This window comes from Thunnus thynnus, chromosome 2 (genome assembly GCF_963924715.1).
Source record: "Thunnus thynnus chromosome 2, fThuThy2.1, whole genome shotgun sequence".
Lineage (NCBI taxonomy): Eukaryota > Metazoa > Chordata > Actinopteri > Scombriformes > Scombridae > Thunnus > Thunnus thynnus.
In genome coordinates, this window is record NC_089518.1 from 32,206,877 (window position 1) to 32,495,234 (window position 288,358).

Sequence of the window (288,358 nt, forward strand, 5' to 3'; positions counted from 1 at the left end):
GTAATTAATCGCGTGGTAGGACAGAAAACCAGCAGTAATCAGGGACAGGATTAGGAGCTGCTGTTGGTTTCTACTCTTTTTGAATTTCTGCAACAGTAGCACAATTAATCCAAAACAAACCCCCCCCCCCCCCCCTCCCAGTTTCTTTTCATCAGACTTTGTTGCGCTCCTGTGTTCCTCCCTCAGTAAACATGTGGGAAGGAGGTATTTCTCCCTATTGTTTCCCTGATCATTCACATAGACACACGCTGGTGTGGCTGCTGACAGTAAAACAGACTACAACACACAATTTTGAGAACATCAGAAATATTACAGCATGCAGGTCTGCTGAGTAGAGTAACCAATGACATCTGCTACTTTGAGGAGTAATGAAATGATATTCAGTAGTAAAATTCAAACCTATTCTTTTCAAGTATAATTTGCATTTTATGACTTTATTAGAGAGATGACAGGAAAAAGGGGAGAGAGATAGATGGGGAATGACAAGCAACAGGATGTTGTGTCTCATGATCACTCATCCAGGTGTTCTTGCTGACTGACATTCATTTTCTGCCATCTTGCCATATACACAATACTCAGTTTCTTTAAAATGACATCAACAATCAGTGAAGTGCACTTACATTTTTCTGCACAGTACTTTATGCTTTCATTTCTTAAGTAAAAACCAGATGAAAAACTCTTGTTACTGAAACAAATATACTCACCCGCATTCATCTCCAGATAAAAGCAAACTGAACTGCCAGCTGGTGGCGGTCAGAAGGCAAATGGATGTTTACTTACAGAGAATTAAGATGGGAGTCCACACAGGCAGCAGTGGTTTCATTTTTTGTTTTATGTCCACTGATTTGCATTTCCCCTCTGAAGTATGAAATTACACTGATTGTATCCTACAGGGAGGTTCATGAGCCAAAACACAGGGAGGTTCATGAGCCAAAACACATCTACAGCTGATACAGTTTGTGCCATCAACATTAGTGTGATGGCTATGTGCCCTTTCTGGCTCCAGATTTCTGACCGAAGTGAAATGTGCCACATCACATCACATGATCCAGCTGAAACCTTGTTTTTATTCTATAATGTTGCACCATAAGTTTTAAAGAATTAGCAAAGGGATTTTCAAGAAAGTGGTAAAAGGCTGTGAATAATACATGAAACAGATGGGAAAAAAATAAACTGTACATCAAAGATTAGCATCCTTACCTCTGCCAATGTGGTTATGTCTTTAGCTGTAGCTCATTACATTTCATACTTAATGCCTCGATTGTGAGGTGTAGAAGCAAAATTATGTTTGTTCTGGATTCTTTAAGGCCTTAACACACTGGGGATGTGGCCAATAAATGACACGAAAATACTTGCCTGCGAATATTTCGCAGAATTTGCGACAGTTCATTCTTCAAAGACAATCATGAATTCAACACATGGTCGATTAAGAGAACTGGATACAGTATTGGAGGCAGGGACTCATTCATTCATATTAAAGTTGCTCAGTGGTGCATGAAGCAAAAAAGTTTGACTTCAGGGTATAAAATTGCCTGAATCTTCCGAGATCGTGTGGTCCATAGAGCAGGCACACCAGAGACTTCTGCTGGCCAAGCCGGTTAACTTCCGGTTTAGTCCTCTGCTAACTGCGGATAAAAAAATAAAAACCGTGCAGCTTTTCTAGACTTTCCAAATGTTATTGGATTTAATGGATCAAATTCCGACAGTGGAACGAGTCATTTCACAGAGGTTGTGATGGTCAAAAAAATTATCCACTGATTTTTAGATGCTTCTTTCACAGTGTGAGTCTAAGGGGAAAAGTGTTTTTGGGTCAGTGTGCATCACATGACAGACGCAAAAGTTGTAACTACATGGCCACTATGTCAAATTGGCTTCAAAGCCCGGTGCTCTTCCTGGGGGTTTGATTCAACATCATTCAGTGATGATGATCTTGTCCTCCTCCCCCTCACTCCACCAAAGAAGAGGAGAGTTTGGGTGCATCCCATTTGACATGGTAGAGAAAGAGAAGGATGAGGCATTAGGTTCCAGACATATTTTATGCCGGAAGGACAGTTTGAGGTCCTTCTGGGGATGCTAGTGTGGCATCTGAGGACAGTAGAAATAACAACAATAACAGAAAGGGAGAAAAATAACAAATAAATTTCACAATTGCAGAGTGTTTAGATTATAAGTGTTACATACAGCCTATACACATCAGTGACATAACAAGCACATCATACTACAGTGGATCAGTTATGTCCTATATACACAGATGTAGGAGAATATTCAGCATAAGAGGGACCAAGGGCATTTATACTTGATATCAAATTTGACACAGATGACAGTCAAGATTACACAACTTTCAGTTGCACCACATGTTTTGGCATCATCCAGAAAGCGTTAGTAAGCTAATTATCAAACCACATAATTTCGCTTCTGCATTCTTCTACAGTGGTTACAGGTCAATAGCTCAAGAGTTTCCATTACACATATCTAAGTTAAATCAAAGTATATAAAATTTCCCATTACACTTGCAAAGAGGGGATTCAATGGTTTCAAGAGAGAGAGAATTGCCTACTGGCACAAATGTAAATCAAATTGTTTTCTTAGATTTTGTTTATTAGGTAAAGACTAATTCTCCCACCACACCCAGATTCCTCAGCACTGTAACTTCTTTCACAACCACCGCCTCCAGTTTCCTCCAGTTTCTGTCTCGGTGTGTCAACTGTGGCCAATTTGGTGAAAGATGCCATTAAGTTCATCTGGGGACAAATGAGGGAAACCCACATGCCAGTCCAAACTGAAGAGGTCCGGATGAACACCCCCAGGAGATTCCGGGACAAAAAATGGAATTTCCCAAATTGTATCAGTGCACTTGATGGGAAGCATGTTGTAATTCAGGCACCAGCTAATTCTGGCTCCCATTTTCATAATTATAAGGGCACCTTCTTTGTGGTTCTCCTTGTTCTGGTGGATGCGGACTACTGGTTTCTGGCTGCTGAAGTGGGAGGTTCCGGCAGCAACAGTTATGGAGGCGTCTTTGCCAACTCCTCTCTGGGACAGGCCCTTCAAGCTGGTACCTTGAATGTACCAGTATCATGCCCACTCCACTCAACACCTGAGTTGGGACCAGTGCCATTTGTGATAGTGGCGGATGAGGCTTTACCGATGACAACCTTTCTCCTCCGTCCCTATCCTGGGAAACGCCTGCCAGAGGATCACCAGGTATTCAACTACCGCCTCTCCAGACCCCAACACATTGTTGAGAATGATACAGGCATTCTGAGCCAGTGCTGGAGAGTGTTTCAACACCGGCTGCAAGTCTCTCCTGACACAGCTGTCAGCATTATCAAGCATCATCATACAGAGCAAAACTCCAGAGAGACTCAGCAGCCAGACATTTCTCCAATCTCTGTTTGGGAGCAGCTGAGATTGTCACTAAAATGACAGTCCAACTTAAGTGAGCCTGGTCAGTTCAGGCAGTCCACAGCTATACTGCTAACTTCATACTCTGCTCTGGTTGCCATCCTCACTATCACACACCTGCTCTCTTTCTCTGTGTCTCTCCCAACTGCACAGTCACTACTTTCTGCCTTAAAGGACCAGTGTGTAACACTGCCTTTGCATTCCCTTTCTACCAAGTCTACTACATCCAAAAATAAACTATATCAGCTACTCACTATCCTGATAGCCTCCACACGTCCTTGTGTTCATTGTCTATATAATTTTTGTGTCCTTTGTCATACAATACAGGGTGATGATTAACACAAACAATCAACAGGTCCACCATTGTCATTAGGAGCTGTGACGTGACGTGACGTCTGTTCCGCACAACCTGACAGGCTGATGCCCTCAGAAAAATGGACTTTGCCCTTTCTCACCACGTATATTCGCATTCTGTATGAAAGTACTCGTGAGTGTAAAGGCCTTTAGTCCTATACGTATCTATCCATATTGCCTGTGGCCATTTCATGCATATAGATTTCCCAAAAGTTACATCTTTTTGCACACCACCTTTTCACATCCGTTGGGATTTGTTCCTCAAACAATGGAAAACACTTTAATTGAGCAGGAAATGTCAGTTTTAAAAACATGTAACATTGAACCTCATTACTCATCACAAATAAAACTACAAAAGTGCAGATTCTGACATTTAAAAAAAAAAACAACAACATTTAAGTGTAGTATAAACATCTATTATTATTCAGTTTGATGGTGAAAATCAAGTTGGGGCATTTGTCAAATAAAAATCCTCGTATAATATTAAATAACCTGTAAAAAATGTATATATAATTTGAATTGTTAAATGAAACAGATGTAGTGACCACAAATGGGGATACTGGTGTCAGAGGTTTCTGGCAGCATCATGTATGAACTGAGGTCAACCAAGGTCAGTGTTTCTCAATGAATGTTGAGTATAAAATAAATCACTAGACAGAAATTAGTATATGGCTTTTTTCCCCTTTATATTTCAAAAACAGAAACAAAATATAAAATATTAATCCCTTTAATAACAAATTAGGCAAATTTCATAGAGTACATTTCTGAGTCACACACGTTACAAACAAACAGAAACCAATATACCAATAGACCAATATACCCTCTCAGCAACTGGTTTAGGTTTTACCAATCTAACAGAACTTTATGAAATTCATTTGAAGTTTTCCATATTGAGCGAGCATATTCTCATCAACTGTGGTTGGGGTCCCAAAAACATTTTCTGAAACTTTGCACAGTGGCAAAGATGATGGTGGTTAATAATTTCACCTCACAGACAGAAATTCATGGGCCTAGTCCAGGTCTTTCTGTGTTGAGTTCTCCAGCAACCATCACCAGACTTCAAAGGTAACATTAAGTTCACCAAACCAAAGCCTTTTCTCTTGAAATGTTAAAAGTGAGACAAAAAGGTTTTCCCTGTCAGAATTATGATAATAGGACTAATAAGCTCAACACTGCTATGAAAGACCAATGCTGTTATCTCAATGTCTTTTCAACTGGTTGAGGACGCTAACTTTTGTAGCTAGAGCCTTTGTTGTTCAGCACTTGTACAGTATGTAGCCATCAAAGTGTATATTTAAAACCCTTTTTACAGTGTTCTCATCTTAAAGCGAGTCAGTTTGAAACAAGAAGAAGTCAGCCAGAGATTTCAATCACGGAGCAAATATTTGCTTTATTATCCAGCTCACTTGCTGATTAAATCTGCCAGCAACAGTTGTCATTTCTGTTGGCAAAATTTACAGCTAGAAATGAGAACTCTGCTTTTTTCTACCAATGTCTGGAATCAAACACCATTTTTTTCAAAAATGACGAAGAATTTGATGACACTGTTATCATTTTAAACTGCACATGTGTTGTGCAAGAACAGAATACTTGATTAACTTGATTAACTTGATATAGGAATAGCAACAGTAACTAAGGCGAGCTGAGCTTATTGAATGTTCAGTTTCCTGTAGGTGTGAATGTTGACTGACTGTACTGTATATGTCAGCCATGTGATAGCCTGGCAGCCAATGCAGGGCCTAATGTTCCCCTTTAACAATGTGAGCTGGATCGGCCCCTGCGACCCCGCACTGGATAAGAGGGTATAGATAATGGCGTGATTTTCAACATGACTATATTGCGTTTTGGAAAGTTTCTTTTTTATTGTAAAAGTTGAACAGATGATTAACATGCCGAACTGACACAAATATTAATGTTTCAGCTTGCAGAATGCCCTGTTTTGGATCTGAAATTCAGTGTATGTGTGTGTGTGTGTGTGTGTGCGTGTGTGCTATCCTTCAAATTATTGCCATGAGCTATAATAGAATAGCATCAAATGAGTTCAGTTGGCCTTCCTTGGTCAATATCAAGAGAATAATAAATTAGCTTTCTATATTTAATGTCAATGTAACGTAAGCTGCATTAATAGCAACATTAATGATGTCTTAGGGCACAATATGAGTCAGACTGCTTTTTTTTTTTTTTTTTTTAAACATCAATCTTGTCTCAGAAGAGAGACAAAGTCGTGAATCCTGAAGGAGCTGATGGAGCGTTAAGTTGTATGAGGTGAAGCTCAGGTATTCTGAGGAAGGTGGAGCGCGTCTTCTGTTTTAAGATTTATTGTGAGAGTCAGACCTTATGGAGTACACAGACAAAGTGAAAGGGAGTCAAGCTTCACAGAAAGAAACTAAACTTATCACTTAAAGATTTTATTGACAATTTTTCTTCTCTTCTGGACAGTAGAACAAACCCAAATGTTTCACAAAAAACACAAACTTTATAACAAGGCCTGCAAATTGTAATTCATTGACATTCAGTTGAACAGCAGAAACTAAATAATTTCTGGAAGGGTAGAAAAATTTTTATAAACTTTACTGTACAAATTATACAAATGAAGCTCCATTACAAGCTTGAATGATCGATATGCCATTTCGAGTAAGGGCAGCAGTTGATGTTATCATGAGGATGATGATGCTGATGGTCATGAAGAAGATGAGTTTTCAGGATGATGAGGTTGAAGATGTGATTTGTCAAAAATCAAAGTCAGGAACCTGGAGGGGAAGAAACATCATGGTGTTGCAGTAGCAAAGCATTTTAGGTACAAAATGACAACAAAGGAGGAATAAAATTGATGTGGTTTACAGAGGGATGAGCCCTGGACAAAAATACTTCTCCTATACAGCACACAGTATCTATTCAAAGGCTGAAAGCAGATTCAGAGCACATTTGAATCAGCAATATCACCATGAATCAAAATATAGACCAGTTGTGAACGGTTGTCATCAGAAAGGAGGATATACTGTACTGTATATTTAGGTTAATCTTAATTCCCTCTTGGAAAAGCTGTTTGCCTTTGAAATCATCTTTACATTCTCAAGTTTTCAGTACTTGACAGAGATAATGTCACGTTTTAAACCTTTCCAAACAAAAACAAACAAACTTACAGAACAATTGAGAAGCCCTTTCGGTATGCTCTCTTGTATAACAGTCAAATTCAGAAGAGTTCTGTTGTGTTTCCTAGTTGCCAAATGGCACAAAAACAGACTTTACTGTCTCAACAAATTGACATTTTGGGAAATACGCACACTTATTCACTTTCTTGCCAAGAGATTTGTTACCACTGTCATGTCTGTATGCTAAATATAGTATGTAGCTAAAGCTAGCAGTTGGTTAGCTAGGTTAGCATAATGCCACATTCAAGTCATATCAAAGTTAACATATTTATGAGACTCCAACTTGCAAATAGCGGTCACGCAAACTTCCAAGTGGTAATTACAACTGGTAATTTTCCAAAGAAGCTGATGTATCCAATGCTTAATAATACAGAGGTACTTGAAAATACAGAAGTTACATAGGGACACCTCACATCAGCCAATGTCTGTTGTTCATGGTGATTAAACCCTCATGTAATGGATATAGCGTTATGTTGTCAGTGCACAGTATTTTTAACCATCACTTGACCAACTCTATAATCATACAACCGTCTTGAGTTGTCTGATGATGTGAATGCTTGCAAGTTGTAAACATGGGAATCTTTACCATGCATGGTGTGAATGTGGCATAAAGACTATAAAACAAGGGGAAACAGCTGGCCTGGCTCGGTCCAAAGGCTAAAAAAATTCACCTGCTGGCACTGCTAAAGCTCACTAATTATTATATCTCCTTTGTTTAATCTGTACAAAAATGGAAGTGTAAAAACAACAATTTACTGTTAATTAATGAGCTTTAGAAATGCTTGTTGGTGGATTTTTTTTAAAACTTTCAGGAAAAGTTGGGCTAGCTGTTTCCAGTCTAAGCTACGCTAACCAGCTGCTGGCTATAATTTCATATGAACACATAACAAGAAAGTGAATAAACATATTTCCCAAATTGTGAAACTATTCCATTAAAGCTATTACAGACGTGAGACCTTTAAAGTTATTACAAGGAACTTTTAACTGGTTATGAAACAGTCTAATGATGCCTCTGATGCCTCTATATGACCTACATAAGCAAACGGGACCATCAGCTGAGATTGGTTATCTCTATTTAGTTGTTCTAAATTTCCTGACACCAGGTCGGATTCCCCGCGAAATCAGACAAATAATTTACGGCATGCAGATAGGAAGAGCCTATGTTTACATTACATGTAGCATTGTAGCATGAGGGAGTACAAAGACATTACTAGGATGGGAGGAGGATATTCCCTTCATTTGATAACGTTAAAAGTAAAGTTAGACTTGTTGGCTTCCGGACTCATTTTTAAAAAGACGAGAGAAAAAGAGAGAGTGCAAGCAAGCTGAGAGCATGAGCGAGAGAGAGAGACAGCAGCGGTGGTCAAGCGAGCTAGAGACTGAATGAAGAGAGGGAGCAACTGTGTAGTGAGAAGAAAGGAGTGAATCTGAGAAATAAAATGTTATTATTGTTTCACAGCAGTTACGTTCTAAAGCCCAAATAAACACACACACCTCCACACAACCCTGCAGCAGGTGCTGCATTGCCAGATTTGGTGGTGAATGCGGCCTTACATGTAACCTAGGTGTATGAACAGTACTAAAACAAAGTTTACTTTGCTTCACCATCATAATATTACAATTATTAATGTTACATAGCCAGAAATAGATATATATTACCTCATCGCTATGCATCCTGCAAACAGCTGTGTTTAAAAAAGGAGAATAGTATCAAAAATAAATAGCGTCTTTCTTTCACTCGCTTTCAAAACAAATGCACGCGCTAGCCAAGACCTTTACAACATGAGGCAGTGGTGCTCATGGGAAATGCATTCTTCATTCTGGGAAAACACTGCCGCTATTGTCCACAGGGGCCGCTAAAATCAACACAAAATGAAAGTTCCTTGTAGTAACTTTAATCTTTATCTTTTTGCACATTTAGTTGTTTTTATGATGTACTTTTTTAAAGTGAGTTTTTCTATGAAATTCTAGGCTCCTGTAAGCATCAAGTTCATACATATCCATACAATTCCTGCAGCCTATCATGTTTCTAAATGTTGTCAACAATGAACCATGAACAATTCTTGGTAGGAAAATAAACATCTTTGCATCCACTCATCTGCATGGAGTCATCTTCATTTGTCATGGAAAGCTGGTTTCCCACGGATGACTGTGTGGCACGATACAGTACTTGTGTGACCTGAAAATATTTTGTTGAGCTAGAGGGAATTAGGCAAGCAGGGGAGCGGAGAACAGCTCATTTTGCAGTCTAGTGCTGCCTTTCTTCTTCTGTGAATTATGTTTTTTTTTTCTCCATCCCCTTTTTTGATGTTCTGCCACTGTGTTTGATCTCAACAGGCCCTTATGGCCAAGTGTATGTAGGAAGGGTAAGAGGAATTGCAGAGAAATGGGTCTAACGGGGTTTGTCGTCTGCCCACACTGTTAAAACAGCAGGAGAGTTAGGAGATGACTTTTAAACATTCGACTAATGTGGGCTTCATATTTGTGTTGTGATCAAAACAATACAAAAGTGTGGTCAGAATAGTTTTGTTTCCTTCCCACTATACATTTACATGCCCATCAAAAATGTGAACAAGACAATAATGTGAGCAAGGCAAAGTATGTGTGAATATCATACTCTGATGTCAAAACATCGTTTCCCCTGGTTCCATAAGTACAAATCTTATGAATTTTTTTCTGATAGACATTTCATGACTCACAGTTTGAGTACTTCTACAGCTTGGATCAGCATGAAACTCTCCCGGTTAAATGATCGGTATAGAAGATGAACAACTGTGTTAGAAAATATGTGGTCTTTGATTTAAAAAAAAAAGGTACAAGGGGTAGAAATCAATTACAGCTCCCAAGGTGCATTTCAGCAAGAAACAGCCAAGCTTAAAATTCACTCACATGCTCCTCTAGTGGCGAGCAGATTTGGGGTTGAGAAAACTGATATTACAATCTGCAGACTGACTCAGTTTGGTTTTAATTTTTTGGGTCACTTGTGAGTGAATTCAGCAATTATTGTGCCGCGTTTTCTTTAGAACTTCAACAACGAAGTGTTTTGAATTCATTACCGCTCTGATTTGTGCCTCTGTCTGGCCTCTTCCTTATAGCCATGACGGCTGAGGCTCATAGGTATTGTAGTATTCTTAGCTGTTCACCATGCCAAAATCATGGACAAAAAGTGATTTCTCTGAAACCTATAGGATCGTTACATCACTAGGGACAGTTTTGTGTTTCTTTGTTGACTAATATTGAGAATATCATTTGAAGACAATTTTGAAATGGGAATACAGAATGGGGAAAAACAGTTGTAGAACCAGTTGTCCCTTCCACTTCGCTCCTCTATTGTTGTCCAAAAATCATTAAAAACATATAGCGACACTGTTGTACACTGGCTGACATATTAATTTATTATAATAAACATGGGCACAGTAGTTTATGTTGGGTTATTCCCGCATGCTGTTAATTCTCAGTAGCACACTAAGTCCGCAGCTGAAAATAGTCCCCCAACAAATGCACTTCTGTTTGAGTGACTTTTGCACTCCAATGCCCTACTGTTTTAGAAATTATTAAAAAAAAAAAATTAAAAATGTTAAAGTGAAACCAGACCCATTTTTAAGATTTACATCTTCAATTGGAACAAATGGGTTTGGGGCTGAGAGCCAGAGACACTATAGGGAAGTCAGAGAGTGTTGAGAGACAACCGAATGCATTGTTGGTTTCTGGCTTTTCAAGTATAATAGTAGTAAATCTTCTAAGAGGTCAGTTTAAAACAAAGCCAACATAATGCAGAGCACACAGTGCAAACATCTCCCATGTTTATATTATGTGCTCTGCCAGGAGCTTTTAAACATGCGGCATACTAAAAAATAAAGTCACCTATTTCCATGTGTAGTGACTGAGTATTGTTCACTTTGTTAGAGAACTTTAGAGCTTGTCATGGAAAATCATAGCTCGTATTTCAAAATTGAATAGCAGCATAATTACATCACTCATGTAAATGGTGTTATTAACTGGATTGGTCAAAGTATGAAACCATGTCAATGGCTTAATCGGACTCTTGCTTTGCTCACATTATTAGCAATGGTTGCATTGTGCATGTATGACTAGCCGTAACAAATAGATAGCAATTACATAGCAGAGCTTTTCTAATCCTCTCTATCCAAGCATGGGCATGTTTACATTGTATTGCAAAGGGTACAGTGAAGATGTACAACAGTACTACATGTTGTGACTGTGGCCGTTAATTGAGTGCTACAGACCAACACTGAATCAGGCTGCCTCTGGAGACCACTGTCAAATTTATAGGAGAAGCTTGTGGTTGATGTTGCATCAAGTGCTCTTGCCAAAGCATGGACAGGGAGGTTGAATGTTTAATACTCAATCTTAATTAGCATATCATAATCAGGCCTTACTGGAAGATAGTTTCCCTAAGCAAATCAAAACATGCTTTAAATTTCCGTAAAGGTTGCAGGAGTATATAAAGACAAAAGTGGACTTGTTTTTGATTACCACGAGAGAAATGTTAAATGCATACTCCAAACTGTCAAGAACAAATAGTTGAGTCTATTATATTGGCACTTAAGTAAAATATTCACCTTTTAAAATATTGAAGCATGTTTTCTTTATTTTTATTGCATAGCCTTGAGGTCATTAATAACGTGTATGTGGGGGAAGAGTTTGAATATTGTATTGGCTCACAGTCTCGCACAAACACACACGTATAAATATTCTGTTGAATCACCGGTATTTTAGTGCTTGTGTAATTTGCTCAAACAGCATGCAAGCTGTGATACACAAAAAGCAAACTCCTCATAGAAAAAGAAAACTCTCATTCATTCCACTGGATGCAAATATCAATGGAGATATTTTAACATTCGTCTGGCGGGTACAGGGTTTTGGAATTCATTTCATTCTTCTTCACTCACTGGGAAGAGATTAATTTGTCAGCCCAGACAAATGGGTGTGCCAATTTCTAAGTTAGTAGACCATGTAATAGAATCAATTAAACCAAGATATTCTCGTTGGAAGGTTTGATCCCCTCCACCAGCGTTTTGTACGCCCCATCTTCTCTCACATGCGATGAGTTGCACGAGCTTGTCCGCTGAAGTTGAGAAGCTCGGTTCAGATTTTAATGTGAATGTGAGATAAACAGCTTTGTTTCAGTTTAAAGGATATAGCTGTTGATTTTCTATATTTTGTCTCATGTGCAGAGTCAAACCAACAATGAGTTGATCCTACTTACAAATATTGTGTGTGTATCTAAAGCCTGATATATCTCATTCCTCTATGCATTGTGAGCATTGTAAACAACTTACCTATAAAGAATTTGTGGTATGTGGCACAACAAGCTGGTTAAGCGCTGTAAGCTGAACCATGCACGCACAGTGGCGTCTGTCTTACAGGAAACCACTCTCCGGAGACTGAAAATGTGTTATTAATCTTTGGAGCTGTTTTCATGCTCATATTCTCTGTGGCAAAGTAACATGTCATTGACATGTTTTTAATAGGTTTTAGACAACAACAGAGAAATAAAATATATCAGGCTGTGGATACAAAAACAATACTTAGAATTGTTGGTTTAGCTCTGTATATGAGATTTGTTGACAATAAGGAAAATATAGAAAATCCCCATGCCATATCCTTTAACTGTTTCTCTCTGAAAAAAGTTAAAAATAAAAAGTCACTGACAAAAGTGTGTACACAGATAATACTACATGCTGTTGTTTGGCTTTTCAGCTAGTATCAACTGGGAACATTGTGGAGGCCATGAATTTAAAGATTCACACCTGTGTGCATTCAGAGAGACTCTGATTCAAACCTTGGGCTAAACTGGTAAAATATGAATGACAAAAAAAAAAAAAAAAAATTATACCTATCCTTTAATAACTACTGCTGCTGAGATGCCCTGGAGCAAGGCACTTAACCTCCCCGACTGTGTAGATGCAGCTGCTTAGTGGCCACAAGTACCGTAGAGACTGTGGCTGTGCTGGGCAGCTTGCAGATTTGAATGTCTGTGCAGCTGTGTGAATGTGTTGCATTAATACAGCTGCACAAGGTTCCATATGTCGTGTCATCTTCGTAGGAAAAAAGTCGGTTTGAGAAAAAAAAATGCAGTTGTGCAGTGGACAATAATGTATAGGTAATGCATTACTTGGTAAAGTAAAAGGAAATGCACATTTTCAAGCACAGTGGCCATGCTTCGCTGTCCTGTGATCTCCAACTTTGGTGAATTTTAAGTTTCCTGATAAATTAGAAGATAAAATATTCCTTTGTGGTTTGAATGAAAGGTTCCTACTTCTTAGGCCAATCCAAACCCATTAAGAAAGTATTGGATTTTGGATTAAAATATTCCATTGCATTGTGTCAAAGCTTAAAACAGTAACAGAAGACATTAGAAGTTGATGCTTTGGAGATATAAGGTCCTCACAGGATAGCGACCAAATTTATACCATCAAAATGATTCATTTGCATACTTTGCATATACAAAAGTTGTTATTAATTGTTTTGTAGGATGAGCTATTGTGAAAATGTCTCAGGGGCTCCCTAAAAAAAGATGAGAACGGTTGCACAGTCATGGTATATAAAACATACTTGGAGCTGAAGATGAGTTGCAGCATGGCGTGAATGGCATTGTATGCATGTCATTGAAATTCCTCAACAGAAAGACAAGGGTGTAATTTTGGGGAAGGGCTTCAGGCATAGAGCGGAGAAAGGCCTCTCTGTTTGAAAGTCTGCGGCATGTTTGTCACCCACTCTGGCAAAGTGGGCCAATACTAACCACTAAAGGGTCCAATCAGGCATTTAGGGAAACATGTATGTGTTAGAGCTGGAGCGAGAAGGAAGAGCGGGGGGAGGAGGGGAGGGGGGGTTGTGGAAGCAGGGTGGGGCAAGAGAGGGTGGGAGGGTGGCAGTGCAGGCGGGCAGGCGGTGGAGCAGATGTGAGCAGAGCTGAGGACGAGCTTCACGCAAAGACACAGTCCCATCGATGCCTCCGTTACAGCCTGGAGCAGGAAGGGGGAGGGAAGGAAAACAGAAACAACATTAAATTGGAAGCCGTCTTAACACACAGCCCTGTAGGACACCACACTGTTAACAGGCTATGCTTAGACTGACAGCTCAACAATGCAGAAATTCAATGTCAAACACATCCCCAAATCGTATTCCAGGTGTTTTTAATTTCGCCAGTCCAAGAATGACAGTGAAAAACAAAGGGAAAAGAATGGAAGTGAATGCATGCGTCTTCTGCACTGTGAATAGGACATGCTGACACAGAAACTGTCATGATAAATTGAAAAAACTTGTTTCTGGTGGGTTTCTAGCTAGTTGCAACATGTTATCATGACAGAAAATGATTATACGTTCAAACCAGATGAGAGCCATCAAACAATCTATTTTCTCAGTCAGTTTCCTCCTATGAGCTATGTGGTCCACACAAGAAGACACAATTTCTTGCAAAAGTTAGAACAGTTTTGGCTGTTTCACATGAGACATTTCTGTATGTGTTTTTTAACCGGGCAGGGCTCAGTTGGGAAAAGGTGATGCCACGTATTTCTGTGCAACAATCACAATTTAGCATTTGAATCAAAATCAAAATATTGCCAGCACTCTCAATCAAATCTGCGAGGCTCAGTAACTTCCTGGAGTCCCTGCTTTTTGCCTGGCAGCATCATGGTGGCAACAAGACTGCAGAGAAGTGACTTTGTCCATGCAAGTAATAGTTAGGCACTTAAAGGACCAGTGTGTAAGATTTAGTGGCATCTAGCAGTGAAGTTGCAGATTGCAACCAAATGAATACCCCTCCCCACCCCCACCCCCTCTTCCAAGCATAGGAGAACCTACAGTGGCTGTAAAACTTGCAAAAAACATGAAAGGCTCTCTCTAGAGCCAGAGTTTGGTTTGTCCGTTCTGGGCTACTGTAGAAACATGGCAGTGCGACATGGCAGCCTTCATGGAAGGGGATCCACTCCCTATGTAGATATAAAGGGTTCATTCTAAGGTGACTAAACAATTCTTATTTTAAGGTGATAATACACTAGTAAAAACATACTTATGAATATTACATTCAATTTCTGCCAAGGTGCCTAACTGCCCAAACATTTTTACACTTTGGTTTTTGTATGTATTAGACAAACTGTAGTGGTTTTGTTGGATGAATTTTATCCACCTGTTTCCCCCTGCTTCCAGTCTTTGCCAAGCTATGCTATGCCATGCTATGCTAACTGGCTGCTAGCCATAGCTGTATATTTATTAGACAGATATGAAAGTATGAATGTATCGATCTTGTCATATAATTATCGCAAGAAAGCAAATAAGCATATTTTCAAAAATGTTGAACTATCGCTTTAAACTCTGTTTTAGTGCTTGCTTATTAATGAATATTTAATCATATTTAATGTTATAGATATATCAAGTTTTCAGGGGCTTTTACATCAGATATTAACTTTTTAATATAAATATAAATATTTGCCAGCTATCTGAATATAGCCATTATTCACTAATGATATGCACACATCACCAAAAACCCTAAATGCTCATATGACATATTAGGAAAATTCAAGATCTAGACCAGCTTTTAAAAAAGTCTACCGTATCTATCATCACATGCTGTGAAGACCAGAATGCAAAACTTTACATCCTGGAAAACCACAATGGATCTTAGCACGTCTGAATGGCACTGTCGTTGCACATTATCTGCCAGATGGGCCAGCATAGGGCCTGCTGGAGGGGAAGACAGGGTCACATCCTCCATCCTCTTGCATTATGTAAGATTTATTTTTGGGATGTACAGTTCAAACCAGTGTGGCTTTACCAAGTGGCTGTCAGACAGTCAACCACTCTCAGACTCTTGAGTATGATGTGAAATTGCCACAGTTTGACCGCCAAAACACTCCCTCCTCAAATATGTCAGGCAGCATGCTTCGCTGGTTGCAGTTATTCATTCAGTAAGACGTTTCCACCTGATTTGATAACGAGAGTATTTTTGGCAATAGTGTTAAGTTTATTTGCTCACTGAATCAGGCCAACAGCTGCGTGGGATTTATTGCAATGTACAGGTGTTGCCAGCATGTTTCTTAGCTTCGAGGCTTAAAGGTGCAGTGTGTAGGATTTCATGGCATCTAGCAGTGAGGTTGCAGATTGCAACCAACTGAACACCCTTCCCCTCCCCCTCCACTTCCAAGCATGTAGGAGAACATACAATGGCCAAAAAACTCACAAAAAATGCAAAAGGCCCTCCTAAAGCCAGTGACTGGTTTGTCTATTCTGGGCTATTGTAGCAACAAGGCAGTGCAAGATGGCTGGCTCTGTGGAAGAATTACACACTGGACCTAACAAGTGTTTCTTTACTGGCATGGCTTTGGGCTTGGTAAAGACTGACCTTTAGGACACCCCTCTTTTATGGCACACTTTATAGTGCTTCTGCTCTTTCTCTCTCTTTCTCTGTCTGTCTTCCAAACCTCTAGTCTAATGAAACATATCCACCTTAATAAGCCATGTGGGTGTCTTTAAATGAATAAAGAGAACCCCACAGTCCATAGAGACTATGTGGCAGAGCTAATCTGCTGCTCTAAATTGGTTATTTTCAAAGACATTGTACTTTGTTTTTGCAGACTAACATCATTTTTATGAAGGTGCACAGCACAGACTTGACCTCATCAAGAGCCAACAGGAGGAAGAAACTCTATAGATTGTTATATGTCTGCAATGTGTGATGTTTGGCTATTTAATGATGCAGCACTATGATTACTTTAGCTTTCGTTAGGTATATCTTTTCACATTTTAATGTGAACCGCCACGTAATGTGAGAGACTGTCTAAAAATATGCACTGTTATCTCTGCATTTAAATGATATCACATGTCCCCCCTCTCTGTGACGTACAGTTTTTCACTGGAACAACGGTAAACACTTTTGATTTCCAACATGGTTGAACAACACTTGAGCATACAAGTTCAATTTTATTCATTGAAGATTTAAAGGACCAGTGTGTATGATTTAGTGGCATCTAGCGGTGAGGTTGTAGATTGCACCCAAATGAATATCCCTCCCCTCACCCTCCCCTTTTAAATGTGTAGGAGAACATATGGTGGCCACGAAACTCACGAAAAACGCAAAAGGCCCTCTCTAGAGCCAGTGTTTGGTTTGTCCATTCTGGGCTACTGTAGAAACACGGTGGTGCAACATGGCGGGCTCCATGGAAGAGGACTCGCTCCCCATGTAGATTTAAATGGCTCATTCAAAGGTAACAAAAACACAACAATTCTTGATTTCAGGTGATTAAACACTAACTAAAACATACTTATGAATATTATATTCCATTTCTGCTGAGTCTGTTCCGCTAGATGCCACTAAATTCTACACACTGCACCTTTAACTATCTATTCGTGAGCTGGCAGATTCATGGAAAGGAACTCTAATGCACATGTGTAGTGATACCACATAAGCCAACATTTTAGCTCCTGTACCAAAAGAGCAACTATCTTTGGAGTGAATAGGCGCCATCTTGGAACACAGTATCCACTTCTCACAATACATCTGCGAGGATAACCTTCTAATCAACACATCTTGTGGCAACAGTGCATTCTGGTCTATTGAGGCCACTGTTAGCAGCAAATTGGTCCTCTGTGCCTCTTATAGGATGGCTCTTTCACTGCAAAGATTGTTTAATGGTTTGTGCGAAAGACATTTACCACTGATGTTTTAGAGAGCTGAAACTTTTCTGCAATTAAATTTAATTGAAATTCTGCTGGAAACACTTGACAGTTATACTTGGCAGTATAATATTGTCCACGTTTAGCAGCTGTGTCTGGTGTTTTTTCTTTTATATTCTAAAAATGTGATGTTCTGAATTACACTTGCTCTATTATATGAACAACAATCAGACATTAAGTTATTATCTGCAGCCTGTACATTCAGCTCAGACGGTACTTAAATTCCAAATAGATAGAACAAAATATGGTGATAAAGGAATAAATATCATGCAAAGATAAAAAGAAAAAAGTTTCAACCAAAAAGGACAACATCAGGACAAACAAAAAGAAAACATATTCTGTAAGAATTCACACATTTTGCTTTGTGCAAGATTTTTTCCCTTTATGATCCCCATTAATTAATTTCTTTGGACATACAGGTTTAGCTTTTTAGTTACTTTTCCTTCCTTCCTTCCTTCCTTCCTTTATTCCTTCCTTTCTTTCTTTGTTCCTGATATTTTTAATATCACCTGTAATTATTATTTAACCAAAACTGTAACAATGAATACCAGCATCTCAGTACAGTTTGTACATGAACCTGAGCTTCAGTCTGTGATGCTGCTGAACCACCTGATCTTTTGATCCATTGGGATTTATTAGGCAATTATATATATGTTTCCGTTGTTAGGGGATATGCCATAATCTAATTTTAATTTGGATGTATCATGACACAAATGAATTGCAATATCTATTACAAACTCTGAATGCAATTTAATTTCTCTCGAATACAAATAGTTTTTATTTTCAATTTTTATGTCTGTCTGTATGTATTGTAACAAGATATGCACTGAACCTCATCAAGTTTTAACACTTTTAAGAATCTGGACAGAAACCAACCATTCATGCTCTGATGGGCTTCAGCTTTCCTGAGATTGGGTGATGTGGGATTTTTACGCCTCAGTGGCTGAGGCTAGATGTCAGAGGTGGTGTTAGAGAAGAAGAAGGAGGACTGGCAGCTCTCATCTCTCTGTTTATCTATCATTTTTCTCACTAACTCACTTTCCCTCCTCAACCAGTGAGTCACAGGTCTGACATTGTGTGTCACACACACACGCTGTCATCAGTACACCAGACAAATGAAAGACAGAAACACACTAGATCTCGGGATTTGTGCTGTTTGAAGAGCTTCTCCTATGTTAAAGGGATAGTTCGTATTTTTTGAAGTGGGGTTGTATGAGGTACATATCCATAGTCAATGTATTACCTACAGTACATGGGGGTTGGCACCCCCCCATTTCAGAGAAGCAGACAGGTGTACCAGCACAGAAGCTAAGCAATGTACTGCTGTGGATGGGGACAGCAGCAAAATGTATTTTAGCCCATTAAAAAAAGGCCCAAAATCAATTTAAGTGTACGCTATTTTCACTGCTTTATCTTTTTGTCAGACAGCCCTTTCCTTTGGCACTACATTTCCTCAACCGTAGAACTAATGTATTCCTACACACATTACACTGTAGCAGCACTTTCTGACCTAAACAGGTTATCTGCGGCTCTCTGCACTGTGATCGGATCTCAATATGCAAATGAGCTATGGGCACCTGGCAGACTCGCCAACAAACATGACATGTTCCAGGTCAAGGAAACCGCTGCCACAAATGGACGTCATTCATTTCTAAATCCCTTCTTGCGACGGAGGACTTCTAGTTACTGCTACTACGTTTTTGCAGGGCTTGCTTTAGCTGGCAGGAAGACGTGGAGTTAGGTGACCTTTCTACTTACTGGGCCTTAATTTTTTTCTTATGTACAGATTGCATTTACCTCCTATCACAATGTGAACCTGACCACCTCCAAATGTGGTCTGACCAATCCGATTGCATTCTGCAATTACAGCATTTTTCCTTATCCAGATTATGTATCCAAGTACAGATCGCATTTTAATGCCAGGTGTAAAAGGGGTAAAAAAACGCCATTTACACATGGTATTAGCATGTGATATATGGATAATGATTTCTGATCCACATGCTATTTTGCATTTACACTTGGTATTGATAATTGCTCTTATTATCTTGATTGTGCCTGCATTGTGATCGAATATGCTAATTAGTTAAGGGATGCTGGCTGATGAGCTTTTTGCAAGTGAAGGCTTGCTAGCTACTGATACTACTTAGGCAACCTTTGAACTTGCTGGGTGGATGTTTTTTCTTAAGAACGTGACCTAATCGTGATCCAATCACAATGTTCCAGGCACGGCTTTACAGCTTGCATTAACATTTAACGTTTGTCCTTATCTAGATCGGATATCCAGATACAGATCGCATACTAATGCCACATGTAAATGGTTTCTTGGAGATCACATTTCCTAGCTGTACTTTGTTTTGGATTAATCACTCCTCTCAGTCATGGAGGGCAGCTCCAAATGTCAAAAAGTTTCCCCTCTTAACCAAAGAAGGAAATGGCAAAGCAGTATTATTGCTGAGTTTTGCATGGAAATGAGATATTACCAGATATTTCTTTTGGCTCTGTTCTTTTTGAATACATTTTTCTTTTTTATATTACTTTTAAATTCCGTATTACTGCTATTTATTGCAAAACATTGACTTTGTGTCAGTTACGAGCCCTCATAAAGGCTAAAGTGTGGGCAGGGGTTGTGCTAGTGCAACAAATTATCTCAGTGCACATTTTGTCTCTAACAGAGGTTATTAAGTTCATGCACTACTTAAAATGATAATTTGACTATTTTTCCCGGCTTCAGTGACACAAAAAATGTTTGCAGGTTGAAGCTATTCTGAATGGTTGACCTGCCTTTGCTCAGTTCATCGATGGCATGAAAAAAGGTACTAATGTAGAAATAAATTTCAAATAAAGACCCAGAGTTTCCACAGATACCAAAAATAAGCTGAATTTGGGAGAAATGTTTGCACATTGATTGACCTCATCATCATTTCCATTTGACTGTGCAGCCATAAAAATGTTTTTTAGTCTTGGGTTTGAATATTTCACTCAAAGAAAAGAGTTGATACAGAATATTTACTGTCAGAAAGTGTCACATAAGACGGTTTTAACAACCATTAAGCTACTTAAGGGGGAATAAAAAGGGAAAAAATGGATGTTAAGGGTTAAGATGCTTTGTTTTTCTATACTTAATTTCTGCCATAAGAGGTAGGAGTGAGCCTCCAGGTTGTAAGTGTTTCATAATACAAGATTTTAGGTCAAACATAACTTTGATAATTTGAATGTACACCATCAAAAGTTGCACTTTTGATCTGAACAAGAATCATATCACCAAAAGAAAATGACTTCCTGAGTAACCTCTGACCCAACACTAAATTTGTGCTTCAAAGACATGTTAAAACTTTCAACCAAAGTAAAATATGGATAAGGGTTGACTAAGGTAAAAGATGACATAAAAGAAACAGAAAACATCCAAAATGAAAACATCTTTTTATTGTCATACACTTTGTAAAGGATGAGTGCAAATAAAGAGCTCATGATCAAAAAATCTACTCATCAATAAGCCATGGACCATAAGGCATCATTAAATACAAGCTTTTTGGAGCTATCATCTACAATACAAGGACGGAATCAGGAAAAGAAACAACATAGCATCAGTGCTTATGCAATTAGAAGGAAAATGGAGGAAAGGAAATTTAAATGAACAGAAAACAAAAACAACAAAAACACAACACAATTTTCTACATTCAAAAGAAAAAGAGTCAAAAACTTCACAAGGAATATTGATATCACGGCAAGTGACGATAAAACATAGTCTACAATCTGTTATGTACACTTGGCACTAATGTTAGATCTTTGATTGTTGTCCAGTCAGGTTGTAGCCAACTCTAGCATGTGCACAGGTCGTAACTCTTTTTATTTAAATGCTAGTCTATCATTTATATAATCTATAAATATACCGAAACAATCATTCTCTCAAACAAAGCTGTTGAAAAGTTTTGCAAAGCCTAACGTTAAACTTCATTAGGTACTGAGATCAAACTGCTCAATGGACAACAGTTCATCAGAAAAATGCTCACATACTTTTTATATATAGTGTTGAAGGATAATTTTTTTTTTTCATAACAAGAATCAATTGTTGATAGTCCATCTCATGCACTTGAAAGTTGTAAACAGTACAAATATAAATGATCCACTTACAATATTTGAATCCCAGCAATTCCAAAATAGACAGACAGACTCCAAAAAACAGCAGCAGATTGTTTGTATGCATTTTCCAACACTGGCAGATGTGTATATAATGAGGTGGAAAATGGCTATTTAACATGATTGGATTGTCTCTATCTATTCGACGTGGCTAGAGAGAATCAAAAGCAGTGTACAGCTCGAATGACGCCACAGCCTCCAGTTCATCATGATATGACTCTGACTTGCTATATTCTCTAAAACATACATTTAAAATACATTATGATACACAGTATGAAATAGAAAAATGGCCTGGGCTTCAGCATCCTGATATGTCATTTCTGATATGTTAAAGGGAAGGTTTAGCAAGCCAGATCGAAGTTACTTGATTGTTATTTTAATGTGTATGTCACCTATAATCCAAGAAGTCAGTAACTGACAATTACAGTATGTTTGCGTAAATAAAATCATTCAGAATTTAAAAAAAAACAAGATTTTTAGGATTATTTTTAAATGTGCTCCACAGTCACTTTTTCAGCAGTGTTGTAGTCAAAAACCAGGACAGGGCCGAAGCCTCTTCTGTTTAAATATCAGAACTAAAACAAGATCAAAAACCAGATTTAATTTCAAAGAAATCAACACAAGGAAAATCATGCCAATTATCGCAATGGTTATATGGACTATCGGCATTTTCTGTTATCTTTAAGTACCAATGGAGGTGTGTGTAAGTGTGCTGTCACTACTTCACCAGCCAACTATGTGCTCAAATAACAAAGGAACAAACGGGAAAAAACAACACGGCAACACTAAACTGACCAACTGGAAGAATCTTCTTTATTTCTCCAACATGTTTCAGTTCAAGGCCTTCAGCAGGAGGATTTTTAAGTAGCCATTACATTGTGTCGCCCCCGCTTGACAGGTTCTACAGAATTCGTTCTTAATGTGCATTTAACACAAAGCATATTTGTCCTTTGAGTTGTACATATACAGATATTTCTAACAACACACTACCTCTGTATGTGTGCGTACTAAAGCTCATGAAGTTATTTTCCTTCAGGTTCTCTCCATTTCCTGCGCCAATTTTTGTAAAAATAAGCATTTTTTCAATTTGAGTGGGCAATTGTTTGCCTTAAAGTGAGACTATACAACTTTTGAGAGGAGAAATGACACAGTCTTTCTCTTATTTCACAAATGAAAAAGTGAATTTATTAACAATTAAATAAACCATTTCTCAGTTCAATACATTCAGGGGGTTTGCTGCAACAGCCTTACTTGGTCTGGTATGACCATAGCTTACGGTTAGCAAATGTTAGCAAACTTAAGGTAAATGTGTAACTGACATTTTTCTGACTTTGTGACTTCTCCACTTGGGCTACTGTTAGCTTAGCATTTTAGCTACATGCTAAACAGTAGAAATGGTAGAAGCAATATTTAACATTATTCCATTGCTGTCACTTAGTGGTGACTTAGTGTTCAGCAAAAATTGCATAGTCTCTCTTTAATTAACTCCACCTTGAGTGCATCCTCTTCTATCTTTACAATGGACTCTGTATGCAGTTATGCCGTTTCTACAATTCACTCTTGATTCAGTGTGAACACAACTTTACACAGCTGACTTTTAACTTATTTAAGTAACTTATCAATGGTTGACACATTTTTTTAGGTAACTATCAGTGGTTTCAACAAGTAAATCTACTCACAAAAAATTCACTATATTTAAAAGCCGTCGAGATAACACAGATAACACTCGTAATGTGTTGTTTATTATATATACTGGTTCTCCAAAATGCACTAAATAAAACTTTGAAAGGTGCTGGTCACAGTGACTACAACACTGCTTTTAAGCGACTCCAAACACATTTTATTGAGCCCAAAAACATAAATTCAAAGTGTGCTTTGACTTCTTAGAAGATGTGTTGGTATTTTCAGGATCATGTGCTCCCTTTATGCGTCTAACAGTCATATTATTACAGAGCTGGGAATCTTCAGACTTCTTTATCCAGACATCAACTGTATAGACTGAAATCAGTCTGGCCCTCAAACCCCTGGCAAACAGCTCTATGATCCATTTAGGTTTCCATCCATTTTAAGAACGTCTTGTATACTACTCAGGAAAATAATGTCATGTTAATTTCGGTACTGTCACCGAAAAGAGTCTAAAAAGTTAGTGTATTGATTGACTAAAATAACTTAAAAGTACTGCACTCACTATACAGTAGCAAGCTTTAGATTTTATCTTTATCTAGATATATTCTGTATCTATAGCTATTTAAAGTAAAATAATATACATTTATCTGTGGGGGATGGGAGGGGGGCTCAGTGACAGCATTTCTGAAGGGTAATTAGTTCTGCAACAGTAGACGAGATACATTTCAAGTGTCAGCGATTTCACAAAACAGCGTCAAGTGAGGGAGTCCTGGTCTGACCCGCAGCTTTTTTTTTCTGCAAAGGCTGTCATTGTTCAAACGTCTCACTTATGTTCACAGGTAATAATCAAAGCACAAACTGATCAGAGAACAGTCTCCCATCAAAGAACCGTGCCAACTAATCCCCACAAAAACAGGGACGCTGGCTTCTTCACATTCAAATGGTACGGTGTAAATAAGAAAACATTATTCAGTTAAATAAAGCTTTTGAGACAAACATGTACTGGTACAGACATCCACACATGAGAGACCATGAGGTAACATTGACACAATGGTCTACACAGTTGACAGACATAAGGAATGGCAAGACAATGTCATGAAAATATACAGTGTGTGATGTACAACAGTTACATTCATTCAAAATAAAACAAGACATGGGGAAAAAAAATCTACATTTGTTCTCAAACGTGTTTTTTTAAATCCAGGATGACATGATCAATCAAAGGTTACAAGCAAAATACATCCAGGAAATAAATCAAAGATTATGAAGGGAACAGGTCAATAGTAAAAGACAAAAAAAAAAAAAAAGATAAAGTAAAGATATCCAGTATGGTTCAAATCAAACCAAAGAAAATATGAGTCCCAACTGCTTTGAGAAGCTGGACAGTCAACTTATCTGTACACACACATGCCAACATTCCATGAAAATACACACAGCACGGGCAGTTTTCATCACTGGGCTGGCTTTTGGATTCAGTGCATTCTTTAAGGAGGTGGGTTATTTATGTAGCATTATGGCGGCTTTTATATATATATGTGTATATATATATATATATATATATATATATATACATATACATATATATATATATATATATATATATAGTTGCTGATTGTTTGCTGTTTTGTGTCCCTAACTCATTTGACATACTCAGCTGACTTCCAGAAGTGCCCTGGGTGGGAAAGGCGGCGGTTCCGTTTTGGCAACTTTTCCAGTAAATCTACCAGCTTGGAGAAGCTGGGCCGCTCTTCCTGCTTGTGAGCCCAGCAGAGGAGTAGAATGTCCTAGAAAAGACAGCAACACAGAAAAGTTTTAGGAAAGACCAGTGTGATGCATCACTGTTTCATGTATGATACAATCAACTGGTTACCATGTAATTCTATGAGACATTTTGCATTGGTTGCACTTTGTTCTTAAATGCACTTACTTTTAATATCCCTCATATTTAAAACAGCTTTCAGTTCCATTTAGATTATCATACTCACTTGGACACACTCAACACCCTTTCTATTTTAAAGTTTTTAAAGCTTCATCAGACTGGAATAAGTTACCCAATTCACTAAGCTCTATTACTTCTTGAAGACTTCTTTTCTTATTATCCAAAATGTCTTCTTCTCACATTTTAAATTAAGTTTACCTTCATCTTTCATTACTATTTTTGTTCTCATCTATGTCTCATGAAATTTCTATGCATGAGATTTGTTGACAGTAAGAAAAATATAGAAAATCGCCAGCTATATCCTTTAAGAGCCTTACTCAAGGGCACCTCAGTGGTGTAAATGAGGGAGGGTTGTTGTTATTTTATTTTTTTCTGATGACCCCCTCAAAAATGAGATGGCACATCTCAAAAATCTTAATGTAATTAATTATGAGTAAGTATTTAATTTAGTAAGTATTTTGAGTAAGTGGTGGCTAAAACATTTCAAATTGTTTCTTGTTTTTTTTACTTACTGAATGAACTTTCTTCTAAGAAGTTCTAAGAATTTCTTCCTGGGTAACTTTTTAAGATCCATTTTAAGAACACTTGTGTGAATCCAGCCCCAGATTGCTCATCGTCCTTGTTAAGCAGAACCAATTTATCAATCTTTATAGAAATTGCTCAAGCAATATGAGTCTGGACTTCAATGACTGCTTAAATGATGAAAAATCCAAAAAAATATGCAGCAATTTTTTACACAAGTTGGGGGAAAATTGTGAATTATGACCAAAAAATAATAATAATATGAAGAAAAGACCCTTACTGATATCTCCTTCCCCATGCCAGTTTGGGCGAGGTTGGGCTTCATACCACTGCCAATCTGCCATATAATCACCTCTGCTGGCTGACTCTTGTAAGGCCACTCACGTGCGTGTAACTCGTACCAGATGGTGCTGTGAAGACAGAGGAGCAGAGCAGGTCAGTGCTTTGGACTGTCTGGTCAAGAGAATAACACTACTATCTACAGCTACTGTGGGTTCACACTACCAGGGAAGATTTCAACAACCATTAACCATCAAACTCAGTGGATTTAATCAGCATTAAGATTAACATACGGCTGTAGATAATGCTTCTGCTTAGTTGTTATCTGTGCAAAATGTGTATTTTGTGGATGAATTTTGTCTTGAACCTGTAAGTTTAGAAGAGCAATTTCATCCAAGAGCTAAAGAAACAATGCATTTTAATTACTGTTTGTGCAAAATTAGCATACCCCCACCTCTACCCCCTTGTAAAATGGGGTTGTTTTTATGCTGCTCTTGAAAGTCAAGTTTGAGTAGCATAAAAATAGCTCTTTGCCAAGAGTAGGGGGAAAAAAATGACGACTGATTGTTGATGAATATGTAAAACAGCCATGGGGGGTCACCTCTAGGTAACACAAGGGCTAGCAGAGCAGCTGGACATTGTGCGCCAATGCTTCACTCACCCCTTTAGAATAATATAGTGATGAAACCTCCATATGGGGGACCATCTGAAAATGCAATTGTGTTAGGAGTCAACAGAGCAGGGTCCACCCCCACAAATGATTCAGTAATGGCAGTGGAGGAAGAGCAGGAGCCGTGAGTATTTTTAATCAACTTAGGGAAAATTTAAAATTGGACCTAAGAGGAGGAGAGGGATGACACTTTGGTTTGGAGAGCTGAGTGACACCCAGAAAAGCAATCTGTATGTAATAACTGAGGGAGCTGGCAAGACGATCCGGTTCAAAAAGAGTCAAATATCACATATATTTGACAAAGCAGATTTAAGGAAAGCCAGTGACAGTTACATTTTTTGCAGTTTTGCAAAAGGATACTTCAACTGCCTTGATGCAAGAAAGAGAAAGATTCTGTAGTGCCAAGCCTATCCAATCACAGGTAATTACATATAATCTTTATGACTATCGCAACAACAACAACAATAATAATAAGTACTCACAATGTGTCTATACCCCCTTTGGCTGCATGTTATTGATCTGACTCATAACGACCACTGTTCCTTTTTATCTGAGAACTATAAACGAATCCAGCGGCAGATATATGTGTTTTGCTCTAAAGTGCTGCCGCCATTACTGCAGTGGAACTGCACACATTTACACTGACATTATTCAGTAACTAAACACCCTTGTCTGAAATTAATTAGGACGCAGGCTTTGTGAAAAAAATAACATGAATGTAGTGCTTCTGTCAGACCTCCACAGTGCGGATGTTACAGTACTCTGTGGGGGTTACTCATTAAACCCAGCATGACTTGCTAGCTTATGATTTAAATAATCAAATTCCATGATTTTTTTCATTTTAATCAGAATAAAACTATAATTTAAGCTAATAAAAAAAAATCAGAAATACATGATTGAAACATGAAGATTTAATGGAGATTTATGAAAGTTAAATTAATTTCATGGAGCAGAGGTTTATGACTTCTCATTTTTCCAAAGTCTCAGTTTCTTTGTAGAGCAGCTGATAATAACAGCATAGCTCACAACAGAGTAAAGAGCCATCTGTACAAGCGGGACTAAATTTCGACAAAAATTTAAGTTTAGAAGATTATAATCTGTATTTTAATGGCATATGATCACTATATTTTCATCATATAACTGCTTTTACGGGATCTCTTAGACATATTTCTTGGCAAAAGCGTCCAAACAGTGAGATCCTTTTACATAAATTACAAGTTAGTAAGTCATTAAGTTTACAGATTTCTTTTTGTTGTACATTTTACCAGATGAATGTGGCCTTCTTGCACATTAGCATTGTGTTATGAGTCAGGTGTTTTTCTCAAAAGTGTACATGTATCCGTTTGTTTTTTGTGTCTTTGCTATGATGTCAACGCTTAGACTTCCTATTACAAAAATCATTTTGTAAGCAAAGCCCTTCCCACCACTGAGAACCTGCTATCACTGCTCTGAAAGGGAAGAGCTATAATACCATGAGGAAAACAAAGTAATATCTTGAAAAGGCCACCAGGATTAATAATGATCCATAGGACATTCCAGATATTCAGTGGCCTGGAGGTGCTCAAATACGGCCAAGAATTGGGTTTCCTAACACTTTACTGTAAATGTACCTTACTTCAGTACACTAAACAAACCCTCAGGGTATACAAGAGCCAACACACCTGGTCCTAGTTTAGAGCAGAATGTGTCAGCAAACTCGAAGTCAAAAGGACGTCAGTGCAGATGAAAGGCAAGCAAGATGAAGTCATTGAGATCAGAGGGAGTCTAAGGTGTCGTTTTGCCCATATATGTAATGTACTAAATGCAAAATGGCAACTCCATATCAAAGTTTTGGCAGAGGGTTACAAATACTCTTATCAAATTGGTCATCCATTTTCTTCTCATTATCATTTAGTAGTCTGACTACACAGTTAGTGTAGCTGACTGCAAAACAGATTTCAAGTATTTTATTGGGTTGTTTTTTTTTTCATGTGAATGCACCAATGGCAGATTTGCATTTGCCAGTCAGGAGGGAGTGACCACGGCCACTTCCTTAGATCCTCTGTTGGTGAAGGTTGAATTCTTTTAATTGTTCCAAACAAACTGCTGTTGGCCCAAAAAAATAAAATCCATCATCCCCAGTGCAGCCAAGACTTTCACCTGGTTAACACTCCTCCTGACTAATCAATTAACTGACTCCTTTGGCTTCTCACCATTCACAGATTTTCTAACTGCAATTGCAATTGTCCAATCAGTCTAACATTCAAGAATGGTTTGCGTCATTCAATCAACTGGGCTTCCAAACCTTCTCTTTCACCCACATGAGGAAACCAATAGCTAATCACTGTACTCATTATCTGCTCCAATCAGTTTCTCCAGTATCTCGTGGTCTTCCAGCTGGACTGCAGGCAGGTGCACCCCAGTGCAGACAATGGAGCCAGGCAGGGACAGTTGAGTGAGTTTATTGTCAAAAGAGAAGATTCAAAAGCTCAAAAACATGGGTGACAAACAGTCCAAACTGCAGTTGCATTAAGTCCACAGTGAAGTATTGTACAACAATCTGACAAGGAAATAAAGGATCTGGGCTGGTATATGAAGTGAGTGACTGACAAAGGAATGAATTGCGAGTGAGGAGTGGGTGAAGTATGCTAGGTAACTGTAGGACTGATGAGAAGTGGGAACAGGTGTGTAGATGGGGAATGGAGGGAAAGTGTGAGGGCATTTGGTGAACAGCTTGAGGATGGCAGGTCTGGGGAGTTGGAGGAATGTACATGACCTGGGAGAAGTGAGCAGGGGCTGGAAACAGAGGCAGAGACCAAGGCAAAGGGCTGGGCATATGAGAGAGCATGGCTGCAGAGAGGGAGTGAGGAGCAGATTGTGACATGCCTATGCTAAATTGTGCACCATTACCTCTACCAGTATTACCATAATCAAGACTCCTTTCCTTAACCCAGCTTCATTGTTCCTCATGATCAAGTATATGGACTCAAGTGGAGTCTATGGCAAAATCATACTTTTTAAACACGTTTCCAACATATAAATCTATCTCTCATTAACTCACATTAACTGATTATAGGTTGGACATCTAATATCTGACAGTGATAGAAGCAAAATTGGCATTTCAAACTGCAGAGATCATTATATTATCTTCTTTGCACAGTACGCAGTAATAATCTATATCTGTAATTGGATCCGAAAACCTATTAATGGTTGCCTCTTAAACCACATTTTGTCATGTGATTTGGAGTTTTTGGACACTTCTCTGTCAAAATAAATATGAATTTATTGAATTCACATGCACACTTGGGGTTTGTTAACTATCTCTGTCAACAGTGTGCTGCTCAACCAACATCAGGCTCGGGTTATTTTCTGGACAAACAAACAGGAGGGCATGAGGTGAGAGGACACTCACCCAAAAGCAAAGACATCTGACTGTTTGGAGAAGGGAAGCTTGTCCTCCTCTGTGTCCGGAGAGAGCTGCTGAATAATTTCTGGTGCCAGGTGACACAGCCAGCCGTTGGGGATCCTCAGTTTGTCTTCTCTCCGGCTGCAGAGTGAGAAAACAGGGAGATGGAGACTTGTCAGAGCTTATCAATCTGCTGTATCATGCTGCCAAACCATTAAAGACATCACACTGAATTACATTAAACTGTCATTGCAGACCACCATAACAACATAAGTCAGTGATGCTGCTTCTCTATTATTGGCCATGTAAAGTTTGAGGAATTTATTTATTTATTTACAGTTACAGCCAAATTCTGTTACATCTTTTTGGTTTATACAATGAATTTCAGTTTTAAAAAATGCAAGGCATCTGTTTATAATATATTGGGAAATATCACTGTTAATATAATCCTGCTGCTGCTGAAGGACTGCCTGCAGATGTAGAAGTATTCAGACGCCTCACTGTGCTGCTCTCACTAGTCTTTCACTACTTCCATATATTTCTTTAGCCATTTAGCGTGTTTTAGGTTTACAACTCTGCAAACACCAAAAGACAAAAGAGGGTTTAACTTGCCAAATATACACTATTCACTATGCATGCATTTTTGAAGACAGACAGATCTAGTCAACCTAAACCATCTTCCATCTTGGGTGAGTGCTGAACAGCAGTCTGTCACACCCAATCAGTTAAAACATTGCCTTTTTATCAAACATCGCAGTAAAGATCTTCCCCACCCACAACTAAGCTTTATGTACTATATTTAGAAGAAGCTACACAGCTATACAAAAGAATCTGTGACACAATCCCTGCAGATACCAATTTGGGATAACCCATCTATAACAACAGGAGGAAAACCCGTCAGATGGCACCATTTATATGGGGGTAAGATTGATAAAGTAGCTGATCTTTAAAATGATAAAGGGTTTAAATCATATGCAGATATTAACTCAGAAATCTCTCCAAAACAAATACCTTGGTGGAGTTATCTCCAAGTGAGAAGTGCAGTTATTGCTTTTAGGAATAAGAACAACCCAAAGCCTCCCACTGGGACAAATGTTTACTAGCAAGAGATATCTCTTAATTAAAAACAAAAATATCTACAAAGAAGTTATAAACAAAATATCATCTGATTTTACAGCTCTTAAAAAGGGTTTGGGTCATGGATCTATGATGTGATATAACAAATGATGAATGGAATGAGGTTTGGAGAGGTCAGTCTATGAGTCTAAGAATGTCTCACTGAAACTTACTCAACTCAAAACATCACACAGGTATCACTGGACTCCCAATAGGTTGTGGAGGGTGAGGTTAAGGCCAGACAGCACTTGTTGGAAATGCTCGTCTAATAAAGGGTCATATCTACATATGTTATGGGAATGTGTTACTGTTCAAAGCTTTTGGATTTAAGTTTTCCAGGAAATTTCAGCCTGATCCTGTACTTTGTATAATAGGGGTTCTGTCAAGATCGCCTGATAAACAACATAATAAGTGGCTGTCTGTAGCTTTTGCTGTTGCCAAAAAGTTGATTTTTGTAAATGGAGAGACAGCAGTCCTCCACATATTCAAGACTGGACTGATGCACTGTTGAAAACAGCTAAAATTGAAAAAGTAATTTTTACATGAATACAGACTCTCTAGAAAAGTATAACTCAATATGGTCACCCTTCTTAGCAACTATGTCTTGAAGACTACAGATGTAGTAGATACCAAATTAAAGTCATATATGTTAATAAAACATGTAGTTAGACTAATGCACATCTATCCACTTGCTACAGTAAGGTAGTAAGTTTATGACCTGCAGAGACGAACCCCCTATTTATTTTTTTTTCCTAAATTAATTAGATACTTATTATATCTATTTATTTTTTTCTTTTGTTGTTGTTTTTGTTGTTTTGTTTTGTTTGATTGTTTCTGTTGGTGTTGTTTTATGTTTTTCTTGTGTGTGTTACTGCTGTAATTTGCCTGCTAGTTCGTTCACTGGCTCTTTGGAATTGTCTGACTGGTTATCTGTATAAGATCTGAACTATTGCTATGCTGTCTGATTTTCATTTATATTAGTTAATAAAAATTCATTTTAAAAAAGTAAATCATGTACGTTACACTAATAGTACAGGCTAAATATTGCATATAAAAGCAGGGACTTTGAGTTACATTGCAAGACTTGTGTTTGTGATACATTTTATCTTTCTCTCATTACCCCTAATCCATGTTGTTTTCTGTCAAAAGGAGGATATCACTAAGTTCCCCCTGCTGTTGCTCTGTTTGTTTTGAAGAGCAACTGGGAGAATAGGAGCCAGTAACAACCCATGAGTATAGCAAAAATGCATCTGAACAGAAAAGCTGACAAAAGATTAAATCTGTGTGGTTAAAATAGTGGATCACAGGTAGATTTGTAAAGGCTTACAGTATAAAGTAACACAGCAGATATTCTGTGAAATCTGATGCTATAAATAGTGAAGAACTAATATAATAGTGACTTAGTGTTGTTAAAACATGTAAAAATAAAGCTGTGAAAGAATATAATGTCTTCTTATAAATATGTGGAGTATTTACCTAACCTACATCCACTTCATGTTTTGTTGTCCCTGCATCATGTGTGTCAATATTGTTATAATAATGTCCATCTGTCTCAAAGGCAAATCCCACATGCTAAAAAAAAAGTGATCCTGTCTCTGATGTGTATTGAACATAATTACCTGCCAGCCTGCAGAACCCCAGATATGGTGAAGAGTCCAAAATCGGTGATGACGACTTTGCCGTTGTCATAAAAAACATTCTTGGACTTCATGTCTTTGTGTAAGATCCCCTTAGCGTGGAGGTAGCCCATCCCCTGAGGACAGAGAAAGGTGTGACTTTTGCTGTAAAATGATTGTGTACCACAGAGGTGTTCTAGGGAATCAGCGCTGAGTTGTTTTACCTTGACCATCTCTTGTGCGATCTGTCGGGTCTTGTTAACATCCAGCACAACCTTAGCATCCCGCACCACAGAATAAAGTGTCCTGCCTTTACACAAGCTGAGAGACGGATAAAGACAAATGAGGGATTAGAAGATGAAAGAATTATCATGGCTTAACAATTATTTGATTAAATCTAGATTGTTTGATCAACATTAAAAGACAGCCAAAGCAGAAGTGAGGTTCCATGTCTCTTTATGACCAAAGCCAGCTGACAAAATAACTGTGATGATCATATTTCATCTTTTCTTACTTCATCATCATCTCTCATGGAAACTATATTGACCATTTTCACAGCTTGTTAATTTAATTTGAACCAAAGTTTGGCAAACCTCTAATTAATCTCACTGGTCTGCCTTTGCACTCTTGTTCCAAACTGGTCCATTTCTGAAATGCTTTGCTCATCAACGTGCAGGTGTTTACCACAAATACAAAGAAAATAACAGTGATGTTTGGAACACAAAACCACAACAGGCATTAGTTAAAAAATTAGCACACTTCCTCCACAACCCTCCTAGGATCATGTGGCATCAAGTTGGGCTTGAATGTTTCACAAATCTGTGAGATATTTTATCTCTTCTGTTTTCTTAGTAATATTGAATTCACTCCATGTCAGCAGAATGGGAAGCACTGTGGATAAAATACACATGATAAATGAAAATGTAGCTTAAAATAGCCATTTTAACCATGTTAACGAAATAAACTAGGTATATAATTTAAGGCATGACTTCCAGTGATGGCAGCTTTGCAGACATTTTGGCTCCATGTTGGTGACACTTTTGTAGTTTTTTTGCTAAGTGGTCAGAAATTTCTACTATATTCTACACTTTTACATACTGCTTACATGTTAATAGTCTGCACAACAGAGTTTAAACACAGGACAACTGCACACGATTCACAGTTCAGCTGGAACCAGTCTAAGACTAACTTGTTCAGGTGGACTTCAGGTGGTTTCTTCCCCCGCCCTTGAGAACCAAATATAACCAAATTTTTGAGCCCCCACATGGCAGCATTCAGTGATTTAGCTTTTCAAATACTACTATTTTCAGATACAAAAGATGTCCTTTATCTTCTCAGTTCACACACCTTGCTCCACTTGTTTCATGTAACGACTCGCATCTTTTTATGTTTGAATTGTTTCTGCTACTTTTAACCGAAACATTGGATGACTCTTCAGTTCACTGCAGTTACTGCAGTTTGAAATGTTGTTAGAGCATCAAATGTCATCATTCTGAGCTGAAACATGTGCCCACACAGTGTCTGGGTGAAGCTGTTACACTGCAGTTCGTGGAGGTGGTGTCACATTTCTGGAGGGGTGCCATCACAACGGCGTATTAATAGGCAGCTCTACAACCACCCCCTGCCTCACACCTGAAGCCCTCAACCCCGACTGTGCCACACAGGTGACCAACAAAGGACCTGAAGCCAAAAGTTCATGCATATTCATTCTTAACAGCAACTTGACAGCTGCATTTTTAATAGCTCTCTCCCTCGGGCTCCTTTCAACAGGTTTCATGACAACAATTACCGCTATACCTCAGTCAATCAGGATGTGTATATGCCATACTCAGGAAAAAGGGGCAGCTTTTTATGGAACGCAGCTGATGTAAAGGTAATGAAGCCACCTCGACACTCTGAAAGTCACCTCCGGAGTCGGAGTAATTATGCCATATCCATAGATAAATAACCCAGCATCACAGATGACCCTGTGTTCTGTATGCTTGACAAAATCGATGCACAGTCACTCATGACAAATAGAACAATCGAAGAAAAAAGAAACAATCGATATTTATGTTTCCACTAATGCAGCCTGAAAACCCTCATCCTTAATAAACCAATGAACTTCAATTATATTTTACATGTTTGTCATGTTGCACTGTGTGGTAAAGACCTCTCAGCGTATGATCAAGATTTCATGTTTTACTTGCTTGTTTTTTTAAGAACTGCGTAATGTGAGAGGCAGAATATTTGTGGAGAACAAAGCCACCTGTTGCACTGACATTTGCTATTATTTTCAGCAATCAGCAGTGAGGATTTCTGAGAAGCAGCCAGCTCATCTGTCAGTTCCCAACAACAATTTTAACTGGCATAAACTGCAATCACGCATCTCAATCAATCAGTCAATCAGCTATTTTAAAACCACACTGAATGTGATGAGAATGGAGTCAAGTTATTACAATTAGCTTTCCTGAAGAATTTTAAATTCCTCTCTTTCCTCTCTTTTTTATCTTTCTTTTTTAAAAGAGAATGAAAGAAAAACAAGAGAAGAAACAAAAGTTTTTTTGTGAGACTTCTTTCTTCATTGTTCACAGCCTGTGTAGATGACAATTTCTTTTTGAACATTATTAGCTGTGCCAATTAATTGTTATGGTCTTTACCAAGCCTTGTGTTCCTTGAAACAACTGAGAAAAATACTTTCTGCAAAAAAAAATGTTAACACTAATCCATGAAATTATTACAGTTCTTCATTATGGATGATAGCTCTGTACAAGACTATAGTCGAGTCTCCGGGAAACGTAGCCGGTGAACAAACATTCAAGTTCTCTCACTTCATATTATCTCCTGTTGGACTGTAGTCAAGACAAATACAACAGAGCTGCGAGGTGTGGGTGGTTCATCCATTCAACCACAGCGGCAGCCTGTTCTAATCATAACCTCTGCATGCTTCATTGTCAGCCACTTAAAAACCAATTGTCCCAGAGGGGGGCAGAACTGTGGCTGATCTAAAATGAGTCCCATGGGAGAAGGACCGCCGGCTTTGGAGGCCATTCAGATGTCAAACAGCTGCCTAACCACTGAGCGACCACTCAGGGTGCAGAAGCAGAAAACATCACAGACTCCAGAGCTGTAAATGTGAACTTTCAGGAGGAACAAATGAGGAACAAATATTAGTCACAGTACATATAGTGCAGTGCAGACCAGTATTCCCATGAAAGAATACTGGGAGTTTACATGGGGTTTTTTATACTGTATATATTTTCAAGATTACAATGTTGTTTCTGCACACTTATATTTATTTAGATACACTATTAACTACAAATACCTTGCAACTGTATTTACTATACTATACTTATGTAAACCTTTATTAATTTGCATTATATCCACACTTACACTGTAAAAAAGTTCAAACAGTTTTTTGTCCACCAATTATTAATCACAGGAATAGCATCAAACCAATAGCAGGATGTGAATAGTATGCGCATGTGCATCCTTGTACACATTTACAAACAAAAATGGGACCCAAGCGTAAAACATGGCTTTAAAGCACTACTAGTGGTTAAAAACTCCACAAGGTACATTTAATCTTGTGACAACACAACAAGTTCAATCTACAACACCTGCGAGTTTGGTTTTCCCCAGCTTTCTGTAAAATATGGCCTGTTACATCTTTATCCTTACCTTGTGATGATGGCCAGATGTGGTGGACTCATGCAGGCCCCCATAAACAACACCACATTCTCATGGCGAGTGTTGCGGTAGGCCATCACCTCACGCTTGAAGGCCTTGAGCTGGTCCTCGTTGTCACGCTCGATGTCGATCAAGCGGATGGCCACCTCGCCGTGCCAGCGTCCGTGGAAAACCTTGCCGAAGCGTCCTTTACCGATCATCTCCCCGATTTCCAACTGCTCAAACGGGATGTCCCACTCCTGCAGGAAGATGCTGGTCTGGCTGGCCTTGCGCGGGAAGTTGCGAGCCGAGAGAAGTGACAGGTTCATCTCCTCAAACTCGTCACCGGAGTCCTCGTCATTGCCGTCCTCGTTCTGCAATAAGGCAAAAACTGAACTGATGTAACTGTTCTTCGGTGGCTATTAGGGGTATAACACAAAGCTAGCATCTGTATCTGCATCTGTTCATGACACAAAAGTACCTGTATTCAGATTTATACAGGAAGTTGCTTGAATTGTGTAGTCTGCTTCATTTTCTTTATTAAATTGTTTTGATAATGTCATTTATACTCATACATATATAGATAAGTTTAGCTGCCAACAAAGTAAACAAACATATTAACCATGTACCTGCATCAATTAAATAATAGCGTAGGATTTGTATTTGAACCACACCTTCAAAAAATAAAAAAAGCCTAAACTGAGTCTAATTAGAAGCTGTATAAGTGTCAGTGGCCCAGATGGAAATCAATAGTAAAAATCGAAAGAGGAAGTCAGTGGAATACGCATTGGGCCATACTGCATGGTTTTCTTTAAAAACCTGAGGTTGTGTATGTGACTGGAGGAGGCCCAGATGATGTAAAGTCGGTCTGACATGTCTATTGAAAAAAAAAAATTGTACTGACAAAAATCTGACAAGCTCCCTTGTCCCGTTTGCATTCATTTTTGAGATGGTCCCTTCAGCTCCTCAGTTTCTTGACTTCTGTCAAGTCACGAAAGGTGCCAGACTTCAATATAGCATCACGGGGAAAAGATAACACCACATCAGTCAAGCTTTATTCCACATTGCACAACTTATCTGGTGAAAAGCGACGAAGCAGGTACTGAGTATTGAACTCAAATATACCTCTGTGTTTTTAGTCGCTTGTTTTTGTATTTTGGCACATCTGCATCAGGAAAAAACTGTTTTTGCTACTAGTAGCTCCTGTTCACACTGTGCAGACAACAACCACCTGGATTAAAGAAGAAAATGCCTGAATTTCATGTTTATGAGAGACGGCATAAGGAAACACCTTTTTATATGAATTATAAACAGATTTATGGACATTTGAGCTCCTGACACCACTATAAAGAGTGAATTTGCTGATTGTAGCAAAGTGTGCAGCTGACTTATGATGCTTAGGAGAGGCTTTGTTACGTTTGTGGGAAACTGTGTCAGGCAGACAGGTCTGGTATGTTAATGCAAAAAAATGTATTCATTTACACCCCTAGCTTTAGGCCTGTTTTTCACAGATTTGCACATTTGCAACTGTGGTGATTAAAGATGTCTATATACCGCACAAAGAGGTGGTAAAATATTCTACCAAGATGTCAAATGCTTCTGACAAATGCCATTCAGCAGCTGGAGGACTACAATCTGCATAAACCTCCTCTAAATGACATTAAGAGGGAGTTTCAGAGGTTAATGCAATTACAGGAGTTATTTATCTGTTAACTGTAATGCCTTTTTTTTTGTCATATTATTTTTATGGTCATTTCTGACCCCAAGGTTGCATAGCAGTAAATATAAAGAAAAAATGTCTTCATACTCATCCCAAGGTAAATTTGAGTTATTAGGTATTGAGGTAAAGCATTTGAAGTTATTAATAAATATGTAATCACTAAACCCAACTTACACATACATACAGTATATAAAATAGTGTATAATTTTTCTCAGGCTGTGTGCATTTGAAATATTGACTGCTGTTTAGGTCATTACCAATAAAAAATAAAGAGTTATGAAAAAGGAAAACAGCCAGAGGGGAAACTGGGCTGATTTATTCTAATTTGATTTTAAATATAATGTACCGCAGGAGTGAAAATGACCTATTTAAAGATGCCTGCTGGAATATTATTCAAGGCAATCTGCATCACATTTTCTCAAAATATATCATTGTTACAGGAACAGCGATGATGATCAGTGAAGCTACGTCTTTCCCTTCTTGCTGCTTTTGACGCATAACTTACCTGGAGGCTCCTCAGAGAGCTGAGCCAAATTATAGTAAATGAGAGAACAACGGAAATGACTGTGACAAGTGAAGGTGAGAGTTGTAGTTTGTCTGCATTGGCTTTCGAGAGTAATCTCACAGTGATATTACTGACAAAAGTTGCATCTCTTGCAGTCAAAAGCAACACAGAGGTCACATTTAGAGGAAGGGAAACAAGAGGATTGACTCACATCTGATGTAGGTTCAACTTCGATTTGAAGCAAAGGGTTTCCCTCATTCCTGAAAGCAAAAATAAATCAATGTACATAGAAAGTCAGCGAGAAAACACTAAGTAAAGTAGGTCTTCTGTCACTCATATAACTGATGCATCTTTTTTTCTCTTCATTCATTTGGTTTTTAAATGTTTAAATGTTTGTTTTATCGTTTGTTGATACCTTTTTTTCTCCTTCTTCTTTAGCAGTATATATATTACTCAATCAGGATGTACACTCAATTGTTTCTGAAAAATCGCAAAATTTTTCTCGCAGAGGTCACACTGGAAATAATCCCCAGACCACAGGCTCTGACAGATCACCTGCAGCGGTCCGCAGGCAGCAAAAGCACATCCTTATCAAGACTATTTGACAGATAAATGAATAAAATGTGAACATGATGAAATGTAAGAAAGGGCCCTTCTAATTACTGGCGACATTTTCTTACCGTAATTTTTAATTTCACAGTCATTTTATGAACTTCCAAGTGCATTTTCGCCCTCAGCCCCTATTAATTTCTGACCCCGGCATGTACACTGTCACCTACACCGTGGGTGCCAGTGGCACGAAACAAATGAACCCACTTCTCCTCTTCAACCCATCCTCCTCCGTCCAACTATAACTGGCTGTGTAGCATCAGCCACTAACCTCTCACAAGCTCTCCGTGGTATATTAACAGTGGTTTGCGAAGCAATTCTAGACTCTGGGCAAAGACCACAGATGAGGCAGCTTATAAAATAATATGTGATTCCTGTGGCGCCAAGGGTCCCTACCACCGGTTCGATCTCTGCTCTAATGAGGGAATCCTGCCGGGTGTTGGGGTCTGAGACTGGCCCTCATTAACCCTGGGATGAGGCCATTAAGAGAAATCTACCAGCTGCCACTGCAAGAGCATACAAAGATGTGGGAAAGGAGGTACAATAGCATTAATTAAATCAGAAGAATATGGGTTTCATAACCGCACTGATGTATTCACTTTCGTCAAAAAGCGGAAAAAGAGTGAGACTATGAGAGAAGACGAAACAGTGAAATGTTGAAATTTGTCCTTCTTGTATGTTTTCACCTCTTTTTGCAGATTGCATGATATTAACAATCTGGATATCCTATCTGGATAAGAAAAAAAACGCATGTTAATACAAGGTACAAATGAACGCAGAACACATTGTGATCAGATCTCAGTCAGATGTAAATACAATCCATACAATGTAACCACATTCACTGAGAAAGTTGAATGTTTGCCTGACTCTGCCTCATCCTGTTAGCTCAAACAAACCCTGAAAAATATAAAAGTAGTAGCAGCAGCTAACAAGTCTTCTCACACTAAAAAGTGATTTCATAATGAATGATGCCCATCCGTGGTATCGCTTTCCTTGAACTTCTTAACTGTTTGTTAAAAAGTCCACCAATCCAGTCACAACACAGGCAAGATTTAGCAGATGAGAAAATTCTCAGATATTCCTCAGAGGATTTATTAAAGTACCTAACTTTCCAGTCTGAAGTACACCTGTAAAAGATCCCTAAACATCAAGAGATTCAGTGATCTGAAGAAACTTGCACAGGACAAGTGAGCCCAAGGGATGATTTTACTTTTCTTTTTAACTCAGAGGGGAGTCTCTTTAATCAAACTGTTCTGGGCATTTTGATCCTTCCTGGAAGCAGCTATATTTAACTAAGAAACACATCTGCATTACATTTAATTCATACCAATAAGATTGGACTTTAGCCTGAAGAATAAACATTTTAAGATAGCGTCTTTTATGCTAGCCTCAACCTGACACTGTATTAGCTCAGTTTCTTTCATCGCTCACTCTGAAAAGCAAATGTGTAGATAGATAGATAAGGAAAGATAAGGATAAGTTCAAATAAGATAAAACTTTATTTTGTATGTTGTATACAACATCATATCTGTAGCATTGATAATCAAACTGAATTACCATTTATTTTCACTTCATTCATTTAGCCTGACATCTTATTCATGTTATCTGATTTCTATTTATGATACATCGCTCACTATTTCTATCCATAGTGAGTGACGTATCCATCTCACTCCTAATTTTCAGTCAGCACAGACATATGCAGCTAAAAGGACTTGGGAAATAGATGCCTGTGGGTAAAATCTTGGTCTCCACCAAAATTCTTCTGTCTGGGCCCCCCAATAAATATGAAAATGTTCTCTTCTTGGTCGACATCAAAACTTTCTGATATGTTCATATAGACAAATCCTTATTATATTCCAGTGCAAATAACATAAATCCCTGTCTTGTCTTTACTGAACTTCCTCCTCAGGAGATCACCTGACTCAGCCCCAGTGTGTACTTAGAGGCCAGATTTCTGCCTATCTTGGTCTGATCATCTGGGTTCATTATTCATGCATTTGTCACACCTTGTGCCACACTGGCAGTAAAGCTTTACTGCTTAATGGCTGAATACAATCTGAACATACAGCAAATAGTAACCTCATAATCTTTAGTTTACATCATAATGGTTATGGTAATGAATGTAGCACTAAACCTCAGACAATGCCATTCTATTCAAATACATGCGGAGCTTGCTGTGATGTATGCATACCATTATCTGTAGTCCTATATTTTCTTCTGATTCTTATTATTTCGAGGCATCGCTTTCCATCTTTTATCTTAAAGCTAACAGCTGCTACAGAGCTGTGGCATGAAGACATCAATTACAGCTTTTTTTTTTAAAAATCCAAATAGAAAATGCACAGCCCTATGTCCTATACCTTCATTTAAAAAACAGTTTACCTCCCTCCATTGTGGACCTTTTCAAGATCTTGTTGATGTTTTGAAAATACAATTAGCTGTGGCATTATTTGCTATTGATCAATCCATTAAAATCTATGGGTACGGCCCATATTTCATCACAATTGACCATCCGTCTATAGATGGAGACTCTCTTGCCCGGTTTCTTGTGATAGATTGAGATCCTAATCTAATTAACATCTGGGTCGAAAGGCATCTCATCCCTCCTCCTCCTCTTCCGGTTGTTTTCCTGTGACCACTGGCTTCCTCAAAGAGCCAGTGGAAATCCAGTTGGCATCCCAAGTGTAGCGTGAAGTAAAGGCCATGCTAACATTAGTCTCTGAGTATTCATCATGTCAGCCCTCACATTGAAATTGTCACCCAAATATCTGTGCTCCAATAAGTTTGACTTGGCCTCTGACCGGCAGCCGCAGAGAGGAGGAGACGAGGGAGCAGATGAAAGGAAGATAACTGAGAGGAAAGATGGAGCTGATGAACATCAGAAGTACTTACTTTACTTAATTGCTTTAAAGGTACTCGTATGTTTTTACTAAATTACTCCTGGAATAGCTTCTACTCACCCTGGTTCAGACAGGACAGGATGCAGGATGACCTGTGGTGCTCTGCTGGGAGGAGCCTCTGGGGCAACATCTGGGGAATTAGTCACAAAATATCAAACCGACAAATTAGACAGAGTTGTATTCAATTTTAAATTTTTAAAGCACTTATTGCTTTCCATGTTTTAGAAACAGAGTGGAAGAAACCAGCTATATGCAGGATAGATGTTTCTTAAGCTGGATTTACAGTTGTGTGTTAAGGGGTGACGGCTGTAGACTACGTCATACTGTAACTGAGGTGTGTGCCCTCCGAAATGTAACCACTAAGATACGCTCTGCGGGCTGCAAAACTGTGATTGGTCTGCTTGTGCAGCTTTGTTTTCTCCTAAATATTGTTGTTGTTTACTGAAAATTCCACATTTTAGTCATGGACCTTCAACAAATTCACCTTATAGCAAATATGTGATGAATCTGACGCCTGATATAACAAATACAAATGTTCCATTTTCAATAAACCTTGTGATGACAGTGTGCTGAAATTGCATCATTTAACAAAAAACTGCAGAAAAGAAAATGTCAACTGTATGACAGAGATGACAATATTCTCTTGACAGTATTCAATGGTTGTTTTTTTGTGCTTCCCAAGGACTCACAACACTACTGAATGTTCCCTTTTAAAAAATACTATTCGATTCTTTATTTAATTTAGAAAAAGTACAACATACAGGTACAGATGGAGCATTCGACAGTGCTCCTTGGGAGCAGAAATCACCTACAGTTTTTTGGACTCGGCACCAGGACCAGAAAGATGTGCATGTTTTCTGCACACCGATTGCTTGTATATTTTTCTTGACATACTGTCACTGGAAATCAATCACTTTAGAAAATGTCACCATGGTGGGAATGGGGTTTGACGGATAGGAATAGGAACAGTAATAGGTGGTGTGGAGAGATGTTCATATACAGTAATGTGATGTCACTTTTCTGCCCCTTCATATTTCAAAAAGCAAAACAAATTTCAAAAAAGGATGCGTATAAATAATAGAGAATGTTATTTCATTGAAAGAAAGGGAGGAACAAGTTTAATTCTTTGGAAACACATGTCTTCATCATTTAAGATGGTGTACGGTCAGCTGTTGCATTGTGTCTACCTCTGAGAGACATCAGAGCATTCACTCACTGTCACGCTTGCCGCCTGTGTTGGCACACTCTGACAATTTGTGACACAAAGTGGGAGCCACAAAAAACATTCCCTTTGTGGTATGGTGCATTAGTAGCTGGCACCGCTCACAGCAAGAAGGACCTGGTTTTGTTTTCCAACCGTTTTCTATGCGGAGCCTGCATGGGTGTTTGCATGGATTTACTCCAAAGAACTGCAAGCCAGGAAGATTGGAGGCTCTAAATTGCCCAGTGGTGTGAATCTGAGCCAGTTAGTCTGTCTGTGATCCCTGTGACAGACTGACAACTTTGCAGGGTATTCCTATTTTCTGCCAAAAATGATTGTCCAGATAGCTCAATACACGTCTTGTGACACCAAAAATGAGCACTTGTGTAAAGACAGCGAATGAACATGTTTTAAATCATGCTGTAATTGCCTGTAGGATGCTTATGTCGTTGTTTTTGTTGTTGTTTTTTTGTTTTCTAGCAGCATTTACAGTAAATTTGAAATGATTCACATGCAGCATTAGTTCCATTTACAGCATAATGGTTTTAGATTAGTATTAGATGTGACTAACAGTAAACGGTAATGTTTGACCATGTTGTTTTGCAGCTCATTAAGGTACCTGATGAAATGTAGCTGGCAACAATAATCAGAACTTGGATACCGTTGTATCCTGTATATTTATGCATTTCCAAAAACCTGTCTCCCCAGATCTCAATTATACCTCATCCTTTTTCCTCACACCACTACATGTTGCCTTGGCTGTAATGACTTGCCAAATACACAAAGACTGTGGGCTTTCCATTGTGGGCAAAAGCAAAAGGTCTGGGAATCAATGAATCATTAGGAGGTCCAAATGACTGAAGCAATGAGGGGTGTTGGTGGCTGAGAGTTTAAAGAAGGCCAAGATGAGGAGAAGAAAATCATCACTGACATCAAAAGAGCTCTCCTTCTCCTCACTCATTCTGGGCTGGTTGCAGTGCATTATAGGTAGGGGTAATGATCAAGTATGAGGCACTTACCTGGGAAGATGAACTGTTGTTTGTATTTGAAATAACTGGAGGCTGCAGAAAGAGACAAAAAGACAATCAGAGGCTGTGTGAAGCTGCCAATCTTATTTATTGGTTCAGTATTCAAACCCAAATTAGTTCATAGAAAACCATTTTTCTTCACTGAGCAAATGTAAAGCTAACACAAAGGTATTTCTCTCTGCTAATTAATTTTCAACTCTTTGAACCCAAAGCTTTTATGCTCCCTTTATTTACAGGCTTTAAGCAGAGTCACTACATACAGGCATACCTTATATATATTGCTTTCAGAATAAGTTGAGCTTCTCATAAATGTGTACACATTTGCAACTGAACCATTTTTCTCATAATTTGTACCAAAGTGCCCCACCCTTTTTGGAAAATGTCTAAAAGTTAACCATTATATACCTGCAAATTACGTAGAAAATTTCCAAGAAATGACTATAAAATTAAAGGACCTGTCAAATAAAGTGTTACCAAGTATAATGTTGCCTTAGAATCAGTGAGTTAGGCTTTTTTAGTCTCTATGTATTTAAATTTCGCCATGTTTGCACCATAAAGAGTAATGCTAAAATCGCTATTAGCCAATCCTGTTTGAGCAGTAAACATTGATATACAGACAACTTTCAATGGATTACTTCTGCTACTGAAAAAAAACCTCCAGATGTGATGATTATCTACTGATATATGCAGTAAGTCTTAGGATTCATTTCTTTCTCTGTGATAACCCTGTTACACATTTAAATTCGTATTCAGGTCTTCCACAGTCTTATTTATACCTGTCAAATTGAACTGTTTCTGTTGCCGCGCTGACTGTGGAGAGGGGTGTAGTGGCGAGGGGGGCGTGGCACTGCTGGGCAGGGGAGGAGCCGGAGAAGACGGGGTGGAGGAGGTGGTGGATGAGGGATTACTGCTGGAGTCTGGTTGGTATGGGACCGGGATGTGGTCCTGAGAAGAGACAAAAAAAAGAGAAAGGTTAACAGAAGCTTTAAATTAAAACCAGGTGGTTTTTCAAGTTTTATTTCATTAATTATAAAAGTTTGCACTTTGCTTTAGTGTTGGCCTCTTTCTGAATCATACCACAAGTTTCTAGATTGATTTCCTACCTTCCAGGCAGCACTTGGTTTTCATTAATTTCAGTACAATATGAAAATCAACTTGCAGAGACATGTAACTCCCCTGACAGAGGTAATCCATCACAGTGAGCAACATGCTGCATTTACTTTTTTTGAGAAAGTTATGTTATTATTGTGCTGTACAACAGATGTGAACAGGAAGTGTTCTCAAAACTCTTACCAGTGGTACATTCAAGTACGCTCCAACATCCAAGTGTCTGGGTGTTCCAGCTGTTCACTTAAACTGATCTCATCTTACCACAATGTCTGTTAATCAATCATCTTGCTGCTGTGAGAATGTAAAGCAGTTCACTTCTGGGGCTGTTTTTACCATCAATAACTCCTGTGTTCATTACAATGAGCCCCAGACTGCACCTGAACTCCAGGTCCAGCCCAATGAGCCCCACAGAGACCCTGTTCCTGGTCACATCCATCCAGACTTTCAGTTGAGGAAGAGGTCTCTTCATCACCAAAATCGTCTTCAGATCTACATCGTGACGACTGTCTAGACTCTATCCAATTTCAATTCAAATAACGACTAAAAATTATAGTTTCATAACAGTATAATAAATCAGAATTGGTTTTTGTTTCACTTCTTTTGTATATTCTCTAAAAATGTATTGTGTTTCTTCTAATCTTGTCCTAAAGCCTTTTATGACTTATATAAACTTAATTGCCTTGTTGTTGTAGGGTGCTATACAAATACACTCGCGTTGCAGAATCATGCAACAATCACAAAGGACAAAAATACAGACAACAAACTTTTCACTTAGAGATTAGATTATCATTATCAAGCAGTTTCAGGTCTCTGCAAGTTTATTTTCAGGCCGACTGAAAATAAACGGAAGAAAAAAAAATTGCTGCTGGCTCTAAAGATTTGGGGAATGCATTAGAAATGGTTTGCAAAGATGCAAAAACTAGTGTACAACCATCTCTATTGAGTTTGGACTTAAACAGGAAATCATCAGCTACAGGAAGTGATATATGAGAGACAGGTGGGCTTATCAACATGTAATATCTGAATGTTCTCATCTCTTTGGTATCATTTGAACAATCGCATATTTGTAAGGTTGGGTCACATCAGAGTGTTCAGGTAACTGATGAAGCCATAGATGATTTCTGGGTTTTTTTATGAGAGCTTTTGAACACCTGGTTTCAGATACATTTATTCTGAAAGAAATTACTTATTATGGTGCACTGCTGGACTCCTGAGGGTCAGCTAGGGAGGACTATGGGTGCATTGAGCAGTACCGGTGGGTTGTGTGATGGGTGTTCATTATCATACTTCCAGAAGTACTGTGAGGTATTGAAATCCTCCACTGCTATGTGCCTGGTGGTCCCTCAACCATGTACACAGTCCAAAGGATATGGGTATGGTAAGAATCTGATGGCCATAACACTACCAACTTCCCTTCATTAAATGGTGTCTCTGTTGAAAATGGATCTTAGATGATTTGAGCCTCATTCACCTTTTTACCATTATTAAAGTGAACCTTTCAGTGTAAAGGTGTAATAAACTATGGTTTTACTACCCCACAGCACAGGCTGAGCATAACATAAGTGAGTCATTATGTCATTGATCATTACCAGTTCAACTATCACTTTGCCAGATGCTGGGGTTACTGAGTGTGAAAACACAATTTTCCACATAAAACCCACCTTGCCTTCTCATGCTCAAGAGGAGGGATGATACTTTGATCAAAAGAACATTGAATTCAATCAGTTACTAGAATGTAAAGCTCAACAAGCAGTAGTTAACAGGATCACTGCTCAACCGCAGACACACACAAACACACAAGGCCAGCTAAAAAAAAAAAAAAAAGAGATTACAATGCATCCTTTCAACACAACATTTAAAGTCAAAATTCAAGATCCGGATGTGAACTAAAGCCCACCATCAACATTCACAACACAGGACTGGAACCTGCTATTACTGCCATCAGGTCTGTATGTGTACATGTAATGAATGTATTTGATGCTTTTGATGGTATGTTTATGCACGGGGTAAGACGAGGCAAATCTTTCAATTATGATCAGCTGAGAAACATATGACATGCAAATGTCTTTATGTTTAAGTTAAGTGCAAGATTGATGGTAAAAATGTGTATTTTGAAAAATATTCATTTTAATATGATAATGTTTTTTTTAGTACTTATGGCTTCTGGCATTGGTGGCCAGGTGGGACATATTTAAGATTACCAAATACCCTGTTTACACATGTAAACATTGTCTTCTGCTGTTGTCATGATGTCCTATAAGACATGATGGCAAAATAGTGAGAGCGTATTCGCTGAGTCAAAGAGTTTACATTATATGTAATAAAAATTGGGTCCTCATAACTCACAATATTTCCATATGAAATATCTGTAAGCACTTTTAGAGGGCAAACAAGAAAGCTGAGCATGTGGAAAGGTCTTAGTTGTGGTATGTTCACATGTTCACACACACGCTTTCTTTCTTTGATTGTACATTTTGTTCACAAGATTTCCATCATCATGTTACCACCATGGGAATCTTGTCATAAACTTTTTCCTCTGGAACTGAGCAGAAGTTGTTAGATGTGCTGGCTGAAAAATATTCAATGTATGAAAACAAATCCATCTGTGTAAAGAACAATACTGCTGAAGATATTTTCGAACGGTTTCATGATCATGAATTTTCTACCAAAATTCCCAAATACCCTGCTCACATAAGCCTTGTAACCCTACAAGGCTTATGTGAACGTTCAGTAGGTTGTATTGTACTGTATTTTGGGTTTTTTAATGACCATAACCATCAAGCTATGTGACAAGCCACAAATCTACTTGCAGATGGTTGATATAATTTGTTATTTTTGCTGTTGCATGCAGTGTGGAATGTAACTGAGTACATTTGCTCAAGCACTGTACTTATGCTACTTGATACTTCTATTTCACTACATTTCAGGGGTAAATATACTTTTTACAGCTTTAATCAGTAGTTACTTTTCAGATTAAAATTTTACATAAAATAACATAATGATGAGCTTTAAATTACACTGCATTGTTAAGGATTTAACCAGTGGTTCCCAAAACGTTTTGGCTTGTGGCCCCTTATAAAAACACAATGTGCAGTTATGTCTCCTTGTCATGTTTCAGATGTCAGAGTTGTAAGCAGTTCCACCAAAGAGACATTTCCCCTCTAAATTTCCCCCCACGTGGTTTCAAATAAATAACTGTTTGAGGTAAAACTCTCCAATATTTCACTAAAACACAAAGATTAAAGAAAGCTTCTGTAAAATTAATCCAAATTTATGTAGCAGAACTATGTTTTTTCTTCATTCCTATCATCTCACAACCCCTCAGATTTATCTTGTGACCCTTATAAAGCAGTTCAAACTAGCTCCACTTCGACCAGCTACAACAATAAAATGCTGCTCATGCATTAAGTGTATTTAATATATGATAATATGTGATTTTCTGCAAAACAAGTACTTTTACCTTAGTGCTTAAGTGGGGCTTAAATACATTCCTCTTCAATATACAATGTCACAACAAACACACATGTATACATTGTGTTCTGCTGTTGTCATGATGTCCTATAAGACATGAGGGCAAAACAGTGAGAAAGTATTTGCTGAGTCAAAGAGTTTACATTATATACAGTAATTAAAATTGGGTCCTCATAGCTCACAATATTTCCATATGAAATATCTGTAAGCACTTTTAGAGGGCAAACAAGAAAGCTGAGCATATGGAAAGGTCTTAGTTGTGGTATGTTCGCATGTTCACACACACGCTATCTTTCTTTGATTGCACATTTAGTTCACAAGATTTCCATCATCGTGTTACCACCATGGAAATCTTGTCATAAACTTTTTCCTCTGGAACTGAGCAGAAGTTGTTAGATGTGCTGGCTGAAAAATATTCAATGTATGAAAACAAATCCATCTGTGTAAACAACAATACTGCTGAAGATATTTTCGTACGGTTTCATGATCCCCTGGGAAAGACACGGTGACTCATAACCATTTTCAAAACCTCCAAAAAATGCAAGAAATGTGATATTGTAGGACAGGTTATATACAATTTGTAATACATGGATTATTTTTTTACACTTACCTTGTTGATTTTGTTGGTTTTGGGGAGAGTCTGACTGATGTGCAGGTCTGTGTACCTGAGCGGGTTGTTGATGTCACATGGCACTGATTCGGTCCGTACCAGACGAGCTACTACTAAAAAAAAAAATCACAGAGGAATAATGAAGCACTGTGGGAGACCGAAATTATACACGCTTGCCTGATAGTTTTAAGAAAAATAGGGGAAATTCTTTATCAGGTCCTGCTTAATGTGAAAAATGAACAGACTACCCTTTCTTGAACACCGGCCATTCATTATCACATGTAGACACTTTGTTTGAAAAAAGTTTCCTTAAGCAAAATATGTCATTAAGAAACTGTCACTCTATTTCAATAAAACGGTGTAGAAAAAGTCTAATTAGTGTTCTTTACCATGAGTCGTTCCTTGGTGATCTTATTTGGGAGAAAGGGGAGAGGGGAGACAGAAAAAGAGAGGAAAGACAAAAGAATCTCAATTCTGATAGCAGATAATCAGAATTTTTTTCATTTCTGTCTGTCACTACAAATATGTTTGACAAATGTGACTGCGTCATGCGCTAAGTGGTTTAATTAGTCGGCAGATAACCTTCTATCTGCTTAAACCAGCTGAGGCTCTTTTACTTTTTTAGATGAGGACTCAACTGAGAAACATTGTCTCTTCAGTATCTCTAATAAGGACTCAGACATAACCCACTCATTTATTAATAAGGACTCAGACCTAACCCACTCATTTATTATCCAAGGCCTAAACAAAAACACAGCTTTTTTCAATTGAATGTTAGCCCCAGTGACTGTTTATATCCATATCTGAACAAAACCCTTCTTATTCCTGAATGCAGGCTGAACAACTGAATGTAGACAAAGCTACCAATGACTTGCTAACAGATAAGAAGATGATATAGATGCTAACTTCTTTCCTAAACCTCCAGCCCCTGCGCTGGATGTTAACACATCTATGACCCATTCAACCCTCCATCAAACTCCCGATAAGACGGCAAACAAGCCACCTCCCAAGGTATTAAAGTAATGGAGCTTTACTGGGATTAGTAGCTGAATCTCAAATTGTAATTCTTTAAACTACTCTTCACTGAAAAACAAATCACATACTGTACCCCTAGGTGCAATTACTGTGCTAATAAGTAATGTGTTACTGCCCAACACTACAACCCAACACACAAACCAGTTCTACACACACAGCCAAAAGTTAAACACATTTGAACTTGTTTCTAATTCGATTATTTTGCCTGGCTCATGAAATCTAGAAAAAAATTGGTTTAGAGTAGAAACTTGTTACTTGAAAATTGTAAAAAAAAAATAAAAAAAAAAACTTCATTAATTTCTTATAATTAGCTCTAGGAAACATATCACTATTAGTGTTAATGTAAATGCAGATGACTTTAGCAAGAAGGGAAATGCCACATAAAAAATACCTTTGAGGGATTCTCGACCGCCTCGCTGTATGATCAGTAAATGGCAAGGTGGGGCTTCTTTGGTGCATTTGTTGTGGCACTTCAGCCTGAGTGCATGAAAAGAAACAGAAATTTGATTAGCATTTGTCTTCTTGTTGTTGTTGTTGTTGTCATTTTCATTTTGTTTATTTACTCAGTGATGAAACCTATGCAAAGTGGGAGCATTAACATATAGAAAAACAGACGTGAGATGCAAAATGCTAATTTATTCAAGTGAAATAAAAACAAAAGAGTTGATAAACATGTGTCACCTAGAAAAACATTTGACAAAGAAAGATAAATACAAAAAAATGATAAACTGATTTCATTAAATAATGACTGCAATATCAATGAATATGTGTGAGCAGACACAATGACAAAAATCAGTCTCGATACCTACTTGCAGTTTTTACATTTCAGTCCAAACAACATTCCCTTTCCACATACTATGCATGTCTGGGACATCCAGTACTTTGTGGAAAACCTGCATGCAAAAGAAGAAAGAGTAAGATATGGATGTAAAAAAAAATCAGGACATCACTCTCTGCTTGTCGCGCTATCTTTATGACATGTAAGAGCTGTGGATTACTGTGAAAACACTGCTTCTGACCTTTTACACATCACAACATTCCCTCATTCTGACAGACGTCTTTTGCTAAAGAAGGCCATATATTCGCTGCGTAACCTTTTCGCAAGGATAAGAGATTCTTGAAGAAGCTACTTCTATAAAAGTGTTTACCCTTCCTAATCTCCCTCACCTGCTGATTTAATTTGGGCCCATTTCATTTTCATCTTTCGGTAACCCTGTGCGAATGAACAGTCTATATTGTCGCTCTGCGGTGCAGGACAGAGGCCATGGGGTTTACATCAATACAACGATCAGTCTGAATGATGGGAGCTCGGAGGCATGCACCAGTCTTGAAGAGTCTAACACAGCCACTTCTCAAACAAACAAATACACAACATGCTCAGGAGTATGAACCAATTCCCTCCATAGACTCACTGAGTGGTATGAGCACGTATGCGACTATTGGCTGTATTTACTGATGTAATGCCTGGATGCCAGCGGTGGGGCTGGCTGGCTAATGGCAGGTGACTAATGTAGTTTGACAGAATCCAAATCTCTTTATTAAGCCGCAGCTCCTCTCAATTGAGGAGCTGCGGCTCCCCTGACAGATTTTTTAGTGGCCTCCACTGTCAAATATGAACGATGATGTGACTTTAAGGGCAAATTCTGCATAAAGAAATGTTCTTTCAGCACAGAAGAGGTGTTAAAGCCAAAGTGATGCATTGTATACCAGCTACGCAAATGCATTTATCTTAACAGGCCAACAAGGGCACACGTTTGAAGAATGCAAATTGGCACGTCAAGGACACTGTGGAATAATGGCATTTGTCTTAAAACCTGCCTTAATCTTCAAATAACGGCTTTATAAATTACATTTGCACTCAGTTTGGCTGCCTATGATGAGGCTTAGAGCTTCTCTTTCCACCTCGCTGACTTTCAGCAGGCAAAACACCCACGTTCTGGAGGTTGCTGAGATCCCACAACTAATACGGTATTGTTTTACTTTTTAGATCACTAGCGTTTGGAGTCAAGCAGGGTGAGAGAGAAAGAGAGACAAAGAGAGAGACAGAGTTATGCAAGAGGCCTTGTTTAATTGGCCTGGCATTCTATCACCAATCTATGCGTGTGTGTCACACGCACTCACCCACACACTTTCCCGTAGGCCTACCTGTGTTTTATCGAGTTTCCCAGATCTCTTCGGGGAATCTGTGGGGACCAGCGAGGCACTGAGAGAGTGTCTGGAGAGGAAATACGGAGGAAAGGTTATTTAAGTTTTCCTTCTTTTTTTTAATGGTAATACTAACAGAACATCATTCAGAATTTACTAAATGTTTTGCATTAAACATTCATTTAGCACATATGGCATTTCAGAGGATGAACTGATTTTGCAGCAACAAACTGACATTTTGGTGTCAGATTTAATCAGCTGTTTGCATATCATGCACACGGTTAGTCATGACTCATTGTCAACCAATCACTGTGAAAGAGACATTGTCTTAATTGTCTAGATATATAGATAGTAGGCATTATCTATCTATCCCTCTATCTAACACTGTTATGTCATTAAAGGAATGAAAATGACAGCTTCCAGAGTATTTAAATCAGTCAACAACACAGTGAGATAACATACAATGAAAGGCAGCTTTTTTTTTTGGTTCATTCTCTCAGGTTTATGGGCTGAAAATGGAATCAAAATGTCAAGGTCCTGTCTGAACTGCCTGCTATGGAATTGTTTGCATGTATAGACCTAGATATCTCTTATGATAAGGTTACTTTTGTGCTATCTTTATTCCACTGTGAGGAACTCTCACTTCAAAAAGGTTTTCACAACAAAAACCTTCCGCTTGGTCCATTAGTGATTGCAATGACTGAACAGACTGATACATTTATGCGCCACCTTTTAATACCAGGTGGGAATGGCAGCCTACACAGCGTTGTCTGTGAAGGCGGATGGATGTAGTGGATATGCATTGCAATGATAGCAGGCTCTAATGATGTGCAGGCCATCAATATTTCAATAACAAAAGAGCTGTGCTGAAAAATGTTGCAGAGTCACAGTTCAGACCTGTATGGAAACCTCAGATCAGTTTTTGTCTTAATATTTTATTTCAGTTTTTGCAGAGGCCCTGCATATTATAGCTCTATTAAGGTTTTATTCTGTTATACTGTTGACTTAGCCAATTTAGCTTAATTTAACTAAACAAAGCATGACAGAATAAGAGGTACCCATATGAGTTTCACCATGACACAAAAAATATATGGATAGGGTTAGTAAATGGGTTGAATATTTCATATTAAAAGGATATGCAGGTTTTGCAAAGACAGCATATGTATGTATGTATGTATGTATGTATTCACTCTGTACTGTCAAAGCACATATATACACACTGTCCCAACCTTCCTCCTTTGCATCCTCTTGGCTGTCTCTGTTTTTTTTTGCAAAGTGATGCCTCTCAATTTTGAATGGAAAGTGTGTTTTGAAGAAAAACAGCAAACTCAACAAATGTGCTGCTTTGAAAGAGAAAATGATGCAAATATAATTGAAACAGTGCTGCAAAGTCTTGAGTCATTTGTGTAATAATTGAGTAATTTTGTGAAGGCCTTTATGCACGAGTTTTTAAGATGAATATGAATGCTAGGGCAAGGGGAGCAGAGGGGAGGGGTTGTGTGGGTGAAATAGATGAAAAATAAATCAGGGAAATTTGAGGATAAAGACAGAAACACAAGCAAATGAAAAACAAGGCCTAGAAGCCTTAATGTATCAAACTTCTCAAATGGAACTGTGGGTTGGTGTGTGTACTCAGATCGATATGAGAGGACAGGAGAGGTGTACTTCAATTAGGCTGAGAAGAGAAACAGATCTGAGGTGGTTACAGCTGGAAATCTCACAATATTGCCACAAAGAATGTATTCTCTATGAGATCAAAAATGTTTTTCTCAGTTTTCATATTCACAGGCTCTTGTGGTTTTATTAGGATTGAAACACAAAACGCATTAAGATTAATTGGTGTGATGCCAACAATGAATCTTGAAACCTTTTAGATTGTGGATTTGAGTCTTCAGATGAAAACATTTTTCAGAGACAGATCACCTCTGGGGGTGGAAGGACTCTCACTGGTGGATTTAAACCTCATCGGTCAGAGCCAAAGTACCACAATTCTTCAAGTTCCTGAAGTCCAAAGAAGGAGCTCCTGTCAAAATCTGGTTATTTTTTAATAGTTTATGATCATGATATTCATGGCTCTGAAAGCTTGCTACTGTAGAAACTGTAGCTTTGTAGATTGATTACCTAGCTATGTAATAATATACAGGGCAGATAAAGTAGATTAAGTAAGCAGCTAATCTGGAATACTTAGGTCGCTTTCACAGGTCGCTGTAGTTTGATTCATTAGGTCCAGACCATGCAAAAAAAAAATACATCATTGCCTTTTAGTTCTGGTCCGTTTCATGTTCACACAAACTGAACTGAACTGAAAGAAATCTTCTGAGCTTCTAGAGCAGCTCTGCCTCTAAGGAATGATTGCATTACAAAATTCCAACCTGCACTCTCATAGAGGCATTCCTAGTGAGAGGTCTTCATTGGACCAAGATGTTTGACTCAGGTATCTGTTCCTCAGAACCAAGTAGACCCATGAAGACCTTGATTCCAAGGACTTCCTATTACACGCTGACCAAAATTGTTAGTGACGTACACCAAATTGCCTTCACACGACTTAATACCTCCAAATATCTCCAATAAAACGAACCAATTGTTGCAAGAAGAAGAGGAATTTTCAGTTCACACCTTGTTAGTTGCATTTTAAGACTGATATACCGATGAAAGTAAACAATCTGAATTCTTCAAGTGGGTTGTTTTCCTTTGAGGTGCTTTTTCAAGCCTGGCTCAAACAAGTGGCTTGAAAATAACCTGATGAACCACTACCTGCTGCACTTCCAGCAGGTGGGACGTAGTTCTGCATGTGTCAACAAAACAGTTTTGCTAATCTTGAACAGACACTTAAATCTGTGTAAATTGGACCAAAATATTAGATATTGGAGTCGGCTGACTCTTGACGGACAGTAGTTGACATAGCTTGCTGTGGATAACATAGTTCCATTATTATGTTCTGTTTTTTATATGAGTCTTACTGTTTTCTTGTGTAACATTAATCTATATATTGTTCATTAAAGGAGTTTTCTTTTGGGGGTAAAAATTATATATTAATATTATTATATTACCAAATTCCGCTAATTGATGTTTATGTAATTTTCTTACTTTCCCTCTAACAATGATTGGTGTTTGCTTGGGATTACTGATGAACATTCTGTTAGTTCTAACAGCAACATCTACAGCAGAAAAGAAAGAAAATATATCTTTGTGTCTCAGTTTTCTGGTGAAGGGCTCAATCAGTCCTATTAATTGATTACCAGGCTGCGAGTCATCATTAGTTATATGACAGCGCTAATCTCATGGCCCCAGTGCCGTATAGCATTTCCTGGTTCCTGAAACACCCTTCCTCCCTCCTCCTCCTCCAGTCTCCCCAGAGGCTTGGTGTCTTTTCTCCGCACTCCGATGCATCGCTCAATTACACTCAATCAACCTGATAACTCAATACAGAGAGGGAACTGACATCATCTGCTTCATGTCGGCCTTGTTGGCGACTGGCAGATGATTGGACTTGTCAACAGCGTGGTCAGGGCTGTTTATCATCCTCTGTGTGTGCTGTTGATGTCGCTGTCTGTCTTCAACGACAATCTTTGATGATCCTACCACTCACCACAGAACGGGTGAGTGTGGGTATATGTCAGTAAGTACATAATATGCTCACACACATGCCAATCATATTTTTTTTTTAGAAAAAGCACAAGCTTGAGAAATGACAGAAACCTGTCAGACGTGCAACACAGCATCACAGGACGAACTGGAGTGTGTAGTGCTTGTGTGCATGTTGACTCTGGGCCCTCCAGTTCAATAATGGAATAAAATGACAGGTTATAAATGACATTTTACTTGAGCTATCAGTCCGTTTTTGTTGTTTTTAGTTGTATTGATGTGAATCTTTATTTATTAGTTTGGTTTGCAGACCATGTTGGAAATAACACTTCAGCATGATATGCCTTAAATGTTGTGAATCCATAAATAAATCTAATAACATTTTTTTAAAAATCGTATTTCCTAAACCATCCTAAAGCTCCTCATCATCTACACCAACATGAAGTTCAAACCCACAGCCTTGAGAAAAAACATGTTATGCTTTACCAAGTTATATTTATTATACATATAGTTAGTTGCTGTGCCTGATAGACTTATCACATGCTACATCTATCTTCCTTGGGTAATGGCAAAACAAAGCATGTAATCATTATATTGTAATGTTTCAAGGATAAACTGAAATCCATTTATGTTTTGTCTTGTGCACTTATTTGGTCAAAATTGTTGTTACCATATAGAAGAAATTTAAGGTGTATTTATTTTTCTGCCATGATTGCACCGCCTACATTTCAGGCGGCATGAATTTTCAGTTTTGACTGATGATGTTGGTGCTGTAATTTGATTAATGCAATATCTGTGTGGGTGGTCAATAAAAATTGTCCATATAAAATGGTCTCTGTATTGTTCCGTTTGAATTACAGGTTAACGTACGGAGTGCTCAGGTTACAGGACTACTTGTTAAGAGTTTCCATTGAGTTTTGACAGTCTGGTCATTTGACATCACACAACCAGACCCAACATTAGCTTGCCCCTCTTCTTTGTTTAATGCAGGATGACACAGCAATGAGTGCTGCCTATGACTCAGTAGGTGTTGATATAACCGCAAAGTAACATTGAGTGGCAATTAGTGCTAACATTTGCACACTACACTAAGCAGCTGGTTAGCTTTCCACTATGAAGGCTTACGAGCATAGCCTGCTAGCTTCCATTTTCCAACACCGTTTGACAGCAGTTTGATAGTCCAGAGGAGAGCAACAAACAAGTACACAGTGGTGTGGAAATAAATGTCCGGTCAGGTAAACAAGGCAAATAATGGAAAATTTAGGACATGCAAAATCAACATACCAACAAACTAGGGAGTGGAGTTTCTACGTGCATGTATGTATGTGTGTGTGTTTTGTGAGAGACAGATGAGCCCACAGGAGCTTAGAAACCCCTAGGCGCCAGACAACAGTGTCCTCCTCCATCTTCTCTCATTGGCCTCAGCCTAATTAAGCCATGGCCTTCCTTCTCCCTCCTCCACTGGCCGGTCACATGACACACAGAAGGCCATAGGGTTGCGTGCGTGTGTGTGTGTGTGTGTGTATGTATTTTTGTGCGGGTTAAAGAGAGAAATGAAACTACACTGAAAGATGAAGAGATATATGTTTGTATCTGTGTGTGGCTTAAACAGAGAGGGGCGGGTGTGTGTATGTGTGCAGAGATAAAGAGACTACTCGAGACTAGGAGCCTATTTAGTGCCAAATATAGTTTATTTGACATTCGACTGAGATGCCTCTCCATGTGATTGACTGAGCACCAACCACCGCTATTCCCTGTGGAGGAGAAATTTTTACTGCAGGTAAAAGAGAAAAAGAGTGCATCATGAGACAATTAAAGATTCAAAACCAAAAAAAAAAAAAACCCATATAAATTCCAATTATTCTCATTGTTGGTACCATCACCAAGTCGTCACCCACACCTGCTCTTGTCATAATCACAATCATCAAGATCCCCACAGCTCAATGGTTAGAGTCTAGCACTTTGGCGGTGTGGATAAAAGCTTCAATCAAATGGTTGAATGCAATCAATGGCATAACTGGGACGGTATCATCAAGAGATAATCGATAGCATTAGACTGGAATACCAAACAAAAATTTAGCACGCAATGTGTCAATGAGAAGCCGAAGCCTGTTTAACTAGATAAGAGTCTGACATCATGGCATATAGAGTGGACTGTGCAGAGCAGCAGAAGAAGTGAACAGGACTGTAAAACATGTGTGGGCGTTTGCTGCACAATATGCTGCATTATAGCACATGACTGTTATATGAGCTATATGTTACAGGCTGTTGTTTGCCATATCCTAATTGTTTCTCATCCGTGTGTTTTAATGAGACTTTCCGCAAGGTGAAAGTACACAACTCAGCAAATATTGTATTTGTTTGGAGTGGCAGCAAGAAATGAACAAAGAGAGGGGTAGAAATAGACGAGAGGGTTTTTTTTTTTTTTTTTTCCAATCCCTGTGTAAAAGAAAAAAAAAAAAAAACTCCTCCGATGAACAAGAGACAAAGCCAGGTTGCACAGTTGCCATGGCAACAGCTACACGCCGATCAGCCTTTTTGCAGAATATTGTGCTGTCATCTTTGACGAGCGAGTACACACGCACACACACACACACACACAAACACACGTTTTACAAATAACCCACATACACACACAAAACCCCTGCGATAAACTCACAATAGCAATCACCACGCTGGAAAAATAGCAATTATCTTGGATGAAACAAGTATCTCTGCACAGCCTTATAGATAGTGGAGTGATTTAGACTGGCGGTTTAAGTGTGCCAGTGAGACAGAGGGAGGAGGGATGGAAGAACAGATGATGCCTGGAGGTCTTATGGCTCGGTAGAGACTTCCTCAGTTGGAGAACTCAAATGGCTCGGGGCGTGCAGATGAATAAAATGACCGACAGACAGAGCAGGTTTTGGTGGTAAGGGCAATCTGACACTACGGAGGACTTTCAGCCGACGTAACGCACCCCCCTGGAAGCTATATCAGAGATCTTGGACAACACTGATGACAAACAGCTAATTGTTTAAGTAATTATACAAATCTGCTGTCTCATTAGGACTTAATACGCATGGGCCGTTTCATGTTCCTTGTCTCATATTGAATCTAGAGAACGGACAGATAAAGATCCTAAAAGTTTACTGAAAAAGATGCTTCAGGGTTGCAAACAGATGGGAAGCTCAAATACGCATGCAGCAATCAATGTATCATGATAAAACGGTGCTGTCTCCTACATCACACAGCCTGTAGTCTATAACTTACAGAAAATAGCTTTTGCGCCAAGCTGAATGTTATTAACATCTGTTGCTTTGTTACACCACCCTGCTGGCTCATTGGCTATTGAAACAGTTTGTTTGAGTTAGGTGAGCTGTCAGGTTAAGACTAATTAATTGTTTCTAAGTGCAGAGTTTACTAACTCCACAATGAGATCAGTGCAAACTTTTGTTCAAAAACAGCATTTCAGTGCTGATGCAGAAGCAGCACAGTGTTCACAAAGACTCAACAGTGTTCACAAAGACTGTGGCTTATGACACTGTTTCTGATACCTGCCCTACTTTCCAAGGAACCAAACATAGTAACTATTGACCAATCAACCTCTTTATTGACTGGTGGATGCGAGCTCCTCTGCAGGGTTTTATTAGTTGGAGTCAGCACAGAGCTTGATGAAGAGCTCTGCTTTAGAAACAAGAGTAAATTGACTTTAAAGTCCCACCAGCATAACCAGACCTCCCCCCTGCTCTTACTTACCTGATTGTGGGGTATGGGCGAGATATCTCAACTAGTGAGTGACACTGACAGTAAAATGTGATACAATTGACATCAGTAGTCTGATTCAAATATATCATGTCAAAAAGACCAAAGCCACCTGGTGCCCAGGGAAGAAAAAGAAGAAAACAGGAGGAAAAATGTGAAAAAGACAGAGGTAATGTATGATGAATGAATAGTTTATCTATTGCATAGAAGTTACCATTGGAGCAGAGTATTAGCTTACTTTGGATAATAATGTTCGCTAGTTAATAAATAGCTAGATTTTACATCAGTTACTCCCACCTTAAATTCATTAGTAAAAGTTGGAAAGACAATTCAGGTGTTTTGGGAAAAACCTACAACATAATTTTGAGAAATACACTGGTTTTTTTCAGTGTACTGATGCTGCACAAACCATCCGCTGTCTGCCTCAAGACACCAGGGACACGTTTTTATTGACATATGACATCATATTCTAGTTAGCCAATGTTAATCTTGCTTGTAATCTTCAATTAAAATGCTTTTCCTTTTCCATCCCCTTTTATAATTCATAGTTGCAAGGCTTTGCATTTTCATTATTGATTAGTCTTATTTGCAGCAAGCAGCATGCATCATGTGGGAGAAGTGCTCACTGAATACATGTTTTGAATGCTAGATGTAGGGGAGACCAGGGGCAATTGTACCAATTTTTGGTTTTGATGTCATTACTCAAAAACCTCTTGAACTATTTGGATACAATTTTTATGCAGGTAACTTGTATCTGTGTTCTGTTTGTTAATAGTCGTCAAATATCTAAGTAATGTTAGAGTCACAATATTGATTGAAACACCAGAAGTCAAATGTTGCATCTGCCCCCACGTACAGGGGAGATTGGAACAGCATATGGGGGCATTTGTAACAACACACATAATACCTTCATATAAATACCATGGACCACAATTAACTCTCAAGAATATAAACATAGTTAAAACAATTTAATATCTATTGAACAATTAACCCCAGTTTAACTAAAACAGTATAATTATTCATAATTATAAATAATATAAAGACAATTTCTAATGAATAAGCATCAGAAACGCAAAAGACAGGGTTTAACTTCATCAATATTTAGGTATATTTAGAGACATCAGTTTGTCCTTTGGTAGGCAGAGAGGGATCATCACAGATCATGTGCATAATGAGTTTCATGACTCTGTCTCGTTTTTGATTGGTGTAATTTGAGATGTTACAATTGCTCCTGGTCTACTCTTGCTGTTTGTGTTATAGAATCTTATAGGCTATAATGGGGGTTAGCTGCTATTATTGGCTAGGTTTCACCATCAGCAGCTTTTCTATTAATATGATGTAACACCCAATGGTCACATATACTCCTCTGCTCTCTTCAGATGCACTTTTGAGATAGTTTAATCCCACTCCTGCAAATCCTGGGCCACCTGCAGACACCTTCCCCACCTCAGCACCTTCCAGCAATGCAGCATCAAACGCTCCTGTCCCCTCCACCTCAGACAAGCCCAGCGATGCAGCATCAGGTTCTTTAAAACTGTTTTAATTTTGTGTGTCTCAAAGACATAAAGCTATGCTATTTCTATGTGAGTGTATGAAAATTCGTCTTTCGTCGAGCCTTTAAAAGCATGATCAGAACCACAGTTTCAGGTTTTTTTAGAGAGCCTTTTGAGAGTCTTGTAGCTGGGAAATATAAGTTAAAACATGTTGGCTCTCAAAATATGAGTAAACATGTCAACGCCCAGCCTCTTAAACCTGTAAAACTTCAGAAGTCTAGTTGAATGATGACAGTTCTCATGAAACTGAAATACTGAGTCGACGCCAACCACAAATATTTTTCTCAGGTAGCTCTTTCTCCACACCCTGATTTAAATTTAGCAGTCATTTGTAGCCATTATTTATTTGTCAATTCTCAAAGGGACGTCCATTGTGGTGCCACACTTGGTTGCTAGGAGATTTTGTGACGCAACTGCAGAAGCGTCTATGTGAGGTTAGGCAGAGTGGGTGACGTCATTCGAACACATGCAGAAATAAACAGAGTGAGTTGTGCACAAAGCGTATGAAGAACATTTAAGCCATTTATATCCACAAGCACACACTCACAGACTCCCACTCTCTATCCATCTATCTCTCTCTCTCACACACACACACACACACACACACACACTCTCTCTCTCTCTCTTTCTCTCTCTCTCTCTCTTTCTCATTGGCACAAGGTGTATACACACATACACACACATCAGTTTTGCAGCAGGTGTGTTGGTTGAGGCCCAGGGCTGGTGGTGGACATCTAAGTGGACACAAGGCATCATCACAGGCTGGTGCGTCTGTTGGCTCCGACTCTGTGAGCTCAAACAGCTTCAGGCGTTAGAGGTGAGCTGCCTGTGGAAACTGTCCCACTGTGGCCACCATAACTTTTCACATTGGAAAAACAATGATTTATCATAACACCTGGAGCGGGCGCAAAAACACTAAAAACTGAATATGTATTATTTAAGTTGACCATGAGGGTAAACAACAACAGAAAAAACAAGGACGCACCTCGCTTGAATAAAGTGAAATAATTTTTTATGACTTCTGTTGCGCTAAAACATGAACATGAGAGTGAATATACCAGTGAAACAACCCACAGTTTTTGCAAGCATGAAGCGTTCAGTTGTCTTTTTGTTTATTCTCCATGGTTCAGGTTGGAAGCCTTTTTTCTCCACTGAATTTTATGTGGATATAATGAGAGTACATGCAGGGTATTAAACAAGGCAATAGATGTAAGTATTAAAGGTGCAGCTTGTTATTTTGGCTGATTAGACCTCTGCTCAACTTGAAGGGGGTACAGAGATACTGTATGCTGCTAATAACAGACAGGTGACAAACTTAAGGAAAAACCGGTACAGGTGTGAATGCTTTACCCCTACAGTGAGGGGATCTGGTGGCTCTGTTATGCTGTCGGGGGCATTTTGCTGGCATGGTTTGGGTCCCTTAAAAGGAAGGGTCACTGTAAATCAACACAAAGTGGTTCTGAGTGATCACCTTTATCCTATGATGAAACATTTCTATCCTGATGGGAGTGGTCTCTTCCAGGATGACAGTACCCCAATTCACAGGGCCAGAGGGGTCACTGGATGGTTTGATGAATATGAAAATGATGTGAATCATATGCTATTGCCTTCACAGTCACCAGATCTCAACCCAATTTAACACCTATGGGAGACTTTGGACTGATGTGTTAGACAGCGCTCTCCGCCACCATCATCAAAGCACCAAATGAGGGAATATCTTTTTGAAGAATGGTGTCTCTCAGCCTTGGCATTGATTCTACAAGTCTCTGGATCTCTTCTGGAGGGACGAACACCATTCTTCAAAAAGATGTTGTGAGGTCACAGGACTTGAAGTACTAACAAGAATGATAAAGCTGTAACTACACTATCAGGAGAGTCAGTGGCTTAGTCCAAAATGCACTCTATTTACTGTGTGCCTTTTTTTTTTGAGTGTGAAATTTACAAACTATATAATGCCCTCAAAACAGTAGTGCTCACATTGCATTTTATAGATGAGAAAATCGTAGTTGTGCAACGCTGCAAAAATGACTGTTCACTAACTTGAGTGGAGAATTGCGAACTGAATGTTTATTATATAAGGAAAATTGGAAACAGCCAGGGAGATGTCAGACATCGTCCGTAGTAGATGTCTAATCAACCCTATGTTCTCAACCAGGACTGGACTGCAGATTAGTTTGGTAATAGTGATTGATTTTATTGTTTTTTTTTTGTGGGGGGTGTGGCATGAATAAGCTGCCTACATCCAATCGGATAACTCTGACCGATCAATACTACCTTGGATGTCTATGGGAAGTTCTTAACCTGAATTGATTTTGTGTGTGTGCATTTGTGTGTGTCTGGGGCCCGGAAATGGTCAAATTTAAAAGACAAAAATCAAACAAAAAACCAAAACAAACACCGAATGTCTATCAATTCCTGGCTAAAAATAGTTCTCAACAATACTGTAGTTTTCCTGTTTGAGTAACATTTGCAAAAAAAAAACTACAATGTCCAGCTGCCCTGTTTTATGAAATTATTTAATGGGATTTGTTGACAATATTTTAAAAATATGGAATAACACCAGCCTTATTCTTTACATAGACTTAAAGGATAGGTTCACAATTTTTTTAAGTCTGTCTTAAAATAACAGTCAGGTGCCCTTAAGAACATTGAAAGAGGTTTTTCTATCTGTAATCAATTCACTGACCAGTAAAAATACCTTACTAATGTGCTTTCAGTGTAAGTGATGAGAGTCAAAATCCAAAGTCCTCGTTTTAGGCGAAAATGTATGCAAAAGTTTATCTGAAGCTAATATGAGGCTTCGGCAGTCTGAGTTAGTCAAATGAAGTGAATATTTTCCTTTTCGCACGAAATTTGTAATAAAAAGGCTGTAAACTTGGAAGACTTCCACTTGGTTTGGACGTCTGTAGCCTCATATTAGCTTCAGATAAACATTTGAGCACTTTTTTTCACAGAAAGGGGACTGCCTCCCATCACTTAAGTGCATCAGGAGAGGATCTTTTAATAGTTAATTATTACATTAGAAAAAGTATCTTTCATTGTTCATATGGGCACCTGACTTTATAGACATTTAATACAAATCTATCAGCATCTTCCCTCCAAAACCCAACGATGTGCCAAAGACTCCCCCCTTATCAAAGATATACCTGGGTGATCTTTTATGTAATCTTAACTATATCATAACCATGCTATCACAAACAGTATCTCTAGGTTGTTGCAAGCTAAACAAACCAATAGGAAGGCACTGATGTTTCAGCTTAAACTGGGCTCTGACTCATCCTGAGCAGACAGCGTTTGGCCACCTCAGCCAGTCTTGTGGGTCCTCCGCGTGTTTTGATTCAGGCGACTTGAGGGATGAGTGATAATGCTGTTGGCTGGAGGGCCCTGACATATGAGATGGCAGTGATACGATAATCCCAAACATAGACCTCGGACGGATGTTTAGTCTGGCTGACCGGGCAAACACACGCTTGTCCAAATGCTCACACAAGCGTTCACACACGTATGTTCCTAAAATAAGAACCGGGGACCCCGAGGGCAAGTGAGGTGCTCCACAGGAGAGGAAGACATTTCATTTTATCCTTACTGAGTTATTTACATGTTAGAAGAATGAGCATCTGCCTGTTGAGTGATTAGATGTTTCACTCTAATATTTTTGTATTATTAAGCAGTATTTTGTCACATATATCGACTATATATAATTTAATTTTCTTTCTCATTTTTTCAAACAATACAATTTGAACATCTGGATAACAACATTAAAAATCATACTAATGATTAAACAAATTAAAAACTAAATAAAAATAAATCTTTGTGAATGAAATAGTGGAAAGTGGGATATATCAAATATCATATTGATATCATATATCAAAAAAAGAACAACTTAAAGCTATGAGGGATGGAAAAATTAGACGTGATTAGTATATAAATGTTCAAGCTATGACAGCAAATACAGTAATAACACCTTTTTTTTAAAAGGTGCAGTAAATTTACAGAGAACAGACAGAGATCAACCTAATTTTCCCTCAAGGGTTAATGTGTCTTAAACTCAGCGCTGCTGCTGTTGTTAAAAGAAACAACACAATCAGATTAGTGTCAGTGTTGCAACACATTTGACTAAAAAATGCAGATAAGCCAACACGCAGACACAGCTTGCATATCGCCCTCAGTATTTACAACTGTAATCGACACCAGCACAAACAAAGTTTTCAGCATTCTAACCCGTATTTTGGAGAACTGAAAAGCACGACTGAGGGAAGTAGCTCATATTAGGCTGAGAAGTCAGAGGTGATTTAACATGCATACCAACTCCTCCCAGAAAAGCCTGAAGGGGTGTATGAAGCTGTACGTCTCCTTCAACCTTCAGAACTGTCCGCAGCGGACGGCTTATCTTGGATTTTAGTTGCACAGGCAGGTTTCCAAACCAAGCTGTGATACCCACCGTGTCTAATAATGCTTTCCAGTACAGCAGGATAAAAAAAGCCAGGTGTACTTCCTTCGACTCCTAAAAACTCTCTGTCAACATATGAAGTACTATCTCTGCTGTAGCCCCGAGCATATGCTGTTAACTTGGACGCTCCTGCTCGGTGGGTTGTCAGTATGCACTCCCACACACGTACAGGTGGAGGGAGACAAGGGAGATGGCTTCATTGTGAATGACTGCAGGCCTGTGATCCTTATTTACAGCTTTGTGATCAAGTATCATCTTTTCATTACTTAAACATTCAGATTTTAGATAAGTGCCACTTTCTATTTCGATCTGGAGGTTGCAGGGTAACAAACTGCTCTAATTAACTTGCAGTTGCACAAAATACCTGAAAAACGATCAACATTACATATCCTAAAGGTATCATTTCAGCTGGTCTCTTGCACAGTGTCCACAAGTGAATTTTTCCATTTCAACAAAGGATAATGAACGCAAACACAGCTGCTTCTTTAATACATTTTGTACTGACAGTGTGAATTAGATTATTTACTCATTTGCATTCACATTTCCATGTACCATTACATCTGACAACTCTTGTTTCATATGTAAAAATTAATTTCAAAAGTGCAAAACAAAAATTACTCATCCACGCATGTTCACAATGAAGATCCTGTATTTCTTGATCTTACTAATTTAACTTCATGTATAAAGCAACAGCCAACAAGTAAAAATGAACATAATTGGCAGGTGAGCACATTGACAATATCCTTGATACTGGACTGTCTCTTTGGAGTTTCTGTAGTTAATACTGATTGACCATGTCTATGTGAATTTGGATATACATTATTTTTGCTTTTCTATATATATCCAATGGTTTAGGTTGAAAAATATTAAAAAAAGAAATATAGAAAAGACCAAACTTAGGTTAGGTGGATCTTATGTAGCCAGTATACTCCCTTGAAAATGACATTGAAATGTATGATGTGTATCTAAGCTGTGAACTGAGCTTCACATCAGGGCAACTACCTTTAAGCTAGAATTTTTCCAAGAATAACACTTTTTATTTGAACCTGACAGCTGCAATCGTAGCACCAGTCCACCAAATGACATTTTACTAACAGCCAAAAGAGCGACTTCAATTACAGACAAACCAGGTGATATTGTATCAACATGAACACTCAGCAAGTTAAATGTGGAAAAAGCACTTATCCCTCTTTATACCAACGGTGACATTGGTGGCATTGTTTGAATGACATCAGCTAGGTTTGTTTGTTCAGCTGAGAACACTGATACCTGAAATAGGTTACACTTTTAAATATGTGATGAGACACTTGAAAAAGCAGGTCTTGAACCACAAGTGCTCTGTGGTTCGTTATGAGTGAGAAGTAGAAGGAAACATCTCCTCAACAGTTTTTTAATGATGCTGAAGTCTGATCACCAGTAAGTCCTTATGCCTGGAAAGTATCAAGACCAGGGAACATAAGCTATATCTACGAGCACAAATATGTCATCATGCATGGAGAATGTAAAGCTATTGGATCCACTTCAGCCAAAATCTACTGTTACTCTCCACCTGGTGGGATGACAGTTTACCAAATGGGATTCAATACAGTAAAACATGTGACAAGGAAAACCTTTCCACTATGGTTTGGACCAAAAATTTAAAATGTATACCTGTACTCTTACATACATGAACAAGAGAGGTTATCTTCATGTGTATCTGCAGGTGGCAAAGCACCTCACCATCTGTTTTCTTTCAGTCAAGTACATGTCTTGCTTGCATATGTGTGTGTGATTATTCCACATCATGCCTCTACCAACAAATATGCACTGCTGTGCCCAAAATACCTTCTAGTCAAGGTCTACGACTATTTACAACACTAAGTGACAACCATTCATCACTCCTTTCCTTGACACGACCTCCTTTTCTGTCTGTTTCTCTGCCTTTCCCCATATCCTCCTCTGTCTAATGGCTTCCGCAGTATGGCCATAATACTTCAGCCAATAAGGCTGCAAATGTGCAGCAACACACCACCTCCGGTCATTATGGCAAGGCCTGATTGTTCATTTGTTGCATTTTCCAACCGTTGCACTAAGTATATTTTTGACAAAAAGAATTATGGAGATAAGAATAATTATGGACATGTGACTGCTCTTTATTTCCATTGTGGAGACAATGTTTTGCTTAAGTGCAAAGATGTCAAGTAGAGGGTTTAAGACTGACACCACAAAGTGAAAAACAGATTGTAAAGCTGACTTTTGGACAGAAATACTAAGATGCACTGCACAGGTTTGTCTGCATAGATAATGAAGGCTAATTTTTGGTTACAAATGCTTATGATCTCTCAACTCCTAGTTCAGTTTTCAAGCCAAGAGTGAATTGCACATTTTGACTTAAACTTGCAGAGAGCAGAGTAACATCCCAGACATGAGACACTGCCTGAGAACTAAATAAGGGTACGTCAGAAAGGATTGGAATATGAAAGAGATATATTGAAGGCGTTAAAAAGATCTCATTTCATCATTATTTCATGATTAATAAAAGAACTTACTTGCAGAGGGTGTTTCAGCATGGACAGGAGGTGTGGAAGGGATGAAGGAGGGGAAGAAGAAGGATCGCAGAGATCGTTCAGTGTGAAGGGGCGAACGCTGTGTGGGCAGATTCTCACAGCTGCCCACGCTGCTGTGGATCTTAAGGTTCAAGGGCTTGGTCTTCTTCTTGGCTCTGAGGGAAAAAGGAAAACCAAAGGGAAACAGGTTAGGGGTGCAAACACACCAAAATGGTTTACTAAAACGTCAAAACCGTCAAAAAACAAGAAAAAAGACATTTACATTAAAATCCCCTGGTAGTAAATACTTACAGAAAGTTGTATCAATCACCTTAAAGTGATATTATTTCATATCTTTATAGAACAAATTCAAGCTAAAATAAAACACATAAAACTGTGATTTTATTATGCCACTACATCCTTGAACAAACAGACAAAATAGTAGAGGGGTAGCTAGGAATTTCTGGGGCATTTGAAAGGATACCCGATCTGGCTTTATATTCAGTCAGGATCAAGGTGTAAAGGCTTCAGTCACACAGAAGATATGTCAATTTCTTCTCATATACATATACCATAATGCAATGCAGCTGCAAGACATGTTGCATTTTGAATAAGTGATATGACTCTAGCTTTTTATAGAAAAAAAAAACTTTCCCTGCTCCCTCCAGTAACTATATGATTATTATTTTATTATTCTCTCCACCTACACATGCTGCATACCCCACAGCAACAAGTTCACACCCGCTCTTGAAGGGATATGAAAGGCAGGGTGAGAGAAAGCGGGTGCACCAAGAAGAGTCACTTACAACACCGTCATTACAAAATAACACGTGGAAAATACGGAACATTGCAGACTGAGGATAAGAGTTTAAGAGTATCTCATGGTCATTTATTTTTCTTTACTTTGAATGAAGAAGAGTTAAGTATTTGACTCGCCTCACTACAAAAAGCTCTAACTTGGTAGGACACCAGGTTACCAAATTTTCCAATAAAAAAACTACCTGTAATTAAGTATGCACAAGCTCAAGTTAAGTTGTAATTTTGCACTTTGGGCCTCAACAAACTAACTACAAAATCTCTACGGTGTTATGGTTTCTGCAGAGCCACAGAAAACAAGCTGTAGGTGTGATAGCACCCTAAGCTGCTGTAAGTATGGTGTACTGTAACAAAATAATTACAGGATTAAGTGATCATGATGAAGTCTGTAAGGTTGGTTGTCATGTTCCTAAGCTGACTGTAAAGCTTTTGGTAACAAGCCAGATAGAAAACAAACTGCTGACAGGACAAGAAAAGCATACAGGATGGAGCGACAGAAGATTATATAAGACAACACAAAGGAATACAAAAGGCTGTTAATTTGAAATGAGTGATATGCTTACACACAATGGTATGTCATCACACAATAGTATAAAATTACTACTTTAAATAAATCAATATACAAAAAGCACCATTATTACGGCGAATGAAATACATGTGATTCCTGTATCATTATATGAAAAGACCAAATATCAATTTTTCAATTCAATAGTTAAATAAATATATTGTATAATAGAAATATATTCCCACTGGGTTTAAATTAAAGATTTGTTCTCTACATGGCCTCCACAATGAAGGGGTACATTGTTTGATTGAAGCAAACATTTCTACTCTAAGAACTTCAAGTAAGTAAATATATGCAAAAAATGTGTGTCCAGCAAGTAAAAAAAAAAAAATATATATATATATATTTTTTTTTTTTTTTTTTTTTTACTTGAGAGAGAGCAAGTAAATGAAGACAGCCTGATTTTCAGGTTGACAGCCACTCATTTTTGAAAGTACTGCTTAAGGAATTGTCTCTTTGGACTGGGGGGTTGGAGGGTGGTATTACTGCATAACATCCAACAGCTGTCTCTATGGTTACATTCCTGCTTTTGGACAGAAGCTTGCAAATTACTTGAAAAACATCTTTTTGAATTAGTGTCTCATGTCAAATCGTAAGTCACCGATAATTTCCCATAATCACTGGCTTCTGTTTGTCAGACCGCTTCTTTTTGGGCGACCTGTCATTTCAGAAATGAATTTTGGGTAATTAAGCATGTAGTGCACTTTGTCTTTGTCAGCTTGTCATACAGTTTGTTCTAGTAAAACTTTAGAGTTTAGCGCAAGACATAACCTGTAGATACACAGATACACAGCATGATAGTGAGGTAACTGTAAGTAAGTCGGAAAGTAAGTAAAAGTAAAATTTATTTGTATACGGATTTTTGTAGACATTAGACACAAAGTGCTTTACAAGGGCATAATACAACATACAAAAAAGAAAGAAATCATAGCAGATGAGGTGACCGTCCAAGTCACGTGATTAAAAAGTGACTTGTGAACTAAGAAAAGAAACACGTACAGCTTGGGCTCACTAAAATGTCATTTGATTTAAAATATCTTAATTGGTTTAAGGAGCACTATATTTTATTATTTACTGTATTTTGGGCTCAACATGTGAGCTGTAGTGAAGCCAGAGGGCAAAGTAGACACACTTCAAAAATATGCCCAGCTAACACACAGAAATGAGTACAAAAATAAACCTCCCATTAACCTGAGGCAACAACCTTATATCCTCAGACTCAACCAAAGTCGAATGACGTGTAAAAAAAAAAGTGAGAACAACCCGGATTGAGTTCTCAAGTTAGGCAGCAACATCAGATTCGTAACTCTACAAATCCACTTGCAAACAAATGTCTGAGTGGTGGACTGACACGTACACAGACCAGACAGTGAAGGACAAGTGAAACAGTTGCACAAAGTGAGTCAGAATGTCAAAAAGCAGAGACTATGAAAGGAAAAGCTGCAGAGAAGAAACAGAAGGAAACTAGTGTGTGAAGCAAACAGAGCTAAACAATAACCAAACTAGAGCAAACAGAAAGCAGACAAAAGCAAACAGAAGAGAAGATATCAGAGAAAGTCCAGACAGACATAAACTGGAAAAGAGACCAGTGAGAAAAAAGCATGAAAGAGAGAGAAAATATGACTTCATCCTTCATAAAGACAAAAATTAAGACTGACTTATCATGCAAAGTAACTCTCATTAAGTGTTAAATTCCACTGGAATTTTTCCTCCCATGTCAGTATCTCACTCCCTACCCTGAGTCATGCAATTAGACCTGTAAACCAGCCCAGTACTTCACTCCCATCTCCTGCAATAAGGAAGCAGCCTGCAGGTTATCACTTCTCCGTCATAGAGCTTTTGTCAGCTATTCCGATTAGCCCACTTTATGCCATTTGAATCTAAATTAAACCATTCATCTCCCTGCATGCATGCCTTTATCCTCTCCTCGGATGATTTGTAGATGTTCAGGGAGGGAATATGAATGTTGAAAGAAGGGAGAGGATTCCCGATTTTGGTTTTGAAAACGGTTGTCAGTGCAGGCGGGCAGACGGGGAGGAACGGGGGACTGTCAACTTCACAGTTGTCATTAAAGCATCTATTCAGATACCTTTTCCTATTCCGCATATGAAAAGTTCCAGGAGGTAGAAACTTAAAGAATACACAACACAGAAAGACACAAAAAGAGGGAGGTGGCTGACTTGTCGAGTGTCAAGAGAAATCAGCGAAGGTGTGAATAGCCGAGTTGTCCTTTGATCTAGTCCGGGATTGTACATCACGATGCATCTCTCAAAGATGGAAATCACTGCATGTTTGTGTCACATTTCAAGTAGTATTTTTCAGCCTTTAATCCTCCGGGTCTTCCATTCTGCGTAAACAGGAACACCAAGAGTTTTCTTTTTCACAGTTTCATTCAGGCATTTCCACTTGATATATTGTAGTGATTAAATTACCTGTTGTGTCATCTTTATTACCTGCTGATTTGCTGATTTCTTATTCATATTCTTTCTTCCTGTCATATCCTGTTACAATGTCCCAGTTTTCTCTGCGATCATTAAAGTTCTATTGTATTTATTCTAAAGTGAGTGAAAGTGCGATCTAAAGTTTGCACGACATGTAATTGTGTTAATCGGACCAAAGGTCATGATATTTGCAGACAACAGCGTGTTTTTTCTCACTGACTTCATTTCATCAGCTTTGTCAATAAAGGGAATCCTGCTCAAAATGATTTGGGCAGAAAACAAAAAAGCTAAATATATTCTTCACAAGCGTAACATGTCGACACCAACAACTCACTTTTGTCGTGCAAAAACCTTGACTTTTTTTGTTTTACAAAACCCAGGAGGTGGGATAAGAGCTTTATTTTAAGTTTCCTGGCTGGTTTACACTTTTGAAATATGAGATTTTCACTTCACATTGTGCAAGCAAGTGAAAACAAATCAGACATTCATGCACACACGTACATGCATTCATCCACCCACTCCCTCCACATGCACTTCCCCACGCTTGCAGAGACACTAATTACAGTGACATCTTCAAGTAAAAGTTCCATTTGATCAAGGACAGAGGGGAGAGCAGGAGAGCAGCAATCCTTAAAACGACATATTTCCTTTACGTTCTGACATATCAAGAGGATTTTAAAAAAGCAGGGTCATGAATATTGCACAGCTTTCTTCCCTAACTAGCTAGCTGTTGCTCACTATCAAACTGGCATATCTCAACAGCAATGCTGAAAAGCATTCAAGCTCTGTCTAATTAACACTTGTGTCCATCTAGGGGGATAAATGACTTGCAGGATTCCATCTGCATACCCCCACTTTTTACCTCGGAAATATGCAAAGAGCTTTGCTGAGACCCACATGGCGAGAAAAGCACCCTGTTGCTTTTTATGCAAATGTAACAGTGGAATAATATCTCTGGCAGCCACTTCTCTTTGCTGCTTTAATAAAGTTGGTAGAAAAATGAAATAAAGGTGGGTAGAATAATGATTACAACAGAGAATTACTGTGAGCCCTTTGAGCGGTTTCATCCAAAGAAGGTTGTCTGCGGCGTCAAGCCAGAGTTGAATAAAAGCTGGCAGTCTGCTACCCTGGATAGGCTTTTTATTCTTGTTTCCTCAGGCACAATAATGAAGTTAATGCCAAACTTAATCTAAAATGAATTATTGTTATTGCGTGGTAAGTGCAACAATCCAAATATTCTCCTGTTTTAACTACAAAATGCAATACATTTTCTGAACAGATCTGGTTCAAATGGCTTACATTAAATAGGCCGTATGTCCCAATACATGAAGATTATTCAAATATCTGAATATGTGAGATGAGGCGTCTGAAACCAGAAGAAGATGTGGTTGTATATACTGTATATCAGGGAAGAACAGATTTCCAAATCTGTGCAGAAAACTTGTTAGGCTACTAAAAAACTAATTTGCCATGAACATAGCATCATTACTCATTTTATTATTAAAACATTTTTTAAAAATTACAATTTGCAATTTTGCTGCACCTTAAATCTCTTTTGTGCAGAATTAATTTGTGATAATAGCATTTTTTTTTTTTACTATTTTACTGGCATACGTTTATGTTTGTAAAAAAAAACTGACAATCCAAGAGAAAACGTGTGCAGTGCTGTCTATGTTTTGCAGATTCATGAAGGTGGTGGAAGCAGCGTGCAGTGCTGTTTTTTGATACGACCACATCTTCAAATCTTACACATAGTGTTATCACATAGCGTTAACATGCTGTAAAGTTGTTCAAATCAATATTTTCAAATGAATAATGGGTCAGATGACTATGTGCACTGTCAAAGGCGTTGCTCATAGTGATGATCCAACAGAGAATCACGGCCGACTACAGTTCCCCTCAGCTGTACAGAGCTTAATAGCATCTTTCTCCTCATTATTTTGGATGTCTGGCCTGAAACTTTACTGTTTGGTTCATCACTCTAATCTGTGACATTTCAGCCACTGCAGGCAGCTGTTTTTAGCAAAAAAAAAAGCTGTAAAATTCTACCGAACACTGCTTGCACAGCACCAAACGGCACACAGACAAATTTAGTGACTAGCTGGTGAACAAAGTGGAACATAGTTTCCTCAGGAGTTGGTAGAGAGTGAATATTAGACTTGCATTCATTAGGTGGGCAGACACATGACTCCGAATGAATGCTAATGTTGATCTGTGCATGGTGGGTTCTATCGGATTGTAAAAAGGCAACACGTTTGCTGTCACGTTCACCATATCATGGTGATAAGATGTCAGTGTAATGTTTACAGCTTGTTGTGTTGACCCCAACAAAATCAATTGCACATTTAAAGTATAATTCTGGTAATTACACAGACAAGATGTATGAACTGTAACAGAGTTTATTGCTGAGAATAGGGAAATGCAGCCATATCGCTAAAAAGAAGTCAGAAATACAAGAAATTACAAGCAGTAAGACACTCAGACAGGTTGTAAATGAAACCCTAGGTTAGCCAAACATATTACTGCACTCACTTTGAGCTTCGCCTCCAATTAAAATGGTTTAGATGATCTGGTTTAACTGCTGTTCGTTTACAACCTGTCAAATCACTCATGTTTCTTCCCTGTCTGACTTAGCGTCGTGTTGTTGCTTGTTCCCAGATCTCAGCAATTACCGAAACCCAATGCATGGGAAAAATTGCAACACAACTGCTGCAGTAACTGTTCGTGTTAGGAATGTGTATCAAATAGTAATGTGCTTCTTGCATTTAAATTATAGTAGGAGTATAAAGCGAACACAAGCAGAGAGTAAAGTAAAGAAGGTGACTTTATCAAACAGGGAATCAGCAATCCTCACCAGTTTGTTGCCTGCAAAAGGAGACACTGAAAACAAACATATCATGTTACAGCTGAACCTTCACTGCTAGAGGGGATACACTGTTTTGGCTGTCTTTCTTGTTTGCTTCATTGCCTTATCCAAATGTTACGTTTGTTTGCCAGAAGAGCTACACACAGATCTCGAAGAGTCTCAACCGCTGTACAGGACCATTAGATCATCCAAGCAATCATGGGATGAGACACTGCTGCGCTGCAATCACAGACGTCACTACTAAATATAACAACATGTTTGTTAAGACATGTGTTTCACGGACACAGAGAGGGGTGTGTCTGTGACCCCCTGTGCATGTATGTGTGTGTGTGTGTGTGTGTGTGTGTGTGTGTGTGTGTGTGTGTGTGTATGCACGCCCACGTCATGCGTTGACGTGGACGTTTGATGTCTCATCATGACAACATCTGCTGATCACCTGTCGAGATGGCTGACTGATAATAACGCACAAGTTAAAGAACTCACTTTCCCTCCTTCCCTCTCTTGTTATCTCCTCTTTAACTGTCAGCGTCTCCACAGGGATACGGGTGGGTGTCAGTGCGCTGTCAGAGGCCAGAGGAGGCACGGCGCTCTCAGTGGGGATGGGAAACATGCATGTGAGTCGTGGATTGAAACCTGAACATGACGCTGAAGAGACAGCAAGACACCCGAGGCAAAAAAAAAAAAAAAAAAAAGAGAGAGAGAGAGAGAGAGAGAGAGAGAGAGAGGCAAGGGATTGAAAAAGAGAGCAAGCCTGTGTAAGAGACAGAAAATGAGAAAGAGGGGGAGGGGAAGCTGATGACCAGATGAGAAGCGAGACCAGTGGTTTGGGACCAGGGAGCAGGGACAGAGGAGTGACAAGCTGACAGGAAGGCGGACTGTAACGTTGTCTTTTCAGTAGCATATCAGGGATCTGTGTCTGTGTGCACTGACACTGCACAGCCTGCCTGGTTAAAATAATTGTATGCCTACACGCTGTGGCCATGTGAAGCCATGAGCAGTGGTATGGTAATTATGTGTTATGGACATAAAATGTGGATTTTATTTTCATACTAGAGATGTTGTCTGCTTGCAAACCAGTAAAACAACAGCAACAATAAAACTACTTATAAATCCTTTAAGTCATTTATCAAAAACATTCCAGCTTCTCAAATGTGAAAATTTGCTACTTTTCTCTGTATTTCACCACTTTGGTTCAGACTGAAATGTCTCAACAACTATTGGAAGGATTGCTATGATATGTACAGACATTCACGCTTCCCAGAGGATGAATCCTACTGATCCCCTGACTTTCCTTCTAGCACCACCAGCAAACTTTTCACCTATCAAGTGAAATATCTCAATATCTAGATGGCTTGGCACACAATTTTGTACATTGTCATCTAACACCAGCAGGTCAAAATATGAATGTGTCCAACACTTTGATTTATGACCAAATACCTGCAAACCTAATCACATTCCCATCACTCTTAACTGTACTATGTGTTTAGAGCTATTTAGCATACGAACACACTAAACTAAGATAGTGAACATGTTAAACATTATCTTTTGTCATTGTGAGCATGTTAGCATGCTGATGGTAGCATTTAGCTCAACGTACAGATAGCATGGCTGTAGACTTTTAGTCTTGTTTACCATTTTGTGATATTTTATAGACTGAACTGATTAATCTAAAAGACAGATTGACAGATCAAATCAATATCTAAAAATAGTCTTACTTGCAGCCTTGCTTCCAATAAACTGGTTTTTATTGTCACACTTGAAATATTTTCAGGCTGGTCATATAATGCAAGAAAACAGAGCCATTTTAGCTGCGGAAATGTAAATTACCCCCACCAAGTTGGTGATTAGAGTTTTAGAAAGTAAAATGCATCAGGGGCAAAGTTAGGTCAGAGCTTAACATTCTGCTCTGTGAATAACCATGAGATACTAAGAGAAGATAATTCGCCCCCGTCTCTGCATTAATTTTGTGTGCTACAACTTTAAACTCAATTTGCATTCTGCTAGCTAGAGGCAACGTTCTCTTGGTGTGTTCAGTTCAAAAACTCGGGTCGAATATTTGATCCACTATCTTTGCTGACAGGTATGCCTGAAGATCGTGGACCAAACACTTGATTTAACTTTCAAACAGCATATATATATATATATATATATATATATATGGCCGAGAGAGCAGCATAAACAACAACACAAACAGTTCAAACAGACAAATACAACTGTCACACACTACAAACGAGTGGACACAATATCGAGTTCATATACCAAAAGAGAGTTGACTAGCTTGTAGCATTACATCAGATTCCTGTCACGTTTTGTTTGATGAATATCAGCTTTTGCTATCTAATAGAATATTTAAAAGTTTCACTGGTTAGTCTAAACAGGTTGCATTCATTCCTCAAACGGTCAAACTTTTAAATAAGAACATGCTTTCTCTACAGGCGAGGCGGAATATGCAGGTAGCTGATAAGGAATGAGGCATAAAGGTTAAACTGTTCTAAGATTGGCAATACTGTATGTACCTGTATGTCAGACAGTGAATAGTAAACATGAAATACAGCTGTCTGTTTTTAATATTGTGTTGTAGAGATGCACCAACACCAATACTGATATCGGTCCAATACTGACTCAATGGGCCGATCTGGTATCAGATACCATTATTTTAACAATACAGTAAATGTATATCTATGTATTTATTTGTTACATTTTGTTTTACAAAGTTAGGAAAGCAATGTTTAAGTCAAACCTGATGTTGCCTTACACATAAAAGAATGATCCCTGTCCCTTCCACACAGTGAGGCATATAGCTTATTGATTAAACACTGGTATTGAATCAGTATTCGGTATCAGCCGATACCCAAAGTCCAGGTGTCGGTATCAGGACTGAAAAAGTGGGATCGGTGCTATTGCTAAACAGAGTTTACTTGTGATGCAAGATGAATTTAAGAAGTGCAATCTAATCTAATATACACGAGCGCTGTCTTTCTGGTTAGAACACCTGAACTCGGCTCAAGATCTTAGGCCTCAGAGTCCTCCATGGGCCATTATATCGCAATAATAGCAGCAAAGACTGCAACACCCATTTTGCTGCTTGCAGGATGCACTGAGCTCCTTGGTTTCAAACTCAATATTGGAAAGAAACCCCCAGTGAGAAAGTACAGGACGCAGAAGTGGAGACAGGGAGAGAAGTGTTGTCATGGAGACAGAATAAAGCATCTCTGCTTGTCAATTAGATGGGATTTGGTCAGTGTTGGATTGACGTTTCAGTTTTAACCCTTCTTGCTGTGAATCTAGGAGATGAGATGAATGATTCTCTTGCAGAGACCTTTTTGTCGGACATATTTTGTTTCTACAGCTTTACATGACATCTTGTTTTGTTTGTTTACAAATTTAAGCATTAGTGATGCAGTGCAAAACAAGACCGCTGGTTCTTATAACTCTTCAGTCTTTCTACTGTATTTCTTCAAGCATTATTGCTTCTTGTCACCTCAGGCTTTTCCAGCACTTGGTGATAAGTTGCTGTTTCAAGAGACTAACTGCACTGCAAGGACGTAGATTTAGTTTTAACTTTGCTAGGAACATTTTTTGTCAAATGTCCAAAATAAACTGTTACATATGTGCACTTGCTCTCTATCTCTCTTTTTACTTTCAAATGCACACCTAAAGATTTTGAGTTTACTATATTGAGTATGTGTTTGCTAATATAACTAAAATTTGCTAAAAACACCTTAAAAAACAAGGCCTGAAATATAAATATAAAATCCTTTGACTAATGTTAGTTTTGTCCAGTAAAGAACATTGTAATTTCATGATGTTTGAAAAATGTTTCAACTATTGTTTTTTTTGTTTGTTTGTTTGTTTTTATGATTAACAATTTTATTGGAATTTTGAATTAACAAACATTACAAGCATATATGTGACTGACAGTGCTTGGAACAGACGATACCAGACAATAATGCACTTCCACCCTAAGTGATGTCAATTGCAGCGACAGTAATAATAAGATGTAGTGCCAATCCCCTGCCACTGAAATAAAAGTGAGGGCTTGACTTGAATCCTTGAACCCCTCCCAGTCCTACACCCTGGTCCAGCCCTCTAATGTTGGAGAGGTAACTCACTTTCAAATGGAAACTTTCAACTCTGTTCATGTTCACGTTAATGAGACATTTCAACTACTAACCATTTCAGATTCACCACGGTTCAGCTGACAACAGGTGTACAGCTTGAAGTCGGGGGTTGCAAGATCATCAAGTCAGGTATCCCTCATATTCATCTCTTTCACTCTTTAAGAAAAGATCTCCATGGAGAAATGCCACACTGGTCAAATCTCCAGGTTCATGATGACATCTATAAAGAGAGACTTCGCATTTATAATTTGGAACTGAGAAATGCAAGGCGGTCTTTCCCCTGAACTTCTATCCACCAAGGCCTGCAATGAATTTGCCTCCTTCTTCACTGACAAAATTCTGAAAATTAGACAAGCAGTCAGTGCCTCCGTATCAGGTACAGGATATGTGTTGTCCCTGTGTCCACTTCTTCAAATCTATTCAAGTAGTATGACAGTTTTATACGATCAACCATGAAAACCTGGAGGACATTATACAACATCTGAAATCCTCCTCCTGCTGCCTTGATATTCTGCCTGCAGGTTTTTTCAAAATTCTTTCAAATTGCATGTCCTCAGATGTTCTACAAATTGTCAACAAGACTCTTCTCTCAGGTGTACGCCCATGCTGTATTGAACTGATAATACAGTTAATTATGACAACAGAGATTCTTCAGTGTTGAAAACTCTAAGCAGACAATCAGGAAATATTCTTGGCATCCAATCTTTGGATGTTTGCCACTGATGGACTGGATTCAAAAACAGTTCTCCTGCCCTTTGAGCATCCAAACATCGTGTTCTACCTACGTGTACCTCATGTGAACAGTTTAGGATGGATAGGAATAAAGAACCATTCATGTCTGAGGCTCTATAACTACATGTAAAAGCACCTCCCCAAAAAACCACAATTTGATATTGTTGGCACATTTCCCTCAGACACATAACTCTACAGTAAGTGACGGCCTTTACAGACTGTGTAAACTGAAATTAATATGTGTTAATATTTGTGTCTAGTTTGTTCAAACAATGATCATTTTCTTCTTCAGGGCAAGCTGAGCCACTGTTTATTCGATCTTGAGATATGTGACATTCAAATGTTGAACTGTGTACTTTGCTTCTTTACTTATGTTTATCTGTCCCAATTTAAATAACCATTTCATTAACGCTAAACTGTCCAAGCAGAGCTTGTGAATGTCCAAAAGTAACTTTACAGCTCTTAATAAGGACTAAAAGGTTTCAATTAACTTTTGAACACAGTAATACTAAACTCAAGATCAGATGTTATCTTCCACAGTGCACATGCACCAGCTTTTGTCTGCTACATCACATCAACTTGTAAGCATTGTTTCCTGTGAATCCCTTGTGCACGGGTACATAGTGAGAAAGACAAAGTTCACCAGTGACAATGAAAGCTACATAATATGACCCCTTACAAGCCAGCCTGCAGCCTCAGATCCTCATGCAGGGCACTTGTGGATGTTCCAAAGTCGAGGCTTAAATCTAAAGGTGACCATGCTTTTGCCATCAGGGTCCCTTGGCTTTGGAACGACCTGCCTGAAGAGATAAGGCTCACAGAATCAGTAACTCCTTTTAAATCACTTCTTAAAACTCATTTCTACAGACTTGCTTTTATGTGATGTCGTCTTTTTATCGTTTTTTATCATCTCTTTATTGTTTTTCATTGTCTTCTACTGGTGTCTTCTTAATGTTGGACTTGTTATTGCTTTCTGTGACGTGTCTTTGCTTTTGTATTGTACTGTCTTTGCTTTGTCTGTCAAAGCACTTTGTAAACTCTGATTTTAAAGGTGCTATATAAATAAAGTTATTATCACAGTCAATTAGTCAATCAAGAGAAAATTAATTGGCAAATTAATTTGATAATCAGTAAATTGTTTCAGTCAAGCTTTCAAGCAAAAATGCAAAACCTTTCTTCTTTCAGCTTCTTAAATGTGTGATTAGCTTTGTCATATATGATAGTAAATTCAATATCTTTGGGTTTTGACATTTAAAGATGCCACCTCGGGCTCTGGGAAATGATAATGGGCATTTTCTGTTATTTTATAGGAAAATCAATCAATTAAATCAAGAAGATAATAAGCAGATTAATCAATAATGAAAATAATCATTAGTTGCAACCCTAAGGAACACTATAGTTTTCATACAGAGAGGCAATTAAACAACCCAATTACATTAAATGGCCATCGCTAGGACAGGTCACCTGACAGGTCACCTGGTCCTAATAGGCTCCCTTGGATTGGATACATACAATAGATATGGATAGATAAATACATACACATAAGACAGGTGACAAATCAAAGAATGAATGAATGCTGGACCCCTACAGTGAAGGGTCTGGTGGCTCTGTTATGCTGTGGGGGGCATTTTGCTGCCATGGTATGGGTCCACTTGTCCCCTTAGAGGGAAGGGTCACTGCAAATCAATGCAAAGTTGTTCTGATTCATCAGCTTTATCCTATGATGAAACATTTCTATCCTGAAGGGAGTGGGTTCTTCCAGGATGACAACGCCCCTATTCATACGGCATGAGGGATCAATGAATGTTTGATGAGTATGAAAATGATGTGAATCATATGCTATGGCTTTCACAGTCACCAGATCTCAACACAAGTGAATACCTATGGGAGATTTTGGACCCACGTGTTAGACAGCACTCTCCGCCACCATCATCAAAACACCAAATGAGGGAATATCTTTTTGAAGAATGGTGTTCATCCCTCCAGAAGAGTTCCAGAGAGAGAGAATCAGTGCCAAGGCTGAGTTGAACTCCTAATAGGCAAATTAAGGATACGCTCCTTCAACCATTCTTATGACGTTTCACCTCCCCTTGTTCCTTCTGTCATTCCCTCTTTCTCTATTTGGACTGTTGTGATGAATTCAGAGATTTTGATAGACTGTTGACAGATTTTCCATTGCTCACGTGTTTAGTTTTACCTTTGTACTGACTGCTAATTTGCTTTAATTGTGATGATTCATCTGTTTCTACTTCTAAATATGTAAATGTTGTTTTTTTTATGCACCGATAGACTATGAAGGATCAATGCATTAAGGTCTGATTGATCTGCATTGTTACTGAATAAATTCATGACATGAAACATACAGTGTATAAAACTTCATAAAATCCTTCAGTAGAAAAAAAACCATAACAAAATAGTCATCTTTTAGTGTTTGCAATCGGTGCTCTTAAGGTTTTATCATGTTCCAGCCTCCTTCTCTTATCTGTCAATTCATGCCAGCAGGTCTGTGTGCACTTGAAAAGTCTGTCTCTGTGTGCACTTGGGTGTGTGTATTTTCTGCAAAAATTGAATCAGAATTTATTTTCTCAATCAAATCAAAATGAAACCATAGCTCAAACCTTAAACTCTAATACAAATATTAAAGCAACAGCGCAGGATGCGAGAACAGCTATCTGGCCCACAGCCGCGCAGGTTAAGTGGTAGTTTTGAAGCACAGGCAGAGCAGTAAATGACAGCAACCCTAAAAAGAAAGAAGGGTCAGGGACAATATGGAACCTGAAGCAGATATTATCTGTCTTGACTCTAACATCAGAGAGAAACACTGAGATGAAAGCCTTTAGTTGATGGCCCGAATGATGAATGATGGTAATAACTCCCTCTATGGTTGTTGGGCAGTAAAACAGTCACTCCACTGTTTAATACATCAGACAGCGGTTGTCAATATGGCCTGTTTTAGGTTGCTTGCTCTTTATCACAACCATGTTTGACATCATTTTCACACTCCAAATTTAGTGTTTGATCTTCCAGTAACACAGATTGAAACGCAACTTTAATGACCATGTCGGGAATCTAAGGATTCATATAATTGAATCAAAAGCAAAATAAGATTTCCACAAAATTAACGAAATGCTTTGAGCACAGTGCTATAAATCTTTTCTGTATACGGCTTGGTAATTTCTCAGAGATCCTTTTTTTTCTTTTTTTTTTTGATTTTCTAAGAAAAGAATTATACAACTTTTAAGGATAACTTCTAATCTCCTACTCAAATCCTGTTATCTGTCTCGCTCGCATCCCAACCAGCTCCCACTCGTTGACAAATCACTACAGAAAAACCATCAGTCTAATAAATCCATTCTCCATCAGAAACAGTGGCATTTGGGCTAACCGCCACTCCTAAACACTCATATAAATTCATAATCATGACTCCAATTTCTGGGCCGCCAGTGGAGGCTGGGATGTGCGCTCATTACAGCCGATGGAAGGGCGGATGGATGGAGGGGAGGAGTGGCAGTGTCTGGCTGTTAAGGGTCTGGTGTTGACATCCCCTCTCACCTGTTTTGTCATTAATGGCAAAGGGGCCAAAACCCTGATTAACATGGATGAGCTTTTGTCTGCAGAGAAAAGAAGATACACACTCACATTCCCCCCCATAACCCACCGCAACCACCAATACTTCCTCCTCTCTCTCTCTCTGTCAAACACACATACATTATCATACTGCACTGACATACATGGCTTTGTGCAGTGCACTTAACTACGCAGTGAATGTCCCACGCGGCAGAGCATGTGGGACCAATAATCCGCCAAAGTCAAAGGTCGCAGGCTAATGTGACGATGTGTGTGTCCCAAGGGGAGGTAGATCTGTATCTCCCTGGATCATCTGGGGAGCAGAGGCATTGATTTGATGCCGGCTGAATTTTCAGAGAACAATGAAAGGCAATAAGTGTGTCTTCAGATTACAGATCTAAAAACACCATGAAATGAGTGAGTTCCTGCATTTTTTCTTACTTTTTGTACAGTTAGCGATGCTGTCGCACTACAGCTGTGGACCCTGGTATTTTTGCATTTTCTGGTGTTACCAAAAGTAACCAAGAGAAATACTTGTTTCTGATTGGATGGGAGATACTGTATCTGTTAAAATCCCATATTAGACAGCTCAAACATAGTTCCAGTCAACAGTTTAATCCCTGTTCTAAATCAGTGCACAAGGTGTATTAAACTGCAGGTAACCATAGCAACTCCAGTTCAGCCTGGTTCCAGACCTCTGAATCGCCACCCACATCTCAGATTTGTACAGCAACTAAAGTAGGTCTGGTGTCGGGCCGGCTGATGGCAATCGGAGCTTCGTAGGCAGGATTACGAACGGGGATGTCATCTTTCTACAGAGTTAGCTAGATACCTGGCTACATTCATGAAAAATAGCTACAGGTAAATGGCTACGAGTTGTTTTTATTCAATTTAGAGAAATAACAACTCTTAAACCGACATCTTTCTTTGTTACGCTATTGCAGCTTGTGTCAACTGAATATTGCGGGAGACAGATATTTCACTCGCTACTGATTTGGTAGAGCAAAACAAAACAAAATACCCCCTCCTCCCAACAAGAAAGTGGCTGATATGAGCACAAGTCAGGTCAGAAGTAAGGTTGAATGAATGAAGTCTAACAAAACCACAATTCATTCTGTTTGTTACGCCATTACCAGTAGTATAGTGACAGTATCACACAAGCCTCATCAGTGGTTGGAGTTTGTTGTCATGGAGATGGATCTGTTGGCTCAGTAGTTGTTATAATGTCATCAACAGAGTTGGGAAGAGGGAGGAGACGCTGGTTCCAGTGTTTTTTCCCATTTTGTATAAGCAGTTCAAAAATTTCTTTTAATAACATCTTCAATAGTACTTGTGTGAAATCATGTTTTGTCTGTCAGTTTGGCGTGACGGAAAGGTCTAAGCACTACAATACCCATGATCCTTAGACATGGTTACTACTGTATGGAGAAGAAGCCTGAATCAGAGCTGTAGAGAATTTAAAATGCTTTATTGTTGCAGTTATGATCATATCATAGTTGCTCAATAATTGACCCAGAAACTGAAAGTATGAAGTAAGAATTCATTTCAGCTGCAGATTGTGTTATTGGTTGTTCAGCTTGTGCACGCTGTTAGCAGCAAATATAATAGAATTTCAAGCTTGATGATTGGAAATTTCTTGCCAAAATGTTCCATTACTTCTCTCCTGGGGTTTTTATGTACACAGGTTTGTGCCTTTGAGTTTTATCAAAGAACCAGATATGATGATTCAACCAAGAGAGTTTAATGCCGATCCAAGCTATGGACATTTTCCAACAATGAGTCATCTAAAATTGTCTATGGAATAATGAATTGGGCTTTTACATCTAGAGCCAGGGGTACCAGAAAAACGCTCTTTTTGCACGTTTAGGGCTTGAAAGTCAAGCATCAAAGCTTATTCTTGACCTCGGAAATAACAGTTTGACAAAACAATCCCCACTGAAGGTCCGCTTACAAGCTTTTTTCCAAAGACACAGTCCGTGTCAGCATATGAAGCAGTAATTTATGTTGTACCTCATTTTGCCAGAAGCCATTGTCTTGTCTACATAATAAAGAGCTTGAATCCTAGATAAAAAGAAATGCCCTTTTGTTTAGTTATGATCACATCAAAATTGAATATATAGATCAGTTTCACTGCTGTGTTTTCAACATTACTGATGTAAACAAACCTTTAACAGCATAAGACAAGAGAACAATAATACCTACTGTATATTTACTTGCTGTCAACTGTTATTGGTTTGCATATTAAAACACCTGCCGATCAATTTGCATGTATAGCAGGTTCTCCTGTGTGACCCTTCTGTTTACATCTGGATGACAGATTGAACCTTTACGGATGTAGTTTCTCCTAGCTAACCTTTGGTGAATTCCCTCTCAGAGATGTTCATCACTTGATGTCAGCCACCACCACCCCAACCTCATAACAGTTTCCTTTGCGCTACCGGGAAAGATAAAACCCAATAAAAAATGTATTTTCTGACTAAATTCGCTGGATGTTACGGATGACGGTAAAATAACACATTGACAGGTTCTCAAAAGAGATGCATAATGAGAAGGGTGAAGAGAGAAAGAAGAGGAAACACAGAGAGAAAGGGGAAATACAGTATACGATGTGTACACCAGCTCAGTGAAAGCAAACAGCTAAATTAGTCATGGAATGGATGCAAATTTGCTTCCCCTGAGTGTTGCATGGTAGAATTACCCTGAGAGAAGCAGAGGGTGAATCATGCCAACCCCCGGCGCCATGTGATTTATTAGCAAACATCCAATTCAATAAGAAAGTGCTTAACATTCAAAAAGCTGTGAAACTCTCATAAGGTGGCATTAACTATATGATATTATCGTTTCCACTGGCGGGGGGAAGGCAAGACAAGAGACCGAGGAAAAGCAAACACGCCCACTTTCCTGAACGATCTTGGTGTGACGTGCCAAGTGGGACTGTGACAGTCTGAAAACTCACTTGGCCTTTTCCACGCACGCATGTTACTACTCATTAACATAGACAACGCGGTTCATAATTGACACTGCAGCCCAAAGAGCCTCTCCACTTTGAAAAGGGCACAGAGAGAAAGGAGGGGGGGCGGGGTTGAGAAATAAAGATAGAAGAGAGAGAGAGAGAGAGAGAGAGAGAGAGAGAGAGAGTAAGGCTGCAACATAAGCAAAATGAAATTGCTGTTGCACTCCTGCCTAGAAATTAAAGTTTAAGCGGTGCTGGGTATCCAGCACACTTATGTTTTAAGTAAAATTATGAACATGTTGAACCGCCTCAAAGACATATTCCACCCACAGACACTTCTACATTGTTATATAATCAGTTTGTCATGATCAATGCGTTTCAGACGGTGTTTTTGCGTGACAAAAGAAATGAAGCATTTTACTGCACTCTGCCATCATTACAAAAACTTTTCCACTTCATAAACTTTTTAGGAACTCTGAACTCAAAAACTTAAAAGTCCCCCTCTATTCAAAAATGTGTTTCTCTTCTTGTTCCTACAGATTGGTTTGATGCATGTGCAGAGTTTGACACTAGACGGCTGTTTTCACATCCATCTGCTTAAAAGTGCAAAGTTTCTCTGTGCTCACTGAAAATCTGATTTTAAGTGGGCGGGCTTACGAGCATGATTTGAGACATCACAACTAGTTTGGAGCCAATCCTGGTCCACTATTCAACCTAACACAAGTGTGATGTGGAAACTTGATGTCTCCTGTGCACAAACACTGAGAATGGACTTTATGATGAAGTAGGAGGGGATACTTTTTAGGAGTAGGATTTTGTGTGGAAAAAAACATATTATAGACAATTATTAATTAGTAGATTACTTTATATACATCTTGATAGTTCAGGTTTTTTGAAGTTGGGTTGTATGAAGTAGTTATCCATAGTCAGTGCAGTAGATTTGGGTTGGCAGACTCCTGGTTTGGAGAAGCAGGCAGGAGTAACGGAAGCTAAGCAATGCACTGCTGTGGATGGGGACAGCAGCAAAATGTATTTTAGCCACCTAAAAAAAATCAATATCACTTTAAGTGTACGCTATATTTAGAATATTTTCACATGCCGCACACTGTATTACACCGCACATCAGCTGTTTGGGTCATAAAATGCTGCTGCGGCGTAATACAGTGCCCGGCACGCGTAGGAATACAGAAGTTCAATGGTTAAGAAAATGTAGTGCCAAAGGAAAGGGCTATCTGGCAGCGAGGTAAAGCAGTGAAAAAATATTAAATATTCTATTGTAATGTTTTTATCAGTGTTTTCAACAACATGGATGCTCTGAAGAACGGAGAATCAGTATTTCTCAGTGCAACAATGAAAACAGGATAATCCTTGGAAAGAGAGATTAGAAAATGATTAGCAAATCTTTTGACTGTATCAAAAAGGGCACATGCAACTGTTGGTTTGATTGATTTACTGATTGTGTGTGTGTGTGTGTATGTGTGTGTGCGTGTGTGTGTGTGTGTAGCGTGTATGTGAGTCAGTGTTTGCAGGTGTTCAGTGGGGTGCGAAGCACTTGATTGACAGCAGAAATTGGTTCTTACATTTCAAAGTCAAATTAGTAAATGTGGGGAAAGAGTGGCATCATTACTGACAAGATGTTAAATATATTAACAGAAGAAATGTCATTTCTGGCTCTCTAGACAACATAAACACAACAATCTTAAAAAATCTTCAGGTGTTCCACACCTTGGTGTATTTTATAGGATTTCACAATTGTTTTTATACTGGACATAATCAATCATGTCACGTAGGGTTAACAATGATTTGATGACATTTTCACAGCTCACCCGCAGACACTTCAGTCATCACACCAAAACAAACAGTGGGATTGTATTGATCCCATACAGCAGTGCTCTTTAACCCTGTCCATGGAAAATCCCTTCTGTGAAAAATGGGCAGCCAAAATGGATATATTGACAGAAAGTATGTGTTGTTGGACAGATGACCAGCAGATCGTGATTTCTTTTTTAGCTCAAGAACTAACATATTGCCTAATAAAATACAGTGAATGATACTTTATATTTAGGTTGATTAACTTTTAAGCGAATGTATCTTAAACTGTATCTTTCATTCTTTGAATAAAATGGAAATAAAAATGAAAAGCCCTACAGCTTCTAATGCCTGTTGCATGCATCTCAAACTGGACTCCTCTATGGGACCAACAATCCTATCCCTTCCTCTCAGCCTCCTTCCAAAATACACCAGCAACCAGGTATCCAAAATAACGAGAAGAACATGGAGGCAAATAAAAAAACAACACAAATGCATCACCAGTTCTAGACAGTTGTTTTTGGAAAGGGATAATCAGAATTACTAATCTCCTTACAGATGAGTAATTCTGATGAGTAATTTGTTTCCAATGCACCGACTGAAACTCTAACAGGTACTGAAACGAGCTAATAATATAATTAACTGGTTTTATTGTATTTAATGGTCAATATAGCTTTGCTGACATCGTACACATAGCAGCAAATGAAGCTAACTACACTTAAAACATGCTTGTTCAAACTCATCTCCTGGCGTCTGTCTCAATTCAACTCTGACTCAACAACTGTGATTCAAACATTTATGAATCTATGTTTTTCATTTTGGTTTCCTTTGGTAATGGGTTGGAAGTCATCCACATCTACCGAGTACATTTTTGTTGTAACAAGTATTTGCTGCCTGAGCTTTTATTGAGAGACTCCTGCTTCCAAGTAAACAACGAAGGTTGAATGACATTTATATTACAAAATACAAAAGATAACGTCAATGATTATTTAAATGTGAACTGTAGTCTGTTTGCATTTTGCTGTGAGTGTACACTGAATGACTCAGACTAATTTCAACTTTCTTATTTCCTTAAATTTCCTAAATAAACTTGGCAACATCCGTGGACTCAGGATATTTTTTAATGCTGGGAAAAAACTATTTAATTAGATGATGGAGAATATGTTTTGCTACTTTTCAGTCATCACAAACTGATATAGAAGGTAAAGATGTACACAGGAGAAGTAACTGTAAAAAACTTCTTAATGAAGTGCATTCTTGCTTTATTCGGGCTGTGAACAAAATCTTCTTCTGAACTCGGAGCAAGAAATACTTAATTGTTGTTTGAGAGGATTTGTTTTAAGATACAAATTCAAACAATTTAACACAATCAGCTAAATAAAATATGTGAGATCTGAAATGTGGGGTTGCTGCAAGTTAAAACAAAAAGTGTTGCACTTCTTAATGGCTTTCACTTAAAAAGAAAGTACACTGTGTCACTTGCAAATGATTTCACATGCTACTAATTGGCAAGATTACACTACTTGTTAAAGACATGCCAGAAGTTCTATTTTTACATTACATCTATCAACCAAGAGCCTGAGTCATTACCATAGGAACAAGACGAATCTGCTCAGTGTGTATCTCCAACGATCTGCTGAGAATGTATATGTATTTATATTCCATTCAATTGCACAGCGCAGTAAAAAAAAAATATTATCATATCAGTGGTGTCTTCATGCTTTCCCATTAAAGGACAATTAAGCAGAATATATTTAAAATATATTATTATAGTTTTCGTAATGTCCATGTGTGATGTACTCACACTGTGCCCAGTAGATTAAGATCTATGTGGTTCATACAATAAACTGTGTTAATTCAACACAGTATGGATCCACTTGTAATGAAGACCATGTTCAGAACTTCCTCCTTCCTCGTTAGCAATCACGGGTTAAAGTTTGATACTGAAGTTGCTTGTTTTGGCACACAGATAAACAGAGAGGATTGTAAGGATGTTGCTAATTATCTAAGTACATCTGGAGATAAATGTTCTGTGATACAGTGATGCTGAGAAAGAAGAAAAGTTTCCCCGACAGGACAATAAAGTATGAACGGTAAGGAAGGACCTTTAGGTAAAAATTATGTAGTTTCATTATTTAATTTTTACTTTCAATAGCCTTATGCTTTTCTTAAAAGTACGCTCTTTCTCTGTAATAATTTGAGGCATTTTCTGAAATGGGTACCTTCTCAAGTTTAACATCTATTTCCACCATTCCAACTCTCAAAAAGTGGATACCTTTAACTTCCATGAGATCACATTTGTCCATTTTTGTTACACATCCTTTGGCATTTTGAGGTCTAGTTACCTACCACCAACTATGGTATGTATATCTGCTTGAAATAACAGATGCAACATGACACAAAATCAATTTATTTATTAAATGTAAACAAAAGAAAATAAGTTGTTTGGCTTTAGACTGAATCCAGGTTATGGAGAGAAAAAGTATTGAGTTTAAAGTTTAGAAATCATTTTTAACAAAATGACTCCCTGTAATGTGAACGTGTTGCTAGTACTGCTCATCCTACTGAGAATCAACACCTAAACAACCGTTCCGTAAAGCTTTCTGTTCATTGTTTTTGTTTGCTGGATGATCTGGTTAAGTCATTAAAAAAAAGCAGCCACAAATAACATTACATGCCAACTTCAAAAGGGCTAAAAGAAGCTAATGTAGAGAATGTAGAAACTTCAAACTTCCCAACACAGGTGAAAGTTTGCCTTCTTTTGCATACAACTTGCAAAATCAACAGAGGTTTAATCTCAGGGTGAGATTTTCTTGGATTCATAGATATTACTGGGGGCAATTTGCTCATTATTTCTGGGATAGAAACCAGCCTGTGGTTCACTGCAAGCTAAAAAGAAAACACTTTATCACACAGACAAACACATTAAACCGCAAAGCACAGAGCTATAAAACAAGAGAAGAGGGCTGATTCTTTACAATAAAAGCAACTGGAAACAAATGTCAGACCATGATGCAGAAATATCCCTGTACAACATCTGAAAAGCACATTTTGTGCAGCTGAAGATCAATAAACATTGAAGCAGAGGCTATTACTGTGTGCCTTAGAAAAACATTAGGATGCCCTGAAAGCACCTAATCCCAACTTTTGAGATGATGTGCAATGTAACCAACTTTGATAAATAATTTTAATAATGACGTATTAAGCCAAAACATGAATATTAACCATATTTGTAAAACAAACACGCTTTGACTATCAATTATCAATGCAATTCCTCCAGTTTTCACACTGTAGTGACATACCAAGAGGAGAAGATGCTCCAGGAAAGCAGAATATGATTAACTTTGATTCATGTCTTTGTATAATGTACTGTATGGTGAAGCAATTAAGTAATCTTTTATCTCTGAAGTTAATGGAAATACTTGAATGTTTCCAAAGCAAAAGGACAATGGGCAATTACTGCGTTTAAAAAAAATAAAATGTCACTTATCTATCAGTGGCAAAACCAAATCTGAGTTTTTCTTCCAACATGGTATGCTAGGTATTGTTCCACATTCATCTACATAGTCTCTGAGCTGTATTGTGCTGTGATAATGAGATATTAGGTCATATCTCATTAAGATAAAGGGAGAAAAATGTCTCTTGGGGTCAGAGGGTAATCCCTGGTTATTGTGTCCTGGCCATAGTGCCAGGCAATTAAGCAAGAGAAAATGAGGACCTGAAGAGCACTGTGAGCTTATTAAAATCCTGAGGTTGGTATTAGGTAGAAATATGGGTAGTATGGAGGGAATAGGGTGTCATAGAAAAGCAGCCATTAAAGTATGAAACAGCCTTTTGTGGGATATTTTAGATAGTTTTTCAGGGTTGGTTTGCTCCACTTGTTTTTCATCTCAACACTGAGCCATAAAGTGAAACACAAGGAGATGAATGGTAATGCTAATGCAGGATGTATAAAAATGTAATACTTCAAGGCTTCAAACTTCAGGTATTTATTCCTGCATCAAGAAAAAAAAAAAACAGATGCCATCTTTGCAATGAGGCCAATTCCTTTGCGCATACAGAAACAAACCAGTGCATGCGCCTCATGCCAGAACTGAACCACCAACTTGATACTTGCCAGCACCATCCTCTGACCAATTATGATGTATTATGAGAGGTATTTGGCTATCAGAGAAGCCAGCAGATCTGCCCTGTCTCGATGAGTTGCAACATTTCCAGGCACACACAGGCCATTGATTAGAGAGGCTCAACTCACAGCCTGCAGTCTATCAGCGCTCAGGGACCGGTAATCAATTCTCTAATGCCGTTTGAGCCTATTCACTGCAGCTATGATCCACTCCTCACTGTGCAGATACACATACACACGCCCACGTGCACGGATATATGTGGATGTAGCCCAGTCCGCAACCAAGCACACACCAAATATAACCCAGATGGCCATCGTAAAAGCAGAGGACAACTCCCAAATATTAACTTACCAAGTGTAGCAGTGATAGGGCACTGTCATCTAATGGCATTATCAAAATGAGTGCAGCTCTCCTGAGGCAGACTCTGGTTCCTGATTACCTAGCAGTGGTGGACCCTGTTCGTGGCCAAATCTGATCAGCATAGCACCAGATGCACGCATCGCCGGTCAGGAACTCAGCCTCGAGGCCCCTTATCTCTACCAACAGACTGTTGGTTCTTTATGGGCAATGATGTCCTCTTAGGAATTAATCTGATTGGGCTCTGGTGGAAGATTATGTTGGAGTAAAACTGCTGAAAGGAAAGGTGGGGCACCAACTTCCTTTCTGTACTACATAGATCAGATGGAATTACGCTGTGAGACCTTGTACAAAATCAGGAGAGAGAGAGTGCTGAATCTCTGAATGTTCGCTTCAGGCAGGCCATCTGCTGAAATTGACTGACCAGCGCTAACTTACAGCAGAATATGGTCTCTAAGAAACTTTATAAACAAGACCATTGAGACACTCACACAGGAACACTGCAAACACACCTGACAGAAGTGCATTGTGCTTCTGCTGTAACCAATAAGGTGTCTCATGATAACACTATAAACTAATTATGTATTAATTATATATATTATATATTTAATTAATAAAAATGTTTCTGTAAATAATGCACATTGATGTTTATGTCTGTGCTAATTAACATTGCAAAAAAAAAAAGAAAAATTGAGAGGAAATGGGGGAACATTTGTGTGCGCTGCTCTTGGATTTTTTGTGCAATAACCCTGTCAAAACCACAAACCAAGAGAATGCCAGGTGTAGTGTTGACCAATGAAATGATCCCCGCCTCCTTGTGGAGCGTTCGGTAGGGGCGGTTGCTCTGTAACCAGGTTCATCCACTTCTGCCCTCCATGGCTTTATTAAATGGACTTCCTTTGCTTTCTTTACGACTTTTGAAATAAAGGACATTTAATGTGGCTATACTTTTTACAATAATAGCTACATATAATAGTAGCCGTAACGCACACCGGCCTCCCGTTGATATGCTAGAGGAGAAAACGACATCACCTTCATGACTCAGGAGTGGGAGTCTAATGGATCCCCAAAGTCAAGGAGCTCAAATAAGTTTTTTTATTTTAAATGTGCTATTTTTTTTTCTTCAAATTGTATTGATGAAGTCAGATTTGCATCAATGATAATATGCTTGCCTTCCAAGTGTTGTACATTACATAAACACAGTTGCTAGGCAACTAACAACAAAATGGACACTGTAGTGTTTCTTTTATTTTCTTTTATTTCTTCTATTTATTCCAATTTATTCCAATCTCAGTTAATGCTACAGCATGATCACTGGAGATTGAGATACACATTTAGCTACTCATAATTTCTCTGGGTTTGACTGCCCTGCGAGTCATCTGCGAGTCGGCAGTTAAGGTTTAGGACCAAAATACATTTCTGATCTGCTGCTACATTATGAACCACCCAGACCTCTCAGGTCATCTGGGACAGGTCTGCTTCTTGTCCCCAGAGTAAAAACTAGCAGCGTTCAGTTTTTTTATGCTCCACATATCTGGAACAAAATCCCAGAAAACTGCAGGTCTGCCACAACTCTGAGTTCTTTTAAATCACACCTGAAGACTTTTCTGTTTGCCGCTGCCTTTTATTAAACCAAATTTGAGGGTTAATATTTTACACTGCACTGTAACATTTATTCTCTTGTTTTATCTGTATTATTCCCTTCTAGCTTCTTTTTATTTCCAAATTTAACACTTTTTAATTGTTTTTATATGTCTTTTTACTTGTGTTGCTTTTATATTCTGTTTTGATGCCTTTTATGTTCTATGTAAAGCACTTGCCTTGTTGTTGAAATGTGCTATATAAATAAACTTGCCTTGCCTTAATAGTGTCTGTGATGCACCTTTTTCTTCAAGGATTTCCTCAGCTTTATCAGTAACAGACCCCGTGTTGTTCAACTGGAAAGCTGAAAGTTAATGTCTGTAATATAACTAGTAAACATGTAACTGATTTAATTGTAGATATGTAGATATGGTACCTGCAAGTGGGGACGTGTTTCCCATATTTACAATATATGAGACCTTTCTGATAGAGCGGACTTTGAATAAAAGGATATATAACCGCCCATAAGGGACGCTCTAAGAGGTAAAGTGAATGCGCCACAAGGAGGTAGGGATCATTTGACTGGTCAACACTACACTTGGCATTTTATTGGTTGGAGAAATTTGACAGGGTTATTGCACAAAAAATCCGAGAGCAGACATTTCACAAATTTGGTGTTACACATTTAGTGTGACACTTATTTTCATTGGAGATTGGATTAGGCCTTTAACTAAACACACATTTCCATTAAAAAATCCATGAGAGAATAACACTTACTTTGGTGTCTGGGTGTCATCCAAGCGGTTCCCCAGCTGGAACTCATGGGATTTGCTGCGGTGCAGTGCGGTGAAGCCCGGCAGCAGATGGATGAGCTTGCGGCTTGGCGGAGGAGGCGTTCCTGGGGCCTTCACTTTGTTCCTTCGCCGCATAGGGGGAGTGCCAGGAGGTGTCATGGTGTTGACCACCAAGGGAGTCCGAGGAGGCGTGTGGCCAAAATGCCTCTGGCGGGGTGATGGGGGCAGGGAGCGATGACCAGAGTCCAAGGGAGGGAAGAGCCCTGTGGCGGGGCTGTCGACAGTGAGTCGATCGGCGTACAAAGGGGGGGCCAGGGCCTGGGGGCTGTGGCACATGTGCTGGTTGTACTTGGACTGGACTTTGGGGCTTTGGGAGAGCTGGAACCGGATCCATTGACTGGCCTCTGGCTGGCACACCGGAGTGTTTTCTTTACCCGACTCAGAGGTGGGCCACTGGATGGACCAGTCCTGCTTTGCCTGGCTCCCTGTCAAATGAGAACAGAGATACAGACTGATTTAAACACCAAAGATTGCAACATACTGCATAAAATGTATGTTAAAGAGTCAATTCACCCAAATTTAAAAAAAGGTAGATTGTCTGAATCCTTTTACAAAACCATGCAGATAGTTTTATTTGCCCAGGTTTTGAGATTTCTCTTATTTATCTTTCTGCCACCACCTCATTACAGTGAAAGTGAATGGAATTGTATTTGTGGTGCTCACAACACTGAAATATCACATTCAGAACAATTCAATGACAACTTGTCTCTCCAGAAACAATGTCCAGGTTACTCTGGATAATCCACAGACCTTGCTGTGAAACTATTTTCATCTGAACTACTTTCTACAGAAGAAATAGTCCTTCTGTTAGAAATAGAAATCTGTTAAAACTGAGTTCTTGTGGAAAAGATGTTTCAGTCGAATTTAAAATATTTGTTTGATATTTCATTGTAGATACACTTTATTTCATATCTTAAAACCTGGGCAAATAAAACCAAAACTTGTCTGCATGTGTAGATACCACTTAGGGTAAGAGAGATTTTTTTTTCACAATTTGGGTGAAAATTTAGTAATATGGTGTTATCAAGTTAAAGTAAATTGGTTCTCGCCATGCACTTAGTACTAAAACATCTATTAGCTTTATATCTTGATTGCAGCAGTTAGTAATCTTGGCAGCAGGCGGACATTCAGGACCAGCAAATATGCTCAATTTGAGTAATGAAAAATTAACTTTGCTGTTATTTGATGCAAATGTATTAGTATTGCAGTAGTATTCAAATATGCTGATGTGGAGCGGATTAAGCATGAATGGATTGAGCAAGAGAATGAGAGAAATGGAGGAGTGCGCTAAAACAGAAGAGCAAAGCTGCATGAGTCATAACACAAGCCGACTTCTGCCGAAACGAAACTTTTAGTTGAATGAGAAAGAAAGAACAAGAGAGGCGAAAAGCTTGAACATAAGCAGCCAAAATCAGTGTTTTTGAGCTCAGACGACAATACTTTACCTCCGTTACTGTGCAATTTATCCTCCTCAAGTTGTTCTTCAGAAAGAAACAAAAGAAGAATGTTTTTATTGATGTGGCAGAGACACGGCTGAAATAGTTTGAAATATTCTACTTGTCTTTCCATTTGCAGTTATGCATAGCCAAAAGGCTGTTCAGCAAAAAATATATATAATGTTGGTGGAATCGATCCTGGGTAGCAGCAGATGCAGTATCTCATGCATGACTGAGTCTGGGCAAAAATGACCCCACAGTCTTCAAAACTGCTACTGACTGTCAAGCTGCCATATATGCAAATTTCTGTCAACAACCCTGCACTTTTTCTCTTTTTTTTTTCTCCTTGTTCATGTGTCATTATTTTTCCTCCTTGTGACATTGTCTCTAAGGAACTATAAGCATCAAAAACACAAACTTCAAACACAAAATCAACACCAGCAACATCAAATGAACCACGAAAAACATAACCCGTAATAGGTCCCGGTGGAATTTCTAAACTTGGGGGGGAAAAAAAGCCAACAGCTTTTTCCACTTTGTAATGTTATAAAGAAAGGGCCGCAAGGAACGAAGAAGACGGTTGCAACATCACAGGGGACGTAATATATGAGAATTTCCAAGGGTCTCATTTTCTTTTTTCAAATATTTTTAATAAACTTGACTGGAGGTTCTTAAATTTATTGTTAAAGACTCCAAAAAAAGCACACATCATGTTGAAAGTCTGCAGGTTTTCATTTGCCAGGGGTTGAGTTTGGTGCAAACAAAACACTGCAAAATGTTTTATTTTAACAAAAGTACAAGTGTATTGAGTTTCCTGATAAGTGTAATTGTAACAGTTGCTAATACAGCCACAAATAAATGCAGTTCTCTGTGTCCTGTTTGAGTAATTAAAAGCAAAGACTAAAATGTATGTTTAAGAAAGCAAAATGAGCCCTATGGTGCACTGATGCTTTCACTATGAATTGAGTAAAGAAAAGTGAAAGGAGTGATTTCAGGCATTCACATACAGTAGTAAAGTCCTGTTTTTTGCATAGACAATGTTAGGTGACTGGCTGTTAGAGCACTTCAAGGCTTAGATGTGCATAAAACTCTGATGTTGAATCATCAGTACAAAAGATAAGCAGCCCTTCTAGAAAATATCTAGTTCATTGATAAAAAAAGTGAAAGATATGACTGTGTACAAAGAAACATAAGGAGAAAAGGCCAATTCAGTAAGAAACATCCAATCACCCAGCTTGAAATTAAATTGCACGCACTGCTAATGCCTTACAGGATAAAAACACATTTCATTGTTATATTACTATGTAATGTAAAAAAAAAGGTTGCTTACAGAGAATAGACCTTTTCCACAGCACATATTCACATGTCATACCAGGAAAAGCACAGGTGTTACTAACAACATGAATCATGGCTGCAATCCATTTGCTTGTGCATGTTTCAGGGCACTCGTATTGTGGCACTGCAGTTCCCTTCAGCTCTAAGGAGCATTTTAGTGTCTTTTAGTTCATTTTTTAGATTTTATGGCCCTCAACTTTACTATTTCGGTTCAGTCTCACTACTCTCACTAACCTCTGGTAAATCCACTATACCACCTGCCCAGAACCAAACGGCAGACAAAGTTAGCGACTTACTGGTGGACACAATGGAGCATTTAGCAGCTAAAAAGCCAAGTACCTTCCTCAGGTGAAGGAGACCAAAACAGAGTTAAAGTTTCATAAATATTGGACTTAAATTTGTCAAGTGACCAGAAATACAATTTCAAATGATTTCAACTATATTACTGTATGTCTTTTAAGTGCGCAAACAGGCAAATGTTCGCGAACGTTTGTCATACTACCATAACCTAAAATGGAAATAAAATGGCGTCTTTCACTGCCCCAAGTGGACATTAAATCACTTCACTTTGATCAATTTTGAATGAATTTAGTAGGAGATGGTGGTGTTTTGATCCACATTACTTTAAATCACTTCACTTTGATCAATTTTGAATGAATCAAGTAGGAGGTGGTGGTGTTTTGATCCCACTTACAGCAACAAAACCTTCTGAATTTGCCACAACACAACTTTATACCTAAAGGCTTCTTCTCCAAAGCAACAGCTGCTGAGGCTCTTGGGTATTGTAGCATTTAAAGACACAATACACGATTTCTCAGAAACACAGTTAAAACTGATGACCCCAACATGATATTGTTAAATTATCCAGCAGTTACCACGTTGAGGGACATTGATAGATAAGATATCTTATACCTCTAGAACAAGAAGCTACTTTCATTTGGCAAATGTATAGTTTGACTTACATTATGATACATTACACAAACAGGAGCAAACGTATGATAAAGGCTGTTGAAACTTAGTTCCTGCTCTGTGGCTGAAGTTTTCTCATCAGTAAATGTGATGTTGTCTTTGGTTGGCATGGAAACCTGCTGGTTTTCAGCACTACATGGCACATGTTTATCTATTCCCTGCGCATAAAAGTTAATGGGAAAAGTGAAAATCTGACATGGTAAACACGAGAGATTGATTTTGAAGACATGCAGTCTTATTAACACTATTTGCTGTCATTTTTAATATTGACTCATGTTCCAGAAATACAGATCACATTTGCAAGTATTGATTAGTCTCATGAATATAGGCCTACACCCTATTAACAGCACACAGCTGTAATTCACACCTATGGAGATTAGCCAGTTGGGTCCTCTTGAGTCAAGCTGTTATTGGTGCTTTGGCCTCAGTGTGACTCTGTGAGGACCACACTTAAACTGTGCCTGTACCCACATTAAGAGGACCACATCTCAACCCTAAAAAAACCCCTTCAGAAAGAAATCAAGATGCAAAAAGGATGAGTGGCCCCAAAGAGCACTCTTCCACAAATGTAGGGAGAGGAGCCTCCTTTATTAGCATGAATAAAACCACAACAAGCCACTCAGACATTTAAAAGTTCAGCTCGATCCCACATGAACGAGTAAAACTAATCAATGGCCACTGGAGAGTTCACACCACCGAGCCTTGGATTGCAGATGGGAGGCAACAGAAAGCTGATTGCTTTTGATCAGGTCTAGAGGCGTTTAATACCTGACACACAAGATGCCAATTAGTACTGTCCATTTCAAAATTAGTACCTAGCTAAATCTAACAAGATGGGCTTTTTGATGTCGAGTTATCGCTTAAATTATTTAAAAAATACTAATTAAATTATGCATTTCGCTTTGGTAAATATATTCTTGCATGAGGCATCCTCACTTTAAAATGCTTTTGACAGCGCTTATCAAACTGATACCCAAGTGAAATGTCTGTGCAAGAGAAGCAATGAACTCGAATCACACTCATGAAACTGTTGCTTCAAGTAATGAGTCAATTCATCAAGAGCGCTAGTATCTTAGCAACAGCTTCAGCAAAATAGTAACAGGACTTGTCTTATGAATTTCTTGTTTCACATGATCTCACCTAAGCAAAAGCCTCAGGCAAACCAAAGACAACCCACTGCTAAATGAGAAATGAGACGAAGAACACAGACTGAGCATAAGTTAGTAAAATTTAAAGTATTTTTTTTTTTAGAAGTTGCTTTTCATGAGGAGTCCTGTTGTTTGTCATAACTTCTAGGAGCTAAAAGATGTTTCAACTGGGCAGAAGCTTGCTGATATGGGGATTCAGTATATTCAGTCATTTCCTGTAAAAGCATTCCTATTCCTATTTCTAGTCCAGTATACAACCCCCCATAAGATGGTTAATTGTAATTTTTACACTTGGACAGAGTCAGGCAAGCTGTTTTCCCCTGTTTCCAGTCTTTATGCTTTGATAAGCTAACCAACTGCTAGCTGAGAGTGGTGTTGATTAGTACTTATCACAGACAGAGGTAAAAAATCACTAATTAAGGTATAATTGAACATTTTGGACTGTGCACTTATTTTCTTTCTTGCGAAGAGGCAGAAAACCAGCATTGACACTGCTTAGAGACTGACATTTTTTATATTTCTGGTTTTGTATGGACTAAACAGACGAGATATAAAGTGTTAATTAGTGAGCTTCGAACATGTTGTAGATTGATTTTCGAGACAGAGCCATACTGTTGCTTCCTTCTTCCAGTTTTAACGCTAAGATAATGGCCTCCTAGCTCTAGCTCTCGCACTTAAAGTCACTCACCACTCAAAGATGTGTTCTGCTTATTATTTCTTCAGTTGGATGTTTGAGCTTCACTGAGCAGAATGACTTATGTGCAGAGTTTGATACTAGAAAGCTGTTTTAACAAGGTAATACGAATTCTTATTCAAAACAGAGTACTTTTATGTATCTTAAAACATGTCTGGAGGGGGAACTTGGTCTCAAATCTTACAAATATTAACATCAAATATTAATGACCGAATAAACAAAAGCTTAAAATCTTATTAGTATTACTTAGAGTTAAGACACTTTAACACTCTAATCTACACAAAACTATATAATCTACTCTATCGTGACTGTGTTTGTGTGATTAGATTGATTAGATTTGATTGACAGGAACCAAACAACCTTCCAACTGTGATCAGATTCGAATTCAAATGTTTCTAAATCCTAATTGGAGCAAAGAGAAAAAACAGACAAACAGTTACTTTTTATGTAAAATAACCAAATGTGTTAATGCAGGAACAAATCACTCATTAGTTAGAAGCTGACTGAGAAAATGTGTTTTCCGCTGTCTGTAACACAGACATGAGAGTGGTATCCATCCTCTTCTCTAACTCTAAATAAAGGTGAACAGAAAGGAAATAAACAAATTTACCAAAATGTCAAACTCTTCCTTTAATGAATCCTTGTAGATCAGTCTTTCTATCTGTGTATGAGCCAACACCGGACCGGCTTTATGCATAACTAGGTGTAATTTGGGAGCCACATCATCAATCTTCCACTCTCTTCTCCCCTCCCTGAATGACTCGCATCTCCACATCAATTGTCACGCCAAACAATGCACCTAGAGCATTTACAACTGATTGTCCTCAGCAGTGATTAATGCGAATAGCACACCCTAACACCATTAATGGGGCAATCTTAACATGCGGCGAGGCTTTGAGAAAGGCAGATAACAGCCTCATAATTGAACTAATTACCTCTAGATGTGTTGCCTCTTTGGACTAAATGGCAGTGAAATGCCACTGAGACAGTAGCTGGTCAATCTTACTGCCACTGTAAACAGGATTTGGTGAAAGGGCAATGGCTAAGCTCAATATATGCAGTGTGCCTTTTTAAACTTGACTCTTTTGAGTTGAGGGATTGTGGATATTCTTGCAGTGTAATCAGTAGGACTCAAAGTTAGACTCAGCTAATTAGTTAGCAGCCAATAAGGACCACCCAGGGGTCTTCAGGAAGATGGGTGCTGGGGGTTCGGTCAATGCTTCTTGTGGTCCTTCTCCTTCCCTGTCGCATCTGCTTCTCTCTTCTTGACGTTTCTTCTTCACCGCCTGTCGTCACCACTCCTTCCTCACCCTAATTTTCTCTCATGTTATGCCATGTCCCTCTTTCTCCGCCTCCCCCCCCTTGACTTTCCTTTCCTCTCCTCCTCCGATCTGCTTTCTCGCATATTCTATGCCTCCCTCTCCTCATCCTCTCCTCGTCTTTTTTTTTTTTTTTTCTTACTGATGGCATTTGAAGCCAATTAGGTGTTTATTTGCATGTGAAGCTGTCTCAAGGCTGAGCATGGGGACATTCCTCTAAGCTATCAAAGATTACAGAGGAAAGGCACCGAGGAGACCTGTCGTGCTAAGCAAAGATCAACACTATTAGCCTGATCAACAGAAGGACTCATATTCAAGAAATTCTCCATGTGAAAAAACGTTTGTATGAGTGTGTGAGCCTGTGCGTGCGTGTGGACTTGTCTAGAGGGGCGGGCTGGATAATGTGTGTATATTGCGGCACAAAGGACCGACCGGCTGCCTCCGAATTGTATGACTCATCCTCATTGCAACTCGTGGACTGCAATCCCAAGAGCCTGTAGTGAAAAATTCTATTAACTTGCATTAGTTTCCTTCCTCCACCATTACACCACAGAGAAACATGCACTCACTTAGGATGCTCTCTGTTTCTCTGGTTATGTGATGTATAAACTGCCTAGACTGTAAAATATATGAATGTCTGCCAATTACATAATTCCTGATGACTCACAAACTGGAACAACATATTTTCTTTGAAAAAGCATGAGCATAATCTGTAATCCTTCTTTCTGCTCTCATTCATAATGGTTGAATATATTAGTACTTTAGCAACAACCTCCAGATTTTTTTTAGAGAAAAATGTAACATATAGTATAAAGACTCCAGATGTAAGAACATCCTCCGCTTCTTGCTTAGCAGTGTTTAAGTGCTAAATGCTCTCATGGGGCTCTGTAACCCCTCAGAAACACATATAATTTCTCTACTCAAGCAAATCTACAGCACCCATACAGGTACACGCACAGATGTGCAAACAGCAATGCTTCGAAGCTATGACACATCTCCCTCTCCAAACTCCATCATCTGGGCAAGAATATGAAGAACAGTCCCGCACGCCCTGTATTTCTCTCAGCTGAAAGTGCCTCTCACCGCTCTGTGTGGTGGTGGTGGTGGTGTTGCTGTGGTGCATTCCCACATCTCCAGCCAGCCCCCCTGTTAGAGAGCCCATTAGTGGCTCTGTGTGGCCAGACCCTGCCTTTGGAGAGTCAGAAAAGAGGCAGGGAGGTAGAGAGGGGTGTACAGATGAGGCGATGGGAGTGAAGAAGAGTAAAGAGAGGCAGAAATGATAATGATAAACAATAAGCAGGGAGGATAGGAAGAAAAGAGACAGAAAGAGAGGAAACAGGAAACGATGAGGACAGGCATTCATGGCTGATTTATGAAGAGCAGCTGATGTTAGATTTTTATAGCAGTTTCTAGTCTAGACTAAGATGTGACCCTACTATAAAAAAACTGTGCTTTACCTACAGTACTAAGTTTTTTTTTCCAGAGCTTTCAGTTGAAGTGGCTTAACTGTCATCACCTGAACAAAGTACGGCACTTCAGTCATGTGATAACAGGTGGTTGTACATGGAAAGGAGATTGTTTTTCTTTTAAAGATAGTCTTTGGTTCCATCATTCTCAGATCGCCCACTGACTCCCGGTCGATGACTTTGATGCCTTCCGGTGTTGATTCAGTCTCTTATCCAGGATCTTTGTTTTCCCCACGGCTGTCATGTGTGATCAGGTGTTTGCTTTATCTTCAGGGTGTGCAAGTCGAGAGCTTAAGGTGTTGAAAGGTTTGCTGTAAGTGCTGACTGATCTGAAGGTTAGGAGAGGCGAAACTTGAACACTAGATATTGTGATAGCCCAGACATGACAGGAAGTCCTAATGGGATCCTCCTGGTTGTCCCTGTGTCCATTCTGATCTTAAAAGGATCAGAATGGACAGAGTCTGTCCTAACACAATAGTAAGGTGCCCAAATGAACACTGTTTTTTTTCTTGCTGTAATCATTTGTCCTGTTCATAACGGCCATTAAGAGTTCCCTTCACAATGCACTTTCAATGTAAGCGATAGGAGACAAAATCCTGTCCTCCTCGTGTGCAAAAATGTATTTGAAAGTTTATTTGAAGCTAACATGAGTCTTCAGCCGTCCAAATTAAATCAATTCAATAGCCTTCAAAGTTAACTCCACTGCAGCTAAACAGGAAAACAATGTCCATCAAGACACAGAGATTTTTTTTTTACTAAAATGACTGTAACTGTGGCAGATATCCACTTCATTTGACTAACTCAGATGGCTGAATCTCCATATTATCTTCAGATAAGCCTTTAAATAATTTTTTGCTCCAATCAAGGGCTGTGAATTTGTCTCCCATCACTTACACTATAAGCACATTTGGAAAGGCCAGCATGAACAGGAGAAAGTTTCAGTGTTCATATGGGCACCTGAGAATTGATTTAGGACAGACTTGAAAAGTCATGAACCTATCCTTAAAGTTTGTGCGGTATTTCTCTCCCTTCTCATCATCCACTCTCTGTGCCAGATCAAAACCAGTAAAAAGACAGGGAAGGGGTTGAAGTCAACCAGGAGTCAGTGGAGACAGGGACTGAGCTATCTCCATGACAACTCAGTAAACTCCATCCACTGAAGAAGCTACAGAAAAAGCTAGTAGGTGGACATTAAAGTAAGATCTTATTATGTCAAACCACTGTTTCCGAGGCCAAGAATGAACTTTCGCACTCAGCAATCATATAACTGTTAGAAATTAAATGTCAAGTCTGAGATGTTAAAAGCATAATGCAGCCCTGTTAAACAGCTGGAAAGTGGTAAAAAAAAGGAGCTGGTTGGCAACTAAATCTATTGTACCTGTACTGTATCTATTTCAGGCTGGTGGTGAGAGAGGGCAGTGAGGTCAGATGTGGGGTTAAATAGAAGAAGACAATTACCAGATGGACGAATCTCTTCCATCCCCACCTATTGTGGTTAGATTCATGTGCTATAATTGTAGAAAGCTGGTCAGGGCTGGTCTGGGACACTTGGACTGACTGGCATGCAACAAAGATCAAGAATGAACTTTCACGCTCTTTCACGGATTGTCACATCTACTTTATTCTACTTTACTTCTGCACATTTGCATTTGTGGTCAGTCTGAATTGAGGCATTTCTTTAGAGAGATTACTTCTTTTTCTCAGTCTCTCAGTTTTAACAGTTTCCCCACATGACTGATATAAGATTTGTTGTCATTTCACATTTTAATTTTGCACATGAGGTCCAGATTGGAATAATAGGCACTCGTCCTGATTAGAAAAATATATACTACGTCAGATGCAAGAGACAAGAATTTGAATTTTTTTTTTTTTGTTCAGCTGCGATGTGAACACAGCCAAAGTCCTAGACAGTGATGGCAAAAGAGAGCTGGTCTCCAGAGACGCCTGAAGGCTGACTGGTCTGAACCCAGCTGGACTGAGGCATGGGCGGCTGGGACCGCCTGACGGACTCTGCCAGGGGACGCCTGCCTGCCTGCCTGCCTGTCTTTCTGTACAACATCTGCCTCTGTCCCCAATCAAACCGATGAGACAGAAAGATAGGAAGGAAGTTCGAGAAGCACACAGGAAGCCGAGCAACTCAAGCAAACAGACTGACATACCAGCAGAGTGACCAACAGAGTATTTTGAGAGGACAGCTAAGTATCTGCAGCCTCATAAAGAGCCTGGTTTTAAGACTTTGTTTTAAACAAAAAAGCCTGAATGTCTAGTAAATCTTAATTCATTACAATACAAAAATTTTGAAGAACAGCCAAGTTAAAACTCCTCTAATAAAACCCTCTTTTAATAAAGCACAGGTTTGTTGAGGGAACATTGAAGAAAAACTACTCATCAATTTAATTTGCTTAATTATTCAGCAGTGGCTTCTGTCTGAAAGGACATCTGTTACAGAACAGAGTGTGTCTGTGTAAGTGTGTGAGTGTGTGTGTGTTTGAGTGGGAGTAGAGGAGAAACAGATATGTTATCAAACGGATTTATAAAAGGTTGTTACTAAACCTAACGACACAGTTTTAGTGATGCTCTACTGCCCCCTTGTGGTAATCTTGTATCATTGCAAAAGCTGTACTCTCAAAGACTTGACAACAAAGTGTGGTCTGTGATGCCCCCTGGTGTGCAACCATGGAACAAAAAAATAAATAAATGCACTTACAGCATCACAACAGTGTTAAGCTTAGCAAAAGTGACCATCTTTGAATTCATTCTTCAGGAAATGTGTAGGAAAAGGAAAGGTTATACACTGTGAGAAAGATGTGTCTACAATCAACAAAAACACAACATTGGTGGATTTAACACAACTTGATTCCATAAACCATCAAAAATTAAATTTCAGTTTGCCATCAAACATCACCTGAGCCAATAAAGCAATGATAGCCTCAACATCAGTCTCATCACTGCATTATTTGCACATATTTCAGCCTTTACCTTTAATTAGATTGATATGTATATTTTACAACATTCTTCCACCACAGCTACAGAAACACTAAATCTAAAAAAAGTCTTTGTGGCTCGACATGTTTCACATGAATAAGGACAACTTTTAAAAACCTGACATAGGAATTCATTTACAGTCTCCTTCTGTAGTATGTGGAAGCCTTTATTGGCTTTATGATATTATAGAGAGACCATGTTTCTAACAAGAGGTTAGAATCTGTTCCTAATGTATTTATTTAGTCAGAGATGAGTGTGCAGGTAAAGGATTTAGACACACCAGCCATCAGAGCAGATAACCTGGCAAACATGGGGTTAAATACAAGGTTTTGAAAGCTTTTTGTTTCCAGAATTTAAAAAAATTAGAATATGATAAAGCTTTACTTCATTTTAGTCCAAATAATAAATGACTGTAATGGAGTATTAATGAATTTGTAATTTACTTCACAAACCAGTTTCTGTGTAACTGGGCCTCATCACACCAGTGTTAACTACAACTGGGTCTTTACGAATGAGAATTAGCATTAAATTGTGATGTTTAAGGATTCATATGAAACACCTGTTCTGGTTTTGCTTCTTCTTAATGTAACACAATAAATATGTGTTAACATAAACACAAAGTGTGTTGTTGTCAGCATCTCTAATCCATATGGTGATGCTGGTTAATATATAGACATGAAATGCAAAAAGTGCACTCAAGACAAAAAAAATAGCTAACTTGAGCTGACTTTTCTATGCAGCACATAGTTTTCACGTGAGCCATTAGTGATTTTGTTTTTATATCATCACAGTGACGCCTGACTTCACAACAGAGAAACTCATTTATAGTTTAAGAATAAAGCGATCACAGTGGCTGATCATACAAAGGAAACAGTGCCACCTACAGCGGCTCAATCTAACAGAAATTCCAGTGTAGTACTGGGACCACTATTTTTAATACGTGATTTCTTGGAGGGAAATTAAAAACATGGTGACTACAGAAAATCATGAAAAATATCATGATGTTCTGACTGAAATTAGAAATTCAGTTTTTCATTTTGGTTACATTCTTTGAATTTTTGCCCTCCGACATAAAAAAATACATCCAGTCAAACATTTTCGGGCCTTGTTTTTGTAGTCCAGATATAAACACATAAATAAAGATATGGTACACATAAAATAACATCTAACAGAGGTATTAGTGTAAATTTATGGATTATATTCTTGTGACTCTGCTTTGCTTTCAGCAGGATGGGACACACCTGGACCCGGTGTGCTCCATGTATAGTATAAAGCCGGAGAGGTTGCCAGTTCAGACTCTCTCTTTTCTCCCCTACACACTCCTGCATTGTTTAGTTATTTTTCTTTGCTCCACCGTACAACACTCATACAGCATACACTCACTCATCCACCACCTACATTTCTAATCCTACAGACTCCTACAGACCCACCGATTTGTTATTTTGGCTTGTTTTGAGTACTTCGTTTTAAATAAATTTACTTTTAATGTATGGAATACCTGTGTGACTTTCCTTTTTTGCCACAGTCTAGTGCGGCGCTGTGACAAATGAGGGGCTCGTCTTAACAGTTTTTGGAGTTAATTGGTAATTTTGTTTGGTTTGGTTAAAGATATTACCTCTTATTGCAAGTAGACTTCATTGTTTGCAGTGTTTTCAGTGAGTTGTAGTAACATGGTTTCACTGTTTTTCTCTCTCTCACGGTCTTCATGAGCAGAGTTTGACGATTGTGACTGAAGTGCATAATCATTGGTATTGGTCTCTGGTCCGCCGGTACCATGTCCAGAGTTTGCAATAGTTTGTGAATGAGATTGTAGAAGTGCGCTGAAGGGAGTCACTCTAAACAGATATAATCAGTTGCATTAAGTATAGTGAGCCAGTGTCTTGTATAGTTGTGTTGACGCTTGGAATATTAGTTGTGGGTGTTTGATGAAAGGAGAGGTTGGTTTGTTTCACCAGATTGCATGTACTCTAGTGATTTTTGAGGCGCGTAGCAGGTAGTACCGGCTGTCAGGTGCACATTCAAAGCGGGTTGTTGGAGCTTACGCCCTGATTAGGCTGTAGGACAGGTTCCCTTTAGAATTTGTTTGGGGGGAATTTTTAGTAAACATATTAATCTGAACACTAATAATCTCTATTCAGTGTATGTAATTCTTTATACATCCCATCTCACCCACCGTATAGCAGTATCTCACATATGTTGTGCAACATTAACATATTATTGATTTAATATTGAGCTTATATTTATTATATTTTCATAATTAATAAAATTAGGTTAAATTTGTTGCTTTATCTGGTTTCTCATCCCTGTCAATTTCTTTTTTTTAAGGTTAAACTCTTTATAAATAAATATAAATCCCCCGACATAATCAAAAGCAGCCACTCCTGCTCTGCATCTCATCTCATCATATATATCATCCCTCACTACAAATCTCATTTTCTGCATTCATGTTTCACATGTTATAGAATCATCAGCATGATAATGAGGTAATTGCTCTGTCGGTCATTCTGGCTACAGAAGGATGTAAACAAGCATCCTACTCCTGCTTTTTTTCATTGTACAAACAGAATATTTGTGAGTTTTAAATAACCACTCTGGCTTTGGCTCATTAACTACAAATTGTAAATATTTTACATCACTTCAAACCATTTTTCAAGCAGTACTGTTGGATTTTAGTTTGATTTCATTCTGTCTAAGCAGACATTGATTTTGATGCATTTCAGCTTGTGATGAAATATTATGTAATATATCCAGTGGTGGAAAGTAACTAAGTACATTTACACAAGTAGTGTACTTAAGTACAACTTTAAGTTACTTGTACTTTACTTAAGTATTTCCGTCTGATGCTACTTTATATTTCCATTACACTACATTTCAGAGGGAAATATTGTACTTTGTACTACACTACATTTATTTGACAGTTTTAGTTTAGATTTTACATAAAATTATATATTTTAATACTTAAACTGTTGTGTAAATTGTCGCTTTTATTTTCTTTTTAAAAAATGTGTTATCTTTGTGTCTTTGTGTGAAAGGTGTTACACAAAACACAAAGTGTACACTTATATATAATATAATATGATGCAGTACTATTACTATGAATCTACACAAAGTATCTGTGAAATGCTTTCACATGTATTTGTTAATGATAGAAACAAACAATATAATATATTATAATAATATAACACACTCTGGATGATGAGTATTTTTACTTTAAGTACATTTTTCTCATAATACTTCTGTACTTTTACAGTAACATTTTCAATTCAGAAGTTTTACTTGTAATTGAGTATTTTTAGATGACAGTATTTCTACTTTTACTTAAGTAAAGGATCTGAGTACTTCATCCATCAAAGAATATATCACAGTTAGACTCACCTTATTTGTTTTTCTAAGTAACATTATTGTGTGTGATACATACAATTGTACTTGGGGCATTCAACAATGCTCAAAAGTCTGAGATTTAAAGAATGTAAAAAATTAATAAGCTATCGTGAGGAAATCAGACATGAAGGACAAGCAATATGCAAAAAAACAAACAAACAAACAACCTTTTTATGAAAAAGATTATGTGACTTTGTTTGTCTTTAACATTAAACAAGTTGCAGTTCAGCAGGTGATTGTCAAGTTTCAAATGTCATCCAAGTATCCTTGAATGCACCAGAAGGAAGTTTCCACATTATTTTCTACTTTGAACTGAATTACCCCACATTAACGCAACTTTGGTGAAAATAAAGATTTTTTTTAATTATATTGAATATCATGGATTATACACCGAAAACAATTTACATTAGATTTCCACATCATTGTGAAATGAACTGAAATCAATGGCAGCCTAGAAAACTGTCAACATAAATGTGAGGTATATATTATTATATATTCATTTAATAAGATGAAACTACCAGAATGGGTCTAAAATTTTGTACCAAACATCTACTTTGGTGCCTCTCTCATTTACATATTGCATCATATTAAATGCTGCAATTAATTTTCACACAGTATGAAAAACAGCTTTCACTGAGCAAAATCATCACCGACAATAAATGTGAAATTTTATTTTGTTTTTGTCAAATATGTTATCTTATTACATTATCCCCCACTTATAGTCAATCACCCAACACCCACAGGAGGAAATGGAGCTCCCTGCTGTCAGGAAATCCCTCGAAAACACAGCTTCTTACACACTTTATTAGTACGTTCATATTCATCAATTATTTTAATAAAAACATGGTCTGTTAACTTGCATAACATATCATTTCAAGCTCCTTTCCAAACTGAATTTCGAATAATTGGAGAAATATAATTTACGCTAAGACACTAAATGGTGATTACTCAAAAGGACACAAGTATTTTCATTTAAGGACATTTTATGTGTGCGCACAGGTGTTTCTGTAGATATGTGTTTGTGTGTCCTCATCTCTGTGTTTTTGGGGAAACGCTTACCGAGCTGGTGGGCCTTTCTGAGGCAGGAGAGGGAGGCGTTTAGTCGGGCACACTCCTCTTCGTTGGCACCGAACTTCTGCAGCAGCTCGCACACCTGCTCCTCGCTCATCTCCAGCAGGCCCTCAAGAGTCATCTCGCCCGGGCTCATCTCCTGCAAAACACACACACACACACACACACACACACACACACACACACACACACAATGACATACAAACACAGATACACACACATACATCATTAAGATTGTATATTAATAAATGAAAACACTTGGTTTTAAGTTAAAGACGCACTGAAAAATAATTTGGCCACACATTGCAACAAAAGGAAGGTGTGTAAGACAATCTGAACCTCATTCAGCGATTATGCTGTAAGTGGAAAGAGATCATTGACTGTATAAAAACTCCGACACAGTGTTTGTGTCCCATATCATAGGCCCATAGGTCTCCGAAAAGAGGTTTTTAAGCTTTAAAGCCACAATCTTTGTCACTTGAGACAGAAAATCTTTGATTAAACGGGGAGACACCTGAAAATCAACAAAAACATGCTCAAAAATATAATTTTATTCAATCACTAGTGACTTGGAACAATGATTCTCCAACTTGACACAAGGACAAAAATTAAAGGAAGTAAAATCAACTATTAAATACTAAACTTCTTGTGGGAAAAACTATAAATAATTATAATTCAAGAAAGTAATTTTTAAGCCAGCGTCTAGTGGCCATTAGAGCAGCAGCTTAATACATTAACAACGCCTTAAACATCAATTGTTGTAGCAGTTGCTGCTTCAAAAGGAGAAGACAAAAATGAAAGAGACACAAAAGGCCAGTAATAAACTGAACCAACAGGTTCAATTAGGATCTAGTCAGAAAAAAGAAACTTATCTTCGATTAATAGAAATTAAACACTAACCTGAACACAAACCTCAGACACAGCATGCTCTTGTGTCAGGCAGTAATCACTTTATATCAGATTTTTCATTTAAGCAAACATTTAAAGACCACATGTTATGATTAGGCAAGATTTTAAAAACACTGTGTCTGGGCAGCGTTTACCTGTGTGACCTCTTTCCTCAAGTTGACGATGCGGAACCAGTGGCCGAGGCGAGGGAAGTCCTCCAGCTCGGCACTTCGCTCCTCTAAGGCCACTTTGCACTTACAGGACAGCTGGCGGCTGAAGTACTTGACCAACTTCCCCTGGGAAGGAGAGGGACAAACACAGTGAGGGAGGGCTCCAGAAAACATCATGTTTTCTTTAATGCTCACTAAACCTTTTCCATTCTTATTTTTTTTCCCTTTTGTTCATTTAGGTTTAGGTTTATTGACAACACTAATACTGATATATTTAATACACAACGATAAAGACTTATTTCCATTGTTGTCCCTGGTATTTCCACGGACATTTAAGTAACTTTTTTAAGTGATTTAAGTAAATTTTCAGCAAAAATGGCAAAATTAACTGATTTCATCATTTTTAATTAGAATATTTTCTAGTTTTCCCCGTTTTATATCATTTTAAATAGAATATCTTTGTGTTTTAAGCAGTTGTTCCAATAAAATAAGACATTTAAAGACATTACCTAGGGCTTCGAGATATTGTGATGGGCATTTTTCACTGTTTTCTTTTATAGACCAAATGATTAAAGTAAATAATAGGCAAATTAATTGATAATAAATTAAGAACAAATCATTCATTGTGGCCCTAATAATTTGCAACATTTGGAAAAATTATGAAAATGATCAGTTTGTATACATGTGTAAAACATACCTTCAACTAGCAGAGCTGCATATTTCAAAGACAATAAACTAATTTCTTTCACTTTTAATGAAAAAAAACCACAATATTTTAGGACTATAGTATGAAATGTGTAACTATTAGACTTCACTTAAATCAACAAATGATCAAGGCAGAATAACGTTTAAACTGTAATACTGCTTTGCACAGAAAGAGATTGTAACTTATAAAGTCAACAAAAGAATATAGTATATTATAAAGTCAAAAAATCATCTTATTTTCAATTATCTTCCCATAAGATGTTTGGCTGGGTAGAGAAAAAGTGTTTTTTTTCTTTCTGTTTTTTGTCTTTTGTCAGAAACTGCAAAAAGCTCCAAAGATCAAAGTGGGTTGAAATAAAACTTGAAGTTAAAGGAAAGGCATCCACCATGTTTATAACATACAGTAGAGTTATTGTCCTGATAGACAGTGGTGAGCAGCAGTAGTCTCACAGTCAGAGACGTACAGTGGTTACTGTAAAGTCACCGAAATCCCTCGACAGCCTGGATGAATAAATGTTAAACACCAGTGCAAACATCACTTAACACCTGTTCCAGTGGTTATTGGTTAAAAGCTGTGGTTATACTGGGAGGCTTCTGAGACTGACACACATGAAGGTAAATATCTATAACAATATCAGCTGTTAAACTGGTAGGACACACTCTTGGACTATATAATTTAGATTATTCTTGTAGCATGTGAAAGGATTGCTTGTATATTAAAACCATATGATATAATAAAATCACAAAACCATGGATATTGCACACATGAATACATTTTTTTGTGAAATTATAATTTTGGGAGAAAATACTTCTCAAAGAAAACTGTCAACACGGAGATCAGTGACCTGACTTTGTTCCTAAAAAGAGATTGATTCATCTGTTTGTCTGATTTTATACGTTTTTGTTTGCAGCTTTATGTGCTGTCGTCTCCCCTACAAGAGATTTCTAAGATTAGTGGCTTAACGAGTTAAATTGTTTGTTACTATTTGGACGATGGGGACAGCTTTTGAGCAACATGATCATCAAAATAAAATAGTTTTACCGGTACCAAAACTATCAGCCTGTACAATTTCTTATACATACTAATAATTGAGTTACTTTACATAATGTAATAAGAGTACCTGTTGAATGAATGAATCTTTATTTGATCCTAAAATGGACTCAGACTTATAAAATCAGTGTAATCTTTGAAATTATTATCAAAAGTCTTTCGTAACTCGATTGATTCTGGTGTATTATCTTTCAAGTGTGTGAGTGTATATATGTGTTTGTGTAGGTGTATGTGTATGTACACTCACCGAGCACTTTATTAGGAACACCTGTGCAATCTAATGCAATCCAATATAACAGCTATAGCTATATATTTATTAAATCATATGCGTATGTATTTCATTTTTATTATCATTCTATGTTGTAACACACTAATCTCTGGTGCTATATAAATACATTTTATTATTGTGAACATTGTTATAAAGAACTCCTCAAGCATCAAGAGACATGAACACTTTCTTCTCTATTTTATTCTTGAATGTAACTTATTTGGTTCTGGTCTTGGTCGTGACCACCTTTGAATCAGGTCTTGACTCAAACTTGACCAGACTTGGTGTTGGATTTAATTTGGAAACGGTGGTCAAATTATTATTTATGTAGCCATAATAAATCTCTAATATTCTTCTTGTAGTGTCCTTCCTGATGTTATCAGAGTGAAGCATCACGTTTCCCACAAATTTAAATCCTTTTCCTTTTAAGTAGTCGAAGAAATAATTCTTATTTTCTACTCAATACATTTTGTATGAAGTAAAACTATATTTCCCTCAGGTTTTATGAGCCCTGGGGATCATTCACATGCACACTAATAATTAGCCTGATTATCATCATATTACATCCTATGAGGTCATAATCAGTGTAACCATAACCCTATTAACACTTTTTGAGTTACTCAACCTTTCAATTACGCTGCCGTGTTCACATTTTACTTCCATTTAATTGACGCATTAATCGTGTGCTCGTGCAGGTCAGAGATGTGTTTCTTGGTGAGCAGCGGCGGGAGAGGAGGGACTACAAAAGACGTTTCATGATGGACCAAACAAATGACATGGAAAAAGATGACAGCAGGAAATAAAATTATAAGCAAATTAACCCGACTGTCGAGTAAATCCATAAGAACACAGACTGTTATCAAACTATCACTACAGCATGATTATTCAAGTGTGTCAGTAAATATAACAGCTACATGTGTAAGACATGTTTCACAAGGTTTTCATGCAATATCTTTTTTCCTTTTAATTAATTGAAAGTTTTAGTGATGATCATTTAGTGGTAAGTTCTTGTATTTATATTACACAAGGTCTTATCAAATATTTTTGAAAAAATTGTGATTGAAAATTGGTCATACTTCAAGATGAAAAATTATGAATTTAGCATAAAATGTGTTCTTTTACTGACCTTTGATACATGGCATACAATAATAACTCATATTTTTATCATTTTAATCACAGTGCTCTGACTGATACATCATTATTTACTTATTAATAAAAATCTGTGCTTACAACTGTTTTTTTTTCAATTACAGAAACATATATTTGTAATTAGTCCGCTATTTTGGATTCTACATGCTTTACCACTGTAAAGACAATAAGGTTTAATCTCTCTAGTAGCAACAAAATAGTTATGATGGCACTATAAAACTAAAGTGCTGGGAATAACAATATTTCCCTGTAGTAATTATTCAATACGTCTTGTAGCTTTCAGTAAAAGCATTCTGTGTCAAACAGCTGACTTCCTCTGATGACATAAACTCTTCCTTACACAGGAAAGCCTTCAGTTAAAGTGTAACGTGAAGTATGATACAGTATAACTTCACTATGTGAGCTGCTTTGCTCACCAATAAATGCTCACAGGAATTTATCTTCATGTGTTAAACATTGATTTGTCATAAGTTTGAGCACCTGCCCATATCTATGCACAATTCTATGAAAAGACAGATAAAAAATATGCAATGCAAACCCACTAATTGCTACCAAAGATATATCGCTTAGTCGTTTGGTTGGAAAAGATGTCAGAAAATGGTGAAAAATGTTGATCACTGTTTCCCGAAGCCCAAGATGATATCCTCAAATATCTTGATTTGTCCTGACAAACAGTCTACAACCCAATTTACTGTCATAGAAGTCAATGGTTAACAATATTTTAATTGATTGTTTGTATTTTTTCTCTAAAAATGATGCAAAACGATGTACCAATTATCAAAATAACTGGCGATTCATTTTCTGTCGATCGACAAATTGATTAATCGTCTAATCGTTGCAGCTCTAAGAACAGCTCTTGTGATTAAATTAAATGGTTCTTAACTACAATTAAGTTGATAAAAGTAAACTGATGTTTACTGATGTTGGCAGGATTTAACTTGTGCACAGAGCTATTGTGGGACATACAACACACAATATACTTAACACATTATACTTATGCAGAAAAGGCATCTTAGAATTTAGGACAAAAGCCAAAAGACATCCCATATTCACAAAAAAAAAAAAAAAACACAGCTTGAAAGAAAACATTCACAGAAACATATTTGAAATTTGTACATTTGAAATGTGTAGACTTATAATTAATCAAAATCTAGAGCATAATATATGTCATTTATACTTTTTCAACATTTTTCTTTGATACCAATCAATGCTGAAGAAGTTTTTATGATTTCCTTCTCAACAGGTTCACTTACATCTTTGATTTAAAAGACAGTCACCCAAAAAATGTACCCTAAAAGCATCTAAAGCATGTTTTTTTAACATATTGTTGTGGAGTTTGTAATGACATATGTGTAGCCTACATTTAATGTTTTTTTTCTGTGACTGGAAAACTTACAGGTCTTTTTACTGACATGTCTCATTGGAGTGAGCAATTCATGTGAGATGTTTTGTTTTAACTCTGTCACAGTGTACTTAAGCCCCACACCATGACAAGCAGGGCATACAGTAAATATGTTAATAGTTAATTTGAGTTGGAACAATAGGTCTGATTGAAAACGATGATAAAATAAGGTCCAGGCCCACAGTGAGTGACGTAATGCTTGAAAAATTAAAGGATGATGCATTTGGATGGCCCCATTTCAAACATACACCTACAAAATGACTGCTAGAAATTAGACAGTGCTGGCCTACATCAGTGCTTACAAAAGTAGAAACCAGTGGAGGAGGGACTAGCAAGTCACCTCTGAATGCAGAAAACCCTAGAGCAGCTGCCCACGGCTGCTAACGTTCTGCCTGATAAGGTGACTGCTCAGTAAACACCTACAGAGAGAAACACATCTACTCTGGCTAAATGTGCTGTCTCAAGCTACACGTCTAATTAGAGCCTGCACTCCCAAGAAAAACTACTCTATAGTTCGTAAATTAAGTCGACAAAAACCACCTATAGTTACATTTCTGTGACAGACGCCATCTAGCGGTCATTGTAATTATGACACAGAGAAGTGACTTAGTTCAGATGACGTCTATATCAGGTGACTAACTCATTAGGAGGAGGCGGGTGAGTTGGGTGGATGGTTAGATAGTTAGTTAGATGGTAGCAAAAAAACGTAACGTGGTGTTTACTGTTGCCATAACGACGAAGGTTGACTAAGGAAGTACCTACCCTAACCCTAACCATGTTTCAAGTGAACATTTTAATGCAAACTGTGATCTTTCCCTAACCCTAACCAAGTGGTTTATGCGCCTAAACCTAACCAGACTTTAACCACAGCGTTGTCACATCATAAAACATAATTATTTTTTAACAGTGATTTGTAATGGTTTTATAAAGCACCATATTAAGTTCCAATGGGTCCTTGTGGAGTGCAGGTACAAATGACCTATGTGGTTGTTTAATTTGGAAGATTTATTGTCTAATTAAAGTATATTTTGCCTGTTTTTAGTGTACAGATAAAGTATTAGGAGTTTCTGTTAAGCTTACGGCATAAATGCAACATCAGAGGATGGGTGTGACAGAGAGAAATAGAATCAATTAGTACTTCTATTGTCAAGGAAGTTTGTATATTTCTCAAAAGGTTACTCAAATTATTTTTAAGTATAAACGAATCCCAAATTTCTGCACGCTAAAGCTGGCCTACAAGGTAAGTCATAGAGTCACCTATATGTTTAAAATATATTGTTAAAATGACTTAACTCTTTAATCTCTCTTTAATCTCTTAATCCAGAGCAAACTAGCTTTTTATTTCAAATTTAACATTTATCAAGCTGCACCTAACTCCACAACTTGCCAAAATAAACACTTTACTGGTCAAAAGAAGCACTCTGATTTACCGCTATTGACACAAAAATGTCTCTTTCCAGACCTAAAAGAGAGAAAGGTTGACCCGAAGGACAAGTCATTTTTAGATATGAGGATATATATTTTTATTCTTTTTCTTTTATGGGTTCACTGTTGCATCTGCAAGAAAGAAGTTGCTGTTTTCCAGGAATACAATCTCAGTTTAAGGGACAAATTCACAAGTCTGTCTTAAAACAATAATCAGGAGCCCAAATGTGAGATAGGTTTTTCTTGTTGTAATCATTTCTCCTGTTGATACTGACCATAATGCACGTGATGGGGAGCAAAATCCACAAGATTCCTTCTGCAAAAATGTATTTGAAAGTTTATCTCAGGCTAATATGAAACTTCAGCCATCCAAATTAGTCAGATCTAGTAGATATCTTCCACTGTTACAGTCTTTTTAGTGCCAAAGTCCCTCTTTTTGTTACTATATTTCCACCGCAGTTCAACAGGGAAACACTGTCCGAGGAAACAAAAAGGGGGAATTTGATGCTAAAAAGACAATAAATGTGGCAGATATCCACTTAATATGACTAACTCAGATTGAAGCCCCAAAAAAGCTTCAGATAAACTTTAAAATGCATTTTTGAATAAAATGAATGTCTGGACAAACTGTGGATTTCATCACTTACATTAAAGGCGCGTTTGAAGGGGATCTTTTAATAGCCAGTATGAACAGGAGGAATGATTACAGTGAGGAAAACCTCTTTCGTTGTTCATTTGGGCACCTGACTGTTGTTTTAAGACAGACTTGAAAATTGTGAATCTACCCTTTAACATGCAAAGCAGTATGACAAGTACAGTATAAGGGAAAGGAGAGAGTTGCTCAAATTTGGAGTTTATTTAGTTGAAATAAATTCAGTTTGGAGGGTTTGTTTTCACTGAGTGTTCAAAAAGAGAATCAGACCAGTTACCCCACATTTATTACAGTTTGATGTTCGTGACCTAAAGACTAAAACCAACCACAAAACCACACTGCTGTCCTAAAGCTGCAGTCAGAGCAGATTTGGCAAGTCAAACTTCACTCGCATGCTGTGGCGAAACCCAGAAAGGACGGAACGTACTGTACTGTGCAGGTGCACAAGCATAAGCTGCTGGAGCTAACAGGCTAACAAAAGCATTTCGCAAGCTGATGATCCTTGTTTTTTTTTTAACACGCTATTATCTTTACCTTCTGTCACTGTGCTTGCACTCACTGCCAGCCATGCAGCATCCCACTAATACTGCTGCTTGTATTCTTTTTACCTTGCAGTTACAAACAAAACAGGCAATAGTCAGTATTTCCTAAACAAGAAGTCAATCCCATCCTGTCTCTCAAACTGGCCTGACATTGGCGAGTCTCAAAGTTTAATTAGATTGAACTCCAAATCTAGATTCAAGCTGAACATTTAATTGAGCTTAAGCATACTTTACATTTAGTCTATGGACAAGAGTAATAGACAAAAAAGTGAAAAGTAGTGCAATTACAGAGCCCCAAATCAAAATCACATACAGTACGTTTTTTAAATGCAATTTGAAAGTGGCTAAGGTTGGTAAGGTCATGAGAAAGTTGGCTCCATAGCTAAAAGCAACTCCACTGATTCTTACTCATTGCATTGTATCTGTACAGATAATGTAAAGTAGTGAGAATGTAGTCCAAATCATCCCTCTTTGCAGTCAAAAATAATGTCAGCACGCTTTTTAAACGTACTGGTAATAGCTTTGTATTATTAGAATGAAGAAAAAAGGCCTGAAAGCTCAGCAGTCTGGGGGAGTATGTTGGAGGCTGTTTGATTGACATTAGCTGGCAACCTACTAATGTTACATTGTACAGAATAGAGACAAAGTTGTTGTATTGTATTTATTGGGACAATGTACAGTTTTAAACATAAATGTTAACATTTGATGTACCGCACCAGAGTTAGCTTTAAAGCTAATTTTCATCTGCAGTCCCTTACAAATAAAAACACATAACAGCACAATAACAAACAGTACAAAGCAAAAAAACACACAGGACACATTATACAAAATACAAAGCTTCACACAATAGCACATCACATACACCCACAATGTCAACTAGAAATGAATAATATAAGCTTGTCAAATTAAAAGCAAGATTACTTGAGATTATATGAGAAGACTAAACAAAAAACAAACTGCTGTAGCTACAGGTAATGGGCAGACAATGTGTTGCTAACAGGGATTTTAAAGAGCAATGACCAAACCAGCATCTAACGGGTCTGAAGTGACATTTTCAGGTATGTCTACATACTGTTTAATGTGCTGCAGCTGAGCAGCTTATTAGCTACCTAGCCTGCTAATTGATGTTAGCGGTGCACTTTTCTCCCCGGTGAATGTTTGTTTGGTCACTTATTCAACAAGCTAAGGTTCAGGGAATGACGTGTGTTCATGTTTGTAAGTTAGATAAGATGGACACTTAAGCAGGAAAGCTGATGTGGGTTGTTGTTCGGAGTCTGTGGCTCTTGTACTGTGTAGCAGGATGCTATCAGGCTCAGTGTGAGCTGGAGAAATAAGGTTTCCAGCTTAAGTAAGTGGAGGGCAGAACAGTATTTACTCAAATTAATGTACAACTAGGGGGCACAATCATAATAATAAAAGAATTTAAAATATAAATTCCTCCCTTTTGGTTACTATTTGTTTCTCAAAGGAGAACACAGGATATGTGATTTACAAAGCAGATATGTATGCTGTAGTAGACCAAAAAAGGCAATTTAATTTCAGTTGGACTTTAAGACTTTCTCTAACTATTGGAAATGAAACCTGTGACCTCTTGATGCTATCTTCAGATGATAAAAAAGATGATTTAGTTCATGCGGGCCACTTTAAAACACCAAGATTTCCAAATTTATAGTCCCATAATCAAGATGTGCAATAACTTTGAGTTATTTGAAAGAACTGAACTCTTGCATATCATACTGATCTCCTCAGATTTATGAGCATCAGTGGTCAAACAACATAACCTCTGTCTTCAAAATAATGTGTGGACACTGAAAATGAGCGAGTGAAACAGTTCAAATACTTCGCCAGTACTTCACATTTTTATACAAATAAAGACTTGTGCCATTATAAAAATTTGAAAGATGTTATAATCACATAAACAATAGAAACATAGGGGCTTTAAAGAGTGCCAAAAAGACCTATTCAGATTCAGTGCCAGTGTCAAACAACAAGTCCAAGGGGGTTGGAGGGGTTTTACATGCATTGTAACTGGATATGATAACAAAACAAGCATTAGATAGATGCTTGTTTGCATTTAGATAGATGGATAGATAGACAGACAGACAGACAAAGAGAGAGAGATATGAATCTGAAAACAGATGTGATGGACAATGTGTTAAACAATAAAATAAATGTCCGGGTGAGCAGTCTGTCTTCACTTTCACAGTGAAGCGAATTTTCTAAAATACTGGAGTGCTCCTTTAAGCAGATTCTTGAAGTAGATACGCCTACTGTATATGGTGCTATTCCCATTTGAGACGTGAGCTAAATCGACACATAGACTCACACTTGAGCAGGATAACCTGGAACAATTCATTAAAGCACAGCTGACTCCACATCCACAACAGCTGAGACTTCATCTGATCTCTAAAACCTTTACTTTCCTGCATTATAAATGTCCAGCATCATGATGAGCATAATAAATGGTCTTTCAATGGTCTGCAAAGGTTAGTGCAATTTGTGAGTTTAACTGACTTCATTTCAGCAACAAAGCCACAACTAGGAGTCATGTAACTTTAAAACTGAAATCCATCCACTGGTAGTAGCCAAATATAGCATATTAAGCTGCAGCATACTGTAGGAATTATCAACCAAGCAGGTGTGTATATTGGATAATGAACTAGGTAGAAGAAATCACAAACCTGAGCAAAAGCATTCTCAGTGTACTGGTGTATGCTAGGTAGGTGCTAAATCTACTATTATGATTAAAACAGTATTCGTACACTTGAAGCGGACTCACAAAACCGATAACATTAATTTTAGCATCCTGGAATTAACTTAAAGTTTTGACATACTTTGCAAATTATCAGTCTCACTACAAACCTAAAAACAGATTACACAGACCCGGGAGAGCATTACAATGAAAAGTGCCTCTCAAACTCTCAAAAACAGCAGTTTTGGCCAAAAAGAGGTTAACATGATTTGTCAGACAAAATCTGCATTGAAACAAACTCATACTGAGTTTATGTTTCATTTAAAAGTTAGGCAGGTAGTCACATTCGGTCATCTGGAGTCACTGGTTAAGCCTTCGATGCAGTACGCTTCACACCAGCATTTGAAACTATTTATGTAACTTTCCAAAACAGGAAATCCCAACATCATGCTCACTTTACACAGTGATTAGTTAGGGAAGCAGAAGTGTGAAAGTAAGTCAAGATCTGAACTTCTCTCTTCAGCTCTTTTTTTCACTCGTCCCACAACTACTTCTGTCACTTTTGGAAAGCGGTGCCACAAATCCACGGATGCCTTTGAGAGACTGTCCAAAAGTGTGCACACTTATCACCGTTTTTTTTACAATTCATTGCATCGAGACTACAAAGACAAAGAGTTCTTGAAGAGAGATTTTCACACCTTCAAGTGTGGCTGTTCTGAACTGCTACACACACTTTTTTTCCTTTAGATGTGGCCAGACGACATTTTGTACAACCTACAGTTTGTTTCAAGCATAATGAGCCCTTTAACCTTCTGTTTTTATAGGCTTTTGATCTTTCTACTCTCTCTGAGTAGAAAAATATCAGGGTTTCAACTCTGAAGCAAAAAGAAACAGCCGATGCTACACTTCTTATCCAAATATACATTTTAAAGCCTATTCACATCTCATATACTTTAATATGAATGAGTAACAATGCTTGTTTTGACCTGTCTACCATTTCTGTAACATGAAATACATAAGTGGATAACATGTCACGCTCTATCACGTGTCTGCATCTCTATGAAAGCCTCAAAAAAAAAAAAAAAAGATCATTCATCATGTGCGTTGATCATTCCAGTGTATCCAAGGGATACAGATGACAATGCATAATCATATTAATGGAAACCAGTATTAGCACTTCATCCAGGTAATGATATGGGCTGCTATTTTTGGTAAAGCTTTTGGCTAAGGCAAGGTCAGTGCTCAACGCCTCTAACAGATTGTGTCTGAGGCCCATTCTGGGTCCTTTAGGTTAATAATAGAGATGGAAAACAGAGATGTCGTAGAGGAATCTCCCATACACACCATGCTCAATAAAGATCAGGACAGGTTAACGAGAAAGGCTTTGCGTAGGACTGACGTCATTGTGATCCTGATCAAAACCCCTGGTGGACAACTCATTTGTCGTTGAGGCAATAAGAGGACTGTCATCCTGAAAGGCTCTGCAACTCAGAGGATTTGAGGAAGATTAGACGGTTCTCAGGGGTAACTCCTTTGTTGCACTTGTGAATTAACTGTCAAGTGTGTGTTTTCCTTTGTTCTGATTCATTTCTAATACGTGTTTCTTCATGATGCTGTCAAGAATTGTTTTAGCTTTTAGTTTATTTAAATGGTGCAGAGGAATATCTCACAAAACTAATAAATACAAACAACAAATCAACTGATATGCAGTCCTATTCAGATCAAGTTTCTACAGTAGGCTAAGCTGTACAGTATTATGTATCAGATTCCAGGTATTGATAAAATGTGTTTAACAAGGATTGTGGCCTAAATTTAACAATAGAAGAATTGCAGCCCACAACAGTACATGACTACCAAAATATCTCACTCTGGCCTGAACTGATGATGGTGTTTCTCTTATTTTCTCTGGTGGGCATACGCTTAATAAAATCAAAAGCCTGTTCATTAATAATAATAAAAATAGATGTTCTTTTCACATAGGTTTATTGCGAAAAAGTGCTACAGCATGTTTAAAACTGTATTAAATCAACTTCAACAAACTTTGCAGTTGAACAAGTGAAGTTCACACATTGTTGCTGCTTTATTTGAAGCTTTAGGACCTCTGCTAAAAACACATCTATGTCATCTGTATGAATTTCTATGCATGTACAAAGAAACTGAAAAAAGCAGCCATAACCAGATGGAACTACGTTTCATCTCACCCAAAGGGACTTGCTAAAATTAAGACATCCTACCCTGTGATGCACTTTGGGGTTTCTGAATACCTAATGAGTGAATTTCCAGTAAGCTTATTAATGTAGATGGTGAATCACGTGGATGCAAAAATGGCAAGACTAGCCCACAGAGGAAACTAAAGTTGTGAACTTCGTATTTAAGAATTCAGTCATTTCAAATCAATAATAATCAATATTTTCATTTTAGCAATGGCTCTAACTGCGTATAATGCAAAATGGGTCCCTTGTAGTTACAAGCCTACAGAGCACCGTCATCCATCTCAGCCTCTTTTAGCTCATTGTTTTGGTTTAACAGCCCACAAACTCAGGCAGTGATAAACCTGCACTACCTGTCCGACACGGAACTACAGACGGACGAGCTGGTAAACACAGAGCAGTTTCAAACAGCTAAACAGACGTATAGGTTTCTTTTAGGAGTTGATGAAGACTGAAACAGAGCTAAAGGGAGAGTGAATATTGGACTTACATTCTTTAGGTGGCCAGAAACAACTTCAAATTCATTGTAATGTTGCTCTGTGTCTGCTGGATGTGTAAATAGGTAACGGTTTGCTAAAACTTAAAATAGGCCTAACTTTGTAAGTCGATAATATGTTAGAAGTGTGAAGTTCTCCTGCTCCCGAGTGGCTGCAGAATTAAATAATAATTGTATTTATCTGGATATGCTTTGTCACAGAACACATACAGTACCAGTCAAAAGTTTGGACACTCTCTCTGGTGTGTCTAAACTTTTGAATGGTACTGTACTTGAAAAAAGAAAAGAAAAAACTTCCAGTAATACAGGTAGGTTGGATTCACTTAGCAAAATGCTAGTGTGGTACACGAAGCATGAGTATTAACAGCATCCGAATATAAACATACCGTGATATTGTCTGTAAATTCTATGGTCAAATATTAATATTTTTCAGCAAACACCATTTACTACAAACGTGTAGACATGGTCAGTCTGAAATTTCCTTTGTGCTGGCTACACAGCTGTTAGCCTAGCAGGTAATTTGCATCCAATAACATGGAAGAGAATTCTACCTTTGCTTACACTTTAAAGGCCACAAAAGTATATTCAGTACAAAGTGAAATGTATTTTCCTATAAAGGAAATGTTGCTGTATCACGTTGAAGAACTACTACTATTGTACTGTGACTGTAATGCTCTCACTGCATCATATTTCCTGCATACAGTCCAATTAATATGAATGTTTTGGAACCTGTATTGTTGCATTTCTACCTTGTATTACTGCATAACACATCACATCACCAGCACCAGTCTGGATACAAACAATATTGCTTCATTAAAACAGCCTACAGCACCACCAGTGTTAAAAACTCTGCAAGGTACCTTTAACCAAACGGATCACTGCAAATGCATAGACTGCAAATTTAAAAATGTGTTTTTGCCTTCACTTTTCATAAGGAAAGAGATAATATGTTCATTTGCAAGACGTCAAACAAACCCTAAACTCTAAAAACGCATTGTATTTACCCATAAGACACTGCAATGCTCAGCCCTGCAGCACAGAGATGGGAAACAGATATTTGGTACAAATATTTATCTGCACATGCTGATAATTTAGGCCTAAGATATTTGATTTTTAACTATATATTCCAAAAAACATGTAAACTCATGTTGCAATTAATCCACTTAGTTTTAAAAAAAATCCATTCACATAGATTTATAAATAAAGTTAATATGTTGTAACACGAAAATAATACTTCTGTAATGCTCATTACAAATACTCCAGTACCCACAATGCTTTGCAAGGCATTCAGGGAACACACAGTGAACATGCCTGTTCATTGCTGGCAGCACATTTGTACTTGGTGTTAGTTCTCTCTCCTCTTGGATCACTACACTCCTGTTCCCTGTCTGTGAAACACTTAATTACTCCACTTAATATTTTCTATGAAGAAAAAATCTGATATGATTCTATCTTTTATAATTTCATACAGCCCCATACCCCTGCAGGTTTGGGGTTAGTGAGGGACACTCACAAGTGACTGGACTTTATGGTATTTTTATGTAATATCCCAATTATATTCCCCCTGGGACTTAAAGTGTGTTGATGGTCCACACAGATACTCAGTGCTGAGTTTATGACGACCTTAACGCACTTAATGGTATTTGTTTTAATCTCCTGAGGCATCAATAACATTCTTACAGGTCCATAATGCTGTGCTGTGTCTGCACTGCTCAATAGTGAGTTTTCAGTGACCTTATCGCACTTTATGGCATTTTTTATGTCCTGTAACAGCCTGTCACTAGTGAGGGGCTGGATTATAAGTGGTCTCAAAACGGACAGTCTTGATATCTCAAAAACACAACACCGAGATATGGCCATTACGTAACGCAATTTACGGAATACCCCACAGGCCAATTAAGTGGATAACGATATTTTGTAACAATTTCAGTAATCTCCTCGCCTTGCATAACGACGGGGCCTGGATGCGCTGCGAGGACAGATGCGCAGGCTGGCATAATGGATTGTAAACACGGGCTGCCTATAGGCCTCGGCTGCCTCAGATATTACTCTGATGGAGAAGAACCACCTTCTCTCCCCGCCACCTGCAGAATGCGCAAGTCTATAACAGCCCACTGCAGCCCCGTAGCCTCTTGATTTATTGCACTGCACAAAACAGATAGAACTGAGCTTTAGCAGAAATCTTTGCACATCAATGCAATGACAGCAGAAAAGCAGTTTTATCGTTGAAAAAGGGCAGTGGAAAAAATATGCACAGGCCTCAATGCATATAAAGAAATAACAGACGGTGACAGCCCCCCGTATTGATTTAGATGAAGATGCACAGCAGAAATTCAGTCATTCCACTCAAACGGTGCTTACCTCCAGCGTTCGTATCTCTTTTTGTGTCAAGTCGTTGGATGTGGCACATTTGGTCCGTAAACCCTCCAAACTAGAAATGCTTATGTCTATCATATTTTGCACCAACTCGCACTGCTGCAAGGCTTTCTGCAAACTCAGATGCTGCTCCTCGCTTTTTGTCATCTCCTCGTTCATAGTTTTGCGAGCAGTGGGTCGTTATTTTTTCCCCTTTTTGCACTTTGAAAAAACAAACAAACAAACAAACCAAAAAAAAAAAATGATGATAATAATTCAGAAAAGAAACGTGGAGAAGCCCACGAAACGGAGCAACCTGCAAAACGCCATGAAACGAGATGCTGTAGGTTTACAGACGAGGTTTGAGCCGTGAGAGAGTCGATTCCATTGCAACAACAGTCCTCGTAGTTCCTGCTGTTTCATCAAGGTGTCTCTGGTTGTAGGCTAAATCAAACACAATATGAAGATACCGAGCAGGACTACACGGTTTGCCACAGCATCCATTGGGTGCCCCTTCGTTTCAAATGGATGTTTTTTTTTTTTTAAAAAAAAGAGAGAGAGAGAGAGAGAGAGAAAAGCTGTTCAGCGCATCACAAGCGGACGTATCAAGGGGGGAAAGCCTGGTGGTTTTTAAAGGTGCTGATGTGTGGACTGGATGCAGGTACTCCCTGTCTCCCTTGGCAGCAGCTGCATCCCGGTTCGCTCCCACCACACCGACATGTTTCCTGTCAATCAAACCCACAGCAACAGCAACAGCATCGCATCGCCCAGGCGCCGCCGTGAGGGGCCGCTCTCGCGAGATCTGCGCCAAGTGCGGTGATGGGCTCACTGCTTCAGTCTCCAGCCAGGCCTGGACGAAGAGCAACACTTTTTCACATGTTTGGGGGGGAAAGATACGGGGCTATGTAGTATATTATGATTAGATGTGTACATTCACATACAGTACACCTACACACACACTCACCTGCAGCCTACACACACCTATGAAATCTATTTATAGGCTAGAATATGGTTCTTAATAAGTATTTTTTTTCCCTCACTTTCCATCCCATACCATGTTATTTTTGACAAAATATTTAGACAACAATAAAGAGAGCTTGACATGATGAAAACAAGGAACTACAACAAAAGATTACATGGTTTAAAAAACAACAATAAAAAGAAAATTAATATAAAATAAAATAAATAAACAGCAACTATCACATTATAACGCTTGATTGAAATTTTCTATGTCTTTCTAGCTATAAGGTTCCAAACCTGGGTGTAAGGGTCCCTCCAAGGGGTCACAAGATCAATCTGATGTGTCACAATGTGATTCAAAAGAAAAGACATTTAAAAAACATATTTCTGTGACACAAAATTTTGTTTATTTTGTCTCACTTTAACCTAAATTGTGCTTTTATTCTTTTTAAATATTGGATATTTTCACCACTTCAGACCTCCAAAAACAGAAAAGTCACTCTTGAACTGCTCACAGCTCATGTCATGGCAATAATCTGTCATAAGAATCATGTAGTAGACATTGCCTTATTTTAAGGGGGTGACAAGCTAAAAGGGTTGAGAATCACTGCTATAACTTATTGGGTAAAACTCCAAATGCAGGATAATTATGTTCTTGGAATAATTGTTGATATTTGATTGTCATCATAGTATTGTTCTAAGAAAATATTCTCTATATACTGAAAAATATTTGAAATGACTGTAATGAACAGCTGAGGTCATGAAAAATAAATACAAAGCCAGCAGAGAAATGCTTTGTGCGACACTGTCTGTATCTCTCATTAAAAAGCTAAAAGCAAAATCTGATGCTAATGATATTAAAATCATTAGATAATGACACGTTGGACCTGCTGTATGTGAGAATTATGCACTGCACATTGATAAGAGATAAAAACACGAGGCCAAAACAAAGTCGCAGGCCTTGAAGACCCTCAAATGAAGGATTTGAGGTCCTCTTGTGTCTTGAACATACAAACTGATTTGAATTGCACTGCAATGCAAGTTCAGGTCAGTTTCGGGCTGTGCCAACCACCAAAGACACAAATATTATGTCCGTAATATTTTTTCATATGTATTTTGATTTTTCACACAAAAATACGTTTTGCTTAAGAGAGGAATTCATCTTAAATTTAAGCATAATCTGAGTATTGATCATAAAATCAAAGTAATTCTTGACCAGGTCTTACAATCACTACTGTGAATATAGTAATAATCTAAGAGGCTTGTGTGTGGAATTTAAATCCCCCAAAATGCATCTGAGGTTCAATTAACAAATCAAAAAGTAACTTCTCCAGCCTACATACCCATCATTCCAGTCAGAAATATGCTTTTTGTAAACAAAACCAAGTCATATTTTGATTTGTTTTGTGTTGAATGAATTGGTGCAAGAATATTGTGGTACAGTATCTGTGCTGCAGGGAAACGTAAACACTAAATTCCTAAATATGTTCAAAAAGACTTGACATTTACTTCCTTTTGCACAAAAGGACACACATATACTTTTCACATTGTCAGATAAACTCTTGGTACAGTAGCCAGGTGTTTTTTGAGTTTCACTATGAATGAAACATATGGTACAAATTAAATATAATATTATTGTTATTATAACAGTGATGAACTTTATTCCTGATCTTGTACAGCTTTATAATATCACACATTTCTTAGGCTATATGCTCACCAAATTTTTAATTGTGACAACTTACTTTCTTTAGTAGGTTGGGGGGAGGGATCCCAGCAGAGGGGGGGCTAAAACTGTTTGCAGCAATGTCATCTCCCGTGAGGCAGGGGGGAACAGTGATAGGACATTTTTATGACATTTTCTCTGTGTCACCTGCAGAGACTTCAGCCAGCATTGTGTCCGACAAAGCTGAAAAGACTGGATGCCAAAGGGAAAAAGAACAGCATGTTGAGCTGACTCTTATAAATTAAAATGCAACAGCATTTCATTAAATCAGAATCAAAACAAGGTTTTTTGCCAATAAGGTTTGCACATACAAGGATTTTGCCTTGGTGTTGTGCTGCATAACAGTCAGAAATATACACAAAATTAAGTAATCCTAAATTTTATGAAATGAGAAAGAAATAAATTTACAATCAAAAATATGTAAAATATATTCTAAGTGAGAAGAGCTGCTGCAGGTTTACATTTTTGAAGAACATGCAATGAAATGTACAAAATATTTACCAGGAATTTGCAAATGTAAATGTACATAATGTAAACATTGTCAATGATGCAGAAATGTATTTGCAAAGTGACCAAAACCCACGTGCATGTACTGCATTTATGTGTTTATTTATTTATTTTAAAGAGTAGGAATTTTTGAGATTTTCTTTCTTTCACTTGTGCATTTTTTTTTAATGCCACACAGTATTTTTACAGTGGACAGTCATGTCACGGAGACCCCGCCCATAGATGCCGTCGAAGTGATCCCATTGGTTTTACGTCATGACGTTTGACGCACGTTTTTGGTGTGCAGCGCGCCAAACACGGCTACTTACTAACAGCAAACGTAGAGTGGAGTTGCTGTAAAAGTATCCATTAGTTTAGAGCTAAGTTCACAGTTAACAGGAGGATACATGGCATCTACCAGTAAAGCGCCGTTGCAGCAGGCCGTAAATTTACCATGGTGAGTGCAATGTCTTTTTATCTTGAATTCATAAGTAGTGCTAGCCAGCTAACCTGGCAAGTATGTGGAGTCAAGCTAGCAGCTAACGTTAGCAGCTGAATGTTGATTTCTGTCCTCCGACATGCGTTTTTGTTGTTTTCAAATAAGTATTTCTCACACATGTTAAATAAACACTTAATCTGGAGCTATGCCAGCTGCTCTTTAATTCGGCATATATAACAGCTAACAGAAATGTCATTTCCCCACTAAGCATCGTTTAGTTGCCACTTGATCACATAACTTTCTCGTCGGAAATGCTGCTGCGTCAACCGAGAGACGGTTATGAAAATGAAAATTTGTTTGGATATACTGATGCTTGGTGGAATATATATATATAGATGCCGAATTGAAAAGTGGTGAAGTCTTTAACTTTACTCAGAGTTTATGGTGCATCTACTTTCATTGATAAGCAAGATGTGTGTAATTCTACATATTTTATATGGAGTTTGTATCGTTTGTTCCACCAAAATAAGAGTGTCTTTTGTGACTAATAAGTTGCTCATCAGAAACGTTGCTGGATTGTTGTATAGTGTGAAGTGTTGTGTCTTGATTGTGCCCATGTTTACAGTAACTTCTCCAAACGTCGTAGTCGAAAATAATTTTATTAATAATTCCTACTGAAGATTTTTTATTTCTATCTTTTATTCCAGGGTTGAAAAATACAGACCACAGAAGCTTGATGACCTGATCTCACACAAAGATATTCTAACCACTAGTAAGTATGTGGACTGTTACAGTAAATACACAGTCAAGCCTCAGCACAACAAGGTTCAACAGTTGTTTACACTTTAATAAAACAGCTGCTTCATTGTTTTCATGTTTTGCCACATTTGTAACTTCAAGAAAATAGTATATAAACATGATTTCTTTTACTATGAGTTCTACTACTATATAGTTACTATATAGTTACTATAGAGTATTTCTATAGTTTTCTCTTCTTTCACTGCTGCCACTTCAATTTTCTCAAATTCTGTATATTGACTCGAATGTGAGCTTCAGTCTCATGACAGTAATATTTACAAGACTCCCTAAAGTAGGGCTGCAGCTAATGATTATTTTTATTATTGATTAATCTGTCTATAATTTTCTTGATTTCTCTATAAAATGTAAGAAAATGGTCAATCACTATTTCCCAAAGCCCAAGGTGACATCCTCAAATATCCTCTTTTGTCTCGTCAGACAGTCCACAACCCAAAGATATTAAATTTATTACAGAAGAATAAAGACATCAGCAAATAGTCATATTTTAGAAGCTGGAACGGTTAGTCAATCATAAAAATAGTTGGCAATTAGTTTTCTGTCGATCGACTAATCATTACTGCTCTACTCTAAAAGATGATAGTGAAAGCATGTTAGTGAAATTGCAGGTGTGTATGTTCCAAATTTCTTTTGATTTTCAGTTTTTTATGTTAGTTTTTTATGTTTTTTTTGTATTTTTGACACTGGCCCGATAGCTCATGTTTATTTTATCAACATAGCTCGCACTAGTCCAAGACCAGTAGATGACTATTACTAAAAACACAGCTTTCTAACTCTCAGTCTGTGGTTCCATCATGTTTTAACTCACATTGCACCTCTCTACTACTAAACTTGAAGATTACATGCAGTGTGAAAAGGAACTCCTCATATTTCATACACTTAACATTTCTTTCCTTGTTTGTTTTTCCTTGTTTGTTTTTTCCCTCAACTGTTCCTCGTCTCTCCAGTCCAGAAGTTTATCACCGAGGACAGACTTCCTCATCTCTTGTTCTACGGCCCCCCTGGAACGGGCAAAACTTCCACCATTCTCGCCTGCGCCAAGCAGTTGTACAAAGACAAACAGTTCAACTCCATGGTGTTGGAGGTACGTCTCAACTGTACATCACAAGCTTTTAGTTTAGGGTGAAGTTAAGACTTTAACTTCTCTTTGTGCCTTTTATTTTTAGTAGTTCATGGAAGAGACCTTGTTGATTAATATTTTACTAACTTTGTTTTCTAGCTAAATGCTTCAGATGACAGAGGTATTGATGTCGTAAGAGGCCCCATTCTGAGTTTTGCCAGTACCAGAACCATCTTCAAGTAAGACTGATCCCCAACAATTATCCTTTTGTTAAGAAATTAAGTTTTGACAGTAACTGGAAGGGAATCATTTCAACCGCTCGCCCTTTTTCCTCTGTCTCTCTCGTCCTCCAGGAAGGGCTTCAAGTTAGTAATACTGGACGAGGCGGATGCCATGACCCAGGACGCCCAGAATGCATTGCGGAGAGGTAAGCCATCTGTTCGGCCGGGCGTCACCTGCTGAGAGTCACACGGCTCGCTGAGCAGCCAGACGATTTGGCTGTTGCTGAATTACAGATTACAGAGAGTGCTTGTTACACCCTAATATTCATTTCTTAAAAAGCCCAACAGCTTTCTGAAGGTGAGCAAAGAGCTGATTAGATTCTAGATGTTGATTGAAATTTGTATTACATCTCTTTTTCATATTTTGGTCCATTTATAAAGTTATATGTGTGTTTTTAAACAGTGTTAATCTAGTAATATTTATGAATTTTAATACAAACACATAAAACAACACAATAAAAAGAAAACATTCAACAAAAATGACATTTATCATGATGTAGTTACTCGTAAAATGTTGTCAAATGAGCTTTTTCGCCTCATGTTTTTGTCATAGAGAAAAAAAAGGTTAATATTATAGAACATTAAATTGCATGTGTTGTGAACTGTGATGTATAAATCATGTGTGTATCGATATTCCTTCATAAAGTTGAGGAAGAACCTGTTTAAGGCCAAACATGCTACAATTTTAAATATAGTTTATATGTTTGGCAAAAATTAAATCAGTTTTTTTTGTTGTTTTATATTATGTAGATGTGAGAGAGATTATCAGCCGACATACTGCTCTCTTACAGTGATTTCTAACTCTCATCTCTCTCTCTCTTTGTTTCAGTGATCGAGAAGTTCACAGAAAATACTCGGTTCTGTTTGATCTGCAACTACCTGTCTAAGATCATCCCGGCCCTGCAGTCACGTTGCACCAGGTTTCGCTTCGGCCCGTTGTCCCCGGACCAGATGATCCCTCGTCTGGAGCACGTAATCCAGCAGGAGAGGTGTGTCTTTGTGTGTGAGGGGAACGTGTGAGTGATGGAGGTGTTTTCTCCATGTATATAAAAAAAAAAACAACATTTGTGGTAGAAGGAATTTAAAGGAGTTTAAAGAGCTGTGCTTTGTTTTATTAATGTCACTAAATCATTACCAGTACTTATTATGTGATATGTGTTACTCCCAAAACACTGGCAGCATTCATCAACTTTTACACTATTTATGCAACAAGTTCGGGTTCACAGGAAAAGTGCAGTTTTTTACAGCATATGGAGGAATTTTTTTCAGCACAAAACAAAAATAAGATTCTTATCTTTGTTGGACAGGTTGCATCAAACATGAGTTTTTTTTTTGCTGTGACGTGAAAACAGGCCTAAAATTTGATTAGTAATAAAATAAAACAGAGAGTGGGAGTTGGACCAATTAGCTTGATCATGATTCATTTTTTTATGGCATTTATATAAAGGAAAGGTGAGTTATACACATCATAAAAGACAATAGCAGTGAAACGTTTCCCTGCTGTGCAAATTATATAAGAAGAAACAGATTATCTATCAATGTATAACTTATATTACTTAGAAAAAGAGGAAATGATAGAAAAACAGATAAAAACACACAAACAGCAATAAAAACTTGCAGTGCATTATGGTTAAATAAGGTACATGTGACAAACTTAATTGTTGAAACTGAATATGAAAACATTCAAGTGAGGCAGCGTACAGTGTTTTGTTGGTGGTGTTGTTTTTTTTTTTTTTTTTTTAAGAGTGTGTCTTTTTTTTTCTGGCAGTGTTGACGTAACTCCAGACGGAATGAAAGCCATTGTGACTTTATCATCAGGCGATATGAGAAGATCACTCAACATACTGCAGGTAAGACTCGAGGCCGATCGTGCTCGCCGCGTCCTTAAGCTTCTCTTCAGCCTAAAGTCTTACAGCGCTCGATTCATATCGTGCACTAAAAGAGCTGAAAAAGTCATTCATGTCATTAAAAAAAAAAAAAAAAAAGCATCATCCAGCCGGTAGACTTTACTAACTGCAGCCTGTGATTTCAGAGCACCAGTATGGCGTACGAGAAGGTCACCGAGGACACAGTGTACACCTGCACGGGTCACCCCCTCCGCTCCGATATAGCCAACATCCTCGACTGGTCCCTCAACAAAGACTTCACCACCGCGTACAACCGTATCCTTCACCAAATAACTCAGTCATGAAGCTTTACAGTAGATGATGTTGCATATAACCTCCAAGTTATCTTCCATGTCCTGAAATGTGAATGTGTTCGCATAATTCTGCCCAATTTTAGTGGCAGTTCTTTGTTCTTAAGTTTCTTTCAGCTGATGATATGAATTGTAGCTAAATGAGCATTAAATGTTCAAGGTAATAACTTAATTTTAAAGAAGACTATTACTACTATATGACATTCGTATGGCTCTTAATGCAGCAAATTAAAAATTTACAGACTATTATTATCTATACTATACAAGTTTTGGATGATTGACGTAGCTATTATTGATATTTTTTCATAAAAACAATGTATGAAATGATATGTATTAGTGAATGTTACAGAGTTTGTTGTTTAGCTGTCCGGCTGGTTGACTCGGCGCTCTCATAGCGTCATTCACTTTACCTGCTCAGCACCAAACAACAAACCGACACAGTTAGTGACTAGCAGGTGAACATAGTGCAGTATTTAGCTACTAAAGAGCAAGATATTTCCCTGAAGTTGTTGACAGACCAAAAGCAGACCTACAGAAGATAATGTAAGTCCCGATATCAGTTTAGAGGTGATATGTCATTGTTGTGTTCACGACGTGTTTCTGCTGCCCTCAAGTGGCCAAAAAAATCAGTTAATACAGGTTTAAAATTAAAGACCAAACACCTGTGAATCCCAGTCCAGATGTAATTTGTGTAACTTCTTAACAGCCCTCTCACAGAGATCCTTGAGCTGAAGACTTTGAAAGGTTTGGCCCTGCATGATATCCTCACTGAAGTTCATCTGCTTATACACAGAGGTAAGACCACTGTCGAGCTGGTGACCACCGATTTAAATAAAAGGTTTTTACTTAAACTTTTGTTTAGTTGCTTCTAGAAACTCGTTATATAAGTCTTAGCTGTGGCAGGTGTAGTCTGTACTGGTAGATGAAGTCCCACTGCTCTTGAAGGAGGATTCAGATATTTAAGATCTCTGCAACTTTAAAGTCATGCATCACTGTTGAATAGCGTTATGGAATTTTCCATCTTTAGGGGTTACAGATTTGAGTGACATTGGGTCATAACTGAGCCTTGAGATCACGCTGTAATTCTTAATCTCTCCTCGAGACTTCAGCCGTCTGTGGTGTTTTGGTGAAACCTCTCTGATAAAGAGTATATCAGCGTTGCTGTGGTAAGCCGAGGCCAGAGAGGACTCTTCTAGATAACACAGATGGGTGCGCTTCTCTGCAGAGGCAACAGATCCACTCGTGCGCAAAGGGAAAACGCACGATCCATAATGAGCACACTGCTGCTCCCGTGGTCAGTCCCAGACCACCAGTTTAAGATCCTGCTCAGTAATTTAGAAGCTGAGCAGATTTATTTACTTCTCTAGTTTAATCATTGTTTTCACCTCATTTACTTCCTCATGTGTTCCTCATGACGTCATGTATTGATGCAACAGGAAAGTCGATCTGTGTCTGATCTGTTGTTTTAATACCTACATGCAATCGCTCTCTGCTGCCTCAAGATAGCAATGCGCCAACAATGCACCTGACCACACCTTACTTTTAGACCAACACGCCCATGGGTGCAAGTACCATTGCTATTTTAACAACGTGGGCGCTGGACGGGAAAATGACACCTGCGTCAGTCTTAAAATAGCTTAGCGCCGCTCTGCGCCGGGCGTAAGATATAGGGCCCCATGACTCCGACTTTCAGAAGACAGAATGGAGAGAGAGACAGCATCCGAGTTACAACAACTTGGATGTTCGCTGTTTACGATTCTCCGTCATCAAGTAGCCTCCTGTGTGCTTCTCTCCACTGAAGTGTTGACCATCGCTCAGAAATATCCACAACAAGTAGCAATTGAATAATTTCTTTTTTTCTCCTTGCAGTTGACTTTCCCCCAGATATTCGGATGGGTCTGCTCATCAAGTTAGCTGACATCGAGTAAGTGAGAACACTGTTGCTTCTTCATTTAAATGTTGACTGTAGGACTATTAATCAGTTTCATAAAAGGCCTCAAGATGTTGAAACGTAGCGTTTGCACTCGTCATAACAAACATGTGTCTCCTCCTCAGACACAGACTCGCTTCAGGAACCAATGAGAAGATCCAGCTGAGCTCAATGGTCGCAGCTTTCCAGGCAACCAGAGACCTGGTGGTCAGCGAGGCCTCCTAGATACCCTACGACAAACTTTTTTTTAATCGGTGGTAACCATCACTTCTGTTTATGCTAGAATACAAAACAAGTGGATGATAACATTACAATCACCTGTTTGTTTAAGAAGAAAACAGACGTCCTTCAGGTGTGTGCTGCATGTTACCCACCACTGCTCCACAGTTTGATTGTACGGATCGGCAGATGTCTTGGACACACATGCTAGCGTCTATCTGAGTCACTCAAATCTGCATAAAACTGAGAACAAGGTTGTTTGTAACTCTAGTACCTAAAAAGATCATTTGGCACTTAAAATACGAACTTGGAAAACTGTAAATCCTGTTATCTGTGTCGGATCAACTCACTTCCATAGATTCATCCATCATATGTAAGAATACTTCTGAGACATGTACAATGTGTTTGAAGCTGTTTAATAAAACTATTTCCTATGTATCCAGTCTTGGTATTAACATGTGTGGTTTCAGTAGTAGTGCATGTGGTCATAGTTGCTCTATGATGATAAAACACAGGAATTAGAAATGCATATACATTTGATATTTACACAATAAATTAACAGTATAAAATTGCGACATTCAGGTCAAGTAAGCATGTGAACGTTGAATTTATGCATCATCTTACAGTAGTAGTGCAATAAATGAAGTCCTTAGTGTAGAAATGTTACATCTAAGTAGATTAGGAGATGCTTCTTGTGCTAAAATCAAGCTTTGAAAGCATCTCATGTTCAGCAAACAAAAATATGCCTCTATTTTTTAAAATTTTTTTTTTTTAATTATGAGACGGTGTATAACAATCACTCGCTGTAAATGTCAGTGGTCGCGTCGTATTAAATGTTCCTATTTAACTTTGCCACTCCTCTTCGTCCGAGGAGGAGCAGCAGGTCTTGAGGCGGTCGGGGATGTTGCGGTAAGTGAGGTACTCCAGGATCCTCTTGGGAAGAGGCAGAGGCTCCATCTGGTGCGTGGAGACCGAGTGGCGCAGGATGGATCGGCACAGGTGGCACAGGCTGGGTACCGTCCTGGGAACCTTCCAGAACCTCACATGGCCGTCTCTTGTTCTGCCAGAAGAGAGAAACTTTGGTTATGATGCAGTTATACGGAGGCCAACAGGGCTTAATGCACTGCAGCTTAAGAAATACACTATAATGTAGTTGTATGCAGATGTAAGAACATTTCTAATTGTTTATTAATGTACAGTTTTTGTCAACAACTTTATGAGGATGTATTTTATATTACTACAACTGTGTGCTACTTTATTGTCATTCATACTTGGATGCACACGAGAGGAGTTATAATTGTGGATAAATATATTGAGAAATGACAGTGTTTATAAATCATTTATTCATATACTGCATAAGAGCTAAATATGGGGGTTAAAATAAAGTGTTACCTGACATCTTAACAGTCCAAACTGATACACAAGTTTACACAAGTTCAAGGTTTTTGCATTAAGGATTGAAATGTAACATCTTCAAATCTCTTGTTTTGTCTCACCAGCTGGTCAAAAAAATGAAAATACAACGATATGAAACCGAAAAAAGCAGCGACTGGTCACATTTGAACCAGCAAATGTTTGACAACAGCTTTTGTACTCAATTGATTTATCAAATTATAATTATTACTTAGCTGTAGATTTATGTTTTGTTGAAACTATCAGAGTTTGGAGCGTGCCTTTCATTTGGATGGCGGACGGAGAAGTGGGTTATTCAAAAGGAGCAAGCTACAAACTTAAAAAGCCGTCTCTCAAGTCTATTGGAAGTAAGTGGAGTAATGTTAGGATAAATGTATGAGCATCTACCCGGTGGCGACCACTCCGCCTTGTGGATGGTAGTTGCAGCAGAGTCCGTTAGAGTCTCTGTCCGCCTTCGTCTGCATCACCATCCCTTTCTTTCCCGGCTCCCAGATCCGAAGAGCCCTGCAGACACAACACATCGGTCTAAAATCAGTTCATCCACCATGAAAAACAATTACATGATTGTGTGATTTTTTTAAAAAGGTATTCAGAAGATGGATCTGATAAACCGCTCACCTGTCGTCGGTCACGACTGCCAAATGCAAGCCGTTGGGAGAGAACTGTAGCGCTGAGATTTGGTTTTGCCCGTAATCTTCAAAGTAGTCTCTGTGTCAACATTACAGACAAACAGTGAATAATGTAAAGATAAAGATCAAGGAACAGGTTTCACAAGACACTTGGACAAACCTTCAGGCAAAGCATCAGATGTAAACAGTGATAGTGACACTCAGTGAGTCTGATTCATAGCTTACTGTACGAAATATGTACCGTCCTGGAGTTAACTGCTTAAAGTTGCTGCCAATGAAGTAAACTGACATCTGTGCTCAAGATATGACGGTCAAGATGTTTCTCATTTAACAAATACACAGTAGATTTAGGCTCAGACACCGTTACCGTCTCCTATATTACATTAATTGACTATAACAGAGTGAAAACTTACACCAGAGTGGCCAGTTTCTCCGCAGTGTAAGGGTCCCAGAGGTCGATCCACCAGCTCGAGCCGCTGAAGGCAGCGGTGGCGAGCAACGCCCCGTCAGGAGAGAAGTCGCAGGAAGACAAAAGGTACAAGGTCTTATGGGTCCCTCCTGTAAGGTTCCTGATGAATATGTAGGAGCGCAGACTCCACAGACACACCATCTGATGAAGATAAAATCATGGAGGGATTAATGAGTCTTTAATCCTTGCTGTAAGGATTAATTTTTTTATTTGGAATAGTGATGTAAATGTGTTTAGTCGAGGCTTTGAATCAATATGCCCTATGGAAATGAACTCAGACGTTGTAATGCTAGAAAATATTTTTTTCTCAGAAACATTGCACTGACTCGGTGAATGTCAACAGGACGGGCTGAAACACGCAGAGGACTGTTTAAAAATGTGATTGTGATCTTAAAGTCTGGTGTTACACAACTGTTCAGTGCTTTTTCTCTGCACATGAGAAAGTGTGGAATGAAACAGTTTGACAGGAGTGGGAAGAGCTCCCTGGTGCTCCAGACAAGAGAACAAAGAATTAAACTGCTAAACTTTTTCTCTCAGTCTTACAACAAGCAAACACAGGAGTAAATGTAGATAACTAGATCCAGAAATACTTAAGTGTGACAAACTCTGCACTGGACCTTCACTTTCATCCTCGCCTGCTAAAAACAAATACAATCTCTCTATCAGTCACCACAGGATATGTTGCTCTAATGACCAGATAAACAGGTTTGTGGTCAGAAGCTAAATTCTTGTTGAAGAAGAAGAAACTTTCTGCAGGATTATGTCAAAAAAAAGAAAGAAAGAAAAAAAAAAACACAGTTGTGCAACACTAAACAGTGTCTCATTTCTGAAGTGAAATGCTAAATATTTGCTCTTTTGCCAAATGTGACGCTTGTGACAATTTAAGTTACTGGTGGGAAAATCTTACAGAGAAACAGAGAACTGGGGTGTTCTTAAATTCCCTGATTTGACACGGACATGATGCAGAGAATTAAAGGAAGATATAAAGGCAGCTTTGTTCTGTCAAGACGATATCTGACAATTTGGAGATTTAGGACATTTAGAAGTTTTGTAGTTTTGTCAATAAATACATAAAAACAACACATGCACCAAACAAATTGACTTAATAACGTCCTTCAGCGTCTACAGTGATGCAAATGCTTGTCTTATTACAATGTCTGATAATAACTCACTCTGTCAAACCTGCCGACAGATGCGATCATGCTGCAGTCCGACGACACGCTGCAGCAGCTGATCCAGTCTTTATGGCCCGAAAGCACCTGTACCTTTTTACCTACAACAGACAGAAAACAACTGAACTGAACTGAATGACAGAGACCACAAAGCATCAAACCTTTTTACATAACCAGTTTCTGAAGAAGTGGTGGAGAACGTGACTCCTACATGTATACATATGAACATTTGTTTGCTTTAACTTTTTTTACTTTTGAACAGAAGGTTTAGTTTAGGTGAACTGCTCGGTGATAAAATGTATATCATAAACCTTTAGATTGATTTCAAACATTCCAGACAGCCACTGATTTCAGCCGGTACTTATAAATTATGAAAATCAGTTTGTCGAGCTTTGAAACGTGCTTAGCAGTGCTTCATGGGAAACATTTCACACTTTGAGCAGAAGCGGTTCAATGTCGGTGTGTTCAAGGATGCTCCGACATGTGACGGTTCAGTCATGAGCCATGCTGTCAGCAGGCCAAAAACAAGCACAAATGATAAAGAAACATGTAAACTCCATGACATGTTAGATCTTTCCACATGGCTTCAACACATCGACAAGGAAAGGATGATTAAAAACAGTCTAACAATTATGTAATTTTGACAAAAACGGTTTAAAAATGTTTTCTGGGATGGATTACCAGCTGATTCTGACACCATACTGGCATTAACTGAAGACAAATAACAACATAATGTGCAGTTAAAGGGCAAAACATGCAACTAAGGGTTAAATAAACAAATATCAAACAAATATCTAATATTATAATGGCCGCCTAATTATCTCCACCCTGAATGTCAATAAGCTCCATTTCCTTTTGCATCGTGTGAAAAGTAAACACTAAAATCATATCAGCACGGATTGTCTGTGAACATCGTTTGAAGTTTTGTTATCACGATGGGACACGAAAACGCCACACCTCTGTCAACCTGATTAAACTCGATTTGCCTTCTGAAGCGTTTAGTTGCTAAAGAAATGGTTCTCATGGACTTCACATCAGTTTATTTATTGAAACAATGCACACACCTTTCTGAGTCAGGTCCCAAATCCTCAGGGTCTTATCCCGAGAAGATGATATGAGTGTGAGCGTCCCGTTCTGAGGGAAGACCAGGTCCCTCACTACGCCTTCGTGGCCGTGGAGATCAAACACGGCTTCACCTGAACGTGTATAAAAAGATAATTAATCTTCACATCTGAAAACAGTATAAACAGGTAACGTCCTCGCCAAGCAGAAACAAAGACCTCACCTGTTAACACGTTCCAGATTTTGATCACCCCGTTCTCCAAGCCTGTGGCCAGAAGCAGACTCTTGTTCCATTTCGATGGCGTTTTAACTCGGTGGGTTGAGGGTGCGGCTGATTTTGGAGGTCTGGGTCCGAAGGCGAGACCCCACACTGGGTGACCACAACTGAAGCTCTTGTCTCCTCGGTCGGTGTCTCCGTTCTGATTATCTCTGCAGGGGGGAGAAGAACATCAGATTATTCAGATACCATAAAAGCACACATGTAGGTGATGTGAAGCTGAAGATAGTAAGTGATGCTGCCTTCGAGTGCTGTTGGAAATGTTATAATCAGAATACATCTGGAAAAGTAAGAATTGTTTTACCTGATATGGTGCTAATAACAATCATCTTGCAAACTGTCACTGGTCAGTTAAAGTATTTTGTATTATTGCCTCTGCAACCGCCATACAACTTGTTTTTCCAACTTTCTCGCCATCATATTGGCCTGGGGAGGTGAGTAAACAGTAGGGTTCAGTATCGACTGAAATGTGTCCGTAGCACAGAATATAAGAAAGTTCTCAAATTGGCATCAAATGCTTGTTCAGATTCATCGGCTCCTTCACTTGTTTGGTCAGAAAAACAAGGGTTAAAACATGTTTATATTCCTCAAAGTAATGTTCTGAAAAGGTATTATCTCATACTGGTGCATAAGTTGAGGTATTGTATTAGCAAGAATACTGAACATTTTCAAACACCACCCAGCAAACACAGAGAGCTGAAAAGCAGAGTAAATCTATCAACAGCACTTGAACTCTATTTTTGGTATTTCAGGAAATTCAGGAACCGCGGTTAAAGGCATAGCTACCAAACTAACACTCATGGGACGTTTAGGGTTAGCTGTTTTAAGAGGAAAAAATTTAGAGAATTCAGGACAGACAAATGGCCAGAATTAAATCATGAAATGTTATTTTATTCTGGATGTTTTTTTTTTTTACAATCACAGTAGTTTATTTAGTCAAGCAATTTTATTTTTTGCCCTATTTACAGTTTAATTTCATGCAGCCACTTTTCATCACAGTCTTTGTCATGTTTCAGTTTGAGTGAGCAGACCATGAATCACTGAATTTTATTGTTATGAGAGCTGCAATGATTAGTCAATTAATCGATTAGTCAATTGAACGAAAATTAACTGGCTAAAACTATTTTGATAATCAGTTAACTGTTTCAGTCACTCTTCCAGCAAATATTTCTAAACTGAGGGTTTTTAAGGTGATATCTTAAGGATTTGGATTGCTTGACAAATCAAGCAGACTGAAGAAGTCATGGTGGGGCTCTGAGAAACTGTGAATGCAATTTTTTCCACTATATTTTAACATTTCATCGACTAAACAATTAACTGATTAAGAAAAAAACAATAATTGGCAGATTAATAGATAATCAAAATAATTGGTAGTTGCAGCCCTAATAATTATGATTATTTATTTCATTATCTGTTTTTTAATTATGTAAAGTAAAAGGTATAATGTATGTTGTTGTTGTTGTTTTAATTCTTTACTTTTAGTTAATATTGGCCTTCACGTAATTGAATCAAGCATAAATTAAAGGTTTATTCTATCCTCATGTGGCGGTTTCTCCACTGAAGCCAGGATTTTCGAGGGACACCTGAATGCATCACGTGTGGATTTAAATGGACAGGTAAAGTATACGTACTCTGAGTCGAGAGGCCAGGCGACCACCCAGACGATCCCGTGTCCCATCGACCAGGCGAACCAGGCTCCGTCCGGGGAGAAGTCCACGCTCCACGTCTCACATCCCGCGCGGCCCTCTAGGGACGGAGGTCTCCTGGTCTTCAGCTCCAGGATGAGAGCCGGGTCGGACGCTGGAAGGGGACGGAAAGGCAACATAAAAAATCAACGGTGTACAGATTCATCCTTCACCTACACTGACCCTCCTCCTCCTCCTCCTCCTCCTCCTCCTCCTCCCCTCCTCGGCCTCCCCTATGCTCCGGAGGGTTTAACGTTTCCTCCACAGTCCGCTGCCTAGTAACGAAGCGTTGCGATGACAACACCGACCGAGCTCGCGTACATATATACATATACCATTCACAAAAACACGTCACTTACATGTATGTTGTAGCTCCGCGTTGTTTTCCGTGGAGCACATCTTCGCCTTTTTCACATTCTTCGCTTTACCTGCGACTTTCTGAGTTTGTCCTCCGTATGTGACTCTTCTCCATTTAAAGAAAACGCAGAAACGAGCAAGACGTAGTTTACCGTCCTGTCACTTGTGTGTAACCTTTGCTGTCTATCTGTCTGTGATGACGCCTGTGATGTTTGCTATGTGGAAAAAAATATGTGAGCTGCAAACAAAATGTTCCGCTGATTTCCTGCTGTCTGACTCACTCTGTCATTGGCTGCACTGTTGCCCAACGTGGTCACGTTTTCTTTAATTACGTAACCTTACAGAGCTAAGCCACACCCCCCCTCAATAAATGAATATACATCAACGAATCCCTCCGGTGAAATTATTACTGTTGACTCACTAATATGACACGTGTTTTATGTATGATAGAACAAGAGGGGTCAGAAATTAAATGACCGAAAATTAAATTTAATTCTAAATTGAATTTTTCAGGTCTAGTTAGGAACATAACCTTTCTTTCAAAGATTCAAAATATGTCAAGATGAACTACAGGAACAGTTTTAGTTTTTTTTTTTTTTTTTTTACGAAACAGTCACAAATTAAAAAAAAATTATGCCCTCTTCGATTGTATTTTAATAATTTGAGAATTTAAACTGTCAGTGTTGTTTGTGTCTTGATGTTTTAATGAACTAGAAGATAATTTGTTCACTAAAAAGTCCCATTAACATTTTATCTCATAATTATTATTCAAAAATCTAGTATATTTCCATTTCATGGCTCAGTGAGGCAAATAAAGTGTATTAAATGACTCACAAAACATATTTATATATATATATTTATCTCACTGTTATTAGGTACACATTTCGCACACAAGTCAAGTTCAATGTACTTTACAAAAGTAAAAGCCTCCTGAATCATAAAAGTCCGCCATGGTGGATTTTTTTTTTTTTTTTTTTTACCAATTTGCATAATTTGAAAAACAGTAATGTGACACCTACTTTTTTGGATTTTGACTTTATCAACACCAAATTTGGTATACATCACTGTGGGACTAAGATGCACAATTCTACTATAAATGAGCAAGATTGGTCAAAAAACATGGCCGCCATCAAACAAAATATCTTCACAATGGGCGGGGCTTAGAGAATATTAGCCATAACTCATTAACTATTTGTCGAATCACCATAAATCTTTGTACATAATGTCAGTCCGTAATTGGGAATACGTCTGCCAAAGCGTTTGAAGCCTTACCCATACAGGGCACCACAAACCCAATTCTGAGGCACCATATTGATTGGTGCAAGAGGGCGTGGCCTATCACATATCTGCTCATAACTCAAGATATGTTTGAGCAATCCTGATTAAACTCACTAAAGACATCCAATGAAGGGAGGAAAAATGGCGGGACTTGGAATGAGCAATTATTGAAATGCTGCATAGATTGTAATGATGAAACAAGTATGTGCTTAGTTTCACTCTTTTAAACAGAATTAAACTAGCTGAAGTGACTTTGCTTTACTTTGCCTTCTGCTGAGCGCAAAAAGGTTTGATCCTGCCAATTGTGGTTATATTTTTAACTTCTATTTTAATCTTGCATATTTGCTGTCCTGGTCAGTATACATTTTTTTATTACTTTTAAGATAATTAACGGGGTAATTTAAGGGAAAAATTGAGGTTCTAGAGGTTCTACCTATTATGTTTTTTAATCCTCATCATAATACCAATCCCTCGCTCAAATAATTAAACTAACAGAACAAAATATTGTTACATTACAGATATTTTATTACCAAAATTTCACTCCAACCACTCATGTTTCTTCTTGGTGGGATTCATGTGCTTTCAGGAACATAAGAAAACTGGTTTAACCCTCACTACATCCCACACAACATCAGATATGACGAGTGACAAACTGACTCCACCTCATTTTTAAAATGGTTCCAGTATAGAGTCACACTCTGGACTGGGATAGTCAGAGATAATCTGCGTACAGAGCGGGACAGAGACGTAATCAAAGGACAGGGAGGGAGGAAGTGAGTTGATGACGGGAGCCGTTGTCACATTTTGTTTAAACAGTTTTAATTTATCAACCTCAACATCACAGCAACATATTGAAAATGCTGTACAAACAAACCATAGAAATTAGCTTATAAAAATTCAAAACCCACTTTAAAAAAAACTAATTTAAAAGAGATCATGTTTTCTTTTACACGTGTCTTCCACCAATTCTGTTCACATTCTCATTGGGAGTATTGGGAGTAAATTATATTTATTTTAAAGTAAAACAATCGTCTAAAAACCTAAAATGTTACAAGATCCACCGGCTCTTCTGTCTGAACGGTGTCTTCTTGTTGTTGTGGACTTGTGTCAGCGGTTTCTGCCTCCTCGTGATCACCTGACAAAAGAGGATATTTTCACTTTACCAAACGTGTTGAACTTCATTCACAAAACGAATGCAAACTGCTGTGATTGGATCATACTCGATGGGATGCGGTGTATCTGGACGAGCGTTGTGTGCCGTCCGTTTGTTAACGGAGGAAGCCGGGGAACGGCGTCTTGAAAGATCTGCTCATCGTCAGACTCAACCAGACTCAGCACGTCTCCTCTGTCCTCGTCCATTTGCCTGGAGAGCAGAAATGTCATTATGTTAGAGGCTGTATGATCATTATCTGCTGTTACACATCATCAAATCTTTGTTGTTTAATGCATTTCAGGGATTATGTGTTCTTCTGAAGAGGTTTTGAGAATGTAGTGCTGAATGTAATGTAAAGGGTACCCTGTGGAGTTTTTGACTGCTAGTAGCACTATCAAGCAATATTTTTAAGAATGGGTCCCTGTTTTGTTTACATCTTGTGTACGCTCTCACAAGAACACCCATACAAGGGATGGATGTCATGCAAAGAAAATGTAGCGATGTGGCAACAAAGGCAAAGAAGAAGAAGCTTGCTGGATGTAAAGTATTTAAGTATCAAATTCCTCCAAAAATCTGCTCTGCAAATGTTTTATGAGGAAAGAAAAGTATTCAACAGGTTTATTAGGCCTCAAAGATACAAAAAACTGTTTGTATCCTAGTTTTGGCTGAGAAACGCTGAATGTAAACAACATAATATTGTTTGTTTACAAAAAAAAAATCAGCTTGATTGTTGAAACTAATGAACTAATTAACCATTATACAACAATGAATTGCACAAAGGAAATTAAGGAGCTTCTTACATCTGGAAAAAAATCTAAACAAATTATGGCGAGTGATGAACTGGATTCTGAAAGTTTAAAAAAAGTATTATATCTTCCAAAACGTATTTTGCTTCCTATTTGTGACGTTTAATTTACAGAGGTCACATTCGATCAGGGTTATTTCCTGAAAAATACACACTGATTTCTTGTATATAAACAGCAGAAACATTCTGCGTTGGTAGCACGGACTAAAGACAAAGGGTATTTTATAAGGGTTGCTAAGTTCCCCAGAATGCATTTCAACAACTAGAAAAGGGGAACAAAACTGTCCTTTCTACTTGACCTGCTGCAGGACTATCACTGTAAGAGGAGTGCAGTATAACTGGTGAACACAGGTGCCAAATAGTGAGACAAAAGAGAAGCTCTCCTTACCCGACTCCCAAATCACATTAAATGCATCTAACTTTTGCATCACTGGTAGTACTTCTACAGTAAGCAGGAATAAAAAGAGTGTGAAGCAGAAACAACAGCTTTAATCCCTTTATATGTGTGGATTAGGTCACTAAAATAAACATGCCGTGCGTGTTAGATAAGTAAATGTGAGATACTCACCCAAAACCACCTCCTGCAACAAAAATATGAACAGAAATGGTGAAATCAGTATTGGTGTATATTTACAATTCAGGCTTTTGTGAGTTACATTTCTCACATACAGCATTACAGATGCAGTACATGAACGCTTAATGTGTGCAAAAAGTGATCATATCCTTCTTAAACATATGAGGTGAAGCTGGGCAGAGTCATGAGATGCATGCATTTGTGACTTCCATGCTTGTGTTGCGGAGATAAACTCGATATACAAACCCAGGCAAATCCGGTGTCGGCTGGAGTAAACCGTTTTAGCGACAATGACGGCCGACCCCACGATCAGCACAGCTATAAAGACGCCGATGATCGCTCCGGTGTACGCTGAGGAGGCTGTCGAAGCAAAACAAGACGACAAGGAGAGGATTATGCAGCGGAAAAAAGGGCGACGCAGCAGGTTTATCAGCATTCCAGAGGTGGAGCCGACACCTGCAGTCACTGGCTCGGTTTGTTTAAAATCTATGGCTCTAAAAACTGCATCTTCAATTCACTGTGTTTACCTCTTTAAAGGTTTCATTTGTTTACACTTTTAAATTGCTAATCTCTCTCTTTCTCTCTCTAATAACTGTAAAAACGCAAATTATTTTTTTTCCTGCACATCTTGAAGTCTGTTTCTCTGTTTTTATTTGCACACTGAGCCGCTTCCTCTCATCCCAGACTCACTCCTCACAGTGAGGTAGACTTCCAGCTCTCGGACAGCGAGGGGGTTCTCGCTGCGGCAGAAGTAGACGCCTTCGTCGTCCTTGCTGATGTTGAGTATGGTCAGCTTGAGAACGGGGCCTTCTCGAGACAGGACGTACTTCGAGCCGGGCACGATGTCGTCCTGCTGGAGCCCTTTCCTCCACGTGGTGTTTGCAGGGGGGATGGACTTGGCCTCGGTGCAGGTTAGAGTTACACTGGTCGCCTCCAGAGCCGTGGTCAGTGGCTCGCCTTCAGGGAACGGAGGCTCTGGGAGAGAGGGACAAACACTGAAATGTTTTCAGACTGGACAAATAAAGATTTTTTTAAACATACAAGAGTCTCTCAGTATCGTAAGGGTTTGCATTTTTATTTAATTGCTTCAAAGAATAGTTTGACATTTTGGAAAATATGCCTGATGGCTTTCTGGTTAGCAGCTGGTTAGCTTAGCTTAGCATAAAGACTGGAAACAGAGGAAAAACAGATAGCCGAATAAATGTCAAACTATTCCTTTAATTCAGCTATCAAGCAATAATGCCAAACAGTCTCTGGTTGCTGCATCTTTTGTCTGGTTTTTTTTATAATTGTAAATTGACTATATTTGGTTTTGGTCAGCTGGTTATAAAAAAACAAAATGAAGATGTCACCTGTGGCTCTAGGATCACAAAAATAATCGATAAATTAATCGGTGGTACAAAATAATAATGAATTGAAGTCTTAGTTACCCTGGCTCATCAGGATACCCGTCGTATTAGAGTGCTAACACATCACTGCTGTGTTGTTTTACGGCTGTTGTCTTTATTCTTCAACTTTCTGCTGAAGTTTGAGTTTCTGTAGGTTTTCACTCAGGGCTGTTTCTGTCAACTACCCGGTTCATCAAGTAAATCCTGCTGCTGCTGCCAGAAACACAAAACTTACACTTTACACATTTAGGATGACTTAAGAACTATCCGTCGGCCTGTGGTGAGATTCTAAAATGTAAAAAGTTTCATGACAGGCACATAAGTTAAACGTGTTATATTAATCAATAAAAAGTAAAATGGTTATATAATTACATAAAAACTGTGGTTAAATGATACTTCAGAGATTAGACAGGTAGAGTCTGGATCTTATTTGATTAAGACACTCCTTGTGTTCAATGATTTATAGGGCCAATTTCTGCGTCATTTCATTGTTGGAACAATACTGTGATGATAAGCTTTACACTACTGATTGAACCACTAACTTTCCTGCATTCAACACCTCCTGGTCTCGCTACTAGCTGTGTCTCACTGACTGTGTTTGTATGAGCAGAAATACTTAAAACTAATTATGGGAGTATTAATTATGAGAATTAAACAAGGAACTTGTAAACAACTTAATCTTTATGATGTAAAAATAACATTTATACACACATAAGTGTCAGTTAACCTGTCAATCAGTTTTCCTGGGTTGTGACTCTCATATTGCTGCAACTAACAATTATCATCATCATCATCATCATCGATTTGTCTGCAGATTATTTTCAGAATTAATTGATTAACCTTTAATGTGGTCAACGAAACATATCCTACAGCACAATGAGACATCATCAGATGTTTATTGGGACCAAAACCACAAAATATTAAATTCACTATCACGTAAGACCAAGAAAGGCAGCAAACATTCACATTAAAGAGGCTGAAACCATCAAATATTTGGCATTTTTGTAATTAACAAAATAACTGCCGATTAATTGACTACTCATTGCACTCAAAGTGTTAGTTATTGCAACAGTGTTTAGTTTATAATAGAAACAGAATAGATCGGATACAGTGTGACGGGAGTCTATGACAGGAAGGGCGTGTAGGGGCGTATGAACATCTGATTAGTATCTGAAGTATGTATGAACAAGGATTACGCAATGTTTTCTTACTAGTGCAAAACACAATCAGGAACCTGGATACTGTTATGATCATGTATACAGTTAAAAGTACATCCAGGTTTCTCTTGTTCAATTAACCAGGATAAGACTCTAAATGGGAAATGTTAAACACAGCCTGGACAAATAAAACACAAACTATCTTCATGGTAAGTGAGAAAAAACGCTTTAAACTGTCTTATAATTAAACTAAAGTCAGCGCTAAGAATACTGAGATCTTTGCACGCTGAGACTCTCAGAGTAGCTCAGCAGTCTCTAAAGTGGAAAGTACATAAAAGATTCAGTAGCTGCACATCTCAGGATTGTTAGGAGGCTCATTTCACCACAACACACTTACTGAGGGTGAACGAACACGACTTCTCTTTTCCTGCGGCTAGCGCCCGGTGCTGCGCCATGCACCTCACCGTCTGCCCGTCGTACAGCTGGGAGCGGTTCAACGTCACCGACAGGCTGTCCGTCACCTCGGCAGCATAGATACGTCCTTTCCGGCGAACCCCCCGGTCACCCTCATCTTCCCCCCAGCGCAGCGTCGGGGTGGGATACGCTCCGGACCAGGTGCAGTTGAACAGGACGTGAGAGGAGTCCTGTACCGGCACCCACATACACTCAGGGTGCCTGTCTGGGACATCTAGTCAGGACAAAAACATCGTTTATTAACTTGATGAAAGTTGCAGAAAGGAGAGGAAGAACTACTTAAAGGAACTGTGCATTAAGAGTGATATTATTTAAATATCGAGCCTTTTTAGTGACATCATCTCTGAAAAAGGAGTAGAGCAGTCAGAGCAGCTGATAAAACTGTTTTGACTGTGACAAAGAAAGGACCCACATTAGTGTGAATGGTGGTGGAGGTTTTGTAGTCAGCACCAAATCAATCTGCCCACTAAAAACTTTAAAGAACAGTTTGTGGTTCCCATCAATGATTCCCATTCAAACTAGTGAACCATCTCTCTGTAAACTTTGCTACTAGTTCTGACTCTATGAATGTCTTACATATATTAAATATGCGTATCTTTAAATTCTCTTCACCGTATTATAGGAAAGAGACTCACTAATACATCTATAATTTTACAGCAATACAATCTTTACAGCATGGGACACTTCTGACCTTTAACCCTTGATTTGGGTGAAGAAACTCCCTTCAAAAAATCAAACAAACAAGCAAAATGTGTCTCTTCCAGGATGGACAGTCTTGCAATAGACCAAAATAGCAAAATTAGGATTCACTTTTTCTTTCATATCTTTCTGTTTGTGTTTTGGTTCATTTTGTTAAAAGACAAAAAAAGTGAAATAGTAGAATTTAATCAAATCTTTAAGAGGCAAAATGAAAAACACAAGTAAGGTTTGAATGTTGTATTGTTTTGTCATTTGCAAGCGTCTTCATCATTTCAACTGTAACAACAACTGTTGCTTTGTGACAGACAGTAAAGTCATCTTATCTTTTCGTAAACGAATAATCGATTATTGCCGATTAATTTTCCGTCAAATGACTAATCGATTCATCAACCGATCGTTCCAGCTCTTCCCTCATCCTAAACCTGCAGATAAAATTGTTATTTTTATAACCGAGGTCACGTAGATTAAAGATTAAGATTGCGTTTGCTGTGCTATGTTTAGTTGATCAGTTCGGCAACATCTGTGTATCATTTTTAATCGAGGTTCTACTTGAGGACACTTGCAAAATTAATAGGTTTTATATAAAAATATGTTTATATTATTCTGACTAAGGTGTTGCTTTGGTATCCGGACTGAAACTCATCAATCAAAAGTTGCTTTGTATATATTTTTTCCTCATGTTAATATTCAGTAAAAGCTGACTCCTGCTATTTGCAGCCCGATAAATGAAAACAACCGTACAAATAACAAGTTTCTACATCAGACCTACAGTGTCGTCACATCGAGGCATTCTGTTAGTGGTACTTACAGTATACTAGCAGCTGTGTGCTCTTATTGACCGCCTGATGAGACACAGTGTTGTGGGCCATGCAGCTGTAAACTCCCTGAGCGCTGGGCTGAATGTCTGCTATCCTGAAGTCCAGCCAGGATCTAGAGGTTGAATCCAGCGAGTCGTTGCTGGACGAGGCTCCTCTGAAGGCCAAGGTCAGCTGCTGAGACGGGTAGGAGGAGCCGGAGCAGTTAAAGGTGACGGTCGAGCCCCGAAAGGTGACGAGCGTCCCGTTGGACAGGGGAGCGGCGGGACCGACGGATATTGCAACATTTTCTGGACCACCTGAAAGAAGTTCGTGCAAGAAGGTTTGATTGACTAATTACAAAATCGGTGAGACAAAGAATGTTATTTTAATACTGAAGAATCAACGTGGAGTAAGATGCCACATATGTGTTGGAACATGTCGTTGAAGGGTTGAATGGTTCAGTGCTGACATTTTAAATTCTAGTACTCACAGTTTTAAAAAAATGTACCAAATATGCTGGTCAGAATTTTTGGGAAATGTGTATAAAATGATGCACAGACGTCCTCGAATGTCTCGTTTTGTTCCACAACCCAAAAATATTCAGTTTAATATTACAGAAGAATCAAGAAAACTGAAAATCTACACAAACAGGAAGCCGCAGAGGATTTTGCTACGGTTACCGATTAATTTTCTGGCCATCGATTAATCGTCGCAGCTCTAAACTGATTATCAATATAGCTGATAATGAATTATCATAACAATCAACTAATAATTCCAGCTGTGGACAATGAATTGAACAATCGACTGACAGATGAATCAATAATGAAATTAATCTTTAGTGTTTTTGAGAGTATACAGCCGGTAAACAGCACCTTTGTCTACAATTTGTGTCTATAAACACAGCAGGGCGACTAAAGACTGTAATATAAAAGAAAACGAAATAATTAAATATCTTGTAAAGCTTACAGCAGTTATAAGTTGGTTTGTTCACCTTTATTTCCATATGCAATCATATAGAAGTGAACACACAAACATGATACATAAATCACTTAACAAACGTCAGCATCATACTATCTTATTCAGGTTCTGTTTATAGAAGCATCACAGACAAAATTAACCTCATTCTAACCAATATTCAGTCAGCCATATGTTGAACCACACACTTCTCCATACACCAGTCAGGAAACTCCTTTTTTTGTTCGTACATTCAGATATCGAAGAAGTGTAATGTTAGATATGGACAATCAGCTCTGAAAAGTTTGGCTTTTTGCTTTAAAAATATATAATTTTTAGCTGCAGTTTTCAGTCTCATGCATGTCACAATGTGACTGCAGGCCCGTCTGTCATGTTGAAAAACCAGTTTGTATTTGCTTGAAATGCTTAATTCTTGTGAACGTTAAAAGGCCCAGCATCATACTGGACTCTTTACTGGACATGTGAGTGTTCACTTACTGGCTACTTGGAGCAGGACACGTGCCTGAAAGGTGCTGTTGTCTGGTAGTGAGGAGTTGCACAGGTAGCTGCCCTCATCTCCAGCTCTCACACTCTGGATTTTCAGACTCCCATTATGCAGCACCGTGAGGCGCTGTGCGGCGGGTGAAGGGCTCGGCAGGTCGGCTGCAGCTGCTGCAGCTACTGCTGAAGGGCCACTGATGACTTTCCGACCGTTTTTCATCCATGTCGTTAAAGACGGTGTTACGTTACCGGCGGTGTAACAAGAAAGTAGAGCGATGTCGTCCGGTGCGGCTGTCACGACTGTCTCAGTGGAGCCCGAAACTGCCGCTTTGACAAGAAGAGGAAGAGAAAATAGAAACGTCAGCAGGTTTTCTCACACTCACCTGGCTCACCTGGCTGTCCGTGGCAATAAAAAACTCACCTGTCGCGTATAAACACAGGTGTAGAAGCGATACAGTTGCGACTATCTTCATGATAACTTCCCAATTGGCTACATCTCCTTCCTAAAACAAGCGAACAAAAGGCTTTCAGTCCAAACCTGTCTGACTAGTTTACCTGTGTGAGCGCGTCTGAAACACACTGAAACACAGCGGACACCAGTCCGCCCATTTAAACCTGAGTAAACACACTAGAGTGTCAGCTCAGGTGAGCAGTCTGACATGACGGAACTTCTGTCTCTGCTGCAGGTTTTTGGCGGACTTGCTTTGTTTACTAGAGCACGCTGATCCGGAAACGGATAAACCACACCCTGACTTCACCTTGTTAAAGGTACAGTAACACCATTTTCAATCAAATATACAGGCCTAAATAAGATTATTACACAAATATTACATCATTGTAACACTGTATTAGGACAGTTGTTAAAGTGCATTATAATGATATAGATTATTTCTGTATCACTGGTGTTAAAAATTGAGTTGCACACTAATTTTTCACATCTATATGGGCTGATTTATTTATTTTTATAGATTTGAACAGATTAAAGCTGAGATTCAAAGTCCGTTTTTGACTGTGGAAACAGGAGCTGAGAAGACAATGTCACCACAAGGTCCTTTTAGGAGCTGTGCAGAGGCTTTCAATCATATTACATGATCTTCATCAGCAGTTGGATTTCCCCTTTTTTTTCCAGAGAAAAAAAAAACATGTTCAAATTTCCATTTTTTTTAACTTGAAGGTTCATTTTTGATATTGGAAAAAGCAGCTTGATAAAAAAAAAAAAAAAACCCAAACAGGGTCCACATTGTATTTCCAGAGCTTTCAACCACATTTCATGGCCTTCCTCTGCGGATGGAATCGCTGTTGTCACAGAGATGGTTTACAACAAGACTTTAGTATGTACATCATAACATTTATTTCAGAAGAAATTAAAGATTTGAATACCATGACAACTGGGCAAGGTCCAGAGGACGATCATTTGGTTTGGTTGAAAGTTCCAACACAGCTACTAAATGGACTGTAATGACATTGTTTTCTTATGGTTTTTAATGGAAGTTAGGGTGAGTTAGAGTAGATGTGTATTATTTAAGGCTGCCTGTGTAATGGCGTTATACATTTATGACAGATTTTGATAAGAAGTTGGTAAAATTGTGAAAGTTTTAGCTATTTTAGTTGACCATTTTCAAAAGCATGCTGTAATGTCTTTTGTATGTAGTTTTCATATTGTACCAAACAGCCGTTGTTTTTCCAGTTAATCAGCTGACTTTTTAAACTTGCTTGAGTTTTGCAAAAAGAAAATCAAGTCCGCAACATGTTTTGTCAAAGTTCCATTATCATTTTCGGGAAATGCAGGCCAAACACCTGAAATTAGTCAGCACCTAACCCACATTATTAACAGAAATGAGTCATGATCAACAGTAAAGTGACAAATGTTAACGTCATAAATAGATCCATAATAGACCTGGAAATATATAAAACACACAAATGTACAGCTGTGATGTAAAGTATGAGTGATTTGTAGTAAACTGGTTAAATCTTTTAAGCCTTTTACTGGTTCAACTTTAGCTAGAAGTACATAAAGTGGTGAATTGTGATATCTGTTAATGAAGCTGTAGGTTTATGGCACAGCATGATGTTTTCTGTGATCTGCTGTATGTTGGCACAATAAAAATCTGACTTTGGATTTGGATTATGGCACAAGGAATTATGTGATATTGTGTGTATTGGTGTAACATACAGACATGTTTTTTTTTTAAAAGTATGTGATAAACATATAATCCTCATAAAATAGATGTATAACAAGTATTGTAGTCAAGTCAAATGCAATAGACGCTGGGAAGTCAAATGAACTGGTGAGTGTAATTAGGTCGTTACAAGATGACAGCATGAGTAGCTGGTTTTTTACTAAACAGAGCATTTTAACTGTGGGAGTTTGGGGACTGTCAGTGTTGGGATGAACTCATCTCTCACCATTATCAATCTGTCTGACTTCTGCCGTACAACACTCCAAGTCAACAATAATGAAAAAAAACCCAAAAAACATTCATATAATTGGAATCAGTGACAAAAAATCTCATCCTATGTGTGTTTTGAGGTTTGTAGAATGAACTACTGACATAGAGGAGATAATAGGCACCATTCATGTAGGCTACCACAATGTCTGCTATAAACTACTATACTGATTACCACAGACCCAGTCTAATCCCTGATAGGAATTACTGCAGTTTAATAAGAAGGAGAAACAGGTAGGCTAGATCATATTTTTTCAATTTATTAAGTCAATTAAACATTTCTCTCAGAGTGTCGTTACTAAAAACGGGACGTCTGGAGACATAAAGTATGTTAATAGAGCATGTGAGTCGGGGGAGGGACGGCTGATGTGATTGACAGACATCTAAACGAACCACAAACCTCGCCTGCAGCCTGTGCCGCATGTGACGTTTAAGTGTAGTTAGATTACTGGGAAAAAACACGACTTCTCTATTCATAGTGCTAAACACAAAAACATGAATTTGGAATAAGCATCGATTAGTTAAGGTAGCCACCTCACATTGGTCTGCTGTGAATATGTGTCACTAACATGGTAAAACAGACAAATTATCCAGTAAATGTGAATCTACATGAAGACAATCAGGTGTTATCAACACTACAACAGACAATTCATTTAAAAATGCGATTAGCATCTATTTTAGATTGTTTAAGGTTCACAAATGGAAATATCTTGGCTCCAGATGGTGCAACTTGTCGGTGGTGGAAAGTACATTTACTCAAATACTGTACTTAAGTGCAATTCGAAGTACTTGTACTTTACTTGAGTATTTCCATTTGATGCTACTTTATACTTCCACTCCACTACATTTCAGATAGAAATATTGTACTTTCTACTCTACTACATTATTCATTGTATATGAAGGGGTTCTTCTTGTTCTTGTTCTGTGTGAGCCCACCGAATCAAATTCCTATGAACTATGTTGAACTGACAATAAAGTATTGAAACTCTTCAAAACAGGTAAACATAATACAGGCAGATGTGAATCCTGTGGGTAAGAAGAAACAGTAGAGCATGTTGTGCTACACAGTCAGAAATATGAGGCAGAAAGAAAGCATCTGATTCAAAACATCAGAAAGATAAAAGTACACTTTGATCTAATAGATACTCTACCAAAGGACTCAAGAAATCAGTGTTATCGAATCCTATTTCAGTATCTTAACTAACTGATTTGATTGAGAAGATTTTTAGTTTTTTTTAATGAATATTGTAAATACTACATATTCTTATCCACACTCCACACCAGTTGGTGGCGGTAATGCGCCAATTCGTTGTTTGCCAAACGCCAATAGACCTTAAAGAAGAAGAAGAAGCTAAACACGCACATTTTTCACCAGGTCCCACATCTTCTGATTGTACTTGAACGCAGCACTTCTGGCAGACTCTGTTTGCCTGCACAGTCAGCATCACCTGCAGCTCAAACCAGTCCTGTTCGGCCAACATGCCCGTAGATATGAGCCAGTGGACCGGGCCTCTCGCCCTGCAGGAGGTCGAGGAAAAACCTGCAAAGCCTATGACTGTTAAATACGGATCCGTGGAAATCGACGAACTCGGCAAAGTGCTCACGCCAACACAGGTCAGTCAGCTAACGGTGTTTAGCTAACCCGGCTAACTTAGCGTCCTCTCTGAATGAAACAGCTGCAGTTTGCACCATGCTGACACGCTTACATCATCAGAAAACTGCTCTGTCGCTGATTATTCGATTACATCCAGCATGCAAATGTTTGCCAACAATGAATTAGGTAACAAACATAATGCAACCCCACCCACAGCGTGTCTGCAGCTGAAACAGATGGTGAACAGCGCCGCCAGATGGGTGTCAAAGTTGAGCCAAATACTCAGGCCACTGAGAAAATGACGCACAGGTTTTGTTGAATCTTTTTTTTTTTTTTTCCAGGTGCAGGATCGACCCACCTGTCTGGAGTGGGATGGATGTGACTCCGGTAAACTGTACACTCTGGCCCTGACCGACCCCGATGCTCCCAGCAGGAAAGACCCCAAATTCAGGTGAGAGGAGAGATGGCAAGTTTGAAATAAATTTAGAGCAGAAAACACCAAATGACTTGCATCCTGCTTGAAATTTGAGGAAATTTAATTTTAAGCGTGCACAAAAGATGCAGGGAGACAATAATTTAGTTATAGGAGATTACAGATGTGACACAAATGATGTGATCTAATTAGCAGTTTTCACCTTTTTTTTTTTTAAAATCATGGTCAAATGTATTGTCTTCCTGGGAAGTAGGTGGGTGGGGGGTATTTTATGCTTTCAGTAGAGATATGACAGGAAACGAGGGAGGAGAATAAACAACTGTCGACGTCAAAGTAACCTGAATAAACTTCAGCCAGGGACGTTGCGGTTTGTTACTGATGACGCCATAAACCAGTGGTCCTCAACCTTTTTCATGTTAAGGACCCTTAAATTGATGCACATTAGGCCGCAGAGCCCTATTTGATAAGATTTCACTCCAGGGACCTCCATCTGAAAAGATTTTGGTTGTTAGATACGATAAAGAGCAGAATTCTGTAGTTGTCGACTGCTGGTGAGGAGAAAACCACAGAGGAAGTAAAACCTATAATCAGAATAGTCACTCACAGGTGACCTCATTGCAATCTAATGCAATCTTCTTTTTTTGAATTAAATTTTGTGCATCGTACTGCTTATAAACACATTTATACTAACGTGTTTTTTTTTTGTGTCTGTCACTAAAGGGAGTGGCATCACTTTCTGGTGGTCAACATGAAAGGAAATGACGTCTCCTCCGGCTGCGTCATGTCAGACTACGTTGGCTCCGGTCCCCCCCAGGGCACAGGTAAGACAGGATGAAACGCAGCGCTTTTTTTATAACCTGTAGTTGCTTTTTCTCTGGGCTGAATCAGTGGATGAGTCGGTGTGTTTCCCCTCGTTGGTTCAGTTTCTTTTCACACAGAGAAATATCCAAGCGAACCAAAGCTGCGTGACAACGTTCGCTCCGCTTATTGGTTGGATGTGTCCGGGAGGGCAGAAGCAGAAACATAAACATAGAAATTCCTGAAGGTCTTCTGGCCGAAAACATGTATAATACATGTATTAAAATGAAGTCTTCCTGGTGAAATATTAATCAGGGGATTGGTCCAGACACTCAGCATGTTTCTCACAGTCTTTTTCATATTTATTTTAATAGAATTGGTGTGTTTGTGAGAATACAAACAGTTTATGTCTGTTTGAAATCAAACTGTCCGCTGATCAGTTGTTAAATTGAACATATGTAACTGCTGGTTTGGAGTTTGGAAAGTCTTTGCCGTCGTATACAGTATCTGTGTTGCCTGGTGTCAAGTATCTGCAGTTTAAAGATTTTCCAGCAGCGATGAAAGATTTAAAACCCTCAGTCTTTGTCCCCCCGCAGGTCTCCACAGGTACGTGTGGCTGGTGTACGAGCAGCCGAGCAGTCTGTCCTGCTCTGAGGCAGTCCTCACCAACCGCTCCGGAGACGGCCGCGGCAAGTTCAAGATCCAGAGCTTCAGGCAGAAATACAAACTGGGAGCCCCAGTGGCCGGGACCTGCTACCAGGCAGAGTGGGACGACTACGTCCCCAAACTGTACCAGCAGCTGGCTGGAAAATAAAAGAAGAAGAAAAGACTCGACGTGACAGCGTTAAGCACTAGGAATTCCCACAGAGGCTTTTTGATCTGTAGGATATTCCCACTCCTGCAAGAAGCAAAAAACCCCCCCCAACTGTAGCAAAGCATTTATTTTTGTGAGTGTGCCACCGAATAGTATTTTCTTCCCATTGTTGCCTTCGCCTGTTTAACCCACGCACTGACAAAAATAACATCTCCTCTGAATGACGTCATCTGCACAATAAAACCTGCTAAAGACTGAGATGGTTGTGTTCTTTCTGGGAATGTTTTCTGATCCTTTTTCAAGGTTTACTAGCTAATTTAAATTATTATAAATGTGAGGGATAATTAAGATTTGAATAGAAGCAGGAGGTGGGTTACATTTGTCACAAGAAGCAGTTAAAAAAAGATCAACATGTTACAGATTCTTATGACTATACTCATGTAAATTGCTGGACATTTTACTTTATTTTACCGTTTTTAACCTTCAACCTTTTATTTATTTGTATGATGTAAAGAAGAGGCTCCTGTAACTCAATCTGTTCCTTCTGGGTGTAAATGAAGGTAAATAGTTTACCTGCATTTCCACAAGAGGAACCAGGGTCTTAATTTTGTCTCTGGATCATAGTTCCTGTTCCAGGTGTAGTCATTTTCAATGGCAGTGAAACCAGCAGGGTGGAGTTTGTGGTAACTGACCATCGCTGACTGGTGTAGATAGACACAGGAGACTCATGCTGAAGCAGAAAAGATAACCAGGAAACAATCAGTTGACACTTCTCTTTTTAAACCTCCAGTAGAAACAAGCTGTGAATACAATACTAACATGTATTTTTAGTTAATATTGCAAACTTAGCAAACAGTTGCTTATTCACATGTCCGGCAGTTACAGTGCGTTCATTAATTTCAGTCCTATTTGTGCTCATCTAGTGGATAAAAGTCCAATAATCATTTTCTTTACTTGCTAAATGCTCCGCTATCTTCACTTGCTAGTTCCTAACTTTGTCGTTTGGTGTCCCTTTTTAGAGCTTTATGACTGCTGCAGCTTAAAAAAGATGCAATGAGAGCAGTGAAAGTGAAGCGAAACAGATCAGTTTCAGCTGAAAGACGCTAAAACGCTCATAAGAGCGCTGCATTAGCAAACTGCAGGGTCAGGTGATTATTGGCTGAGGGTTCATTCTTTTATTCTTTTATTTTTACATTACATCCATCTAATGTTGATCCATCTTTATGATGAAAATATTGATTATATCTACAATCGAGTCCAGTTGTCCTCCATTCATCCCTCTTTGGATAACTGAGAATCTTCACAGACATTGATTATAACAACTGTAAGTCTGGATTATTATTAGTAGGTGTACTTTCAAGTTTAAATGTCAGTCAAGCAGAAGAAAATACAGAGAAAGTCTTTGGTTTCAGTTACGGAGCGGCTGATGAATTCATCTTTACAGTTCCTCAGAAAACGGTGGAAACCTCAAATCTCGTTCTTGGAACGTTCCAAGAATGAAGTTTGAGGTTTCCACCGTTCCTTTTCCTTTTCCTGTTCCTGTGAAAGAGCAACAGTGACAGTAAAGGTTAGTGTCAGTGGTGTAGCTGGTTTATTACTATGAACTTTACTCAGGTTTATCTAACAGACCTTTATAACCTTTGTCCTTGCAAACAGCTGGGTCTCTTTATTTGTATACAGTCACCTCGTTACTTTCACTGGTTCTGGATTTGTCATATACAGACTGTTACCATTTACTTCTGTTTTTACTAATTTAATCTCTGAAACAATAAATCAGATATATGTGCAGCCATTCAGAGCTGGATTTTATGCTTTAAAAGCAGAATTTCAGTTTGCATTTTACTACACTTTAAAAGCTCAATGTTTACTTCAGGACGTCGTGCAGCACACACAGCTGCTGTAGAGCTCAAACTTGTCACCGTCGAGTTGAAAACATTACAAATCCACAACATTTCATCATCTTTACCGCGCAGACGTCGCCGTCATCTCCCGGTTTGTTCCATGCAGCAGATATAATGATATAATAACAACACATCCTTCGTTTGTGTGATGAGCACTTTATTTACAAATATAATTAAAAGCTCTGACAGATTCATGCTTTCTTTTAACCTGGAAAAAAAAAAAAAAAATTAAAGTGCATGCAATAATAAAGCATCATACTGTTCTGGTTTATAAGAAAATACACAGCTTAAGAGTTGTGGTTAAAGCAAAAAAAACAAAAAAAAAAACAAAAAATTAAAAATAAAAATCCCATTGATAGATGACTGAACTTCACAGACTATCTGAGGAGGGGGGAGGAAAAAAAGCGCTTTAAAAAGTTGTTTTTTTTTGTTGTTGATTTGAGTGACAGTTAAAATACAATACGAAAATAAGTAAAAGCTCTCCATAAATCCTTCTATACACAAAGTACAGGTCCCCCCCCCCGCCCCCCCTCCCCCACATGAAGCCCTTTGTGCTAGCTGGGAGTTGGAGTTCACGTGTCACATGGATTTATTATTCACATTGGCTGCCAGTGCAGAGAAATCAGTACGATACACATATTGAGTACCATGATTCGTCGTCACCCTCCCCCTCTGTAATCAAATTCACCTGAAGGAGATCACATATTATACGTGTATGTATATCGTGATATTTGTCTCTCAAAGTATCAAATTATTCAAATTTGTCATAAAAATGTCCTGATGAATAAATACCAAAAAAGAAGCAGCTGCTGGAAGGATCAGCTGTTTTAAGATTTATCGCTTTGAGAGATTGATTTTTGCACCGCTTGAGATCCGAGAAACTAAAAAACAAACAAAAAAAATGATGAATCACCTCTAAAAATGCATGGTCGTTGTGGAGCAATTTCGCTCATCGGACTGCCCTCGTTTTTCTCTCCCTCCTTCTCTCGTTTGTTTTTTTTTTTTCTTTTTTTTGTCCCACTTTTAGTCACGCCAAAAGTGTCATCATTGCACAAGAAACAAGAAAACACTGTGACTATGTTATCAGTATTCTTACAAAAACATGACAACTACAGGAAGTTATCCAGCATTTTTTTTTTTTTTGTCGTCTTGTGACACCACGAGAGGTGAGGAGGGGGAGGAAGGTTAGGTGGGGGAGGATGGGGGGGATGGAGGAGGAGGATGAGGAAGGGGAGGAGGGGCACTCAAACCTGCCATCGACTCTTGTCTGACCAGCCCAGAAAACACACTGGAGCTGGTTCTGGAGCCGGTTTTATGCGTCTGTGTGTGTTTGAGTGAGGGCGTCAGCAGCACCTGCACTGTCAGGTGAGTTCAGGTAAAAATGAGAGAAGGGTTGTTCTGAGGCAGACGGACGCCTGGTGGACTCCGAGAGATGGCGGTGGCGGCGGCGGCAGCGGCCCCCGGCCCCTCATCTGTAGTCGTCCTTGGGAAAGTCCAGAGTGCCCAGGTTGCCGAAGCCCAGCCGCATGCTCTCCATGTCGAAGCTGTCAGTCTCCCGCTCCTGGCGCTCCAGCAGGTGCTTGATACGGTCAGTACGCTCCTTCTGAAGGGAAACCAGCTCCTCTTCAATCTGCAGGAAACGTACAGGAACAAGAGATATGAAGGGTTAATAAACTGGACGCAGGAGACGTTTCTGATTAGTTTGGATTTTTTTTTATATCTTCATAAGCTCTTTTGGGGCAAAATCCTTTTTTACTCCTTTAATGCATCCCATTTTTCCTTTATTTTGTTATTTGTGCAAACAGTTAAGTTTTAATTTCAATTCAAGTTTGGTTGTTGTTATTACGATGGATTTGGTAGTTTTGGTTTTATTTTATACCTTTTTTTTCTGTAAGTTAGAAATGCTTTTTCTTTTTGTAGAAAACATGATTTTTTGAAGGTGCAATAATTCGGTCTCAGACATGTTTTGTTCTCAGATAAAAAGTGAAACAGTTCATTCTTGTTTTTACCCTGCACTTAATCAACGCAACAGCAATGTAAATACTAAACAGCACCTGCTTTGTAAAAGGTTATAATCATTTTTGTGTGCAACAACATAAATGTTAGTGAGTTCGAGCGCTAGAACAGCCTGATCGAAATGAAATGCAGCACTCATCAATGTTGTGTTTGATGAGTCAAATGATCTGCTGCTTTTATTCTTGTTTGGAGTTTGTTTCTATCATCTATAGTTAATCATCTGAAAAATCTTTTGGGTATGTTTGTGGAAATTTACCTGAATGGGCTTTAAAAATATTTGCCCCTCCCCAGGTGTTGGTTTTTCATATATGAATGGTCTATTCTTTGTTCCCTAGCGTCCCTTGAGTATCTTTATACAGTATATATATGCAGGCTTGGACCAAATACATCTATTAACAAGATGTACTATTATATACCTACACAGTCCTGAGAGGAGGTGTAAAGCACACCTGTGGTGGTGTATCATAGGTGTGTAGGGCCTTTCCTTCTTTAAAAGCAGTTTTCTTCTTTCTAATATTTAATTTCTGTTGTTGCTATTTGCTACAGGTGGAAGCACCTTGCAGTATAATGGAGTTCAATACACCACAGAGCAAACTGCAGCCTCAAAACATACAAAAGAACTGAACCAACAGCTCTGACACAGTCACACTACAACCTTTACAAATGCTGGATTTACTGCAGGGCATGGTGATGGTTTTCACTGTTTGTTTTATATCCTCACTAAATAACCTGTGTTGCATCCTATGACGTGTAACTGGATGCAGACTTTGATGTGCGTTGTTTTTCTCATGAAGGTGCGAGTGTGTAAGTTCTACCAACAGATTCTGTCCTGGCAGGAGTTTTGTCGACCGAACAACCACATAAACGCAGCAGACACGTCCACGAGTCCAGACAAAGCACCGCATGGCGCAGTACGGCAATCTGGCCAACTACTGAGCATGCACAGAAAACTCCAGACTCTGACCATGAACCGAACCGGAGGACAATAGTGCTTCTGAAAACCATGACATCATCCCGATCCTGTGAGCGCAGGTACCGCACGCGGCCAGGAGATGGCGACAGACCACCGCGGCTCCCGCAGACACCGCTGGACCCAGCAGGACTGGATCAGGGCGGCATTTCAAATGTCTCTTCCTTTGTTGTCGGAGTGCTGTCTACTAGACTGTAGCGATGACGTCGGTCACTTTGGAAGGAGGCGTACTCGGGCCATTCTAATCTTATCACATGTCATCGGTATACATGGTAGGTTGCTTGAAAGATGTGTATCACGGGTGTCTTGCAACCGGAGTTAGGGGACACAGATTGACGACGCTGTCAAATTTATGTAATAAAATGATAAAATGAAGTCAGAAAACTATTTGCCGGCTTGCTGCAGAGTGAAGGAACATGAATGTCTGGTAATAAGTTGAGATACAAACAGACCGGCGCTGGTTTTTTGCACGCCCCTCGATACTTAAAGCAAACAGGTCCGGATACACATTTGCATCCACCTCAGCAGGCAGTGCGGGCATGAAAGCCGACCCAGACAGACATTTATGAGTTCACACAGACACACACACACACACACACACACAGATTTCCCTCACCACAGGTGGTGATGACAGTGGCATGCCTTCCTGCAGGGAGCAGACAACCATGTCTCTCCCACACACTCCTAATGGTAGTGAAATCTGTAGATGATAGTTTTGTTCTCTTACTACGACATTTTTGTCATCTTCTATTTATAAAAAGACACAATTATAACAGTATAGCTCAATCTTTATCATCCTTTTTGTTTTTTTTAGGCAAATTACTTTTGCACACGTCCTCCTTCAGATGTACCTAGAGTCCCTCCAATATAGCTCTTAATTTATTACTGCTTTCATTTTGTAGTAAATAATTACAAAGTACCTTATGTTTCTATAATAATCAGACCTTGATGATGAGTTAAACAGAGGAAGACTGTTAGATTTCTTAAAGACGTTGTGATGGAAGGATGGTTGAAGTTTTTGTTTTTGCCTACTTTCGCAAGATGAGGTCACTGTTAGAGATTTCATGTTTTAAAGACAGTGACAGCTTTCAAGAAAGTTTTCTTTTTATAGGGTCTTTAAGGAGCTTTAAGTAATGTATGAATATATGGTTTGTCTGTTCTGGGCTACATGGTGGGCTCTGTGGAAGAGGATCCACTCCCTATGTAGATATAAAGGGCTCATTCTAAGGTAACGAAAACACACTGATTCTTAGTTTCAGGTGATTATACACTAATGAAAACATAATTATGAATATTATATTCCATTCCACTCTTGAAGGCCGTTATAGCGAGGGGTAAGACGGTTGGTTGTACACACAAAAAGTTGTCTGAGTTTGAGCGAGAAGTTCAAACGCTACATACTTCTTCATCTCTGCACAGCTGGACGATCACTGTGAGAAAGTGGACTTGATTGTTGGATATTTGCTTTAGGAAAGTTGAAACAATTGTCGAACCAATTCTGACACTGGGACTGTGTGGAGGATTCAGATGCTGTTCGACAATCTGACGAGCACTTTGTTTGAAGCCTACTGACGCCTTTATTAGTCTTTTGGAGGAACTTCAGCAAAACCGAAAAAACCTGATCTCCCTTCTTCACGTCTACGAGGACCACATCTCCAACTGCTCTCATGCCTTTAAATTACGGTGGCCTCTGACTGACTCAAAAACATTTAAACATTAAGGTAGACAAGTTAGTTAACTAGAGAGAGAACAGAAACGTCTAGTACATTAAATATTGCAACAGTTCTTTCATTGATAAAAATGAAGAGTGCCTTAAATTTCGGGGGTGAGTACTGTAAGTAATGCTTCCTTCTACTTTAAAATGAGCGTTTTCCTTCACCACACCTTTTGTTCCAGGTGAGCCCGGCGCAGGGACACCTTCTGCTCCAGCTTCTGCTGCTCGCGCTCGTGTTGCGCCTCGGTCTGCATCTTGATCTTGCTCTGGTAGGCGTTGAGCAGCTCCATCTCCTGCTGCAGCTGCTGCCTCAGGGCCTGGCACTCGGCTTCCTGGGCCTCGTCCAGACGCAGCTGACACAGCCGACCACGGACCGCAATAGGGGAGAGGGATGTACAAAGAGATAGAAAGAGAGAGATGGGGAGGTTGGAGGGGTGGGGGTGGGCGGAGGAACATGGATAAGACACACACAAGGAGGGAGAGAGGAGAAAGAAGGAATAGAGACAGAAAGGACAGAAGAAGGGGAGGGGAGGAGGCGACGAAGGGATGGAAGAGGATGGAAGGGCAAAAGGGACGGACAGGACATGGAAAGACAGTAGGAAGGGAAGGGAGGAGTAAGAGGGATGTAAATGAGGGTGAGATAAAAAAAGAACAGGAGGGAAAGACAGAAATAAGACAAGATATGAGATGAGGACAGTAAAGGAGGAGAAAAATTGAAAAGCATGAGCAACAGGTGGAGACTATATGAAACGTCTTCAATGATGCCTTCTAGCTTTCATAAGAACAATCCGATATTTCCCTGAAAAAGTGATAAAAGTAGAAAGATATTTATCATCGACTATGACGTAAGTTAATGTCTCTGCGCTCACCGCCTGCGAGGCCATCATCTCATTGATGCTCTGCTCATATTGCTCGGCCAGGATGGCCAGCTTGCGTGTCTGCTCGTCCTTCAGGGCCTTGAGCACCGTCTTGTGCTCGGCCTTGGGCGTAACTTCCATCTGGTGGTGGCGCAGGGCTTTGTACTGCTTGGTCTGCACCTTACATGTGTCCTGGAACTGCTTCTTGATCTGCAGCTCCAAGGCCTGGTGGAAGGGTGGACGGAGACGGACAGAGCGGCAGCAAGAAGAGGAGGTTAAAGAGTATTCAATCAGTTTTCAGATTTCTAGTTCTACTCTCTGTCTTGAGTTCATGTAAAGTCATGTCTTAAGGATTCTGCTGGTAAAGGTTAAAGGTTTAAAATAGCCAAAGGCAAAAATCATGGTTCTAGTCTTTTTATCCTCAAAAGCAAATTAAAAACAGGATGACATTCAGAGATAGAGATGACACATTTTGTATGTTCTTTTACCATTTTTTTCCTCCCAATTAATTTGTTACATCCATGTTGCATCACTGTTTTATCAAAAACTACCTAAAACATAAAAGATGTTGCTCATGGCTTGCGCCATCTTCGAGGCGGATACAATCTGTCTTTTCAGCGACAAAAGAAAAATTTGGAGAATGAATTCTGCGACAGAAACATTTCAAAAAAGGTTTTTTTTTATTTTACCGTCAGCTCTGAATTTCAAGCATAATAACTACTGCACCTATAAAACCCTGGATTTAAAAACTTTACCGTCTCTATGTCGACTCACTTTGAGGTTTTTGGGCTGCTGCCGGAGCTCCAGCACATGCTTGCGGTGGAGTTCGCGCTCGCGTCGGTTGTTGTACTCGATCTGGTTCTCCAGCTCCGTCTGGTGCTGCAGGCGGATCAGGTCCATCCGCAGCTTCTGCAGGGTCCTCAGCTGCCGTTGCTCCAGTTCCTGGGTGGACTCGTCGTGGCGGATCAGCATGGCGTGCTCCATCTCTTTCTGGGTCTTCTTCTTGTTCAGCTCCTAATTAGAATGAAAAGGAGATGGAAGAAGGAAAGAGAAGGATGCATGAATGACTTACAGTAGGTGCTGTTAACTGACATTGTTTCTGCAGCTTATTCAGTATTTTCAATGTGACATTTATATTTTCACTTGTAGAAATCAGTTTTGCTGTTGTGTTATTAATCATTATACTCTGATTTTTTTCTATTAAGCAAAACATTACCAGTATAAGCTAAAATGTGACTCAGAGCTTTGTGTGTTTTCCCACAGAAAGTTTTTGGACCTTGTAAGACTTTCGCCAGATTTACACAACAGCTTTTGAGATTATGACATTGTTGCCTTGCTTTACTCTGTGATAATCTCTAAAGAACAATGGGTGTGATTTTTTAGGACACGGTCCTGTTTGCTGAGAAACATATTTTGGTCTCATGATCGCATTGGGCCTGTTTACACCAATGTTGCAAAACAATAACTCCTAAAAAGAGGTCCAAGTTCATTTCAAACTCTAAATAGTTTGGTCTTATATAGAAGAAAACCTTTCATTGAATTAGTTTACCAGCTAAAGGTATACATGTAACACTTCTATTAGTATATTTTTTATGATTTATTTGATTGCACATGATGTATTTAAGTATATAGCTCCTCCACACCTCTCGGATCTGCTCCTGCTCCAACTCGTGCCTCTTCACCATGACTTTGCGCTTGAACGCACGGCAGTTCCTGTCATAGAAAACCCTCTGCTGGGCCAGGAGATGGGCCTCCTCCTCGGCCTGGGAATGCTGCATGTTCTCCTTGTGCTTAGACAGCCGCTCCTGCTTCTCCTTCTTGGGTGTGCTGTGGTCCTCGTTCATCTCCTGAGAAGGGGTGAAAAGTTTAAAGCGGGGGGAGAGGATTGCTGACAGGAGCTTTTGGTTGTTTACTTGACATTTTGGGAGCAAAACTCATCTGTTACAGTTGAATTTAAGTGATAAATTTATGAAAACTATTGGATATGTATTAAACAATTATAGTCTAAACAAGCAGAAACCTTTCAAACTACGTATAATATAGAAATGTTTTGAATTTGAGAGAAAAAAATACAGTGTACACAAAGTGTTTGTAGTGACAGCGTGTGGAAAACTCCAACTGACCTCCTGTCTTGAACTATAGATGACTTTCATAGCCAGAGGAAGGTTGAAAGAAAAAGATAATTTTAGCCAAATCTATCCCTCCTCAGTATGAGTTCTCTTTCTCTTTCATGGGCTTTAAAGGTAATCTACAACTCCAGCTAATGCACTTAACATGAGCCTGATCCCCACTCTCTGTGGTGTCTAATTCCGTTATAGCTCTCAGTTGGAGGGAAATATCTCTCCCTGCCAGTGATGCTTTCTTTTAACTGCACTGACCTAATTTTGGTCACTTATCTTGTAACTGAAAACACAATGTATCACAGTCCCAGCCCACAGGAGTATTCTCTGGACACTGTTCGGTTTCAAGGTTGTGGAGGCACACGAACGCGCACTCCTTGTATGGATTTGTATTGTTTTCCTTTGTATGTGTGGATGTATATTAATGTGTAGGTACATAGTGAGTAGGCTGAGTGAGTCAACACAACTTCCAAAAGACCACTTCGGAGGTACTGAACGTGCTTATTTTGTGTGGAGGAGGGCTGATTCAACAGTAAACAGCGTACAGGACCATGTGTCACACACACACACACACACACACACGAGAGAGAGAGAGGCGTACAAAAAGGAGCTCGCCAGAGGAGGAAAAAGGAAACCAACGAAAACGCAGCACACCTCCTTAATCTTCTCCTTGCAGAGCTTGTACTGCTTCTTTTGATTATCCAGAAAGGTGGTCAGCTCCTTCTTCTGCTGGGCCACGATCTGCTGCTGGAACTTCTTCTCATCCGTCAACGCCGTCTTCATCTGGGGGGGGGGACGCATGAAACAGAAGGAAAATGGGGCTGTTAGCTTAGTATAGAGGCCTTAGCTGAATACAGGCTACAAATACAAGAACTACAGTTAAAATTCTGGTACAGGATCAGATTTATCTTGTTAAGCATTCATTGTTTCACTCATATTTCAAGCCAAAATGTCAAATATTCTCTTCCCCAGTGTGAAGATTTGCAGTTTTTCCTCAGTTTTGTATCATTTATAACTCTATATATCTAATAGACATTCAACATTTTATTGATGAATCTATTAATCAAGAAAATGATCTGATTCATAATTAAAATGATTAAGGTGCAGCTCTAAACTTCTTATATGTCATATTACAGTTAAACATATTTGACTTTTTAGATGTCATAGGCTGTTAACAGCTACTGTCATTTTGTAGACATTTAAAGATATGTAATGAAATACACCCTGTAATGCTGAGCAAACATCTAGTAACATGTTGCTTTAGTTGAGTGACACATCATTCGCACGTGACATTGTGTTTATGTTGCTGTTTATGTGTGCAGGGTGGTCTATATGAACTGATATACTATCTCCTCGGCCGCTGCGGCACGCCGCCTGCTAATCGCAGAGATATGAAGCTTGTTTTTCCACAGCGTTGAAATTCTGTGACCTACTTCTGCCCTTGTGTTTCATCTTATGTATCATTGGGTGGCAGCAGTGTGTAAAGTTCAAGAAAAACTTTGGTTAGCATTTGATGTAAGAGTGAGGTTGAAGCTTCATGATTTAAACAAACTTTACTCCAGAAACTATAGAATCATTTTAACTTCAACATCATGTTTTCCCCTGTTTTTCCAAAGCAAACCCCAGCCAACTGTTGCACGGTACATGCAGGTCTGCATGATCATCTGTGAAATGACTTTGGGGTTACAGTAGTTATTCATCCACTCATGCCTTTCCGCTCATGTCCTATAACCCCCCCCGACAAAACCCACCTCCTTCTCACTATGCACCGCGTGGCGCTTTGCCAGCTTCTCCAAGTCGATGTAGGCGTTATTGGCCTGCGTCTCCACCTCCTTCTGCAGCTTGAGCCGGTGCTCGTCCATCTCGGCCTTCAGCTTGTTCTCCAGGGCGATCAGCTGCTTCTGGTGCTGCCGCCGCATGCGCTTATAGCCTGACATCTGCTCCCGCAGCTCGCTCTCCTGCTCATGCTCGTGGATCTGCTTGGTCACCTGTGAAGAAAGAGGAGTTAGAGGATGCGAGCGATGCAAAGACTGAAAAACAGTTTTTAAACACATATACAACTAATCGAGGGGTATTAAAATACAGAGAACATCAAAACAGCAACACTTAATGTGTCACCTGTCCTGAGTAAATATGCTGTATTGATTAGTCTGGGTTACCTTTTCCAAGAGAAAGAACTGAAAACAGAATCAATTCAATGCTGTGAAGCATCATTGTTAAAGTGTTGAAGTCAGTCAGCAGCATGTTTCAACCAATGATCAGAAAGTAAAACAACGTAATAAAGAAATATTGTGAAATCCCTTCAGATGAAGTTACCACTAAAGCCCAACAAAAGCTCTTTCATCTGGACATCGCACATACACACAGTCACTGCATAGATCAGGCAGCCACAAAGAATATGAAATGTGTTTAAGCCAGATGGAGCAAGAAAGAGACCGAATAAAAACAATATTAAACAGCTATATCGTTCAATTTTATCTAAAAGAAACAACAACATCACCAGCGCTGACGTGTCTCAGCAGCAACGTCTTGACTTTCTCAACAGGTTTTCTTAATAAAACCCTACACCTGATGCACCAACCTGAGGACAGAAAGGGTTCTCCACGTCTAGGTAGTACTCGCTCCGCATCTTCTCATAACTTCCACCTGAACTCCTCAGGCCAAACATGATGGCGACTTTAGCCAAATGCAACAGCATCCAGGAACCTTGTGCAGCATCCTATGCCCGACAGAACCCTGTCTGAGCTCCGATGCCACCCTGAGACCCCCCCTTTACTGGACGAGGACCCCCCCCCCCCTTTCCCTTTCCCCTGGTTCGCGCCCTGGGCACGCAGTGGCAAAGGCAGGCGTGTGAACTGTGAATGAGGCAGGCCGACTCCGTGGGCCAACAAGAGCACAGAGCGACTCTTTAGTTGGGCTAACGCTAAGCGGCGGACAGCAGGTGGGTCACATGAATACCTCATTGAGTAAGAGTGAGAGAAGTTGGTGAGGGGGGGGGGGTTGGAGAGGAGCAGGCAGAGAGATGAAGGGGGGAGGGAGGGTGATTGCAAAGGAGAAACAGCAGATGGAGAGTGACTGGGAGAGAGTTAGATGGGAAAAGAAAAAATGGAAATAATGAGAAGTTAAATAATAGCATCTAAGAAAGAAAGAAAGACGGAGAGGGGGGAGGGGGGGGGTTGGCAAGGAAATAGGTGGAGGTTGAGCTCGCCTCCTCTCTTAATCTGTGCTGAATCAATACCCCTACTGTAATAGCGGCTCTCAATCCTAGTCACTTGTTTCACTGCCACCCTGCATGCTGCCACAAAGGGCCAAGTCACGTCATGTGACGGCCTCTTTCACACAGGGCTCAGGGACTGGAAAGGGGATCATATTCAGGAGGGAGGAGGGGTGGCATGCAGGCTAAAGGTGAATGTTCCAGTGAGATCAGAGGGAATTTAGCAGCTGAACGTATTACTTTTGAGTTATTGCCTTTATTTTTTTTAGCTGAAGGTGATCTAGCTAAGAATTGTTATTGCTGTACAGAAATAACTTTATTTGTTAAAAGCAGAAATGCTGGTTGATATGACTGATTTGAGCGGTAACATGTTTTCTTCTTCTTCTTCTGCATTTTTCTTTGTATTAAAGTAATATGGCTAGTCCACCTACACACACACAGACGTTTCATGCTGTGCCTTCCTCAGTGTTTGTTCACCAGGTGTCCAGTGTCAATGCTCTCTCTCTCTCTCTCTCTCTGTCTCTATTTCTCTGTTTGCTAGGCACTTGTATGTTACTTTATGCACCTGCAACCTCGTGGCACTTGTGTCAGGTGGACCTTCTCCTTGATTCACTGTGGTTTGGATTGTACCTAATTCGTATGTCGCTTTGGACAAAAGCTTCTCCCAAACGGATGAATGTAAATGTCGATGTTATATCAACTCCCGAGTCAAACCCTCAATAAATAAATCAATCAGCATCACAATTTTTAACACAAGTTATTCAAGTCTTGTTTTCCAACATGAGGCAAAGAAAATAATAATAATAATGGACTTCATGAGATTTAGTGTAAAGGCAATGAGTGTTGCCAGTTCCTTTCTCCATTTTGCCAATAATTGGAGTAAAAACCCTTAAAAAGAGCAGTTCAAGGTTGTTTTCCTGACAGTGTTCAGTGTCACAAAGAAGCTATTCAATTAGCCGAAAATGAAAGATGTTCTGAAAAAACATGATTTATGTCAGAAGATGAAATTAAAAAAAACAAAAAAAACAAAACTGTTACAAGTGCTCTTTTTGGCACAGCTAATATTTTACTTTATTTTTCCATGATAAGTGAAGAGCATCCTATCACCAAAAGGACTTACAACACGGTCATCTGTTATTGATTACGGAAGGTAAAACATGTCAAGCACACATTATCTCTTTGTCAGGTAAAGGACAGGAGAATAGGTCATGGCTGTTCTTGGAGAGTCAACTATTGCTACAGACGTATAGTAACATATGGTGAAGTCGTTTTGTCAAACAGAGGAAGCAAGAAGCCTCTCTGGGCTCTTGTTTATTGTCCTGTTTTCCTGTAGATACACAGGGGGGGGGGGGGGGGGGAGCTCTGTCCTCAAATGAATGAAAATGCAAAAGAGGTTCACCTGGTTTAATTCCAATCTCTGCCGTTTACCTGTGAGTTTTAGTCTTTTAATTCTTTTCTGCCATGTGGCCATAAATCAACAAGACTATAGCTGTAAGTAACAAGCTTTAACTGTCACTAAAACAGCTGACTGTTTGGCGTGTCTTGACGTCAACAGCTGTGTGCTGATAGATTTACAGGTTCTCGGGCTACGACCTGCGATCGAGAGCTGAAGACGAGTCGTGCCGGAGATGAGGTGAAATATTTTACGACGACGCCGTCTCTCACACTCGGTTACTTCATTTGACCTATACTAACCCCTGCCCTCCCCTCTTACTCGCTCCTTGTGTCTAACATTAGTTCTCCTTCTACCTTTCCATTCATCTACTTGCCATTTCCCTCCCTCCCTCCCTCCCTCCCTCCCCTCCTCGTCCTTTCCCCCTTTCCTTACATCTCTCAGGATAATTTTTCTTCATTTCCTTCTTTTCCCCCTCTCCACATCATCTTTCATCTGTCCTTCTCCTCCGTTTTTCCCCCTTGTTCCCCTTCTCCTCTCTCTCTCTCTCTCTCTCTAAACGGTTTCCCACCTTTACATCAAATTGGAGTCTACGCTTCATGTCATCTCTGGGTGATGGAGCCCATCACCCCCTTTTCTCCTCTCTCTCCACCTCGTCCTTCTTTGTCAGTCCAGATTTCAATCTGCGCTGCTCTTTTGTCTCACCTCTCTTTGTTTATCTGTCCATCTCTCTATCTGTCCTTCTTATCCCCCTGATATCTACCGCCTGTGTCCTCCACCATGTCTTTTACCTTCTCCTACCTCCGACGTGCTCGTTCTGTTCATTCACCATTTACTCTCCCTCTTTAAATCTTGTTCCATCAACCTGATTTCCTCCTTTCTGTTTTGGGAATATGAGAAAATCGTATTTGACATATATATCTCCTTAAGGAATTTGGATACTTCTGTTTTTTCCAAGATGCAACTTATTACTTGTGCTGTGTTTTTATGTCTTTGTCCCCTCTTCCTCTTCTTATGTTCTCTCTTTTCCTGTTCTCCGTCTTCCTGTCTCTCTCTCTTTCTCTCTCTCTTCTCTGGCGATCCATCACCCCTCACCATCTGGACCCCCTATTCATCTCTCTCCCTCTCTCTCTTTGTCTACCTGCTGATTCCAGTCTCAGCGAGTCGAGGCCAATCTGAGGACGTCTGTGCTCGGCAGAAAAAAGATGATGTCATTTCTTTCAGCGCTGGCGGGCAGGACTGGCGCTATCACACGAGAGGAGAGATGCTGTGGTTTACACTATGTCGCCTCTGTTCAAGACAGGCGGCATCGGTTTACACGGAGCTGCGGTGCTGACACAGTGTGTCGCACCTCTGCTGTTTACGTCTGAAATATTTTAGTTCGACCTTAATTCACAGCGATTTACGATGAAGTTACAGCTCTGTGGTGTGCTGACAACATTTCCGTGACGTTACAGCGATCCTTTAACGGATCAATAATAGGAAAATAAATAAATGAGGAGTCAGGGAGAGGAGAAAATAACTTTCTCTCTTGTTAAAGTTAGATTTATGTGAGCATTGGACACGGGATGCAATTCCCTGTCTTCATTACATAAGAACAAATCCTCCTTTTATTAAAGAAAAACCATGAGGTGGGCTTACCGCACTCCGTCAGCCGTTTGCTATCTTTCATATTAAAGAAGCCTGGTGTCGCCTGCTTACATTAAATTAGAAAGGAAGAAAGGAAAGTTTGGAAAAACTTTATTGGAGTCAGGCAGATATGTTAAGCTACATGGACCTAGCCAATATGGGAGCTACTGCTTGTTCTACCTGATTTAGTGGCCTTTAACAGCTAATACTATCAGCTTGGTCAGTTAGCAGTGGTGTCAGCCATCATGCTCTCTCAAAGCCTGCTCTGTGGTGAAGAGTGGGCTAAACGACTGATGAACACAGTCTGACTATACATCCAGTGACGGTGCAGTCAGGAGAAAGACAGACGCTCTGTGAGTAAATCTAGAAGAAGAATTTAAATGTCGTTTATGGTATAGGGTCTTCTAAGGATAATGCTGATAGAGGATTTCCCATAGTGAGACACCGAAGTGAATATTTGAAAGAGAACTGACAGTATGCCATCCATGTTTGGCCAGAAATACAAGGTACAGGGCGATAGATGTTTAAGGATAGACTCTTTATATAAATAGTCTAACTCTGGAATTGGTGATCCTACTTCTTATTGTCGTGTCTCTAACCTTCCTGCAAAATTTAATGGTTTGTCCTGGAGCTGGACTGAATCTTACAGCTTCTATCGATGTCTCTGTGATTGCAAGCCGTGAGTCACTGACAACCGTAAGATTAACATAAAAATCCCCAAAGAAATAAAAAAAAAAAAGGAGACTCGCACATGCTGGACTTATCAGTGGTTCCTGCTCTGGTCAAGGACAGTGTGAGGACGCACATCTTCCTTTCTCATGCTCTCTGATGTCTGGTTTAAGACCTGACAGCAGAAGGAGCTCACAATTAAAATCAGTGGGTCATGGATGGGTAAACACACACACCCGCACACACACAAATACATGTGCGCGCTTACACACGACACCACAACTACTTACTAGTTACTAGAGCTCGTTTCCATGACAACAGACAGGGAGGGAGAGACGGAAAGAGATACATAGTGAGAGAGAAGAGGACAGAGAGGATTTCAACCCCCTCAACTCAAGAATATTGAGTCAGATCTGAGAATGATGTATTGCGAGTGCAGGAGAGGGGGAAATGAAGGGGAGCACGGAGGGGACGGGGAGTGGTAACGCAAAGAGTAGTAGAAGAGGAGAAAACAAAAGGAGGTGAATGAGAGGAAAGACAGATGAGAAACGGGGATCTGTAGCGAGGATGGGGCCGAAACTGGAGAGCAGAGACGAAGAGACAGAGAAAGGTAAAGACTGAACGATGGACAGACAGGAGGAAAAATAACTAAAAGATTTGTAGAGAACAAATAAGAGAGTAAAAACAGAGAAACAGAGTAAAGAAAGGAGACTCCACAAAGGGACAAAAGATCTGTTTTGACTAAAAAAGCATGCTAGTTTGTTCCAACATGGATCCCATCCTCACATTTCTTCAGACTCAGTGTTCAACCTCCACATTCACAGACAGGTTTTAAGCAGAAAGAAAATGATGATAATGTCCTTTCTGTTGTTTTTCCATTTCTTTCAAGGTGAATGTTCCACGAATGTTTAATGATCCTGAAACCCCTTACGGCACAGATGAAAAAAAACAAAACAAACATGTTTTATGTTCTCAAGAAGTAAAAAAAAAACAAAAAAGGGGGGGGGAAAGAGCTTTGTCAAACATACCAGTGATGCTGATTTTATGGTGGCGAAGCGGCCCTGGTTCTTGTAGTTTTGTGCCTGACTGCTCTTGTCGGAGGAGGCCAGTCGCAGCTCTGGCCGGTGGTCCCGGTGTATCCCGTCGTCCCAGTTGTACTGATGGTCCTGCTAGAAGGAAAAAAAAACACACAGAACAGAAAATATAGAGAAATGCAAAATTAGTACAAGTCAAATATTTAGTCACAGAGTTGTCTTGAAATAATACAGATGTGTAAAAATGAAACATCTGTGCTACAGGCCAACTTACACATCTTAACTCACTCAAATCTGTGCTAATGCTTAAACTTTTCACTGATGTTCTGCGACTTTTTAAATAACAAAATTTCCCATTGATTTTTACAATATGACAACTAAATTTCAAAAAGGAATCTTAAGAATTTATTAAAAACAGTGTCGACTGTAACCCCCCCCCGTTAAAGACATGAACATTTTCAAGAGCCTTGAGACCAAAAGGTTGATTCATATGAGGAGGAAACTTCATCAGCGTCTGAAAACAATATGTGTCAGTTTCATTTGTTCTCAGCTCAGCCCCTGAACTTGAAACAACACACAGGCTGTCTATTCATTAAGTGACATCCTTTATCAGGCGCTGTCAAAATACAAAGAGCAGATGAAGAAAGAGAATGACAGAGCAGTGACGGCCCCCCCCTTTTTCACTGATTTTTAAGTCATGTGAGATACTCAATGAGAATGTCAGGCATTGTGTCATCGTGTGTGTGTGTGTGTGTTTGTGTGTGTGTGTGTGCGTGCGTGTGCAGGATGTCACAGCTGTGCGCGGGGAAACGGCGGGGAGTGTGTGCCGCTTGTCGACATGTGTACACAGCCTTTGTTCTCCGAGTGTGAACAGTGTCGGTGATGAACTTGAAGCGATCTGCCAAACAGTGAGGACTGTGTCGATGGTTTCCATGGTTTCAGGAGGGGGGGTGCGGGGGGGGGGGGGATTACGCATACTCTTGAAAACAGTGAGAGAAACCACGGATGTTTGCAATGAGCCATGTGTCCTTTCCATTTCTAGAGTGTTCAGTTATTATTACCTAAGAAAGGAAGTGGTTATACTAGTAACACAACAAGAATGATGGAATTTGTTGGTTATGCTTTTCATCTTTTTAGATTCTTAGAAAACCAGCGTACACGGCGTTATGATTGTGTTTACTGCTTAGAGAGAACTGCTTGACCAAATCAAATAAGCGGACAATTATCGGGAAGGTTAAAAGTTGTTCTTGTGTGTAATCTGGACTGGTATTTATTTGTTTGCTTGTCTCTGTAACAGCAGGACGTCTCAAAAACATGAATGTACAAAAATGAAATTAGGTGGTTTAAGGCCTTAGGTGAATAAACAACTGATTACAACTTTTGTGGTGATCTGGATTATATACTTTTCCTCTTTTTTTTCTCCCCATAATACAACACTAATCCTATGGTGAAATTAAGTCAGAGCAGTGACGCCCAATCCAGGGGTTTATGTACTTCTGTGGTTGCCACGGGGGATGTGGAAATATTGTAGAGTAGGTCTGCTTATTTAAAAAAAAAAAAACTATATACATATATCTACGTATATGTGTGTAAATGTGATATTATTATTATGTGTTATTAAAATATTTGGACATGAGGGGTGGTGTTGATGAAGGGGTACTTGAGCTCATCTGATAGGGCTGTGAGGGAACCACTGAGTCTTTAACAGCTTTGTCTAGTATGGTGTGTCATTCACCTCCACCTCCTCCCACCTTCACCCCTGACCTTTACCTTCTTGGTGTGCGGGGAGGAGTCCAGGGTGCTGCTGTAGTCCTGGGGGTGCATCATGGTCATGTCGGAGCAGCTGTCGTCCAGCACCTCCTGCATGCTGTTCACGCTGCTGCTCTGGCTGCCCGTGCTGACCGAGGTGCTGGGGATGGAGTGGTTGCTGCCCAGGCTGTTCATCTTACAGCTGGCTGCCTCGCTGTCCTGTGAGCGAACGTCCACAAAATACACGAATCAACCCTCAAGAGCCGTGTGATCATACACAGATGTGCATATTCACACGTAGATTATCACGTCCTTCACCCCAGTATACACCAACCTCTCTGAATTGTATCATTAAACGCAGTCACCTCAACACAGGGCACAGGGAAAATAATGAATGACCTCTAGATTGCATTACGGTCAAGGTCATGCTAAATTGCCTATTAACCTCTAATTGTTCAGATGTGTTATGTGTGTTTGTATCATTCACCTGCTTAATGTTAAAGCACATCTGTCTGTCTAAGAGGCTTCTGATTAAAAGTCCATTTAAGCGTGTGTACGTGATAGATGAAAGGAACCAAACAGCGCAGCTTTTGGATGTACTTTAACCTATAATTCTGTTACGTCTGCGGTAACAGATTGTATTACGATGCTATAATCAGTCTTTCCTCATGCAGTATATCTTCCGCTGATACCAGAAAACTAGATTTGGGACTGCAGGTTTTCTCAGTAAAGGCTTCAGCGGTGTCTTGTTGCAGCGAGGTCTGGCGCTCTGAATTGCGTCACGTGGTGTAGGATGTCACTGTGGCTGCTGGCTGTCTATGCCTGTTCTTGCTGCCTTAAGCCAGGTCAACTAAAGGGCGTTTCATCTCAATGTCAGGCTACCGCGGCCGCAGGAGGAAGGCTCCTGTGTGTTGTGATGTCAAGTGCTAGAGCAGCCACCGACTCTTTCTTTCAAAACTTATTAGAATTGAAAAACCAGGGGTCGGTTTGGGCGGTGGAGGCACTTCAAACTTAAAGCTTCTGTATCTGCTTCCTTCCTCTTTGAAGTGCCTTCTTGAGGTTTCTAGAACATCACTTAAAACTACCTAGCTGGTCCTCACCCTCCCCCCCCCCGTGCTTTGAGTCTCAGCTCATCTCCCGGGTAGCAGATAAGTGTCCTGCATGTTGACTCAGAAGTGAAAAAACTCCCTCACTGCAAGTGCAACACAACTGCTAAATTGCAAAAAGTCATTGATACGCCCTAGTACGCAGCCTGTGCTTGAGTGCCTTTTAGCTGAATACCTGGTTATTGTTTGTTCCTATTTTTATCAGCTATTGTCTCAGCTGGCTCTATTATAGTTTCTGCAGCTGTCGCATGTGATTATGCTCTCTTTTGTAATGTGTCAGCATTGTTCACTTGGCTGCTATATTAAAGTGGCGATACATGAAATCCATAAACAAAACTAAGAAATGACTACAGACTTCTCTTTGAGGTGAAGGTTTGAAAACTGTGATCAGAGATTAAATGGAGCTCAACTAGTTTCATGGCTTTAACTATTTGTTTTCCACCTGCCATGTGCATTATTATCTATCCAGGGAACTTCCCCTTATCTTTTTCCTCCCCATCCATCCATCCCCCCGTCTCCCCCTCCCTCCCTCTCCCTCTTCCTCCCACCTCCTCCTCCTCCTGGCTCTCTCCCATGGGTCCATTGTGTTTCTCCTGGTAGAGGATCTTCTTCATCTTGCGGTACTGCAGGTTGTCCAGCTCACGCACCGCATCCTTGGTCCTCTGGATGAGGTCGATGAGAATGCGCGGCGATCGTTCCCGACGCACAAAATCATGCTGGAAAGAGAAAGAGGGACAGAGGTCAGAGGTTATTTCAAGAACAATTTAAAGAGGGATGGAAGGAGGGTTCAATCAGTTTTGAAATTTAATATCAGATCATATGAATTACTTTTTTTTTCAAAATAGCTGAACAGCTATTTGGAAATGAACTCTGGATGTTCTAGTACGATTGTGTTTATGTTTTTACAAGTTTTCACCGAAAGAAGATTGTTACATACTAGCTGTTATATTAAATATTAAATATATTAAATATTAATAATAAATAATATAAATTAGTAAGGAAAGGGATAAGGGAAAGTAAGTCCAAATAACTTAGATTTCAAACATTAGTCCCATACATTTCAATTATATAAAATGATTAATTTCTCAGTAAATATGCAACTTACATTGTGTTTTTAATAAAATCTTCCAATCACAGGAGCTTACGGTTAGTACATTGCTGTTCTTAAAGATATAATGAATTGTGTTTAAAAGTGTTTTTGCTGTTAACTTCATTCATTCAGAGTATTATTTCAATGAGCACAGAAGTATCACTAGAGGGCGCCTGTAGGTTGTTCAGCTCATCCTGGGAGTCCCGACACCCCTCATCCTCTAGTACACTGAACACATGGGACCTATGTAGGATTGTCCATAAAATTGATTTTTTATAAATACTGCTAATCCTTTTCATTCCAATAAATAATGTCTTAACCGTATCTGCCTTGGTACCGAGCTACCGACAGCTCCGGTGACATATATATATCAAGAAACACAAACGTTGAGATATTTCTGATGATGACAGAGAAGATTTAAATCATTTTTAAAAGGACCTACAAACATAAATCATTGTTACATAAAGGGTGGACAGCATCTATAAATAAACTTCAATCCTGTTTTCTGTTTTGTGTGAAAAAACACACACAAACATTGTTTGGTGAGATTTTAGATCACCGTTTAAAGCCATGATCAGACTTACTGTAAGAAACAGAACTTCCTGTTTGTTAAGGTGCGATGTGGTGGAGGTAGAGGCGTTATACATTTATGTAATTATTTACTTTGTGTCACATAACTGGCAGGTTAGAGTGGGTGTGTGAGGCTGGTGGGTTGGGGGGTGAGAATGGGGATTTAACAGATTGAACAGCAATTCTTTATTTACTTCACTGACATTAAGGTGAAAATAAAAATAGAACAAAAATACAAGGTCTTCTCTCCCCAGCTCCTCCACACACACACACACATATTCACACCTCCTCTTCAGTCACTCTCATTCATAAAATATTGTGTGCTTAAATGGCTGAAATGTATGCAACCTCAGAGTACTGAACTAAAATATATATATTTATACTGTGTAAGAAATAAAAAATGTATATTTTTAGGTCTATTTCGGGCTCCCTTTCTCTCTGCACACTTTCCTCTCCATGTGACAGATGCTGGTGTAATGGGTTAGTCAGGACACAGGGGAATGACATCACACTCTGAAAATAGAGATGAGAGTGATTTGTCCCGTTTTCTGACGGACTTACACCACAGTGTGGGCGGTTGGCCACCCTCGTCCTATCGACCAGGGAGAAGTTATCGTCAGGATTTCTCCTCGTTATAAGGTCAGCGTTAAGAAGAAGTGACAGCGTTTCCAGAGGATCTTCAGTCCCTTCCCTGTGTCTACGGCATCGCTAGGAACAGTACTGATCCACCCTCAGAGACATACTCTGTTAGATATCATCAATCTGTGATGTTTAATGTGTTCAGTGAAATATTATTGACTTTTAAGTGTACCCGTTTTTTTTTTTTTAGTCCATCTCGTCTACATCTACTGCAATTACAGTAGTGGTAGTGATGTCCTACGTTTCCCAGAATAACTTGACAATCCCCAGAGAACGAGCCTATGTATAATTATTGAAGTCATTTCTCAAGGAAAAGTGGCAAACATCCACTGGTTCCAGCTTCTCGAATGTTGCTGCTTTTCTGTCTTATATCCATGTAAATTGTACATTTTTGGATGAAGGACTGTTGGTCAGACAAAACCAGCAATTTGAAGAGGACTTCTGGGACTTCTGGGAAGCTGTGATGGACTTTTTTCCTCAGTATTTTCTGACATTTTGTAGACTAAACTAATTGATTAATAATAAAAGACACATAATGATAATAATCTCTAGTTGCAGCCCTTGTTAATTGCTTGTCAATATGTTTTGTAGTGCTTGGATTGCATTAAAGATGTTGCTGTGGGAGACATTGATATCTCTGACTTCTCTACTAGCTCTATATAATGTTGAAAACAAAACATTATAGTCATATATGCATAGTTTAGGTAACTGACTATTTACACTTAAACTACCATTGCAGTTGCACTGGGAATATCTGCAGTTTGCTAGTCATTTTATGGGATTAGGAAAATTCACCCGTGCCAAAGAACACCCAGTGCTATTTTTAACTTTTTCGAGCGAGTTTCTTTTTTTTTCTTCTTTTAAAATGGTGAATATTTATGGGAGGAGGTCACTGGGTGGTTATTATTTCATTATTAATATCATGACTATAATTATGAATGAGGTACACAGGGAGAGTGTGTGCCCTCAGATTAGTGACCTGATTCCCCTTTTAAAGAGCTTGCAGGGGTGTGTGTGCGTGTGTGTGTGCGCACTGAAAGGAAGAGGGGTTTTGTGTGTCTGTCTGAGAAGAGAAAGTGCGGTATTAATCATAAGCTAACACCCCCCCACCCACCCCCCACCCCCCAACCCTTCACTATAAAGCAGCCCCTTCGACACTGATCCAAAATCTGTTTGGTACTTATCCCTCTTTAATGGTTTTTCGGCCAGGATTTGGGTCAGGGGTGATGGGAAGAGAGAATTCCAGTCTAAACGTCGATCCTATCCTAGATGACAATCCACAGCCTCTTATTTAACTGCTATCTAACCTCACACCTTCCCTTCGATTCAAGGTGAGGCAGGTGTGAAAGCTCGAGCTCCCGCACCGTTGAGCGTGATCACCAAGAACATAAAACTCTTAGTGACCAATAGGATTACCTGTTGGTCACACAAACAAAAAGATCAACTCCTCAATTACTGGGAAACACAACGACCGTACATGAATTAACAACAGTTTAGTTAAGGCTGACTTGGCTTTTTAATTTTTGTTTTATGGGATCATCTTGCAGGTTAATAGAAAGATGAGGGTGCGGAGGGTGACGGGAAGTGAAGGAGGGAGGGTGACATGTGACGACACAATGTTGAGTTTAGAGAGCTGAGAAGGTGAGATGGTTCATAATTGACTTTGGGAATAACAGTCCCACTTGTTTCTTTCCAAAGCTTTGGAAAAGCCAAGTAAGTGGATGATATTTTTCTTTTTGGTCAAAAATGATCTAAATGTTGTTTAAAAAAAAAAAAAAGGAAGATCTTTTTCTAACCTTTCAAGAATAACATTATGAGGAAATTCCTGAATGCTTCCAATTTTGCACATTTTTCTGGCATGCAAAAAACCTAAATGTAGAGACACTGAATAACTGCATATATAATGAGCAGCATCAGCATTTAAAAACCCTTATCAGTTGGACTCTAATCAAATCACCCCACACACACACACACACACACACACACACACACACACTACATAGGCTTTATGGAGCCCTTAAGAACCATGGGTACGAGGCGCAGCACAGGAAGCACAGTTACAACAAAGGGAAAAAAAAAAAAGAGAAAGAATAAGCATTTCTCAGCGGGGAGCCTGATTCCTGTGCTTCAAGAAGACACTGCGAATATGCTTGCATATTAGGGAGCCGTGGGTGGGTGGGAGTGACTCATCCACATGGCTTAGGGACTGCCTGAGACAGGAAGTGAGGTCACAGCTGGAGGGATTTTTACAGACGAAGACCACTCACTCGTAGCAGCTCCCCTGACGAGGGTCTGTCCTGAGGAATTTTCAGTAGGCAGTAGTCAACAAAGCTCCGGAAAGGGTCAGACCTGGATGAAGAGGACAGTGGGATAGAGATCAATAATTCCTCTTTTTCAGTCATAAATCACAAACAGCAGTCATGATCTAATAATAAGCTGCCCTCAGCCGCAACTACTGTACTTACTGTAGATGAATGATTAACGTGATGAGTAATCTCTTTATCTGTTTTGCTGTGTTTATCATATCAATAAATTAAACCACAGCAATCCTATGTAATCTAGCCCTGTACACAGATTATGTAAATATGTAGAGCAATAAAAATATAGGCCACTGGAGCTGTGGAACACTGTGCTACTGACTGATCTAAAAATATGCACTTGATAACACAGTACATATAACGCTGTGTGTTTGGGTTGCTGCTATGGGTTGTCAAAATAAAGTAGCCTATGATGGTGGTAAGGGTTTTTATAGTCAATAAACAAATTCAGGGTTAATCTCGGGTCAGTGAGTGCAACAACCTAGCGCCTATCCACCACCTAGCTCCACCTAACCTGAATATCTACATTTACCGTCCTCTGTGATTTAGCCTGGGTCCACGAGTGCGCTTTTATGCTATGCCAGTATATACAGTATATATTGTGTGGCCTTGTGAATGTGTACTAAAGTAACACTATGGAGCTGATGTCTCTACTAGTCTCATCTGGCGGGATGCTGCTAACGCCTCGGGGCCTCTGGAGCTTCTCCAAAAATACCACAGCCCTGCACCGCCCCGCGCGGTCGCTCGCCTCGACACGATGCTGGAAAACCGACGGTGATGTTACGACAGGCGTTGCTCTCCATGAGCAGTCACAGACGGAGGATTCTACCTTCAAAAGATCGCCCCTGCCTCAGGTTTCTGATGACTTGCTCTTTGTCGGAGCCTGTGATACATGCTGTCTTTTACGGTGTAAAAATGAACACTTATTTAATTGAGAACTTGGGCGGAAAGACACAGTAAGGTCACCGATGCCTTCGGGCTGTTCCGAGGCAGGTAGAGAGTAACATTCAGCTGCTCGCCTCGTCGTTCTTGCAACATATTAAAAAAGGAACACAGAGCTGCACGATGCTGCACGCTCGAGACCTCACACATGTTACTTCAAATTCGATCTTATAGTAGAGACAGCGTGAAAGAGGTACACAAAGGTAAATTACAGGGAGAATATCAAACATAATGTTAATATTTGATGAGAGCTATTCCCCCACGACAATTGAACCTTACACGCAGCGTGTGGTGGAATGTGTGCTGCCTCACTAATTTTTTGCATCCACTTCATTTCTACAAGGGTTTTTTTTTTTTTTTTTTTTTTTTAAATCAAATTACATTTAGATCATCTACCCTTCTATAAATTTACACTGCTTAACATTTCTCCTCTTTCCTGCTGGGCCCAAGTTTACCTGATTGCTAGCTAGTACATGTGCATATGATTTAATTATGAAATAACAAGCATGTAATATAATGTTTGTATTTATATACAGACACCACAACTTTTAACAACCAGCTTTAGTTAGATTCAGATTTTTGGGGGGGTGGGGGGGGTGGTTTTGGGGTGGGAGCAGGTTTTAGGTTTTTTTATTTGTCCAGGTTTTGAGATATTGGTTTCTGAGAACATGAGGGGTTTTGTGAGTGTGAACCTAACACTGACTAAAGCCACAGGAACTGTAGCTTTTGCTTTCTCTGTACTATTTATCGACAATGTCAGCGCGGAAATGTGGAGAAAAGTGTAGCGAACATTACATTTGTAGTTATATTGAGGGGGCTTTGTGGCTTTCTCTTTTTTTTGTTTGGGCAGCGTGAGAGTATGTAAGAGCACCTGAAAGCGGGCGTCTCACTGCAAAGGCGTGAGATTTTGCAACCCTGGTGTATGTTGAATAATTATGTACTAGCTGATATAATGAATATGTGAACATGGACTATTCAGTATGTAAACCTCATAAAGCTGAGTAACAACTAATACTTTTATGTATAAATGTTAACAGTTGTGCTATAGTTACATAACAACCATTTTATTTATATAAAAGGGCATATAAACAGACGTACAGGCATTCAGTGTCAGAAGTTGATAATTTCACCTGCAGCTTTTAGATTTATTTTGTATACAAAGCATGAAAATGTTAAATTATCTTACATAAAGAAGGTGCTTTGTGGGGTTGTGATGGTGCTGCACAGAAAAAGCAAACAGATGTTTAAAACCTGCTGGCCTAAATTAAATTGCTTTACGTTTTTTTTTTTTTTTTGATGTCTAGAAGGACAGTCTCTGGAGAATTTATTAGCATCTACAATCATAAGTTGGGCTGAGAGCAGCATAAAGTAGCGCACAATGCGAACTGTTCCCCCTTATTATGTTCAGAACACAGTCTGTGTACAAAAACACATCCTAGTTAGTACAGCAAACACGCAGAAACAAAGTTTTAACTACTAGGGCAAAGCAATAAGCCTGAATCAACATTAGAATTATCACAATGCTTTGTTTTGATTTCGATATACACCAAAATACATCTAATTGCCCGGTAGAGATTGTACGGCTATTTACACAGTATTTCTTTGGATTACATAAGAAACTTACAGTGTGACCTTGCACAAGGCCTGTCACAGGGATCACTGGTCGTGCAGATTAACACATGGATGTCTTAATCGGACTGAGTCCTGATTTGATTGATTTGGTTGGTTGACAGTCGACTGGAAGTACTGTATCAATAGTTTTACGGGATTTTATTTTGTTTGATGAGGGACATTTTTTTCTTCAAATAAATAGCATTTTTGACATCTTGGTTATTTTGACCAATCATATTTTGTTCAGTATTGATCAGTATGCTTTTTTAAATGGAGGGGTGTTATGAGCAACTCTGATATCTTTAAAAAATGTTTTAAAGTTTCAGCTCTTTCTTCCCAGGTTGGGGGTTAAAAATTAATAATATCTGGTAGGTGTGTTTTCAACTTACCACTCATTGGACTGCAGCGTGGGAGAGTCGTTCTGGGCGATATGATATAAGGCACTCATGGCATTCATGTTGAACAAGGGCGGTTTACGCTCCGCTAAAACAAAGAAGAAGGGGACAGACAGAGATAGATGAAGAGGAGGACAAAGGTGGTGATGTTTTAGTGCTAAAGTTTTTACAATCTGCTTCTCCTTGAATAAGGCAGATTCACAGGATCTAATTAGATGTGCTTTTTGTCCTGTTTCTTGTATCATTTTTTAAATCAGCTTAGGACTGATGACTGCAATGGCCTAAAAAAAATGCTTTCTTTTAACCAGCAGGTAGATTTGTCCTCACCCAGTTCGATACAGGTGATCCCCAGGGACCAGATGTCCACTTTCCCCTCGTACTGACCCTCGTCCATAGCTAGGATCACTTCTGGGGCCATCCTGAGGACAGAGAGAGAGAGAGACGCACATGCAAATGCACATACACACAGAGTTTATTAAGTATGGGGAAAAAAAATCCATGAAAATGTTATAATCTGCTAAGCCTCTCAGAGCTTTTAAAGTCTCTGGTATGCTGTGATAGCAGCTCAGTTTTTGAATGTGTGTGTGTTTCTGTAAAATGTGGAGTGTGACAACTGTGTTTGTGTGAATTGAACATGATGAATGAGACAAAGTTGTGTGTTGTGTGGCTTTTGGCATTATGAAAGTTCATCACTGGCCCAGCTGTTTATGTGATCATTTTCCTTCACCATCAAAGCTGCATGAAGGATGTGAGTGATTGTATTGGTGGGTAAGTTAGAGCTGATGATTTCTATATATAACAGATAATAGCTTCTGTAACAATATCTAATAAACTGACTGTCAAACCATTCAGACTCAGATGTGATATGTAACATTGGTGGCATCATCAAGCTGTTAAAATGCTTCATTCAGGCAAAGGTGTTCATTATATAAATGTAACTTTTGGCTTTATTCAGATATGACAGGACTATTAAAGACCACAATGCTGAAGCTGTGTCATCACTGGTATATTGAGAAGTAAATATATGAACCAAGAAAAGTGTCAGTTCTCTCAAAGCCTGCATCATTGATGAGAACAAGGGACGCTCTCCTCTCATAGTGAATGTGAATGCCCCAAATCATTTTCATCAATTTATTAGTGTTACCTGGCCCAATCTAGTAAAATTACTATTGTGACTTTTAACATAAAAGTGACTCAGGCACTTATTCAGACATGTAAAACTGCCATCACATTTCCGTAACAAGGTGTGTATCTGAAAAGGGCTCTAGCGTTAAGATATCCTCCCAAAAAACCAAACAAACAAACAAAAAAATCCTGTTCATGTTCTCAGGACATGCAGTCCAGTGCCTTCTTCTGCGTTGTGGTCTACCATATGTCTATATGTGTCTATGTCTTATGTTGTGGTGTGAACTGACCAGTAAGGTGTTCCCACAAAGGAGTTGGCAGGTGAGGCAATGGAGGCGGAGCCAAAGTCGGCCAGTTTGACCTGGCCTAGCTCAGTCAGCAGGATGTTACCAGCTTTCACATCTCTGGATGGGGAGGAGGAGATGAAGAGCACATGAAGAGAATAAAAACACATCAGTTCCAAGGCACCATTATGTATTACACTAAATCAAATGTGATGTAATATCATGGAGTAAAAATACTATACGAATGTTATTATTGTTAATGTATACTAATACTCTTTAGGGAATTGTAAATGTCATATATGACACATGTTTGCAAATGGAGACTGGAGTATCATTTTCTCTCAGCTGTCGTCAAATTTCAACTGGTGTCTCTGGTGTATTTATACAAATCACATGTTTGTTTTAATGGATTTTATGACATTTCTTAATTTCCGCGATGCCGTATGTTATGAAACTGAACAGGCAAAAAGGATTTATCTTGAGCCATTGTTGGATACCAGTCAACTTTGTTGCCAGTACTTCTTGTTACTAAGAAGAGTGAAAAAACATGTTGAGACAACACATTTTACAGTGTCATTAGTAAATGCTGCAATAAAGGGAGAACACGAGTGTCTCTCAACTCATAATTTATGATGTTTCTTGCAAAAGTTACTGTATGTTCCTTTTGGGAAATGCTTGGAGCGAGGAGACAAACTGACTCACCTGTGAATCATATTATGGGAATGTAGATAAGCCAGTCCTAACAAGGCACCGTGGGTAATGGCAGCAATTTCCACCTCTTGAAGTGGTTTCTTATGAACTTGGGGAGACAAAGGTACAATGGAAATTAGAAGGAATCCTCTAAAGACTTCAATTATATAATTATAAACTATAACAGTTCCACACAAAGGTCTACATCATAAAACAAAACTACTGCAAAGACTTGGTATCTGCCATATGGATAACATGCAGTGATATGGGCTGAGAGAAGATGTACCGAGGCAAAAGGTCACAACAGGACTATAACTGAGAAATTTCATAAAGTCCCTAAAACCGGCCGGGGCCAACTGTCATGAATGTGTATCTACGTCAGTGATGAGCACACACATAGGTGCTTAAAATAACACATTGGGTTCAGGTCAGGAACGTTATTGAGGATGGAACAGTTCATAAGGTTTAAGCTTGAAAAACCAAAAAAAAATCTCTATAAAATGTAGTTAACGTACAAACCGAATATGAATAGAGATACGGTCTTCCACCTGTAAATATATTCGACATTTACAGTGTATTATTGTGCATCAGGATGCTTCTTTTTGACACTGCTCCAGTGACTCATACCAAGCATGCACTTTTGTTTTGAGGTTTATTTTAACACATACTCCTTCAGTAAGATTCACATGTGAAAATGATTTTAAAAAACCCACAGGAAACAAACACAGAACATGAGGTTTTATAGATTTCAGAGGCTGAATGCCGCCATCTGATATCAGACAGTTCCTCATGTCTAGCGAAACCTCATAAGAGAGGTCAAACAATAATCTGGTCTGATGTTCATATTCAGCTACTGAGAAGGTAGATTTTGTAAAGAATGAGTCTACTGCAGTTTGCCAAACCTGCAGGCACAAGCTAGTTGTGGATTGATGGGGATTTTTTTTTCTGAATGCTTGCTCACTTGAAATAAAACAATGAGAACCAAAAAACAAAAGTGCAGAAAAGTGAAAAGGTTTTTTGGGGATTGAAAGTTTCTTAGAACTATCAAAAAAAAAACTGCATGTAAGTCTGAATTCAATGTTAACATACTAAAAGATATATTATGAAAAAAGGCCTTGTATTTACTTATAACTATTCTCTTTAATACAAAGATAAATAGAAAAATGATCACCCTGATACATCTATACCACCATAAAAATCTGTTTTATAATTGTGAATGTGTAAATACGGTTGCACATTAAAACACTAAAAAAATACACTTACCCTCTAGTAAATCTGATGCGGAGCCCAGGCAGTACTCCATCACCAGCTGAAACAGGATACAGTTAAAGTTTCAGGTCAAGTTTGTGAAAACTGAAGTTTGTCTCTAGTGTAAAACACACTCAGGAAGAGACAAAATGAAATGCAGACAAAGAGGAAAAGGATCAGACAGAGAGGATGAAAAGGGGGAAAAGATAAACTTCCAATGTTGCAAGACTGAGGGGGAAGTAGGACAAAAAAAGACGTGGAGAAGGATCCACTCACCCAGGCAGTGTTGTCTTTCAAGTAGCAGCCTTTGTACTCAATTGTGTTTGGGTGTCGCAGCTGTCCCAAAAATTTGACCTCCTTAATGATGTCCTGCCATTTCTGCCAAAAACAAATTCAGACCGTGGTTACAGACTCCATGTGCAATCACAGTAACAACATTCCTCCTGTTGACACTGACCGTTCGGACATCCAAATCAAACTCATTCACAATGTAAGTAATGAGTGACAAAATCCACAGTTCTCGTTTGAAGATAATATGAAGCTTCATCTGTCTGAGTTAGTCAAATAAAGTGGATATCTGCCACATTTACGGTCTTTTTAATAAAAAGTGTAGACAGTGTTTTTCTGTTCAGCTGCAGTGGAAGTATACTAACAAAAAGAGAGAATTTGGCACTAAAAGGACTAACTTTGAAAGATATTGATTTGATTTGTGTAATTTGGACAGCTGAAGCCTCATATTAACTTCAACTAAACATTTAAATCCTTTTTAGCACAGACGGAGGACTTTGTATGTCTTCCCCCATCATTTACACTGGTGCAGTGGCCGTTCAAAACGTGCCTGTCCGTAACGGGCCGATTGCTTGGCCTCCGACCACTACTTCAATGCATAGAAAAATGAATACAGTTGATGTGAGGTGTGAATGAGTATATATACCAACAACATGAAAGAAACTAACATTCTATTATACACAGACGTTATAAATAATAAGTACATTAATAGTAAATAAATGTTCTTTTCTCATTCCAAGTAGCCTAAAATAAGGGCTGCATTTAAAAATAAAATAATGTGAATCCTAAAATAAAGTGGATCGATCATATTGGGTTCTTACATCATTCTTGTGCCTTCAGTTAGGATTTGAGTGGGTATGTGTGCTCTAAAGATTTGTGCTTTGTCTGTAGTGGCGCTTCACAATCGTCATGTTCTCCGAGCATATCAGACAAACTGGTTTTGAACTGCCTGTGGAAAGTATTTCCTTTGTTTTACGTGTATAGCTACAGTCAAGAATATACCTTAATGCTTCCTGTGTAGTCACTCGCTGCTGATCTCCTAAACGTGCTACTAATGTTATGCTTTCTGTCTAGCCACAGGGTAAGAGTATCCATTCTTGATTAAAAGCTCTGTTTTCACTGTGTACTTTTCTCTTTTTAGAGCTGCGGTCAGCCGGCAGAGCCTTGAAGCTCCTGAAGCTCCGCCCTGCCCTTGCACAGAGTGGAGAGGCTTGCTGATCGCTGGTTTATTCAAAGTTTATTAATGTTAAACGCATCGTGTATCCAAATTGCTCCAAATTCGACGCTGCACTCCTTTGGGTTGCCAGCCATACGTCCACCAAGAGTGATGTCGATTGGATGAACGGTTCAAGAGATACGCGAAGGACATACATACAGAAAGCGATTCCTTCCTTTAGTAGATAGACTGAAAGTGCATTATAAAGGGATGTCTTAATGGCCGGCATGAACAGGAGGAATGACTACAGCAAGAAAAACATAGGTCACTGTTCATTTGAGCACTACTAACTATTGTTTTAGGAGAGACTTGAAAAATTGTGAACCTTTCCTTTAAGTGGGTTTTGCTGTGACTTCAATTGCAATTATGCAACTGACCTCACTGTAGTAAGCACTCTCACAGGTGCTAAAGCTTTTATACACATTTTTACCATTGTATGTAGACAGACAGGAACATTTTTTATAGAACTGCACCAACATAAATAATTAACAAGGGTAATAAAATATGAAAAACTGCAAGCTAACTCACTGCTTACCAGAGGAGTTGATACAGCAACCAAACGCCCTGGCTAGTTAGGAAAAGTCTGACAATGTCATGCACAACCCTCATATAAAACCATCACTAACAAGTTTATAAATAGAAGAAAGTTCACTAAACCACAGGGATGTGGGCTTGAGGTCAATTGTAGTGTAAGCTGTAATCACATAGGACGCCTCCTAAAATATGCTTGTGCCTTCAGCCTCAACTTTTTCAGTGGTTTGCTTGAGGGAGGCACATGTTTCTTTCAAACTTTGCATCTGGCGCTGAGTAATTATTTTTCATTATTTTTGACATTATTTTGTTCCTTCACTACAAATGAGACATCTTGCAAGCTAGTGGCAAACTTTTCAGCAGTGAGAATGATGTAATTCAGCTTTTGTATTTTGAGCTCTCACTGTTCTAGATATGTGTCAAAGCATGAGAAATAAATGTTATCTGACCGAGGCCTGACCAAACACCCACATGACCCTGAGCTTTTTTTGTGATATGGTTTTGGAGACACAACCACCAAAATGTGCTGGTGCATTTTCAGTGGCACCATGGTTTTGAAGACAAAGTTTAGTGTGTGTGTGTGTGTGTGTGTCTTTCTTACTTCGGTAGTCTGCTTGCCATTATAGGACATCTTTTTGATGGCCACCACCTCGTTGGAGTAGGAGTTACGAGCCTGAGAAAGAGAGATGGGAAAACTTGAGGACAGACGGCTTCCACAAACACACATAATCCTTTCACAAGACATAACTGGAGTTCAAGTTCTTCTGTCTGGTCTCCTGGCCATGACGCTCTATAAAATATTTTATTATCAAGAAATTAAAAACTGACACACATTGGTATAAAATAAAATTCTTGTTTTACATTCATTTGTATACATGAAACTACTGTAGAAAGATCATGATTCCTGTTAAAGCAGGGTAATTAAGCATGGTTTTCAATTAAAAATGTTCAAAATAGCACATGCAGTACTGTACTATATTACAACAAGGAAAAGATTCTCCATATTGAAAAGAAACATTTCTTTGTATCCCCAACTTGGCATTTATAGGCTCTATATAAACATGTAATAAATGCACAAGATAATGTAGTTGTATGCAGATTTTAAAGTGTTTGTTAATGTACTGTATTTGTCAGCAATTATAACTTCTCCTATTAAGACATATTTTATATTATTACAACTGCGTTTTACTATACTGTCATTCATTATCTGTTAATAGCCCACAGGAGGAGATAAAATGTCATTAAATGTTTATATGCTGCTTGTAAATGCTAAGTAGATGGGTTAAAGTAAAGTGTTACCAACTCAAGTGATGCCTTAAGGGTGATCCAGAGGCGAGTCATATAAATCCAGTGCATGCAAAACATCCTAATGCATGCAATACAACAATCTACAACGGAGTGATGCAGCCGTAACAGATTCTCTCATTTGAATTTAAACAAATTTCCGCCTGATCAAAGCACTAAGCAATGTGATTAGGAAAAGCCTGCAGGTGAAGCGTTGTGTGGTTAGTCTGCATCTACTGTAAGTGTTTGACTGGTCTGTGCGTATCCACATGTCCATGTTAAAGCTTTGGTGTTAACCTCAGAGGCATTTGGCCTTAGGGACAGCTACGCCGCGGCTCAGCGTAAGCCCTTATCTCAGCTTCATCCCACTTACAAATGAATGAGAATTTCATGTCGAGATTCAAATGGAATTACAGTAACAGCAGGCAACAGAGTATTCCCATTTTACTTTTTTCCAGACTCATTTGATCCCTATGATTGCCTGTCAGTTCATGCATAATAGCCGTTCCCTCTGGTGTAGTCTACGGATAGATTGAGGAAAGGGAGGGGGGAAAAAAAATCATGTAACACTGAAATATTGAAATACATTCAGGCTAATTGTCATTGCAGAAGAAAGGAGGTGTATCAATAATTACAAGAGGCTAATTCATTCAACATACACTGTATTGTGTGTGTGTTCAAAGCCTTGAGTGATGGGCCTACATACTCAGCAGGGGGGAATTCCCCTCGTTCTCTTCTATAATGGAGTTCCTTAGTCTTTACATGCATAATCTATGAATGCACATACAATTGCATATATTTCTTTGACTATGCATGCTATACAGTAACAACCTACAGAATATGCGCACATTTACAGCAGTAGGCAGTGTATTTCACACTTCTCTCATGTATTTAACCTGCAGCTATCTTATACAGTACTTATACAACAGACATTTACTTCTTAAATGTTAGACAATACAACCAAATCAAAGTATTGCAAAAAACAAGCGCTCATTGCCTGAGGTGACAAAGTGGATCAGTGATAAGTATTGTCTCTGTGCAACAAAGTTTGACATGTTCTTCGTATGCTTCCATGAATTTCTTTGGGGTGCTCGAAGCTTCTTCCCTCAGTGGGGTTGTATGCAAGGGCGTAATTTCCACTGGAGATAGCGAGGCATGCACGCTTCACAAAATCTCACACCCGTACTTTCACACTGAGCGCGCTGACTGTCCGGCAGCTAAAATCCAGATGAGAAAAGCTCTGATAGCTAAATATGTTGATATGCTTATGTGAGTCCCCGTCAATTATTACAGTGTGTTCAGAGCAATTAATCTAATGAGCGGCAGTCAGTGATTTGTAGACCTTTTGCCCTGGGTATCGCCTCTCAGGCTACATGCAGACTGCCCTATCTTCTGGGTGGAGGTACGTAGCAGGAAATGAAGACTGCAGACATTACTAAAGGCTGAAAAAAGTCCTTCACCTCCTATGAATGTTTTTCAGGTTAAAAAAATATTTACTTGATGTTAATACTCTCCTAAAGGATGCTAGAATTGAACATCAATAGAGGACAGTTCATTAACAATACTGCAAGATTTACATTTCTATATTTTTCTTTATGTTATATGCTAGCAGATAAGTAATTTAAGTATTTGAAAAAAATGTATATCTTTATCTGGAAAAAAAAAAGCCATGGAATACATTTACTAAAGCTGCTCTGGCTAGCAGCTAGAGCTAGCAGTGTACCAGTTGTAATGCGGACAGCATAAGTGTGTCAGTGAACACAGCGCTGGCATCAGGGCAGGATTTAGGCTCACACTGGAGCCTGTTAGCCAGACAGACATGGGCACCAGGGTTACTAGTGATGTGCTGGGGCTGTGTGTGTGTGTGTGTGTGTGTGTGTGTGAATGTGTGTGTGTGCGCGTTTGTGTGTGTGTAAATGACATGGGATAGAAGGGGATAGAAAAGCCCGGCCAGCCAAGTAAATCCTGCCCCACTATCGACAGTTTCTCTGTTTTTCTATACCAAGAGAACAGCTGTCTTAGGAGGGACGAGTGGAGGCTTATCACCCCCAGCCCTGCATCTGGAGAGAGGAGAGGAAGATGTGGCATGTTTTCACCCCTCTACCCCCTCTCATCCCCCCCTCCCTCCACGCAGCTTTAGAATCAAAGGCTTGATGAGTAATTAGTGATGATGAGATTAATAAGAAAGGCTACAGAGAAAGTGCTGAGAGGGGATCTGCCTCCACTTAATTGCATTCAAAGAGCCGTATTGTGGCAGGCTAGACTCACAACATGTGTACAAATCACTGAATCGATAAATGAATATGTAGGGTAAGTAGTTAATAAATAAATCAAAGCTATATTCATGTGTTCATAATGATAATGTAGTAAAGGGCTAAGACTGCCTTGTTAAATGTCAGTATGAATTCTCAAGTGCTCCTCGCCCAGCCCTACATTCACATGCTTGCTTTCATGCCAATAAATTCCACCACTGACTCCATCACCATCACATCTTTGTCATTTTACTCCCACAAGCCAATAACTTTCAAAACTTCTAAGTGCCTTCAAAGTCCTGTCGTATTAAACCGATAACCTTTAAAACTTCCGAGACTCATCAGAAGGATGGTAAGCAGACAGCTGAAGAGAACATGATTTAGTGAGACTCAATTCAAAGAGATCTGTTTAATACCAAACCATATGCCTGAGAAAAAAAAAAAAAAAAAGATCTTTTTTTCCAAGATTGTTGTTTGAAACGAGTTCAGATAATGTGGCCATGACTGGCTTGCTGGCAATTTTTTTTCCATTTCCACCATACAATCCAACCAAGCATCTCTTTAAAATTAGTTCTAAGGTTTGAATAACAGGGAGACAAGATGTAGAGTTTGTATGAATAATAAGAAATTCTTTCAAGAACATTCATGGCCTTGTGAAAGGAGAAGCACACAAAATTCTGAATTAGCACTTACAAAGTAGACGGCCCCAAAGCTGCCATGTCCGATCTCGTGCAGGTCACAGAAGACATCCTCGGGGTCATCTTTAAAGAAGAGGTCGGCCAGCTCGGGGTCCTTCGGCACTCCTTTCCTTGTGGACGACGGCATTATGGGCTGGACATGGGCTAGGCGCCGGGGACCAAGCTCACATACACACTACTGCTGCTGCTGCTGCTGCTGCCGCCACCAGATGTCCACGATGGGCCCGGCATTGGCCAGCTAGACCTGGGAAATAAGAATAACAGGAAAAAGCAGACAGACGATGAGTTGATTACATTCTTATAGCTAAGGAGTGAACTGGATAAATTGTTTCTTCAGGTATGGTTGCTGCTCTCTTGGCCAGGTCGCTCTTGAAAAAGAGATTTTAATCTCAATGAGACTTTTCACCCGGTTAAATAAAATATAAGAAAAGAATCTATTACTAGAAATGGAAACTAAACAGATCCTCTTCAATTTATTCCAAACCTCAAATGTTTAACACGTCATTTCCTGTGTATGAGAGGATAAAAACTTTCATGAAAGGGGTGTGAGAGTGAATTAGCATTATTATAATCAGAGTGAAACTAATCCTGTGGAGTCAAACTAAACACATGCGTGCTAAAGCATTAAATTACACTGACACTCACTCAGTCGGTCATTGATACCGAGAGAACATCCAGACATTGTTTGATCTAGTGTTTCTTCACAGTCCCTTCCAGGAATAGCCACATTTGTGTGTGGGCGCATTTGCACGTGTGTATGTCTCATGAACAGTTGATAAGTGATAAAACAGGGGGGAAAAAAAAAAAAAAAAGACATTCATACGATGACGACTAGCCGTCTAGTCCTGCTGCTCATCCGAGTCACAGTCGCATTTGCTCACAAACACGTGCACGCGCACACACACACACACACACATACATACATACAGCACACTTGACAGCTGAAGCTGAGTCACTGATGCATCATTTCACCACATGCACACGGTGTAACAGTTGCCTCCGTGCATGCAGCCACACGCACACACACACTAACGCGGAATATTTTGTATCGCAAGGCTGCAGCCAGGCCGTCAAGCGTGTACGCATCCTGGACACCCTGCTCCAGTTAGCTTCGCTGCACATTCAACACGCACACGCACACACTCTCACATGCAGACAGTCTCTCTCTCTCTCTCCCTCTCTCTCTCTCTCTCTCTCCTGTCTACCATGAAATCTCTGTGAACATCAGCCACATGCAGCAAACAAATCTGGCTCCAAAGGCCAGCCCCACACAGAGCGAGCTGACATACAGGCAGAGGCAGCGAGACACACAGGCACCCAGGACAAGACACTAAGCATCAGCATCATCCTAATCCCATGCTCTTAAAGGGATCTAAGCCATCACACCCACTCCAAAAATATCATCTTAAAGGCAAAGTCTTGTGCCCTCTGTTTCCGTGGCACCAGATGCATAAAAGATGGCAGCCTCAAAACTTACGTAAGTATGTAATCTAAGGCTGCAAAGATTCATTGAGGCTGCGATGATTCATCGTGACTGTAGGACTCGGGATTTATTTCTTTTCATATCCCTATAGCAGGTGAGAGCAGCGTGTTAGCCAAGAAAACATGAACGAGGACACACACATGCTGTCTCATGCGACCTCCTGTGCGGAAAGGTCTCCTGAAGCACTGGGACAAGTCTGCTACATCAACAAAAGCTGCTATAACATCTCACCGTCGGGAATAGCAGCCAGTTGTACTGTAGCTTGACTAAAGTTAATTTCATGGCATTAAGCTTTGATTTCTCTCTAAGAACGCCCCTCAACGTGCTTGGAAACGACTGCCGTTCGTCACGTAAAAACAACAGGCATGGTTTCGGTTTACCTGCTTCCGTAATGTGACAGATCACATTCGCGAGGCGTACATGATTTTTGCCTTAAGGAATCTGTTGGTTTGTTGAGGCATTTCTGAAAAGCGTGAAACCCTCAGCTGAGACCTCGACGCCTGTAATAGAGGTGTGACAAATGATGAATGAACTGTACAGAGTACAGTACTGCTATACTGTACTCTGTACAGTGTAACTGTATACATACAACCTACAGGCTGTAGATCAGATTCTTTTATATACTATTCATGCTTGCTGGCAGTTCAATGAAAACTACTTTGGTTACACTACTATCAACCCTCCGTGCTTGTTAGGCTGATCAATAGATTTTTCTACTACTGAGTTATCCACTAGCACTCTAGTGCTTTATCAATGTGTATGCTAATTTTATTCAAACATAGTACAAACACAATCCTCTACTTGTTCAATAAATTAGGCAGAGCGAGAAAAAGTGTGTGTTTATGCTTACACCTGTGTGTATTTGTGTGGGGGTTTTTGCCTGTGTTTCTTTCTTTCTTTCTGTGCGTGAGTGTGTGTTTTTCTATCTGTTTACCTCCAATATTAACTTGTGTGTGTCCATATGTGGTAGTGAGTGTGTGTGTGTGTGTCTCCTAGTTGCATTAGCTCTGCCTGTCTCATCTCTCATCTGCTGGAGCTCTCCAGATAGCTACTGAAATAAAGCCTGACAACCTCCATCTCCACCCTCTCCCCATCAACACACACACACACAGAGTATGACTATGCTGCTTTCACTAGAGGAAAAAGACACAAAAAGGAAAAGGTTACAACATAATAAGAGAAATTTGGTAAACTGGGAGTGAGAAAATTGAGAAGGAAGAGAAAGAAGGTTAGACAAAAAGAGAGAGAGACTACCGAGAGTCATTGAGCACGAGAGTCATTGAGCACCTTTCCATGAAAAAGTAGAGAGAAGACGATGACGGAAGGAGTCGGCAGATGAGTAAATGACAGATAAAAATGGAGCAAATGAACACACAAGTCATGTGATCACTCCGGAGACGCTGCACACCTCCCTCTCACCCTCTTTTCCCACTCTCCTCCTCCTCCTCCTCCTCCTCCTTTCCTCTAAGATGTGTGAAGTGATGCAATGTAGCAACAACAGGTTGTAACACGGGGGGCTCGGTAAAGCTGTTACTAGTCCGGCAAAGCCCAGTGTGCGGACTGTTCGCTCTGCGTGTGTGCATGTGTGTGCACGTGCGTGCATGTGTGTGTTTGCCGTGGATCTATGAATGGTATTGTGCTGAGAGAGAGAGAGAGAGAGAGAGAGAGAGAGCTGATTAGGCAAATGGCTTAGACAGATTAAATGCTTGGTGTGTGAGAGAGTGTGTGTGAATTCTTTATCGCATGTGCACTACTACACACCACTGCATGCCACGGTGCTTATATGTAGGTGCGGGAGTAACACAAGCCTTGCATGCATGCACTGGCGTTTGTGTGGATAATTGAGACAGCCTTTGTGTGTGTGTGTGTAAGTGTGTTTCTGTGGGAGTGAGTAATAGTGTTAATATAACTGTTGTATACAATAAAATATATGTCGTTTTTTTGCTAATCTGATCTGGAAAACACTGCAGGGTTAAACATTTTTTGAAGGAATATAGAAACAAACAGTGACTCAATAACTCTGAAGACAGTATGTCTAATTTACTAATAACAGTATATCTAATAACTAATAAAGAGCTGAATCTGACACTTCTGGGACATCCGTGTATTTGGAAGCATACATACATTTGTGGGCCAAAGTTTGACAAGCGTACACAAGAAACACACAAGCAGAAACACACAAACAAACATATACACCCTTCCTTCCACCCGCAGGCCCCCTGTTGGTGCTGCTATGACTAATTGATGTATCAACATGTTGTTGCAGAACCAAGTCCATCGGGCTGGTGGATATGGCTCCACACTACAGTATGTGCTGCAACAGACATATTTAAATGGGGCATCACATTGTCTAATCTTGGAAAATCATACATGAATATGAAGAATATATCATAAACAAGAAAACTGGTCCAGAATTATGAGATAGATCTTAAATATTAATGTTGTTTGGTGTGTATTTAGGAGGATTTTTCTTTTAAAAAGAAAAGCTTTGACAGGGAAGAAAACGTGATTTTCTTATCATTTGTTTTGCATTTTTGTCTCCTCCTCCTTGCCTGTATGACTAAACTCTTAGGAGGGTGCAAATAAAGTGCTCCCCGTGCATGTGTGTGTGCATGTGTTTGTGTCTCAGCATGACACACGTGACAGTACAGTATGTGCTTGTGTACGTGCGTTCATATATTTGTATATATACACGTTTACAGAGTGTGCGTGAAAATATATATGCTCCATAATGCCTGTGAGAGCTCACGCATGTCCATATGTGTGTGTCAGTTTATGTTTGTGTGTATGTGTGTGTGTGTGTGTGTGTGTGTAGCAAGGGGCTTTAGCGGCTTACTGGCCCCCCTCCTGCCTTTAGGCAGGAACAGGAATTAGGCAGACTGTGGGAATTCTTACTGGGATTCAAATCACCAGCTCTAATCACAAACGGAAAAAAAAAAAAAAAAAAGACTGGTAAATCCGCCAAATTGTGCGTTGACACATAGTATGAGGACACTGTGTGTGTATGTGTGTAAGAGAGAAAGAATAAGAATTACGTAATGATCCAGTTCCTTTAACTCCTATCATAACATTACAGAGAGCAAGCTTTGGAAGCAGTGTGTGTGTGTTCCTGTGTGTAGGTGCACATAAGTGAACAAGGAAGTCTGATCATATGCACACTCATAGACAAAAAAAAAAAAAAAAATCAGTGCACTTCAGTAATCCAGTCTAATAAAAACTTAAAGAGTACGAGCAGATAGGGCCTCACATCTCACCAGAGTGCGAGGACCCCGGAGAGTTCTGCATGCGTGTGTGTGACGTCTACATGCGTGTGTGTGTGTGTGTGTGTGTATATACCTCCTGCATGCATTAAATGGGTCAACCTGTTCATGAATAATATAGGAGCTTATTCAAATGCACAATGCCACGTTGTATAGTGATGACTAGCCAATTTAAAAAACAGGGCCAAATTTAATAAGGCTGTTTCTTATCAATGTAAAATCTGAGAGTTGCTATTCCTCCTGTGAAGTGCATGCTCTGAGTCGATACACACACAGCGCCAGTATCCATGAATTAATAAAAACACAGACACACCTTTAGCTGAATCTAAATGTCAATTGTCCACACTTGCGGACTGAGCTCTAATAGCAGGGTGCAAAATTGACTTTTTTGTCCACCTAGCTAGTGAACTCAACAGATTACCATTGTTTTTTTTTGGCTGGTGAGTGAAGCAAATCTTGCATATTTTACCAGCATTTGGCTGCTGTCTGGTGCTAATTTTGTGCCATGCCTAATAGACTTATATCATATGCGTTATGATGTGTCTGAAGCGCTAACCGTCGTCGTGTCAGGTTTGCAATGACATCAGACTTTTACCATTACCACCAACAAGAGCCTGATCCTGTAATCCATCTCTAAACAGAACAATATCCACAATGGAGTTTTCCCATTTTAAGACCATAATAACTGAGAAAAGTGTGCATAATATTTGATATACACAGTAAAACTTCTCATTACTTTGAATAGCTGAGCATTTCAACTGCTAATAATATTCTCACATGAAACCATAAACTAAGGATCCTAAGGCCCTTTACACTTGATTAGCTGCAAAATCTCTTTCCGCCAGCATGAGTCATTGTTTTCCTATGAAAAAGAGAAAAGACGCAGAATCTTGCACCACTGCTACCTTGGGCTTTGTGCACTGCATAGACTTTACACATTGCCGCTGTGGTCAAAGTTCAATCGGTTTAAAACTTGGCCTTGTTTGACAGTGACCTTTTTAATGCACGACCAATGACATGACAGCATCCTATGATGGACGCAAATTGTCAAGAGTCAGGGAAGACTTCCATGCACCTTCCACCTATACGTAAACCTACATCTTGCTATGCACTATGTGGCTTTTATTCTATATTATATAGCCCAACACCCTGAATGTCACCAGTACTCTCCCTTTAAGTCCACCAGTAAGTAAGAAGAAGTCCAGATATTTGGATCCAGCCATAGTCTTACCCCGAGGGTCATTCTGCAACCCAAATTGTTCCCTTCTACCACACCCAATCCCCCAAAACCTTTTTTTCCCCCCACTGAGGGTGTGACTCAGCAGTAAGATTTGCCCTCGGCACAGAATATGCACTAATACACACACACTTGTGATTTTCCACTGAATGCAATGATTGGCGTTGGCTCTCTGAGCGATGATGACAAGTAGACAGAGGGATTTACATTATTGCCAAATTCACAATAGACTCCAAACCACAGTCAAACCTCAGATTCCCCTTTCGATCACTATAACTGAAGGATGCCTGAAACCTCAAGAACAACAGTTTTCAGAACAAACATTCAAAGGCTACCATTGACCTCCGCATTCAACATCTGAATTTACTTTTTTAGTCATTTAACACACAGTCACAAGTCTACACCTTTACTCTAACTCGGCTTAAAGAAACTAAGAACGACGTGAAGCTGCAAAGTCTCTTTTTTTTTTGCATGCAGCCAATTTCTCAAGCAAATTCTCAAATAATTATGTCGCAGCAATTTACACACACACACACACACACACACACCGGAATTCACATGCGAACACATGCACAGACAACTTGAGAAAGCCTTCCAGACTCCAGTCTTAATTCTGTGTGACAAGAGCGTTGGTTTGCTGTTATGTACATCAGAGAGCTGGCAGGGCGGCTAGCATTCAGTTTACACTCTGCTGATGCCTCCGCTGGCTGCAATATGAAGGGGATTTTGACACAGACGCACGCACATGGATACGACTTTACTGTACAAAGAGTGTTACAGAATGACCTGCTGCGTGACCTCAAATCAGACAAATCAGAGTTGGTCTGCTGGATGCTTGCAACAATCTCCTTACTGGATGCATCACCTACCCAGCTTTGTTACATTTATTTGACTTTTTTTTAAACATTTGATTAAAAAAACTCAATAAACAGATGTGGTAACACATCACAATTTGCTGATACAGAACAATAACAGACAATGTCAAAGAGTCAAGCCATTACCAAATGTGTATAACCTACTTGTAGGAAATGTGTAAAGGGGATATTAGGATAGCCTCTCTCTCTCTTTCTCCACTTCTTCTCCTCAGTTAATGTCCAGAGCTGATTTCTTGAAGTCTTTCCTCATGACTGGGATAAGAGTGTTCCTGAGGAGAGAGAGACAAAAGAAGGGTTAGACGGTTGGATAGGATACTATTAAATGACACCCTCTATATATATAAATATTGGTCTTTCACTAGTGTCTTTTTAAAGACACTATTGTTGATCTGATGCACTGTGTGGTTGAGTGCAACTTCTGCAAAAACATAAACGCCAAAAACAAAGTTTGGCTTCTTTTTTTTTTCGTTAGAATCTGGGCCAAACAGTCTTAGGACATATTACCGAGATGTCAGCGAACACAACACCATTACTGACAAGACTAGCAGCCTTCACAAGCGTCTGCAGTGCAATTTCTTCAACTTTTTATATTGTGTGCCAGTGACTCACATTTTATAAAGGAATTCGTAGGATTGTTTTTACTGCACAAAAGGGATGTTGTTTTGCAGCTCATAAAATACAAGAGGAGTATGAGGTCGATGTTCTTCCTGTACAAAAACGGAGCAAAAAGCTTTCAAATTTCCTCACGACAGCAGATGGTGGAATGACACAACAGCTAACGAAAATCACTTTAATCATTGTCAGTTATTATCCTCTCAACAAGTCCAGGATCCACAGAAATGATCCCTTCTCTCATCAGCTCCGGGAAAAGACGAGAAAATAACCTCCACGACGGAGAGTTGACAGGAAATTAATTATGAGAAAGTATTGCTTCTATGAGGCCATAAGGTATCTCAGTAACACTGTAATAATATTATATACGTGGTGTTGATGTTTTAAAACGCTGCAAGTATCACTTCATTTATAGTCAAGCGAGCTACCACATCCTCTTTCTCCCTCTCTCTAAATACACGAGTTCAAGGACACTACACAAACACGAGCTTTCACATCCACACCCACAAGCGAGCACAAATACAATATTTTGCTTTCTCCCACACACACACACACACGCACACACATAAGCACACGCAGAGTATAACCACACATACACATAAAATCTGAGCAAGTTGTTCTGACAGCAGAACGCTGTCAGCTACTGGACTGTGTTTCATTTTGACAAGCAGGTGGTGCAGCATCCGCAGCTTTACCACTGAACACGACCTGACCCTCAACTTTATACACCGTCATTTACCAGACCAGCACAATATAAAACCGACTGTTGTCTACACGCAGCCTGACAATCAGGAAGCACGCATGTAGATCTTTTATTCACCACGTGCAGTATATAAATGACCCTGTGACCTTTGCTTTTAGCCACTTCATCTCTGTGTGGAACCAACCTGGAACCAGCCGCAGCTCTTTTCTCCTTTCTGCTCCTATTTGATCAAATTTTAAACTCTACCCTCTCTTCTCACCCAATAATCTTTTTTTTTTTTTTTTTTTTTTTACCTTTCCGAGCGGCAGATCGGGTGCTCAGAGGAACCGCATTCAATAATAAAAGAAGAAGAGAGGATGGAGGGATAAGAGAAGAGGGATAAAAATGTATTGTGCCCCTTCTGAGTGTCCCTGAATGATTTATAACACAAACTGACGCTTGCATGAGCCTCTGGGAAAGTTGTGGCTACACTTCTCTTCCTGCTCGCTCGCTCGCTCCACCTTGCTTGGCATTTGTGGCCAACCAACAAGAGAGAGAGATATAGATAGATAGAAAGAAAGAGGGAGAAAAGTCTGTGTTAAATAAGCCTTGAAATTTATTTTACTCTATTTTAAAAAGATATGTACCACCAGGATATATAAGTGCAAAAAAAATCTGGAGTTTAGAAAATTGGTGGAATGTTGTAAATGAGTCTCTTTTACTTCTAAGAAGTGTAAATGGACCTTGTCCTGGTATGGAACATTATACAGTTTTAAACCATTGTCCACTGCAAGTCAGTCAAATTCAGCCGACTAACAGCGACTAAACTACTCTGTTGCTAAGGAACACATCTAGGCTAATCATCACAAATTAAATGAGACTTGACCAATAAGACTTAACAGGTGAGTGAGAAAAGGGTGGTAAAATAAAATAAAAATAAGTCAAATAAGTGTCCCTGAGATTATGAATTTAGTGTGTGTGTGTGTGTGTGTGTGTGTGTGTGTGTGTGTGTTGTGTTTGAGGAAAACAACTGGGGACAAAGTTCAGGAGGGCAGCAGAGGCATGGCACAGTAAAATATGTTAAACACAGAAAAGAAGAGAGAGACAGGCGCAGTGGATTTGTGATAGTGACAGAAACAGGAAGGGCATGAAAAAAAGATGAGAGAGAAAAATAAGAAGACAGTAAGACAGAAAAAGAGAATCTGTAAAAGAGAGGAAGGAGTCAAAAGCCTTTAACAACGTCTCGATTTTAAAGCCTGGCTTACTTCTTTTATAGGTTATCATGTATCATTACGATGTGGGTAGTATATGCAAATGAACAATGTTTAACCTCCGTCCATGTTGCCTGCGCCCAGAGCTCCCTGCTCATTTGCTGGCAAAAGTCCTCCGGGTGACCCAAAAAGCGTCTTAGATTACAAAAACTACGTTTTCTCATTTTCTGTGGTACCTTCAAGGATGAAAGGAGGTCAAAAGTGGGTCTCCCAAAACACTCTGAATACCATGTTCCACTAGTGATAGAGATAAGCAGATACTAAAATGTCATACTGCAAAATACTTCAAAATGTCAGCATATATGGAAGAAAACTAGTTTCATGATATGAAGCCGAATATTGCGCTGTGGATTCACACACAACAGAGTGTGGAGGAGGAACTAGAGCTAAGTTACAACCGCAGCAAACTGTGATCCCTAACACTAACACACACAACTAGCTTTACAATATAATATCGGAGCAAAGATGTGGCGCCACTCTTACAACATATGTTGCTGTATATTTCTATAGTGCTGAGGAGTTAGAGAGAAAAGGTGCCGCAGTCGGACAGGCCGCTGCAGCATCGATCGCTGCCCGATGCAGAGAGAATGGAGACAGACATCTCTGCGAGGTAAACGTGACTTTGTTTTCTAACAGAAAACAACTCTGAATACAGAACAGAACTACAGCGACTACCTGGAACTTAGGTCCTGGTTCATTGTCATATCATCAATCATCATATTCACATTCACAGTAGTGTATTTTCCCTTTAAGCTGAGTAGTTTAAGAGGAATAAATTCATTGAACTGTGTGTGCTTTACAAACTACAACCATTGGTAGAAGTCGCACATCATTTCCTCTGATCCTTACTCCTCCTTCCAAAGCCTGTAGGATCACGGGTCAGGCAATGTAGGCTCTCGCAAATTAAGTGAGATCATGATTAGTAAGATCAACATCGCTGGTGTATTAGTTAATGGTAAAAATCGTGATATCCAACTCCCACTTTCCATTCCTCCTGTTACATGACACACTGTGTTATGAATCATAAATCCTGAGTCACAAGCCGTCAGTTTCCAAGGCACGACTTGGCCAGGCAAACTGTTTTGACAATCATGAATTGGATTGGTCTTCTTGGGTAAACAATTCAATAAAACAGTGTTTAGAAGGATTGACCGAGCTACATGTGATATCAGGTATCAATTGGACTTTGGTCAAGGTTGGGTCTCTTTCTGTTGTTGTTGTTTGTCACACGATCACTTCCTAGAGTTCATGAAACAGAGTTGAACTGAATAGCTGCTATATGTGAATCTATCTTAAAGAATCTGAATCAGTTTCCACACTTAAAAGTACACATGTTGACCCTAAAGCTATAACATGTAACTATACTGCATTAAAATGTCAAAAACAACTAGACCTATGTTACATATTTTATGTTGTGTTCTTAATTTATCCCATTTTTAAGCCACATTTTTACAATAAACTTTTTAGATCTTGGTCGTTTTTAAGTATATCTTTTAACAGGATGAAGGACTTCAGTCATTGGACGTCTGGATCTTAACGTCAGGAGCAGCTCGGCTAGCAGCCCCTCCTGGACTTCCTGTGCCCACCGAACAGCGTCATAGAAACACTGATCTTTGACGTGATATTGCTTTATTCACTGTTTTTACTAGTTTTATTCACCGAGTCCGTTCTATTCTGGACTGGAGGAGACCTCTGCGGATAACTCAGCTCCCGGTAAAAATCTCCCGAATGATGAACACTGAAGGAATCCTAACCGGGAGAAATTACATATTGTGCGTTTAACAAATATACAACTGGTTATAATGTATTTTTTGTCTTAGTTATAATAGAAGCCCTGATTTGACTTTATTTAATTAATCATAATGAGATTCAAAGTTTAAAAATCGAACACTTGATGATTCCCAGAGTGACTGATGATGACTGAAGTGGGCTTTTGATGAGTCATGCTGGAGGTAGGCGTGCTTCAAATCACACGTCCCCCTAGTGAAATGCTGCTTTAAATAAAGCTGAGATAACCAAATATGAAGCGATTTCCACAATACGCAAAATTCTCCCCGGATGAAAATAAACTAATCCAGTGAGATAGAAAGAAACTAAACATTATGTCCTGATTATCCTGCCAGGGTGGCATGGTGTGGATTTTTTTTTAGCAGTGACTCATTTTCACTGAGTGAAGAATACACACATGCTCTCTATCTCTCTCTCTCTCTCTCTCTCTCTCTCAGACACACACACACTCTCTCTAAAGCAGGATTTGGAGACTTCGGGGCAGCTCTCATCTCAGGAGCTTAGTGACACAATTGAGACATGCATGCATACAGACACACATACATACACATACGCTCCAAAGACTGTTACCTTCTCAGATTAGCTTTAAGGCTAATGCCAAAATAAATGTGGGTGTTGGTGGATTGAGGGACAAAATACAAGACAAATAAGTGGCCTATCCACCAACTTAAAACCCTGGGCCAACTCTAAATCTGTAGTTTATTTGAAGCGATTTCCTCTACTGCCTTAAAGCAACAACAGCCCAAAACCACACAGTAGCTACCTTCACTTGTACTGCGGCTGTTTGATGTTGAACTTGGCACATGTGACCTTTTATTGAACTAGCCTACTTAAACTATTGCAGAGACAAAAAAATACATCAGTGTCTTTTGAGTGACGATCTTAAGCACCACAAAACGTCTCATGACAACAGTAGGAGTGCGATCGACTATACTGAACAGCTAAAGCATGCATTTTCATTTAGATAGTGGGCTTTCAACCTGCTGTGTCAGCACATAGAAAAAATAATAATTAATAATTCAACATTTTGAATTTCTTGCCATGAGTTAAACAAGAAGATTGATACTACTCTCTCATATCTGTACACTCAATCTCAAGCTAGAGCAAGGAGATAGTTAGCTTAGCTTAGCACAGCTAGCCTCTGAAGCTCACTAATCAATACCTTATGTCTTGTTTGTTTAATCCATACAAAACATGCAATGTAAAAATGACACATTGTGGTTTTACAGGGAGTTATGTGCTGGAATATTTCTTGGCCGGGCACAGTGACTTCCTGGAGTTTGGACAGAGCCAGGCTAGTGGTTTCCCCCGTGCTTTCAGTCATTATGCTAAGCTATGGTAAGCATCTCCTGGTTCCAGTTTCATACTTAATGCACGGACGAGAGCGGTATCGATCTTCTCATCAAACTTTTGGAAAGAAAGCGTATTTAGCGTATTTCCCCAAAAATGTCGAACCATTCCATCAAACTTGTTAGACATCCCGTAATCATCCCGTCAACAATTCAAAGAAGTCAGGAAGCCCCTTGTTAAATCTCAGTTTCTTAGGCGACGTGTAGTGCTTTTTAAATGTTTTTCACTGAATGGATGTTGAAAGGGGGGCATGCAAAGATTGACAGGGACACACAATAGTAGATACACATACATTAAAACAATTAGCAAATTAAGTTTCAGTTGTCTCTCTACATTTCTCTTTTTCTTGACCACAAAACTGTCATAACATTAACAATAATGGCACTTCCTGGTAGCTGGTTGGTTAAGATACATGCCTTTCCCTGGGTCACTTTCAACTGTTGCATGTCATCCTTCTCTCATCACTCGTTTCATATCTGTCACTATAGTATTGCTGTATAATAAAAAGACGTTTAAAAACATCAATATTATTAAGACAATTTCCATCTCATATCTCCAAAAGTATGAGTGAATAGCAGACTCAGCACACCACATTTCCTCTCAAATATGTATTATTGTGCACTTCACTGTATCTCCAAACAGGAAGCTATTTTGTTATTTCAAAGAAGAAAACTTTTGGTCAATCCGTAGTTGTGACAGGATCCTGCCTTTGTGATATATGGGTGTTTAAATGTTCTTTAATTTCTTGGCTACTATTGCCACCTAAACAAATTTTGAAAATGTTAAGCAATTAAATGCTTGCATCCCGTGAGCCACGCTTCCATCGGTGTTAAAAGTGCATGGTATAACAACCCTCCCCTCTACAGACATGTCCATTAAAGTAGATTAGCTCTTGACGGTGCCAAGCCAAATCATTCACACTTCTGGCTAAGCAGAGGAGTGATGCTCCACTTTTTTGCCCTTAAGCTTTAGGTCAGTATCAATCTTAATCTCCATATTGATGTAGAAAAGCCACTTGCAGTGATGCAGACTTATCAGGCATTATATAATGGGAGTAGCGCACACACAACCACAACACATGAAAGCCTTCACACTTGAAGCCGTCATACTGAAATATTTTCACACTTTTTTCTCTCACACGTGTCCATACACTTACCTTGCGAGGCAGCTGGATTCACGAGACCAATCGGTGGCCTATGAGGATTCTCATGTGATCTCACGAATCCACCCCCTCGCAAGGTACGACAGTGAGAGACAGATGATGCATCCAATCACCTGCCAAGTATTTTTTGAAAGTGTCTGCCCTTTTCCAAACAGTTTCGTAGGACGACTTCTCAGATGGTTCTGTGTAACAAAACATCTGGCGCCTCATCCATACACAGGATCCATGTATAAAGTGGCACCTATGCAAAACTGGGTGGCGGATTTCCTGAGGACCAGACCCCTTCTGCAACCAGTCTCCACTGAGGAGGTCGATGTAGAGGTGGTTGGGACCTACAAGTGGGGCTGCAGCTGATTGGACTGGTCAGCAAACACAGACAATCTTCACAGGAAGGGGCAGAGCTGGCTCTATTTTCTGAGGAGGCTGGAGTACTTCAACATCATTGGGAAACTCTTGCTGATGTTTTACTAGTCGGTTGTTGCCAGTGTTTTCTTCTATGCTGTGGTGTGCTGGGGAGGCAGCATTAAGAAGAGGGATGCTATGTGGCTGGACAGGCTGGTGAGGAGAGCTGGCTCTGTGGTAGGAACAAAGCTGGATTCCCTTATGTCAGCGGCAGAGAGAAGGACTCCAAATAAACTGTTGTCCATCATGGACAATGCCTGCCAGCCTCTGCACTGTACATTCACTAGTTAGAGGAGTATATTCAGTGGCAGACTGCTGTCTCAGTCCTGCTCAACAGACAGACTGAGGAAGTCTTTTGTCCCCCAGGCCATACGGTTATTCAACTCCTCCCAGTGATGGCAGAGGGAAATTGAAATGGACTATTAGGCGTGATGCTGCCTCTCCGTTGCTACCAATGGTCACATGCATTCTGTCATTAGGCTGCTGGATTGTTGGTTACTGACTACGTGAGCTTTATGCACAATTTGTATTTGTTTATATATATTTATCTCCAATTTTATATTATTTACAGTCATTATTATTCTTGCACTGTTAATCACCTTGCATTTGCACTACCTCCAATGGCACATACTCTATCATAGCAACAGCTCTCTGTAGCAGTTCTGGTGGCTAGAATATCATTTCACTGCTGTGTTTTTATTCTTGTGTGTGCTGGTGTTTTGTATGTGTCGTATAAGCTACTGGATGCCTAAATTTCCCTTGGGATCAATAAAGTTTCTATCTATTTATCTATCTATTGAGCTAGCCTAGGCCTTTTGTGAGGCGTTTGGGGGTAGGAAGGGCTGTGGGAGAAAGATAATCTCTCCATTATGGAGAGTCGGCATGTGGTATTCTATGGCACTGTCACAATGTAATGTTTAACACCACGATACCTTTGGTTTTATCAATCACTGAAATATGTAAACACATACACACACACACAGCTGTGGTAGAAGTCTGCTATTTACGTAATTAGCTTTGCAACCATTTCTTTTTTTGTGTGATGTGGGAAAAACAAATTCCAGCAGTCTTTTCACCCTGCCTTCAGCCGTTCTGAACAGCTAGTGTTTTGCCATGACATGCTCAGATCCTGCAGTCTAGAAAGTCCTACAGTCTAGAAACCCATTCTTATCCAATGGGACAGACAACTATATTTACATATCTCATCGCCCTATTATGGACGTCCTCGAAAAAGTATCTTGTGATCACTGGACAAGACAGTCTAAGTATTAGGCTACCAGTAGTCATTCTGCATTGGATAGATTTGTACTGGTCTCAAAAGGTAATAAAACACAAGACATTCACACATACATGAGCACACACACGCACATAAGTACAGCCTTGGTCACACACATTCTGCCGCACAAAGACCATCCCTCATTCAGTGTGAAAGCTTTTTCAGAGCAATCCCATGAATCCAGAGGGGTGTGTGTGTGTGTGTGTGTGTGTGTGTGTGTGTGTGTGTGTGTGTGTGTGTGTGTCCCTCCGGAGTGAAGCCTGGAGTTTTCTCTATTAAAGCCATTCATCCTCTCTGGCAACTATCAGTGCTAGCGCCTTTTCAGCTGAGCTTTTTTTTTCAACCTGGTCAATAGTGTGTGTGGTCTACTGTCTTGCGTTTCCCAAACCCACACAGTCATTCACATACAAATGCACACACACACAGAATCAATCTCTGCACTCTTTTATACACATACACACACACACACAAACACACACACACAGGCCTGCCAACCCTGAAGAAAGTTTTGGAGTACCACCTTATGCCGAAAAAATTTTCAGCTCATGCACATATGTGCAGCCAAAACAGACATAACACACACACATATATATATATTTTAGATGGCCGACCCGTTTATGAATGTCATAAATCTAAATTGGAACTGAGTGTGTAAATAAATACTGAACTATATACAGTAGTTCAACATAAACTCTGGCAGGAAAAGGTTTAATGAATAAAACTGACTGTAAGCATGACCTTAAGGAAAAAAAAAAAATTCTGACTGAGCATGCACCTGAAAATAAAGTGACCCATTTACAGTAGCTTAATATAAAGTCTGGCAGGTTAAATGAATAAATAAATCAAACAATTCAATAAATAGGCAAACTAATAGCAGCACAACTAATGAAAGAGGTTTTTTTTCAGTTTGAAAAAATAACATTCAGTTGCAGCATTTGACACCCTACGCCCCACTTCCAACGCAAACCTGACACATGGGTTTCAGTTTGTCAGTTTTACTTAGTTGAAACTAACGCAGAGTTAAGGTGTTAGTTGCACTTGCATTATGCAGCTTGGCCTCATAAGTGGCAGACTTGGCTTTTCTAAGCAAGTTGTCACTTAGGTTAACGTTAACTTCACTAAAATCACAATCTCAACTTCACAATCTGTCTGATTTGCAGATCCAAGCTACTGTTTCTTGAAATTACATTACACATTTGCCGATCATCCCCCCTTGCAAATATTTTTTTTGTAGGTGGGTGAAGGCAAGGGGAATGAATCCGGCGGTATGATTGGTCGAACTCTTCTTTTGCTTTTCCTCAAGCTAAAGGCTCGTTGGCGTATTGCTGCTGCCTCTTGCTGTTACACTTGAGTACGGCACAAATGGTCAAACTCACAAGGTGTCACCATCTTTTTACATACTCTGGAGTGATAAATCATACCAGCGTACCTTGATGTGTAAAAAATGCATACCTGCCATGCACAATGTGCACAGGTTGGCAGGTCTGCATGCATAGTCTCTGAATGAATCAAGCAAACACATTCAGTGCACTGTCACAGAGCGCCGTCACTGGGTTGTTCAATTATTCATCAGTCCCTCACAGACAATTTTGCACATCAGAGAAAGTGAGGGAGGAGGAGCAGGGGGTTCATGGGTGCCATTGACAGGGATTGAGTGTTTATATGGATCAACAGGTTACACTACTAGAGAGGGAGAAAGCTTAAGAGCAATAAAGAAGGATCTTTCGCTATAGAACAAGCAATTTAACCAAACCAGGTTATCAGATGCTACATATTTCACCTTTGAAGTGGCGTACCCTGTAATCCACCATAGCCAGCAACTTAACAGTGATTTTTATTGGTCCCTCCAACCATTTTGTAAGGGCCTTAGGTAGCAGCAACTGAGGCGGTGGAGCGGGTCGGTCATTAATCGTAGGGTAGGTTGTTCAATCCCTTGAGCAAGACACTGAACCCCCAACTGCACCTGATGTGTGCAGGTTAAAAAAAAATGTAAGCTGCCCTAGAAAATCGGTGACTCCATTACCTCTCGATAGCTTTAAGCAGTAATAGTACAAGTCACACCATCCTCTTCGAAGCTTTAAAAAGGACCAGTGTGTAGGATTGTGAGGTTGCAACCAACTGAATACCCCTCCCCTCAACCCCTCCCTTTCAAGTCTATAGGAGAACCTACGGTGGCCGTGAAACTTGTGAAAAATGCGAAAGGCCCTCTCTAGAGCCAGTGTTTGGTTTGTCCATTCCGGGCTACTGTAGAAACATGGCGGTACAACATGGTGGGCTCTATGGAAGAGGTCCCACTCTCTCTGTTAAGTGCTCATTCTAAAAAGTAATGAAAACACAATGATTCTTATTGTCAGGTGATTATACACTAATTAAAACATACTTATGAACATTATATTCCATTTTTTGCCGATAGATTCCCCTAAACCTTACACACGTGTCCTTTAATAAATATTTAACCTTTGGATTTCTGTTTGAAGAATTGCGAAAACAGAAAAAAAAAAAATGCTGAGATACACCTGATCAACCACCTGGACCAAAAGCTATAAACAGGGGCGTAAACTAAGTGAACCTTGATCTCAAACACATGCACACCTCTGTTCTACTTTTAGATGCCTGGAATAGTTATTTTTATGGCTCAACATTCTTAGATAAAGAGACTGATAGAGGATGAAGATAGTGTTTTGTTGTTGTAGGAAGGAAATTACCATGTAGGGAACTAGTTTCAAAAGTAAATGTACTGAAAACGGTACTATTATTAAAACTATCATACCCAGACCTACAAACGAGTTGGCAATATCCTCATCACTCCGGCTTGCGAGCACTTAATGCTGCATCATGACAGCTTCCCAGCACACCATGCATTTTCAGTGACATGCCTTCAGAAAAAAAAAAAACACGTCTGAATGTGGGAGTTTCATGTTTATGTAAGTTCTTTTCTCTCAGGCAACATTTTTTGGTCGAACTCTATATTTTTAAAAAAAAACCCTTGTAGGCTCAGCACAGTAGCAGTTCATTATTTTAAAAGCACGACTCCACCAGCGCCACCTCCTCTAAGCTGACTCACTGAACAAACTCCAAATGTGCACGTGTGTTGTATTTTATGTAAATCATTTCCAAAAGTCATTTAATCTTGAGTGACTGTGCATGTGTACCTTGGCAACGCTGCATTAGTCATTGTCCCCAAGAGAATTTGAAATAAATAAGTTAAAAATAAAAAACATAAAATAACACTCCGTTCACCCCGGGGCTCGCATTAACCTACATATTCTCTTTCCGACTTGGACAAAATCTATCCTACGTTAGCTTGGCTTCTGGCTGTGTGTCAGTAAGAGTATGTACAGTATGAATGTGTGAAACCATACGGCCTCTGTTCTATAGGCGTGCACAGAATCTGTAGGACGAGTATGAGTGTGAGTACGTGTATTGTGTAAATGAAAGTGTAAATACATCCGAGAAGCATTCAAGACGGACTGAAATCTGACTGAGATGTAAAAAGGTGTAAATGCATCAGTCACACGCGTAATATTTACTCCTCCCGAGTATAACTACGTTGCTTGAGACAGGCAGAAGTGCACCTCCGATGATTTCAACACACACAATCATACAGATAGTATTTTTTGCATTAAAATGTCTCTCTGGATGAATTGAGGTCTATCTTGTCTCATTTTCAAGTTGTAGCTTGAGTATGCACTGAGCATCTGTGTCGTTTTGGAAAAGATATGTATTATATCGGCCTTGTGTTGGCAGATAACCAATACTAAGGACTCAGGGCCAAAAAAATCTTTATTGGGACATCCCTTATAACAGAAAGGTTAGTTAATCAGTGTGTATCCCAGAAACATGTTTTTTTTTGCTTGTTTTCCAGTCCAGTTCATTATTTGCGACCCTTCAGATTTATCTTGCAACCTTCATGTAGGGTCCCAACCTCAGGCTGGAACCACTGGATTACTGTGAGTGTCGAGGAAGCGGTTTCTGGAGAGCGTCGAGCACAAACTAAATTCCATTCACCTCCAGTGGCTTGTTTCATGGCAGATACTTTGACATGCCATAGCAGGAAAAGCGCAGGAGTAATTAATAACATTAATAATGACTGCACTGCATTTAGGTGTGCCAAGTCCACGTCCCTAGGCATTATGAATTCTGACTCACTGACCTATCTTACTGGAGTGCTTAAACAAAATGAAGCCATCATTAATCCAATTAGTTACACCTGTGCTTTTCTTGCAACGACATGTCAAAATGTCTCCTGGAACAAAAGGACTATCAACTAGACTGATACTCCCCACTTCTATCAATACAGAGTATTGATAATAAAGGCACAAGTCCTTCGTGGGTCAGAGTACAAAGCTGTTTCTGGATAAGATAATCATTAGTACATTTTGAGGAAAAACCAACAAAGAAGGTCAAATGAAATCCAAAATGAAACCAGCTAACTGCTACCGATCCCTAATCAAAACAAAAATATTGCAAATACAAAACAATTATCAATGTGTTTTATAATTAAGTATTTTTCTTTAAGTGTAGGAGAAGCACAAAATCAAAAATCTGAAGTGAAACACATAATCTTGCGACAAATACAACCACTGCCGTTAAACATTTTGTTCCGCCTTCGTTGTGGCCTGCTCAGGTGGTGGTCCTGCTGGCTAATGAGCCCATATCAGGGGTTAATGACAGGGTTGGGTGAGTGACGATCAGTCAATCAGAGGGTTAACAGACTGTAATCTGTAATGCATTGGCCCACACACAAGACAAATTTAATCCATAAATCTGACCTGGGGTCACTGGCTTCGACGGAAAATCTGTCAGAAGCTGTCTGCACGATCTAATGTTTATTACACCTGCTTTCAACGGCAAAATGGAACATTTTCTCAATACTCAAACTGCTGGTGAGAAATGATTTAGTATGTACTTGTCATTAACATCAATGTCTCTGCACCGATTTTACAAAGACACACTCCTCTACAATGACTGTACATGGAATAATCTGATTTTAAAGTAGGGGAAAACAAGGTTTAGTATCTGCACTAGCAGATTATTTTTGAAAAGCTAAACAGAGACTATAGACTATTATTATTATTGTTAACTTTTCAAGTGGGCATTTGATCTGGATCCACTTTCAATCTGTAGAACTAGTTTACTGACTAGTGCACTACTAGATTATCACAGGTAAGACAATAATAGAGGCCATTTATGAGTACTCACTAACTATAAGCATGGATAATGTGCACAGGGGGGAAAAAAATCTAAAATTGTCACAAACTTGAGGTATTTTTGCAGTTTCGGTTCCATAAAAATACTACTGGGAAAAGAAAAATGAAACAACAAATAATTATACAACTTTTAGACTCTTTTTTCCCATGGGGGCTTTTCCCTTGCTCTTGCATGCTTACATCAGCAAACAGCAGAATCAAAAATAGCGCAGTCAGATGAACAAAGCAAATTGTTCTCTCAGCTCGAGGTCTGACAGAAATCTGATGTGTTTACAAGAGTTCAAATTTGTGACTGTTAAGTGTACAGAATATATGATAAACCTGGCATTATGCTAGTCTGTTTATCAATAAGGTCATTATTAAACATTAAGTCCTAGTGCACCACAGAGCACTAGAACTTAATTAATTAAGTCAACCACACTGGATGGTAGTAGATGATGATGTACCAGCACCTGGTGCAAAAGTAGTTTAGCCAGCTGAGCAAGTGTTGAGCAGTGGAGCTGAGAGTTGCACTGCCCTGTAGCAGCTCCGTCTCACTGCCCTCTGTTTCCATTAGTTTTGTAGTTAGAAAATTTTGAGACAAAATTTATCATGCTGTTATCCTACATTGCTCTGTGTACAATCACACAGTTAAAAAAAAAAAGTGCACATTTGTCAGCTTACGGTTCTTTATTAAAAGATCATCCCCACCACTATATGTCACTTGAATCATTATGACATTATGGTGATTGAAAATAAGATCAGATAGAGATAAGTTATGCCTACAAGATAAAAATCCTGTAGGCATAACTTTTATTTTATCTGTCTAGATGTATGTTAGGGGAGTTAAGATGCACTAAATGCTAACGTTTCTGTGGAAAACCACAAACTTCCCCTACTGACAAAACAAGACCATATTCCTGTTGTTGATTCACAAAAAAGGGAAGAGAAGAGGACAGACAACAATTAAGGCTAAATGTCAGTTAGTTGCGGTCACTGAAGTGTCTGCCTTTGGGCGACGAGTTGTTATTGAACCTAGGCGACGCGTAGGGGGGGGGCTGATGTTGGTGCTAAACTGGTGTGAATGCCAAAGACAGGCCATTCGATAAGTGCTGGTGTTTTCATCAGTGTGTGTGTGTAACACCCATAGCTGTTGGCCACATCAGCCAGGCTCAGCTGGGACTCTGGTGACTAGATGGGGCCATATCGACTAGGCAATAACCCTGGGTTCTGTTTATGACACTATCAATTCCCAGCTGTATTGATTTTCATTGTGGCTGCAAAAATACTCTTCAGTTCCACACCCAAACACATGATGGCTGTGGAATCATATGTGTGCGTGCAGTCACAGACAATGGGGGGGGGGGATAAAAAAAAAAAAAAAACAATGTGCAAGCGTACTAAGGCGCATGCGCACACAGTGATTAAAGACCTATGTTTTGCGCTACTACTAACAAATACTCAGGTGCACACATACATACATGAGTGCATAAATGGTGGTATGCCAGACAGTGTGGCAGTGAGAGCTATCAGTCTGGTGCTGTTTGATATTAAGGCCACATGACAGCTAATATAGATTAACTATTTTGCACCCACTGTGTCATGGCTGAGGTTTTAGCCCCCGCATCAACTATTCTGGTTCTTCAAAGACTCAAGCGTCCTGTGTATGTGTGTGTCTTAGAGGAGACTGTGCTAGCTGTGTCCCTGACACCGCAGTAACAAGTGCCGGTGGTCAAATGCATAAACCAGCTTGTGAGTCATCCTGCTGTAGAGAGTTTGAGGGTATTAGAGAAAATGTGCAAATACACATTAGTCTTGCACATGTACACACACACACACACACACACACACACACACACATACATGGAAAACCCATGTAATCATTACATGAAGTGCTACAGTCATTCAATCAGCGGCGTACACAGACACACACACACAGACAGACAGAGGGACCGCTTCTACTACTCATGAAAGTACACACCAGCTGATCTAGTTTCAGCTCCGAGTGTGTATGTGTGTGTGTGTGTGTGCATATTTGTGTGTGTGTACAAGGGGAGGGCTGAGCGTAGAGTGAAGTGCTACTCTAAAGCCCAACAGGATTTTCCAATCAAGAGCAGCGCAAAGATTAATAGAGGCCTATTGCATGGTCTGTAGTGAAAGCGGTGCAAAAGAGAAATTACTGCAGTGAGTAGGACATGCGGCCGCCACTTGCTGAGTTTTTTTTTTTTTTTTTTTTTTCCTCTTTCAAAATCAAATATTAAATAGAAGCAAATTAACAGACGGGGTGAGCAGAGTGCCATGAATGGAAAAGACTGTCCTTGCATGCGTCCACCTTCAGACTTTAAAACCAGGATAGTATGAGCTAATCGGGTTTCCCCTCATTCTGTGATCTGCTGCGGGTCAGCCAGAGAGACTGAGAACTAAGACTTAGACCCCTTGCCTGAGGAAGTATCATAATCTTTTCAACGGCCTTCCTTCCTTAATCTGCCAACCAAGGTTTGGCGAATGCAGACTGCCCTCCAGACAAAGCCAAAAGTAATGAACACAAGCCCACTCTAAATCTCCCAAACAGCTCAGTGAATGGATTCCATGTAAGACATCTACGCTGGATGGATGAGACGCCCTCTCTGACTTTCTTGAAGGCCGTGTTCTTGGAGGGAGAACGATGATGTCATGCAGTCATTCGCCAGGGCCTCACAGGATGGCGGGGGATGTTGTGATTCACTGTTATACATTTATGGCTAGGACTCCCAGAGCTGTCAGCTTCATAATAGACTGAATAAAAATGTCCTGCAACCTCTAGTGTATCACAAGGAACCGTTTTCTAAAAAGGAGCATGGAGCTTTCAAATCGCCTGTGAAGAGAGTAAGACAATAAAAACGGGGTGGGTGCAAGGGAGTTGTGTGTCAAAGTCTGCAAAGCGGTTCCAGAAACACACCAAAAAAAAACTTTATCTTGCTCATTGATGGCTTACATGACACAGTGCCCCCATTGTTCTCTTTTTATCAGTGAGATGGAAGATTCAAAGTTAACATGGAAACGGCTTGATCATCATAACACATCAGCGGAGACGTGCATGAGAAGGTGGTGGGTAATTTGATTCATCGAGCTATTACGCCTCAATGGGTGCGACGCAGCAGGAGAAGCCTTGGCATGCTAACCTACAACCTTTCTCTCCTCCTCCTCCTCCTCCGCCTTTTGAAAAGGAAAGAGAACGATGAACCGAAATGAAAGAGAAAGATAGAGGGAGGAAATTAAGCAGAGGAAACCCCAAAAAGGAAACATGCATCTAGGCCACTGAGTCATTTCCCTTGTGCTTTGCCTCTTCCTCTTCTTCTTTTTCAAATATACACTGACAGTATAAATTATGTACATCATCACGGGGTTTACACAGAGTGGGAGAGGGCCCATGGGTTTTAGGCCCTAGGATTTCAGCTTTTTATCCCCTGTAAAGTCTGCCCGCAATTAGTTTGGGAATTAATTCAGGCTCAGAACTTAGCCTCCCCCTTCCTCTTTTAGATGTGTACTGATTCATCCAAGCTTCTTTTACACACAGAAAAAAAAAAAAAAGAGAGGGGGAGTAAAAATAAAAAATCTGCCCTGAGGAGGATGGAGTTTACCCACGCAAATAACTTTCTGTAAAAGGTGACATTCACATTATAGTACTGTAAATGTGGTTTAATGCAAAAATTAAACCTTGTGGTTGTTTACAGCATTTCTTAATGCGTATGTATGGAAGAGATACAGCTGTAGGTGGTCAGGTCTAATTAAGAATCAATGAGCGACAATATGCCAACTGTAGCTAAAGCGCTGGGTCTTTAAAACTCCAGGCACTGAAATAGTGATGGATTTTGTAGAATGTTTTTGAAACCACCCAATAAAAACAGATCTGACCACAGGCAGCAGTTTGGGTTGGGTCAGACCAGGCAGTATCAAATAAAAAGATCTCCCCTCCAAATACCAGTTCCTAAAGTAACTTGCGGCTCTTCCAATGCACAAGCAGCCATCGACACAACATGTTTTCCATATATGCTCATATGAGGTTCCTTTTGTGGACCTGTGTGAGGTACGATTGTCCCACACCTGAATCAACATGGTAATATTTAGAGCAGCAACAGTTTTGATAATCTATTAATTGCAGGGCTCCAGACTAACTTTTATCACCATCTTCCTGGAACTGTCACCGAAAAAACTATTTTAACCGTCCAGAAGTGAATGTGTAAATCTTTACTTTGTAAAGCAAGGCAGAGTTTGCATGCGGCCGCCAAATCACTAAATCTGCCCCTGTTGATGTATGAGTGTTTTCCTTAACGATTTACTTTAAAGATTAGAGATGCTGCTTTCAGTGATTGTAAACGTTTCCATGGTGACCTGTGCCTTTGCATCACAGTTTGATATTTATGTCGCCTACTGTGTACGCTTCCCGCTGTGGTCCCATTTCTGTTCCTGATCACCCATGTGGTCTGGAAAGATTGTAGCCTGCTGAGTGCACCGGTTTCTCCAGCAATCTCTCTTGTATAATTGTAGAAATAATTGTTATTAGTGTCTGTATATTTCTTAGTATTCCCCCATTACTAGTTTGCGTAGTTGTGAGTCAGTAATTCGTGCCTGATGAAAAATGAAGTAGAAACGGACCGTAGCTCTGCTCTGCTCTGCTCTCTACTACATACACATTTTAGAGAATGTAATTAATATTTTCCTCATTAATGATGTATTATTTCACCACTCCCATCTGCTATTAATCAGAATTTTTATGACCCGACCGATCTAAGGATATAACTACAATCTATACATCACTACTGTCCACGTACGAGCTATGTTTAATAAGTGTTTAAGACTTAATCATAACAATCATAATAAAGAGATGAAAATAATACATCAGAATTGTCTAAATGCTCGGTTCAGTTTGTCATCTGACTGAGTGATAGTTTAAAATTAATAAATAAAAAACTAAAAATTTAAATCCCTTTTGTCCCGGAGGCATCCCAGTGAAGATCTATGTTCATCCCCAAAACATTTCCTACTGTCCCCAGGAGGGCGGGACATCAAATCAAATCAAATACCCCAATGCATACAGTGTGTCTTGAAATTGCATAGTAAACACATAGTAATATTCAATAGTAAAAGCTGTAAATCATTACATATGAGACCACAAATTACACTGCTGTCTTTAAATAACAACCAAAAAGATTATTAAAAAGGCCAAATGAAAGACTTTTCCATGAATTTGAACCCATTTACTATAATTCTGCCAAGCTCTCTGTAACTTTCTCGCTATTCCTGGTGGTATCTATTAACTTCTGCAACCTCTCACACCCCGTCTCTTTGGGAAAGGGGATTGGAGAGCAGTCACTTTCTCCACTTTATCTGTGCAGTCTGATCTCACCAGTACATACGGATTAGACGTGACCTCTGAAGTCCGCGAAGCCCTGCGGTCCTTTGTGTGTTGCCAATCAATAATAGATTGAGTACATATCTTTATATTGCAAATATTTGTTGGAAAAAAAGGAAGGCCCATAAATTAATAACGGGACCTTTTATTTATAACACAGAGCTGAATAAATCAGAGTGAGAAAAAAAAAAAAGTGTGCGTATGCTTGACGCTCCCTGACATCCCTCTGGTCTAAGAGCTTTTGTCTATTTATCTATGCCTCTCATTCTTTGTCAAAGGCTCTAGCGCTACATGCTGACCATTATTTCTCTCAATCATGTTTTTTTATCTTCACTTAAAACAATTGTGTGTGCTCAGGCTTCAGCATTCAGCTCAGCTTCTTTCATTTTCAGAGCCAATACACTAGAAATGGATTTCCTGATACTACTGTACAACAGAAACACCTTCGAAGCTAAATCAATGAAAAACTTCTTAATTATCTTGTGTGTTACAGTGATCTCACAGTGTAGGAACAACAAAATCCTGCCTAGGATTATTTGTGAGAACAGTAATTTGAACCTTGAAATCTAACCCGGTAGTAATATTGGACTGCTTCCTGCTCCTTCACTGTAAATTAGTGAGGAGAATGCAATAGGTGTGGCCCCTGTGTCACACCAGGAAACAATAGTTGGACACGGGTCATGCACACTGCTGCAGGAAGGGTGTGTGCATGTATCGGCTTCTTTGATACCCTCACGGCCTGATAGTTTAACCATTTCCTTATTTTCCCTCTGGGACAATATCATCCCTTCAATTATCCTAGGGTTCGTGGCCTTCTGGCTTTGCAGCTATGCACATCTGGTTCATTTGTGTTTATGTATGATGAGAGCTTGTGTGTGCAAGTAAGAGAGGAAACGAGACCAAGAATAAGAGAGGGAAGTAGAGGGGCGGGGTGTTGACTGGCAGAGTTACCTCCAAGTCACAGTTTAATTGGACAATTGTTCGGTTTAACCTCAGGCTCTCTGGGTTGACAAAGGCATACAAAGACTTCCTAGCATGGACTATTAAGCAAGAAAAAGGGTGGCAGAAGTACTCGCGTTGGCTCTCATTGCCTTCTTTTGCTTCATGAGAAACTCCTGTGTTCTCTCTTGCAATATGACACACACTGATGAATCAGTGGTTAGCAAAAAAAAAAAAAATTGCTTAGTTGGAGAGATAATGGCAGCAACTATATAGGAGGAGGCTGAAATGAAGACAAAAACATGTTTCTAATATTCAAGGAAATAGCCTTTTGCCCAGTTGATCAAGAAAAATTGTGTAACCTTTCCTAATGTGCCTTGATGTTGTCTTGCATTACAAATTCTTGGTTGGGAATCCTGTGGTTAACATATCCAGCCAGGCACAGACTTAAATACAAAATAAAAAAATAAAATACGCTGCTCGATGGCGAGAGCACAACACAATCTCCCCCAGATTCATCAGAGGCAAATCTCCACTTGACCCAATGGAGGCTGTCCAGTCACCGCATTAGGGCTGCACAGAGCTTGGGCAGAGGCCTAGTTTCTCTTGGGACTGACTGGGGGTGGGAGGGGGTGGGAAGGGTGGGAGGGGTTGGCACACACTCTGGTAGCCCAACAGATGAGGAGTTATCAAGCATTTACGTCAGGTTCGGTGGCAGCCAGACCGAAAAGGTTCAGTGCAATCTTGCCAGGCGCTATCGCCCTTAAAAGCCCTGCATAATTTGGTAATGCTATGGAATGAAAGCTTGTCAGCACTCGTTAAATAACACCAACACTGGCCTCAGTCCCCGCTGTTGTGCTGCCATGGAAGTGCTCAACAGACACACCAGTGAAATGTGCTCTGCAATGACGCTTTAAAGAAATGAAAGACGGGTTCGGAAACATGTTCTAAAGGCGCTGAGTAAAAATTGTGATGTAAAACTGTGAGACACAAAAGCGCTTTGGGCGGGCAAAGGAAGCTCCCAAAATAGACGAGTGTGGTGCAGTGTATTACCCCACTCACATCAGCAAACGTGTCCATCACAATCATGCATCCTAAGCCTTGCTGACATGCCCCACTCTGCTAAGCAAGCAGCGCATACTGGAGTTTTCCCAGTCGGTTGCATGCAGGGGAGAGTCAGCAGAATGGGCGCAAATTGTAGGCCTATGACATGACACTTTCAATTTTTTAAAGACCCCCATTACAGTGAACCATGTAGTTCTAAAAATACTCCTGCCTAAGCCCTTTCCTTCATTCTGCCGAGCTAAATTAAGCCCCAGACCCAGCAGGGGTGGTGGTGGGCAGAGATAAGACAAGTCAGCCATCAGCAATGGTGATGTCTCTTCGAGTGATGATGATGGCTGCTCATAATTCCCCAGCACTTCAACTTGGCCTAGTCATGGACTAGCAGATAGATAGAGGCTTGCAGATTTCACAGGAGAGCTGTAGACAGATGTAGCCGGACATAATGGGGGTTGGAGCCGGGGTGGGTGGGGGTTGGGGGTTGGGGGGGGGGGGGGGGGAACTCACGGTCACAGCTGCAACCTCGCCAGAGGATTGGAGGCGCACTTGTAATGAAGGGCTGTAATCAAGTCACTCGTGCTAACCTCCCACACCCAGTGAGGCTGACTTGCCAAAATGCCTCTCTTATGACACAGGGTTTAGTATGCTTGAGGAAAACAATGAGGGGAAGAACAGTCCATGTACTGCACAAGAAAGAATGATGTATTTAACGACCAATCTGTTCTGCAATTTGGCATATAACATATCGATATTGCGTGCAATAAACAAGTTAAACCAGATGTCATGCTAGCGAAGAGCATATGAATGTGTGAAAAAAAAAATATTAGACCTGCCAGGTGTATAAAAGCTGGCATGTGCACACAGACTCAAACAATACAATAAATACCTTTTAACATACGCAATATTTTTTGGGGAAAAAATGGTTGATGGCTGGATCCTCCCGCTCACCAAAGATCTAAACCGGTGGGTCAGATGAAGACAATTTTCTGCAATGCAAGGTGGCGATTGAACAGCAGAAGTGGCACACTCACTCAGGAGGCATTCGTTGATGAGACATCTGTTGGGCCATGACTTCCTCCCCTCCGAGACAGCTTTCAGTAGACCAAGGCCATGACTCAGGTCTGCACCAGCTGCTGAGCCATGACTAGATCCATTTCATATTTTTCCCTGTGACTCTATCGCGGTCAGTGGTGCAAATAGGCTACAAAGTTTCCATCAAATCCAGAAGTAAATGCAGATGAAAAGAGTTTGTGACAATGACTTGGCCTTTTGGGTCTTCGTGGACATGGACCACCAGATGGATTTTGAAAAAAGATATTTTGCTTATGAGCTGAAGATCTTCAAGTGTTTTACAAATACAGACCTTCAATTTAATTAAGATAGATGTTTGAGTCTGTCTTGGGTACAAAACACTTCCTTAATGCCTACCAGAAGAAGGCTTAGGGATGCACACTGTGAACACGGGTATGTATACACAGTCCTCACTACTGGTTAATTTAATAAAGTGCTACTGCAACTATACTACTGCTACTGTAGATTAATCTTGTTACCAAATATCTGTACTGGTTCTCTCTCTTGCTGGCTTTACAAGACCATGATGTTGCAGCAGTGCAGAGTTTTGCTGTCTTTTGAAATCATCATTAAAAGCAGTATGCATGAACACATCTGCTAGAAGAGGAGAGGTGGGGGTAGGGAGGGCATAATTCTCCTTGTCATCTGAGACAGCATTCCTATATTAGACATGCTAAACCAGATCACTGCAGAACATTAAGCCTGACAGCAGCGCTTTAATATTTGATGCGCTCTGCTACCGTGGCATAAACCACCAAACTGCTGTAGCACCGGCTAAACTGACAATTCTCTAATATACGTTTCAAAAGTCAGCCTTCCGCCACATGGAAGTGGAGAAAACTTCAGGAGATGCTGAGGTGGATTAGTCAGCAGGGAGGAGAACTGTACATTTTTCACTTCAACAGGTTGCCCAAGACGCAGAACAAAACCTGCCAAGACCGTCTACACTGGTATTACGGGTTTCAACTTTTGGAAAATAACATTATGGCTGTCACACAGATATGTAGAGCTGACCTAGCACACAGCCAGTAAACTCATTACAGGGTCGGTGGCAAGCCATAAGACATATGGGCCTACCAGTGGGCCTGTCATGGTTCTTCTACAGCAGAGCAGGTAAACTTGTTAACTTCGACATCCACATGACCCCTGCCTTGATGAGGGGGGAGGAAGGAAGAGTGACAGACTCTGGTAAGACATCACTTGCTGGATAATAGTGGGGACAGAAGAGGGCTGTCCAAAGCACTGTTTTCAGTGCTAATTAAAATAGGCCCAGGTTCTTTAAGGCCACATGGCGGCCTGTATGCCTTCTGGTTGTTCTTAAATTAGACAAGTCAGGATTCAACTGAGACTGAAAGAGATTTCTTTAGGCACCGCAGCACATTAGGAGAGCTGTGAAGCACTCGCTAAAATAGGCACATAGAGGTCACACCAACAATTGTAACTACTGTGGTCTGTTTTACAGGGTAACAGTGACTGTTTGTTGTACAGATAAACTGCTGAGGCCTTTAGTACATCTTCATGAAACGTGGACAATAACTCTGAACAAAACACGCAATGTTTGTGAATACAGCTACACTCATAAATCAGCCAGGCTAATATATCAGCTGATAATAGTTTACTGTGTTGGCTGATAACAACAAACTGCAGTACGGAAATACCAAAGATATATTTAAGGATATTAGAAACCTATGCATAGTTTATCAACCAGAGAGCGCTGACACATTGGTTGTTTTACAACCACAAATAGGAAATAACACCTCATGGTTATATGCCACTGCCAACCAGTCAAGTTGCAGTTTACATACATGTCTGTCAAGACTCATATAATATTTATAGTGAAAACTTTGAAGAAATGTTAAAAAAGGTATTAGGTGTATTTTCCTTATATGTGTTCACATGCTTGGCCAATAAAGCTGATTCTGATAGAACACAAAGTTGTAGCCATGACAGTAGACAATAGGGCTGCACGATATTTGAAAAAAACAACTAATATTGTGATTTTTTTTCCTGCAATATATATATATATCCTATTGATTAGGAGCTGCTGAGATTGTCGCTAAAATGACAATAGCTGGTCCACCTTAAGGTTAGGACAGGTTCCAATGGGCACCAGGTGAAGCTCACTTATGCTCTGTCACAAGAGGCTAACGTTGCTCGCTAACTTCAGGGCTAACCCCCTTCACTTTAATCAGCAGGTGATAAGCAAGATGCAGGAGCTTGACTTGGGTCTTGAGGAGCTGTATTATTTATTCACCGACAAATGGCCTAGACTGTACATACACTGCACTGCTACGTTCACAGCTATACTGCTAACGTAAGGGCACACACCAGCACTGTGACAGTAACTGTTTAACTTTTAACCAGCAGATGAGGTGCCACTGATAACGGGAGTACACACTCTCAGAAGCCCCCCTTGCATAACTGAATGCCTGCCTCTAGCATCCAGACACCATTATCTGCGACAGTAGCCGTGTCATGTGCAAGTTTACAGGCAGGTGATAAGCAGACTCTGCATGCATAGCGATCAGTTCGCACACTGATCAGGGGGGTGCGCGCTTAATCAGTTAATCAAACAACCAAAACAGGCAGCGCTCATCTTCCGGTTGTGGTAGGCGACTAGTTGGGCCTGATTTGAAGTGCACCCCTTCACCAGAGCACATCAAAAGTTGTAGCATGACATGTTTTAGTTAATTTGCCTTACTTGACATTGCGCGTCCTACAATGGGACTATTGCACATGCGCACATCACAGTGTCGATGCTGAAATGATATATTGTGCAGCCCGAGCAGACAATGCTTCAAATATGGATGTTGCTGCAAAGAAGCTACGAATTATAAAACGTGGATGCTTCACACACATCTTCAACCTGGCAGCATAAAGATCTATACAATTACCACAAGGTTTCAAGGTGGCCACCTAAGATTAGTGTCACTAATTCAGTATCCGATCAAATGTGAAATATGGTCACAATCTCCCCTTCTGTTCCTGAGTTATGGCTTTGAATAATGACCAGAAAAGTGTTTTTGCAGAACATTATGATGTCACAGTAAAGTTGACCTTTGACCTTTTGGATATAAAATTTGTCATCACTTCTGTGTTTCCACTTGTGTGAAACTTTGTCATAATTAGTGTTATGACCAAAAACGTGTTTTATGAGGTCACAGTGACCTTGACCTTTGACCACCAAATTCTAATCAGTTCATCTCTGTGCCCAAGTGGGTGTTTGAAGAAATTTGAAGAAATTCCGTCAAGGCGTTCCTGAGATATGGCGCTCATGAGAATGGGGCGGACAGACAACCTGAAAACATAATGTCTCCAGCCATGCGGAGGCATAAAAACTAATATAAGGGATTTGTATCACAAATGTTTATGTTATGTGTTTGCAAAATTTGGTAACAGAATTACTATTGGCCAATAAATCATAATTGGATCTTTAAACTATCAAATATCAACATGGCCACAAATATCTAGTATCAGTCAAGCAAAACTTTATAATTTTGTTTGAGGAGTGTGAATTGATATTTTCCATTTCTAGAGTGTATTTGTATAAAGATAAATTCTCTGATCTGGATCAGAGGTTAGGCTCAGCCACAGAACTACAGACCTGGAACTGACAAAGGTAGATTAGATACTTAAACCAGGGTAACTACTAAATTTGGGGATGTGCTTCCCACAGTTTTTCACCGTGCTGCTTTGACTTTTTACTATGAAAGTTAAACTTATGGAAAAAAATTCGTCTCCATGAGAAAATCCACTGGTCACTGTATTCAAAATAAAATTGCTGGAAAATGTTGCTGTCATAAATGCTCTTGTGACCATGCAGTAACTATTGTGTATTATCCCTTTTGAAACTTGTGGGGTTGAAGAGTTGGAGAGGAGAAGCTCCCACATCCTCCCCTGCTTTATATTTTAAACTTTACTCACACCCAGATAATCCAAACCCCTTTACAGAGCAGGGCATGATTAAGCCTGCTGCCAGGATTTAAACCCCCCCCCCCCCCCCCCCCCCCCCCCCCCCCAGTGCCAGCCATGCCCACACTAAACTGGCTAAATGTGAAAACGTACTTTTTCCTTCTCTGTTTTAACCATACATTCCCACTCAGAAATAGTCCATCTTGAACACGCTCTCCAGAGGGGATGAATCTGAAACCGCTGATCTTGTGATGTAGTGTCGACAGGGAAAACAAAACTATGCTTGCACAGACATAGTCGGTTTCTGCGCAGCACTAATGACAAGAAGCCAACTTTCTGTCACCTCTAGCTCTCTCTCTCTGATTGCTCATTTTAAATCACAAAACATGGCGATCACATGATACGGGTTTTGCCATTAACTTGTTTTTTAACCCGTGTCAGACAACTTCACAAGCACACCTGTGAAGGAATTACTGGTTGTCCTGATATTTTATCTCTGAACTTTCAACCACATCCCATGGCTTTCACCAGAGAAAGGAACACATTGTCATGAAGACTAGGAGGAGGTGGAAAAAAAAAAAAAAAAGGTTTCAACTGCGTAGCCCTTTTCATTGGCCAGAGTGTGAACAAGGCATCGTATAAATTAAGAATGTTAGATACAACACAACCCTCTCACAGCATTGCACTGCAAAATACATATTCTGACAACATGGCTTCTGCTTAATCTTGAACCGGATTTGAACCGGTCCTGTGTGTGTGTGTATAAACCGCAGTCTGCCCTTACTGTGGACATGGCCTCAGTGTGAGAATGACTGGCTCCCCACCCCCTGTCTCTGACAACCACATCAGCCAATTGTCAAGAGCAGCTGATGTGACCTCTCCCAGCGAATCCATCAGCACGCACGCACACACACACACACACAGACACACATACTCAAAGGGATTTGCTCACATTCATGAGAAGACCCCTGGCTAATGTCTCAATAATCTCTCACACAGCACTATAAAAAGACGTGACTGTTAGCAATAAGCTTATGACTGCCTCGGCCCATCTAAAGAAAGGGAAAGTGAGCCTGTTGTCACATAACAGATAGAGACCTGCACCACTCTGTGTTTTAACAAAAGGCCAAATGAAAGCAGCTGAGGACATATTTCTATAGATAATGTGCCTTAAAAAACAATGAGTCTCTTCAACTTCTCAGCCTTTTGACTTTTGGTCGTGAATGTCTTATGTTTCATGACCTGCACTATTTAAAGCTTTTACCTCACCAGATGTGGCTAGGGTCCAACTTAGCACATCATAACCTGTGTATTATCAGCCTACAATGAAACATTTAACTGGCAAAAAAAAATATGGCAATCAAAGTAAAATCACTTATACTAAACTGCCCTAGATACCATCACTAATAAGGAAGTGTGCAACTTTCTGTTCCCTCTCTTGTTTGAATGATCAATAGGTGGCCATTGAGCCTGCTAAACATGGGTGTGAATAAGGGAGAGGACTTGCACAACAGTCTTGTGCACTTTGAACGAAAGTATGTCTGCTGCAAAACACAAATAGGGCACTGAAACTCTTGACAAGAGACATATTTGGAAGAATGCTGTAAAGAAAAACACAAACCCTGACAGCTGTTTTTTTTTTTTTAAAGCACTTGTTTCCTCAAAAGACATTTTCTAAATAACACGACTTCTTGACACCACTTACTTTGCATTTACTACACAAATGTTGGTGAGTTAATATGGGTTTCTCACCCACTCAACATCCCTTCTCTGCACCTCTGAGCAGAGAGATAAAGCCAGAATACACTACAAAAAAAATGATATGAATGACATGCAGGTGCAATGTCATAATATGGGATTAAATTCCGGTGATCCGAGCCAGATATTGCGTGGGCGCACTTCTTAAAATAAATCTTTACAAATGACACAGTTTAGCAGTGAAACACGGGTCTGCTGCCTCTCACTCATGCGCTCTACACACAAGAGATGACATCATGTTGGGTCAGCTTGGGTTTTAGTGCTCAGCTTGCTATCTACATCTGCCATTTCGAGCGCGTCATGTTAGCCTACATTTACTTTTAACGCTGCTTATTTAACCAAACGCTGCCGTGCTGCATGCAGGTGATGACCTCCCGTAGCATTCGCTGCAGGAAGGTCTTATAAAGATAAAAGATAAATGATGCGTGGTTGTTGTCTTTACGTTATGTGAATACGCATGCATATTGCAATCGTTAAAAAAACAAAAGTGTCAAAAGATGCAATAAAGGGTTTGTGGTTAAGGAAAGAGAGAGAGACGTAGTAAATGTAGTAAAAATGCGGTGCAGGTCATGTGTAGTGGACGTTACACCGTCTCAACCGAAAGCCATTGTGACTGTGCGTTGATAGTAAAATCTCACTCACAACAATGTAGGATACAATGGAAGGTACCACAGTCATTTTAGATGTGACAGACACACGCAGACTGACCCACATTGCATGACAGCGCCAAAATAACACCTCGAACAAGTTTACATAGCGCCTATAGCCGCGTCGTCGGCTTTAAAATAAAACACACACACCAAGTGAACACTTCATTACAACCTGTCATCCCCGGTTTGCTCAACATACTCACCCCCTGAGGGACAAACCAAAGTGCAAAGCGTCTTCCCCGTCAGTTCACAGCGTACATATCCAAATTTCCGTGTAGATTTTTGAGCAGGTGCAGCGACACATCAATCAAACAAACATGCACTTCGGCGAGACCGTTAAAAAGCAAACCTACGCACTTAACCCCAGCGAGCTGATGCTGCTCTCCGTACTCACCATCTAGAGTGGAGTGGCGTTGAAACAACAAGCCGAACAACGTCGAAAGCAGGCGATGGTGGTCAATATAAACTTCAGGTGCAACGTATAAACACTACCGCTCATTCATATCTACTTTTACTGCTTTGATATTTAGCTATAGCTTAGCCGTTAAACCAAGAGGAAGTGTCATTTCTGTTTTAAGAGCGCGAGGCTAGCACGAGCTGTTAACCGTTGAGAGGGAGCAAACAGTGACAGCAACACAACAACAGAGGGGGAGAAGAAGAAGAAGAAAAAAAAGCCGCTCACCTCTTCTCAAAAAGACTCGTCGTTGTTGTTGGACAAATAAAAAAAGCGGACGCACTTCAAGGACATTTAAGTCCGAGTCTGAAGATGTCGGTGTGACTTCTCGAAGTGCTGTCAGTTGGTCTGGACTTCCTGAATGACGGAGCAGCGGGAGCACAACCCCTCGCCCGTGTTTGACAGCTAGTTTGACAGACGGGCGGAAATAAAAGTTGAGTCATGTAGTGAAGAGTGCGCTGAAGGATGTGCACTTTCCAGACAGTTTTTTTTTTTTTTTTAAATAAAGATTAAATGCAGACTCGACAGTTTTTTTCCCCCAAGTATCTTATGCTGAATTGGTTAACCCAAATCCAATGCATAAATATAGCCTACAGCATTAAATATCCCACCGTGCGAATATAAAAGTTAACGACCAACAATTCTACACCTCCTTTGCAAATCATTAAAGATGCATGGACTGAGTCATCCCGATTCCCATGCAAGTTCAGTGATGGTAATTCAGCTTTTCTCCTAAATTTACTAAGTGCAATGCTGCCACCTGCTGTTGTAAACTTCAACTGTAACAACTCTCGGCAGGCGGCATGTATGTTCAATAGATCAGATATTTACACTAAACTCCTTCAAATATCTGTAGGCTATACATCACATATCCATCCTAACCCATAACATTTATTTACATTACTTTGCCATGTATAAACTTGTGCATAAATAACCATTCTATGCACTTGTTGGTTGGATCCTTTATACCACTCAGTATTCTCTACATAATGCTTGTAACTGTTGCACCTTTTTGCCCTATTTTGCACTTCCGGTTATAAATGTATATCTCAGTACTTGTACTTTGTGTACTTACAATGAAGTTGAATCTAATCTAATCTAAAAGGAGCTGGAAAATAAGTACCTGGAATTTGGGGAGAGAGTGAATGCTTTGCGCAAATAATCTTGCTTATATTTAGTCACGCATACATTTGTCATTTCTAGTTGACATTGTGGTTGTGTGTGATGAACTACTGTGTATAACTTTGTATTACGTGTCTTGTCTTTTTTGTTTGTTTGTTTGTTTGTTTGTTTTTGCTTCATACTGCTCTGCTATTGTGCTGTTATATGTTTTAAATGTGACCTCTCAAGGGATTGCAGATGAAAATGAGCTGTAAGCTAACTCTGGTACAGTACATCAAATGCTAACATTTAACACTGTACATGGTCCCCCTACAAATAAAATAAATAAATAAATAGTACAAAATGAAACACTCGAGAAACATTGTTAGGTTAGGAAAACACCCCTTTATTTGTGCATTTACATTATGAATTGTCAATGGATATCTGCTTCTTGTTTAAAGTTCAAAGGTCTTCATGTGAAAATCAAAGGATTGTCTTAATGCACAGTCTCTATTATCACTGAGGACACTGGGATCATATTCTCAGTATTTTGACTGGGAATTTATTGGGGTTTTTTTTAGCAACCTGGGGGGAGTTTACATTCAGCAGTTAAAAACTTTCACACATGGGTATTTTATAGGGTTATTCCAGTATTTTTAGACATAAAATGTGTGTAAATTTGACTACTTTGAAACCAATACATTTCTCCAATAGAATTTAATTCCCGGCAGCGCACGTGGAAAATGCTTTGAAACTGCATTCAGACCTTTGTGTTGGGAAATACAGGAAATTAAATCGAACATTTCACTCAATAAATAAAACATTAAAAATGAAATACTTCCCATTTGGTGCCTGCCATTTAGACTGCACTTAGACTCATGACCTCCATCATTCTTCAATTCTGGCTACGGCTCTGTCTGTCAGTGTTGATCAAATGGCAAAAACAATCAATTAATTTTTACAGTATCTGCAATTGCATTAGTAGATATGATGTCAAGTCAGTTTCTCTTCCGACATAATACTAACAGTGCTGCATATTCTCATTAATAGCCACTGGGGTCTCAGAATGGACTGGATTTTGTTGACTCCCAAGTGTGATTTTACATTAAAACACTGAGCATAACATCATAATACCACTCCAGTAACTGAAGACATTTCCCACAGCATGCTGAAAACTGCAGTAAACGTTTGAAGCATAGGTTAAACATTGATCATCTTCATACAGGGGCATTGCTTCAAGGACCTATTACTACAGGAACAACTATGTGACCTTTTGACCAAGGACAAAGAGGAGACCCAGCAATAGACATATCTCCTGATAGTGGGAAATAATGCTTGAGTAACATTAAGACAACATATGAAGAAATGCAATACTTTTAAGCAACTGAAATAATAAACAGTTGGCACAACAGTTATAAAGATTGAAATTAATATCAGTAGACTATTGTTGGAGATGTAAAGAGAATGGTGCCTCTATTCTACATATACTTTGAACATGTCAAGCACTCAAAGATTGGTGAAATAACAGAAAACAGAAAGAGGGAATTTGATGCTAAAAAGACTGTAAATATGGCAGATATCCACTTGATATGACTAACCCAGACTGCTGAAGCCTCATATAACCGTCAGATAAACCTTTAAAAGCATTTTTGCAGAAAATGACTGTGTGGACACAGTGGTTAATGGTTGGTGTGAACAGGAGGAATGATTACAGTGATGAAAACCGTCTTACAGTGTTCATATGGGCACCTGACTGTTGTTTTAAGACAGACTTAAAAAACTGTGATCAAATAAGTGTGGCTAGTCAAACAAGCAGCCATAAACAACCACAGGGTGGTAATAGCTATGAAAACACAGAGAAGGCGAATGTGCATTTTACATGTGTAATGTTAAAGACTGTCGTCTTTGATTAAAATTAGACTTTTCATAACAGCCCCCAACCCCACAAAGATCCATGGCCCTGCAATAATTTGGCCTAGATTTTAGCTAAAGTTGTGCTTCACATTATCAACTATAGCTTTTTATTACACATTTAATAATCGCAGATTCTCAGTATGACTGTAGAAATAGTAAATGGACAGTGAGCATGGATGTCTTATAAGATCTCATAATAAGGTCTTATTCTAAGGTCTTGTTATACATCCATGATAGTGAGCCAACCGCGAGCCAAAAAACAACGATACCACACAGTCCCTGATACTCGGAAATATGCCTGTTCAAATCTTTTACCGTAAATTTTAATACGCCGTGGGAATAAATGACGATTACTGAGTTGTATCATTTATTTCAAATTCTTAATTCTAATTGCTTTTGAAATCAGATTAAATATATTTAGTCGTTTTATACTTTAATAATACTGGCATTATATACAGGCATAAGGTCAGACAGCTTCATACGTAGGGGTCCTGTTAGTTGTAGGCGCTGTTCCAAGCTGCAAAACACAAATCGATTGTTTATTTTGTGTTTGTTTACATTTTCAAAGCGAACAAATGGCTTCAACTTTGCTATCACCTATGGTGGATTATTACAACGATGAAGAAGAACTTGATAGCGTGGATGATGACGATGATCGGAGCTTCAGAGGGAGAGACTCTGAGGAAGGTAACGTTAAAGGAACTGACCGCCGGGCTCTGTCTACTTTTTGGAAACGGGACGGAAACACGCGATTGTTGCACGAATTGGGCTAATATTTTGAATGCAGCGAGTAAAGAGATCTCTGGATTAAGCTTGAGTGGAGGTTGTTTTATCGCACAGTGCGACGTGCATCGTTTTAGCCCTTCTTAAGTCAAAATTTTAACTAACTGTTTTCAGGCTAGTCCGATGCGAGCCAGCAGCACGGAGTTAGCTTGCTAGCTACATAACAAGTTAGGTTACCAATCTACCGCCAGTCAGCTTTCCGTCCTGTCAAAACACCATTTCAGAAACAGGTAATATTAACTGGCTAACCCACTTATACTGGCTGAACGCAAATAACGTTAGTAAATTGAGCCCACGATTAAAGTCAACGTCTTTGTTTACATGCTAACAACGCTAACGTTTCGACAGCACGTTTGGCATCAGGCGGCTATAAACCACAAACGCCGGCCAGACATGTTTATTATGCAACACATCAATAAAAAAACAGTTGTAAATTAAAGTGACACTAGAACTGCTTCAGCTGACCTGGATTAAATATACACTTTTAATAAATGATTTAAAGTGGACTACATTGCGTTAATTAGCCCACCTGGCTACGTTAACGTTAGCTCGGAACATTTGACAGGTTGCAGGCAGCAGAAACCCTGCGTGCTGTGTCCACTGCACTGCCCTTTCCACACTAGTCAGTGAGACACGTCGGGATTACAGTGAAAGAGAAGGAAAGACGAGGGGCAAGCGAGGCGATGACAGCACTTCAAGGTCAGCTAGTTTCATGACGTCGAGCAGCTGGCTCGTTTTTCTCCTCCCCGACATGCCGAGGCTTCTGTTATTACGCCCAACTATGTGAGCTAGAATTGGGTTACTCTTTTAAAACAGGAGAGCGAGCTAACTTAAGCTAGCACATTAATGCTAACCGAAAATGAAAGCTGCTTTGTCAGCTTAACACGACCGGGCCTTACCCTTCTCTTGTGTCGGGGTAATTTTTTTTGGAAGGTAACGCCGACTGACCTCGGTTAGCCGGTGCTTATAAACTTGGCCCCTCAAGTTTGCCACATCGCTGGTTGAACATGTTAAGCGTTGTCTTTAGAGAGAGAGAGTTGAAGCTGGACTGACAGCACGACCAAGTTAGCCGGGGACCGTGTCTGATTAACCCCAACCATTCGGCAAATCATGCACAAAGTAACAGCTACAAATTGTAGTCGTTATATTAATGTCATAGGGTCACACCGGCGAGCCAGTGGGCATCGTTCACAGTGTTCACCTTAGCTTCGTGTAGCTGAACTTTTTCGTGATGTCGATCCGAGGATAAACAGTATATAATGTTCCGTGGCAAACTTTGATCTCCCCTTGTCTCATAGTCTTAACAAACAGGAGGGCATTCCCAAGCAGGGTGTTCACCATTATCTTACCAGTGCCACGCACGTCCTTTGATCCACACAGATCTCTGCCTGTCCGTCTGTCTGTCTGTAGACTCAAGTTAACTGCATTGAGATTGTGTGGGGGAGAAAAAAAGCCCAGCAACTAACTATATATGCTGTGGTACAGCATGTTATGTTGACGTGATTACTGATTGACATTTAGAATTTTAGTGTAGAAATAATTTTGACCTCTTGAGTGACTTTTCTCCTGTCTATGTCTCCAGACACAGAGGATGCCAGCGAAACAGACCTTGCCAAGCACGATGACGACGACTATGTGGAAATCAAAGAGCAGTAAGTCTTTTGCCAAGCATGGATCAAGCTGTTTTAAGCATAATAAAAACAATCCTTTCTGTGGAGAAAGGATCGAGTGTTTGCCGTAATGCTGTACACAATGAAAGAGAATTTGACATTGGTTCTGCTTTATTTCATCGCAGAATGTACCAAGACAAACTGGCCTCCTTGAAAAGACAGTTGCAGCAATTACAAGAAGGTAATCGCTCAGGAATTATTTTAATGTTTTAATGACTGCCGTGCTTTATTTTGTGGGATTTTTTTTTTGTGATAGTCTGGATCCGTTTTGTTTTTTTTCTGGAGGTTTTTGAAGGACACAGCCTGATCCTGACTGATTACTCAGGGAGGTGGTCAGGGATTACATCATCGGGACATGAAGTGTAGTTTCAGAGGCCGTTTCAAATCGCGGCCATTGTCTCTGGCTAAAAGAGAAACCAGCTGAGAAGCAGATGATAACTGATGACACATTGTCCTCTAACATGAACACATTTTACATTGTAAAGTCTGTTTGTTGTTCATTGATACAAACCGGCTGAGTGGTCGGTTTTTAAAGGAACTGTATCACCATCAGCTGTCCCGTGCATTTATTATTAATCAGACATGTAGAAATTGGGGGGTGATGTATTATGGGCTGTTTTGTAAATCCAAATGTAGGTGCGATGTCGGTGTAATGTGGTTCAGACTGTGGGTGGGTGCTGAGCGTAGCAGGTCGCCAAAATTTACAGCCTAGAAATAATGACAATCTACTTAAACAATACATCTGGGTTTGGAGTTTAAATAACTGCAGGATGTACTTGTTCTGACCTTACATAAACTTCACTTGCGATAAATGGAACTTTTCTTTTTGTAGGTACGCTGCAGGAGTATCAGAAGAGGATGAAGAAACTAGACCAACAGTATAAAGAAAGGCTCCGGAACGCAGGCAAGTAAAACAATAATTAGCGCTTCCTGCTTAAGTTTGTTTGTGCAGGTGAGGGTGAAAACTTAAATCAAGAATACAGGGAAAAAAAGCCCAAATTCATTGTTTCATTGCAATGAAAGGAGGCAAGTGTTGACCATGAAATTAATATACAGAAAGCCTGATGGAGCCTTAGTGTTGACATGCAGTTGCCAGCTGGTATGTTTCCAAAGCTTTGCATAACAAAATTAACCGAGAGCAGAGAGTAGTCTGGACCGATCCTCATACATCCACATCCACAGTGGGTTTTTTTTTAAGTGGTATAAACATCAGAGAGGATCAATAAAAACTGGCGTTAAGACGTCATGTTGCGGTGAAATCGCACAATCACGACCACAACATCTTCTTCTCTTCGTCTGCTTCCGACTCATCTGTTTTCCACCATTTAGATTGTTGCGTTTTTTAATTATAGCAGTTGCTTTATTTTTGACTCATGGTTTTGTGTGTGATCAGCATTTTCCTTTACCGCCTGTGTGTATGTGTGTGTGTGTGTGTGCCAGCGTTTTATGTACTCGGTTATTTGCTGATTAAAATTGCTGTGGCTGTTTAGTCTAGAATCACTGGATAAAAATCCACCCAATCACAGCTCTGATAATCGACCTGCAGTAGTAGCTCCAGTGGTGGACAGTAGTTACGTTCATGAATGATCATTTGACAATCTGACAAAAAATATCAGACACAGTGAAAGAGGTACTTCTTATTACCATTAATTTCAAAGATATGTGCTAATATTTGCAGCATATTTTTGTTTTATTTTCTTTTTGTTTGCTCTGCATAACCAGTCATATAATATTATTCCATTCTTTTTTACAGATCTCTTTCTCCAGCTTGAGGTGAGCATAGTTAATCTTGTCAACTGAGTGATTTAGTTTATGCTGAATCAACCTCTACCTTATTTGGTTTTACAAGGTAAATGTATTTTCCATATTTTTTTGTCCGTGAACTTTTTGCAGACAGAACAGGTGGAGAGGAACTACATCAAGGAGAAGAAGGCAGCGGTGAAGGAGTTTGATGATAAAAAGGTCGAACTGAAGGAAAACCTAATCGCGGAGCTGGAGGAGAAGAAGAAGATGATCGAGAACGAGAAATTAACAATGGAGCTGACAGGCGGTAAGCGGATCAGAACAGGATAAAGGTTAAAAAAAAAAAGTATACGGGTGTTTGGGATGTTGAATTTTATTTCTAATTTAGGAAAACTTGAAAACATTTTTACTATGTTGGTTTTTCTGTCATTCACAGACTCTATGGAGGTCAAACCCATCATGACCCGGAAGCTGAGGAGACGGCCCAACGATCCGGTCCCAATACCAGACAAGCGAAGAAAACCAGCACCGGATATCCTTCACATAAACTTGCAGTCTCACTGTTTTTACTGCTGTAGATATGTCGGTTAGACTTCATCTGTATTTCTTTCTCAAACGTAATTATCGATTTCCAGAGCAAAAAAAAAGTTGTTTCTTCAGTCAGCGGGAGGTCAGGGTCTCTCTCATGTCCAGAAAGTGATGTGATGTGTGTTTTACTTCAGGTCTGAGAGGTCAGTCTCAGTTCAGTAAGCTGCCCCTGCTGTTCAGTGCTAACAGTGGTGAAAAAACTGCCTTCCTTAACTCTCCAAACCTCAGCTAAATTATTTGCTAACAGACGAACAGATCATGGAAGATCTAAGAACATTGAATAAGGTAATTTTCTTTAAAAAAAATATCTTAAAATCATGCATATTTCTGCTGTTTTTTAATTATTTTGTTAAACATTTCATCACCTTCTCTTTCCAGCTTAAGTCACCAAAACGGCCAGGTACGTCAGCGCTCACCTTTTTGCACTTCATTCACGCTCGTCAAGCACATTCGATTCCCTTTTAAACTCCAGTCTTTATGCTGTAGCTTATTTTATTAACTATTCCTTTAAACATTCAAGTATTGTTATGTGGTTTTGCACACTGATGCTGTCCAGGGTGTACAGCCGCAACTAACAATTATTTTCATTATTGATTCATGTGAAGATTATTTTCTTGAGTGAGCAATTAGTCGTCTGGTCTTTAAATTGTCAGAAAATTGTTGTTAACTATTTCCCATAGCATAAGATGATGTCTTCAAATGACTTGTTTTGTCCTGACCAACAACCCAAATATATTCAGTTTACTGTCATAGAAGAACCACAAAATATTAACATTTGAGAAGCTGGAATTAGATCATTCCTGCAGATTAATTTTCTGTCGATCAATCAGTTGCTGACCGATCGTCGCAGCTGCATTCAGGTGTTTTTAACGCATCATCTCCTGTCTCTAGTGTCCCCCTCGTCTCCAGAGCACGTCCCCTCCGCTCCCATGGAGAACCCATCCCAGCGCTACGAGGCCCGCATTGAGGAAGGGAAACTTTACTACGACAAAAGATGGTGTGTGTTTTTTTTTAATCTTTCATCCTCCTAACAGGCATTGTGCTTTTCCCCTCACTCAGGCTGACTGCAGCTCATGTCGCCACTAGATGGCCACATCGCTATAGAAATATTGCCTCCGTCTCCTAGAGGACAGGATCCTAGTCTGTTGGTTTGAAGGTTTTGGTGTTTGGTAGTTCTCACCTCCACTTTGATAGCAGGCTCATTTTATCTGGGCTATAGAGAGAGATATTATTACTTAAGAGCCACTGAATAAGAGCTGGTGCTTGAAGCCACCATAAAAATACATATCCAACGAAGGTGGCAGCATCAAAACCAGTGCCGCTGTTATGTAGATATAAAGAGAATAAAAAATCCTTGACCAACCGCAGCTCTCATGCCCCTCTCTTTGAATGCAGAGCTCCGCATTAGACATGTCAGTCATTTGAAGAGTCGTAAAAGTAATAGAATTCTGTCTTGTTAGCCGCCGATAAAGTCAGAAGTTGTGAAGAGGGAGCCGGGAAGTTTTTGCACTTTTTCTTTCAAGGCAAAGCCTCATTTATTCATCGCTAAAGAAGACACTAGCAGTGGAAAGCCTTCTCAAAGAGCCGCAGGGAGACACATGCGTCATTATTCTTCAGTTGGGCCTTAATGATCAAATGCTTTGGTTGTCAGTCTCTTCCCCTGGGTCGGTGGTGTCCTCTTGACAGTTTGAAGTCATTTAAAAAAAAAAAAAAAAAATAGCAGACTTTTTGTTTTGACTTTCCGGTCCAATTATCTATTTAGTGCCATTTCAAGAGGAATAGGAGTTATTCAGCTGGGTAAAATTATGTATAATGAACCCTTCTCCTGTCTGCCTATCCCCCATCCCTCACTGTGAATGCTGAATTAATTCTCTTTGTGTGTGTGTGTGTGTGTGTGTGTGTGTGTGTGTGTGTGTGTGTGTGTGTTGACAGGTACCACAAGAGCCAGGCCATCTACCTGGAGTCAAAGGACAACACAAAGATTAGCTGTGTCATCAGCTCAGTGGGGACCAATGAGGTGAGCTTTTTAGTTCTCATCCAGCTCCTGTCACATACTGAACTGAGTTTCCTACTTAAAGGATATTGATATTCTATTTTTCTTATTGTCAACAAATCCAAAAAAACAAACAAACAATGAGCCTCACTCTAGCTCTGAGTGACATGTTTCTTCATTACACAGACATGGGAAATGTAGTTTATTCTGGGTAAATCCCACATATGTCGTCCTGGTGCTGTAAACTCTAACTAGAGCAACAAATATGTATAATTGCACAGCTGAAAGTAGTCCCAAACAAACAAACAGCACTATTTATTCTATGTTTAGGTAGTTTTGTTTTGGTAGAATTAATTGTTATTCATATTATTCATGTTATCCATATTCAGCATATAGAGTATTCAGTATACTGAGGAATGAAATTGCCCTCCTTCAGGGCTATGGTGTACACAATAATAACCGATGCAATAAAAACAAGTTCAAAGACAGTTAAGTACAACTAGTATTAACTAGTAAATAAAGTTCCATCACATGTGGAGGGATGTTCCTCATCTTGGATGAAAGTTTACATAAAAGATTATGATGAAAACTCCTGTTTGAGTAACATTTGCTAAAAAGCACAGCGCCCCAACTGATGTAAGAAATGAATTGGCTTTTTAAAAATGAGCTATACACACATGTTAAAGCATTCAGTAGGAATGAATGGGTTTGGGGCTGAGTGCTACAGATAAAGAGTAGTGTAGGGAAGTCAAGTATTGAGAGATAAACTTGACATATTGTTGGTTTTAGTTTTTTGTATGTATTTGCAAGGAAAATAAAGAATATCTCCAGCTTTTATCCTTTTTTTTAATACTGGATGTGTAGTGACTTTATTTGACAGAATTTACTTGTTTGACTGGTGGTGCTATTCTGAAAAGAAGGTAATGTAAATTTCTTCCTTCAGCGCCCTGGATTTATATTTACACATGGGAATCATTGAAAGCATTTCTACTGTCTTCTCACAAACTGGCTTGTTGTAGATAAATGTTGGTTTTATATCGATTCGTACGCCACGGACAGCTGCTTCACAACATTTAGTTCCAGATGACTTTATTGAGGCATTTTTCTCTTGTCTTTGTTCTCCAGATTTGGGTGAGAAAGACAAGTGACAGTACAAAGATGAGGATCTACCTGGGACAGCTGCAGAGGGGAGCGTTCGTCATCCGGCGACGGTCGGCCGCGTGAAACATTACCCCACCCCTCCCCTCCCCTCCCCTCCCCTCCCCAACCCCCCCCCATCTGTTCATTTATCCATCCATCCACCTGACCGCACATCTACCGTTTCCCCTTATTTGGTGAATCTCTGTTGAGTTTGACATGTTGGCCTCTTATTCTTCGTTATACACGCTACCCCCCTCTCACTGCACACATACAGTCTTCCGTGACCAAGGATATCTCATCTGATTTTTTTTTTTTTATCCGTTCTCCAAAATAAGCCAGATTCCTGTAAAGAAAAAGTGGTGATATTCAAACTGACTGTTTTTTCCAACATTATTTGTCACTATGTGGCATGCGTATGAAGCCGGTCAGTGGAGCCTACTTTGGTTTTTGTCTCGTGCTGTCATCGTACATCTTTTCCTACACCACACAGTCCTATTTAGATTCATCATTAAGTTTTTTTTTTTTTTCTTTCTTGAACAGCCTCATGTTGACCCACAGAAACTGTCTCCAAGCCTTTCAAACTGTCTCACTGGTGACATGTAACAAAGGAAGCACTGGAAAACCTCGCTGACCACATTTGTGGTATTATTTCCGCAAATTTTCACTGATTTAAGGCCTGGACCTGTCTAATATAATTGCGTCTGTCGAGATGAGGAATTTGTTCAGGTTTGGCTGAGTATCGTTAGTGCCCTGACTGAAAAAAAACTTGCGTGTACCAGGAATCATGCCATTCTCAAAAGAATATGCCTTTTGCACTGTCATCAAGAAATGGAGGCCGCTTGCTATGTGAATGGTTTTTCTTAATAACATGTTTAAGAGTCCTATGTATTAAACCTGTAATTTGAAAAAAAATGTATTTTGAGGTTTTTGTTACTTTTTTTTTTTTTTTGTTGTCATTTAATACGATCCTCTCCATATGTGAACAATCTGGATTAGTTGGACTGTGTTTGCATGTGGGCTGTTGATTTGTAGCCTACTGTGTTCCATTTATTAAAATGTTTTCTGCCTTTTATTAATTTGATGAAAGTGTTCACTGTTTTAATGATTCTAAAATGCACAAATTGGTTTCGGGCATTAAATTAGCTCTGGTAATCTTTAAAAAAAAAGATTTAAAAAAAAACCCAGCATTGATGATGTCACATCCAGAAAATTTATGAGACTTTGTCATGAATTCAGCATTATTTGTGTGCTATAAGTACACATCCTTTTAGAGGTACAAATTGTATTTGATAAGTGTGAAGCTGACACATTGTATTCTTCATGTGCAGTAGCTTCTTAGCTAGATTAGATACCCTTTAACTCATCTAAATAATGTCCTTTATTCTTGTTTTAGATATTGTAGGTCAGTGGTCTTCTTGTGATGAGCTGAAGGACCCCTTCCTAAGGGACTCACTGATTACTAAAGGAAATTACTGACATCCTCAGCTGCACATCTGTGATTCCACCTGTGCCATGAAAAAGTACACGTGCACTGTCACATTCAAGTCACTTAGCCTGTTGAATCTTTAATACAGACTAAGCAGGCAGCCAGGTGTGGTTCTTATCTTTTGCTGTAGGAGAATGCAAGTTGTCAGAGATGAAAGGATTTTTTTTTTCACTGAACAAAATACCACAAACTCTTGCTGCCGAGGTAGGTGCTGCTTGAAAATCTGCTTTTGAAATGCCTGCAGTTCACATTGAAACATTTGGAAAGCTAAACTTCTAGTCTACACCGGACGTGTTTCGTGCTGCGTTTCTCTCAGTCGACGTGCACATCTGACAAAAAAAATACACTTTAATGCAACTATCCACCTCGGCAGCGCTAAGGCTCATTCTTCAGTCTTGCATTATGACCAGCTGTTATCGTTGACATGTTGAGAGGTATGAGCTCAACGTCAGGCTTCTCTTACTGTTGTCGTTCTGCGTTATGAGAAATGCCTTTAATTAAGTGTATCTAATAATAATACATTCAATAAGTGAAAGAATTACATTAATATACATCTGATTTTGAATGATCCAATATAAAAAAACACATTTAAAATGTTTCATGGAACTCCTGCAATACAGACACAGACCACTAAGAGTCCACACACCCAAAATTGAGAAACTGTTTTACAGAGCAACTATAACATTGCTATAGAACGTGCTCATTGAAGTCTCCACCATGTTTCGCAACATCTTAAACTGATCGATAAGGTTAATGTGAGAGTAAAGGTAAGCTTTTGAATTGCTATTTCTTACATCTCAGTGCTGAGTGTCCGTGTCATCTGTAGGGAGACAACACACTGATTTGCCAGCATCTCCATACAATCAGCCCGACCAAGTCACCTCGCCGTACCACTCCTCTCTCCACAGCTGCTATCAACCGTCCTTCCACTTTGTAAACAGCTGAATTATTTGGCATTCAACGCAGGTCTCCGCCGGCAGAGCGGCCTGCCTCTTCCTCTTGTGTGTCCTATCGCTTTAACCGGATGGCATGTTTCGCTTTGCCTGACTTAATGACGCAGCCTGACAAGGAGGGCAATTTGTTTTGCCATGCTGCATAAAAATGCAAGGCTCATCTCAAAAGGCCTGTTGTCCAGAAGCAGTCAGGTGTGATTGCTCAGTCTCTTGCAAAGGCATGAAATAAGCTGATAGTGAATGTGATGCCCGTCTGCTCCCTTTATTGCTTCCCATATCTGGCTTTTTGTTTGAGGCCAGAATAACATACACTGAAGCGCATAATGTGAGATCCAGAGTATATGGATTTCTTGTGAGTTTATGGTATCAATCTCATATCTAACCGCTGCGTTTCCTCACAGTCGGGCCATTTTAATTGATCTGGAATCAATAGCTCATCATGAAGGTTTCCTCCATAATATATCACCGTTAAATAGGGGATAACGTGAGCAGATACTGATTGCTTTAAGTTTGCCTGAGTGTTTTTTCTCACCCGTTCACAGTACTCCCACTTGACTTCAATCTGTCTTTCTTACACATACAGATTACACACACTTAAGTGGTGTGTCAATGATCCATTTCACCACTTTATAATCTTGACATTAAAGCAAGCAGCAGCCCTCACCCGCCCCTCTCCACAGTCCTGCCTTTCAAACTATCTACCTCTTGCTCTTTGGGATTGAATCATGGCAGGTGGCTGTTTATACTGTCCTAAATCAATACGCTGAGTAAGCAAGGGAACGAGTAGGAGCACCTTGGCGTGTAGACACTTCTCTGGTGATGAATCAATTTTTCCTCATGCGCTAGAGTGTGTAAAACACCTGCTGACACACACCATACGCAAAACAAAAGGAAGCTCTCCAGTCTTCCATGACTAGAAGTCATTACAGGGTTTGTTGGTAAGTTTCACCGGAGCTGTTATACTCTTTGGTGGTTACTGCTCGTGTGCATAAAAAGTCACCCAGGGCATCAATAAAAAAAATCCCCCACCAGCCCCGGTTTCAGCACCGAATTCCCGCTTTCATCCTCTTCCCCCTAAATTGAGCATTCGCTCCACTGCATGTTAGCTCTTCGATGCATGGCTCAGAGCAGGGAGCAGCATCTCGCTCTGCACTATCTGGTGGGAACCGAGTGGGATCCAGGCAGACTTAGATTTGCCTCTGGTGCTGAGAGAGGATGGTAGGTCCTTGACAACCCTACTAGTCCTTGTATGTGTGTGTGTGTGTGTGTATGTGTGTGTGTCTGCCTGTTTATCACTCTCCAGCAGGTCTGCACTGGGAGAGGAATTCATTTACAGTACAAGCTCCTCATTTGACTCTTGATATCTGACCCCGGGTTATGAAATAGAGTTGCAGCCTCACCGGACCATTTGGATATACTGATCATTTGAAACATTCATGTTGTTAAGCAGCCACTGCTCATTACAAACTCTGGTTATCATATCAGTTATTTATATGCTCTGCACTATTTTTGTTTAACTGCTCTTTTGATGTTACAGACAAGACAGCGTAACATAAAGCAGAACGAAGTTAAATAATTTGTCTCTGAGGTCAGTGTGTGAGCTTCTGAAGTGGATTTACTGTATTTCAAATAACAAGTTTGTGTACAGAAAGATTCTTTTATTTGTGCCAGAAAATGTGTCCACAGATACTCCTCTGCTTTTATAGGTACCATTTCAAATACTCCCAAACAAAACCTCAGCAAATAACACTGTGTAACAAATCTTTACTTGTTTTTTGTTCCTGGGTTGTAAGTGTTTTCTTCCTGATTGCGTATGCCTAAAAAGTATGGAAAACTTTGCTTTTGTGACCAGGACAGTGATATTTTGAAATGTACCTATTTCCAATTGGAAAAAGGGCAAATCTGCATATTTTAATTCACACAACTTTAGTATAAATACATGTTAATCTTGATAAATATGTTGTTTTTCTGACTTTATGTGAATGAAAATGTGCAAATTTCCCCATTTTCCCATTGGAAATGGGTAAATTTCAGAATCTCATTGTCCAGGTCACAAAAGCAAAGTTTGAAGGGAATAACAGCCATTTTCTAAACTTTTTAGGCACAAGCAATTAGGAAATAACACTTACTACCCAGGAACAAAACACTGTGAAAAGCTTAGCACCACTTTTCATCTCATTTTTGCTTTTTGCAACAAGAATATAGTCCTATTAAAACTACTGTTTGGAAGAAGTATGTTTCCCCCACTTATTAGTGTTAGGAGAAGTTAAGCTTGTTCAAATTAACTTCTCTGTGTGTGTTTTTTTCCTTTCAACCCCGCTGCTAATTCAAAGAGAATTGCCTAATGACGATGGTCTGCTTTTAACAACGTCTATGTTTAGCACTCTCAGCACTTGAAGCGTGTCTTGCAGCCTTTTTCCACATTTTTAAGGGATGCAATGTTTTCACAGCTCGCTTTTACATCTGAAAGGCTGAAAGCTCATAAGATCCGCACACAAATAAACCATGTGATTTCCTTACTGTCGTTAATTTCATCTCCAATGATCATCATTAGAGCAATTACTCGAGGGGTGAACACAAAATGTAATGCTAAGGTCTTAAAGCTACATTTTGATGTCAGGCCCATCTTCAAGACAGGGCCTCAAGATCAGGAGAGAAAGCAGGATGCGATGTGAAGGCACTTATTTTAGTAATGCATATTCCTAAAAAAAAGAGAAAGATATAACTGATAAAATTGCCACATAGTAAAACTTGGTCTTTTTAGGGTCAGTTGCTGGGTTTGCTCAGTTGGTGTTCATTGGTTACATTGAGGTATTGCTTCTTTTGTTTATAGGATCTGACTACCTGTGGTGGAATGTAACATTGCATTTACTCAAGTAGTGTAGGATATTTGTACTTAACTTGGATATTTTCATTTCATGTTACTTTATATTTCTATTCAACTACAATTACTGTATTGAAGTATAAAGTATTGTTATTTTTACTCCAGTAAGTGTATTTAACAGTTTTAGTTGGATGATATATTATATACAAACATATAATAATCTTTTACAATGAGAGGCATTGTTATAGATGAAACTGCCCAACATTATATAAAGCATCTCCAGACTGACAGTACAATGATGCTTACACATCTTCGAACACATCAGGGTTAATCCAATAATATCCAGTGTAACATATAGCACTGACAGGAGCCATTTTTCTGCATGATTAGTACTTTTACTTTTGAATATAATTAGATTAAATTCTTTCTAACCAAGCCAAATCTTATCTAACACAATACTTGTGGGATTGTAACTTTTACTTATGAGGATCTCTTCCCCAACTACTAATTACATTCATTCACTTTAGGAAAAACTCACCAAGATATAACCTTCATGACCTGCTCTTAAAAAGTCATAAAGTTGTAGCTCTCGTATTCTGTCTTCCATACACCACCTTCATATAGTCATCAGGGATGACTATAATCATGTCCTGTCATGTCCTACTCCGCTGTTTTGTCCCATACATAGTCATCCAGCCATGAATGACTACAGGACATGACAGTAGCTAAACCCAGTGTGACTATGTCATTATCGTATTTGCACAAAGACTGGCAGGCAATTTCAAAGCAGAAACCCCCAAGAGGGAGTTCTTCACTGTCATTATTGGCACTAGTGGTGGTACTACTGGCTACAAGGTGACAACAAGTGCAGAAGTAGACATAATCACTATTAAGAATACCCTCTTGAGCATTATTCTTATATACTTCAGGGACTAACCCACGTATAGGAAAGGTAAGAAAGCAAGAAAGACTGAAAGTAGCTCCAATGATACCTCTAGATTCAGCATAGCAACCGATTCCAGTTCCTGTAGACGTGCTTTAGTTTACAGGAATTATCATCATGTCTTTGACCAATCAGCTTCCTTTACTATAATTACACAACAAAGTGACAGGAGACGAGATAGACTGTGGCACATTTGGTTATGGAAAGAGTCACACCATCATCTTGACATGAATAATTTAACAGGAGAGAGGGTAACAAAGACTTTAGGAATCAAAGGAAAGAGCATCAGGAGCGACTTGAAAATGTAAGCGTGATATGTATACATGTGTGTGTTCTGTTTGCAATGAATACCACCAGCACTAATGCTTGTGGCATTTTGTGTCATTATTTAAATTGCTATTCAGAATGAGACACACTCACGACAACAGCAAGCTCTTAAGACCAGAAGGTCCAAGATGACCTTGGCTTTTTGTTGTTTCAAGGTCAGTGCATGTTTGGAGACTTCTTTCACTCATTATAGCTATTGTGTAGATCTGAATTCATTTTTGACACCCCTGACACCAATTCTTTTATTTTCTTATCATACAACCACCCCTGAAAACTGTGAATGCACTCCATTGTGATTATGCAATTTCATCATACAGTACATATCTACCAAAATCCTCTCATGGCGCACAGCTCAAAGCAACAACCTTCACGCTGACTTTGGTATCCAGTTGGAAAAGTGAGATCACTCCTCCGCTGATAAGATTTGCTCTGATAAGAGTCAGATATCTAGTGAACCATCTCAGTCTCTCCACACAGGGTCCCCAAAGGAAGCAAAACTTTGCTTCCTCTGTAACCTATCGAAAGGTGTCTCAGCTTTCTGCATATTTTATTCAGAAGGGCTGGAGATAAAGAGCAACATGGGGAAAGTCTTTCATGAAATGAAAGATGGACCAGTCGTCTGTAAGTAGCTGTTCAGAATAGGTTTGTCATGCAATTTCTGCATCCACAGGGCTCCTCAAGGTACTCCATCACTGCAGGAGAGGTCCTACCTTGAAAAGACAGATTGCATCTTGCTTAGTGGGAGGCAAGCAGGCATATGGAAGATGCTGCCGAGATGTAATTCATCTCTCCTTCAACCGATGTTTGGTGCAGCGACCTTAGAGAACAGAGCTTTTCCCGTCTCTAAGCTTCGTCAGATGGGGGTATTAGAATGAATTCATACCTACTCTTCTTAAAAACTACTGAACTAAAGTTGGAAAAGTGAAATTTGTCTTTCAAATGACTCTGAACGGGGCAGTCCGGAAGTGCATCCATCCATCAAAAGTGGTATCTTAGACACAAAATCTGACTTTGATGGACACAGACGCACAAGAAGACATAGATGACTCTGAGCATCAGTCAAGACCACAGCTTGACTTTCTTCCCTTGGTACATTTTGTCAGACTCTCAGAGTGTGACAGTCTGACATCTGTCCCTTCTACCCAAAAAGCCTTGAAAGTTGAGGTTGTTTCCTAGATTACAGTCTCACTCATTACATATAAGCCTCAATTTTTGCATGGTAGAGGACAGGAATACAAAATTATATGCACCAGGATTAAAATAAACTAGTTAAAATTTGCCTGATGATGTGAATGCACTTAGGTTACTAGTCCAACCAGCTAGGGATATTGAGGCGGACACATCTTCATTTTTGAATTCATAAGTGAATACTAATCAACTGCAGCCCCGGCAACTGAGGAGAGTAGATTAAAAACGAATAAGATGAATGTGATTTAATGAATAACATCATTGAGGATTGAGACTCAGCAGCGTGCCATTTTGAAAATGAACATGATCCTGATTATTTTAAGGCTCAGACTGAGAGTTGATGCTATCTGGAATGTACTCACTCCCTTTTCTTCTGTCTCTCTCTTACTGTTATTGTCAAGGCGAAGAATGGTGCTGTTGCAACAGATCAATGTTCTCTCATATACACCCGTTGTAGCCTCAGATGCCCACACCAAGTGAACTCCACACTGCATTACATATTCATGATCCTTGGTCGATAATGAGCCACTCAGTGGACAATGAGAAGGCTGTGTTAATGAAATGAAGACAGCTACTTTTGACATCTGATTTAATGTTGACCAATGCTGTATTCTTAAAGCTCCACATGCCAATATTTTTTTATATAAACAATGATTTAAAAAAAAAAACTCTGATGCTCACCTCTGATTCTTAGCGCCTTTCAGCTCATTGTTTTGGTTTTATGGCACATTACTGTTGATATTAACAGCAAATTTCAATTTATGATAGATTTTAGCCATGTCTATCATATATGTCAGCAGATAATTACGACAATATTGCACAACAGAAATGCCAAAGAATTGTTTGAGGTATATTAGAGAGTGTCACCATTACATCATTTACCTACATTTATTTACAAAATGTACATAATATGTCAATCACAGAGAACTGACAAGTTTAGTTTTCAATAGTAAGATGAGTTTTTGGGAAATACTCTCACTCACTTTGGTGACGAGAGTTAAATGAGAAGATTGATACCACTCCATGCTGAATATGAAGCTAGAGCCAGCCTGTTGTTGAAAATGTTTATGTTTTTATATAGGGTCAAGGTAAATGCTGGATTGGATCAGCCAGAGGGACGAACTTTCATGAGTGTAGTTAGGGTTAAACTTAAGGTTAGGATTAGGGTAGGTTAGGGTTAAGGTTAGGGTTCGGGTTAAGGTTAAGGTTGCTCCAATCTAACACCAACCATATGTCAAGGCTGTGTGTCTGTCAGATATCTGTGGAGCTCTTCTGCCACTAACAGGCCAAAAAAAAATCAATTCATGTTTCTAGCTAAAATGTACAGTGAGTGCAGTTGGCTTATACGACCCTGTTCTGATAACAACATCGTAGATAATTGCAGTATGATGAACTTATGACCCTTTACCTCTTTTAGTGCTCCCCAAATGCTGCCTGTCCACCCACATGAACATCATGCTCCTTTCCAATGTTATTAGCCTCAATTGAGCTTGAGACATTTTCTCCTCTTTATTGAGGGGGAAAAAAGAGGGAAAATGGACGTAATTAAAGCCCATTGATTGTAAGATGTCTTCACGAGACATTGAGGAGGGCTCTGAGTGCTTGCCGATGTCACATTTGGAGTGGAGAGGAGGAGGATAATGGATTCCATCTTGCTGTTCCTGCCTTCTTTATGGCTCGTGACAGAGTCGGGATGTCATCAGTGTGACTGCACTGTTGTCGGTCAGTTGAGACTCTCTCCTTCATCCTGACTTCAACTGCTGTAGCTATAGGAGCCCTTTTCAGAGCTGCATATTTACCGACAGCACAGACACACCCTGCTCCTGCTTCCAGAAATTCAAGCCAATGAAAAGAGAAATGTGCCAAACCATGATATGATACCTCCGCTTCCATTAGCTTTATTAGAACCGAGTGCAAAATTACTTCCAATTAGAGTTTCCTAGACAACATAGTGGCTATGCATAATAATATTCTTTGTCTCTCAACCCCCGCTTTTGCACCCACTGTTTTGCACTTGTCAGGAAATTGTTTTGCCTCTCCCTTGGCCTTTCAGAGGTAATTTTGTGTGCAGTTATGTCTGGGCTATTGAGGAAGGCAATTTGTTTCTTTCTTTCTATATTCTTGCATGAGCACAGAAATGGAAAAAAAAACACACACATGGTGCAAAGATGTGTGTGTGTGTGTGCATGTACATGTGATACATTTGAGGATTCTTTCTTGTTTTCGCACATCGCCTGAGTTAGTGAGTAAGGGTGTTATTTATGACATCGTTCCCGGAAGATTATTTCTGATGTGAAGTGAGTGTGGAGATGAAAAGCAGCAAGATGTCTCTCCTGAACTAAGCGCCTGGCAGCAAGCACACTGTGCTAGAGATGCCATGTCTCATGGAACACAACATCTGTTTCCATTAGGTCCGATTATAGCTACACCCCGCCTCAGAATACATCAACTGAGTTCAGACGTTATAGGCGTCGCATGCTGATGACTTCACTTCCCATCTGCCACGGTTTGAGTAATGGCAGAGGAAAATGTCCAATTCATTGGAGAGTGAAATGCAATCACATAACCTCTCACAGTGGAAGCACATCAAGCTGCGGCGTTTAATCTAAGATTTTTCTGAGGATTGCAATACAGAGACTCAAACAGCCTCAAGTTCTCTGTTTGAGGAGTTTACAGTCGTGTAGATAAGCTTTACACAATGTATCACTGTGTGTTTAGGAGCTCAGGACTAAGAGTTGCTCAAATAACACTCAAACAAGCAGCTTTCATGCCATGTAGTTGTATAGCTTAGTATATACAAGGCTTGTCATTCCTAAACACTTTTATATACATTTGGAGAAAAACGGCTTTCTTTTATTTAACAATGTATTTATTGATTTTCACTTTTGTAACAAGTAAAAGAGAGATGCATTATGAAATCCAAACAACTAAATAATAAGAACAAACAAACACAAAACATCAACTCAGTTTCATTTACATAACATCATAGATTATAGTGATAATGTGCAATGAGGGCAATCAAGAAAACCCCCGCAGCATGATAGCAGAGACACTAGGCTCTACATAGTTCAGATAGGGTTCCCGCATTTTATAGAATTGGTCTGTTTTTGAATGCAGTATACTTGTATGGTACTGTAACGGCACTAAATCAAACAGTACTGTTTTCCAGCCTTTTACAGTTGATGCTTTTTCATTAATCCACTGCAATAAAATGTTTTTCCTTGCAGCACAGGTAAGAATACTGAACAGTCTCTTATTGTTTTTTGATGTTACCTATCTGCTTGGGAGGCCCAGGATGAGGGTCAATGGGTCCATCTCTAGTTCCAAACCTAATATTTTCTCTATTCAGATAACACATTAGACCAGTGCCTTTGCAGTTTAAAGCATGACCAAAGACAGTGAGTCAGAATGCTAATTTCCGTCTAGCATTTAAGGCACATGGGTGAGAAAGCAAGGTTGAATTGATGTCTATGATTGGAGGAGGATGCATTCTGTGTGTAATCTTAAACTGTATTGCTTTGACATGATTGCAAACTGAAATTGATTTAGCATGTCTCCAGATAGTTTTCCACTTTTTGTCATCAAATGCGACAGATATCTCTTTCTCCCCTTGTGCCCTTAAGCCCCTGTAAAGTGACAAGGGGTGTAAAAGGCATAACTCCATAAAACAAACTGACTGACATCTTTCCAGCTGTTACAAAATAACAGTTTCTCAACAGGAGATCTTTCAAGATTGTCCATTAACGTTGTGCTGTGCATTATGTAATGCCTTATCTGCAGGTAACGAAAGAAGTCCTGCCAGGGGGATACCGTATTTCTCAATCATTTGTTCAAATGTCATTACCGTATTACTGGAAAATAAATCCTCCGGTCTACTAATGCCTCTATTACACCACTGTCTAAAACCAGCTTCAAATAACCCAGGCTGGAAATCAGGGTTATTCACAATAGTGGTGAAGATGGAAGTCAGTTTTGACCTTCCCTAAAGTCGGCACACAAATCGCCAGGCCTTAAGTGTATTAAATGTAATAGGGTTGTCACAGCTCGACCTAATAGTGTTTAATTTCTTAAAAAACAGTATGTCCCTAAGTGAATACAACAGGAATGATTTGGATAGGATACAATAATCAAGGTAATATGTTCATCTTATTCAGAGATATGCATCCCAATCAAGAGACAGGCAGAAAATCCCATCCTGCCTCACCTTCTTCAACAGGGGAACAAAGTTTGCTTTATACATTTGCTTAAATTTAGGGGTTATAAGTGTACCTAGATACACAAAACCTGCTGGGGACCACTTAAAGGGAAAGGAAGGCAAAGCAGCAGGTATCAAATTAAAGCTCCATGATAGATTTGGTCATTAAGTTAATTTTGTACACAGAAAACTTGCTAAATAGGTCAATAACATGAATTATAGCTGGTATTAACATTTCTAGATTGGAAATAAAAGTATCAAAAAAAAAAAAAAAATCATCTATCATCAAGTTTGGTCTCCTCATCTTGTGTAAAAAGGCTAAAATCTAAAGTTGATCTGACTGCAGATATTTCTCACAGTAGTGTAAGAGATTGGGGATCAACATTGGCTCTTTCCTTACCTTTAAGCTCAGTCATTAAGGTACTTTGCCTCTTCAGTTTTTATCGCCTCCTACTGGCTGAAAACTAAATAATCATCCCCCTAGCATATGCCTTACTAGTTTCCCATAGTAGGACAGGGTTGTCTTTTGACAAGTTAATAGACTTGTTGTCTTTTGAGAGTTAACAGAGAGAAAGGATCTAAACTAGGATGCAAAGGTATGGTCTATTTCCTGTACCCTTAAGAGAGAGGTCTAACACCACACTGGCATGGTCCAAAATAAGAATGCTGCCTATTTGACAAGATAAAACTGAATGTTAAGATCAATTCAAGTGTGACATGTATGGGGAGCAGAAAAAACAAGTGTATTACTTGTCTAAAGGATGAACTGTCCTCTATTCTCCAACAAATCTTAAATCTTTACATACAGAGTTGAGTGATTTTGCTCGTGGAGGAAGAGGCACAGTGGATCTCTGAGAAATCCAAAAACACTTTAGTTATGAAATCTGAGGGATGGGCAGCAGGGTAATAAACATTCAATATAGAGACAGTTGTGCCTTGTAAGAAACCCTTAACCATGACATATCGGCCATTTTTGTCTTTGACACTTTCTATCATCAAAAAAGGAAGATTCTCTCTCACAAGGATAGCCGCTCCTCTACTTCTCGATGTGTATGAGGAGAACACTTGTTCAAACACCCCCTGTCGTTATTTTAAGATGCTCTGCGTCATCTAGATGGGATTCTTGTAAAAGTTCAATGTCAATCTGTTCTTTATTCAGGAAGGTAAGTGTTTTTAGCTTACTGAAAACATGAACCTTAAACTTCATGACACACTATATATACAGTTACAGAGCTGGAAAAAAATAGCAAGTGAGAACAAAAACTATTATATGAAAACAAAAAAAAACCCCTAAACAAGCATAAAAACAAAAATGTTAAGGGGGTTGTCCCCGCTACCTAACCTGCAGGGGATTTCAAACATCTTCCATACCGAGGCTGTAAGCCTTGGAAGTCTCTCCACACAAGCTTCATTTCCAAAACAAAAGAGATAAGTCAGTAAAAAAATTAATGAGGCTGCATGCTGCTCTTCCCTGGCGCTCGAACATAATAACAAAAACTCCAGCTTACTCATGGTGGCCATAACTCACCGCACTGGCAATGTATATGTAAACATATATATATGGGAGTAAATGGGAGTACAACTCACTCAACATGTGTATATTTTAGTTCAACTAACATACAGTCCAGTCCTCCATGTCCCTGCTCTAGTGAACGGATGGTCAAGTTATTTTGTAGGACAAAATAAACATTGTCCAGTTGTCTCTTTATATAATATCTACAAAACTACATTACAGCCATGCAAGGACAAAAATATCCACTACTGGACCCCAGACAGCTGCTGGCTTCAGAGTTTAACTGGCATTGCGAACCCTGGCCAGAGGCTCTCTGTGGAGGTCTGATTGACTGAGGCAATGTTTAATGATGCTGGTGTGTAATGATGGTTGGCATGAAATGATGCTATTTATATGCGGTGGAAGCACTTACCTTATGTTTATGGCATGAAATATCAGGGATGTTTCTCTCCTCCATATTTTGTCTGCTGTGACAGAGAGAGAGAGAGACGTAACAATGATGGATTTGTGGAAAGTCTTTAAAGGAAGAATCCAATCTAAAACATGTAAAAGCAGCCTTTAGAAATGTAGACCGAATTTCTGGATCTGTTTTGTTGATCGATGGTGTGTGGTCTTGTGGCCAAGATTTGTCCAACACCGTTACGATATAGTTTCTTCAAAACATCAAATTTTGTGTGTTGCAGCTGTTAGGAGATGAGAGATAAATCGAAATAAAAATGACAACAGTCACATTTTGACATCGTCTGAGTAAAGACTTATCTTACCAGCTGGCTCAAAGCCTATTATACAAGTTTATAACAGGAGTGCAACTTGTTAACCTGGCTCACATCAACATTATTCAAATAATACAAACATGCACACACTGTGTATTACAGTTTATAACAAAACTAAAAAAAAATGTGTTTTCAACTGAAAATATTCAGTTAAAGTAACTTGACATGCAGCAAGTAGACAGACAATGATTGTGATTATGTCAAGACAGCTGGCATCTATAACTGATGGAGTATCTCTTCTGTTCATGCAAAAACACGGGGGAAAATTGACTTTGGGTGCTCACATTTAGGGAGAAAAAAAGGCAACAGGGTGGGAAATAACAGATCTGATCGACTCCACCTTGGCAGTCACTTACAATAAAGCATTCTCACAAATAATAGATTCAGAAACACCAACATTAGCTGAGTTTACTGCTCAATCCAGAAGTCTGATACCGGGAGGTCTATATTAATTTCCAGCAATTACTTCAGAGGAATAACTTGCTGCTTGCAATTTACTGCTTTTTCTTGACTGGAGAAACTTGCACAAGACCTATTGCTTTCTCTCCTAAAGGTATCGTCTTTTGATTTTTGTCCCAACATTATGATGTGACATTATATTTGTTTTTGTCTCAACAATAGAAATGCTGTATATTAGATTAATTTCTTGAAAAAATTCCAAGAAAAAGTTCTGAGAATTTGAACCTGAAGAGGCTTGCAGAGGGTGTATTAATTCAAAGGTCGAATAGCTGCCTGATGGGATGGGTTTCAGCAGTGATGGAGGACAGGATGCAAATCAAGACCAAGTCTAGTTGTGATGCATTAACTGTAGCTCATATTGTAAAACCAACAAATACAGATTTTCCCAGCACCCTCATGAAAACAGCATGAAACTGACTGGCTTTCAACCTATGAAGATGCGTATATGGAAATATGAATTTCCAGAGGATAGAGCGAAGAGAGCCCCTTTCCACACAAGGCAGTGAAATTCATCCTCATAATTAGGTTCATAGACCTGACTATAAACTCATCATAGCCAATAAAAATATGAACGAGGCAACCGTAAACATGCCATCCCCCCATGAATGATGCAAACAGCCATTAAGGCCACAACAGAAATCATCCCTCCAATTGCACCAGTGGTTTGGCAGTGGAAGGCCTTAAAAGGTTTTAGATATTGACCTTTTAATTAAACTGCCTCCATGGGGGCAACCCTGGTGCTGTTTTGAAATTCCGGATCATAGCTCATAGATAAAAATCACTCAAAATCACCCAAAGCTGTGCTAACATTGCAAGGAATTCAAATTTAAACCTGGAAATGTGCACTTTTTACCTTCATGAGCAAACTAACTGAGAGGGAGACCTTGTGTTTTTGTGTTTTTACATACCGAAGGTCACATGGCCTCAGACACCTTTTAAAAACCCTGAAAACAAGAAGCACAAACCTCAGGAAAGTCACTGTGAGCAACCATCCTACTCTATTAAAGGTGAATATCAGAGGGTTATATGTTATTGGACAGCAAGGTATATTAACTCCACTCTCCATAAACAAGGTGACAACAAATACACACCCAAGCTTGCACACTTTAATGCACACATACGCACAAGAACACACACACACACACACAAATCTCTCTTACCTTATAAAACTTCACAGTGTCGTGTTTTCTTCCTCGAGAAGTCCCTCATGAGTACAATATCGGATCTTTGTCTCGGCTTTAGCAGGACTGATGGCATCGCTGAGCCTCGACAAAAGTCTCACTAATCACAGCTGCTGCATTATTGGACCATTTCTCACCTATCTGTGAAAAGAAAATCCTGTGTCAGCACCATTAGCCTTTTTGTTCCCTTTACACAGGCTTACAGATTAAGTTGGTTTCAAGACTGAATATTTTATTGTTCTTATTATGTAGCAGCTTCACTTTGTACCATCTTCATTAACAGGACTACTTTAAGGAGGCAGGTGAATGAGTATGAATCCACATACTCCAAATATGCCACTTCTCTTCTGATATTTTATGCTTATGACACTTTCACCACATCTCCAGTATATTAAACTGAAGTAACAGCAGTGATTCTAAACCAGGCACAGGCATATAGGTACGTGGACAAAAAATCAACATATTGAGTCAGTTGTAACCCCTGAATACTATGCATTGTGATCGAGTGTGAAAAAAATTTGTTAGTGTCTAAACAATTAACCAAAAGTTGGATAATGGACAAGCGGTTTAAATAAATAGCCTGCATTAATTGATTTTTTGGCCACTTGGGGGCAGCGGAAACAAGTTGTGAACACAATACTGAAGTATCTTTGCCTGTTAAGTTGATATAGCAAACTTGTTGCCTCTTTACACATCTAGTAGTTACAGTTACAACATTATAATTCATTTGGAGTTGTGTTTAAGTTCAATATTCACTCTCCTTTAGCTCTGTGTTTGGTCTCTATCAAGTCCTGAGGGAAATATCTGACTTTTTAGCTGCTAAATGCTCCACTATGTTCACCATCTAGTCACTAACTGTGACTGTTTTGTCGTTTGGTGTTGAACAGGTAGTGTACAGTCGTTTTTTTTGGAGCTTTTTCTTTGAAAACAGCTGCCGCTTTGAGAGCGCCGACAGTGAACCAAAACAGTAAAGTTACAGCCAGACAGCTAAACAATGAGCTTACTATAGCCTCAAAAAGCCAAGCAGAGCTGCACAATCAGGTGAAAATTCTCCGTTGGTTTATCACTACTTTACACATTGTCATTTCATACATTGTTATTAAAAAAAATATTGCTTATAGCTGCTTTAAAATATTGGAAAAATTGTGAAAAACCTCAAAATTATGGCTGGATAAACAGTTGAAATTGTTAGCTTAAAGTACGGGACAAATTATGAAAAAGCTAAAAAGAAATGGATAAATGGTGAAAACGTCCAGCCACTCCAACTGGTAGTAGTAAGATAGAAACTTGACAAAACTGACCTGAACATCGACAGTTCAATTGTAGGACAAAAATATTGTAACAATACCTACTTTTATACAGTGAATAGTGTTGTATAACATCCCATTTAAATCACTTCAAGTAAGCACATTTGGAACATGATGAGTAGTGTCGATGAAAGGGTACTTTGGGGTAAAATCAGACTTAAATTACTAAGGCTCTTAGCCAATCAGGAACCTTTTGACTCATATTCCACTATTCTGTAACACTCTTATTCTATTATTAAGTCACAAATCCAAAGAAAGATGGATATCCAGTCTGGTTTTGACAGTTTATTAACATTCATATCCATTCAGGTCATCAATTTCCATACACACAGTAAATCCCACTGAGCTTCTCTCAAAAAAGGGGAACATTTGGAAACATCTAACCTGTCCGTGTTCTTGTGATAATGTGCAGTATGTGATTACACAGATACACAGTCAAAAACCCTTTTTTTTATTCCACTCTAATTCCACTTGTAACCCTGTTAAAAAGGGACAATAAATAGTTTAAATATGTTCATGTTTGATAAAATGTGATTAAAAGTATTAAGAATAATATTTCATGAAGGTTGATAAAGTTTGTTTAAAAATAGTTTAATAAATAAGTTTAAAAAGTTTAAAAAGATTCAAATATGCACTTTAAGATATTTCATGTTATTTTGAAAAGTCTCAGGGTTAAAGAGGAAGTACCGATTGAGAAAAGTGTAATTCTGGTAATTAATTGGTTAAGATCTGGCTAAACAGGAAGAGTGTGTATTTTGTTGTGTGAGCGAGAAACTTGACATGCAAGAGAGAGCGCGCGATACGGAGCAGAGAAGGGAGAACTGCCTGGCGTTTAATATGTTACAGTAAAAAAATATGCAGAGTACGGACACTGTTTATGAATAATAGGTAGAGATAAACGGACAGTGAGTCTCAAAGGACTGTTATTCAGTGCAGCACCGTGTTCGAGTTTAAAGGAGTACTTTGGCAAAGAGTGTTCAACGAGGAGCGCAGCTAACAGCTAATGTAGCTCACATTAGCTTAGCTACGGACTTCATCTGCGTGCAGCTAAACCAGCTACTCAACTGATGAAGTTAGCCTGCGGTGTGCCGGACCTGTTCAGTGTGATCTGCGGTGAGTTCTACTGGGAGAGTGGGAGAAGTCATCTGCAGCCGACGTGGCCGCAACACGCTGGTCCTGACAGGAGGAATCGTCTACCTCATCCCATGTATCAGCAACCCACTGGTATCGCACAGGGGACGAGGAGTACGCCATTACGGCAGTGAGTTGCCATCTGTTTTATTTCAGCGCTTTAGCGTGAAGCAGCCATTTTGTTTCTGGCTACAACGCACACAAGCATCGCTTCAGGCCTGCATCATTAACACTGGGTACCCATATCCTTTTCAGTTAGTTATAACTGCCGGCTTTAGGTGTGTTTCATTATTTGGTGGTTTTATAATGAGTGCACTCAAAAGGGGTATTTGAATATTAAGAAATTGATCATTTAAAAGGTACTGAAAAGTCTTTTGAACTTGAGTGTTATATTTGTGTTTTATTTTCATTATTAAAAGAATATTTGTGTTTACATTTACAACAGTAAATCTGTAAAACTTACTTTTTTCTTGTCATTTGTATAAGTGTCTGAGAAATAGTACTGTTGATGTTTACCGACATATTGAGAGTACTTTTATTTCAATTGGCAAGTGTTTAGGAGAAAGGTATAAACTTAAAGGATACTTTAATTCTTATTTCATTTATCTACAGTTTGATTAAAACCATTAAAAATTAGTATTAAAACATTCAGTGAGTAAATAAAAGTGTCTTACATTATAGAATAAATAGAACTTAGTTCACCAATATTATATTACAGTGTACTTGTCATTCAGTATTAGTTAATCTTAAAGAAAGAGATTTCTAAAACATAAAGAACTTGGGAAGCGTACCTCATAAAAATAGACCAGCCGTCTAGAGGGCGCTACATAAAATGGAGGCACCGCTGGGATTGTGGGTTAATTAATGCTGAAATTGGTGATTTGTGACTGTAAATTTCCTAGTGTGTGAACTATTCAACTGTGAAAAAAAAAACTAAGAAAGACAAACAAAACAATATATGGTGATATTTAACTAACAGCAGCTAAAGTGTCACAATGTACAGGAACCAGCTGAAGAACTGGTGTCGAGGTGAAAACCTGGATGAGAGCCATGCCTTGCTGACCATCGTTCCTGAGAAGACAGAAACAGCACACATAGTAGAGACTTTGCAAACTGTAAAGTGCTTGGGACGGGTACAAGTGAGAGGAAGAATGTTAAACGAAACTACAAATGAAGTGCTGGTGCTTTGCGAGTGCAAAGAGAAATTGACTGATGCAGACGCCCCAAGTGAAGTTTTGAGCTCAGATGGACAAACTGCATGGAAAATATTCACTGTGGCTCAGAGCTCAGACCCTGAGTTGGACTTTAACCGTAAACTGCATGCTCTTCTACAAGCAGAAGGAAAGTCCACAGAGGATGTGCAGGCCTTGCTGACCCCGCACATACCTCCCTCTACAGAAGCCATCCTTCGTGCTGTGGGCGATCTGTTTGATAAGACTGTCAAGCCCTCAGCAGAAAGTGGAGGATACCGCCGCCTGCGGATCTTTTCCGGTATTGTGCCTACACCAGCAGGAGAGGAACAATTCGACCACTGGTTAGAGCAAGCTTACCTGATGGTTGAAGAGAGTGAGGGTTCTGCTAAAGACAAGAGGAGAAAGATAATGGAGAGTTTAAAGGGGCCAGCTCTGGAAGTGATAAAAGCAGTGCGTCTCTCCAATCCTGACATTGCCCCTGACAAGTGCCTGGAGGCTCTGGAAAACGCCTTTGGATTAGCAGAGTCTGGAGACGATTTGTATTTCACATTCAGAATGCAGCAGCAGCAACCTGGTGAGAAGCTATCTGATTTCCTCAGGAGATTAGAACGTTGCCTGTCCAAAGTGGTACAAAGAGGTGGTCTCACTCCCCTAGCCATGGATGGTGCACGGCTTGAGCAGCTTATGAGGGGTGCAGTTAATGCTGATCTGATGTTAATCCAACTGCGACTGAGGGAGAGAAGAGCTAATCCCCCAACTTTCCTTGAGCTCCTGAAAGAAATTCGTTCAGAAGAAGAATATGAATCTTCTCGAGCAAAGCTGAACCATTCAGTGTATACAGTTCACACCAAGCTTCAAGAAGAAAACAAACACTCAGAGATACAGAGTTTGAGAGCTGAAATTAAAGAAGTGAAATCAATGTTTGCTGCGCTCTCTACACGGGACAAAGAGACACAAAATGAGAACTTTCAAACTAAAGTGAGAAATGTCCCAGAGACTAATGCTGATCCAGAAGTGATAGCTCTGAGGAAACAACTGAAACAGTTACAACAAAAGGTGAACTCCAGATTACCTCAATCGTCTACACCTTCTCCCACAGTGATGACTGTAAACACTCAAAACAGACAAGGGGCTGAGACAGAAGAGCGTTTCTGCTATCGCTGTGGCGAAAATGGACACATGGCAGGGAAGTGCAAAAACCCTGAGAACCAAAGCAAAGTGATCCAAAGACTCATTCAAGCTCTCAAAAAGGCTAAGACCCATAGCACTCAACCTACTACTGATGTCCCCTCACCCAAAACTGACTGCACTGTGAGGAGGAGTGTAGTAGATCAGCTTGCCCCAACAGGCATACCAGAGGGTCTAATAGGGCCACCATCTTTGGAGCCTCTGAAAGTTAATGGACATTTGTGTGATGCATTACTTGACAGTGGCTCAAGAGTTAGCATCATCTTTGAATCCTGGTACAGGAGACATCTTGCTGATACTCCTATTCGCCCAGTAAGTGACCTTAACATTTGGGGTTTAAGTGACTCTGATTACCCTTATCTTGGCTACGTGGCAGTGGACCTAGAGTTTCCCAAAAAGGTAGCGGGTACCCCAACAGCCCTGTCAGCCCTGGCTCTCATTTGCCCCGATCCACCTGGTCCTGATCAGACACCTGTGATCCTCGGGACAAATACCAAGGCTAACCTATCCAAGCGGCTAGCCCAGCTGCGTGACGATAGAGTTGAAGGCACTGTAGCCCACGCCTTTGGCATACAGAACACTTTCCCAGAAACAGTGAAAGAAAAAGCCATTGACTTGTCAAATGAAGAGGATGACGAAATAGGTTGTGTAAAGTTGGAGGGTCGAAGCTCACTTGTCCTACCTGCAGGTGGCAGCATTAAAGTAGTCTGCAAAGTGGTGCTTGGAAAGTCCCTGCCCGATGACATCTTGATAGTAGAGGCCTCCAGTACAGCTACTCTCCCATCAGGCGTCATGCTCCAACCTATGGCAATACCCAGTAATGCTGTGGACATTAACCGGCTGACAGTTGTGGTTCATAATGAGTCGCAGAAAGAAGTGACCATTCCTGCCGGTGCTGTCCTGGGTCACCTGTGTGTAGCTGATGTGGTTACCACAGTGCCAAAACAAAAGCCAGAGACTGAGGATGCTTTTGATGTCAGAATGATCGACTTTGGTGAGTCACCTGTCCCCGAAACATGGAAAGCAAGGCTCAGACAAAAACTGTCTGAAAGAGCAGATGTATTCTCTCTTCATGAACTCGATGTGGGACTCGCCAAAGAAGTGGAGCACACGATCCGCTTATCTGATTCACGACCCTTTCGTGAACGCTCCAGACGCATCGCCCCTGCGGATATTGACGACGTGAGGCGTCATATTCAAAAGCTACTAGCTGCAGGCATCATTAAAGAGTCCAGAAGTCCATATGCATCGCCCATAGTGGTTGTGAGGAAAAAGAATGGGGATGTAAGGATGTGCATTGACTACCGCACACTAAACAGCCGCACTGTACCAGATCAATACACTACCCCACGCATCGATGAGGCTCTTGACTGCCTGTCGGGTAGTAAATGGTTCTCAGTGATCGACTTAAGAAGTGGTTACTATCAAATAGCCATGAAAGAAGAGGACAAAGAAAAGACTGCCTTTATCTGCCCTCTCGGGTTCTACCAATTTGAGAGGATGCCTCAAGGCATAACTGGAGCTCCTGCAACCTTCCAGCGCCTCATGGAGAAAGCAGTTGGAGACATGAACATGCTCCAAGTAATAGTCTATCTGGATGATCTGATCATATTCGGAAAGACCCTGGCAGAACATGAAGAGAGACTCTTAAAGGTGCTGGACAGACTCAGAGAAGTAGGGCTCAAGATTTCACTTGACAAATGTCAGTTTTGCCAAACAAAGGTCAAGTATGTGGGTCATATTGTGACTGCTGAGGGTGTTGCTGCTGACCCTGCAAAAATCGAAGCTGTGACCACTTGGCCCCAACCTTACAATCTCAAGACCCTACGATCCTTTTTGGGTTTTTGTGGTTATTATAGACGATTTATCCACAACTACTCCTCCATCGTCCGCCCTTTGACTGACCTCACTAAAGGTTATGGCCCCCCTCAGCGTAGCAAAAAGCCAGTAAAAGGGAAGAGAGATGTTTATTTGGATGAGAAGGAGCTGTTTGGAGACAGGTGGGACGAGTCATGCACTGAAGCCTTTGAAAAAATCAAACAGTGTTTGACAAACGCCCCTGTGCTCGCCTTTGCAGATCCTGATAAGCCCTACACACTGCATGTCGATGCTAGCCTTACGGGACTGGGAGCTGTGCTTTATCAGGCATACCCAAAAGGCTTGCGACCAGTGGCGTTCGCAAGCAGAAAACTGAGCTCGTCAGAAAAAAACTACGCCATCCATCAGTTAGAGTTTCTGTCGCTGAAATGGGCAGTTGTGGAGAAATTTCACGACTATCTCTACGGAGCCCACTTTACTGTGCGTACAGACAACAACCCTCTAACTTACGTCCTGACATCAGCAAAGCTCAACGCCACAGGACATCGGTGGCTGTCGGACTTGTCAGTGTACGATTTTAACATTATCTACAGACCAGGTAGAAATAACATTGATGCTGATCTGTTGTCCCGCATAGAGGCAAGAGATGAGGAGACGGAATGGCAGAGCATCTCGCAGGCTGGAGTCAAGTCAATATGCCAGCGAGTCGGTGTTCTTGGCCCATCGGCAGACTCCCCCAAGTATGCTGAACAGCTTGGAGCTCCACCTGACTGCATTCCTGACGTGTATGCTTTCCCCACACGTCTTCAGCTTAACTCACTGGAACAAATGTCCAGGCAGGACTTAATGGCAGCCCAAGCCCAAGACGGCTTGATAGCACCCACCATACAAGCTTTAAAGTGTGGCAAGTGGAAAGACAACCCAGAGTTACTCCCTATGAAAAGAGAGATGGGTAAGCTAGTCATGACTGACGGGTTACTACATCGGGTGAGCACATGCCACACAGGGAAAAAGACACAGCAGCTAGTGCTACCTGCCAAGTTCAAAGCAGTAGTACTCAAAACCATGCACGATGACCTTGGTCATTTAGGAGTGGACAGAGTCACTGACATGATCAGGAGCCGATTCTTCTGGCCAAAGATGTCAGTCGATGTAGAGCAATATGTGAAAAACTGCGGAGAGTGTGTGCTAAGGAAGACTCCATGTCAAAGAGCTGCACCGTTACATCAGATAGTGAGCTCTGGACCTATGGACCTCGTCTGTATTGACTTCCTGTCTATGGAACCTGACTCAAGAGGAGTGAGTAATGTGCTTGTCATAACTGACCATTTTACGAGATACGCCCAAGCTTTCCCCACTCTCAATCAAAAAGCTCTCACAGTGGCAAAAGTCTTAGTGGAAAAGTACTTTGTACATTATGGCTTGCCATCTCGTATTCACTCTGATCAAGGCAGAGACTTTGAGTCTCAACTCATTAAAGAGTTGTTAAAGATACTGGGCATACAGAAGTCAAGGACCACCCCTTACCACCCCCAGGGTGATCCCCAACCTGAACGCTTCAACAGAACTCTGTTATCCATGTTGGCCACACTCAACCAAGAAAAGAAGCGGCAATGGAGTCAGCATGTAGTGCACCTGGTGCATGCATACAATAGCACCAAGTGTGACGCCACGGGATACTCCCCGTATATGCTGATGTTCGGCCGAGAGGCTCGACTCCCGCTGGATGTATGCTTTGGGACATGCCCAGATGGCAAAGTTGACCAACCACATTCTGCATATGTTGCCAAACTGAAAGAGGATTTGCAGACAGCCTATAACCTGGCCACAGAGGTCTCTAACAAGAGACACCAGCAAAATAAAAAGGCATACGACAAGAGACTTAGGTTCCACAAACTAGAACCTGGCGACAGAGTATTGCTGAAAAACCTTGGATTGAAGGGAAAACACAAACTGGAAAATCGCTGGTACAATGTCCCTTATGTTGTAGTGGATAAGTTGCCAAACTTGCCTGTTTACAGAGTAAAGCCACTAAACGTCAAAGGGAAGGTCAAAACATTGCACAGAGATAATCTCCTTCCCATAGGAGATCGAGTGAGGATACCAGTGCAGGAGGAAATGGAGAATGTTCCAAAGAGACCTGTGACTCGAAGTCGTGTCCCCAACCGACACAAAAGAAACTCCACAGATCACACTGTACAAAGAGAAAGCCATACCTTGAGTGATTCTTCTGATCTGGAGTGTGAATGGCCGACCAAACCCTATAGGGAGTTAATGGGAAATCTCTTGCGAAGGAGAGAAAGACATAGTGCTGAAGGATCAGAGCAGTTGGAAGTCCTCAGTCCTTCAGAAGAGAGTCACTCAGAGAGAGACCACTCTCCTGTAGAGCATGTTCCAGATGTCCCTCAAGCAACCGACTCTGAGTCAGGACCACTCTCCAGTGAAGATGAGCAACTACCCTCGAGCTGTTCTAATGTACATGTGACACCAAAGCCAAGTAGGCCAAAAAGATCATTGAAACCAGTTGTAAGACTTACCTATGATGAGCCAGGAAAGGCCAAAGATCAACCCATTACCATTGTACATAGAGGGGTTACTATAAAAATTGGTAAGCACTAAGCTGGGTCTCATAATCTCACCCTTAATACTTTGAGTAGAAACTTAAGTTAAGTTTTGTAATCTGATGAGGACATCAGACGTTTAAAGGGGGGAGGGTGTAACCCTGTTAAAAAGGGACAATAAATAGTTTAAATATGTTCATGTTTGATAAAATGTGATTAAAAGTATTAAGAATAATATTTCATGAAGGTTGATAAAGTTTGTTTAAAAATAGTTTAATAAATAAGTTTAAAAAGTTTAAAAAGATTCAAATATGCACTTTAAGATATTTCATGTTATTTTGAAAAGTCTCAGGGTTAAAGAGGAAGTACCGATTGAGAAAAGTGTAATTCTGGTAATTAATTGGTTAAGATCTGGCTAAACAGGAAGAGTGTGTATTTTGTTGTGTGAGCGAGAAACTTGACATGCAAGAGAGAGCGCGCGATACGGAGCAGAGAAGGGAGAACTGCCTGGCGTTTAATATGTTACAGTAAAAAAATATGCAGAGTACGGACACTGTTTATGAATAATAGGTAGAGATAAACGGACAGTGAGTCTCAAAGGACTGTTATTCAGTGCAGCACCGTGTTCGAGTTTAAAGGAGTACTTTGGCAAAGAGTGTTCAACGAGGAGCGCAGCTAACAGCTAATGTAGCTCACATTAGCTTAGCTACGGACTTCATCTGCGTGCAGCTAAACCAGCTACTCAACTGATGAAGTTAGCCTGCGGTGTGCCGGACCTGTTCAGTGTGATCTGCGGTGAGTTCTACTGGGAGAGTGGGAGAAGTCATCTGCAGCCGACGTGGCCGCAACACGCTGGTCCTGACAGGAGGAATCGTCTACCTCATCCCATGTATCAGCAACCCACTGGTATCGCACAGGGGACGAGGAGTACGCCATTACGGCAGTGAGTTGCCATCTGTTTTATTTCAGCGCTTTAGCGTGAAGCAGCCATTTTGTTTCTGGCTACAACGCACACAAGCATCGCTTCAGGCCTGCATCATTAACACTGGGTACCCATATCCTTTTCAGTTAGTTATAACTGCCGGCTTTAGGTGTGTTTCATTATTTGGTGGTTTTATAATGAGTGCACTCAAAAGGGGTATTTGAATATTAAGAAATTGATCATTTAAAAGGTACTGAAAAGTCTTTTGAACTTGAGTGTTATATTTGTGTTTTATTTTCATTATTAAAAGAATATTTGTGTTTACATTTACAACAGTAAATCTGTAAAACTTACTTTTTTCTTGTCATTTGTATAAGTGTCTGAGAAATAGTACTGTTGATGTTTACCGACATATTGAGAGTACTTTTATTTCAATTGGCAAGTGTTTAGGAGAAAGGTATAAACTTAAAGGATACTTTAATTCTTATTTCATTTATCTACAGTTTGATTAAAACCATTAAAAATTAGTATTAAAACATTCAGTGAGTAAATAAAAGTGTCTTACATTATAGAATAAATAGAACTTAGTTCACCAATATTATATTACAGTGTACTTGTCATTCAGTATTAGTTAATCTTAAAGAAAGAGATTTCTAAAACATAAAGAACTTGGGAAGCGTACCTCATAAAAATAGACCAGCCGTCTAGAGGGCGCTACACACTCTTAAATTTAGCTAACTTGCTTATAACAACCTGGTCACATTTTCATTTTGCGAGGGTTATCTCACTCACTGCACAAGGGTCAATGACAAATAAAGCTTCTAAAAAGGTATTTTTTAAAAAGTCCTTTCAAAATGGATGTGATGCATAATTTTGACTCTGGAACAATGTGTTTAAACAAGTCTCATTTTTTATTTCAAATACAAAAAAAAGTGTTTTAGTCAACAGTCTCTATTGAAGTATAAGTAGTAAATTGATCAAAAACAAGACACATCACATGAGATAACAGCAGCAACTGGAATAGGCTACAGTGCAATAAATTGATTAGATACACTGTAATGGACTGTGATTGAACAACAACAAAGTCATGTTTTAGTTTAGCTTATAGAATTTATAATATATTGAAATATTAGTTCAACACTGGTAGAGGGCTAATATCCAATTTCCAGTGTGCGTACTAAAGCAGTCCCAGTCTGCATGAGTTAGCTGTGAATTAAGAGGCTGTGATCACTTTGAGCACATCACTAAAAAATGATGTCAGCAGGATGGAGCCAAGTGAACTTTTTTCTTCTTCTCAAGTGCTGCATGCAGCTCACCTCAATCTCATCACCAATTACCTGAAGAAACTGTCCCATGAAAGGCCGACCTTCATGTTTCACTAAGATGAACTTCCAATTCAGATCACTGTCATCTTGGGCACTATTGTGGCATTGGCAGATATGAGATCTGCTACAGAAGCAGGAGTCTCCCCAGTTCAGTGGAGATGACCTGGTCCAAAGTTCCCTTTATAGCAGACACAACCTCAGGGACCGCTTCATCAAATCCTCTGATGGCCTCCTCGCTCACCCTGAAGAACTTGATTTCAGATTTTCTCTCTGTTAGGGAGGCTGTAAAAATCTTCTGGGGTCTGGTCATCTGCACCCCTTTGGACAGCAGAGTCAACAGTGAGCTTGACAGCACCACCTACTCTATTGGGGTCACCTTTTCCATGGGACTTCTAAGAACCCACCCAGGTCATCTGCTAGAAGCCTGAGAGGAAGGGGATGATGCTGAGCAAATAGTACTCTGTATTATGGTACAGAGTGACTGGACTGTCACTCATCACATGTAAAGTTGTGGGAGACGAATTGCAATTCTCTATCACATCCCTTAGCACTGGCTCTCTCATCATGCCGAAGGGATGCAGAGATGTTAGTATGAGCCTGTGAGCCAGTTGCTGTATAAGCCACATGTGTAGACTGTGACTTTGTTTCCTGTGGCTCCAAAATTAAAAGATTGTACCTCACTATTAAGTTTGTAGGAGAAGTTCTCTATCTAGGGCAACTTCATCCTCTCTCTTGGTGCAACCAGTTGTAGTGGTGTTTGGCTAGGCTGTCGAGCTTCTGATTGAAAAGGTTCAACAGTCCAGCACATGCACCAGTTTGTGCTTCTTTGACAAAATTCATATAGGTCTTATGCTCCTCTGACAAAGTTTTTCTTATGCATTGATGCCAGGTCACAGTCTTTTCCGCCTGGGATGTTGCAACTTCTACCTGATTGTAGCAGCATTTTGAACGGACTTGATATATGCATGACTTGTTGTCTGGACTGCACAGAGATTGAGGACAACCGCTGAGAAAAGCCAGCAGTTTTCAGAAGACCTTTCTGCTGCAGATTTTCAGTCAAGAGTGTGACATTCTCATGGTCCGAGCATACACAAGTGTACCTGTCTAACACTTTTGGCTGCGTCACAAAGAAGGACAATATTGAACAAATTGTCTGTGAGACAGCCTGTGGGACTTTTGCATTTCAGAATTATACTGCAGATGGAGTTCAGTCAAGGGTTTATCTAACACACGCCTCTGTTGATTGTTTTTGTTTTTTGTGACTGTATCCTTTCTCCCTGACAGTAAGCGACTGTTCTCATCTTGACAGAGGAATTCAACAAATCTCTCTTTTTTCTGGATGGCCGGTTTCTTTGAAATCCTTGATCTGTTCTCTTCAGTTGTAGATTTTGCCTTTTATTTCTCAGACTTTTTTTCCCCCTTAATCTTTCTATGTGCTTTTGTAATTTTTCAGATTCTCTTTTGGCAGCTTCCATTTCTCTTTTCATTTTGTGCATTTTACTGCGCAACTTTGCTTTCTCTCTTTTTCACCATTTCATGTTACTGCTTGCTACTCTATGTGGTGTGTGTGGAGGATGTTGAGTCCAAGTCTCAATATTTACATATTTTAAAATAATAACCCACTATCCAAACACCAAATACATAATTCCAGTAGCAATAAACAGAATTATGACACTAATTCAATTCTCAGCCATATGTAATGATATGCATATAATAACAAACTTGATTCTAATATTTGTAGTTAATTTTGGCTCTTACAGGGTACTTGAGTTCATCTAACATGTCTGTGAGGGTAGATAAAAGATTGGGAACCACTGAGATACAGCTTGTCAGTATGATGATCAGATATTTAAAATATGAATTTATAATGAGCCCGAGAAATATCTGCAAATGTTATCCACATTTAAAAATATGCTTTTATGGACACATAGACAGAAATATCTACAAGTCAATCATGACATTCATTGCATATGGTAATTCTACTGAAATTATGCCATTATGAGTTACATGATTAGAGCAAATAACTTTTCATGTTTGATAAGGGCAATTAGCACTCCGGAGCCCACCTACTATGCAGCCCAGAGGGAATGAATACTTCAGGAATACATTATGTGATAAATCAGATTAGCCCTGTCTTGTCTCTGGATGTGCTGAAAACTGATCTTTGTGAAAATCTGCAGCTTGATATTTTCTGGAAAAAATGTGACCCAATCTTTTCTCATGGCTCTTATAAACCATGCCATGCAATGTCTTTTCTTTATTTCAAGGAATATTTCATTGAATTGATTGGCAGTCTGGAAACACTACTGGCTCGAGCTTGGTGTGAGAGGAGGCAGAGTAAAATTTTGTCTTGTATAGCTTCAAGTTCTTGTCGGGTTCAGGTTCTGCTATTTTCAAATTTAATAGAAATCTCTCTTCATATTACATCTGTGTGCCTGTTGCCTGATATCAACTCGACTTGGTGGAGTGGGCGGATTCAAAGGTCTGGACCCAGGCAAGTGTGGCTGCATAGCTCTGTTCTGTACTGTCAAGTTTAGACCAATACTTCTGACTAAAATATAATGTTAGGTCAGGTTGTGTTGGCGCCTCAAATCTGGCAGCATGAGTCAGAGTCAAGTCGGAATGAGTCATAAAGATAAGGATATGCGCTGGGCTTAGTTTTATGCCAATGCTGTTCTCTGCAGCTACCATATAGTAAAAAAAAATGTGACTATTCTGCAGTTTTTCATTTGTTCCTGCACCCTTAAACCTTTCTCAGTTGTTCTAAAGCTATAATTTGGGACATTTTCAATTCATGAAAGCTTTCTTTTCCATCTGCTGCTGCAAAAACTCACTGTATTGTTGCACAGTAAATGGTGTATTTTATATTTCTGGCAACAGAATTTCGGAACAAATAAACAAAGAAAAGAAAGAAAAGAACATCATCTACATATTCATTCAAACCACAGACTGTATATAAAGAGTCTATGATTCAAACTATAGCCTGACCAATGCAGGATTTTTGAGGAAGATACCAATATTGATATTTAAAAACATCAGATGATGATATATTGGCCAATATTAATTTTCTTTTTTACAACCCATAACATAAATAAACATTAAGGTTCCCCTAAATTTATTGTTTTTAATAATTGCAACAAAGAAATGTACTGGGCAGGATGTTTTACATATAATTTTTTACATAAATATTTTATGTTATAAACTATAAAAACTATAAACTATAGAATGATTACACTGTTTCAAAACATATCTCTGCCATTTCTGTTTTGACATATATGCGATACCAATATATCTACTTAATTCATCATACAGAACACGAAAGACCTCACTGCACAAACATTTTGTTTTGTTTTGTTTTACATTTGATATGTGGGAAGTGTAGTACAGTTAAGTACTACAATGGAAAATTCCTCCATTACAAGAAGAATTCCTGCATTTTAAACTTTACTCAAGTGAAGGTAAAAACTTACTCAAGTATCCAAATTAGAAGTGGCCTTTGTCTAGATTGGTTCCTATTGAATTCTACAGATGGAAATACCCAAAATTGGAAGTTATGAAATAAAAGTCAATAGAAATTGTATGATTTGAGATTTTCCACACTGTTGGATGAAAAAAAATCCTGTATCTCAGTCCTCCTGCTTTCAGAACAGTTAAAGGATTAAATGCTCATCTATAGACAATTTTGTTGAACTCTTCAGATACTATCAAAATGCTATGTCATCTAATCAAAATAAGGTGGTTTTTCATTGTGCTGATATGTGGAAGTACTTTTTTTTTATCTGACAAAAGCCATATTTTATAAGCTTATCTCATGTTGAATCAAAGCAAAGTCAGGAAATGCAGCTGTACTGAGTTTGGTTGCAGTTTTTGAACTAGTTAGGAGATGATCTGCCCTGAAAAAGGGTCTCACCTCCTTTGCGACCCTACAAACAGTAGTAGTGTAAAGTATGCGTTGTGCATTTCGCTTAGCACCTGTACTGCAGGCAGAGGTAAGCATCTCCTCTCTCAAGCTGAAGCTCTCAAAGTAATTGTACCACCTTGGACGGTGACAAGGGTTTTCTCTCAGGAGGCTCTTGTGTAATGCATTTCTGCTTTGTGTTTTTCACCCTGCTTTCATAAGTGCCTGGCTACTTCCATTTCTCCAACTCCTCTACAGAACAGCGGTTTAACTTCACAGCACCAGATGTTGTGCCAAAGCCTCGAGACGTGTTTGAGGTGCAAATCAGTGCTCATCAATAGCTACAGCATCTAATTTTCTTTTAAGAGATCTCTGTGCATAAAAGGATCCTGCCTTCAGTCACTCTCCTTTCTCTTCGATCACCTTAGACTTATTTCATTTTTTTTTTAACCATCACAATTTAGGAGCAGTGCATGAAGAGAAAATATTTTGTCTGAGGCTTCCATTTCTGTTTTATTCGTTTTACTAACAGGTTAGACTTTCATAAATAAATGAAACAGTCGGCTTATTAAAAAACATATGCTGACAATGACTCATTCCACCATCCTTCCACACACAGTGTTCGCATATATTTGAACCTACTTGTATTACAAATCTGTTTAACATCTTGCGGTAATGATGACACAGTGCTCTGCTGTACACTGCAGATACATTCCCCCGTAATAATTTCATCGCCAGCCGTTGCTTTGAGCTAATTCCTCTGCCATTACCATCGTTGTCCTCAGGTTATCCATCAGATGATTTGTATTCATAATGAGTTCAGAGTAAATTAACACATGTAGTTATTATTGCATGGTAATGAGCATGAATCCAACCCTCATGAAATGCACATACTGTCTTGTTAACCAAGTCACCACAGCGGGCTCTGACAAAAGACAGAATTTGTACTTCACACTGCAATGTGAATGTGGTATTTCTACTTTTTACTCCATGACCCGAAAGATAAAATAACTGCCACCATTATAACTTTCCAGAGCAGTAAAATCCTTTCTCATAATATATATAAACTGCTGTGCAGTGTTTTGGCATCCAATATATTACTCAACTGAATTTTATGGATCCTTTTTCATCGTTTCATTGGTACTTGAAACAACACCCCCACATCAGTGGAGCACCTTGCATTTGTTTGACACAGGGCTGTTTTCAGTCTGAAACTCCACAAAAGCATGTAGTTCTCACAGGTGGCGTCGCATGTCAACATTTTGATGTGTGTGACAAGTTTGTTGTAATGTATTTTTTAGTGTTTCAATTTCAGCCAATGAAAGATATCAGTTAAAGGTACCTTGTGGGTTTTTTGAACCACTAGTGGCACTGTAGAGAAATGTACGACACATTAAGGGTATCCTGTGTTGTTTGTATCACCTGTTCTTCTTAAGTCTTTTTATGAATTTTTGACAGACAAAGCAATAAGATATGACATAGAAAAATATAAAATGTCTGTATTAGAATAATTCACACCCCACCAATCCTTCAAGTAGGTTATGGCCACCAAAAGAAAAGGCATAATATGGAAACCTATACACAAATGCTAAATATATATTCAATTGCATCACCTGCATGCACACAAGACGACAAAAGACAAAGACAGAGTCTACTAATGTAAATGTGCCATGGATGCAAACTACAAAGAAACACAAAGAAGAAAATTTAGAGCTAGAACAAGAAAAACACAACAACACATGTCAAATGGAGAAAGCCAAGAATCTCATGTTTCCTAAAGAAGAGAAAAATAATGAAGCCGTGCTGTTACATTGAATGAAGGAAAGAAAAAAACAATATTTCACATCTGCACATCAAATTGCCTCATATGGCCATGTCAATCACATGAGTGAGAACAGCTGTATGACTTTGGGTTTGCACATTCCAGATGTCATCTGTTTGTCGTGGTATACGCCATATAATGTAAAATGCACCAATAAAAGAGAATAAGACAAAAGCACCTTGCAAACAATACAGGTTTTTCAAAATGTTCTATGAGGTAGGAAATGCATGTAACAGGATACACCTACAAAACTGTTTATTTAAATTAAAAAACTCTTATTTTATAAATAAGTTCAGCTTTAAAGTACGCATATCTATTTCAACAACACAATAAACTGTAATACAACACTGTGATTCAAAAATATTACAGAAGAATATACAAGCAATAAAAATGTAAATACGTAGTAATTTATGGTTTACATCAGAGGTTTGGGCATCACTCATTGTAGACTGTAGATGGGGAGAGACAGTAGAAAAAGCAGGAACATCTTGTACACAACAAAACGATTTCCAAAATCTCAGCTCACCGAGGCTAATGCTGCTTTTGATGCTGTCAATTATAAAACACAGACAGGCTTACAGAGGATTTTTCTTAAAGTGGGAAACTAGGACAGGATTTAGCCAGTGAAGTATCCACCTGAAGCTTCATTACTGGAGCTGGCCTCTGAAAGGATCATTGATTTGTTCATGCAGCAGACTGACACCGACCTGAAGCCTCTGATCACTGACTGGGATCAGCAGGGCTCATCATTTATCCTGTGGCATACTGCTAGCACTGCACTGCATTTCTTCTCCTCCTGTCCTGCTTAACACACTACTCTGCCTCATCTCAGCTCTTCTACAATGCAAAGAAGGATGTTGCCCTCCACATATGACGCAGACGCCCTCTCATCTCGTCCAGTGACAGTTAAAGGACAAGGCTAGCAATATTTTATATTTCTCTTATTGTCAACAAATCTTATGTGCAGAGCCAAACCAACATTGAATTGACCCACAAGTGTCGTGTGTGTAGCCAAAGCCTGATATATGTTATTCCTCTGTGCTGTAGACCTCTGTTGTTGTCAATAAACTATTAAAAACATGTGAGTGAGCCACATTGTTGCACTGGGTGACATATTCCTTCACCACAAAGAGTTTATAGTGCAGTAGTTTGTTTGGAAACGGCTCCAAAGACTAATAACAGCTATCACATTTTCAGTCTCCGGAGAGTAGTTCTGTGTATGGCAGACACCATCGCACTAGTTTGTTGTGCTATATATCACAACCTCTTGACACTGTACTGAAGTTCTTTGAGAATTTATAATGTAGTACAAAGTCAAGAGGTTGTGATAAGTAGCACCACAAGCTAGTGAAGCTCTGTAAACGGAACTGCATTCCTGTGCATACGTAGTGGTGTCTGCCTTACATCAAACTACTCTCCAGAGACTGAAAACATGATCGCTGTTATTAGTTTTTGGAGCCGTTTCTAAAAAAAAACTACAGTGCCCAAGCAGTTGTAATAAAAGAAGATTTCACCCACTGCAACAGTGTGACTCAGTGTTTTTAATGGTTTTTGGACAACAATGAAGGTCTACGGCACAGAGGAATAAAGTGTAATTGGATACACACACAACACTTGTAAGTAGGATGAGTTCATTGTTGTTTTGGCTCTACACATTTTCTTGATAGTGTGAAAAATGTAGAAAAGTATGAGGACAAGGCTAGCAATATTCTATTTTTTCTGAAAAGAATTGTTACTGCACTATAACAAGTGTCGTCCTTGTATCCACTTCCTGATAAAGCTCTTTCTCTTGTCATGGAGCTCCATTTTTCTCTTTCAAATATTTTTATTGTGAAGCATGTATACAGCAGTAATACAGACTTCTGTGGAGTTTTTGTCATGCCTCATTTCAGATGTTTAACGACAAAAGACGAACAATACAAAACAAGAAGACAAACAAAATAAAACAAACAAACAAACAACCAAAAAAAACAAATACAACACCATGGAGCACACAGATCAGGTAACTTACCTAATGTGCAAATAATATACAACCCCCGGCCACAACCTTCCCATCCCTGAGCAGTGCCACCTAGGGGGTGATAAAACTACTGCTTGTGCAGTGCATCTTAACTGTCCGTCCCTTTCATAGAAGAGATAGGAGATAGGTCTCCAAATCCTTTCAAATTCCTCCAGTCTGTCAATAAGGATATGTAAGATTCTCTCCAGGTGGTGTTGTTATCCAGGATTTATTCTATTCTCTTGTTCTTTTTCCAGAATAAGAGAATAAGTTTCTTTGCACAAAGGAGACCACAGGACAGGAGATGATGCTGCACGAACTGTAGATTTTTAGAGTTTTTGGATGTGTCCAGTATACCAAAAGTGGATCTGGTCTTAGTTGGACATTAAAATCCTTGAAAAGAATGAAAATATTGCAAGATGTTATGTAGCTTTACCCTCGAGTAATGCAACCTGTGTAAATTTTTAAATTGTACCAAACAGTGCCTGGCATTAAGGGAACAGATATTAACATATTTTAGACCCTTGTCCAAGATGCCCTCTGCTATTTCTATCCCCAGTTATTTTTCCCAGTCCTTCTTTATACAGTTCATATGTACTTGTCCATGGTCTTGCAATATATCATATATAAATGAAATTACATGTCTTTCCACCATAGTCTATCAGAGACTGGTCCAGCTTGTCAGGTGTTGCACTCTCAAAATTGTGAAGATGGGTTTTCACAAAGTGTCTAATCTGGAGGTATCTAAAGAAGTCTGTCTTTGACAGCCCATATTTCTCCTTAAGCTGCTGAAATGATGCAAACGTGCCCCGAATGTATAAATCCCCAACGTTATACAGTCCTAATTCCTTCCATTGATCAAAGGCTCCATCCACAGTTGAAGGAGTAAACAACGGATTAGCACTAAAGGATAGCACTCTAAGCTTAAATTGTTTTGCTACTTGTCTCCAGATCTGAATTGTGCTATGAATACCCGGATTGTAATTATGACATGATTTTTTGAGACGAATAGGAGACTTTACGACAGTACCAAGTGAGTAAGGTAGACAGTCTTCTTGCTCCATATCAAGCCAGTTAGCAAGCATCATCTCATAAAAGCCATTAGGAGACACAGTGAATTTGCTGCCCAACAGTAGCACATGGTAAGGCCAGCCCTCCACCTGCCTTATCCTATGGGATTTATAATTCCAGATTAATGGAAGAGTTATAGAATCCAGTGTTTTTAAAAAAGGTTTTAGTAAGGTATATGGGTAAGTTTTGAAAGAAGTGCAACAATTGAGGGAGACAGATCATTTTGACTGTGGTTACTATACCTATCAAGGAAATTGGGAGTGTTTTCCAAAACCTTAATTTGGTCCTAAACTTGTCTAATATAGCTGTACAATTAGCTTCAAATAGAGAGTTATACTTCTTTGTGATCTCCTCCCCCAAATCTGTGAATTTTTCCAAAGCCAATTTGAATGGAATCTGTTCAAGCAGCCCTGGGTCTCTACAATGCACAAGCATCTGCTTGCTTTTGCTCCAGTTTATCTTATATCCCAGGAAATAACTAAATAATTCAATTGTCCCCAGCGAGATAGGAATAGAGGTCTGGCCTTGTTATGTACATCAAAATATTGCCCACATATAGCGATATATTGTTTGAAATATATTCAGTGTTGTAACCATGAATCTCTGTGCATGCCCGACTTGTTTCGGCAAGGGGCTCCAATACAGGTGCAAACAGCAAGAGACTAAGAGCACATACCTGCCTGGTGCCCCTGTACAGGTTAAATGCATCCAAAACTGTCCAATTACTGAGGATTCTAGCCTTAGGGTTGTTGTATAGTAACTTAACCCATGAGGTAAATCCTGCTCCAAATTCAAAATTTTCTAGCACTACATATAGATAAGACCATTCCACACAATCAAAGGCCTTTTCTGAAATCTAAACTCAAGATGAACATATCCTCCTTAGGGTGTCTGGTGGAATACAAAATATTGCAAAGACATCTGAAATTATGAAACGAGTGTTCAGTATGAACCCTGTCTGACCAGGGTGTATCAGTTTAGCCACATGAGGACTGATTCGTCTAGCTACGGACTTGGCAAAGCTGTTCTGGTCGGTGTTTAACAATGACATTGGTCTATATGGACTTACCTTCTCTAAATCTTTCCCTTTCTTTGGAGTAAGTGTATAGTAGCTTCATTTAATGTTAGTGGTAGCATGCCAACCTCAAAAGCCTTCTTGTACATCCCCCTGCAGATGTGGGGCTATTATGTTGTTGAACTTTTTATAAGACTCTTATCACTTTTTTAGGGAATTAATTGTTTTTCTTATTCCCTCACATGTGATTTGTCTCCAAGGAACTCTGATTCCTCTGCACTAATGTGGGCAATTTCCATACATATAAAAACTTCTAAAACCTTGGATGGTACATGGGCTTGAGAAGTGTACAATTTTTCATAAAATTTATGGACATTTACAGAAAGTCTGTGTTGCCAGCATCTCAGGTTAAACTGTAGGTGGTTTCTGTAGTCTGCAATTTTCTTTGCTGTCCTTTCATCCTTTCATTCATAAGATGTCTGTGAAGATTATCATCCAGGTCATGGTTATCCAAAGACGGTTGAATCAAGGGCAACTGGACTAGGTTGAAGATACTTGAGGACGTTTTGCCTTTCATGTAGAGCAAGAAAAACAGCTTTCTCAGGTAAAGAGTGATATACTCCCCAGTATGTAACAATTTTAAAATCACAGAATGAATAATTATTCAACCTTAATTATAAGGTGTTTTATTACACATTAACAGGTGAACATAACTGTAAATGGTGACAGAAATGATTTCTAACCTGAATTGTACTTTCTGTATTTTCTTTCAGGTGTTTTGGTCTCTTGCCCAGTCCACAAAGACTTGACAATGATGTGCATGAAAGAAAAAACTGTATATAAGATCAACTTTCCTTTTCTTGTCTATTATTGTTGTAGATTTAATACAGCTAGAAAATATGTTTATATTGAACCAACACTGATATGATGGCCTTCACCAAAATTGAAAACCATTTAAATGGAACCGCAAAATGTTAAGAATTGCTTCATGCATCATTTGTGAAATGAGTTTGCTTTTATTTCAAAGGAGTTTTATTTCAGAGCACATATTATCTGTTGGCTCTTTTTGATCGATGCTAGACCACATCCTCCATATTACTGCCCTCCGAATGTGTGTTGGCTAAAAATATTTGTAGACATTTTTCCAGTTTTCACTCTTCTACAAACCTCCAAAAGGAATACAAGCTTTCACCCTGCAGGAATGAAATGGATGCTGGCCTTGCAGGGTACTAAAAGTAGCCTCTGATAAAGTCTTATAAAATGACATTGTGAAACCACAGACCATAAATCCTGTTACAACTGCTGAGTGGTCTGGTTTCAAGTTAAGTTTAGAGCGTGTCACTCCCAAACAGGTGGAAAGATTCAGATAGGATAAAGCTCTCTTTTCCTTCCCTCTCTGTCTGTCTTTTTTTTGCTAAATTAAGAAGCAGCATCCATGCAAAGGCATAATCACTGTTTCCCTTACCTTCGGGGCCAAACACATCACATTGCCATTTTGAAGCTCCCCCCACTACCCTGTTCCAAACTTTATCAGCAATGGCAGCCCTGTGCATGTTTGCATGCTTCCAGACATGACAACTGGTGATAAAAAGGAAATGCTTGATGAAGTATCAGTTGACTTTGATTTGTTTTCTCATTACAGGATGAGAGGGACGTCTTTTGTTTCTTTATGAATTAAAGAGGCTTTTCATCTCACTGGGCAGCAAATGGCAGCAACAGCAATTATAAACAATTCTGCATTAAAAGGAATGTATCATGCATATTTTCACCAGGTCTATATTTATATTCTGGGGCTCTTTTCATGATTTACAGTTCAAAACATTCCCTATTTATCTTATACCGGTCCTTTATGCAGCCCATCAGTTCAGCATCTATCTGATACAGGTTGTTTTATCTCCCGCCTCTTTAAAGTCCCCTTCCCGATGAGCTCACTCTATTCTGATTGGCCAGCTCTTGAGGGCTGCCCTTCTGGTGACTTCTGCTGGCTCTGTAAACAAACAGTAAAGATTTTGCTTCTTCTTCTTGATCTTTACTCCAAGTGGAAAATGGAAAATGGCAGACAATGTTAGTGACTATTTGGTGAAAATAGTGGAGTAGCTAAAGAGGCAGATATTTCCCTCAGGAGTTGGTGTAAACCAAACTAGAGCTAAAAGGAAAGTGAATATTGGACTCATATTTTTTAGGTGGACAGGTGCATGACTCCAAATGACTGCTAATGTGCTCCACGTCCACCAGATGTGTAAAGTACATATACATAAATATTTGCCAAATTAACATACATAATAATGTGCTATGTAAATATCGTGTTAACAGCTTGATGCATTATTACCAAGTGGTCAAAAATCATTTATTGCTGCTTTAATTAATGTATTTATAATCTACTCTTTCATTTAATTACATACAGTATAATCTAGGCAAACTATACTTGCAATGGTCATGCAGCTGCTAAATAGTGGCAAGTGATGACTAACTTAATCTGAGTAAAATTAACATTGTCAAAGGAACATGTAAGAAAATGATCTATGAATAGAAAATACATACAGTTTGTACGTTGAGGACAATTCTCTGCTGCTACCTTAAGACTGTGAGTGTGATTTGTATTTACATCAGCTTTCTTTCACTCTCTGCATTTGATGGAGCGAACGTTGAACAAATCGGTGAGTAAAATACAACAAAATGAACATGTAGCTGTCACTGAAATATTTGTGTCAGACATTTTCCTCACCCTTCCCTCTCACATCTCTAATGGCTGCATCATGTCACAGGGAAACTCAGGGAGCCTGGTAGCAGGTGAGGAGCTGCAGAGGGTGTAAATGGAGCTCTAATGTGGTAAAGTGAGTGAGTTGCTGTGTTACAGTCAAAACAGACCACTTACTTTGTGTGAAAAGCTATTGCCAGCGATTAGGAATAGACCTATTTCCCCTCTGAAGCTGTTGTGGACAGGTTTTTTTTCATTTTTTCACCAACTATTATTATTTTAAAGCTTGAGCAGCATTTGAGATTGTCTGCTGTGCTGCTGTCATCAAACTGTGGAGGAGGACAGTTGAGTCACTGAATCTGTAAATATTACTTCCTGTAATCCATCTGGTTTACTGAAACCTTGTAAATTAATAAGTTTTCTGTTACTGTGACTTCTGACTTATTGAACATCCTCCTGATTTAGTTAGTTTCTCATCTGAATTTTATTGCCTGGTCACACAGTGACAGCAAAAGTTATCCCTTCACAGTTAAGCTCGGTGACGTAGCGACTGCTCGCAGGGCTAATTGGTAAATTACTGGTAACACGCTCGTCAGCCAGGAACATGCTAGCATTAGTCATGCTAGCATTAGTCAGTCACAAAGCTCTCTCATGCCTTTTTTTCTATAAAGTGCCATTATCTCTTCATGTTCTCAGGATTGTACATCAATTCATTCAATAAAGAGTTACTTAAGAGGGGGGAAAATAGCTACTTTGCAGGCTTGTTAGCTCAGTCGCTAATAGTACAAGGAGTTCACACAGTTTATTCAAAAGACATTTCACTTTATGTCATAACTGTCTACAAACCATTTCTCTTTTGTGGAGCTGTTTATACTTTGTCAGAAGAGGTAAAATAAGGTGGATTGGGCAACACAGTTAAAATGCTACAATATCTAGCCAGTCCTCAGCTCTCAACCTTTGTGATATTGGTTTTGGGGCGCTGCCTTCTGCACCCTTTTCACACACATTTAATTGTAACTTAACTAAGTCAAAACTATGTATTTACTCATTTGAAATGTTCAAAAATAATGTATTAACCTTGTTGACTCTGAATTAAGTTCATGTGGCTGGTGGAGTGTGCTCTATTGGCTGCCCCCAGCAGTATTTTCAGAGGGAAGTAGCTAAAGCCGTTTTGAAAAGTCACTAGATGAGGTCACATGCTAATTTGCATATCTGTCACATCATTGGCAATGCAAGGCAGACAAGGCAATTACATATACAAGGTTTAAAAAAAAAAAAAATCAAAGTAGAGAAAATAAACAGATGTTTCAGAGACTGGAATAAACTCACTCTTGTAAACTCCGTCTATTTTGAAAAAAAAAAAAATTGTCAAGTCAAATCATTTAGAATAAAAACTAAGGAGAAGGAGTTCCCTGGTCAGACTATATGGATTAGTGATTGGTCAATAGGTATGCACATTTACAGCTCACTCATATCTGTCTTGCTGATAATTATTCGACTGTCGCACAGTCAGTCCAGAGCCACATTAGTGCACGTTCAGTGAGAAATATTGGTGACTCTCTCCCAGGAGGTTTTCCTAGCCACTTTTCTGGAAAAAAAAACGTCACGTCTAAAAATTCACCAAATCTAACCAGGAAATTGCTAAGTTGGCAACACTGACCGCTGGTAGCAGGTAAGATATTGTCCTGCAAATGTAATTTACAGTTGACTGGGAGTCTGCTGTAGTTGTTGCTACAAGTTTTTTAAGTTGATTTAAGAGTTGCCACAGAAAGATGACATTCACAGTCTCAAACTGACCTAGAATACTCTGATAAACTTGACTGTTTTTTTCAGCCGTCAAAACAGCCATTAATAAGCACAACACCAGACCTATCTGTATCACTGAAAAAAATTATACTATGTCAGCAGCAATTCAGTAGTCTGGAACCAAACTATTTTCATGACTTTTTTTGTTTTTTATGACAGACTTTACAGAGCAGAATGTAACAGCATATTCATGATTATAATTATAAAACCTTTCATTTGGCCAAACTCCTGCTGACCTTTTTACTTACACTTACAAAGTGTGCTGTCAAGTCTATGTTGCAGGAGGAGTGATGGAGGACAAAAACACTTGAAATTTGATTTGAGTGGTCAGACACTAGGTGATTTGAATGACCTTTCAAGCCACAGTTGAATGTTATTTAGATCTGACATGAAAAGGCGTGATTCCACTCTGGTTATTTATACGTCCCCATCTAGTTTATTATAATTTCCAGCTCAATCACCAAACTCAGACTGAGAAAAGCTGGCAGATATCAGACTTGTGTCAAATTTTACTCAGAACTACGTGTACCAAGTTATTAGGAAAACTAGACAAAACCAAAATGTGGTATAATACAACAGCCCTGAAACAAATCCTATAATTACAATGTTCGGTTTTTATTTAATCAGTTTTAAAAAGGTGTTGATTTATTTTATACTCATTTTGGAAGCTGTTGCTGATGCTGTTGAAGTGTATTGGGTTTCTAATATTCAGTCTACCTTAATTCATATAAATGTATGTTCATTTATAGCTGAAAATTCACTAACAAAAGCACAATGTACTCAGTTTTCACTACCGTTTGCTGAAAACCACACTGGTCAACTGTTTAAAGAAATTTAAAAAATAAACTATATATTTGTAAAGTGTTCTTGAAGGTTTACACCTTTAGTAGGAATGAACGGCCTTGGGGCTGAGCACAGAGCCACCTACACTGTCGTCAGTCCCAGATGGTATCCACTTGTGATAAAGTGTAAAACTCATTTGTGTTGTTTGTCCACGTAAATTTCTATTGCACAAGGGGCAAAAATGAGCCGAAAACTTACTCGGACAAGAAGTGAGAGGTATTTTCAATTTTTTTGTTTGATTTTACAAGAGAAAAGATAATCTGGTTGTTTTGGAAAGGAAACCATCCAGGACTACCTGTCTTTATGTTTGTGATGCAAATTATAACTTGAATTTTTTGCTATTTAACTGAGCTACATTAACGTAACCTACAAAGTAAGCTAACTTTAGCTTTGTTTGGACTAGTAGTGACCAATAAAAACGATGTGTTGTGACGCAAAACTCCTATTCAAATGTGTGATTCACCTCTCGGTATTACAGCCAACAGCAAATAAACACATCCGTACTCCTTCTGTTTTGTGTAAAACCCCAGACATTAGTGGCCCATTAATTCTCCATGAAAGCACCAATTTTATCACATTTGCTTCCAAGGATCGACACGTTGGCTGCTCTGCCTTGATGGCTCCTTCTGTCATTATGCTGAGTGTGACATGTGTGACAGGCGTTGGTAATCTATGCAATCAGTTGAGTTTCACTGACAACCACAAGAGCAGCAGAGAGGAGGAGGAGGAGAAGTGGTCGAGGAAGAAAATTTGTTAAGAAAAGAGGCACAAAGCAAAAGAACAACAACACACCCGTGAAAAGTTGGCACAGAGCAAAAGACAGAAGGCAATATTAGGGCAGCGACTACCTCATCTGATTTTATTGTTGAGTAATGTGTCAATTGTTTTTTTTTTGATTGATAGTTTAGTCTTTAAGATGTCAGATAATAGTGAAAAATACCCTCCATAATTTCCCAGAGCCCAAGGTGACAACAGTTAACTTGTTCAATCAGTTAGTTTAAAGACATTCAACTTCATTTAAGATGACGAATCCACCTTTTATTCATCCCACTTGAGTTTGCCTTTATCTGTAGCGCTCTTCTTTATACCAATGACATGAACTACTTTTCACCACCATAATTCACATGTGAATAAGAAAAAACTAGAACTTGATAGAAGGAATATTCAAAGCGTTATTCATCTCAAATTTACATTTGATACACATAAGTAAAAGTAGCAATACGTCATCTGAGAAC

At 39.4% G+C, this 288,358-nt stretch overlaps 7 protein-coding genes across 17 annotated transcripts; 3 read left to right on the forward strand and 4 right to left on the reverse strand.

Moving 5' to 3' along the window:
• Positions 1-21,046: 21,046 nt before the first annotated feature.
• Positions 21,047-128,421, reverse strand: ksr2 (kinase suppressor of ras 2). Its single transcript, XM_067570388.1, has 21 exons — positions 127,340-128,421; positions 112,372-112,512; positions 111,317-111,467; positions 96,970-97,005; positions 95,448-95,949; positions 68,739-68,911; positions 52,879-52,948; positions 51,543-51,626; positions 51,125-51,210; positions 50,088-50,108; positions 49,699-49,811; positions 45,284-45,452; positions 44,499-44,540; positions 42,339-42,408; positions 38,981-39,029; positions 36,557-36,918; positions 33,121-33,217; positions 32,900-33,033; positions 30,171-30,305; positions 26,111-26,240; positions 21,047-25,153 (listed from the first exon to the last, which is right to left on the reverse strand). Exons 1-21 carry the CDS (start codon positions 127,511-127,513, stop codon positions 25,007-25,009), a joined length of 2,886 nt encoding a protein of 961 aa, XP_067426489.1. The 5' UTR covers positions 127,514-128,421; the 3' UTR covers positions 21,047-25,006.
• Positions 128,422-130,789: 2,368 nt separating this feature from the next.
• rfc5 (replication factor C (activator 1) 5) lies at positions 130,790-137,886 on the forward strand. Its single transcript, XM_067570415.1, has 11 exons — positions 130,790-130,959; positions 131,649-131,713; positions 132,705-132,841; positions 132,977-133,056; positions 133,171-133,244; positions 133,928-134,087; positions 134,867-134,948; positions 135,131-135,260; positions 136,013-136,090; positions 137,165-137,219; positions 137,351-137,886. The coding sequence occupies exons 1-11, from the start codon at positions 130,910-130,912 to the stop codon at positions 137,448-137,450; spliced, it is 1,011 nt and encodes a 336-aa protein (XP_067426516.1). The 5' UTR covers positions 130,790-130,909; the 3' UTR covers positions 137,451-137,886.
• wsb2 (WD repeat and SOCS box containing 2) lies at positions 137,845-144,803 on the reverse strand. The gene is made up of 9 exons (XM_067570401.1): positions 144,511-144,803; positions 144,098-144,266; positions 142,413-142,618; positions 142,192-142,323; positions 141,128-141,228; positions 139,900-140,096; positions 139,476-139,565; positions 139,245-139,361; positions 137,845-138,504 (listed from the first exon to the last, which is right to left on the reverse strand). Exons 1-9 carry the CDS (start codon positions 144,548-144,550, stop codon positions 138,288-138,290), a joined length of 1,269 nt encoding a protein of 422 aa, XP_067426502.1. The 5' UTR covers positions 144,551-144,803; the 3' UTR covers positions 137,845-138,287.
• Positions 144,804-146,588: 1,785 nt separating this feature from the next.
• vsig10 (V-set and immunoglobulin domain containing 10) lies at positions 146,589-158,223 on the reverse strand. Of its 5 annotated transcripts, XM_067570503.1 has the most exons (10): positions 158,099-158,223; positions 154,710-154,791; positions 154,286-154,615; positions 152,845-153,150; positions 151,261-151,551; positions 149,009-149,293; positions 148,565-148,678; positions 148,313-148,325; positions 147,007-147,149; positions 146,589-146,921 (listed from the first exon to the last, which is right to left on the reverse strand). In XM_067570503.1, the coding sequence occupies exons 1-10, from the start codon at positions 158,117-158,119 to the stop codon at positions 146,827-146,829; spliced, it is 1,680 nt and encodes a 559-aa protein (XP_067426604.1). In that variant the 5' UTR covers positions 158,120-158,223; the 3' UTR covers positions 146,589-146,826. The 5 variants fall into 5 exon arrangements, 3 of the variants coding, with proteins under 3 accessions (XP_067426604.1, XP_067426597.1, XP_067426610.1); XM_067570496.1 differs by lacking the exon at positions 148,313-148,325 and having other exon boundaries at positions 148,552-148,678; XR_010924230.1 differs by lacking the exon at positions 146,589-146,921 and having other exon boundaries at positions 147,046-147,149; positions 149,016-149,293.
• On the forward strand, positions 158,215-160,632 carry pebp1 (phosphatidylethanolamine binding protein 1). The gene is made up of 4 exons (XM_067570559.1): positions 158,215-158,349; positions 158,671-158,780; positions 159,483-159,583; positions 160,157-160,632. The coding sequence occupies exons 1-4, from the start codon at positions 158,215-158,217 to the stop codon at positions 160,372-160,374; spliced, it is 564 nt and encodes a 187-aa protein (XP_067426660.1). The 3' UTR covers positions 160,375-160,632.
• A 1,779-nt stretch (positions 160,633-162,411) lies between these two features.
• Positions 162,412-234,495, reverse strand: taok3a (TAO kinase 3a). 5 transcript variants are annotated; one of them, XM_067570474.1, is made up of 21 exons: positions 233,981-234,495; positions 204,927-205,051; positions 197,923-198,171; positions 194,295-194,366; positions 191,935-192,036; positions 191,674-191,719; positions 190,423-190,519; positions 189,727-189,840; positions 188,639-188,730; positions 188,306-188,399; positions 185,313-185,394; positions 181,295-181,462; positions 179,662-179,859; positions 177,886-178,023; positions 171,704-171,940; positions 170,607-170,735; positions 169,476-169,679; positions 168,607-168,846; positions 167,845-168,057; positions 167,146-167,328; positions 162,412-163,905 (listed from the first exon to the last, which is right to left on the reverse strand). In XM_067570474.1, exons 3-21 carry the CDS (start codon positions 198,052-198,054, stop codon positions 163,744-163,746), a joined length of 2,703 nt encoding a protein of 900 aa, XP_067426575.1. In that variant the 5' UTR covers positions 198,055-198,171; positions 204,927-205,051; positions 233,981-234,495; the 3' UTR covers positions 162,412-163,743. The 5 variants fall into 5 exon arrangements, with proteins under 5 accessions (XP_067426575.1, XP_067426550.1, XP_067426558.1 ...); XM_067570449.1 differs by having other exon boundaries at positions 177,886-178,026; positions 233,981-234,493; XM_067570457.1 differs by lacking the exon at positions 233,981-234,495 and adding an exon at positions 233,693-233,925 and having other exon boundaries at positions 177,886-178,026.
• Positions 234,496-237,238: 2,743 nt separating this feature from the next.
• Positions 237,239-245,760, forward strand: suds3 (SDS3 homolog, SIN3A corepressor complex component). 3 transcript variants are annotated; one of them, XM_067570529.1, is made up of 12 exons: positions 237,239-237,454; positions 239,133-239,202; positions 239,346-239,401; positions 240,053-240,124; positions 240,974-240,993; positions 241,114-241,270; positions 241,400-241,495; positions 241,775-241,836; positions 241,930-241,951; positions 242,443-242,548; positions 243,484-243,568; positions 244,670-245,760. In XM_067570529.1, the coding sequence occupies exons 1-12, from the start codon at positions 237,343-237,345 to the stop codon at positions 244,766-244,768; spliced, it is 957 nt and encodes a 318-aa protein (XP_067426630.1). In that variant the 5' UTR covers positions 237,239-237,342; the 3' UTR covers positions 244,769-245,760. The 3 variants fall into 3 exon arrangements, with proteins under 3 accessions (XP_067426630.1, XP_067426649.1, XP_067426639.1); XM_067570548.1 differs by lacking the exon at positions 237,239-237,454 and adding an exon at positions 237,510-237,780; XM_067570538.1 differs by lacking the exon at positions 237,239-237,454 and adding an exon at positions 238,082-238,249.
• Positions 245,761-288,358: the final 42,598 nt, after the last annotated feature.

What these genes read in the sequence shown, in the direction of transcription:
- suds3 (XM_067570529.1), top strand. Translation starts at nt 237,343, where the DNA reads ATGGCTTCAACTTTGCTATCACCTATGGTGGATTATTACAACGATGAA. An exon ending in AACAATGGAGCTGACAGGCG is followed by an intron (nt 241,271 to 241,399) that starts GTAAGCGGATCA and finishes TGTCATTCACAG; the next exon opens with ACTCTATGGAGGTCAAACCC. An exon ending in TAAGTCACCAAAACGGCCAG is followed by an intron (nt 241,952 to 242,442) that starts GTACGTCAGCGC and finishes TCCTGTCTCTAG; the next exon opens with TGTCCCCCTCGTCTCCAGAG.
- wsb2 (XM_067570401.1), bottom strand. Translation starts at nt 144,550, where the DNA reads ATGTGCTCCACGGAAAACAACGCGGAGCTACAACATACAT. An exon ending in CTGTCGGCAGGTTTGACAGA is followed by an intron (nt 140,097 to 141,127) that starts GTGAGTTATTAT and finishes TATCTTCATCAG; the next exon opens with ATGGTGTGTCTGTGGAGTCT. An exon ending in GAGAAACTGGCCACTCTGGT is followed by an intron (nt 139,566 to 139,899) that starts GTAAGTTTTCAC and finishes ATGTTGACACAG; the next exon opens with AGACTACTTTGAAGATTACG.
- ksr2 (XM_067570388.1), bottom strand. Translation starts at nt 127,513, where the DNA reads ATGAACGAGGAGATGACAAAAAGCGAGGAGCAGCATCTGAGTTTGCAG. An exon ending in TGCTGAAACACCCTCTGCAA is followed by an intron (nt 52,949 to 68,738) that starts GTAAGTTCTTTT and finishes TTTCCTCTCCAG; the next exon opens with ACACTCTCTCAGTGCCTCGC. An exon ending in GGAAACTCGATAAAACACAG is followed by an intron (nt 51,627 to 52,878) that starts GTAGGCCTACGG and finishes TTTTGCATGCAG; the next exon opens with GTTTTCCACAAAGTACTGGA.
- rfc5 (XM_067570415.1), top strand. Translation starts at nt 130,910, where the DNA reads ATGGCATCTACCAGTAAAGCGCCGTTGCAGCAGGCCGTAAATTTACCA. An exon ending in CAGGCCGTAAATTTACCATG is followed by an intron (nt 130,960 to 131,648) that starts GTGAGTGCAATG and finishes CTTTTATTCCAG; the next exon opens with GGTTGAAAAATACAGACCAC. An exon ending in GATCACTCAACATACTGCAG is followed by an intron (nt 134,949 to 135,130) that starts GTAAGACTCGAG and finishes CTGTGATTTCAG; the next exon opens with AGCACCAGTATGGCGTACGA.
- taok3a (XM_067570449.1), bottom strand. Translation starts at nt 198,054, where the DNA reads ATGCCGTCGTCCACAAGGAAAGGAGTGCCGAAGGACCCCGAGCTGGCC. An exon ending in ATGGCAAGCAGACTACCGAA is followed by an intron (nt 192,037 to 194,294) that starts GTAAGAAAGACA and finishes TGTTTTTGGCAG; the next exon opens with AAATGGCAGGACATCATTAA. An exon ending in AGATGATGGCCTCGCAGGCG is followed by an intron (nt 167,329 to 167,844) that starts GTGAGCGCAGAG and finishes CGGCTGTGTCAG; the next exon opens with CTGCGTCTGGACGAGGCCCA.
- vsig10 (XM_067570503.1), bottom strand. Translation starts at nt 158,119, where the DNA reads ATGTGGGACCTGGTGAAAAAT. An exon ending in TGTCCTGCTCCAAGTAGCCA is followed by an intron (nt 153,151 to 154,285) that starts GTAAGTGAACAC and finishes AACTTCTTTCAG; the next exon opens with GTGGTCCAGAAAATGTTGCA. An exon ending in AGTCTACCTCACTGTGAGGA is followed by an intron (nt 148,679 to 149,008) that starts GTGAGTCTGGGA and finishes TTGCTTCGACAG; the next exon opens with CCTCCTCAGCGTACACCGGA.
- pebp1 (XM_067570559.1), top strand. Translation starts at nt 158,215, where the DNA reads ATGCCCGTAGATATGAGCCAGTGGACCGGGCCTCTCGCCCTGCAGGAG. An exon ending in AGGAAAGACCCCAAATTCAG is followed by an intron (nt 158,781 to 159,482) that starts GTGAGAGGAGAG and finishes CTGTCACTAAAG; the next exon opens with GGAGTGGCATCACTTTCTGG. An exon ending in CGGTCCCCCCCAGGGCACAG is followed by an intron (nt 159,584 to 160,156) that starts GTAAGACAGGAT and finishes GTCCCCCCGCAG; the next exon opens with GTCTCCACAGGTACGTGTGG.